At 41.1% G+C, this 288,358-nt stretch overlaps 1 long non-coding RNA gene across 1 annotated transcript; it reads right to left on the bottom strand.

Moving 5' to 3' along the window:
* Positions 1 to 141,800: 141,800 nt before the first annotated feature.
* Positions 141,801 to 267,774, bottom strand: LOC110293678 (uncharacterized). The gene is made up of 3 exons (XR_002377835.2): positions 267,608 to 267,774; positions 143,814 to 144,018; positions 141,801 to 142,180 (listed from the first exon to the last, which is right to left on the bottom strand). It is a non-coding gene; the product is annotated as an uncharacterized LOC110293678 (long non-coding RNA).
* Positions 267,775 to 288,358: the final 20,584 nt, after the last annotated feature.

Here is a 288,358-nt window from a genome sequence, read left to right as displayed (position 1 = left end):
CAGCATAATGGGATGTATTAAATGCCTTTAGTGGAAATCATGATAGATAAGCTGAAAACGGGGAAAACCAAACACCAAAACTAAATGTAACCAAAAGGACACGCTAAAACATAATTCTGCTCCCAGATGGCAGACTTTGTCCATCTCACTCCCACCAGACTCCCCAACACTCAGAGTAGACCTGGCTGTGACTGCTCACTTGACAGGAATAGCGAATACCAGATTTTTAACAGATTCAACCCAAGCTCTGCTCTAGCAAAACATGGCCAATGAGTGCAAAGTATTCACAAGTCATCAACATGGGGATCTGTATAACTGATGTCTTCCAAGGGTATTTCCATCAACCTGTCTTGGTCACACCACATGCGGCAAGTACACCGGGGGATAATTCACATAAAATATTAACTTGGAGCTGAGTGTGGTCACTCGGAATTAATCCACATACTGAAAACACTTTAAAGTGCAATGCTTGCCAAGTTACTCTCTCTCCTCAGCCAAAGGCATATGCTTTTCCACAGAAGCTCCAAAGAACCTTAATCTTGACTATATATATCTTGGTAGTGCAAGACCAGCCCTTTGGAACACCTCAATTGTACTCAAAACCTTCCCAAATGCTTTCAATACCTCACAGTTCTTATTCAGGTTTTTTTTTTTCAACAAGAAAATATAGTCCTTCAACATAGAATGTAGAACTTTTGAAAGAATAGGAAATTTCCAGGCATATGAATGACCTACTGTGAGTTTAAATTATCCTGTACATCCTCCATCATTCGCCAATGAAAGGCTTGAACAAAAGAACAGAACAAACCAAAACAGAGGCCTGCACACACCACTAAGGTGGGCCAAGTTTTCCAAGACTCAGACCTTTTACCCAACATCCAACAAGCGTGTATTGACCACCTGCATTTGGTACTGTGCTAGGAATGAGAGTTAGAAAGCTTCCTGGTCTAGTAGGAGAGATGGGTCCATATCAAAATTGAAAAATAAAGGAAACTGACATTTGCTAAGTATTTTCTGACTAAACAAGACTAACCAGCATATGCATTTTCTATTCTGCTTTCTATAACCACACGGTCTCTTACAATGAAGGAAAGTGAGGTCCAGAATGGGTTTTTAATCACCCCAGTCTCAAGCCTGAGTACAAAGGGTACCCAGATTGCCCTCTTTGAGAGTCAATAATCTTGTCATCTACCATACATTTCCAAGCAGTGATTGGTCAATGCCATTCCAGTAGTCTAAACAACGGACTCCAGGAGCACAGAGGGCCCCGTGGAACTGTAACAGGAGTGGCAGGAGGTCAGAGAAGGCATCACTGAGGATGTGACATTTGAGTTGGACCGTGTTAAACAGCTGGAGTTGGGCCTGCTGGAAACTAAGTTGTTGATTTTTTGACTACACCTCTTGGGCACTTACCAGAGCCACAAATCGAAGGAAGCAATAATTCTTCTCTGGCCATCAAAACTGCTGAAATGGAGTCACCTGCAATTTCTACACCCACTGGCTCGACACAGAGGGTTTCTCAAATAAGGCTGTACTGTAGAGAATGTTAGCTTAGGGACTAGCAGGTGTGTGGAGTAGAGATGCAGAAGGGACATGGTGGGTACCAGAGGATCCCACATGAGATGGAAGCTCTGAGAAAGTATATGGGACAACTTTTGTCTGAGAGTTGTTATAAAACCAAATGCCAAGTGTGACTTTTTTTAAAGTCTCTGTTTACCTGTAGATGTAAATCAGTGGTGTTGCTTGGCAGTCAAATGAGTCTTTGAAAGGTGCTGTTTCCTTTATTTCCAATGGAGTTTGAGAAGAGTCAGAAAAGGTATAGGTGGGGAGAAAGCATTAAACTTCAGTGAAGCCAAAATCTGAGAAATGTGTATGAACCACTGAACAACAGACACTGAGCTGAACACTGAGAGAAAGTGCCCTAGTGTGGATGGTGGCAAGTTTTGAGATAAGGAACTCTGAAGATGAAGGTAAATAGTTGAGTGTCTCCAAAATGTACAGAAAGTCACCAACAAGGGAGGGAAAGGGCATAGCAAAAACCTTACAGTAATGTGTTGCTTCGCTACGGGCGCAGTTAAGGACCACCAAAGTAGCTACAGACTAACTGGAAATCAATGGAGGATAAGGGTTTACGGGCAGACTCCTGGCTGACATTTAGGTACCAGATACCAACTGTCAAGTGCTGATGAACGCTTACTTCGTATTTGCTGCTAGAAGAAAAAAAGTCTCATATCAGTTTTCTGTTTGTGTGATTGGCCTTTGAAATGTAGTTTCATACTATACACCAGGCCAACCTTGGGCTCATCAACATCTTCCTGTCTAGTGTCCTGAGTACTGGAACTACAGGCTAAGCCCCAAGGCCTGACTCTCACTGTGGTTTTATTTCTTCATTACTGAGATTCACTATGTCACAACTAATGTATTGGCCATTTGTATTTTATAAACATAAAGCTTTTACTCAATTTTCCTCCTTAATTATAGGGATTCTTTATGTATTATAATTAGTAAATTTTTGTGACTTTGTTTTGCTACATACACTTTCCAAACTGTGAATTTTTCTCTCTTCTTTTTTTCTTCTTGTTTTTTTTTTTAATTAGGTATTTTCTTCATTTATATTTCCAAAAGTCCCCCCCACCCTCCCCCCCACTCCCACTTCTTGGCCCTGGTGTTCCCCTGTACTGAGGCATATAAAGTTTGCATGACCAACGGGCCTCTCTTTCCACTGATGGCCGACTAGGCCATCTTCTCATACATATGCAGCTAGAGACACAAGCTCCGGGGGGGTGGGGGGTACTGGTTAGTTCATATTGTTGTTCCACCTATAGGGTTGCAGATCCCTTTAGCTCCTTGGGTACTTTCTCTAGCTCCTCGATTGGAGGCCCTGTGATCCATCCAATAGCTAACTGTGAGCATCCACTTCTGTGTTTGCTAGGCCCCAGCATAGTCTCACAAGAGACAGCTATATCAGGGTCCTTTCAGCAAAATCTTGCTAGTGTATGCAATGGTGTCAGCGTTTGGAGGCTGATTATGGGATGGATCCCTGGATATGGCAGTCTCTAGATGGTCCATCCTTTCGTCTCAGCTCCAAACTTTTTCTCTGTAACTCCTTCCATGGGTGTTTTGTTCCCAATTCTAAGAAGGGGCAAAGTGTCCATACTTTGGTCTTCGTTCTTCTTGAGTTTCATGTGTTTTGCAACTTGTATCTTGTATCTTGGGTATTCTAAGTTTCTGGGCTAATATCCACTTATCAGTGAGTACATATCATGTGAGTTCTTTTGTGATTGGGTTACCTCACTCAGGATGATGCCCTCCAGGTCCATCCATTTGCTTAGGAATTGCATAAATTCATTCTTTTTAATAGCTGAGTAGTACTCCATTGTGTAAATGTACCACATTTTCTGTATCCATTCTTCTGTTGAGGGGCATCTGTGTTCTTTCCAGCTTCTGGCTATTACAAATAAGACTGCTATGAACATAGTTAAACATGTGTCCTTCTTACTGGTTGGAACATCTTCTGGATATATGCCCAGAATTTTTCTCTCTTCTTAATGAACAGAAACCTTCCATTTAAACACAGTTAAATTAAGCAATTTTTAATTTACATTTTTGAGTCATAGAATGTCTTTACTTCTATCTGGATCTGAGTGAAAGTTCTCTCCCTGCTGATTAGCCTCCATAGTGCCAGAGAATACACAGTATGCTGCTGCAGGAGAGAGTTATCAATTGTCCAACCCAAATGCATCTCTCACAAACCATATCTAACAAGTTACCTTCACTGATGCAATAGTGGCATGACTGTCAGGTCTCTCCAGCTGCCTTCTCCCTGGTGCAATAGTGCTGATTGTCATAGGTCTCACCAGCTGCCTTCTCCCTGGAGCAATAGTAGTGTGACCATCACAGGTCTCACCAGCTGCCTTCTCACTGGTAAAACAGTGCCATAACTGTCATAGAACTCACCAGCTGCCTTCTGACTGGATTTGAGGCCTGCTGCACAGAAGGAGACTCACACCTGGTCCTAAAAGCTTGGATAAGAACCCTGAAGAGATCATAGTCCCAGGGGAAATCCTACTACTGCTCTTTTGCTAAATGAATATGGTTTTAAATCACCCTTTAAATGAGTATGCTTATACACATAAATTAGTGTCACTCTCAGCCTTCATTGAAGAAGCTTTCTAGTGAAGTGGATGCTGGTTAATACAGAGACACAACTGGATACTGTGCAGAGAATAAGTTATTCTGAACCATTTTGCACTAAATTGGATAACTATATTACTCTTCTTCCCAAGGTCAGAAACAGCATGGGAAGAAAAATGAAAAGACTGTATAAGCCAGAGATAGGTACAAACTGCTGAACTCACTGCAACTGTTATTACCTACACAAACCAACATCGGCCCCTGTCACCATTCCGTCACTCAAGAGGGATGAAATCGTGATGGCCCACCGATTACTGAGGGCCTAGAGATCAAAACAGAAAAAAAGGCCACATCTAAATGGGAGAGAGATTGTTGAGAAGGAGGGCTTCAGCAGAAGACAGAGAGGATGAAAGATGATGGGAGGCTGCTCAAACTATGAGCAATACATTTGCAATGTATAAAAGCGTCATCCATTGTCCTCTTCTCTTCCTCCAGCCGAAATTGAGTTGTGTATATAGTGTGAGGTAGCGATCAAATAATATTCCACCACCTAGAGTCAGTTATTGCAGTAACAGCAATCTGCCCTGCCAATTCTATATAACTTAAGATTCTAAACAGGCCTGAGCTTGTCTTTCCACAAATGTAAGTCTCAATGACTTTGCCAAAGATTCACTGTTGTAGTTAACTGTCAGACATGTCAGAACCCCTGAATACAGTTAGGCCAAGTCCTACTTAGCTCTTGAGAACACCTTCAGCTATCTAGGGCCCTTTGCTCTTCTGTTCCATTGGTATCATTAGATTTCATTTGTCAAGTTTTATGAAGAAATCATGCTGAGATCTTCTTTGTAACTGACTAGATTTGAGAACAAATATGAGGAGAATTGATATAACTGTAATACTGAGGATTTCATCATATGAGAAGACAAAGTATTCAAAGAAAATGTATGTATGTATATATACATATACATATTCATAGGTTCCCCTCATTTCCTCACTAAAGGCAACCCACATTTTTTATTGCATTATTGCTAAACTCTTATTTCTTGTGTGCAATGTAAATACTAACTTGCAAATACATTCATTATCTTCTTATTGCTGGCTACAAAATGCAGCTATGCCTATGCTTCTATCCTAAATTATGTTCTAAACTCTCTTACTAAAGTCACAAGATATTTCCATTTATTTTCTAGGTAGATAATCTCTCCAAAGTATACACTTTTCATTTATTTTCTTCATTTCACTGGGCTGGCTAGGATTCGCAGTAAACTGTGGAATAGGAAAGGTACTCATTCATATGTGGTTATCCATGCCAGTGAGATATGCAGAAGAGTTGGAGACAAGAGGTTCACAAGTTCAAAATCAGCCAGGAAAGCTACTCACATTGTTTTGATTCTAATTTTTAGGAATATTTCAAAATTTCGTAATTCTAAATGAATACTTCCCTAATTCTTTAGTAGATACCATTCATCAAATCAAAACTGTTGTTTGAATTCTTAGTTTCCTAAGAGTTCTTTTTAGTATGAATAGAATTGGGTCTTAATTGCTCATTTTATATTTTATCTGTTAAGATGACCGTTTTCCAATTAATCTGTTCATGTAGTGATTTCTTAGTACTGAGTGAATGCCATAACTAGGAACTGAAACAGAAATAATGTGTATATTTGATACTTAATTTAAATATTATCTATTTTAGAACTTTTGCATGGACAGCAGCAATTGAGACTCTCCAATTTTTGCTCTTTACATATTATGATTGTCAGGCTTGGATAATAAGAGTTAATAGTCTCATGAAGGCAATTTGGAGAATATCATCTCCTTTTCAATTTACAAGAGAAATTTTAAGAGTTATCTCTTACATAATTTTAATCTATTTGGTGAAACTTCCATATGAAATTATTTAAGTTCAACATTGTCTTTATAAGAATTTTTGACCACTGACCGAGTTTACTTCTTGATAAGGAGACTTCACGCTTTTCTTGTCCTATTAGTTTGTTTCAAGTCATTACCTGTCCATAGGGATCTACACATTTCATCCAAGTGTTAGTTTCATTCACAGATTCCTGTAACTCACGCTGGCCTGGTCAAGGTTGGCCCTGACCATAGTTCCTGCCACCTCCCCAATGCTGGGGCTAAGGCCTGAACCACAGCTGAAGATTTCAATTTAGCATCGTAAATTCTGTGTATGCTCTTTTCTTATCTTTTCAGTTTAATTTGTACAAGGTCTTCCAAAGTTTCCCATTAACTTATTTTAAAGTCTGGTGTTTTTGTCTCTTTAATTTCAGTTTTTTTCAAGTCTATATTTTTTCCAAATATGATTTATCATTAAATATGGTTTATCATCACCAAGAGTCTCTTAGCTGCACTCAATTTTCTATAGCCTTTAATACTGTTTTTTATTTAATTTTATTTGTATGTAGTTTGGATAGATGATAGATAGATAGATAGATAGATAGATAGATAGATAGATAGATAGAGATATGTGCATATGTCTTTTGTTTTCACATGTATATGCATACACATGAGTTTATGTGCACATTTAGGCCAGAGGTCAATGTTGATTATGTTCCTTATAGCTCCCTACCTTATTTATTGAGACAGGGTCTTTCTCTGTACCCAGAAGGCAAAGCCTCAGAAAAACTGGCTGCAAATACTGTCTCTCTATCCTCTCATCTCTGACTCCATAGCATTAGCTCTTACACCACACCCAGCTTTTTCTCTGTGTAGCCCTGGCTGTCCTGGAACTCACTTTGTAGACCAGGCTGGCCTTGAACTCAGAAATCCGCCTGCCTCTGCCTCCCAAGTGCTGGGACTAAAGGCATGCGCCACCACGCCCGGCAAGTCCTTAATTTTTAAGTTAAAAAAAAATTAATGCTCATTTCCTACTCTGAATTTCTTAATTGGGCTCTCTAAGTCTCTGGATATTTCACTCATCTTTAGAATATCTATGCTAATTCTCAACCACGACTCTTGTTCTCACTTTTCTGATGTATTTTGATTTTTAGTCACTTTCATAGAAGGAGTTTGAAAGCCTAAAGTTAAAAGTTCTTTCAGAGACTTTTATTTCCCCATTTGGCAACAATATTAACACTTTTTTCCCAACAAGTTTATTTTGCCCTCTACCTGCAGCTGAAGTAAAAATGAATGCCTTTTCTTTGTGAAGCAGAATTTCTCCCTCCTTTGCAGTTCAATGCAACTGGGGCCTTTTGGTTGAGTAAGACTTTGGCTTCATCAGGAGGTCTTTGATCTGACTCCCTACATTATATCCACACTAAGATTTGTTCCCTATTCCTGTGAGACCATTCAAAACTAATCCCTGGATTCCCACAAATTTGCAAATGACCTGTGAGCAGTCAAAGGCTTTTCTTCCAGGCTTTAGGCTTTTGCTTTATGTTTGACTCCTGAGGATTCTCTTACCCTACTGCCAGCTTGGCCAGACACTGAAGTTTTCTGAGGCTGAGGAGGTGGTTTAGTGAATAAGAGAGCTTGCTGTGCAAGCATAAAGACCTGAGCTCAGATCTCCAGCACTAAAATAGACACAGCAACAAATGGTCCTCTAAATGCTTATCTCTATACCCATAAATTAGAGCGGCTCCCAGACCTCCTCAGAGAAGTTTATTGGTTCAGTGGATGGTAGTTAACACAGAAAGTCACAACCATCCAAATGCAGAAAATAAGCATCATTGGAGTGCAGTGCTCAGTCACAAATGGTTCATCTGTATCACGTGTGTGATACACACACACACACACACACACACACTCAAAAGAGGGGACAACATTTGGGGAAGTCTTCTGGGCATGACAGGATCACACACTATGGTTGCCTGGGCAAAACTTGCACAAGATCAAACCAGCTAACGTTCTAACATGGAGAAAGAAGGGTTCACAAACCCCCATCCCTAACTAAGGAGCAATGGGCAGTTGATGGCTTCAAATAGAAGGGGTCAGTTTTCTTAGGGTGTGTATCCTGGTATGTTGACCATACTCCCACAGGTAGTCCCATACCCAGGAATATATGAGCAGTGCAAGTTGGACTCATATATTCCAATTTATAGAAGAAGAAGACGAAGAAGAAGAAGAAGAAGAAGAAGAAGAAGAAGAAGAAGAAGAAGAAGAAGAAGAAGAAGAAGGAGGAGGAGGACATTTGTGTGGGGACTTGGGGGTAGATTGGGAGAAGTTAAGGGGAAGTGTGATCAAAATAAATTATATGAAATTCTCAAAGAATTAATTTTTAAAATATATTTTAATATAAAATCTAGGCATACCCACATAGTTCTCTAACTCCAGTACTAGACTAGGGAGTGGTAGAGACAGGAAGATTGCTGAGATTTAAGTCAGCCTAACCATAAAAGCAAGCCCTGAGCTCAGTGAGAGGCCCTGTCTCAAGGAAATAGGGTCAAAGGTGATAGGCCATGACATACATGCACACACACGAACACAGATATCGGCATGTATGCATATGACACATACGCATTCTACATAGATCTTTGATTACTCCTCATTGTAACTTTACAGGGTCAGATTTGCAATGCTGCTCTGAATCAAAATAAAATCTTATTTATAGGATTGGGGGTTTTTTTTTGCCTAAATTATAGCAGTTCTTTTCAGAATGACTGGCTTATTTTCTATTAAAATTATTTTATAATTATGAAAATTTGATAGGTTTCTTTAAAATTTAAAAATCCTCAGAATGTTTCTGAGAATGTCAAGTTTGTCTGTAAATATGCATGCTAATATTAGACTAACCGATGAGAAATCAGGAACTTCAGAACACAACTATGCATTTCTTAATGTCTATTACCAGTGACAATTATACTCAGGTGAAGTGGTAATTTGCCTATATGTTGTCATTCTTAATTATCTCTTTACAAAAATGTCTCTCCATGTGGATTTTAACAAATAATAGGACACCTAGCATAAAAGTCTTGCGTTACTAACTTTGAATTTTTTAAATTTTCTTTGTTATGATTAACACTATTATAAATGTCTTTATGTTCATAGAACTTCATGAATTTTATATTCTCTTTCAGAACAGTAAAAAGAATGAAAGTGAGGGTTCAAACACTAAATGTTCTAAGAATCCTGTAGCCTGTCAACAAACAGACTCTCAGCTGCAGACACCAACTGTCAGCAAGCAAGCATTTGGAGCCCTTCTCCAGTTCCTCATTTGGAATTTGCCAACTTCATTAGAAACACGTGAGAAGCTTTAGCTCTAACCTACACTTAGGGGTCTTCCTCATTCTATTATCTGTTTCTGCTTAAAACTACTCCCAAAGACTCACCCTATTTCTTTAACACCTAAAACCCTGCTCCCTAGCTCTCCCTTGGAAAAATATCCAAATTCCATAGTCAAATTACAAAATCATATCAAAAGTGTCCTCTCAAAGAGGCATGCTAATTCCTATAAATGTCTAACACTTGGTTTTAAGCAAGTGTTCATTGTATTGCATTTTGTTAAAGGAGAAATTTATTTGCTTCTCTCTTGCTAGTTCCTTATTACCTGAGCAGAAATGGTAATAACATCTCCATTTCCCTCATTAGACTGATAACTGATATTAATTGTAATGAGATATATTATTCCCCCTTGTGTGAAGGAGTGGAGCATATCTCTCATTACTATTAATGACTCATGACAGCAAAACCTCATGTGTTTGCTGTTCCTAGAGCAAATGTGTAAGGCATCACCACAAAAATTTCATAGTTAAGAAAAATTGAAGCCCAAAGAGTTAAGAATTCGCAAAAAATAAATGAGGCAATTAAAGTTGAAATGGATTTGGCCTAAGATGATGACTTTACTAAAATACACATATTTGCAGCCTGTTAGAGATACAGCTCAAAACACAAAAGCAAAGTGGAAAGTGCGTCTCTATTGGTGTCTTGAAACGGTCTTAGGGCAACATAGTCCTAGCATATCCGTAAAGGCATGTGTTTGAAAATAGTATTATTCTTGTTGCTACTAAAAGACTAGTATGATTTTTTAAAAGAAATAAATTCTTTGCCATTTTGGGTGAGTCCTGGGGCACACTGGTTCATCCCTTCATGTTATATGGATGGAGTTTAAAGGGTGCATGCAGGAGGGACCCTTAGTAACCAAGCCTATTAAATCAAGGCAGAGAAACAGGGAACAAGAGTTGAGAAGATGAATCCATGACCCTGAGATGATGTTCCCGGTGGCACTAGTTTAATCAGCAGTAACACCCAAGAACAGCATAGCTTCGCCAGTCCTTTCATTAAATGCCATGGTCACACAGTGTTGTGTCACAGCTTTAACAGTCCTGTCAGCAGCCCTCAGGACCTCAGCACACTGTCCAGAATTCTGCCAGAAAACACACTGGCGTTTTTTAATGAGCTCTGTGCAGACTGCAGCAAACCCAGGCTTTTCTATGGTGAGTTGATGTGCTTCACTCTCACCTGCCTCTCACCAAGACTCAGATGAACCCAAGGGAAGCGGAAAAGACTCAGTGTGGGCTGATTGAACAAATATGTTTGGGGAGATTTCATAGTAAACTTTGAATTTTTGGTGCCCTTGCCCTTTTAAAAAATAAATAAATTACGATAGGAAAATCCAACTTTCATCAACATGAGTTATAGGTGCCTCACATACTGGACACAAATTCTGTGAAGAAAGGAAAGTAGGCATAAGGTCAAGATTTCAGGTCAACAAAGTCGACATATATGTGTGTATCTGCACACAGAATCAGTGCACAGATGGGATACTGGTAGGCAGTTTAAATGAGCTTGTTTTGTTATTTCTCCATAATTCGTATTGTTTATATTGTTATACATTTGCACTATGTCGAGAAAAATATTGTGGTTTTTTTTTTTTAAATTATCACCCCTGGTTTCTAGATAAATCTTTATACACACTAAAAACATGAAAGAAGATGGAGGTCTTGCCAACATTAGAGTTTCATCAGTGAAGTACACACTTGCTCTTTTCCTGGAAACCCGAGGAGGTTGGAGAGGTCTGCTCTTAAGGCCACATTCACATGCTCACTTTTTTAGTCAGAAGCTTCCCTTGTCCATGATATAAATGGGGAAAGTTTATTATTTTTATTTGCCTAATATAATATCCTAAAATGGGAATGTGGACCAAAATATAATTTTTCATTTAAAAATAAATACTATGAGGTTTAAAGGTATAGCTCAATGGTAGAGTACGTGTTTAGCATGCAAGCATGCTAATATATAATAAATAGCTCTTTGTTTTTGGAAGGAGGGTGCTGAGAGAGACTCTTATGCTACAGCATGAAATTCTCAGCAATCCTCATGACTCAGGTACCTGAGAGCTGAGATGAAGACACAAGCCATATGTGCCACCACTTTCCTAAAACATATTGCAGAAATGACAGATTGTAGGTCACAGGTCTTGTGGCTAGGTTGGTGTCCCAGTACCACCAGTGGAAAACTTGACTGGTTACAGAAGATAACCTGTTCAGACTCCATATACCCCATTACTAGAAGTCTTTCCTAGGGTCACTCTCATTGCCACTGCATTAGGTTTCTACGTTGCCTCCCCAAACATTCCCAAATTCTAGTCATCTCTTCCAGTACTCCATCCTTCCCCCATCTAATCCCTTATGTTCTTATCCCCATCTGCTCCGAATCTACTGGCAAAAATATATTCTATTTCCCATTTCCAGGGAGAACTGGGCAAAATTCTTAGAGCCCTCCTTGGGTTCTAGCCTCTCTGGGTCTGTGCACTGTAGCATGATTGTCCTTTACTTTACAGCTAATAACCACATATAAGTGAGTCCATACCATGTTTGTCTTACTGGGTCTGGGTGACCTCACTTTGCAGTTTTGTCTGCAGTTTTCATTTTTTGACAGCTGAGTGATACTCCATTGAGTAAATGTGCCATATTTTCTTTATCTATTCTTTGGTTGAGGAACATCTAATGATTGACTACTATGAATAAAATCATGATGAATATAGTTGACCAAGTGTTTTTTGCGATAGTATGGAAGGTCCTTTAGGTTTATGCCCAAGACTGGTCTAGCTAAGTCTTGAGGTAGATAAATTCTCAGTTTTCTGAGGAACCATCATATTGATTTACATGTTGGCTGTTAAAGTTTGCACTTCCACCAACAAGGAAGGTGTGTTTTCTTTGCTCTACATCCTCACAAGCAAGAGCTGTCACTTGTGCTTTTTGATCTTAGTCCTTCTGACCAATATAAAATAGAATATCAAATTAGTTTTGGTTTGCATTTTCTGTGGCTGATCCAATTTGAGGCCCATATGATGAGAGGGATCCCATGCCTGACACTGCCTAGGATTGTTGATTGGGTTGAATGTTTTGTTTTTGTTTTTGGTTTTGGTTTTGGTTTTGGTTGTTGTTGTTGTTGTTTTGGTAGCTTGGTGTTCTTTTAGGACTCCTAACAGTGAGAGTGAGGGTATCTTTGACTTTGCCTGCTCTTGAGATCCTTTTTTTCCTACTGGGTTGCTTCATCAGCTTTGATAGAGAGGGTTGTGCTTCACTTTGTGCCTCACTTTGCAGTTTTGTCTGCAGTTTTCATTTTTTGACACATGTTCCGTTGATATCCCTGGGAGGCCTGTTCTTTCTGAAGGGAAACAAAGAAATGGATCTAGGGGAGATAGGAGGTGTGTGGAGTGGAGGGAAGGAGAGAAAACTGTTGTCAGGAAGAACCACCACACTCAGTCTGAGGAGCTCTTATTCAGTGGCAAAGAAGAAGGGGCACATTTTGAAACTCTACCTACTGGTGACATTTTTGCCACAGCCATTGAGTTTCCTAAGGTCAAACAATACAAGGTAAAGATGGCATCATCTTTTAAAAAACTTGAGTCTTTGTCATAAAACAGTTATAATAAATTTTATGTATTTAAGCTCCTTTCAAATAAATACATAACATCAAAATGTATTGATATAAATAATCTTTTTCCTACTGGAATAAACAATCATGTGAATCATAAAATTAAAATGTTTTCCTTAATAAGGACACATGCTCCACTATGTTCATAGCAGCCTTATTTTTAATAGCTTATTTTTAAAAGCTGGATGTCCCTCAATAGAGGAACGGATACAAAAAATGTGGTACATTTATACAATGGAGTACTACTCAGCTATTAAAAAGAATGAATTTATGAAATTCACAAGCAAATGGATGGACCTGGAGGGTATCATCCTGAGTGAAGTAACCCAATCACAAAAGAATTCACATGATATGTACTCACTGATAAGTGGATATTAGCCCAGAAACCTAGAATACCCAAGTTACAAGTTGCAAAACACATGAAACTGAAGAAGAACAAAGACCAAAGTGTGGACACTTTGCCCCAGAATTGGGAACAAAACACCCATGGAAGGAGTTACAGAGACAAAGTTTGGAGCTGAGACAAAAGGATGGACCATCTAGAGACTGCCTCACCTGGGAATCCATCCCTTAATCAGCCTCCAAAAGCAGACACCATTGCATACGCCAGCAAGATTTTGCTGAAAGGACCCTGATATAGCTGTCTCTTGTGAGGCTATCCCGGTGCCTGGCAAACACAAAAGTGAATGCTCACAGTCGGCTATTGGATGGGACACGGGGACCCCAATGGAGGAGCTAGAGATAGTACCCAAGGAGCTAAAGAGGTCGGCAACCCTATAGGTGGAACAACATGATGAACTAACCAGTATCCCCGGAGCTTGTGTCTCTAGCTGCATATGTAGCAGAAGATGGTCTATTCGGCCATCATTGGGAAGAGAGGCCCCTTGGTCTTACAATTTTTTTATGCCTCAGTACAGGGGAACACCAGGGCCAAGAAGTGGGAGTGGGGGGGTAGGACAGTGGGGGGGGGGCAATGGGGGACTTTTGGGATAGCATTTGAAATGTAAATGAAGAAAATACCTAATTAAAAAAATTACATTAAAGAAAAGAAGATGATCTTGCAAACCAGTTAATGATTATTATATTGTTTTAGTAATCTACTGCATATTGGTGTACATGTCAACAATGTCCCTCATTTTCATTGTCTTGTCTTCCTATGAACATTCATGTCATTTGCTAAGTCAAACTTTATCTGTATCATTTAGACATGTATTAGAATAAATACTAAAATTACAGAGGAAAAAATGTTTTCCTTAAAAAACTTTTCATAATACTAATTCCCTAATATTTACCCACAAAGTATGACTACTTATTTGTTTGTCTTGACAGCATCTCTAGAATAAGTTAGAAAATACAATCTTCTGTAAAAAAATTACATTTCTAAAAATCAGTTTTCTTTACACATACAAAATCAGTAAGCGCTTCTCTTTACAAAGCAGAATACGTGTTTGTTTTTGTTGCTAACAAGAGGCTTTGATGAGATGCCCATTAGAGGTGTGAAACAACACGCTTCCTGTCATGTTCCAAATATCAAGGTACAAATACATCCAAAGATTTAGAATGAGTGAATTGGAAGGAAAGGATAAACATGGAGTGATATTTTCATTCACAGTGATAACCTGAAGGTACTTCTGCATCTGGACAAATTAGGTTTGAGGCCAGAGTGGAATAAAACAGGTAAGGAAATTAAACTTGTTAAATTTCTTGTAATCGTTGTAATGGGAAGTGACATCTCATAAACTTACCCAAGAAGAAAACCCTGCCCTCCTGGAATAAATTCGTTCTGTGCAGAGAGAAAGGATGAGGGCCAAATAGGGGATGCTGTGTCTCCCCTAGAACCAGAGCACGTTCGCCCATACATGAGCCTGGGAAGGAGACATCCAAGGTTCATGACTTGAGCATGCCATCCCTCCCCAATTCCTCCTCAAGGTCCATTACTGACATCTGAAACTTCACCATTCACAATTCATTCTCCTGCAGTGTTTTGTCCCATTCTATAAAGTACAAATAACAAAATTTAAAAAAAAATGTCAGCATTTCTGTCATATAGAGAAGATTCTTTTAGTTGATAACCAATAACCTTGACTGTTTATCATTTGTTGTAGCAGAAACTTGTGAATCCTCTTTCTAGGGTTGCAGGTATAAGTCAATCAGTAGTTCAGTACTTGCCTAGAATGTGTAAGGTCCTGGGTCAGTTCCCAGCACTGACTGGGGTGGCTAGGAACTTCTTTCTAGTTGTTTTTAAGTATGTAGTAAATAATTAATTATAGTTCTCAAAGTGTGGTATAAAACACACAACACAATCATCCTGTCAGACTGTTTATAGCTTTTAATAAGCTCTCTTCTTTCCCTCTTCTCCCCATTCTAATCCTGTCCTAACTCTGCTAACGATTATTCTACCTAACTTTGGTAAGTATTATTCTACTCTCTAGTTCTATGTGCTGGGCTAACAACTTTTGTGTATAAATGAGATCATATCCTGGAGGAAGAACAGCCTCTTATAAAAATGCTGCAGGAAAGTGGATGCCTGTGTGCAGAAAAATGAAACTAGGCACACATCTTTCACCAAAGGTTAAAAACATGGTCAATATTAATGGAACACTTAAATCTAGACACAAAATTGAGAAACAATAAAGGAAAAACCTGGGGAACACTTCAGGAAATTGGTAGGAGTGAAGATTTGAAGGATAAGACTCCAAAATCCCAGGCAACAAAAGCAAAAAGAGACAAATGGTCTCTCTACATTTGGTCTACAAGATTCCCTGCCCAGAGAAACAATCAACAGGGAAGCAACAGCGTATTGGGGGGCAACAAATATAGTTGGGTTTTTTGTTTTCATTTTTGTTTTTACTATTCTTCTAACAAGAGATTAAAATCTTCATTAGGATTCCTCAGTGGTTAACATTTGTTCTTAGCCAGCTTCACACATGCACACATGCATTACTGGACATTTCCAGCCCTGCCACCTTTGTCCATCCCCTTTCTTCCCTACTTTAATATTTGTCCATCCCCTTTCTTTCCTACCTTAATATTCCCTACTTTCCATTTTGTTTAGGGACCTAATAACTTTAACCAGGGCCATCTGTGTGACTATGGGTTTGGAGCTATCCACTGCAGCAGGGCTCAAGTGTACATCTACACATCACAAGAGACCTTACTCTAAACACTTCATCGCATTCTTTGGTTTAACCCAGGTCAATATTCCTGCATGCATCTGCACAAGTTTCAGTTTTTAAGAAAGTGTCATTTCCTTATTGGCATGTCTGGCTTATGTGGACAGGGCAAGAGAGATCATACCAAATGGAGTTCACAAGTTGGGACCCTTGGTTGTATTTGTGAGTGAGTTAAACCCTCTTCCACACACTGTAGCCATACACTAGGAAGAAGTCTAAGGGCTTTGGGGAAAGCAATTGGAGCAAACTATATTAAGATTTAACATTTATACTAGATTGTCATATACTAGGATTTATGCTAAGTGTTTAAATATATTAACTCATTTAATTCTCAGAAAAATCTATGGAATAGGCACTATTACTAATCTCATTTCCCCAAGTAAGAAAACTGAGGCACAAAGAGACACATAACGTACTCATAAAGTATGTTTACATATGCAAAATGCATATAAATATGCAGACATATTAACATACATAGGGATATTTACTCATATGCATATCACATAACACATTCTCATATAGTGGGTGAGAAGTCTTAATTCTTCAGATCTTAGTGATTATAACAAAGGTGCCATCTGGCGTTGAAACCCTCTAATTACAGAAAAAGCACTAAGTAGAAAGGAAGATTCTCAAACAATAAACATTAAATTGTCATCTACAAGGCTATCAACATGAACATCAGAGGAGGATCTAGCTTTACTCTTGAGTCATCTCTATTCATGCCCTAAAATTCACATCAACTGATGTCCAGTCAGCAAGTAAAATGTGATGATTATAAACCTTGTCCAGGACATGAACACATGGGGACCATCTCTATTTATTCTGTGCTTTGTTAAACATTGGCTTTGAAGTGCATGTCCCACAACAGAGAAGCTCACCCAAGAGACACCTTGGCCAGAAGCCCAACCCCAATGTACTTTTCCATTTCAGAGTAACTGCACTTGTGTCCCATGAGTTACTTTGACAATTGAGATGCAGAAGCATCCAAGAAGATTAGAAATAGTCCAAGCTTGTCAGTCAGTAACAGTGTAACTGAAGAAACTTGGTTCTCAAAAGCCACCTTGTATGATTATTTTATTGGTCCACTTAGAGTCACTAAGAATGTGCTCAGAATTCTGGCCTAATTTATATGCTAAAACCAGGGTCTTTACATCCAGCTTCTTTATGCATCAGGAAACTTCAAAGCTTAAGCTACCTATTTTGGCAGAGACCATAAAGTCATTTCTTACACTAAGCCTAAAGATGCTTTAATATTTCTAGTCTACCTGAGTTTTCTGTTAAGTAAAAGCTCCCCCTTGACTCTTTGGGCTGCATGTAACTCCCTCTCTCAGGGGGTCCTTGGCATTTTTTCACGGGACCAACACCTCCATCTTGCTTAGCCCTTGTCTTAGTCAGGGTTTCTATTCCTGCACAAACATCATGACCAAGAAGCAATTTGGGGAGGAAAGGGTTTATTCGGCTTACACTTCCATGCTGCTGTTCATCACCAAAGGAAGTCAGGACTGGAACTCAAACAGGTCAGGGAGCAGGAGCTGATGCAAAGGCCATGGAGGGATGTTCTTTACTGGCTTGCCTCTCCTGGATTGCTCAGCCTACTCTCTTATAGAACCCAAGACTACCAGCCCAGGGATGGTCCCACCCACAAGGGGCCTTTCCCCCTTGATCACTAATTGAGAAAATGCCTTACAGTTGGATCTCATGGAGGCATTTCCTCAACTGAAGCTCCTTTCTCTGTGATAACTCCAGCTGTGTCAAGTTGACACAAAAATAGCCAGTACAGCCCTGAAATTGCTATTCTTCTGCATTTTCACAGAAACTAAGGTCTGAAGACCTGATTCCAGGTTTTAAAATAAACTATTCTCGATAGAACTCTGTTGCAGCAGAAATGTTACTAATTCTATTTGCGTAGGAGATGAGAGTTTAAGATTTTCAAGGCTCACAAACACTAATGCCTACACTCTTCTTTGCATGAAGCTGAGAGCTCAAAAAAAAATTAATTGAGCAAAGAACCTCTAATCTCATTCAGAAGTCCTCTTTGGTGAGTATTTTATTTCCTTCATTTCAAGGCCTATCTACCAGGCAAAGCTGAGGAAGGAAGAATCTGTCTTCACACCAGGCTTTGTGTCTGTGTACTGATGATAGGAGTTTCTGGAGAAACCTTAGTGATCCAGGTCCTAGCTCCAAAGAAGAACCTCCACTAGGATGAGAATGTCCAGTATACAAGTATATAATGTCTGCCTCCAAAGCACTGGATGCTCACAAATGAAATCTTACAGTTCTTTAGACACAGCAGAAAGCCCAGTCTTTGGACATTGACTAGTATAAGGATAGAGAAGAGTGAAGGAGAGAGGAAGGCGGTGTGGAAAAATCACTTCATCTACTGCAACCTTCTCCCTGGCCACTCTTCCTTTGTAGAGGTCATTAGAAATGGAGCATAAACTACAAGTAGCAGAGCAAGAAAGGACAGGGAGAGACAAAACTGTCAGCTCCAGAGGCACCTTCTAGGACTTTGTTGAGCTCACTTGGCCATAACTAAACTCTTCTACTTAGTGGTAATGTATGTCCCTGTGTTTATGTAGAACATTGGAAATAAGCAATGATTGCACAGCAGTTGTAAAGTCAAAAAAAAATGTGAACTTCAGTGTGACCATCTTCATGATCAATTCAACGTTTGGAACCTTGGGGGAAGAGATTATTCACTCAGCATAGCACCACTTCCTTCTCAGGAACTGCTACAGACTCTAGACACATAACTATAACAGCAAAAGCATTTGCCAGCCAAGGGGAAACTGTACACTTAGAAAGCGTGAGTTCTGAAGTTATTTCAACATTTGAAGTGTCTTGCAATCCAAAAGAAAAGGTAGTACAAGAAATTCAGCTCAAAAATTATCCTCTCTTGTGTATTTTATTTTTTATATTTCCTCTCTGCCATTCTTTGGGATATATTGGTCACTGTTTATAAGAATTCATAGAGAAAAATGCACCAAAAACACTTCTGGTGGTATTCCAGCAGCTTCTTGCCACTTCCACAGATTTGGGCCAATTGACAGAGTCTTGTGGTTTCTTCTGGATAGACCTACCATTACTAATTCAGGAATGGCATTTGCAAGTGGATTGAGCTACCACCGCTGATTCCTCTGTACTAACCTGTTGATATCCTGATGATACAGATTGGATTTGCTCCAAAGAACTATTTCTAAGCAGGCCCACATTCTCCTTTGTTCTATTACCCTTTCCTTTTCACTACCTCTGGTGGGTGATAAGCAATAACAGGCATTAAAGCATTCAAAAACCCTTATTAAGATGTGCAACCTGGTGCTCTGCTCCCAAAGATGGTGGCAGACAGTAAGCCCAGGTCCAACGTGTTTGAGATCGCAGACTGAACCAAAACTTCGGAGTAGGAAACTTTATTTCAAGAGTTGAAGAAGTCTTGAATAACTGGAAACTGATTGGACACTCTGGGAAAACCACCAAAAAGGGTTCTGGTTTCTGTCTGCATCCAGAGCCGATCCTGTGCCACAGCATTCCATACCCAAATACCACCAAGAGAGAACTGGCCTCCTAGGAGTGCAGACCCACGAATGAGCACAGGTAAGACCACCATTTCTGCTCAAATTCCTAGTCTAAGAGATATCCATTCTGAGCTATCAGAACACAGGAACCAAAGAAGAGCCAGGGACAGGATCCATCTGGTTTCTGTCTGCATCCTAGAGCCGACACTGTGACACAGCTCTCCTTACCCAAATTCCTCCCGGAGAGAACTGGTCTCCCAGGAGTATTGACACACAGGCTTGCATGAAGGACAAGCCACAGTCAGAAACAGTAATACCAGCTAACATAACTGATAACCAGATGGTGAAAGACAAGGGCAAGAACGTAAGCAACAGAAACCAAGATTACTTGGCATCATCAGAATCCAGTTCTCCCACTACAGTGAGACCTGGATACCCCAAGAAACCAGAAAAGCAAGACTCTGATTTAAAATCACATCTCTTGATGATGATAGAGGACTTTAAAAAGGACATAAATAACTCCCTTAAAGAAATACAGGAAAGAACCCCGCCCAACCAGAGGCTGGGATCTGTTCCAGTCAGGGCTAGCCCCACTATCTTCCCCCCTGAACCCACTGGAGGCCTCCAGGGACCCAAGAGTACTCTCCATGCTGCAGGACCTCAAGATCACCTAGGGATCACAGGTGAGTGGAACACAACATCAGCTCCAAAGAATCGAGGAGGGTCTTGTGCCAGCAGGAACAAGGATGAAGGAACCCCGCCCCACCAGAGGCTGGGATCTGTTCAGGTTGGGGCTGGCCCCACCATCTTCTGCGTGAACCCGGCCGAGGGCGTCTAGGGACTCAGAGGACTCTCCACACACCAGGACCCCTAGCACACCCAGGACCTCAGAGCACGTGGGTGACAGAAGCAACAGAGCTTCTTGGACAGGGTCCTCTCTGGCTTTCATCCTTAACCAGGAGGTGGAGTTGAAACCCAGACCCCTGGTCACCTTCCTTGCCAGAGGAGAGTCGGCCTACAGAGAGGGCTCTGACCCCAGGACTCAGGAGGTGGATCAGAGCTCCAGACTTCTGGACACCTGCCCTGTAAGAGGAGAGCTTGCCTGCAGAGAGTGCTCTGTCCACTGGAACTCAGGTGAGAGTTGAACTCCCAGAAGTGCTGACAGAGGCTAACAATCACAGGAGGATCAAGCTCCAGCCAGAGATAACTTGAACATTAACACCAGAGATTGCCAGATGGTGAAAGGCAAATGAAAGAATCTTACTAACAGTAACCAAGAACACTGGGCATCATCAGAACCCAGTATGCCCACCACAGCGAGTCCTGGATACCACAGCACACACAAAAAGCAAGATGTGGATTTAAAATCATGTCTCATGATAGTGGTAGAAGATTTTAAGAAGGGCATTAATAACTCACTTAAAGAAATACAGGAGAACACTGCTAAACAGGTAGAAGTCCTTAAAGAAGAAACACAAAAATCCCTTAAAGAATTACAGGAAAACACAACCAAACAGGTAATGGAATTGAACAAAACCATCCAAGATCTAAACATGGAAGTAGAAACAATGAAGAAAACCCAAAGGGAGAAAACTCTGGAGATAGAAACCCTAGGAAAGAAATCAGGAATCATAGATGTGAGCATCAGCAACAGAATACAAGAGATGGAAGGGAGAATCTCAGGTGCAGAATATTCCATAGGGAACATGGACACAACAATCAAAGAAAATGCAAAATACAAAAAGATCCTAATTTAAAATATACAGGAAATCCAGGACACAATGAGAAGACCAAACCTACAGATAATAGGAGTAGATGAGAATGAAGATTTTCAACTTAAAGGGCCAGCAAATATCTTCAACAAAATTATAGAAGAAAACTTCCCAAACCTAAAGAAAGAGATGCCCATGAACATACAAGAAGCCTACAGAACTCCAAATAGACTGGACCAGAAAAGAAATTCCTCCAGACACATAATAATCAGAACAACAAATGCACTAAATAAAGAAGGAATATTAAAAGCAATAAGGGAAAAAAGGTCAAGTAACATATAAAGTCAGGCCTATTAGAATTACGCCAGACTTCTCACCAGAGACTATGAAAGCCAGAAGATCCTGGACAGATGTTATACAGACCCTAAAAGTACACAAATGCCAGCCCTGGCTACTATACCCAGTAAAAATCTCAATCACCATATATGGAGTAACCAAGATATTTCATGACAAAACCAAATTTACACAATATATTTCCACAAATCCAGCCCTAAAAAGGGTAATAGATGGAAAATGACAACACAAGAAAGGAAACTACACCCTAATAAAAGCAGAAAGTAGTAGTCTTTCAACAAACCCAAAAGAAGATAGCCATACAAACATAAAAATAACATCAAAAATAACAGAAAACAACAATCACTATACCTTAATCTCTCTTAACATCAATGGACTCAATTTCCAAAAAAAAAAAAAAAAAACCAGACTAACAGACTGGATATGTAAAAAGGACCCAACATTTTGCAGCATAAAGGAAACACACTTCAGTGTCAAAGACAGAATCTACCTCAGAGTAAAGGGATGGAGAACAATTTTCCAAGCAAATGATCCCAAGAAACAAGCTGGAGTAGCCATTCTAATATCAAATAAAAGCAACTTTCAACCAAAAGTTATCAAAAAAGATAAGGAAGGACACTTCATATTCATCAAAGGAAAAATCTACCAAGATGAACTCTCAATTCTGAACATCTGTGCAAGGGCAACCGCATTCATAAAATAAACTCATCTAAACCTCAAAGTACACATTGCACTTCACACAATAACAGTGGGAAACTTCAACATCGCACTTTCATCAATGGACAGATCATGGAAACACAAACTAAACAGAGACACATTGAAACTAATAGAAGGTATGCACCAAAGGGATTCAACAGATATCTATAAAACATTACATCCTAAATCAAAACAATACACCTTCTTCTCAGCACCAAAATTGACCATATAATCAATCACAAAACAGGCCTCAACATATACAAGAAGATTGAAATAATCCCATGCATCTTGTCAGATAACCATGGACTAAGGCTGGTCTCAGTAGAAACAAAAACAGAAAGCCCATATACACACGAAAGCTGAATAACTCCCTACTCAAAAATAACTTGGTCAAGGAAGAAATAAAGAAATTAAAGACTTTTTAGAATTTAATGAAAATGAAGGTACAACATACCCAAACTTATGGAACACAATGAAAGCAGTGCTAAAAGATCTGAGTGTCTCCAAAAGAAAACCGGAGAGAGCATACACTAGCAGCTTAACAGCACACCTCAAAGTTCTAGAAAAAAAAGGAAGCAAATACACCCAAGAAGAGTGGATGGCAGGAAATAATCAAACTCAGGACTGAAATCAACAAAGTAGAAACCAAAAGAACTATACAAAGAATCCACAAAACCACGAGCTGGTTCTTTGAGAAAATCAACAAGATTAATAAACCCTTAGCCAGACTAACCAGAGGGCACAGTGACAGTATCCAAATGAACAAAATCAGAAATGAAAAAGGAGATATAACAAAAGAAACTGAGAAAATTCAAAAAATCATCAGATTCTACTACAAAAGCCTATATTTAATAAAACTTGAATGTTTGGATGAAATGGACAATATTCTAGACAGATACTAAATACCAAAGTTAAATCAGGATAAGATAAACCATCTAAACAGTCCCACAACCTCTAAAGAAATAAGCAGTCATTAAAAGTCTCCCAACCAAAAAAAGCCCAGGACCAGATTGGTTTACTGCAGAATGCTATCAGACCTTCAAAGAAGACCTAATACTAATACTCTTCAAACTATTCCACAAAATAGTAGCAGAAGGAACACTACCCAATTTATTCTATGAACCCACAGTTACAAACATACCAAAACCTCACAAAGACCCAACAAAAAAAGTAGAACTTCAGATCAATTTCCCTTATGAATATCGATGCAAAAATACTCAATAAAATTCTCACAAAATGAATCCAAGACCACATCGAAACGATCATTCACCATGATCAAGAAGGTTTGATCCCAGAGATCCAGGGTTGGTTCAATATGTGGAAATCCATCAATGTAAGTCACTACATAAACAAACTCAGAGAAAAAAAAAAACATGATCATTTCATTAGATGCTGAAAAAGCATCTGACAAAATTCAACATCCCTTCATGTTAAAAGTCTTGGAAAGAGCAGGAATTCAAGGCCCATAACTAAACATAGTAAAATCAATATACAGCAAACCAGTAGCCAATATCAAACTAAATGGAAAGAAATTGAAGCAATCCCACTAAAATCAGGGACTAGACAAGGCTTTCCTCTCTCTCCCTATCTATTCAATATAGTTCTTGAAGTTCTAGCTAGAGAAATTAGACAACAAAAGGACATCAAATGGTTACGAATTGGAAAGGAAGAAGTAAAAAATATCACTATTTGGAGATGATATAGTATACTTAAGGGATCCCCAAAACTCCACCAGAGAACTCCTACAGCTGATAAATAACCTCAGCAAAGTGGCCAGATATAGAATTAACTCAGATAAATCAGTAGCCTTCCTATACTCAAAGGATAAATGGGCTAAGAAAGAAATTAGGGACACATGACCCTTCTTAATAGCCACAAATAATATAAAATATCTTGGTGTGACTCTAACAAAACAAGTGAAAGATCAGTATAACCAGAACTTCAAGACTCTGAAGAAAGAACTTGAAAATCTCAGAAGATGGAAAGATCTTCCATGATCATCAATTGGCAGGATTAATATAATAAAAATGGCCATCTTGCCAAAAACAATCTACAGATTGAATACAATCCCCATCAAAATTCCAACTCACAGAGCAATTCTCCAATACATTTGGAATAAAAAAAATCAGAATAGCAAAAAAATATTCTCAACAATATAAGAACTTCTGGGGGAATAATCATTCCTGACCTCAAGCTGTACTACAGAACAATAGTGATAAAAACTGCAGGGTATTTGTACAGTTGTAGGCAGGAAAAATCAATAGCATAGAATTGAAGACACAGAAATAAATCCACTCACCTATGGTCACTTGATCATTGAAAAGGAGCTAAAACTGTCCAGTAGAAATAAGACAGCATTTTCAACAAATGGTGCTGGTTCAACTGGAGGTCAACATGTAGAAGAATGCAAATTGATCCATTCTTATCTCATTGTACCTCAAGTCCAAGTGGATCAAGGACCTCCACATAAAACCAGATACACTGAATCTAATAGAAGAGAAAGTGGGAAAAGTCTCAAACACATGGGCACAGAGGTAAAGTTCCTGAACAGAACTCAAATGATTTATGCTCTAACATCAAGAACTGACAAATATGACCTTATAAAATTGCAAAGCTTCTGTAAGGAAAGGACACTGTCATAGGACAAAACAGCAACCAACAGATTGGGATAAGATCTTTACCAATCCTACATCCAATAGAGGGTTAATATCCAATATATACAAAAAACTTACAAAGTTAAACTCCAGAGAACCAAATAACCCTATTAAAAAATGGGGAACAGAGCTAAACAGAATTCTCAACTGAGGAAACTCGAAGGGCTAAGAAACACCTAAAGAAATGTTCAACATCCTTAGTCATCTGGGAAATGCAAATCAAAACAACCCTGAAATTCTACCTCACACCAGTCAGAATGACTAAAATAAAAAACTCAGGTGACAGCAGATGCTGCCAAGGATGTGGCAAAAGAGGAACACCCCTCCATTGCTAGTGGGGTTGAAATCTAGAAATAAGTGTGGTGGTTCCTCAGAAGATTGGACATAGTACTACCTAAGGACCCAGCTATACCACTCCTGGGCATATACCCAGAAGATGCTCCAACATGTAATAAGGACACATGCTCCACTATGCTCATAACAGCCATATTTATAGTAGCTAGAAGCTGGAAAGAGCCCAGATGTCCCTCAATAGAGGAATGAATACAAAAAATGTAGAACATTTACACAATGGAATACTATTCAGCTATTAAAAACAACGACTTCATGAAATTTGCAGGCAAATGGATGGAACTTGAGAATATCATCCTGAGCGAAATGACTCAGACACAAAAGAACAAACACAATACATACTCACTGATAAGAGGATATTAGCCCAAAGTTCAGAATACCCAAATTTCCATTCACAGACCATATGAAACCTAAGAAGAAGGAAGACCAAAAGGCAGATGCTTCAGTGCTTTTTAGAAGGGTGAACACAATACTCACATGAGGAAATGTGGGGACAAAGGGTGGCGCCAAGACTTAGGAAAAGTCCATACAGAGACTACCCCACCTGAGGCTCCATCCCATATACAGCCAACAAACCCGGACATTATTGTCAATGCCAGGAAGTGCTTGCTGATGGAAGCCTGATATGGCTGTCTCCTGAGAGGCCAGAATCTGACATACACAGGTGGAAGCTCACAGCCAACCTTTAGACTGAGCTCAGGGGTCCCCAATAGAGTTGGAGAAGAGACTGAAGAAGCTGAGGGGGTTTTCAGCCCCATGGAGGGAGCAACAGTGTCAGCAGGCCCAGCCACCCAGAGCTCTTGGGGACTGGACCAACAACCAAAGAATACACATGGAGCAAACCATGGCACTGGCCACATATGTGGCAGAGGATAGCCTTGTTGGACATCAGTAGGAGGAGAGGCCCTTTGGCTTGAGGGTGTTCAATGCCCCAGTGTAGGGGAATGACAGAGAGAGGGAAGGGTAGGAATGGGTGGGTAGGGGAGCATCCTCATAGAGGCAGTGTGAGGGGGCATTAGATAGGGGGTCCCCAAAGGGGAGACCTAGAAAGGGAAAAACATTTGAAATGTAAATAAAGATAATATCCAATCAAAAAATAAAATAAAATAGTTATAAAGGATAAAAAAAAAATCTAGCCTACAGGGGTTCAAAAACTTAGATGGGATTATTCAGACACAAAAGTATCTGCATGTAGCCAAAATCCTTGAGTGATATCCAGCAAGACTCCAGCTTTGGAAAGGGCCTGTATACAGCTCAGATAGGCTGTGTACAGGGCCACTGGCCATACAGATATAAAAGGAAAATAGGTATTCTCTGAGGGTCAGAAATCAAATTTTGAAGTCTGCCAGAAGCAGCCACAAAAATTTCAGTCTTACATTTCAAGTCAGTGAAAAGGCAACACCAGAAGTCTCTGTTTTCCAAGGCCTGAACATGTATTTTAAAGCCAGACATGAAGAAAATCCTAAACTTCACTACTATCCCAGTGTCTTCTATAAGATCTTATAGACTTGAAGCTTTGGGAATTTCAGAATAATAATTGTTGTCTTAATGTTTCTACTGAGAGATATCTGAAATGTGCTTTAGGGTCAAAAGAAATGAACAATATTTAGGTTCTTGGACTAGAGATTGCCAATGCTTTCTCCAAACACAGCTCTATGTGTGGAGCTTCTCAGTGTTTGAGTATCTCATAATTTACATTAAAAAATTAAATTTCAAATTAATATAAAGTTTACATCAACACCTTTAAGTGAAGATAGGTTAACAAATCTAGGTATGCTGCCTGTGTGTGCATATGCATAGATTATGTTTCTTACAGAAAGTCTACCTCTTCTAGTCATGACAATTTCTGACTAACTTTGATATAAGTTTCACTTTACCTGGTCTAAGTTGAGGCCCGTGACATGAGAGGGAGCCCATGCCCAGCATTGCTTGAATGTCGAGAAACTGGAAAGTGGATTGCCCAAAGACCAAGGGTATAACCAAATACTACTGGCCAAAAATAAATAAAATAAAATAAAATTCCAGTGAAATGATTCCTAATGATATTCTGCTATACTCATGGATCAGTGCCTAGCCCAATCATCATCAGAAAGGCTTCCTCCAAAAAGCCAATGGAAACATGCAAAGATTCCCAGCCAATCATTAGGCAGAACTCAGAGAACCCCATGAAAGAGGAGCAGGAAGGATTGTGGAAGCCAGAGGGGTTGAAGACAGCAGAACAGCCCACAGAATCAACCAAACAGGCTCACATAACTGGGCTCACAGAAACTGAAGCAGCAATCACAGAGCCTGTAGTGGTCTGAGCTAAGTCCTCTGCATATATGTAGTGGTCGTTTAACTTGGATTTTTGTGGGACTCCTAACATTGTGAGTGGGAGGTGTCTCTGACCCTTTTGCCTGTTCTTGGGAATCTTTTTCTCCTATTGGATTGCCTTGTTTAGCCTTGATATAAGGGTTTATGACTGGATTGATTGTATCTTGTTATGCCATGTTTGGTTGATATCCCTGGGATGCCTATTCTTTTCTTAAGGAAAATGGAGCAGGAATGAATCTGGGGGAGAGGGTGAGTGGAGGGAGAACTGGGAAGAATAGAGGAAGGGAGGCTGCAGTCATGTATTGTATGACATGTATTGTATGAGAGAAGAATAAATAAACAAATAAATAAACATTACTATGTTAGAGATATTAATTAGTTATATTTTCCTTTTTGTACTGTATTATTTATTTTTGCTAGCATAAAGAGTAAAAAGTAAACAAACAAAACTACACTGTTTAATTTCTGGTCATTAATATCCTTCAGCTTATTAGTAGAGTCAGTACATAGAGGAAGTATTCTAGGCAATCTCTGTTGATATTAAAAATATTACAGATCACTACAGATCAAGAATAAAGAGAAGTTGAAAGGAGTGGAGTTGATCGGTGGTCATGTCTTTGTCTGACCATCCTTTTTAACAATCTAATGTCTGGTTTATTTTAATGGTTCCTCGACTTTTTAAAAAATTTTTCTTCACTCCTTCAAATTTTTCTCACTATTTTTATAACAAAAATGCCAAAAATTTCATTCTTTATTTAAAAAAAGAGAGAGAGAGAGAAATGCATTTTTACCAGAACTCTGGAACCTTAAGAACAAGAAGAAAACATCTGCTAGGCTCCGGTGATGACCTCATGGCAGATGGCACTACAACGGTAGGAGGGCATGAGAGTGCAAACAAGCCATGGTAGCAAGGTATTCATGGTCCCCTATACCAACTCATCCTCACAGAAATTAATTTAGTCCCATGGAACCTTTATTAATTCCTTCTAAGGATAGTGCCTCTAGGACCTAATTATCATCCATTAAGCCCAACCTCTTAATACTTACAGCACAATCACATTGAGGAAACATGCTGCCAGTACATTAATATTTGATGGACATGTTTAAGCATATGAAGACCATACCAACATTGCTTCTAGATTCTTCCATGATTCCAGATCCTTATTGCTCATAGTCAAAATCAGCAACAACTCTATTTCCTGTAAAGGAAAAATAGAAGTGGTCAACTTTTTGGATAAGAGCTCAGAGTGCTTGTCTGAGGCTCAAATCGCCTTACTTGTATGTTTATTTGGAGAAAGTGGGCGTTGGCAAGAATGGAAATTGAATTGATAGTGTCCGTAGCAACGTCATTTCATAAGCCACTGACAGTTAATAACACTATATCATGCACTAATTCCATCAGACTAAGATCTTGGGAACCCAAGTATGGTACACTTATGTCATTATAGAAGGAAATATGGATGCTTCACAAAAAGATAGAAAATAATTCATTTTCCTATACCATTCTTAGATGTCTATCATCTGATGAATGGAAAATGAAAATCTGGCATATATACATAATATAATTTTACTCATCTATAAAAAATGAAATTTGAAAACAAAAAAGAAAACTAAGTAAATCTGGAAAGAATTAGGTTAAATGAGGTGACACAGATTCAGAGAGATAAAAATCTCAACTTCTCTCCCATATGTGTATCCTGGCTTTTATTGTATATGCATGCATGGATGTAAAAAGTGGGGATAAGAGTGGGTGTAGGCTTTGAAACTTTATGGTAGACCAAAGAAGAGACTAAAAGATGTCAAGAAATCTGGATAAGGATTCAGACATGTGACATAAGCAGGAGAGGATTAAAAAGGTGGGTGAGATGAGAGCAAAAAATATGAAGTGAAACAAAAAAAAAATGTTTGAAAGCTGCCCTAAGGAAATAATATTTGTATGCTAATATAAAAAGTTTGAAACACCTGTGCTAGTTGACCCTATGATTGTGGGCATGTTTTTATTCTCAGTTTTCTCATCTGAACAGTGAGAGGTAAGGCTAGATAGTCTCCAAGCTCCTCCCAAGCATAGCATTCAACGGTCATGACTCATGGACCATGGCAGCTTAAACTATGTATGGCCCCAGATTTGTGCCAAGTTTACATCGCATCAGAATAAAGAGACAAACAGCCCCTGAGCCAAACCCTATGAGTTAATCACCAAGGCACATTTGGATAAATGAGAAAGTATCAGATTCCTGTTTAAAGGACCAGGTGTTTTACATAGTGTGTGTTGTTCTTCCATAAATGCTGAAGTCTTAGATCATGTCTATAATCACAATTCCTTCTGTAAAACTGTGGCACTATCCACTGAGACAAACTTTGGTGTGTTCTCTTTCTGCTACCTGGAAGATCTTTCCCCCCATTAGGCAAACAACTGAGAAGTAACTTTTAAAACTGCTGCATATCAATCTAGTTTATACAACAACTATTTCCATATGGTCAAGAGCCAGTTTTCTGGTATTTGGAAGACAGGCCAGATCTTGGAGTAGTCTTTTAAATTGAAAACCAAATGTGGGTGAGCTCATTTGCTGGAACTTCATGAAGGAGAACCCATTTCACTGCCTTGGCATAAATTAGCAGGGTGAATTAGTGTGAGAGTCTGTCACCTTTCGCTGAGATGTTTCCCTGCAACAAAGGTAACAAAGAGGCCTGGACTTAAGGAGGAGGAGGAGGAGAAGGAGAAAGAAGGAGGAGGAGGAGAAGAAAGGAGGAGGAGGAGGAGGAGGAGAAGGAGAAGAAGAAGAAGAAGAAGAAGAAGAAGAAGAAGAAGAAGAAGAAGAAGAAGAAGAAGAAGAAGAAGAAGAAGAAGAAGAAGAAGAAGAAGAAGAAGAAGAAGAAGAAGAAGAAGAAGAAGAAGAAGAAGAAGAAGAAGAAGAAACAGTAGGGTGTGTTGGTTTCCTGACAGGAATCTTGGAACAGGAGACTAATAGGTAGTCACAATGAGACTATAGGCTTGCAATGCAATGTGCGGTGAGAGAAGTGAGGTGGGATCCCCAGATCCAGCCAAAGCTACAGTGAAGGAAAGGAGATGAGAGAGAGAAAATTGTCTCCAGAAGTGACGGCATGTCTCATACATGAACATCTATCATATTCTTCTTCTTAGATTGACCCCAACTCAAGACAAGGAAGATCCAGCCAAGGGGCTCTCTGTCTCTCATGAGCACTATGGGGCCTCATACAAAGAAAAAAGCCTCTGGAGAGGAAAGATTGAAGAGTCAGAGGGTTAGGGCATGTGCTGTGAGATTATGTCTCCTAGTAACACCCATATCATCTCACTAACATGACTATCTAAACATGAGCTGAACAAGGGTAACATAAATAGACATGTGAAAGAAAATGGGAGGAAGGCCATGAGGCTGCAACCTCACACAAGGAAATAGGGTAACTGAATGATACTTAGTGAGTACCCAATACCAAATGATCATCCCTGAAAACACACATGAAAGTAACATTATACAAACTGAGCAGGTTATATTTAGGAACACACACATGCATGCATGTGCACGTTTGCTCATGTGGGCGCACACACACTCACTCATGTGCGCATATAATGAAAAAGGAGGACATACATTTGAAAGGAAGCAAAGAAGGTATATGTTAGGTTTGGAGGAAAGAAAGAGAAGGAAATAATGTAATTATAATCTCAAAAAGAAAAGAAAAAAAGAGCCTCTGCTCTTAACATCTATTCTTCATGGACCCTTAAGCATAGGTATCCATGGGCTGCCTCCTCTGAACTCTACACTCCTCAGGAACCCATTCCTTTGAGAAGTTTCATTAACTGCATGTTTAAAGTTGGTCACTACCTGTGTGCCACAAAATCTACTTACCTGTTCTTTGGAATGCTATGCTCCTAAAACACACTGACAAAGTAATACCTCTATTCCACCAGTGCCTCTGCATCTTCTCAGTAAGGGCCATCAATGTCCTCCTGTTTATCTGACTTGGTAACCTGAAAGTCAACATCAAGTCCCTTGCCACACCATTTAGTCAGAACATCACACAGATTTTGTTTCCTTGGACTCTTTTTTTTAAAAAATATTTTATTAGGTATTTTCCTCATTTACATTTATAATGCTATCCCAAAAGTCCCCCATACCCTCCCCCCCACTCTCCTACCCACCTACTCCCACTTTTTGTCCCTGGCGTTCCCCTGTACTGGGGCATATAAAGTTTGCAAGTCCAATGGGCCTCTCGTTCCAGTGATGTCCGACTAGGCCATCTTTTGATACATATGCAGCTAGAGTAAAGAGCTCTGGGGTACTGGTTAGTTCATAATGCTGTTCCACCTATAGGGTTGCAGATCCCTTTAGCTCCTTGGGTACTTTCTCTAGCTCCTCCATTGGGGGCCCTGTGATCCATCCAATAGCTGATCTGTTTTCTTCTTCTTCTTCTTCTTCTTCTTCTTCTTCTTCTTCTTCTTCTTCTTCTTCTTCTTCTTCTTCTTCTCCTTCTCCTTCTCCTTCTCCTTCTCCTTCTCCTTCTCCTTCTCCTTCTCCTTCTCCTTCTCCTTCTCCTTCTCCTTCTTCCTCCTCCTCCTCCCCCCTCTTTCTTCCTCCTTCTTCCCCCTTCTTCCTCCTTCTTCCTTTTTCTTCCCCCTTCTTCCTCCTTCTTCCTCCTTCTTCCTCCTTTTTCCTCCTCCTCTCCTCCTCCTTCTTCTTCTCCTTTTTCACTGTTATTTACTTAATACAGCCCCTCACTCTCTTTCCTGGTGGGACATCTGTAATAGACTCCTTCCCAGTAGCTTCCCAGATACCACCAGTCCTTCTTTCTATTAGTCTATCATGTGACTGCAAAATAAATTTTCAAAAATATTAACATAACCTGGTTATTGTCTGCCTTGGTAAAAAACCTTTAGCGACATCAAAAGCAAATCAGATGGCAACATGAAAGGAAAGCCATTCCACATATATGATAGAAAGTTAGTGTGTGTGATATGTAGAGTGCCATAAATTGATCCGATGATAAATGAGCAATACTTCTTTATTGTTTCTACTTCCATTTTTAGGTCTTGGATGGTTTTGTTTAATTAATTAATCCCTGCATCTCTGGAATGAAGGCTACTGGATTTTTTTAGTTAATCCTGTACCTAGTCACTTCAGCTGTAGGAGTTTCTGGTAGAATTTTGGGGGATGCTTATGTATACTATAATATCATCTGTAATAGCAATAATTTAATATCTTCCTTTCTACTTTGTAGTCCCCTTGATCTCCTTCAGTCACCTTGTTGTTGTAACTAGAACTTCAAGTGCTATATTGAATAGATATGGAGAGAGTGGACACGATTTTTCTGATTTTAGTAGGATTGCTTTGAGTTTCTCTCCATTTAATTTTATGCTGACTACAGGCTTACTGTAAACTTCCTTTATTGTGTTTAGGTATGTCCCTTGTATCTCTAATCTCTCCAGAACACTTATCATGAAGGGAAGGTTGGACTTTGTCAAAGGACTTTTCAGCTTCTAATGAGCTGATCATGTTGTTGTTGTTTTTTCCTTTTAGTTTGTTTATATGGTGGATTATACTGACTGACTTTTTTATGTTGGACTATCCCTGCATCTCTGGAATGAAGGCTACTTGGTCATAGTGGATGTTCTTTTTATGTGTTCTTGAATATGATTTGTGAGTATTTTATTGAGTATTTTTACATCTGTGTTCATAAGGAAAATTGAACCGTCATTTTCTTTGTTGAATCAGTGTGTGCTTTGGGTATCACTGTGACTGTGGCTTCATAAAATGAGTTTGGCAGTTTTCCTTCTGCTTCTATTTTGTGGAATAACTTGAAGAGTACTTACATGACCTCTGGTAGAATTCTGCACTAAAACCATCTGGTCCTGAGTTTCATTGTTGTTGTTGTTGTTGTTGTTGTTGTTGTTGGGAGATTTTTAATGACTTCTTATATTTCCTCAGGGGTTATAGTCTATTTAAATTGTTTGTCTGATCTTGATATTACTTTAGAAAGTCATACATATAGAAAAAATTGTCCATCTCTTTTAGATTTTGGTAGATTTCATAAGTTTGGTGGGGTATGAGTTTTTAAAGTATGACCTAATGATTATTTAGATTTCCTCAGTTTTGGTTGTTATATCCTCCTTTTTATTTCTGATTTTATTTATTGGATCTTGTCTCTCTGTGTCTTTTAGTTAGTTCCAAAAACAGTTTGTCTGTCTTGTTGATTTTTCTCTAAGAACCAACTCTTTGTTTCATTGATTCTTTGTATTATTCTCTTTATTTCTATTTTATTGATTTTATCCCTCAGTTAATTTCCTGCCCTCTACTCCTCTTGAGTGTGCTTGCTTTGTGTTGTTGCTGTTTCAGAGCTTTCGAATACACTCTTAAGTTGCCAGTATGAGATCTCACTAATTTATTTATGAATTTTCCACTTGGTACCTTTTTCATTGTATCTCATAAGTTTGGCTATGTTTTGCATTCATTTTCATTGAATTCTAGAAAGTCTTTAATTTCTTTATTTCTGTCTTGACCCATTTTTTATTTGGTAGAGAATTGTTCAGTTTGCATAAATGTGTAGGCTTTCTGTTGTTGTTTCCATTGTTGATGTAATCCCACTTAAATCCATGGTGGTATGATAGGATGCAGAGGGTTATGTCAATTTTCTTGTGTCTGTTAAGAATTGCTCTGTGACCAAGTCTGTTACCAGTGTCAGAGGGGGTTCTGTGAGGTGCTGAGTAGTTCTATTCTTTTGTTTGGGGGTGAAATGTTCTTCAAATATCTATTAGTTTCATTTGGTTTATAACAGGTTAGCTCTATTATTTCTCTGTTTACTTTTTGTGTGGAGGGCCTGTACATTGGTAAAAGTGGGGTATTGAGGTCTCCCACTATCAAGGTGTGACTTAAACTTTAGTGTTGTTTTTTTTTTTCTTTTTTTCACAAATGTGTGTGAGCTTGCATTTGGGAAATAGATGTTAAGAACTGATATGTCATCTTGGTGGATATTTTTCTTCTATGAGCATAAATTGTCTTTCTCCATATCTTTTGATTAATTTTGGTTTGAAGCCTAATTTCTTAGCTATTAGAATGGCTACTCCAGCTTGATTCTTAGGTCCATTTACCTGAAAAATCTTCCAACCTCTTTCTTTGAGGTAATGTCTGTTTTGATGTTGAGGTCTGTTTCTTGTATGGAGCAAAAAAAAATGGATCTTGCTTTTGCATCAGTTCTGTTCATATCATTTTATTGAGGGATTGAGAGCATTGATACTGAGAGATATCAATAACCAATTACTCTAGTTTCCTGTTATTTTGGTGGTGGTCTTGGTAGTAGTAGCGACGGTAGTGGTGGAGTGTGTTTGCTTGTGTGTGTGTGTGTGTGTGTGTGTGTGTGTGTGTGTGTGTATGTGTATGTGTATCTCTCTCTCTCTCTTTTTGTTTTGTTTTGTTGGTGTGACATCATTTATTTCCCATATTTTCCTGGTGTAGTTAACTGCCTTTAGTTGAAGTTTTTTTAGTATTCTCTGTGGAGCTGTATTTGTAGATAGATATTGTTTGATGTTTGACCTAATCATTGAATATCTTTTTTTCTCCATCTATGGTAATTAAGATTTTTGCTGGATACAGAAGTCTGGGCTAGCATCTGTAGCCTCTTAGAATCTGCAGGACATCAGTCTAGACCCTTCTGGTTTTTAGAGTCTCCATTGATAAGCCAATTTTAATTCTAATAGGTGTATCTCTCAGGTTACTTGGTCTTTTTCTCTTGCAACTTTTAATATTCTTTGCTTATTCTGTATTTTTGTATTTTGATTATCATCTATCTGTCAAGGGGGTTTTCTTCTATGGTCCAATTTATATGATATTCAGTATGCTTCTTGTATGTTCATAGGCATCTCCTTTTTAGATTAGAAAAACTTTTCTTCCGTAATCTTGTTGAAAATATTTCTGGGCCTTTCAAATGGGATTCTTCTTCTTTTATTTCTATTACTCTTAGATTTGGTCTCTTCATAGTGTTCCAAATTTCCAGGATATTTTGTGTCAGGAACTCTTTAGATTTAGCATTTTCTTAGGCCAACATACCTATTTCTCCTACTGCATCTTCAATGCCTGAGATTTTTTTCCCATCTCTTATATTCTGTTGGTGATGTTTGTGTCTGTAGTTCCTGTTTGCTTACCTAGATTTTTCATTCCCAGAAATCCCTCAACGTGTGCTTTCTTTATTACTTCTTTTTCCATTTTCAAGTCTTGAACAATTTTATTCATTTCCTTCAACTGTTTGTTTGGGTTTTTGTTTGGTTAGGTGGGTAGGTAGGTGGGTTTCTTTTACATTGTTTGTTTTCTTTAAGGAATTTATTCACTCCTCCAATTTTTCTTGTTTCTCTTTTCCTCAATTTCATTAAGGGATTTATTCACTTCTTCTTTAAGGACCTCTATTATCTCCATAAAGTTGATTTTAAGGATTTTTTTTCTTGTGCCTAAGCTTGTTGGAATATTCAGAGCTTGCTGTAGTAGGATAGCTGGGCTCTGGTGGTAATATATTATCCTGTCTGTTGTTCTTTGTGATCTTACACTGTTATCTAGGCATCTCGGCTTGAATGAATATATATATATGTATATTCATATATACATATATTCGAGGCAGGGTTTCTCTCTATAGCCATGGCTGTCCTGGAACTCACTCTCTAGACCAGGCTGGCCTTGAATGCAGAAATCTGCCTGCCTCTGCCTCCCAAGTGCTGGGATTAAAGGCATGTGCCACCACTCCACCACTGCCTGGCACAACTGATTATATTTCTACGTGATTACTTCTGAGGTTGTCTTTGTTGAATGGTTTTGTTGTTGCTGATGTTGTTGTTGCTGCCGCTGCTATTCCTTAGATTCTGTTTCCTCTCTAGTTTTCTAGCCTGTGTGGGATCTCTGCCCAAGTTAGGGGCAGGACCTCAGGCAGCTGGTCTCATCTCTTGACAATCATGTGGTTTCTATTTGGTTTAGGGGCTGGGACATGGCAAGAAGGCTGGAAGGAAAGATTGAGTATAGTGTCCTGGTACAAAGACACTGAGAATGGAGGAGGTCTGTAGGCAAGCAGCCTACCTGGACTTTTAATGGTTTGACTGGTGTGGTATTTGGTCAAGCAGGTGTTCTCTGCCTAAGTTCAATGCTAGACATGGTGATTAGAAAAAAAAAAGTGGGGAGTTAGGGTCATAGATGGTATGGGAGGGAGGAGTGGGAGGGGAGACAGCAAGAATGTGAAGGAGCTCTGAGTGCAGGTAACCTATTTACCAATTTGGAATTCTGGTAGATCTCAGGGTCTCTGGTCCAGCAGGGATTCTCAGCTTGAGTTTGCCTATCTGCTTTTCTATCTGGTATGGTCTTCAGTTGAGCAGGGGATGTCTTCTCAAGTTGGCAGCAGGGATAAAGCAACAGGGTGTGGGGTGGACAGATGGTGGAGTATTGTGTCTTTGGAAATCAGGATAGTGGGACAGTTCTACAGACAGGCAGCCTACCTATTCTTCTGGCTAGCATGGCCTGCAGTTGACCAAGGGCTGTTCTCCTGAGTTAGGGGTTGAGACATAGGGGCAGCAGCAGTGGTGTTGTGTGTATTAGAAGGAGAACTAAGAAAAAAGGAACCATCTGACTAGAAGGAGATAGATGACACTAATTGGGATATATATGAGCAAAGTATATGATAATATATGAATAGCTCATAATAAAACATATTATTTTAGACAATGAAGATAAGATGTATAAAAAGAACACAAATATAAATAATAGTGACCTCTATATTAATCACAAAATTATTTTCACTTGGTTCAAATATAGTAAACTATGCAGGCATTTTGAAAAGTATCAAGTTAGCCAGGCATGATGGCATACATCTGTGATTCTGACACTTAGGAAACTGAGGCAGGAGGACTACTAGATTGCAGTGTGGGCTACATAGCCAGACCCTGTCTAAAAATGAAACAAAACAAAACAAAATAAAAAACAAATACAACATTTTTGGTCCATATGTAGCATATGTCTTTAGAGAGGAAGAAAGAAAAAGAAAACTAAAACTAACCATAACCCTTTTCATGTACTTTTTTCATGTACTTTTCATGTACTTTTCATGTACTTTTCATGTACTTTTCATGTACTTTTCATATACATGTACTTTGGGCTAACTTCCCTAATCATCTTTTGGTCTGAGAACTGCTACTCTGAATTAGGAAGCAAAACAACTGCGCAGCTTTCTCCAACCCCATCCCCATGCAATTTTGGTCAAGCTGGGATTGCAAGAAGTGTACTGAGCTGTCCGAGTCTGTCCTCTGCCTAAGGATGGACTAATTACTGAGCTGTTCAAGTCTGTCCTTGGCCTAAAGATGGATTAATTGTAAGATGTTTATCTGGGTAAGGAAATACTCATAGTCTACATCTTTTTACATCAGTGTATATATTCCATCATAATTACTTCCTCTAGTCTGAAAATTGGGTGAAAAATCAGGTGGCATTCAAATCTGGACTATATTAAATACCTTTGGGTTTGATTGAGTCAGCTTTGTAAACAAATGATTTCCCCCAAAACACAGAGTCACGTAAAATCTTTTACCATTAATGCCTTGTTCTCTTCTGACACCATAAATAAACCTCATTTCCCCCGAGGATTAGCAAGAAAAGCCCACTTTGCAAAGCCTCTTTTTCTGCAAAGATATTAGGTCATTGCTTCCCTGCTTGGACTTGCTTCTTTTAAGCTCCTAATGAGAAAAGTAAACAATGTTTCAAGTGGAGCATTTCTTGGAGCTTGGCTTTAACCTCTACTATCTTGGCCTTCCTACAAAGTCTGATATGTGATTTTCAGTGGAGCTGGCTGTGGCAAGCAGCGTCAACCCTGTAATTGCCAGGTAACATCACTGGTGACCTCTTATCCTTCCTCCCGCTGCTCCTGGCCACACTTGTCTGCTCTTTCTAGCTCACTGTCTGTTTCAGTACCTCAGAGTCCCTGACAACAGTCTGGTCATTCTAATGCCTACTTTTCTTTTCTGTTTTCAGGCACGCACAAAACACTAGTTTTTGCTTTGGCATCATTCCATACAGTGAGAACGCCTGGGACACAATGGACCAAATGGCTACAATGGCAAGCTTAGAGTTTCCCAGAAAGTTCTCCTACAAAAATGTAAATAACAAACTATTGACTGTAAAACTTATGTCCAAAGGAAATGAATTCATCAAAGACAGATGCATTTTTTCACTCATCACAGCACTGGTCACAATGACCCAGAGATGGGAATGAGCCAAATGACACTCCATTGATGAGGGATACAGCAAGTGCAGCAAGTGTGGTTGATAGACATAATGGAATACTATACATCCAGAAAAAGAACTAAAGTGTGCTGTTTGTACAAGAAGGATGAAACTGGAAACCTTTAACACTACATGCAATAAATCAGGAAGAGAAAAATAAGAAACCATCCCATAATCTCATTCATATGGAATCCAAAGACAGTAGATTCCATGCAAGTTGAAAGGAATATAATAGATACAAAAAGCTCAAACAAGTTAGTGTGATTAGAGCTTAAACAGTCAGAAGTAAGTTGCAGTTGGGAGTCAGAGTTCTGATGTGTCACACAGACAGTGACCATAGGTAACTTTACATTTCAAAAAACCAGAAGAAATGATTCAAATATTTCTCCATTGAGAAATAATAAATGTTGATGGAGATTGACATATTTAGCCTGGTTTATCTTTTTTCCTTTTATTGAAAATAGATTTTGTTCATATAATATATTCTGATTATAGTTTCCCCTTCTTCAGCTCCTCCCACTTCCTCTCCACATCCCCTCCCATCTGGATCCACTCCCTTTCTGTCCCTCCTTAGAAAATAAACTGGCATCTAAGGAATAATAATAAAATAAGATAAAACAAAACCAAACAAGAATAGGACAAAACAAACAAATAACAAAAGAGTCCAAGGAAAAGCACAGGAAACACATATAAACACAAAACTGAAGACCATAATATGCATGCCAAAGACCTGTAAGGCAACATTTTAAAATGTCCTGACACAACTGAAGTGGCGAGGGACTTGGACGAGACACCTTTGAGTTCATTTGTGTTGGCTGTCTCCTGCTGAGCATGGGCCTGCTCTTAAGAGTGTTCTCACCTCCAGTCCCAACCCCCAGTGAGATTCCCTTGGAGAAAACTAATTTCTCATTTACCAGTAGCTAGCTTCTGGATTAGGGACAGGCTCATGTCTCCACTTCTCTCACCTTTGGAACCCATCTGGTATAGACCCATGCCAGGCCTGGGCATGCCATGATAGTCTCTGTAAATTCATATGGATGACAGTCATGCTGTGTTTAGAGGCTTTGTTCCCTTGGTGTCTTCTGTCTCCTCATCCTCAGAGCTCCTGAGGGAAGAGATTTGTTAGAGGCATCTCATTTGGGTCGGAGTGTTCCAGGTCTCTCGCTCTCTGCACACTGTCTGGCTTTGGTTCCCATCTGCTGCCGGAAGAAGCTTCTCTGATAATAGCAGAGCAAGTCACTGCTCTATAAATATGATCAATGAGAATATCAGTAGGAATCATTTTATTGCTACATTCCTTTAGCAGAACATATTATTTGGTTTTCCCCTAGGTCCCTGGCCTATCTAGTCTCAGGTGCTTGGCCACCCAAGAAGTGTTGGGTATGGGTTTTATCTCATGAAGTGAGCTTTAAATAAAGCTAGATTTTGGTTGGTTACCCCCACAAGATTTGTACCACTATTATATCAGCATATCTTACAGGCAGACTGCCATTGTAAATCAGAATTTGTAGCTGAATTGGTGTTTACATTTTTTCTTTGATAACATGAAGAGTATCTTCCAGTACCATGAAGTACCAGTTCATAGAGATGACGGTTCTAGGTAAGGCCCAGCTCAATTTTTCCAAGTTCGATGAATTTTATACATGTTGCCTTCAGCACTAGGGCCTTACCATCAGTTTGTGGAGAATAATCAACAGCCTTGGCATTAGCATGGGTTGCATGGAGTCCCATAGGGCCCCTCTGGCCAACAACTCAACTAGATATTACCCATTCTCAGTACTGAAAGGTTCATTTGATGACAAGAAATGTCCAGTTGGCCATCTGTGGGCCCTATTATTTGGTAGTTCATTTACATCAACTTTTTATATGTATATATTTAAGGAAATTTCTATTGTATTCTATTTCCATGTTACCCATCAGATGCCCCTTAGTTTTAGCTGTTCCACCCAATATTCCCTCCTTCAGTCCCCCCTAACTTCCCCGGCCCCATTTTATTGTCCCATTGTAGTCCTTGTCCATCTAGAACTATCTATTCTATTTTTCCTTCCTAGAAAGATACATTCCCTCCTCACTTGTTTCATATTCTATACATAACCTTTGTGGTTATATGCAACACGTCTTGCTTACCATCCAATTAACATCTAACATTCACATATAAGTGAATGTGTAGTATATTGGACTTTCTGTATTTGGATTACCTCACTCAGGGTAATTTTTTTTTCAGATCTATCCATTTACCTACAAAAAAAATTGTTTTAATTTTTATTAGGTATTTTCTTCATTTACATTTCAAATACTATCCCATACAAGTCTCCCTCCCACTCCCCTACCCACCCACTCCCACTTCTTGGCCCTGGTGTTCCCTGTTCTGAGGCATATAAAGTTTGAATACCAAGGGGCCTCTCTTCCCTCTCTTCTGCTACATATGCAGCTAGAGACACAAGCTCTGGGGGTACTGGTTAGTTCATATTGTTGTTCCACCTATAGGGTTGCAGTTCCCTTTAGCTCCTTGGGTACTTTCTCTAGCTCCTCCATTGGGGGCCCTGTGTTCCATCCAAAAGCTGACTGTGAGCCTCCACTTATGTGTTTGCTAGGCCCCGGCATAGCCTCACAAGAGACAGCTATATCAGGGTCCTTTCAGCAAAATCTTGCTGGCGTATACAATGGTGTCAGCCTTTGGAGGCTAATTATGGGATGGATCCCCAGGTATGGCAGTCTCTAGATGGTCCATCCTTTCATCTCAGCTCCAAACTTTGTCTCTGTAACTCCTTCCATGGGTGTTTTGTTCCCAATTCTAAGAAGGGGCAAAGTGCCCACACTTTGGTCTTTGTTCTTCTTGAGTTTCATATGTTTGGCAAATTGTACCTTGTATCTTGGGTATTCTAAGATTCTGGGCTAATATCCACTTATCAGTGAGTGCATATCATGTGAGTTCTTTTGAGATTGGGTTACCTCACTCAGGATGATACCCTCCAGGTCCATCCATTTGCCTAGGAATTTCAAAAATTCATTCTTTTTAATAGCTGAGTAGTACTCCATTGTGTAAATGTACCACATTTTCTGTATCCATTCTTCTGTTGAAGGACATCTGGGTTCTTTCCAGCTTCTGGCTATTATAAGGCTGCTATGAACATAGTGGAGCATGTGTTCTTATTACCAGTTGGGACTTCTTCTGGGTCTATGCTCAGGAGAGGTATTGCTGGATCTTCTGGTAGTATTATGTCCAATTTTCTGAGGAACCTCCAGGCTGACTTCTAGAGTGGTTGTACAAGTTGGGAATCTGTTCTTGTTGCTGTCTTCTTTTAGGTTTGTTAAAGGATTACTTTCTTGCTTTTTTATAGGGTGTAATTTCCATCTTTGTGTTGGTGTTTTCCCTTTATTATACTTTGAAGGGCTGGATTCGTCGAAAGATATTGTGTGAATTTGGTTTTGTCATGGAATACCTTGGTTTCTCCATCTATGGTAATTGAAAGTTTTGCTGGGTATAGTAGCCTGGGCTGGTATTTGTGTACTCTTAGGGTCTGTATAACATCTGTCCAGGATCTTCTGGCTTTCATAATCTCTGGTGAGAAGTCTGGAGTACTTCTAGTAGGCATGCCTTTATATGTTATTTGACCTTTTTTCCTTACTGCTTTTAATATTCTGTCTTTATTTAGTGTATTTGTTGTTCTGATTATTATGTGTCAGGAGGAATTTCTTTTCTGGTCCAGTCTATTTGGAGTTCTGTAAGCTTCTTGTATGTTCATGGGCATCTCTTTCTTTAGGTTTGGGAAGTTTTCTTTTATAATTTTGTTGAAGATATTTGCTGGCCCTTTAAGTTGAAAATCTTCATCCTCATCTACTCCTACTATCCGTAGGTTTGGTCTTCTCATTGTGTCCTGTATTTCCTGGATGTTTTGAGTTAGGATCCTTTTGCATTTTGCATTTTCTTTGATTGTTGTGTCCATGTTCTCTATGGAATCTTCTGCACCTGAGATTCTCTCTTCCATCTCTTGTATTCTGTTGCTGATTCTCACATCTATGGTTCCTGATTTGTTTCCTAGGGTTTCTATCTCCAGAGTTGTCTTTCTTTGGGTTTCCTTCATTGTTTCTACTTCCATTTTTAGATCTTGGATGGTTTTGTTCCATTCCGTTGCCTGTTTGGTTGTGTTTTCCTGTAATTCTTTAAGGGAATTTTTCATTCTTCTACCTGTTTAGCAGTGTTTGCCTGTAGTTCTTTAAGGACTTCTACCTGTTTATCAGTGTTCTCCTGTAATTCCTTGAGGGATTTTTGTGTTTCGTCTTTAATGGCTTCTACTTGTTTAGCAGTATTCTCCTGTAATTCCTTGAGGAATTTTTGTGCTTCCTCTTTAAGGGCTTCTACCTGTTTAGCAGTGTTCTCCTGTATTTCTTTAAGTGAGTTATTAATGCCCTTCTTAAAATCTTCTACCACCATCATTAGATATGATTTTAAATCTTCATCTTGCTTTTTGGATGTGTTGGGGTATCCAGGACTCATCTGGTGGGCATACTGGGTTCTGATGATGTCTAGGGTTCTTGGTTTCTGTTGGTAAGATTCTTTTTTTTTAATTTTTAATATTTTTATTACATATTTTCCTCAGGTACATTTCCAATGCTATCCCAAAAGTCCCCCATAGCGCCCCCCACTTCCCTACCCACCCATTCCCATTCTTTTGGCCCTGGCATTCCCCTATATTGGGGCATATAAAGTTTGCAAGTCCAATGGGCCTCTTTTTCCAGTGATGGCCGACTAGGCCATCTTTCGATACATATGCAGCTAGAGACAAGAGCTCCGGGGTTCTGGTTAGTACATCATGTTGTTCCGACAATAGGGTTGCAGATCCCTTTAGCTCCTTGGGTACTTTCTCTAGCTTCTCCATTGGGAGCCCTGTGATACATCCAATAGCTGACTGTGAACATCCACTCCTGTGTTTGCTAGGCCCCTGCATTGTCTCACAAGAGACAGCTATATTTGGGTCCTTTCAGCAAAATCTTGCTAGTGTATGCAGTGGTGTCAGCGTTTAGAAGCTGCTTATGGGATAGATCCCTGGATACGGCAGTCTCTAAATGGTCCATCCTTTCATCACATCTACGAACTTTGTCTCTGTAACTCCTTCCCTGGGTGTTTTGTTCCCAATTCTAAGAAGGTGCACAGTGTCCACACTTTGGTCTTCATTCTTCTTGAGTTTCATGCGTTTAGTAAATTGTATCTTATATCTTGGGTATCCTAAGTTTTGGGCTAATATCCACTTATCAGTGAATACATATTGTGTGAGTTCTTTTGTGATTGTGTTACTTCACTCAAGATGATGCCCTCCAGGTCCATCCATTTGGCTAGGAATTTCATAAATTCATTCTTTTTAATAGCTGAGTAGTACTCCATTGTGTAAATGTACCATAATTTCTGTATCCATTCCTCTGTTGAGGGACATCTGGGTTCTTTCCAGCTTCTGGCTATTATAAATAGGGCTGCTATGAACATAGTGGAGCATGTGTCCTTTTTACCGGTTGGGACATCTTCTGGATATATGCCCAGGAGAGGTATTGCTGGATGCTCTGGTAGTACTATGTCCAATTTTCTGAGGAACCGCCAGACTGCTTTCCAGAGTGGTTGTACAAGCTTGCAATCCCACCAACAATGGAGGAGTGTTCCTCTTTCTCCACATCCTCGCCAGCATCTGCTGTCACCTGAATTTTTGATCTTAGCCATTCTGACTGGTGTGAGGTGGAATCTCAGGGTTGGTAAGATTCTTATGTTCGCCTTTCACCATCTGGGAATCTCTGGTGTTAATGTTCAAGCTGTCCCTGGTTGGAGCTTGATCCTCCTGTGATTATTTTAGCCTCTGTCAGCACTCCTGGGAGTCTAACTCTTTCCTGAGTTCCAGTGGTCAGAGCACTCTCCGCAGGCAAGCTCTCCTCTTTCAGGGCAGATGTCCAGCAGTCTGGAGTTCTGGTCCACCTCCTGAGTTCTGGGGTCAGAACCCTCCCTGTAGGCCTACTCTCATCTGGCAAGGAATGTGCCCAGGGCTCTGTGTCTCTGCTCTGTCTCCTAGCTGAGGATGAAGACCCAATGGGACCCTGACCAAGAAGCTCTGTTGCCTCTATTGCCCACGTGCTCTCAGGTGATCAGGAGGTCCTAGGTGTGCCAGGGATCCTTCAGTGTGGAGAGTCCTCTGGTGCTCTAGATGCCCTAGGCTGGGTTCACGAAGAAGATGGCAGGGTTGGCCCAGACCCGTGATCCTGAGGTGATCCAGAGGTCCTGCGGCATGGAGAGCACCAGAAGGAGCCCCTAGTGGCCTCTGCTGGGCTCGGAAGGAAGATGGGGGGGAGGGGATAGCCCGACCGGAACAGATCCCAGCCTCTGGTCAGGAGGGGTTCCTTTTTCCATGTTCCTGCGGGCACAAGACCCTTCCAGATTCTTTGGAGCTGATGTTGCACTCCAATCACCCGTGATCCCGAGGTTCTGTGGCGTGGAGAGCACTCTGCAGCCCCTCTCAAAGTAGTTTTGATTTGCATTTCCCTTGTGGCTAAGAATATGGAACATTTCTTTAAGTGTTTCACAGCCATTTGAGTTTCCTCAGTTGAGAACTCTCTGATTAGATCTGTCTTCATTTTCAATCGGGTTATTTGTTTTTTTAATGTTAAGTTACTTAAGTTCTTTTCATAGTTTAGATATCAGCCCTCTGTCAGATGTTCAGGCAGTAAAAAACAAACAAAGACATCTTTTCCCACTCTGTAGGCTGTTGTTTTGTCCTGCTGGAGTGTCCTTTGCTCTGCAGAAGCCGCTCAGTTTCACGAAGTCCTATTTACTGTTGATCTTAGTGCCTGTGCTAATAGTGTTCTTCTATTCAGAAGGTTTTTCCTATGCCAATGAGTTCAAGGCTCATTTCTTCTTTCTCTTCTTTCAGACTCAGTGTGTCCGGTCTTATGCTGAGGTCTTCCATCCATTAGGAGTTAAGTTTCTTGCAGAATGATATGTATTTGATTCTTCTACATGAAGCCATCCAGTTTAAGTGTGTGTGTGTGTGTGTGTGTGTGTGTGTGTGTGTGTGTGTGTGTGGGCATGTGTGTATTCACTGAAGCATTCCATTGTATCCCATGAATCTATATAATTTTTATTATTTAATGGTTCCATTAAAACAAATTTAAGTAATATCTATAGCATGGAAAACTTCTAGGAAGAGATACTTTTTATCATCAAGATTGGATGATGAACTACATTGAAAGTACAAGGGTGAAGGAGGAAAGCCCACCAAAAGCTTTGAATTAAGAAGCCTCCTCATATTGTCTGCAGCCTAGAGCCTGTCAGGCCACTAAGAACCTTCACTCCTTGCAGGGAGTCACTGAGACCAAGGCAGAAAAGACAGCTATTGATCAGGGATGTCTGTGGCTGATACACTGACTGTGTTGTTTTTCCAATCAGTATGGGTTTGTTCTCTCCCCTATTAAAGCCTGTATAAATTCTCTCTGTTAGGTGAATGGAAGAAAGAAGGCAGAGGAGAGTATACAGAATAAGCATGCCACAATTGTGCCTTTAAAACTGTATAATGGAGAAGGGACATACAGAGATGCCTCCAGATTAAGGATTCTCACAAATACAGCCATGTCCCTTTCTGGGTCTCTGAACTATAAGAATGTGATGTCTTCATGTGTGTTCCAGGGATAAAACTCAGATTGTTAGTCTTGTAGCAAGCACTTTAACCCACTGATCTGTCCCACTGGTCCCACCATGACAAGGTTAAGAATTGCCATCAATTTCCCAGGACAGCTGTAAAATGTACCACTTACTTAGAGCTTTCATTGATTTCACCAAAATTTGAACTTTTTAGTCTATAAGTCTTGTTTACATTCTGGTAGATTTAGACCTAAGTATTCTTTCTAGCAGTTGAAAAGGGTATTGTATACTATTGATTTCAATGTCATGTAGTAATTGCTACTATGTTTAAAATACAGCTAATTTTTGTATATGTTTACCTTATCTCTGGTGATGCTGTTGGACTTAGTTCTAAGAGGTTGTTTGTTTGTTTGTTTGTTTGTTTGGTGGACTCCTATGGATTCTTCATAAACAATCATGTCACTTTTAAATAAGGATTGTGGTTGTATTGGTTAATATTGTCTGTGTGATGAACTCTACAGTTACCTAGGAGACAACAACTGTGCATGCCTGTAAGGGATCCTTTAAATTAGTTTATCTTGGGGCACATGCAGAGTAGACTATGTGCCTTAGGTTAACTGAGCAGGTAATTCCTGACCACTGTGAGTGGGTAATAAATTGTTTTCTGATTGGTTGTAAGATCCACTCCATGGGAAGAAGCTCATGTCTTGTTTTGTAAATCTGGTCAAGGGTTGGTACCTAGGGAGGTCATGGGCCTGGAGGTAACTAGCCCTGCTGTTTTTCTAAGCTGTAGTCAAACTGCCTTCTGAATAGTCATGTTTATATCTGTAGGTAAGCACTCAACTCCACCTTTGTCAAAAAAGCCTCTTATTGTGGTGGGCAGCAGCTAGTACAGAGACTCATAACTGGTTAAAATGCTGAGACTGTGTAACAGTAGAGTTCTCCCTCTCCCAATTAAGACATATCATCTCTCCAATGGTCAGGCTCTGTTATGAAGAGGGGTTGGCAGGCATGTAAGATGTGGAGGATAGAGAGGTAGCCCACAGAAAGATGTCTTCTGGATATGGCATGACCGCTGCACTTGGGAACCCACTGTCAATAGTGCATGTCACTTTCTCCAGTGGTGTTGCCACTAATACAATAAGCTGTCATGCTTCTGTAAATCACCTTCTGGCTGTGCACACATAAACAACCTCAGTTAAATTCAGTGGGTGATACGCTTGTCCTTGTCCTTCTATTATCAAAAGACTGACACCTTAGAAAAAGTAAGGGCTGCAAGGGTAACTGCCTAAATTCTAAGTAAAAGAATGAAATGTAAGACATCACAACCAGAAACTGAATAACAGAAAATGAAAATAGTTGACTAACAAATGGTATGTACTGGATGGGACAGAAAAACATTGCTTATGGAATTTTTTTCTTTGTTTTTTTTTTTTAATTAAACCATCTTTAAAAATAAAACCACCTTAAATGACAAAAGAGCTCTATTAACATAAGAATATAAGAACAGAAATTAGTGGTCAATTCTTTATTAGCTTATCTTCAGAAATTTGGTTAAATATTCAGATCTTTTCTTAAAGTTCTATAGAATACAACTCCAAAAGTATGTGAGATGGAGCTAGTCAATACCAACATATCTTAAGGAATTCACTCCCAATGTTGATAGCTTTCCCAAGACTTCCCTTAAAGGACTGGCACTTGAGTTTAAATTTGCATAAGGAAAATTAATGTCTTGGATCAGTCTTCAACACTGGGCTCTGCCATCATACCAGGGAGCCCCACACCTCCTGCACAACAATTAATCTTTGTCATTATAGAATGCAATTATAATAAAGTCTTTTTCTACTGGATTTCAACCACCACATCCAAAGTCAAGCAATTTTGCCAGTCCATCCTGACTTTTTTCAGAAAAGTTCTATCCTAAGTGGAGCAGATGGAGTAATTCATGTGATCTCATAGGGCCAGGGCCTTGGTAATGCCTTGTCGACTTCAGTTCGATTAACTCTGGATGAGGGAGGGAGTTCTGCCTTGGATACTTGGCAATGTAACCATAAACAGAAGACTAATCTTTCAATAATACTCGCTTAAGAAAACAAGAGGTGACTAGAACTCTGTTGTGAAGAAATTACCCGTGCATGGCAGTTTCAGGAAGTGCTTTTTTTTTTTCTTCTAGAAATATAGGGAGAGCCCCCAATGCCTCTACCCACTGAAAGGAATTGAGTTAGTGATTTCACTTGTTTCTTCTTTGGACTGAGTGAGGTCGTTGCCATCTGTGGAGTGTGCTAAATACCATAGGGAAAGTACACTGTTTTCTCATGTCATTTATGTAATGACTGTTGTCACTTGCCACCTTTAAACAAAATCAATATGGAGCAGAATCTGGGCGAGATTTTTCCATTGCAGGAGTGAAGTGGGAAGCCAAAGCATTTGTTCAGTTCAGTTGAACACATTTTAGAAAGGTAAATCTTCCCTTAAATTATTCAGGGCTTCAGGGTGCATTCATAATTGTAGTGGTTTAACTTCATTTCAGCCATTGATGTCTGGTCACCAAGTCTCCTGGGGGTGTCAGGGAGCACATGACCAACCATAAGTGGGTAAGGAGTTTTCAAAGGGACATTTCTCTTCAAATAAGTTAAGAATGAGACTGATTAGGCTGCTCAGCCTGATTATAATAGCTGGAACTACAGGACCATGGGCAGAATGGACCAAGGGGTCGAAGCTCAGCTGAAAGAGAAACTCTGATTTCCCTAGTGACCCTCCTTGGGAAGCCTGAGTCTGTATCGGGAAGTATTTGGGGAAAAGATTAGACCAGCATTTCTCAAACTGGTAGGAGAACTTGAGGAAAGGTCTGAAACCTATTCCATGCCCTATAAACACCACTTAAAAAGTAAATCTGAATGGAATTAAAGACAACAAAATCATAGAGAGAAATGTATTAGAAAGGTTTTGTGAAATTTCATTTTAGTTATCATAAGGTCATAAAACAAAAATAAAGTCATAAAATAAAAATGCCTTCAGTGTAGACTGAACTCTGTAGAGTTGAACATGTGCACACATTGCTTTCAGCAACCAAATGGGAGAATGTAATGACTGGATGGAACTGATTGAACTGTGTGTGGTGTTTTGTCTCCATGTGTGTACATGGACCACATTAGTGTGCTGCCTGAAGAGGCCAGAAGAGGACATTAGATTCACTGCAACTGGAGTTACAGACATTTATGAACTATTGCATGTGTGCTGGGAATCGAATCCAGATCCTCTGGAAAATCAACCACAGTGCTCGTAACTATGAAGGCGTCTCTCCAGTCCTAAACTATGTGACTAGTGGGTCTCAAAGAAGAAAGGAAAACATAGGCAGGATGATAAAAGTTCATGCTGTCCCATACCTAAAAGAAACCAGTTTTCTCCACAAATAATTGTCTCCTGGTATTGGAAAACATGAGTTTGGAGGTGCTTCCCTCCTAGAGTTATAGACCTTTCACCAAAGGAAAATGTATGAAATGACTAGCAGCAAGTCACTAAGTAAACTACTCTCTCCTTCCTTCTTGTCCTAAGAAAGCCTAAATGCCTTTTGTTTCATTTTAACCTTTGAGTACTTAACATTGCTGGTGCCCTCTCTTACCACACACACCAAATTAGCTCTTTGGGGAAATAACAGGTACATGAGTGATTCTACTTTCTAAAGCCAGCATAATCCATTGACTGTAGTAAGTGCTCTGAGAATGCTTAAGCAATATATTAGAATGGCATGGCCATCTGGAATGAGAAGAAGGGTTAGAAACGTAAGCAAAGAGTTGAGTTCTAGACAGTCTAGGCTGAAAGATCAAGAGACGTCTCTGGAAATTCAGGGAAGACAAGACACAAACAGGAAAAAAAATGCTTCTGTTTGAAGTTCCTCTCCTCCGTGATCTCAAGAGAGACATCAAGTAGGTATGAGCTTTAGGGAGTCTCCCAGTACAGTGTCTGTCACTTAGGCATAATTTATACTGTTGGGAATGTTATCTCTCTTAAACAACTATTATCTCAATACACTTCTGCCCACAGAATTCAGAAAAGTCTTACCAAGGAAAACTAGAGATAAAAAAATAAGGATCAACGGGGATTTTATACACGGGGAAAGATTGAAAGACCCAAGAGTCAAGGTAGCATCAAAGAAAACTGTGTCATACCCAAAAGAAAAGCATTTCTTGGTTTTGTAGGCCAGCTAGCAAGCCATGCCCCTTTAAGACATTTTTTTAAAAAGCTTCATGGAGGGAGTGGTGTCTAGTCATTAGGAAAAGGACATAGAGCCAGATTTTTGACTTTTTATTCTTGGCTGTGCCACATGATCTCATTGTAGTTCTGGCAAACCTCCCCTCTCAACATCTTGAGCTCTCACTTGACACATCTGTAAAATGTATAGAGGTACTAGAGTAGACAAAGGCTGGATGACATCAAACTACAAGCAGGAACCATGATTCCAGTGGAGAATGGTAAAGGCACCAATAAACCTCATACGCTGATGAAGATCCCAGGGTGCCTCCCATTGATAAGTGTTCGAAAACCACAGAGCGAATCAAAGGCCAAGAAGTACATACTGTCTTGCAAATGGATAGCTCTGTATTAACAGTCCAGAGAGGGCTAGGCACAATATAAAACCAGGCTTTAAAACTGGGAAGTTAGCTCTATAGGCAAAGTGCTTATTGAGTAAGCATGAGAACCTGGATTTGGCTCCCTGGCACATTATTTATATTTATATTTATTTATATTTCCGTGGCCAGATGCCACAGAAAGCATCTATAACCTCAACCCTGAGAGGCAGAGTCAGGCACATCCATCCCAGGGCTTGCCAGTAGGCCAGCCAAGCCAATCTGGCAGAAATGGTGAGATCCAGGTTCAGTGAGACACTTGGTCTCAAAAACTAAGCTGGAGAGCAATAGAGTAAGATTGTGGACATCAACCTCTAGCCACTGGAGAATTTTTAAACTTCAGATCTGGGAAAACCCCTAAACACCATAAATTCTTACTGTTCTTCCAAAATAGAAGTCTTTTCTAGCAAGCCCCATGCAGGTAGTCATTTCCAATGCTACCAATCATTCCATTTCATGGGGCAACCCCTCATTGCTACACTCAAGCAACAGGAAAGGGCTTCCTTGTACCACATCCTACCAACCCCTCCTCTTTATGCAATCCAACTGAATTGTAAAGTACAGAAGGTTAATCTAAAATCTAAGATAGCCACCTGTCTTACTGGGACTGAAGGATTTCCTACAATATAAGGCTTTCCCACTCTGAAACCAGAAGAGTCTCAGCAAACCAGAATGTTGGTCATCTTAAGTAAACATGCAGACCCCTTTATCTGAAGGCACAAAACATATGTACTCTCCCAGAAAATGAATATATTCTGGGGCAGAAAGTCCTTTGGGAAGCCTTGCCTCTCAGACCAAAGAACTGCAGGAAACTGTGGGTCTATCTGAACTCCAACTGGCTCTTCCTCAATTCTCCATGTGGTTATTTTATTTGACTTGCATGGCACATGACTGCTTCTATATTCCGGGAGAAATCCAGAAAAGCATTTCTTAAGTAAATGAAAAAAATTGCATAGGAACACTAAACCTTGTAGAGGACACTGCGTCCCTTCTATAGAAAATATGTGACCCAGACAGGTTACACCAAAAACAACAAGTCCCTCTGGAAAAGTTAGAGAGGAAGAAATGGGTAAAATGTCTGTGGCTAGTGTCTGCATGCTGCTGTCAGCTCAGCAAATACACGTGAGCAATTTCATACTCAGAAATCTTCCCAGAAGAACAATATTTATGATAATGTTCAGGGATGGAATCCTAACCCTTTAGATTTGTTCAGCAGAATATATTCTATAAGATTCAAGAAGCCTTGGTGTCGGGGTTGTCCCGAGACTTACAGAGGGAAGTCAGCAGAGAGAGCCCAGTGTAGGGAGCTTTGGGAGATGGAATGGTGAGAATGGGTGGCTCTAAGGACACAGAGCAACACTGAAAGGAGGAATATCAGCAACGGGGAGTTCATTGACGAGACTGTCAGCTCTTCAAGAGCAGAAACCATAAAACCACCTCTATGAGCCAGTTAGCAGTTTGTTAAACAGTTATAGTCACCGTTCCTAGAATGAAAATACCAGCTTTCCCCTTGAGCAGGAGGAAGGTCTGATCTAATGAAGGAAGAAGGTAAGAAGAGAAGACACATGTGAATACAGATTCCTATAGCAAGATGCCCTGTGGGCTTCCCTAACTTGTAAGCAGCTTTGTATAAATCAAGCACTTTCCCCCAGGTTATTTGGGGAGCAGCTTCTCCTTTAACTCATTTTTCTACAGGACAAGAAAAGGAAAGCCATTCAATCTACATTTTTTCATCCCAAATTTTATTTGTAAATACAAACTGGCTGTGTAGCTGTGACTGGCTTGTGTGGACTCCACTTGGAATAATGATGGAAGTTCAAAAGGTTAATCAAGTTATTAACATTTTAAAAGAAGGGAAATTTTCTTTCCCAGATGGCTTAACAGGTGACTCCTATAAATTACACAGTACATTACAGCGGGCATCCGCTAGCACAGTTATAGTAAAGAGTCTGTCAACATTTCCATTATACAGCCCTCTTTTCAAAGTTTATAACTCAGCCATAAAACTCTGCTCCAAGATGGGTCTTGGCTTTCTAGCTGAATTTTCAACTTAGCGGCAAAGTTTTTTATTTCCCCCTTCTTCTTTCTCCTTTTCTTCTCCTCTTCCTCATCCTTCTTTCCCTAATGAAAAGCACTTTTAAAACTACTGCTCTAGGTCCTGTAGAGGTGGTTCTGGAGTTAAGAGCACTTGCTGTTCTTGCAGAGAACCCAGGTTCAGTTCCCAAAATATGCACGGAGTATAACAAGCACTTGTAACTACAGTTCCAGGGGATCTAATGCCTTCCTCTGGCCTCTGCGGGCATCAGGCACACACATGGTGCATACACAAACAGATAGACAGCAGACAAACATCCATAGAAGGTACAAAGAAACCTTAAAATACTGTTCTAAGGTTCAAAGGGACTTCCTCATGGGAAACCTTTCAGCCCTTTTATACTGAAGCACCATTATTTTTATGCTCAGGTATTTTCTTTCTTTCTTCTTTAAAGAAGAAGCTATGTAAGAGCAGGTATTCTCATCATAGTTTTTCAAATCATAATGAAAATATAGAGTTTCCAAGAAGAGATGTAACCAAAAAAATTATTTCACTTTTTTCATGAATTCTTAAAGTACTTATTTAGTACCAACAAATACAACTAAACAATACAAATAAAAACAATAGCATAATTCCCCTTAGTTCATCGGTTTGTGCACAGGGTCTCAAGAGCATAGCAACAGCACAGTAATTTCCAGAAAGAGTCTCACCACCAGGGTAGAGAAAGAGAGACCAACACCGAAAATACAAAGTGGCCAGAAAGGTACACAAATGACTGAAGGCCTGCAGCCCCAAGCCTGCTTGATCACAGCCTGGGGAGTTTTTATGACCTCTTCAAGGCTGGGATACAGACTAAACAAAGTTCCCTTGACTTTGACCATGACATTCTTGGGGGCCAGGCCAGAGGGTGGGGAAGACAAATGCAAGCAGCCAACTGCTGAAACCAGAGCCTGCCTGCAACCTCACTGTTGCTGACCTCGGAGCCTAATACCCCCACTATTCTCATCTCAGACAGAAAGCTAAGCCACATGGGGAGTTTCAATGCCAATACAGAGGAGGCAGCATTCCAGGAATGAGATCCGAAAAATTCTCACAGGAACAAGCAAAGACAGAGGAGTACTTGGTGGCCCTTGGCCAACCACCACCCCCAACACTATCCCCACACTGACAACCAGGACAAAGGAAGGGTTCATCTGAAAAGATTCAGAGAAGCGGTCTCCCTTAGTAGGTCAGCACTTGCCATGATGCAAATGTAGTGCCTCCTAAAGTTAGGCATCAATGCCCCCTGTAGGTCAGATGTCACATCCCTGTCCTGTCTCCTTTGCCCTCTGGGGGGTGGGGGTGGGGGGTTAACAGGGAGCCGGTTTCTCAAGGAGAAACCCAGTAGTTTCCACCTACATCAAGGCAGAAGACTGAGGCTCTTTGGATTGCTCATCGACAGCATTTTGGCTTGAGGAATATTCCAGTGGACAGTGCTAAGATTTATCCACCAAGCTCAGCTCAGGCACATCTGGACAAGAACCTCACTTACAGCCCATTCCCAGGCTGATTGCCTTCTCACAAGCTTTTCCTAGCTTTGTGTTCACTAGCAAAGGGATTTGGCTTGGAGGGAAACTGTGTCCCTTTCCAAATCATCCTTTCCTCCTCTGAGCCCTATATTTGAATTTGCGATATATGTCACCATCATTTCCATAGCAATAGAAACAGCAGCAGTCATAGAAACGGGGTTTGTGTTTCAATGAGAGAAAAGAACTTGAAAGAACTCTGAAAGAACATCTGGCACTGCCTCTGTATCAGACAGGTACACAGCTAAGCAGACTATGAACTGTTTTCAACCAATATGGTCACACCAACACTGTGCTTCAGTTTGTGCTCTGTAGCTGAAGACTGTCTCGGGCTTTCACAAGCCAGTTGAGAGGTGGTAGGGGTGTGCCTCTTCCACCCCTCTCTCTGTGGCATCTTACCCAATGTCTACAAATAGTAGATAATTACATGAGTGCATTGAATGATAGAAATGTATATTGAACTTGCAATTAGCTTAATGGCCAAGATTTTACCTTGATTTGTCTAAGTAAAATATCTCCTGTTGTAATTTAAATATATTAAACTTTGATTTTTATATGTGAAAAAGTAAAGTTTTCAAGTATACTCATGAAATAATTTTTCATTCTGACACCTAAGACAAGCTATTGATTGCATGCCCAGCTCTTTAAACATTCTTCTCAAAAGCTAACAAGTTCCTCATCTTAATAATTTCCTTTTTTCTATAATATCTGTGATAGACTGTTTCTTTGTTTATATGTTAAACTATGTGTGTCATTTAAAACATGCAGGTTCTGAAGTCCAATACTCCAGTACTGCTATTGATAGCCAGGGGAGATCTGGCTATTTAACTTTTGTCCTGGTGATATGATAAAATCCTCTGATAAAAGCAACTTAAGGGAGAAAGGTTCTGTTCTGGTTCACAATTTAGGGAATATTTTACCATGGTTAGGTAGCAAGGTGACAAAGGCCTGAAGCAGGCGGTCACATCACATCCACAGGTAGGAACAGAGGGTAACGCAGGCATCTGACTGCTCGGTTCCCTTTCCTAGCACATAGTGTATATTCCAGAATCCTAGTCAGGGAATGGCTCCACCCACACTGGTCATGTCTCAACTCACAGGCACACTCATATTCCAGGTGACTTTAGAATCTAGCCAAATTGAAAATTAATACTAACCATTGCACTTACCAAGGCAAGTAACTACTCTAAACCTTCATTTTCCCATCTAATATATATATTATATATGATATAATATTTCATATACGATATGATATATATTTTCCCATCTAATATATATATTATATATGATATAATATTTCATATATGATATGATATATATTTTCCCATCTAATATATATATGATATATATCATAAAAGTTGTGGTAAAGATAAAATATTGTGTTAAAGCCTTTGAAATAATTATATAAGCAACAAGTAGAATTATTTTTTACAATTACTAAAGGGAGGATGTACCTAGTGTTTAATATTGAGGACTGTGAATCAACCTGAACAGATGTAATCACCAACACAAACTAGTAGTTTCCAATCACAGCCTTGTTTGTTAATGAAGAATAAAGATCAAAAAAGTGTTTAAATTGGAAAGTTGTAAAGGCAGAATTTATTTAGGAACTGTTGCAATAGTGGAGCAGGGAAGGACTCTACTGTAAAACTGAGCTCAAATCCAAAGACAGACATCGTAGCAAGTTGATTGCCAAGAAGTCGAAGAACAGATTAGAGTTAGGACTAGGGTACAAATGGAAAATTAAGACATCAAGGACAGAGAAAAGTTGTTTGTTTGGTTTTGGTTTTTGTTTCTTTGTTTGTTTGTTTGTCTATTTGCTAAATTGGCCTAATAGTATTTTCAGGAGGCAAGATAGTATCATCAATATCCAAGATGGCGTATGGATACTTAACATGATAGTCTCAACAAACCTAGTGGGACTCTTGCTAACACTGGAGTATACAAGCCCAGCAAAAATAAAAGTCAAAGTAAAGAGCCATTGAGAAGCAGACTCAGAGGACAGTATATGCAGTGCAACCAAGATACATTTGAAACTCAACCTCCCATCTTTTGTAAATAGAAGATGTGCTATGTCAGTTGTAGTTAAAAGATTGAGAAATTTTCCTGACTTCCTTTCTTTTCCTTTTCTGGTTCTTTATATTTTGTTGTCATTCCTTCCACCTCAGCAACTCCAGAAAGAATGACAGTTGACATAATACCAAATGAAATTTGCCCTGGATAAATCCAATATGTCACTGAAAAATTCCTAGAGTCTTCATAATTTGAATGCAGCTTCCAGGTTCCCCCATTAGACCAGGATCCGAATATATTCTCAATATGTGCTGGGGACTCTTGACTTGGTCTTTCAGCAGAACAATAGATGTGTATCCACATCTCTACTTGGGTCATATCTGTAGGCACTAGCAATTTCAAAACTTTAGACCTGGGAGCCCTGTGATAACTATTTATTTATTTATTTATTTATTTATTTATTTATTTATTTATTTATTTATTTGGTTTTTCTCTATGTATCTCTGGCTGTCCTGGAACTCACTTTGTAGATCAGGCTGGCCTCGAACTCAGAAATCTGCCTGCCTCTGCTTCCCAAGTGCTGGGATTAAAGGCGTGCTGCGCCACCACCACCTCCCGGCTTTTCTTTCCTTTTTTTTTTTTGTTTGTGTGTGTGTGATAACTATTTTTAATTGTCAATCTGACACCTTATAGAATATCATGGAAAGAGTCTTAGTAAAATATTGTTAGACCTATGGGTGAGTCTCAGGGGAGAATGGAGGCTGCATTGCTTACATTTATTGATACAGGATGTCCTAACCTAAAAATGGGTGGCACCATTCCCTAGGTTTAGATTCTAGACTATATAAAAGAAGAGAAAGTGAGTGCAGCCTGGTAGTGTTCATGCTCTGTTCTTTACTGGTGCATTAATGTTCTCTGGTCTTGACTGTGGGTGGATCTGGCTATTTCAGATCGCTGCCTCTTTTGGCTTCTCTGCAATGACAGACTGCAACCTGGACTTGTGAGCCAAATAAACTCTTTTTCCCTAAGTTGTTTTGGTCAAAATATTTAATGACAGCAATGGAAAATGAAACTGAACAACCCCTACATGCCTTTCCCCACTCTTCCTGTGCCTCTCTGCCACTTCCATCAGAACAGCATTCATTTGTCTTCTCTACTTGATGTTACCCAAAAGGCCCAGAGACAATGTCTGGATCTTCCCTTCCTCTTGTGTAAAGAGTTAGTTTATGAGAAATCTGTTTGCTCAGAATTCCTTGTGTGTGTGTGTGTGTGTGTGTGTGTGTGTGTGTGTGTGTGTAATCGTCTTTGAATTACCTGAAATAAGTACTAATCAAATTTAGCTTGTCTAGAATTTTCTTCCACAGCTAAACAAACCAGTCACATTTTCACTCCACATTTTTACCTCCTGTTCCTAATATAGGTAGTTTTTATTGTTTTTTAAAAAACCCAAATATAGTAGCAATTGCTCAACAAGAGTTTTGTTAAATGAATTAATGAATGAATCTATAAGAAAATAAGTTATTTAAAAACAATAGAAATGTAAATAGGTAGCCAAGAGTGGTGGCACACGCCTTTAATCCCAGCACTTGGGAGGCACAGGCAGGCGGATTTCTGAGTTCGAGGCCAGCCTGGTCTACAAAGTGAATTCCAGAACAGCCAGGGCTATACAGAGAAACCCTGTCTTGAAAAACCAAAAAAGAGAGAAAGAGGGGGGGGGGATTGAGGGAGGGAGGGAGGGAGGGAGGGAGGGAGGGAAGGAAGGAAGGAAGGAAGGAAGGAAGGAAGGAAGGAAGGAAGGAGGGGAAGGAGGGGAAGGAGGGGAAGGAGGGGAAGGAGGGGAAGGAGGGGAAGGAGGGGAAGGAGGGGAAGGAGGGGAAGGAGGGGAAGGAGGGGAAGGAGGGGAAGGAGGGGAAGGAGGGGAAGGAGGGGAAGGAGGGGAAGGAGGGGAAGGAGGGGAAGGAGGGGAAGGAGGGGAAGGAGGGGAAGGAGGGGAAGGAGGGGAAGGAGGGGAAGGAGGGGAAGGAGGGGAAGGAGGGGAAGGAGGGGAAGGAGGGGAAGGAAGGGAAGGAAGGGAAGGAAGGGAAGGAAGGGAAGGAAGGGAAGGAAGGGAAGGAAGGGAAGGAAGGGAAGGAAGGGAAGGAAGGGAAGGAAGGGAAGGAAGGGAAGGAAGGGAAGGAAGGGAAGGAAGGGAAGGAAGGGAAGGAAGGGAAGGAAGGGAAGGAAGGGAAGGAAGGGAAGGAAGGGAAGGAAGGGAAGGAAGGGAAGGAAGGGAAGGAAGGGAAGGAAGGGAAGGAAGGGAAGAAAGAAAGAAAGAAAGAAAGAAAGAAAGAAAGAAAGAAAGAAAGAAAGAAAGAAAGAAAGAAAGAAAGGAGGGAAGGAGGAAGGAAAGAAAGAAAGAAAGAAAGAGAGAGAGAGAGAGAGAGAGAGAGAGAGAGAGAAAGAGAGAAAGAGAGAGAGAAAGAAAGAAATGTAAATAGGAAAGCCAACAGTGTGTCAATCTGTGTTGCTTACATATCAGCAAGGCACCCTGTCTACCACGTACTTTTCTAATGATCTGGGTCTGGTTAAGCACTTTGTGAATTAATTCCCAAGAAGTCAAACAATGACTGGATCCTAGAAAACTAAAATGAAATAAACTCAAGCTGTGAACATTTTCAGTATGTGTCATCTTTCAAAACCTTTCAAATTAATATTTGAATCCCCTTGGCATTTCTAATGTTGGGAATAAAGTCTAAAACATCCAGAACAAATACGACATTTGTAAATATAGCCTTGATAAGTAGAACATTGTGTGTGGTAGGTCGGAAAGAAGGCCAAACTTATGATCCCTGAAATTGCAATGTCTGCCTCACACCTGTGAAAAAAGTTGTAATTCAAATGATGGCGTTTTCTAACTGAGACTGTTGTCTGATGTGAACAACAGTTTCTACCCAAATAAAAATATTTTTAAACCTTCTGAATGTGAGTCTAATATGGAAATGGATTTGAAATAAACATTAAACATTTTGTCATCTGTTGCCCTACTGAGTCACTGAAGAATAACCTTCCCATCTTCATATTTTCAGACTAATTGGTCCATGGCTGCCAGACATGAAGAAGAAAGAAAATGTGAGAGTCAATAATTCCACTAAGCTGTAAAAGATACACTACAGACACATCGCTATGGGGAGATGAAGTCGGGGATTAACACTGGAGTCAAACCAGGGTAAACATTCCTAGGTTGTCAGAACATTTTATCCAACAATTAATCATAATCAGCACATTTCAATAACGTTGATTAATCTAATGCTTAAAATTTTACATCTCAAAACTTCTATCAAAAGATACTTACATATCTAACCTTTAGAAAATACTGTTTTCTAATGTGTTTCAGACATGCAAGGAAGAATTTGGAACAAAAGAAAAAGAACAAGATAAATTGGGGTAGGGTGCACAGAGAGGGAAAAGTGTGAAGGATAGAGGAGGAATTGGAAAGGAGACAGGATTTGACCCACACACATTATGTGTGTATCCGAATACTGATACACAGTATCAGTATTTTTTAAGGAGAAGAAAAAATAAAGAGAAAGGGTGGGAGATGAGAACAGCAGGTCAACAGCACCTCAGCAAGGAAGGAGAGGAGAGAAATGAAAGGAAGCAGGGAAGGATGCTCATTCTGCTTCTCGAGGTTCAGCCTAGCCTTCCTTCCGGGAGCAGAACAAGCCAACAGGCATCCCCTATTCCTGTCTCCATGGGACTGAGAGAGGCTAATCCCTCCTGCCTACCTACACCTTGACTACTTCCTGGCTCTTGGTCATTGTCTACTTAATTTAAGGCATACTGTGTCCTGGGGCCCTAATCTCAATTACAGGGTCACCTAGTGACTTTTATAACTTTAATATCATTGTGGGTACCATACATCAGTGCTGGGGTACTGAGGGTGATGTAAATGATAAACAGAGGTAGTCACATAGGAAGAGCTACAGCAAATGCTCTGAAGAGGACTGAGGAAATGCCTTTAGCCAATAGGAATTTTAACAATTTTAATTTAAACCTCAGAGGAATTTAAAAATTCTAAAGTTAATTTTTAAAACTATGGAAAGTCAAAGGACATATTATAATGAAACATTTGAAAACAATAAAGTTGAGAGAGAAATGCCTGTGCACACCTGCAATTCCAGAATTTGATGAGAGACAGATACAAGAGTGGTAGACTCAGCCAAATTTAAGACTCACTCAAAAGTTACAGAAGCCTCAACAATGTGGTATGGGTGAAAATACAGAACATAGATCAGTGGAACAAAACAGATTCCAGACATTCAGCTAAACCTGTGGCAAAAGTATCAAGGTATTTCATTGGAAACGCAACTTAATCAGCAAATAAAGCAAGAATTGAAGAAAAAATTACAAAACACACTTTAGCCCATACTTTTCTCAATACTCAAAAAGTAACTCCAAAAACGAATCATAAGTGTAAAATATAAAACTTTAGAATTCAGTGTGTTACACTGATTATTAAAATTTGCTTTTTGATGGGCTTTCAAATGAATAAGATACATGAAGTGTTTATCACAAATATAATTTGCTCAGACATGAGGCCTCAGTTAATACTGCTGTCATTATTTGGTTTTTATAGCCATTGCCATCCCCAAGGCCTAGAACCATTTCCTAAATATTATTAGACTAGACATCGATAAAGGATTCCTTAGCTAAAGCAGGGAAGCCAATCTTAGATTTTTGCAATAACTTTCCATAAAGTTTGATCAGATGAGTAGAGGTATTTAAAAAAAAATACTACAAGCTTGGTTTGAGCTAGTTTGCAATGACAGAACTGTCCAGTAGAGAATAATATCCCAAATATGGCACCATTACAGGACAATAAATAGAACAAGTGAGAGTTAGAGAAAGAGTTGTAAGTCATCCAGATACTATTAATTCTCTGATTACTCAAAAGGAAGCTGCAAAGAAAAAAACTGAACAAAATCTAACACAGTTTTATTAATGTTTGGAAGTAAGTCATATGTGTGGGCTTTCTGCTCCCCAGCTCTCTGCGACCTCAGACTCTCAGGTCCTGACCCCAGATGCTACTCCATCTGAGCTTGACTGACAGTTCCCTCACTTCCCATCTCCATATTTGTAAGAAGCAGCCCGCTGATTACAATAGGTGACTGTGTGCACATGGATTCCCCCAACATTTTGAGAGTGTGTTTGAGTTGATTTCATGAAAATGGCATATCTCTAATCCCTGAGGTACCTGCAAGAAGAACCTGCATTGGTCTATTATCTTGCTGTCACCATCTCAAAGTTCTTAAACAGTTTAAACAAGGGTTTCTTACTCTCTGGACCCCACAAATTATCTAACTGGCCTTCACTCCATGAATAACAAGACTGAGTGAAGATTCTGAGTTTCTCTTTGCATGGAGTCAGTTCCGTATTGACTAAAATTAACCATCTATCTCAAAACACCTAAGAAATTAGAAATGGTCGTCAGGTAAAGGCGTGGAAGTCTGTAATTCCAGGATTAGGTGGCTGACGAAGGTGGGTTGTGAGTTTGTGCCCACCCTGGGTAGACAGTGAATTTGAGGTCAATCTGTACTGTTTTTTCCAAGAAAACAAACAATACAACTAAGGAACAACTTAACATACACTAGAGTCAGAAAGATGGAAGGATGCATTTCCAGGAACTTCTAAAAAGCAAAAATACTACGGAGACAACTTTTGAAGGTCTGGTAGCCCATCTTTCTTTACTGTGATCAGGTGTCCTTCCATGAAGGAGTATATTTAGATTTGATGGTGAGCTTTCATTTTTACCCTCCTTGCCTATTAGTATTTTATATGCTATCAATTCATTCAGTGACTATAAAAGAGGGCCCATTTTGTGCCAGATATTGTACTTAACCAGAGATGTAAAAATAGAAAGATAAAATGAAACAGATATACAAAGAAAACACAAAAGCTCATTTAAATACTTTCTCCTGGCCTTGCTACTCAGTCTTCATAATTGTGCTGCTTTCTCCTACTACATTGATTATTTAACCCATGAATCTGGAAAATCAACACATTACATACCAATGACATTTGAAATTTTTTAATGCCAGGTTTTATGATGTAATAATTGGAGAAATTTGGACCGTGTGAAAAGGGCTCAGTAATGGTTAGAAGTGCTGGAAAGCTAAACCGTGTCACCTTTCTTGTGTACTAAATACACAACACTGTCATGATGCCCACAGATCTGGCTTCCAGCCCAATGAGGCCCAAAGCCCTGTGTCTGCTATAAAGTGGGCTAAAAGCATTTAGCTTGCATCTCAAACGCTGAGTCTTTCTGCAGGATGGCAAATACTAAACCGTGCGCTCTGGAGTGGAGCTGATTTTAAAAGCTTTAGAGTAATTGAACCTTCTCTGACTTGTGATCCAAATGAAAACCACTCGGTCCCCTTCAAGTCTTTTGTCATCCCAAGCAGCACTACCGGTTCTCTCTCTCTCTCTCTCTCTCTCTCTCTCTCTCTCTCTCTCTCTCTCTCTCTCTCTCTCTCTCATCAGATCTTGGACAGAGGAAGTGACAACTGATTGGAATTATGCTGGACCTAGGAACACCCTGAGGTTCATTTACACTTGAGGTTACAAAATCACCCAGTGCTGTTTTCTGGGGTACGCAAAGGGAAACAGTATAAAGATATCAAATAGCACTTGTATACTTGGACATAAATGAGGAATCGTAGCCCCTCACAGCTTGGTTAAGATGAACTTCCACTAAGGCACATGGAGGTTTTTGTTCCTCCCCTCATGTTCAAACTACTGCTTTCTTCCTTGTTTTTCTTTTTTTTTTTTCTGTATTTATTTTATTTTATTTTATTTTATTATTTTTATTAGGTATTTTCTTCATTTACATTTCCAATGCTATCCCCAAAGTCCCCCATACCCTCCCCCCCACACACACACACTTCTTTTTTCTTTTTTTTTTCTTTTGTTGGATATTTTCTTTATTTACATTTCAAATGTTATCCCCTTTCCTGGTTTCTCCTCTGAAAATCACCCTCCCCCTCTCCCCTCCCCCTTCCCCCTGCTCACCAACCCACCCACTCCTGCTTCCTGGCCCTGGCATTCCCCCACACTGGGGCATTGAGCCTTCACAGGACAAAGGGCCTCTCTCCCATTGATACCCAACTAGACCATCCTCTGCTGCTTATGCAGCCATGAGTCCCACCAAGTGTGCTCTTTGGTTGGTGGTTTAGCCCCAGGGAGCTCTGGGGGTGCTGGTTAGTTCATATTGTTGTTCCTCCTATGGGACTGAAAACCTCTTCAGCTCCCTGGGTACTTTCTCTAGCCCCTTCAATGCAGCTCCTATGCTCAGTCCATGGGATGGCTGTGAACATCCACCTCTGTATTTGTGAGGCACTGGCAGAACCTCTCAGGAGATAGTTATATCAGGCTCCTGTCAGCAAGCACTTGTTAGCATCCACAACAGTGTCTGGGTTTGCTGATTGTAAATGGGATGGATCCCCAGTTGAGGAAGTCTCTAGATCTATTTCCATGAGAGCTAATTGTCTTCCCCTAAATCCCATCCCACTGGACACATAACCAGTAGGAGCTGATGAAAATCTTCCTCCAGGTTTTCTCCCTGGGTTTGAAGGATCTATCTTTCTTCTCTGGTCCCTAGACTGTAGGAATGTAAGGACTTGTTTAGTGGGATCTCCTGGAACCCAGTGACTGGAGAAGGTGGAGCTAGAATGCTGGGAGATGCAACCATACTGCTGAGATGCTCCCAGATGTTTTGCTGAAACTGCCCCTTTAGTGTTTGAGTTTCTGTGTCTCTCTTTTATGTTTGCTTTATTTATCCTGGCTCAAATTGCCTCTCTGACACTTCCAGGAATAACAGTCCTGACCATTTCCCTCCATGCTCTGAAGGATATACATCCACCACCATACACATCAGGCAAATTCAAAAGACATACAAGAGGGTGGGAGAAGTGGACCTTCTTACCCAAGGAAGCCCACAACAAGCCGTTGTTTCCTTGTGTCCAGTCTAATGTGTGGAGATCAGAGCGGGACCTAATGTTCTTGTGCAGACTAGCTATTCAGTTAGTCTGGGGTAGCAATTCAGCACCAGAGGATGAAAGAAAGCAAGACATAGCTAAGGGGTTGCTCAAAGACAGAACTCTGCTTATACACTAGTGATGTGTGTTTCTACCCATGGGAATTGAGTTTTTGTTTATGTCACTGGCTTGCTCTCTTCTCCCTCTGGCCATCAGTTGCTTCTGCAAATCAGTGACAACCATCCGACAGTCAGAACCATATTAAACCAATGTCATTCCATAACTCTATGCAAGATGGGTCCCAGGCAGTAATAATTTCATACATGTGAATTCTACCAGACAAGGTGAATGAGATGAAAATTGAGGCCACAAAAAAGAAGAAAATGAAAATAATTGGAGGAGTCATTCAGCTAAGACCTAAAGTTACTTACCAGGCCTACCAGTGTCAAAGTCTAAGGGTGTCCACAGTAAACACCCAGGAAAGGAGAGTGAAACAATTAAACAAAGAGCAGAATAAGGCCAAACTTCCAGTCCCTCTTAAGTGTGCAGTCAAACATAAGAAAGGCAGAATCATTCATATTCTAGAAGAAAATTTCCCCTAAATAAAGAAAAGCCTGAATCTACTGGTTATAAAACCCTGTGTTGTGGACTTTCCAATTTGTCTGCCTGATATCCTTCACATTGCTTCCTTAATATAGGTTTTCTTTCTATCCTTAAATTACCTGCATATCTTGGTATGCAAGCATCTTGCTACAAAATCATCTCATTTTTGCATCATTCTAGAATGTGAAGAAAGATTTGCAGCTTGGACATTCCAGCACTAAGTTAGTGATATCAATTCCCACTTTGTATCTATTTGTGGTGGCCTGTAAGTTTCAGTTTATCTCATATTTTTTAAATTTGGAGTTCTGAAAGGTAACATTTTGTAGACACACTATGTTAACCAGTTAGTAGATTTTTGCTAGTTTCTTTTTCTGGAGTAAATAGATTTTCCTTTCCAGGGTCCTCCCTCACTTGCACACTGCCTCACTTCTCCAGTTCACAAAGGCATCAAGTCTGCTTCTAATCCAATTCCCTTTTCAGTCTAGCATCTTTCACTGTGTCTGCTTGTAAATTGACTGCCTGAGCCTAAAGTTGTCCTTACTTCTGGAATGCCAGAAGAGGTCTTTTCTAAACTTAATTTACATGTTTGCATTTTATTTCTCTAAATTGCATCTAGCATGTCTATGTTTTCATGACTGGAGAACTCAAGAGTGGATAGAGATTTTGTTAAATCAGTTGACCTACTGCCAAAACCAGAAAACAACCCTCATTTCCTAAAATGTATATATCTCTTTTAATCTGTTTGTTTATATGCACAGAGAAAATTCTAAAAGAGTAACCCAGTTAATGTTAATGATTGGATTTCCAAAGACTCTGGTGAGTTTTCTTGTTTATTTGTTTGTTTAACTTTCTGACATGGATGTCAACTTATTACTTCAGCATTTAACATGTCTCATAGTTTTCCTGAGAAAATAAACAATTCATTGTAGATAAATGTTAGTGACTTCCCACATCTGTTGGAAAAGACCGATTTCCTTAGCATGCTAACCAAGGACATTTAGTAGTTAACTTCTCTCTGTCTGTCAAGATCCATTTCTCAAGGGGTTTTGCACTTTTAATCCACAATTTAACTCACAGGACAACCCAGAATTGCCTTCCATGCCTTCTTCTGCCACATTCCTGTGACTTTTCGGATGTCCCTCCATTTGTTGAAATTGTCCCAGCATGTTCTCACCTTCCCAGAAAGTTCTAGTGTTAGTCACCAGCCAAGGCATTTCTTAAAACCTTAAAATCCTTCATTTCTTCCTTGAGACTTCCCCAGGCCTAACATGCCTCTCTTGTCGCATTAGGTCACAGTTATTCTTCTGTCTGTATCCTTGAGGGAAGGGCAAAGACTGTGTCTACCTTTTTAATGCCTCATTTACCCAATAAATGAGTTCATGAATGAGTAAATGAAATGAATGCTCACCTCTTGCTGAGTTAAAAGCAGATTTCTCAAAGATTTTATACAAGTCTGTGGGTGAGACGCAGGTTGATTTGGGATGCCAGATTTTTGTCTTACTCTCAATAGTAGTAAATAGGGATGTCTGGGCAGCCCTGAATGACTGTCAGAATTTATGAAAAAAAAAAAGCCAAACATGTTCTGTAATGTGTTACATATAAATTACCTTTAGTTGTCAAAACACTTTCCCAAGAAACAGTTCATTCCATCCATTGATGAGATGAGGTAAACAGTCATGTGCACAGGGAGAAAACTGATGCTGAATATGAACGACGTAGCCAAAAGCTTAGGGAAACAACTTTGTCCTATTGTTCAACCTATGGTTGTTTAGCCAAGTTATCTGTGCTCTGCAACTCTGCAGGTATTCTGTCCCCACTGGTGTAGGGGTTACAATGACAAGCACCATTTGTGACTCTGGGACAGCAGGCTCCAGACTCACAGTACCATTTTCTCTCTGGAGTGTCTTAGAGCCATCCTCCTGGCCTCCATGTGCAGCCTCAGTTTCTTCAGATCTCAAATGCAACTATAGCGTTATCTAAATCTCTTACCCCTGGTGATTCATAGACCTGAGTCCATTAGAACTTGCTGAAGGATCCATGCCTGGTTCAAGTTCTTAACTGCTTTCCTAGCCACATGTCCCAACTTTTTCCAAGACCTAGAGTCCTGTCAGTGTGAAACCATGAGCCATAATCATGTTCCACCTTTTTTTTAATCATGATTATTTCTTACTTTAACATATTCTTTCTGTTTAATGCTTAACCGGAACAGTTATAGAACAGAGAATAGCTAGAATTAACCTAAATACATAACAAGAATTTCAGATAGCCCACAAAGGAGAAAGCTACAGTCATCAAATACAATATATGAAGCCAACAGACATGTCTCATTTACTTTCTATCTACCCCACCTCCTTGCATAACAATAACTTTTTGGTTAAGGCTTTATTAGGTTACTTATAATGTTTTAAACAAAAGCAAAAAGATCTACCTAAATTGTCCAAATAAGAACTGGACATTTATATTGAGCAGTTTCCTTATTTCATTTAGCCCCTTGGAATCTATTATAGGGAGTATAAAGTAAGAGTAGGGTTTTTTCCCCTTACAGAATCACTGACTAATTGTCTACAGTTGTCAGGAATCTATACTGTGAGTTAGGTAACACTACTAATCTATTTTGCTTAACATACTTTGCAGTGCTCCCATTAGATTAAGACACAGGTATTTAATCCAAACTCTACTTCTACTACTACTATCATTCATTATTATTATTTTTATGTGTAGGTGCTTGCCCACATGTATATCTGTGTACCACATGTGTACAGTATACAAAGTGACCAAAAAAGGTATTGGATTCCCTGGAACTACCTTCACAGGCAGCTGTGAACCACCATATAGGTCCTTGGAATTGAACCCTAACCTTCTTAAAGAGTATCCAATATGGGTACCTGCAGAGTCACCACTCCAACTCCCAAATGCTACTAAATCTTAAAGAGTGAAACAGGGCAGCATAATCCTGAGTGCATTTGGGGCATGGGGGTCTTAACCCTAGAGGGCTGGAGCTGACAGGTTTCAAGACTTCATGGCTATTTTATAATTTTATCTCACGGAAAATACTGGAGCACCATCTTCCAATAAAGAAAATAAGCATATACCTGATATCAGAACAGAGAGTAGGGACAGAATTCAGTACTGCTCTTGCAAGAGTTCATAGAACTGACAAATAAAAACTTGCCAGGGCCAACTGGCTGAAGTTGACCTATAAATATGGCACAGAGCCGAAGAATGAAAAAGTTGAGTAAAACTACTCAGTTTGTTTTACTTTTCTGGTGAAATGACCACTTGTTTCCAAATAGCCCCCAAGTTCATGTCTTCAATGGTCATTACTCCACTGTGCTAGCATGTTTCAAAGGGCTTTGCTTATTCCCTAATTATCAAAAAATTGCTGGAATTTATAAAGAAATTATAAGTAATATCCCAAGTACCTTCAAACCAAGCTTGGCGCTATACTTAACATTTTCATCAATGGTAGACTCCTTTGGCTCCCTCTGAAAAAGAATTAGACAAATACTGGAACTACCTGAGTCAAAGATGAGACAGGCAATTATTCTCTAGTAATTGCTGTTCCCAATACTAGATTTAAAAGCACTTCAAATTGACATACAATAATAAATAAAACCAGTTTAATTAAGGAAGTATAATCTTCAAATTAGGTAGAGCTGTTTAATTACTTTAGATGTTATACAAAAGTAGCACACTCTATTTTAAATTGTGTCAAGCAAAATGTGTATGAAATACAGAAGTCATGTTAGACACTTAAGATTCTTCCACAGTGAATGTAACTATGCATCCAAGTCAAACCCTGAACTGCAAAATTCTGATTGTGTCACATGATGCTTTCTGAAAGCAGACTCATGTCATGTTTTGCTGAAGCAGACATGTCCTTGAGAGGACATGTAATGTTTGGAGAGAGTATGAGTATGACCCAACAGGCTGTGGTGCTGTGCTTCCAAAGCTAGCTTTGCAGCACTCCAATGGTCTCAAGTCTTCACTGATCTTTACTTCATTGAAAGAACAACAGAGATTCTACTGGTTGCGTTTACTCCTGGTAACTCATATCAATTTGGCAGAGGCCTGGATGTCTCTGCTGGATCATGCTCCCACGGCTGATTCATGTTTGGTGACACTTTTTGAACTGGACTGATAACTAAGATTGGAATCTCCCCCAAAGCACTACTTCTAAACATATCCACATCCCCTTTTCCTATTAACATCTTTTCTTTCCTACCTTTGGGTGGTGGACTAGAAGTGGGGGAGGGGGGAGCTGAAGCATTTGAGAACCCTTATTAAAGTAGATTTTGAAAAATCTAAGCCTACAACCCCTTTCCCATTAAGAATTATCACAGCATGTACTTCACCTTTAAAATGGTAAAATAAAAATAGTTCTTAGGATGATCTTAATCACAGTGAAAGTCAGTGTCAAATTTCAATTCCACTAAAGTGGAAATGGAGTCTAAGTTAATTATAATAAATTTTAGCATCATTATATCCCATTTTCCTTCCTAAAAAAAAAAATCATCTTATCTTGTAGTATAACTTCATGTATTTTTTTCATTTTTTATTGGTTATTTTATTTTATCTACAAATCAAATGTTATTTCTCTTCCCAGTTTCCCTTCCACAAGTCCTCTATACCCTCTCCCTCCCCCTGCCTCTATGAGAATGCTCCCCCACCCACCTACCCACTCCTGCCTCAGTGCCCTAGCACTCCTCCATCCTGGATTGCTGAACCTCCACAGGACCAAGGGGGTCCCCTCCCACTAATGCCAGATAAAGCAATCCCCAGCTACACATCCAGCTCAAGTCATGGGATCGATCAATTCTTAATTGATCTTTAATATATCTCAAGTTGACTTCAAAACCTCAAACCTACATTGGATTTCTGCCCAGCCCCTCACACAACTTCATGTACACACAAACACACACACACAGAGAGAGAGAGAGAGAGAGAGAGAGAGAGAGAGAGAGAGAGAGAGAGAGAGAGAGATTTCCCTTACCCATAATCTACAAGTGCTGATATTATAATCTATACTTTATTTTCATGATGAGATATTTTCCTAGGCCATAATTAGCTTCATCAGTATATAAATAGGAAACATCACATATGCATAAATATACCAGCACAGTACTAATATCTAATATGCACTCTATCTGCGTATCTACGTAAATAGTATACATGCCTAGAGGAAGGCAAAAGGAAATGGTGAGAGACCGGATCTAATACATGGCAGTAGGCAGAGATAAATACAAGTTTCCACATTTGTCAATGCTCTATGAGATCTGACATTCCCAGCACCTAATATAGTGTCCTGAACATGGTAAGTACTTAACTAATAAATATTTGTAGAATGCTAAAAGAGAAAATGAGTATTGAAAAAGTGACGACACTAATAGAAATTGCTCAAAAAAGACAAGGTTTTACATATGAAAACCACCAGAGACTCACTGGTGGTTGCACTTGGTGGTTGACCTTAAGGTCAACATACTGTGTGGTCACAACAGTCATGATCTGAATTTACAGATGTCTTCATCTGAGGAATGGAGGTGCAAGTCCTGATAACTGTGCTCCTAACAGTTTAGACATATTAATAGGAGGAGCATAGATAAAGATATGGGTGAAATGCAGAGTAATGGATAGTCCCACTATGAGACAAAAACTCAAAGAGAACTTAATATCAAGCACTGTGGGCTTTCTGGAGAGGGATAGGGCTGGCTTCTGCTGATTTGAAGACAATGACCTAGTAACAGACAGTAAATGCGCACGGAGGCATTTTGGCTCATCTGAGAAGAAAAAGAACAGGCATTTTCCCTCTCCACTGATAGGTTTCTTCTTCTTCACCACCTTCCAATCCAGTACAGAACCAAACAAGTTTCAAACACACTGGAGAGCAAGGATGTACTCCAGGGCTTCTATCACTGCTACTTTCCCTCATGACTTCCCTCAAAGACTGTGATGTTTTGGCATCCTCTCTTGATTGCTTACTGCTTTGGTAACTGATCTTTGATCTTGATTATCAACTTAAAGTGATGTGGAATCACTTAGAAAATGTACTTTTAAATATTAAGAACATTTACAAAGATGTTGAATTGAGAAGGGAAGACCTACCCTAAATGTAGATAGTTTCACCCCATGGACTGAGGTCTGAGAAAGAATAAGAAGAAAAAAAAAAAAAGGAAAAAGCAGCTGAGCATCTCTCTCTCTCTCTCTCTCTCTCTCTCTCTCTCTCAGCTTAAGACATGATCTTACTAGGTGACTAGGTGACTCATGCTCCCACCCACAGCTTATAGCCACACTTGAGTCGCCATCATGGACCCTCCAACTGTAAGCCAAAACAATCCCTCTCTTCCTCCAGTTGTTTTTCTTAAGCATTTTTTCACAGCATCAAGAAAATTAAAACAGGGTACCTTCAGATTTCAGATTCAGACAGAGAAGTGAACCAGCCATGACAACATAGTATGACTGAGTTAGACACTGAGGACTAGTGATTCATGAATGACAGACATCCAAATAAAACCATGATTCAGAGAGAACTCAGAAAAGTGAAGGTTCTTGTATTTCCCTGACAGTTTCCAAAGAAAGTTTGAAAGGTAAAATTTGAAGATAGATGCTCTAAGAAAAAAGAATAGCTTCTGAAGTCAAGGAAGTGAGCTGTAGGTAGCTAGAGGTGGCCAATGCCCACCTGCAGCATCCTAAGAAAAGGCATATTTTCTCCCTGGAACTTATGGTCCCTAACACATAATGAGTGGTGAATAAACAGTTACTTATCTGGGTAGACTAAATACAGGAAAGAAGGAACCGTCAAATTCTTTGACTTTCATACTCAGATTACCAAGAACAAAGGTAGCTTGGATGGGAAATGTCCCTCATAGACTCAACTGTTTAAATGCTTGGCTCTAGCTTCATGGAGCTATTTAAGGAACCTTTGGAGGTGAGGTTGGCTGGTAGACATAAGACCATGAAAGCAGAGCTTGAGGGTTCTAGGCTATCTTGCTTTCTGCCCGACCCTTCTGCTTTCTGTTTAGTACTATATTAAAACTGTTGCTGTCACAGTCTATTCCTTCTTCACCATGATGAACTGATACCCTCTGAGATACACTCATTGATGTTGTTTCTGTCAAGTATTCTATCACAAAAATGAGTAAAGCCAAATTAAGTAAATAATTTGTACCAAGTAGTAGAGTAGCTGCTACAACAATAACCATGTGATCTGTGGGCCACTGGAACCACATTGTAGAAAGAACATGGAAGGGTTTAGAGAATAGGCTAGAGAAACCCCAGATTGCTATAGGCAGTGCATTGGAGGCACTATGGTGGGAACTTCAATGACAAGAATGCTAATAGAAAAAAAGTGACTATCATGTTTGTGAAATTTCAGAGGAGAGACAGGACTCCATCAGGAACTGGCCAAAGGGCATCATGTTACATAAAGGTAACAAATCTGGTTATACTCTGATCATGTCCTGGAAATCCAAGTGAGATTGAATTCACAATTGGTAAATTCATTCATTTGGCAGAGGAAACATCTGGATGTGACTGATTCCTGTAAAATTCTTTTAACCAGATATTCAGTGAGGCAAAGATTTTTTTAAAAAAGGATTTTTTAAGTAGGTGCAGTTTAGCAAAAAAAGAAGTGTGGACAAGTTGAAGGTAGGCAAGGTATCAATAACTGCTGAATACTAAATAGATATTGCACACACTATACATTTTGCATTCAGAACAGTAGAACAGATATCCTGAAGGCAAGACCACACTCATTCCCTAAAGTTTGCTCATAGAATTGCAAATTGATTTGTAAGGAGAGTGCCTGAAAAGAGAATGTATGTGAAGACAAAACCTCCAGTATAAATGGTTAGAGAAATATGTTGCAGGTTCAGCTTTCCTAGTACCCGGAGGTCATTGAAACCAAGGCCCAAGGGAGCCACGTTACACTTAAAGCAGACAGCAGAGTTTACCCTTGTCCATTAGAATTCATTTTGCAGGAGTACAGAACACAAGAAGTGCAGAACCATAGAGATGTGTACTAACATTTCAGAAAGCTGTTTGAGACAGCCAGTGTGTGGCAGGGTGCATCCTGCAGAAAACTCTGAGAAGCTGATGTACAAATCTGGAAAGGTGAAGTCAAAGTTAAAATGAAGACCCCAAGGTATTGAAGATGACAGATACATAGGATGGTCATCAGCGGGCCTGGCCTGGGAGAGAAGCCATGTAAGCAGCATGTCGTTCTGACACGAGCCTCAGATCCTAGGAATCAGATCCCCAAGGTTTTATGTGTTTTCCCTGCTTGGTTTTAGTCTTGCTTTGTTCCAGTAGATTCTTTCATTCTCTCTTTCCTTCCCTTCAGAACAGGAATGTTTATTCTATGCCATTGTGTATTTGAAGTATGTGGTGTGTTTTGGAATTTTATTGTTGTTTTATAAGGGTTCACAGTTAAGTTATCTTGAGTATCAGAAAAGACTGAACTTTTGAAGGTAGACCAGGATGCACTGAAAGATAGGACAACCACAATAAACCTGTACCAGCAAGAGGTAGAATGCTGTGCTTTTGAAGTGTTCCTTACAGGTTTATGTGTCTGAACACTTCATCTAAAGCTGGTGGCAGTTTGGGGAAGCTTGTAGAACCTTCTAGAAATGCGAAATAGCAGACATAAGGCCAGAGAAGGGCCTGCGGGTTGAAAGAAGACTGAACTTCAGGTTTGAATTCTGTTCCTGCTCAGCACCGTATAACAAGCAGATGCTCACACGGACTAGAAGGTTTTGCTCAATGTGAGCCCCATGACCCTCCACTGTAGATCCATGTGTGATGACTAGCCAGGCCTCCCTCTGGTACTGGGGGGGGGGGGTTGTCTGTGGCCTACACAGCTAACACCTGCTCAGTGCTGGACTCCATGTTTCTCCTCATGTAGAAACAGAAGATATCAGGCATCAGCCTGGAGCAAAAGGATGGCTTAAGGACTGAAATACTTGTCTCAACAAGTGAACCTCTGGCTTAGCAATGGAAATAGCTGAGCCAATTCAAGAGCTTTATATGAAAGCAAATGTAAGATCTAGAGAAGAGGATGGAGTCTACCATAAACTGTTCTGGGAAGTCTAATTATTCACAGGACTGGATATGCTCATTCATTAAACAAGTTAGAAAATCTTAACTAACGCTATCTGTGTCCTTAAAATATACACGTTTAAATGGCAGGAAAAGTAGAACCTAACTTAATATGCCTATATGGTGAGAGTGTTTACCTGTTCTAAGGACCAACAACGAAAAGAATTATTTCCATATGATGCAGAATGGTGGTGGCTGGTGGAGACCCATGAGATTGCTTCAGCAGAGAGCACTGGTTTAGAAACTGGCCAATGGCCTGGTGGAGTGGAGGATTATGCTCCAGCAATCTGGTTACATTCCAGCAATATACAGAATCCATTATGAAATAAAACACTTCTAGAGATCCGCTATACCAGATGGAACCTATAGTTAATTATATGGTATTGTGTGCCTTAAAGTGTTAAGGGGAATGACTTCATGTTATCCCTGTCCTCTTATCCCATGAAAATATAAGGGAAAGGGGTCAAAAGGGGCACAGGAAAGTTTGGAGGTGCCATTTAATGTTTACTGTTAAGTTGAGGTGATGGTATGACAGACTGATATGCATATGCCCTAAACCCATCATGAAGTATATATTGAACATGTATGTTTTTATACCAATGCTCCTTACTTAAACAAACCACAGGTTCCTAGTCAACCATCATACCTCAACAAAACTAAAAGTAGAGATCCACGTGTGGAATACTACTCAATTTAATTCAGTGTCAGCCAATGGTTTCATATCCATCCATCCATTATACATCTTCCCTATAGGTTTCTCTATCTTGCTCTAGATACCTACAGACTACCCTTGTTTTCAGCCTTCTCTAAGTTATACTGAAGTCACTAATTAAAATGATTTCCTCATCTGTCAAGCAACTGACTTCCGTCAAGCCAACCCAGACACCTATAGTATGGAAGTTTCCCACATCTACCCAGCCTATCACATACCAAAACAATTCCGGCTCAGCCATTATGCCTTCATGCCTTGGGAGTTAAGTCATATGGTTACATTTCAGCTGATGATATGTGTCCGTTTGTCTCCTCTAATGACTTGTACAGCCTTGGGGGTCGAGCTCATGTCTAATCTTTGCTGCACACATCTAACACTACTGAATACATCATTACTGTACATTACTCCAATCCAACGGGGACTCAATAAAAACTTGTTGACTGACTGATTTAGCACAGGGTTGATTATTACGTAAGCCACTTTCGTAAATAAATTTCAAATAATGACCAGCTCACACAAATGTTTTACTAGCTCACCCTCCCTGTGGAATTAACATAAAGAATGAAAATCAACAGCCATTTCTACTTGCCCAACATTAAATGTTAACTCACCCCAAGAGAGTAGCTATTTTCAAGCCTAATTTCAAGTCAAAAATGTCTAAAAGGGTTGTCATTCTTGGTGACATGCTGAGAAGAATCAGAAATGAAGGTCTCAAATCTAGTCACTTCCACTAGTAATTAACCTGATCCCTGAAAATCATTATCCCAGCACATTAATTATGATAATGATACTACTTCTGACATCTTATTTTAATGTGCACTTATACAAAGAGATACACCATTTACCCTTAAGAATGTTTCAAAGCCAATTTTTATAGAAATATCAACTTTTAATTCTATACCTAGCTGGAATTAAATTGATTAGAACTCCTAATTTTATTTTTTAGAATTTCTTAATAGTTGGATTAATTCAATTTATAGTAATGTGGCCATGAAAATAATCACAGACCTACATAGATATCTGAAGCAATAAAAAGTAGAAATCAATTTTCAAAATAAATTTGATAAATTTCTCTTCTATGAATTAGCCCCTTAAATAAGCCTAAACAAGGGTAGAAGGAAGCGTGGAATTTTACACACACCCTATTTAGAATTTTAGTGTAAGACAAGATAGAGAGATCATAATTAAAAGGGCAAGACCTAGCAGATGAGCATGGAATCAATTCTTTATAGGCAAACTTTTCTTACCTGACAAATGATTTTGACTAAATATATTTGGAGGGGGGAGGTATAGATTAAAGGTTTATTTCTAACCACCATGCAATTTCTAACCATCTACACTGCTCATTATTTTTCTTTTTTTAATTTAATTTTATTTTTAATTTATGTTTTACACTCTATATTCCATTCCCCACCCCTGTCCTCCCTCTGTCTGCTCAACATTCCACACCTCCTCCCCACCTCACTCTGTCTCCACATGGATTCCCCCAACCCCAACCCCCACCCCACCTGACTCCCATCTAAGCTCCCTGGGGCCCCAAGTCTCTTGAGTGTTAGATGCATCATCTCTGAATGAACACAGACCCAGAAGTCCTCTCCTCTATGTGTGTTGGGGGCCTCATATCAGCTGGTATATGCTATCTGTTTGGTGGTCAAGTGTTTGAGAGATCTCGAGGGTCCAGATTGAGACTGCTGGTCTTCCTACATGATCGCCATTCTCCTCAGCTTCTTTCAGCCTTCCTTAATTCAACAACAGGGGACAGCTGCTTCTGTCCATTGGTTGGTTGCAAATATCTGCATTTGATTCTTTCAGCTGCTTATTGAGTATATTGGAGGACAGTCATGATAGACCCCTTTTTGTGACCACTCCATAGCCTCAGTAATAGTATCAGGCCTTGGGACCTCTCCTTGAGCTGGATCCCACTTTGGGCCTGTCACTGGACCTTCTTTTCCTCAGGCTCCTCTCCATTTCCATCCCTGTAATGCTTTCAGACAGGAACAATTATGGGCCAGAGATGTAACTGTGGGATGACAACCCCACCCCTTACTTGATGTCCTGTCTTCCTGCTGAAGGTGGGTTCCCTCTGTCAGGCATTTCATCTGAAGTCCCTCCTTTGAGTCCTGGGAGTCACCTCCCGGGTCTCTGCTGCATTCTGCACCCTCCCCCAACCTCCTATTTCCTGAGGTTGCCTGTTTACATTCTTTCTGCTGGCCCTCAGGGCTTCAGTCCTTTTCCCTTACCCAATATTAGATCAGGTTTCCCTCCCCCCCCCCCCCACAAATGCAAATCAAAATGACCCTGAGATTCCACCTTATACCAATCAAAATGACTAAAATCAAAACCTCAGGTGACAACACATGTTGGAGAGGATGTGGAGAAAGAAGAATGCTCTTCCATTGCTGGTGGGATTGCAAACTGGTAAAACCACTCAGAAAATCAATCTGGTGGTTCTGCAGAAAATTGGAAATAGATCTACATGAAGACCCAGCTATACTGCTCTTGGGAATATACCCAAGCACATGTTCCACTATATTCATAGCGGCCAATTTGGATTATAAACTTTAATAATTTAAAGGAAAATATTTTAGCCCAGAAAGTTAGAATACCCAAGATACAATTTGCAAAACACAAGAAAATCAAGAAGAGTGAAGACCAACATGTGGATACTTCATTCCTCCTTAGAATAGGGAAAAATACCCATGGAAGGAGTTGCAGAGACAAAGTTTGGAGCTAAGATGAAAGGATGGACCACCCTGAGACTGCCTTACCCAGGGATCCATCCCGTAATCAGCAACCAAACCCAGACACTATTGTATATGCCAGCAAGATTTTGCTGAAGGGACCCTGATATAGCTGTCTCTTGTGAGGCTATGCCAGTGTCTGGCAAATACAGAAGTGGATGCTCACAGTCATCTATAGGATGGAACACAGGGCCCCCAATGGGGGAGCTAGAGAAAGTACCCAAGGAGTTAAAGGGATCTGCAATACTATAGGTGGAACAACAATATGAACTAACCAGTACCCCCCAGAGCTTGTATCTCTAGCTGCATATGTAGCAGAAGATGGCCTAGTCGGCCAACATTGGGAAGAAAGGCCCCTAGGTCTTGCAAACTTTATATGCCCCAGTACAGAGGAATGCCAGGACCAAAAAGTGGAAGTGGGTGGGTAGGGGAGCAGAGCAGGGGGAGGGTATAGGGAACTTTCGGGATAGTATTTGAAATATAAATAAAGAAAATATCTAATAAAAAAAGGAAAATATTTTAAAATGTTCCAAAGCATGAGGACTCTCAGCACTACCCAGCAAATCTATTTGGCTTCTTCTAGAATATTTTTGGAAAAATAGATTAACTCTCCTCTTTGTGGTCTTAAAAGGTAACCTGACTTTACTGTTTGAGATTGTTCGATCGTATAAAACACTTGCAACATTTCAGATCCCAGAAGGTTTCTTCAAGACAGGCATAGCTTGATTTGTTATGACAGTTTCTCTGAGGCTGTCCTAAAGAAGCAATAATTGTCTTTGGAAAGGCTTCTGGGTAAAACGCAAAACAACAGCCAAGAACTAGAAAGCAGCATAACACCCCCAGTGCAACACTGGTGGTCTCAAGGCAACAGAGTACTTTGAAGTATATTTGACTCTAAACTTAGTCTCTATGAATTTTCTCCTCTGGTAGACAAATAGAAGATACAACAAACTATCTTTAAAATTTGAGACTCACTGAGATAACTTCACTTTCAATCTTCTGGGCTTCTTGGGCCCTTCTTACACATATCAATGGGAATAGTGTTTGCATGAAAGAGATCCCTACAGAACAAAGAAGGGCCATGGTCTAATATCTGAACAAAGTTAACAAATGTCATTAAGCAAGATGGTGGGTGATGAGTGATGGTCACGCCCAGTTTACTTCTCACAGTTGACAGATCAAAGTCCCTTCCTATGGGATAAAAATGGAATGCAGTTAGTTTAGCCTTGGAAAATTCTTTCACATAATAGGAAGTCTCTAAGGTCTGATGTTTCATGGGCATGGGAATGGGCAAGACAAATTTGTGGTATAAAACAAGTGAAAATTGCATCGCAAATTATCATTTGATACCTGTTAAGACACAGTATCAAATAATAGAGAGATTCAGTCCTACCAGATCTCCAGATATTATGGCACACTGTACACAAGAATATCACATTGTATAAGAATGCACAAAAAAATAGATCACCAATGTCATAAGCAGCAGGCTTTTGATACTAAGGGACCATTGTGTCCAAACACCTGTACGTACAATTCGTGAATAGGCCTCCAGGAAAGGTAAGCCACTTCCTAGTGAGACTTTGCTCCTATTATATAACGTTTAAATAGAGTTTCTTATAAAGGGGATGGGCAATGCCTTTCCTATTTATAGTTTATGCCATAGATTATCAAATAAAAAGCTCAGGAACAACTTTTTGAGTTGTTGACCAGTGAAGTCTTCTAGACCACAAAAAACAAAATACAGACTATTTCATTGGTCTTGGTTAGCCTTCAGAACTTGACTGTAAGATTCTCTTGTTGAACATACATATAAGTGAGCCATAAAATATAGAGAAATGTAGATGGTATTCTCGTGTAGATGCTTTCAATCCCACTGGCTACCTTTCCTACAACGTACCAAGAGGAAAGAGGTAATCATCAGTCTTACCAGTGTTATTCCTGTGAGCTACATTAAGGTCTAAGATAGAACAACAAGACATGCCTACCAGTGTAACTGCACATATGTTATAGGAGTAGCCAAGCACTTTCTGATTGGCTTTAAGGCCCATCTCATGAGATGAAAACCATACTTGGTACCATTATCAGGACCAAGAACCTATGGCCAGTTAGATCATAGGCATGAACCTATTATTCAGCTAAATAGAAATAGTAGTAATATAATTCCAAATGACTTATTGTCATATCTATGGATAAGTGTATCTCTCAGTCCTTAGTAGCAAAGCTTCCTCTCACTTAGGTGGCAGTTAACACGGAGACCCACAACTGGTCAAAGTGCACTGCACAAACCATGGAGTATTTCATCCAAAATAGAATAGCTATATTATATCCCTCATCTCAAAGTTCAGGGCTCATCATATAAGAGGGAGTAGAAAGATTCTAAGTGTCAAGAGATAGCTGTAAGGAAACAAAGGGCAGACATAGGTATGAACACAAATCTTTATAAGCTCAAACCAGAGAATGATCCCAGCATAAAGCAGGGGATATAGGTAGAGAGTCCCATCATTGATGAAAAAGCTATTGGTATTTGACAGCTTCTGGGAGAGGAAGAACATATTTTCTTTATGGGTGTAATGTCTGCTAGGTAGACCACTACCTAGGACAGGCCCCTACCAAAGGCTGAAATTCACAAGTAAATGGAAAGAACTGGAAATACTAACCCTAGTTTAAATAACCCAAACCCCAAAAGAAAAATGGTGCATGTTTTCTCTCATATGTAGAAGTTAGCTTTAAATCCTTTGATATGAGAAGCGACACAGCTTCTGGGACAGACCCCATTTTGGGCTCCAGACATCCGGGCACTTTCCTCACCTGAGGAGAGGTGTCTGCCCCGGAGGGCTCTGCCTGAGCAGATGAGGGAGCCGGGTCTCAGATTGGGCCCTGGGTCCCTCAGAGACTAGTCTGCGCAGGTGAGCAAGCAGACTACAGAAGCAACACAGCTTCTGGGACAGGCAGAAGCGACACAGGCACAGACCCTGTTTCAGCTCCAGACATCTGGGCACCTTCCCCGTAAGAGGAGAGGGGTCCACCCAGGAGGGCTTTGACCACCAGAGCAGGTGAGAGAGCCATCTTGTGTCCTGCATTCCTCGGAGAACAGCCTGTGCAGGTAAGCATGCAGACTGCAGAGACAACACATCTCTGGAACAGGCCCAATTTTGTGCCTTCATCTTCAGCCAGGAGGCAAGTCTGAACGCTAGATATGTATACACCTTCCCTGCAAGAGGAGAGCTTGCCTGCAGAGAGTTCTCTGACCACTGAGACTCAGGACAGAACTAGACTCCCAAATCTGCTGACAGAGGCTAAAAGAATCACAGGAGGAACAAACTCCAACCAGAGACAACTATAACAACTAACTCCAGAGATTACCAGATGGCAAAAGGCAAACATAAGAATCTTACTAAAAGAAACCAAATCCACTCACCATCATCAGAACCCAACACTCTCAGTCCTGGATACTACAACACATACAAAAAGCAAGACTTGGATTTAAAATCATATCTCATGATGCTGGTAGAGGACAACAAGAAGGGCATTAATAACTCAGTTAAAGAAAACAGGAGAACGCTGCAAAAGAGATAGAAGTCCTTAAAGAATTGCAGGAAAACACAAGCAAACAGGTGATGGAATTGAACAAAACCATCCAAACCTAAAAAGGGAAGTAAAAACAGTAAAGAAAAACCAAAGTGAGACAGTGGTGGAGATAGAAACCCTAGGAAAGAAATCTGGAACCATAGATGGGAGCATCAACAATAGAATACAAGAAATGGAAGAGAGACTCTCAGGTGCAGAAGATTCCATAGACAACATGGGAACAACAATCAAAGAAAATGCAAAATGCAAAAAGATCCTAACTCAAAACATACAGGAAATCCAGGACACAATGAGAAGGCCAATCCTATGGATAATAGGAATAGATGAGAATGAAGATTTTCAACTTGAAGGGTCAGCAAATATCTTCAACAAAATTATAGAAGAAAACTTCCCAAACCTAAAGAAAGAGATGTCCATGAATATACAAGAAGCCTGCAGAACTCCAAATAGACTAAACTGAAAAGAAATTCCTCCCAACACATAATAATCAGAACAACAAATGCACTAAATAAACATAGAATATTAAAAGCAGTAAGGGATAAAGGTCAAGTAACATATAAAGGCAAGCTGGTTAGAATTATACCAGACTTCTCACCAGAGACTATGAAAGCCGGAAGATCCAGGACAGATGTTATGTAGACCCTAAGAGAACACAAATGCCAGCCCAGGCTACTATACCCAGCAAAACTCTCAATTACCATAGATGGAGAAACCAAAGTATTCCATAATAAAACCAAATTCACACAATATAATTCCACAAATCCAGCTCTTTAAAGGATAATAAAGAGAAAACACCAACATAAGGAAGGAAACTACACCCTAGAGAAAGCAAGAAAGTAATCCTTCAACACACCTAAAAGAAGACAGCTGCAAGAACAGAATCCCAACTTTAACAAAAAAAAAAATAAAATAAAATAACAGAAGGCAACAATTACTTTTCTTTAATTTCTCTTAATATCAATGGATTCAATTCCTCATTAAAAAGACATAGAATAATACACTGGCTACACAAACAGGACCCAACATTTTGATGCTCATAGGAAACCCACCTCAGGGAAAAAGACAGACACTGCCTCAGAGTGAAAGGCTGGAAAACAATTTTCCAAGCAAATGGTCTGAAGAAACAAGCTGGAGTAGCCATTCTAATATCGAATAAAATTGACTTCCAACTCAAAGTTATCAAAAAAGACAAGGAGGGACACTTCATACTCATCAAAGGTAAAATCTACCAAAATGAACTCTCAAGTCTGAATATTTATGCTCCAAATACAAAGGCAGCCACATTCATTAAAGAAACTTTAGTAAAGCTCAAAGCACACATTGCACCTTACACTATAATAGTGGGAGATTTCAACACCCCACTCTTACCAATGGACAGATCCTGGAAACAGAAACTAAACAGAGACACATGGACAATAACAGAAGTTATGAAACAAATGGATTTAATAGATATCTATAGAACATTTTTCCTAAAACAAAAGGATATACCTTCTTGTCAGCACCACATGGTACCTCCTCCAAAATTGACCATATAATTAGTCACAAAACAGGCCTCCACAGATACAAAAATATTGAAATTATCCCATGCATCCTATTTGATCACCATGGACTAAGGCTAATCTTCAATAACAACATAAATGATAAAGAGCCAACATTCATGTGGAAGCTTAACAGCACTCTACTCAATGATTCCTTGGTCAAGGATGAAATAAAGAAAAAATTTAAAGACTTTTTAGAGTGTAATGCAAATGAAGCCACAACATACCCAAACTTATGGGTCACAATGAAGGCAGTCCTAAGAGGAAAACTCATAGCCCTGCGTACCTCCAAAAAGAAACTAGAGATTTCATACAATAATGGCCTGACAGCATACCTAGAAGCTCTAGAACTAAAGGAAGCAAATTCACCCAAGAGGAGTAGACAGCAGGAAATAATCAAACTCAGGGCTGAAATCAACCAAGTGGAAACAAAAAGAACTATTCAAAGAATCAATTAACTAGGAGCTGGTTCTTTGAGAAAATCAACGAGATCAATAAACCCTCAGCCAGATTGACTAGAGGGCACAGGGACAGTATCATAATTAACAAAATCTAAAATGAAAAAGGAGGCATAACATCAGAACATGAGGAAATCCAAAACATCATCAGATCCTACTACAAAAGGCTATACTCAACAAAACTGGAAAACCTGGATGAAATGGACAACTTCCTAGACAGATACGAGGTACCAAAGTTAAATCAGGATCACATTAACGATCTAAACAGTCCCATTTCCCCTAAAGAAATGGAAGCAGTCATCAATACTCTCCTAACCAAAAGAAGCCCAGGACCAGATGGGTTTAGTGCAGAGTTCTATCAGACCTTCAAAGAAGCCTAATTCCAACTCTTCTCAAACTATTCCACAAAATAGAAGAAGAAGGAACTCTACCCAATTCATTCAATGAAGCCACAATTACTGTGATAATTAAACCACAGAAAGATCCAACAAAGATAGAGAACTTCAGACCACTTTCCCTTATGAATATTGATGGAAAAATATTCAATAAAATCCTTGCAAACCAAATCCAAGAACACATCAAAATGATCATCCATCATGACCAAGTAGGCTTCATCCCAGGGATGCAGGGATGGTTTAATATACAGAAATCCAACAATGTAATTCACTATATAAACAAACTCAAAGACAAAAAACACAATCATTTCGTTACATTCTGAGAAAGCATTTGACAAAATCTAAAACCCCTTCATGATAAAAGTTTTAGAAAGATCAGGAATTCAAGGCCCATACCTAAACATAATAAAAGCACTCTACAGCAAACCAGTAGCCAACATCAAACTAAATTGAGAGAAACTAGAGGCAATCCCACTAAAATTAGGAACTAGACAAGGCTGCCCACTTTCTCCCTACCTATTCAATATAGTACTTGAAGTTCAAGCCAGAGCAATTCGACAACAAAAGGAGATCAGGGGGATACAAATTAGAAAGGAAGAAGTCAAAATATCACTACTTGCAGATGATATGATAGTATATATAAGTGACCCTAAAAATTCCACCAAAGAACTCCTGAACCTGATAAACAGCTTCAGTGAAGTAGATGGATTTAAAATTAACTCAAACATATCAATGGCCTTTCTCTACACAAAGTATAAATGGGCTGAGAAAGAAATTAGGGAAACAACACCCTTCACAACAGTCACAAATAATATAAAATACCTTGGTGTGACTCTAACTAAGGAAGTGGAAGATCTGTATGATAAGAACTTCAAGTCTCTGAAGAAAGAAATTGAAGATCTCAGAAGATGGAAAGATTTCCCATGCTCATGGATCGGCAGGATTAATATAGTCAAAATGGCTATCTTGCCAAAAGCAATCTACAGATTCAATGCGATCCCCAACAAAATTCCAACTCAATTCTTCAATGAATTGGAAAGGGCAATCTCCAAATTAATCTGGAAAAAAAAAAAACCTAGGATAGCAAAAATATTCTGAACAATAAAAGAATCTCTGGTGGAATCACCATGCCTGACATTAAGCTGTACTACAGAGCAATTGTGATAAAAACTGAATGGTACTGGTACAGTGACAGACAGGTACATCAATGGAATAGAACTGAAGACCAAGAAATGAATCCACACACCTATGGTCACTTGATCTTTGACAAGGGAGCTAAAACAATCCAGGAGGAAAAGGACAGCATTTTCTACAAATGGTGCTGGTTCAACTGAAGGTCAGCATGTAGAAGAATGTGAATTGATCCACTAATATCTCCTTGTACAAAGCGCAAGTCTAAGTGGATCAAAGACCTCCACATAAAACCAGAGACACTGAAATTAATACAGGAGAAAGTGGGGAAAAGCCTTGAAGATATGGGCACAGGGGGAAAATTCCTAAACAGAACAGCAATGGCTTGTGCTGTAAGATCAAGAATTGACAAATGGGACCTCATAAAATTGCAAAGCTTCTATAAGGCAAAAGAAACTATCAATAAGACAAAAAGGCAACCAACAGATTGGGAAAGGATTTTTACCAATCCTAAATCTGATAGGGGGCTAATATCCAATATATACAAAGAGCACAAAAAGCTGGACTCCAGAAATTCAAATAACCCCATTAAAAATGGGATTCAGAGCTAAACAAAGAATTCTCAACTGAGGAATACCGAATGGCTGAGAATCACCTGAAAAAATGTTCAACATCCTTAATCATCAGGGAAATGCAAATCAAAACAACCCTGAGATTCCACCTCACACCAGTGGGAATGGCTAAGATCAAAAATTCAGGTGACAGCAGATGCTGGCAAGGATGTGGAGAAAGAGGAACACTCCTCCATTGTTGGTGGGATTGCAAGCTTGTACAACTACTCTAGAAGTCCTTCTGGAGGTTCCTCAGAAAATTGGACATAATAGTACCAGAAGATCCAGCAATACCTCTCCTGGGCATAGACCCAGATGTTCCAACTGATAATAAGAACACATGCTCCACTATGTTCATAGCAGCCTTATTTATAATAGCCAGAACCTGGAAAGAACCCAGATGTCCCTCAAGAGAGGAATGGCTACAGAAAATGTGATATATTTACACACTGGAGTACTACTTAGCTATTAAAAAGAATTAATTTATGAAATTCTTGGACAAATGGATGTATCTGTGTGGAGAGCCATGAGCAATCGCCATTACAAGATGGCGCTGGCTTCCCCTGTGCCTAACTAGTAAACAAGCCTTGTTCGCAGGTGTGAGAGTGAATTCACGCCAAGTCACTGCCCATCTCGGGGTGTAGTAATGAGGTGATGGGCGAGCAACAAAGCAGATGCTGACATGCCACGCTGAGGGCTATATAAGCAGCACCATTTTCCGGGTTCTGGGTCTTCCCTCCTGAAGAAGCAATAAAGCTTTTGCTGCAGAAGAATCCGGTCGTCCGAGTGTGTTCTTGCTGGTGAGAACAATAGCTCGGGACATATCTGGAAGATATAATCCTTAGTGAGGTAACACAATCACAAAAGAAGTCATTAGATATGCACTCACTGATAAGTGGATATTAGCCCAGAAACTTAGAATACTCAAGATACAATTTGCAAAACACAAGAAAATCAAGAAGAGTGAAGACCAATTGGTGGATACTTCATTCCTCCTTAGAATAGGGAACAACATACCCATGAAAGGAGTTACAGAGACAAAATTTGGAGCTAAGATGAAAGGATGGACCATCCAGGGACTACCCCACCCAGGGATACATCCCATAATCAGCCACCAAACCCAGACACTATTGCATATGCCAGCAAGATTTTGCTGAAAGAACCCTGATATAGCTGTCTCATGTGAGGCTATGCCAGTGCCTGGCAAATACAGAAGTGGATGCTCACAGTCATCTATAAGATGGAACACAGGGCCTCCAATGGAGAAGCTAGTGAAAGCACCCAAGGAGCTAAGGTGTCTGCAACCCTATAGGTAGAACAACAATATGAACTAACCAGTACCCCCAGAGCTCATGTCTCTAGCTGCATATGTAGCAAAAGATGGCCTATTTGGCCATCACTGGGAAGAGAGGTCCCTTTGTATTGCAAACTATATGCCCCAGTACAGGGGAATGCCAGGGCCAAGAAGTGGCAGTGAGTGGGTTGGGGAACAGGGCAGGGGAGAGGGTATAGGGAACTTTCGAGACAGCATTTGAAATGTAATAAAGAAAATATCTAAGAAAAAATAAAAAATAAATCCTTAGATATGTGTGGTATTTGGAATTCCCATAGAGATCAGGATATAAATTATGAATAAATGAAGAAGAGTTTTCAATGTCCTTCATTCTACATGTCATTTTGGAATCTCCACCAAAATCCAACAATTGAAAATCCCTGAAAAGATTTCGATAAGACCAAAACCCAGCCTAGCTAATAAGATATTCATAGCCTATCTTTGTCCTACCAAGAGATAGTATGTGTCTTAAACTGCAAATACTAGTGTTTGTTTCCTCAAGCCTTGCTGCAGTTACATATATTTTATAGCAATGAATATAGAATACCATATTGAATGCTGAAAATTATAGTTACTACTATATTAAACTCAAATATTCTGAATTCCAAAAAGGACCTCTTTGATATTTTCAATAAAGAACTATATGTTTCCCTAGCCATAGGTAAAGGAAAAGAATAATAGAAAGAGACAGGAAGAGAAGGAAGGAAGAAAAGAGAGAACATGGGTCTGGGGGGGGGGGTAAAGGGAAAGCAGGGGCAGGAGGGAAGGGAAGGGAGAGAAGTGTGGGGCAGGGAGAAGACAGGTAGCTCAGATGTCCTCCTGGTGCCAATTCCAACCCTCCATAGCCAATCTTCTTGTCCAAGTCCTTCCCCCTTTGTCTTTATGCAGACAACAGTTGCCTTGCTTTCTGATGGCAGTCCAGCCTCTCCTCACTGTCTGAACCACTAAACTTTTATCTACCTGATCAGATTTCATTAAAAGACTCTGAGCAACCCCTTTTAGAAGCTGGTTCCAGGAACAGGCTCTGCTGGACTTCTTATCACTCTTATCTCAGAATTAAGGACCTAGGGAAGGGAGCAAGGAGAGGGATGATGGAGAAGGAATTTTGAAAATTTGCCAAATAGTGAAACTTTTCACACTCTTCCAGCCTTCCACAAAGGGTTGCTTTAAATCAAAACTCTCTAAAGCTCTTTTGAGATCTATTTTTTTCCTCTGTCCTTAGACCCTCCACTACCCAGAAATTCACATTTTGTTGTGGGGCCTTGGAATTAATTGAAAGCAAATAGTTTCTTAAAATGTTTCAATCCACAAACCTAGATTGTTTTTCAAGCTTTTATTACACTTACTCTGTTTCCAACATGTACTTGTTCTGGACCCATGTGTAAATGATTGTGGACGTATTAAATTAGAAACACGTGTTTTATTGCTAATCTTTATCTCTCCAGCTTTTAGTCGTCCCTAAAACATCTCTGACCTCTATGATACCAGAGCTCTATCACACATGTTTTCTGTCCCTTCGTTCTTAATCAACTGTAGTTATAGAACAGTAATGAATGCTCAGAAAAGGGCAGGCTCAGTACTTACTCAGAAAGTTAGAGATGCAAATATTTGGGTCAGATGCCTCAACACCTTTGTAGTAATTGGATTTGAGGCCAAAAATAAATTACCTAATAGGTTAAAATGAAGTAATGTTGATATAATGATTTGAACAGGAACTTCAATAAGACAAGAGCTCCCCCCTCCCTGGCCCCTGCTCCACTGTGAACATTTAGGAGCATCTTGCAAGGAAAGGAAAAAGCCTACATGCTTCTCCCGATGATGAGGACCGTTAAGGAAGGATGTGGCACCTGTACCCCTATGAAATGATTATAGTCAACAATATTATTGGCTCTTACGTGTATGGAGGTGGTGTACACAGATTTGCAGCACAGCAGAAGCATCCTAGGTCTTCAGGAATCTGCCCTCCTCTTCAGGATTCAGTTCTGAATCTAAAGGCAATCATTTTTGCTATGAGATGTCTTAGTCAAACTTTCTTTTGCTGTGACAAATATTTGAGAAAAAGAGTATAAACAGAGAAATAAATGTATTTTTGGTGTGTTCTTTCCGAGCTTTTGGGTCTGGTGCTATGGGAAAGGTGTGGTGGAGCAGAGCATCACACAGGAGAGTCTAGGAAGCAGTGAGAGTAGATGCTGGCAACCAACTGGCTTCTCTGTTATTCTATTCTTTATCCTCCTATATCCATTCCATTCCTTATACACCTTGCCTATGGAGTAGTGTCACCCACATTTGCTGTGAGTCTTAGTATCTTCACAGGCATTCACAGAGGTGTCCTTTACCAATTTCCTATGAATCTCTAAGTCCAATCAAATGGACACTCAAGATTAGCTATCATGGATATGCTAAGCAAAATAAAGTGGTGTGTGTGTGTGTGTGTATGTGTGTATGCAGGGACAGGAAAGAGGTTGAGTTTCATGGCATGCTCTTCTCCTTTTAGGAGAATTTATGTAACAAACAGAATGTCAAGACTCTGAGAAGTCATACAACCAAAGAAACTTAGCTCAACCCTACAAAGTGCAATTTTCCAAGCTTACCCAACTATGAGCTTTTTTGTATATCTACTAACAGCTTTCAGGAATGGTAATTAGTGTTCTTGTATTTGCTGAAGTTTGGGAGAAGTTGGGGTTCTTCCTACAGTGAGGCTGCTAACCCCTTCAGCACTCTTGAGGAATGTTTGGTATCAACCAATCCTGGCCTGACCCTAGCACAGTCACCAAAACTGACCTAAGACAAATTTCTTCTCAAACTTGACCCAAGACAAATTTCTTCTCAAACTGGAAGCACAGTGGCTACAGCTACTGTGAGCTGCCCTGCAACTTTGTTCTGCCTGTTGCAACACCTTTCCCTTGCTTGTGTTTATCCTCTCACCTTCTATATCTGTAACACGGAAGTGAGGAGTCAGTTGTCTGGTGTATCAGACAAATAAAATGAAAATAAAATGTTGAGAATAAAATGTCATTAATGTAGAATGCTTAGAAGGTTGATGGAGAGTCAGGGGACAGAACAGTCAATCGTGCATTTATATGTTTGAAGTCCTGGGCATCCAGAGAGCTCTTCAACATGCTGAAAGACCAATGTTGCAGATGGAAAAACCATTCGGCTTTAGGGACAGAAAGGCTAGCTCCAAATACTACAAAGCCTGTTTCTCTGTGTGCTAGCACTTGAAAGCCTGTGGATGCTCATCCTTTGGTTCTTGAAGATCCAAGGCAAATCCATCTGTGTTGGAGAAAGAAAGTCTCTGTAAATATGAAAGAAATGCCATATGGGTACAAAAAAGGTTACACCACACCTTCATAATATCTATCATTATCTTATAAATTACATTGTAGCCAGTGAGGATTGAGGACACCAAGGAAAAAAAGCCACATAACATGACCAACGTATGTATGAACTCACAGAAAATGTGGCAGCATGCACAAGGACCAGTAAGGGTTTGGGCCAAATGGAGTAGCAGGGCCAAGAGGGAAGTGGACATAGGTCCCGTCCCTAACCCCAAATCTACCTCCAATTGATAACCAATTCACAAAGGAAAAATTAATTTTCTACAACAAAGTTTTCCTGGGTACACAAATGAGTCCTAAGGCCAGCCCCATGCCCAGAAGGAGATGGCCAACAACAAACAAACTCAACAGCATTTTTGGAGGGTCATTGTTTCATAATGCTTTATCAGAGTTGTTTGGTTACTTTTAAGCCTTATAGATCCTTTGTATGTATATGATGGTTTCAGTTTTGTGGTTTTATGGGACTTTTCTGTGGGCAAATATGGCCTCTGTTTCTATATGTTTCTTGAGATTTTTTCTTTGGCTCTTTTTCTTCTGTTTATTTGCTTTGTCCTTTTATGGTTTGTCTTTATTTTATTCTTTTTCCATTTTTTTTCCTTATTTACATTTCCAATGCTATCCCAAAAGTCCCCCATACCCACCCCCACACTCCCCTACCCACCCACTCCCCCTTTTTGACCCTGGCGTTCCCCTGTACTGGGGCATATTAAGTTTGCAAGTCCAATGGGCCTCTCTTTCCAGTGATGGCCGACTAGGCCATCTTCTCATACATATGCAGCTAGAGACACAAGCTCCGGGGTACTGGTTAGTGCATAATGTTGTTCCACCTATAGGGTTGCAGATCCCTTGAGTTCCTTGGGTACTTTCTCTAGCTCCTCCATTGGGGGCCCTGTGATCCATCCAATAGCTGACTGTGAGCATCCACTTCTCTGTTTGCTAGGCCCGGGCATAGTCTCACAAGAGACAGCTATATCTAGGTCCTTTCAACAAAATCTTGCTAGTGTATGCAATGGTGTCAGCGTTTGGAAGCTGATCATGGGATGGATCCCTGGATATGGCAATCACTAGATGGTCCATCCTTTCATCACAGTTCCAAATTTTGTCTCTGTAACTCCTTCCATGGGTGTTTTGTTCCCAATTCTAAGAAGGGGCAAAGTGTCCACACTTTTGTCTTCGTTATTCTTGAGTTTCATGCGTTTAGCAAATTGTATCTTATATCTTGGGTATCCTAAGTTTCTGGGCTAATATCCACTTATCAGTGAGTACATATTGTGTGAGTTCCTTTGTGATTGGGTTACCTCACTCAGAATGATGCCCTCCAGGTCCATCCATTTGCCTAGGAATTTCATAAATTCATTCTTTTTAATAGCTGAGTAGTACTCCATTGTGTAAATGTACCACATTTTCTGTATCCATTCCTCTGTTGAGGGGCATCTGGGTTCTTTCCAGCTTCTGGCTATTATAAATAAGGCTGCTATGAACATACTGGAGGATGTGTCCTTCTTACCGGTTGGGACATCTTCTGGATATATGCCCAGGAGAGGTGTTGCTGGATCCTCTGGTACTATTATGTCCAATTTTCTGAGGAACCGCCAGACTGATTTCCAGAGTGGTTGTACAAGCTTGCAATCCCACCAACAATGGAGGAGTGTTCCTCTTTCTCCACATCCTCGCCAATATCTGCTGTCACCTGAATTTTTGATCTTAGCCATTCTCACTGGTGTGAGGTGGAATCTCAGGGTTGTTTTGAGTTGCATTTCCCTGATGATTAAGGATGTTGAACATTTTTTCAGGTGCTTCTCTGCCATTCAGTATTCCTCAGGTGAGAATTCTTTGTTCAGTTCTGATCCCCATTTTTTAATGGGGTTATTTGATTTTATGGAGTCCACCTTCTTGAGTTCTTTATATATACTGGATCTTAGTCCCCTATCCGATTTGGGATAGGTAAAGATCCTTTCCCAATCTGTTGGTGGTCTTTTTGTCTTATTGATGGTGTCTTTTGCCTTGCAGAAGCTTTGCAATTTTATGAGTTCCCATTTATCGATTCTCGATCCTGAATAGCACAAGCCATTGCTGTTCTATTCAGGAATTTTTCCCCTGTACCCATATCTTCGAGGCTTTTCCCTATTTTCTCCTCTATAAGTTTCAGTGTCTCTGGTTTTATGTGGAGTTCCTTAATCCACTTAGATTTGATCTTAGTACAAGGAGATAGAAATGGATCAATTCACAATCTTCTACATGATAACAGCCAGTTGTGCCAGCACCATTTGTTGAAAATGCTATCTTTTTTCCACTGGATGGTTTTAGCTCCCTTGTCAAAGATCAAGTGACCATAGGTGTGTGGGTTCATCTCTGGGTCTTCAATTCTGTTCCATTGGTCTACTTGTCTGTCACTATACCAGTACCATGCAGTTTTTATCACAATTGCTCTGTAGTACAGCTTTAGGTCGGGCATGGTGATTCCACCAGAGGTTCTTTTATCCTTGAGAAGAGTTTTTGCTATCCTAGGTTTTTTGTTATTCCAGATGAATCTGCCGATTGCCCTTTCTAATTCGTTGAAGAATTGAGTTGGAATTTGATGGGGATTGCATTGAATCTGTAGGTTGCTTTCAGCAGGATAGCCATTTTTACTATATTGATCCTGCCAATCCATGAGCATGGGTGATCTTTCCATCTTCTGAGATCTTCTTTAATTTCTTTCTTCAGAGACATGAAGTTCTTATCATACAGATCTTTCACTTCCTTAGTTAGAGTCACGCCAAGGTATTTTATATTATTTGTGACTATTGAGAAGGGTGTTGTTTCCCTAATTTCTTTCTCAGCCTGTTTATCCTTTGTGTACAGAAATGCCATTGTCATGTCAAAAGATAACATTGCAAAGAACTTCTTCCCAAGTTCTAGCTCTTAAAATTCTTTACACCCCTTCTTCCATGGTAGTGCCTGAGCTCACTGTGGGTTTGAGAGATATAAATGCCCCATTTAGAACTGACCATGCAACTGTCATTTATTTTCAGCACTCTGGCCAGTTACAAGATTCTACATTGATTGCTGCCCACTGCAAAATGCTTCTCTGGCCAAGATTGAGAACTAATCTCAGCACTAATCTATGAGTATAACATAAATGTTTATGAGGTAGGTTGACAGCTACCTCATTTAGCTAAACGACAGTAGTAAGTTCCCTCTCTAAGGCCTCCTCACTTGACTCTCAATCAAGTTTACAATACCAGATGACTTTTTTTTTCAATTAAGCAAGAACAATTTCAAAGGGAAAGCTTTTGATTTTCTCAATAACAGCCATGCCACTATTACACCAATAGATACAGCTTGCTTGCAGCATATGGGACCTACAGATAAGTTCATAAATTACTTTTCTTCCTTAGTGCTAGCATCTTCTGGTACCATGAAAGTTGGTTAAGAAAGCTCATGTGAGTAAAGTTCACTTGAGCTCAAGTTGTATACAGTCATAAGGGCAAAGTCACATGTGTTTAGACTCACATAGTTACAAATGCAAGGTCACATTAGTTCAAGCCATGTACAGTTATGAGAACAACCTGTGCTTGAAAACATCATCTAAATACTAATAGTAGATGATGGATAATTTGAAGCAAGCCCATTTCTATTTACCAGACCTGGGAAGGGCATGAAAGGGCATGCCAAAAACACATTTATTTTATGGAGAGACAGAGGTGACAAGACTCTTGTCTTGTTTACTTGGAGTTTTCTCATAAGATCTCAGAAAATTCACACAGATTCATTCATGGACTGTGTTCAGATATCTCCATCCTTTTTTTTTTTAATGCAGTATGTACAGAGAGGTTTTGATTTGAAATGTTGATAAATCTAATTGTCATTTGATGCACAAGTATCCTATAAATAAACAAAATATAAACACAAATAATATTAAACCAGTGAAAGCATTATATATTTTACTCTGCCACCAGGAAAGAGGTTCCATTTCTTCATCTTTTTTTATAGCAATGAATAAAACAATTCAGTGTTTTTATTTTTAAATGTTCTCCCCTCTTCCTAGTTAACCTCCTATCCCTTTCTCCATCCCCCTGCTTCTATGAGGGTGCTCCTCCACTCACCCACCCCCTCCACCTCAGCACCCTACCATTCCCCTACACTGGGCCATCAAGCCTCCACAGGACCAAGGGGATCCCCTCTTTGGTTGGTGGTTTAGTCCCTAGGAGCTCTGGAGGGTCTGGTTGCTTGATATTGTTCTTCCTGTTGGGTTGCTAACCCCTTCAGTTCCTTCAGTCCTTACCGTAACTCTTCCATTCGGGCCCTCACACTTTGTCTGATGTGGGGACCCCACATGCAGTTTTAGTGGCTGCATGCATCCACATCTGTATTGGTCAGGCTCGGGGAACAGCTATACCAGACTTCTGTGCTTCTTGGCATCAACAACAGCATCTGGGTTTGGTGTCTGAAGATGGGATAGATCCCTAGGTGGGGCAATCTCTGAATGGCCTTTCCTTTCAGTCTCTGCTCCATTCTTTGTCCCTGCATTTCCTTTTGACAGGAGCAGCTCTGGATTAATATTTTGGAGATAAGTGGGTGGCCCCATCCCTCAACCGGAGGCCATGCCTATCTACTGGATATGGTCTCTACAGATTCTCTCTCCACTTTGTTGGATACTTCAGATAATGTCATTCCTGCTGGATCATGGGAAATTCTGATAAATCTCAAATGGCTGTGAAGCACCTAAAGAAATGTTCAACATCCCTAGTCATCAGAGAAATGCAAATCAAAACCACCCTGAGATTCCACCTCACACCAGTCAGAATGGCTAAGATCAAAAACTCAGGTGACAACTGGCAAGGATGTGCAGAAAGAGGAACACTCCTCCACTGCTGGTGGGATTGCAAGCTGGTACAACCACACCAGAAATCAGTCTTGAAATTCCTCAGAAAATTGGACATAGTCCTACCTCAGGACCCAGCTATACCACTCCTGGGCATATACACATCCTTCTAATGCTTCAGCTATAACATCAGCCGTGCCCTCATAGGAAAAGGCTGGTGAATCTATTTTCAGTTTTCTACATACCAACTGCCAGTTAGACCAGCACCATTTCTTGAAGATACTTTCTTTTTTCCACTGTATATTTTTGGCTACTTTGTCAAAGATCAAGTGTCCCTAAGTGTGTGGGCTTATTTCTGGGTCTTAAATTCTATTCCATTGATCTACCTGCCTGTCTCTGTACCAATACCATGCACTTTTTATCACTATTGATCAGTCAGGGATGGTGATTCCCCCAGAAGTTCTTTTCTTGTTGAGAATTGTTTTAGCTATCCTGGGTTTTTTGTTTTTCCATATGAAATTGAGAATTGCTCTTTCCATGTCTGAAGGATTGTGTTAGAATTTTGATGCAGATTGCATTGAATCTATAGATTGCTTTTGGTAAGATGGCCATTTTTACTATGTTGATTCTACCAATCCATGAGAATGGAAGATCTCTCCATTTTCTGAGGTCTTCTTTGATTTCATTCCTGAGAGACTTGAAATTCTTGCCATACAGATCTTTCACTTCTTTGATTAGAGTTACACCAAGATATTATATTGTGACTATTGTGAAGGGTGTTGTTTCTCATCCTATTTATCATTTGTATAAAGGAAGACTACTGATTTATTTGAGTTAATTTTATATCCAGCCACTTTGCTGAAGTTGTTTATCAGCTGTAGAAGTTCTCTGGTAGAATTTTTTGGAGTTGCTTAGGTATACTATTGTATCATCTGCAAATAGTGATAGCTTTATTTCTTCTTTGCCAATTTGTACCCCCTTGATCTCCTTTTGTTGTCTTATAGCTAAAACGTTGAGTACTATATTGAATAGATACAGGAAGAGTGGGCATCCTAGTCTTGTCCCTGATTTTAGTGAGATTATTTATAGTATCTCTCTATTTAATTTGATATTGGCTGTTGGTTTGCTGTATAGTGTTTTTATTGTGCTTAGGTATAGGCCTTGAATTCCTGAATTCTCCAATACTTTTAATATAACCGGGTATTGTATTTTGTCAAATGCTTTTTCAGCATCTAATGAGAAGATCGTGTGATTTTTCTTTGAGTTGGTTTGTATAGTGGATTATGCTAATGGATTTTCATATATTGAACCAACCTTGCATCCCTGGGCTGAAGTCTACTTAATCATGGTGAATTATGGTTTTGATGTGTTCTTTGAACGGGTTTGGGATAATTTTTTTTTAATTTTTTATTAGGTATTTTCCTCATTTACATTTCCAATGCTATCCCAAAAGTCCCCCATACCCTCCCCCCTACACTCCCCTACCCACCCACTCCCACCTTTTGACCCTGGCGTTCCCCTGTACTGGGGCATATAAAGTTTGCAAGTCCAATGGGCCTCTCTTTCCAGTGATGGCCGACTAGGGCATCTTCTGATACATATGCAGCTAGAGTCAAGAGCTCCGGGGTACTGGTTAGTTCATAATGTTGTTCCACCTATAGGGTTGCAGATCCCTTTAGCTCCTTGGGTACTTTCTCTAGCTCCTTGCATTGGGGGCCCTGTGATCCATCCAATAGCTGACTGTGAGCATCCACTTATGTGTTTACTAGGCCCCGGCATAGTCTCACAAGAGACAGCTATATCTGGGTCCTTTCAACAAAATCTTGCTAGTGTATGCAATGGTGTCAGCGTTTGGAAGCTGATTATGGGATGGATCCCCGGATATGGCAGTCTCTAGATGGTCCATCCTTTCATCGCAGCTCCAAACTTTGTCTCTGTAACTCCTTCCATGGGTGTTTTGTTAGTTTGGGATAATTTTATTGAGTATTTGTGCATCGATATTCATAAAAGAAATTGGTCTGAAGTTCTCTTTTATTGTTGGGTCCTTGTGCAATTTAGGTATCAGAGTAATTGTGGCTTCATAGAATGAATTAGGCAGTGTTCCTTCTGTTTCTCAGGACTCAAAGTGTCCTGAAATGTCCAACAGTGGGGAGAGAGAACTTTTAGAGTCCACCTTCAGTAGAAAGACAGGGCATCAAATGGAGGGATGAGATTGCCATCCCACAGTCAAAAACTCTGACCCAGATTTGTTCCTGTCTTAAAGAACTGTAGAAACAATAATGGAGAAGACACTGAGGGAAAGAAGGTTCAGTGATTGGCCCAAATTGGGATCCAGCACAAGGGGAGGTTCCAAGGCCTGACACTATTACTGATGGTATGGCATGCTTACAGACAGGAGCCTAACATGGCTACATTCTGAGAGACCCAACAAGCAGCTGAAGGGTCAGATGCAGATACTTACACCCAACCAATGGACAGAAGCCAGGATCCCTGTGATTGAATTAGGGAAAGACTGGAAGTAACTGATGAGGAGAGCAACCCCATGGAAAGACAAACAGTCTCAACTAACCTGGACTCCCAAGGTCTCTCAAACTCTGACCCACCAACCAGGCAGCATACACTATTTGATATGAGGCCCCCAACATATACAGCAGAGGACTGCCTGGTCTGGCCTCAGTAAGAGAATATATATACCTAACCTTTGAGAGACTTGAGACCCCAGGGAATGGGGAGGTCTGGTGGGGTGGGGGTGGGGGAACATTTTTTTGGAGATGGGGGAGGAGGAAGAGGAGGAAGAATAGTCAGAGGGCAGACAAGGAGGGTGATAACAACTGAACTGTAAATAAAAATGAATAAGAATAAGAAAGAATAAGAATATGAATAGGAAAAAGAAAGAAAGAAAGAGAGAGAAGGGAGGGAGGGAGGAAGGGAGGAAGGAAGGAAGGAAGGAAGGAAGGAAGGAAGGAGTGCCTGATGAGCAATGTGAAAAATGTATCAAGAACTTCTTGCTGTAAATGTTTAACAAGACTTAAATTCCCTTGCAAACCTTGTAAATGGTTTTCAATCCTGTGTGTTATTATGAGCATGCCATAGAACCAACTGATTATAATTACACCCTTGACTATTACCCAAGTAAGAGTTAGAAACAAATCTTCCATGAGCATCCCAAATAATTAATATATGATCATTATGTTGAATGATTTTTCTGTTTTTACTTTGCCATCTGGACCAAAGAATGGGAATATATTGATAATCTTCACAAGAAATAGTAGCATAAACAGAAACTAAACTATGTTAATACTACTGATTACATCATTATACCGATCAGGAAAGTCTAAAAAAATAGCTTAAAAGAAATCTGCATGATTAGTAGTCCTGAAGTCAGGTAAAACATAAATCTATATTAGCCTTTTAATGGGAATATGAATAAGTGATAGGACTAAAGAAGTGATTCAACTCCAAACAAAAACTATATGGAATCCCTTCCTCACATGGATAAATGAGTTTGTTATGGTCCCAAAGTCCACTCATAAGCAGAGTCATTAGTAAAGGTTTTTGGGGGGTTTTTTGTTTGGTTGGTTGGTTGGTTTGGTTTGGTTTGGGGGGGCACAGTGGAACTTTATTGATGGTATTCAAGAGAGTAAGGAAAGCTCTCTAGGCCCCTCTTGTTATTATGCGGGTCTAGGATGAAAATTGTGAAGGAGATGCCCAGTGTTAGGGGCTGAGAGGGCCTCTCTCTTGCTCTCAGTGTCCTTGCTGGGGTGCATAGTCCAGGTTTTCTTACTCCTTGGAGGCCATGTAGGCCATGAGGTCCACCACCCTGTTTCTGTAGCCATATTCATTGTCATACCAGGAAATGAGCTTTACAAAGTTGTCTTTGAGGGCAATGCCAGCATCAAAAGTGGAAGGGTGAAAGTTTCTGTTGAAGTCACAGGAAACAACCTGGTTCTCAGCATAGTCCAGGATGCCCTTCAGTGGGCCCTCAGGTGCCTGCTTCACCACCTTCTTGATGTCATCATACTTGGCAGGTTTCTCCAGATAGCATGCCAGATCAAAAACACATACATTGGGGGTAGGAACACAGAAGTCCATGCCAGTGAGCTTCCCATTCAGCTCTGGGATGATCTTGCCCATAGCCTTAGCAGCACCAGTGGATGCAGGGATGATGTTCTGGGCAGCCCTACAGCCATCACATCACAGCTTTCCAGAGGGGCCATTCACAGTCTTCTGAGTGGCAGTGAAGGTATGAACCATGGTCATGAACTCTTCCATGATGCCAAAGTTGTCTTGGATGACCTTGGCCAGGGGGACTAAGCAGTGGGTGGTATAGGATGCATTGCTGACAAACGTGGAGGCATCGGCAGAAGGGGCAGAGATGATTACCCTTTGGCCCCACCCTTCATGTGGGCCCTGGCCTTCTCCATGGTGAAGACACTGGTAGACTCTACAACATACTCAGCACCAGCATCACCTCATTTGATATTAGTAGGATCTTGCTCCTGAAAGATGGTGATGGGCTTCCCATTGATGACAAGCTTCCCATTCTCAGCCTTGACTATGCTGTGCCATTGAATTTGCCATGGGTAGAGTCAGACTGGAACATGTAGAGCATGTAGTTGAAGTCAATGAAATGGTCATTGACAGCAACAATCTCCACTTTGTCAAGTGCAGAGCAGAAGGCAGCCCTGGTAACCAGGTACCCAATATGGCTAAATCTGTTCACACCAACCTTCACCATCTTGTCTATGCCATGAGGCTGGCACTACATAAGAAGATGTGGCTGTCTCTAGGACAGGGAGGAGCAGAGAACCACTAGTAAAGATTTTAATCTAATATTGGATATTTAGCTAGCAAGTATTTTCTCCAAGTCTATATGCTGCCTCCAAGTCTATAAGCTTCCTCTTCAACCAACAGTTTCTTTTTTGGACAGAAAGCATTTTAATTTCTTGAAATCCCTTTTCTCAGTTGTTTTCAATTGTTTGTCTTTTTTGGTGGGGGGATTGGTTTGTTTGTTTTGGTTTTTGTTTTGTTTTGTTTTGTCTTCTTTTGTTTTGGTTTTTGGTTTTTGGTTTTTTTTTTTTTTTTTTTTTTCTGATGCAAAAGCAAGAGGTTTATTTTCCAGAGCCTCGGGGTTAACCTTCAATTGGTCCCTCAAGGATAGTAACTAGAATGTGACCCCAAATGGCTATTACAAGTAGTTTTTATACTTTTTAGGAGCACAGGTTACATCAGCAAGGTTACAGTTCAAATTTATTGACTAAGCATATTGACCTCTAAATCTATTGGCTAGCAAGCATGGTCAGATCATCACAGGCATTTGAACTCTATCTGGGACTTTCCAGAAGATCAGGTGACATTAATCAGTACATTCTGCAGTTTTTTTTCTGAGCATTTTTTTTTACTCAAGATTGTTCCTGTGGGTGGAGAATGGAACTTGGCCTAGCCTTGACCCCAGGCAGGAGGGGGAATCTGTAAGGAAGGTGGGGGACTGGTGAAGCCCTTAGGGTCCTTCATTCTCCCCTTTTTCTTGAACAAGCTTCAATCCTGGAGCTATACTCAGGGCTCTTGGGTAGCTAACTCATATTCTTCAGGTCTTGTACTCAGGGCCTCATATTGTTGGCACATGACCATCTGTTGTACTGCTCCTATTCTCTCTTTTATGAAGCCTATAAGTTTGTTCAATATGCTGGGTCCAAAGGTCAACAATAGCAGGAGAACAATTAGGGGTCCTAACAAAGTGGCTATGATGGTAGCTAGCCAAGGGGAGGAGTTAAACCAAGACTCAAACCAGCCCTGACTTTGTTCTCTTTCTTTCTTTCTCTTGGCTAGCCCTTCTCTCACCTTGGCCATTGAATCCTTAACGATCCCGGGAATGGTCTCCAGTATGTGCTTCCTGATGTTTTATACCCCCATGTAGCACAGAAAAAGTGGTTGACTACACACACACACACACACACACACACACACACACACACACACACTGATGGCCTGGCGCCAGCTTCTCCCATCTCGGGGGCACAAATATATGGGGGGTTTCTCGCAGGACATTCCTCAACTTCTGGTGTCTGCCCCTTAAGCCCCACCCCCCAAGGCTAATTCTGGGACACGTTTTAGATTTGCAAGTCCCTCGTCCCCTGCATTTGGGTAATCCTGTGTCTCTAGGATGGGGATATTCCAGGAGTCAAGGCCCACCACTAACTTACAGAGATCAAAGACAAGGTCTGGACACCAGGTATAAGGCAGGTGTTCTACTGTAGTGGACAAGGATACATCCCCAGTGACTCAGAGTACTTGCCAAGTCACTTTGGTAGGGTTGCGGGGGTGCTGAAGCTCAGCGCAGGAAGGAAGATAAACCATAGCCATCTCATGATTTCTCTGCCCTTGCAGAAAGATGGATTATCTTGAGATTTCAGGGGTTGTTCAGGTGTCTGGCTGCTATCCAGTTGGCATTGGATGCAGGTGCTGGTCTGATGGGAGTTATGTGAACCCAGGTAGTTACTCCATCCACTTTAACAGAGGTCAGGGTGGTCAACAACACCAGGAACAGCCCTTTCCACTTTGCTTCCAAGTTTTCAGCATGGTGTCTAACATATACCCAATCTCCAAATTGATACTCATGTGGAATCTCTGGGATACCCGAAAAACAAAGGCTGACCCATTATCTGAGCTGATGGTTTTAGGCATACCAAATCTAGGAAGTATCTCCTCTCATATCTTCTTCATGACCACCTGTGTGGTTTCTCTCTTAGTGAGGTAGGCTTCTACCCATCCATAAGAAGTATCTACTGTTGGCTCTTTGCTGGAAGGTAGCTTTGAGGAGAGAAGCCCAGACCCTCAGGCTCTCTCCAGGGCTGAGCGGTATGGTGAGTGTCAACAACCCGGGAAGCGCCACACCAAGCTGGGAGTCTTGTCAAAGCAAGAACTCACTTTAATGTGACAGCAATTTGCTTATACAGACAGATCAAGGAGGTAGGGATAGAGGTACATGATGAGATGACATGTGGATGGGGTGGTATGAGATGACAAGGGGTATGGGGTGACTTCACAGGGCCTATGAAAATTTTTGGTGTCAACAGTAACTAAGCAGAGGCAATTTCATATAGGCTGTGTTGAGTCATTCTCAAGCTGAGGCGAATGACTGTTCACAAAAATTAAGGCAGGATTCTTGGTTTGGGCCTTGAAGTTGTCTTCTGGAGTTAGTTGTTATAGTTGTCTCTGGTTAGAGCTTGTTCCTCTCATGATTCTGTTAGCCTCTATCAGCAGACCTGGGAGACTAGCTCTTTCCTGACTTTCAGAAGACAACATTTCAGAAGTTGTCTTCAAGGCCCAAACCAAGGCCAAGTAGATCCCAACAATCTGCAAAGGCTAGGAGATACTTATATCCATATTTTCCTGGTCTGACTTCAGTAAAATCAACTTCCCAAAAGACTCCAGGACAATTATCCCAAAGCCTTTTTCTTGATGGTGTCTTAGTGGAATAGGCATTTACCTTCAGACAAGCTTCACAATTTCTAGCTATCATGTCTGTTAGTTTTCCTAGATTAAAAATAACTACACCCAATCCAGGCACCTTCCCTCCCAGAGGAGAGGTGTCTGCCCCGCCTGGGAGGGTTTGCTGGAGCACCCGGGAGAGCCATCTTGGTTTCCGGATCCCACTGGGACTAGTCTGCGCAGGTGAGTGTGTGGACTACAGAGCTAACAGCTTCTGGGACAGGCAGAAGCCACACAGATTCCGAGGCAGACCCCATTTTGGGATCCAGACATCCGGGCACCTTCCCTGACAGAGGAGAGGTGTCTGCCCCACCTGGGAGGGCTTTGTAGGAGCACCTGGGGGAGCCATCTTGGTTCCCAGATCCCTCTGAGACTAGTCTGCACAGGTGAGAGTGTGGACTACAGAAGCTAACAGCTTCTGGGACAGGCCCTGTTTTGGGCCTTCATCTCCTGCCAGGAGGCAGGTCTGAACGCCAGATACCTGTGCACCTTCCCTGAAAGAGAGAAGCTTGCCTGCAGAGAGTGCTCTAATCACTGAAAGTCAGGAGAGAGCTAGTCTCCCAGGTCTGCTCATAGAGGCTAACAGAATCATGAGAGGAACAAGCTCTAACCAGAGACAACTATAACAACTAACTCCAGAGATTACCAGATGGCAAACGGCAAACATGTGGACACTTTGCCCCTTCTTAGAATTGAGAACAAAACACCCATGGAAGGAGTTACAGAGACAAAGTTTGGAGCTGAGATGAAAGGATGGACCATCTAGAGACTGCCATATCAGAGGATCCATCCCACAATCAGCCTCCAAATGCTGACACCATTGCATACACTAGCAAGATTTTGCTGAAAGGACCCTGATATAGCTGTCTCTTGTGAGACTATGCCAGGGCCTAGCAAACACATAAGTGGATGCTCACAGTCAGCTATTGGATGGATCACAGGGCCCCCAATGCAAGGAGCTAGAGAAAGTACCCAAGGAGCTAAAGGGATCTGCAACCCTATAGGTGGAACAACAATATGAACTAACCAGTACCCCCAGAGCTCGTGTCTCTAGCTGCATATGTATCAGAAGATGGCCTAGTCGGCCATCAATGGAAAGAGAGGCCCATTGGTCTTGCAAACTTTATATGCCTCAGTACAGGGGAACACTAGGGCCAAGAAGTGGGAGTAGTTGGGTGTAACCTCCCCCCCTCAGCCTGAAATCTGGCTGATCAGGTTTGACTATTATCACCAGGAGATCATCAGGGATGGAGTCTGCCACCCTATTGTTCTGCCACTCCCACTGCTACTACCTGCTGCCTAGCTGTTCCGGAGCCAACACGTGGTCACCTGCAACTGGACTCCAAGGATGATTTGGTGGGAATGGGCCCCTCCCCCTTCTTCATAACCCCGTGTCTCTGAATAGTAAAATTGAACCTTGATCAGACTAATGTCTTGGTTCCATCCTTTCTCACGCCGCCTAGTTCCCTCTTTTCTTCCAGATTCCAAGATGCCTTTCAGGCTCAAACCCAGACATGTGAGCCGATGGTCGGACTCAACAGGTGGGTAGGAGAGTTGGGGGGGGGGGGGCAATGGGGACTTTTGCGATAGCATTGGAAATGTAAATGAAGAAAATACCTAATAAAAAAATAAAAATAAAAATAAAATAACTACACCCTACCCCTTGATCACCTGTTCTAGTTTTCTACTACCAAGGTGGATATATCTGTACATTTGTGAAAGCAGTTCAAGGGTCTGGTGTTCTGGTAGAATTGTTTTCCCTCCAATGTCTTCCAGTGTCCACTTTTGTCCAAATAGTTAGTGGGACAACCTTTAATCAGTTTAAGCTCATGATCAGTATGCCTAGGTGGTGGCCAGCCATTTCCCAACTTCCAATCTGGACTCTCTTCTCTTGGGTGGTGGTTTGTCAAGAGGTTTGTCAAGAGGTGGTTTGTCTTTATTTCTTTCATTGCTACTTCCTTTGCCACCCTGTGTGCCAGGCAGTTCCTACTAGCTAATGAGTCCTCACCCTTCTGGTGCCCAGGGCAATGGATTATACTCACTTTTGCCAATTTAAAAGGGGTTTATAGTAGGGCAACTATCTCTGGTTTGTTCTGGATGATCTTGCCTTCTGAGGTTAGGAGTTCCCCTTTGTTGATAAATGGCCCCATGCACAGTTGCAAAGGTGTACATGCTGTACCACCATAGCTCCAGCCTTCCAATGGCCATCAATCAAAAAGCTGCTCCCATCTCTCAGATCTTACAATGTGAGGCATAATACCTTCTTGTGCATCCTGCGGCATATGATACTTGCGCACTATGGTACTGTTGCACCGAAATGGAATCAGCCTGGGCCTTAAGCTCCACATACAAAGGAGCCTGCAGACTTGCATACCATAGCCCAGCCATTTCAACCCAAGCAAGAGGAAAAACTTTTCCAGCCACCATGAAATATCCTTTGTCTTTTGGGTTTTGGTCCCAAACAATTTGTATTCTTCCTCCAGTCTAATAGTAAGGACCTGGACAGGTTCTCCAGCAGGCCCCTTCTCTCGGGAAGGAAGTGGATCTGAGCCCCCATCATAGAGAGCAAATCTCTCCTGAGCAAGGGATGGGGCAGTCAGGGATGACCATGAATGAATGGGATACCCAGCTCATGCCCAGGTCTACAACTCTTTGGATGGTCCGTGAATATTGTTTAGTCCCAATGGCCCCTTGGACCCACAATTTTTTTACTGGAGACTGGCCCATGAGCTTGAAGGAGGACTGAGTGTTGGACCCCAGTATCCACCAAGAATTGGGTGGGTTACCCATCCACTTTCAAGGTTACCCTGGGCTCAGGGAGGGGGTCTGAACCCCATCTTCCCCAGTCACTGTCTTCCCCCAGAACTAATACCCTCACTGCTTGGGAGCACTTTTCCTAAGATCTGGGATTTCCCACCCCCGACTTCCATTTCTTGGAGCACTCTTGGACCAGTGGCCTCTCACCTTGCAATATGTGCACTGGTTCTTTTCAAGGGGTTTTCTGACTCTCTTTGGTTGGAGTCTCTCTTCTCTGCTTTCCCTAACTACTATAGTTAAGATTCTCTATAAATTCCTTTCCCATCACTTTTCTTTTTCATCTCCCTTGATACTATTACTTTCTCTTTCTCTGCTCCTTCTCCTCCTCTGTCTCTCTGTTATGGTGGACTTTCTCAGCAACCTGCACTAAGTCCTTCAATGACTTATCCTGTAGTCCCTCTAGCCTCTGAAGCTTTTTCCTGATGTCTCTACTAGCCTGATCTATAAAAGCCATAGTCACAGTAGCTTTGTGCTCCTTGCTGCTGGGGTCATAGGGTGTATACTGATGGAATGTCTCCGTGAGTCACTCTAGAAAGGCAGCAGGCAACTCATCTGATCCCTGCCGAACCTCACGTACCTTGGTCAAGTTTGTGGGCCATGTCTTCCGTGAGACCTGCCAACAGAGTCTGGCAGTAGACTTTAAGGTGCTCCTTACCTTTGGCTGAATTAAAGTACCAGTTAGGTCTAGTCAGGGGAAACCCGCAGTCAATGACAACCTGGTGCCCCCGTGTCTGAGGGGATTCTTTCTGGATTCCTGCATTATTCTCTCTCACTCTTTGGTTGTGAAGAGCACTCTCATGAGTTGTTGGATATCATCACAGGTAGGCTGATGAGTAAATAAAACAGTCTCAAAGAGATTAATCAGCCCCTCAGAGTTATCTAAAAGGGGGGATGTTGAGCCTTCCACTTGTACAAGTTGGCCAAACAAAAGAGCCAATACTGCATGGCCTGATTTTCATCCTCATCTATGGGCCCATAGGCTCAGAGGTGGAGGGCCACTGTTGCATCTGGTGAAGTAGCCCTTTTGTTCCGGGTCCCCATGGCTAGACCCAGTTCCAAGGGTCCCTCCCCATATTCCCCCCTTGCTGGGGCTGGAGGAAAGGGGGGAGTAAAGGGATGCTGGATGAGGGCTCAAGGGAGACCTTGAGGAAGGAACATGGGAACCAGAGCCATGGTAAGGGGGTAAGGAGGTGGAGAATTCATCAGTAGCAGATCTGCTGTGGAAGAGTTCTGGAGGATTGTTTTTAAGACTGGTTGTTCTCTACGGGGTTTTTCTTATTCATGACCAGGACCTGTAATATAGTATTGGAGACAGAAAATGCTTTTATCCAAGATGGGTGGTCCTCCACTAGATCCTTCCAGGTATATAGGCACTCTTGGTCTGAGTGCCCGTGGGATCATAGCCTAAAGACTCTTTCCTCTACTGCTTTGATCACCTGCAAGTCAAAGGTCCCTACAGGTGACCACCTTTCTCTGAATTGGGCCATTCGGAGGAGCAGAGGGTAACTAACCTGCCCCTCTTTGCTACTACTGACAAGTTTTCTCCTCTTTCCCGAACTTCCCTCCAGTGATTAACTAGGATGTTTAACAGGGTAGATTCAGTCTTTCCCATATCCAAAAATAACATCAGTCCAAGTCCAAGAACACAGAGAGAGCTGAGCGCCATCTTCCGCATGAACCCAGCAGAGGGTCCCAAGAGGACTCTCCATGCTGCAGGGCCCCTAGCATGCCCAGTACCTAAGGATCACAGGTGATTGGAAAGCAACATCAGTTCCAAAGAATCCCGGAGGGTGTTGTACCAACAGGAACAGGGACAAAGGAACCCCACCCAACCAGAGGCTGGGATTCATTCTGGTCAGGGCCAGCTGAAAGCCATCTTCCATGTGAACCCAGCAGAGAGTCTCAAGGTCCCCAGAGGACTCTCCATGCCTCAGGCCCCCTAGCACACCCAGGACATTGGGATCCCTTGAAAGAATGTGGGTGGGGGAAGCAACAGAGCTTCTTGGACAGGGTCCCTCCGGGCCTTCATTCTGAGCCAGGAGGCAGAACTGAGACCCAGACCCCATGGCACCTTCCTTGCCAGAGGAGAGTCAGCCTCCAGAAAGGGCTGTGACCCCAGGACTCGGGAAGTGGATCAGAGCTCCAGACTTCTGGACACCTTCCCTGCAAGAGGAGACCTTGCCTACAGAGAGTGCTCTGACCACTGGGACTCAGGTGAGAGTTGGACTCCCAGGAGTGCTGACAGAGGATAACAGAATCACAGGAGGAACAAGCTCCAGCCAGAGACAGCTCGATCATCTAACACCAGAGATTACCAGATAACAAAAGGCAAGCATAAGAATATTACTAACTCCCCTTCCAGTCTGCACCAGCACCGGGTTGCCTTGGGCGCGCAGAGTCAGCAGACACCCCCAAGGTCCCTAGAGGACTCTCCACGAAATCCTAGGACCTCTGGTGAGTGGAACACAGCTTTCATTCCAACCCAATTACGTGGAACCTGAGACAGCATTAGGGAGGCAGGAAACCTGGCCTGACCAGGGTCACGGGTCTCTTCCAGTTGGTGCCAGCACCAGGTCACCTGGGCATGGAGTTGGCAGACACCCCTAAGGTCCCTAGAGGACAGCTTCTGAGTCAGACCCCGTTTCGGGCTCCAGATATCCGGGCACCTTCCCTGCCAGAGGAGAGGAATCCATCCCGCTCGGGAGGGCTTTGCCAGACCACCTGGGGAAGCCATCTTGGTTCCCGGATCCCTCTGAGACTAGTCTGCACAGGTGAGAGTATGGACTACAAAAGCTAACAGTTTCTGTGACAGGATGAAGCAACACAGCTTCTGAGACAGGTCCTGTTTTGGGCCTTCATCTTCTGCCAGGAGGCAGGTCCGAACGCCAGATATCTGTGCACCTTCCCTGCAAGAGGAGAGTTTACCTGCAGAGAGTGCTCTGACCACTGAAAATCAGAAGAGAGAGCTAGTCTCCCAGGTCTGCTGATAGAGGCTATGAAAGAACCTAGTGGGGAAACCCCCACTCAATTCCCAATTCGGCATGCACCCAAGAATCATGAACAGACAAACATCTTGATGTAAAAACCTGAGGTAGTTTAATGATGGAGTTCTGGGTCGAAATGTATCTCACGCAGGAGGCAGTGGATTCGACCCCGAGGCTTGGAAGCTATGGGTTTTTATAGAAAGGGGTGGGGTAGGGGGAGGAATTGGCGAGGTTTCACATGATTGGTCCATTTAATCATTAGCAGTCTGTCAGAAGGACGGGAGAGAGGGAGGTGCCAGGCCAGTCCAGCATGTCATTCTCTTTATTTTTATAGCTAAGCAGCCTCAGAAATGTCTCAATGATGGGCCTGCCTGGGCATGTTCTGGCCTGTTCTGCTATGTTCTCAGTCCAAGGATTCAAAGCTCACAAACAACTCTTTGGGCTACTTGACATACGTTATGTGAATCACAGATCTCAAGTTTTATTTTCTTTCGGCTAACAGAATCACTAGAGGAACAATCTCTAACCAGAGACAACTATAACAACTAACTCCATAGAGTACCAGATGGCAAAAGGCAAACGTAAGAATCTTACTAACAGAAACCAAGACCACACACCATCATCAGAACACAGCACTCCCACCTCGCCCAGTCCTGGGCACCCCAACAAACAAGAAAACCTAGACCCAGATTTAAAAGCAATCTCATGATGATGGCAGAGGACATCAAGAAGGACTTTAATAACTCACTAAAAGAAATACAGGAGAACACTGCTAAAGAGTTACAAGTCTTTAAAGAAAAACAGGAAAACACAACCAAACAGGTAAAAGTCCTTGAAGACAAACAGGAAAACACATCATAACAGGTGATGGAAATGAACAAAACAATACTAGACCTAAAACGGGAAGTGTACACAATAAAGAAAACCCAAAGAGAGGCAACGCTGGAGATAGAAACCCTAGGAAAGAAATCTGGAACCATAGATGCAAACATCAGCAACAGAATAAAAGAGATGGAAGAGAGAATCTCAGGTGCAGAAGATTCCATAAAGAACATCAACACAACAATCAAACAAAATGCAAAATGCAAAAAGATCCTAACTCAAAACATCCAGGAAATCTAGGACACAATGAGAAGACCAAACCAACAGATAATATGAGTAGATGAGAATGAAGATTTTCAACTTAAAGGGCCAGCAAATATCTTCAACAAAATTATAGAAGGAAACTTCCCAAACCTAAAGAAAGAGATGCAAATGAACATACAAGAAGCCTACAGAACTCCAAATAGACTAGACCAGAAAAGAAATTCCTCCTGACACATAATAATCAGAACAACAAATGCACTAAAAAAAGATACAATATTACAGGATTACACCACACTTTTCAGCAGAGACTATGAGAGCCAGAAGATCCTTGACAGATGTTATACAGACACTAAGAGAACACAAATGCCAGTCTAGGCTACTATATCCAGCCAAACTTTCAATTACCATAGATGGAGAAACCAAAGTATTCCACAACAAATCCAAACTCACACATTATCTTTCCATGAATCTAGCCCTTCAAACAATAATAACAGAAAAAAAACAATATAAGGACAGAAAACACGTCCTAGAAAAAGCAAGAAAGTAATCCTTCAACAAACCTAAAAGAAGACAGCCACAAGAACAGAATGCCAACTCTAACAACAAAAATAATAGGAAGCAAAAATCACTTTTCCTTAAAATCTCTTAATATCAATGGACTCAATTCCCCAATAAAAAGACATAGACTAACAGACGGGATACACAAACAGGACCCAACATTTTGCTGCTTACAGGAAACCCATCTCAGGGAAAAAGACAGATACCACCTCAGAATAAAAGGCTGGAAAACAATTTTCCAAGCAAATGGTCTAAAGAAACAAACTGGAATAGCCATTCTAATATCTAATAAAATCAACTTCCATCCCAAAGTTATCTAAAAGACAAGGAGGGGCACTTCATACTCATCAAAAGTAAAATCTTCCAAGAGAAACTCTCAATTCTGAATATCTATGCTCCAAATGCAAGGGCAGCCACATTGATCAAAGAGACTTTAGTAAAGCTCAAAGCACACATTACACCTCACACAATAATAGTGGGAGACTTTAACACACCACTTTCATCAATGGACAGATCATGGAAACAGAAACTAAACAGGGACACTGTGAAACTAACAGAAGTTATGAAACAAATAGATTTAACAGATATCTACAGAACATTTTATCCTAAAACAAAAGGATATACCTTCTACTCAGCACCTCATGGTACCTTCTCCAAAAACTGACCATATAATTGGTCACAAAACAGGCCTCAACAGATACAAAAATATTGAAATTGTACCATGCATCCTATCAGATCACCATGGACTAAGGCTGATCTTCAATAACAAAATAAATAAAAGAAAGCCAACTTTCAGGTGGAAACTGAACAACACTCTTCTCAATGATACCTTGGTCAAGGAAGGAATATGGAAAGAAATTAAAGACTTTTTAGACTTTAAAGAAAATGAAGCAACAACATACCCAACCTTGTGGGAAACAATGAAAGCATTTCTAAAAGGGAAAACTCATAGCCCTGAGTGCCTCCAAAAAGAAATAAGAGAGAGCACATGCTAGCAGCTTAACAACACACCTAAAAGCTCTAGAACAAAGGGAAGCAAATTCACCCCTGAGGAGTACACAGCAGGAAATAATCAAACTCAGGGGCGAAATCAACCAAGTGGAAACAAGAAGAACTATTCAAAGAATCAACCAAATGAGGAGCTTGTTCTTTGAGAAAATCAACAATATAGATAAACCCTTAGCCAGACCCACAAGAGGGAACAGGGACAGCATCCTAATTAACAAAATAAAAATGAAAAGGGAGACATAACAACAGATACTGAAGAAATCCAAAACACCATCAGCTCTTTCTACAAAAGGCTGTCCTAAAGAAAACTGGAAAACCTGGATGAAATGGACAAATTTCTAGACAGATATCAGGTAACAAAGTTAAATCGGAATCAGGTTAATGATCTAAAAAGTCATATATCCCCTAAAGAAATAGAAGCAGTCATTAATATTCTCCCAACCAAAAAAAGCACAGGACCAGATGGGTTTACTGCAGAGTTCTATCAGACCTTCAAAGGAGATCTAATTCCAGTTCTTCACAAACTATTCCACAAAATAGAAGCAGAAGATACTCTATCCAATTCATTCTATGAAGCCACAATTACACTGATACCTAAACCACAGAAAGACCCAACAAAGATAGAACTTCAGACCAATTTCCCCTATGAATATCAATGCAAAAATACTCAATAAAATTTTCACTAACCGAATCAAAGAACACATCAAAACAATCATCCATCCTGACAAAGTAGGTTTCATTCCAGGGATGCAGGGATGGTTTAATATACAGAAATCCATCAACATAATCCATTATATAAACAAACACAAAGAAAAAACCACACGATCATCTCCTTAGGTGCAGAGAAAACATTTGACAAAATCCAACACCCAATCATGATAAAAGTCTTGAAAAGGTCAGGAATTCAAGGCCCATACCTAAACATGATAAAAGCAATCTACAGCAAACCAGTAGCCAACATCAAAGTAAATGATGAGAAGCTGGAATCAATCCTAGTAAAATCAGAGACTAGACAAGGCTTCCCACTTTCTCCCTACCTATTCAACATTGTACTTGAAGTCCTAGCCAGAGCAATTAGACAACAAAAGGAAATCAAAGAGGTACAAATTGGAAAGGAAGAAGTCAAAATATCGCTCTTTGCAGATGATATGATAGTATATATAAGCGACCCTAAAAATTCCACCTGAGAACTCCTAAACCTGATAAACACCTTCAGTGAAGTAGCTGGATATAAAATTAACCCAAACACGTCAATGGCCTTTCTCTACATGAAGGATAAACAGGCTGAGAGAGAAATTAGGGAAACAACACCCTTCTCAATAGTCAAAAGTAATATAAAATACCTTGGCGTGACTCTAACTAAGGAAGTGAAAGATCTGTATGGTAAGAACTTCATGTCTCTGAAGAAAGAAATTAAAGACGATCTCAGAAGATGGAAAGATCTCCCATGCTCATGGATTGGCAGGATCAACATTGTAAAAATGGCTATCTTGCCAAAAGCAATCTACAGATTCAATGCAATCCCCATCAAAATTCCAAATCAATTCTTCAACGAATTAGAAAGAGCAATCGGCAAATTCATCTGGAATAACAAAAAACCTAGGATAGCAAAAACTCTTCTCAAGGATAAAAGAACTTCTGGTGGAATCACCATGCCTGACATTAAGCTGACAAGAGCAATTGTGATAAATCCTGCTTGATACTAGTATAGGGACAGACAAGTAGACCAATGGAATAGAATTGAAGACCTAGAAATGAACCCACACACCTAGCATCACTTGATCTTTGACAAGGGAGCTAAAACCATCTAGTGGAAAAAAGACAGCATTTCCAACAAATGGTGCTGGCACAACTGACTTTTATCATGCAGAAGAATGAGAATTGATCCATTCTTATCTCTTTGTACTAAGGTCAAATCTAAGTGGATTAAAAAACTCCACATAAAACCAGAGACACTGAAACTTATAGAGGAGAAAGTAGGAAAAAGTCTCGAAGATATGGGTACAGGGGGAAAATTCCTGAATAGAACAGCAATGGCTTGTGCTGTAAGATCGAGAATCGATAAATGGGGCCTCATAAAATTGTAAAGCTTCTGCAAGGCAAAAGACACCATCAATAAGACAAAAAGACCACCAACAGATTGGGAAAGGATCTTTACCTATCCCAAATTGGATAGGGGACTAATATCAAATATATATAAAGAACTCAAGAAGGTGGACTCCATAAAATCAAATAACCCCATTAAAAAATGGGATTCAGAGCTAAACAAAGAATCCTCACCTGAGGAATACTGAATGACTGAGAAGCACCTGAAAAAATGTTCAGTATCTTAAACATCAGGGAAATACACATCAAAGCAGCCATGAGATTTCACGTCACATCAGTCACAATGACTAAGATCATAAACTCGGGTGACAGCAGATGTTGGTGAGGATGTGGAGAAAGAGGAACAATCCTCCAATGTTGGTGGGATTGCAAGCTGGTACAACCACTCTGGAAATCAGTCTGGCAGTTCCTCAGAAAATTGTACATATTACTACAAGATGATCCAGCAATACCTCTCCTGGTCATATATCCAGAAGATGTTACAACTAGTAAAAAGGACACATGCTCCACTATGTTCATAGCAGCTTTATTTATAATAGCCAGAAGCTGGAAAGATCACAGATACCCCACAACAGAGGAATGGATACAGAAAATGTGGTACATTTACACAATGGAGTACTACTCAGCTATTAAAAAGAATGCATTTATGAAATTCTTAAGCAAATGGATGGACCTGGAGGGCATCATCCTGAGTGAGGTAACCCAATCACAAAAGAACTCACATGATATGTACTCACTGATAAGTGGATATTAGCCCAGAAACTTAGAATACCCAAGATACAAAATACAATCTGCAAAACACATGAAACTCAAGAAGAATGAAGACCTAAATGTGGACACTTTGCCCCTTCTTAGAATTGGGAACAATCACCCATGGAAGGAGTTACAAAGTTTGGAGCTGAGATGAAAGGATGGACCATCTAGAGACTGCCATATCTGGGGATCCATCCCACAATCAGCCTCCAAACGCTGACACCATTGCATAAACTAGCAAGATTTTGCTGAAAGGAGCCAGATACAGCTGTCTCTTGTGAGGCTATGCTGGGGCCTAGCAAACATAGAATTGGAGGTTCACAGTCAGCTATTGGATGGATCACAGGGCCCCCAATAAAGGAGCTAGAGAAAGTACCCAAGGAGCTAAAGGGATCTGCAACCCTATAGGTGGAACAACAATATGAACTAACCAGTACCGCCTGAGAGCTCGTGTCTCTAGCTGCATATGTATCAGAAGATGGCCTAGTCAGCCATCATTGGAAAGAGAGGTCCATTGGTCTTGCAAACTTTATATGGCTCAGTGCAGGGGAATGCCAGGGCCAAGAAGTGGGAGTGTGGGGGAGGATATGGGGGTCTTTTGGGATAGCATTAGAAATGTAAATGAAGAAAATACCTAATTTAAAAAAATAGAATATTACTAACAGAAAGCAAGACCACTGAGCATCATCAGAACACAGTGTGCCCACCACCACCAGTCCTGGATACCCCAACACACCCAAAAAGCAAGACTCAGATTTAAAATCATATCTCATATGGAGGTAGAGGATTTTAAGACGGGCATTAATAACTCACTTAAAGAAATACAGGAGAATACTGCAAAACAGGTGGAAGTCCTTAAAGAGGAAACACAAAAATCCCTTAAAGAATGACAGGAAAAAACAACCAAATACATAATGGAATTGTACAAAACCATCCAAGATTTAAAAATGGAAGTAGAAACAATATAGAAAACCCAAAGGGAGACAACTCTGGAGATAGAAATCATAGGAAGGAAATCAGGAACCATAGACGTGATCATCAGCAACAGAATACAAGAGATGGAAAGAGAAACTCAGGTGCAGAAGATTCCATAGAGAACATCGGCACAACAATCAAAGAAAATCCAAAAAGATCTTAATTCAAAACATCCAGGAAACCCAGAAACACAATGAGAAGACCAAACCTACAGATAATAGGAGTAGATGTGAATGAAGATTTTCAACTTAAAGGGCTAGCAAATATCTTCAACAGCATTATAGAAGAAAACTTCCCAAACCTAAAGAAAGAGAGATGCCAATGAACATACTAAAAGCCTACAGAACTCCAAATAGACTGGACCAGAAACGAAATTCCTCCCGACACATAATAATCAGAACAACAAATGCACTAAAAAAAAAGATAGAATATTAAAAGCAGTAAGGGAAAAACTTCAAGTAACATATAAAGACAAGCCTATCAGAATTACACCAGATTTCTCACCAGAAACTATGAAAGCCAGAAGAGCTGAACACATATTATACAGACCATAAGAGAATACAAATGCCAGCCCAGGCTACTATGCCCAACAAAACTCTCAGTTACCATAGATGGAGAAACCAAGGTATTCCATGACAAAACCAAATTCACAGAATCTTTCTACCAATCCAGCCCTTCGAAGGATAATAAAGGGAAAACACCAACACAAGGAGGGAAAGCAAGAAAGTAATCCTTCAACAAACCTAAAAGACAGCCACAAGAACAGATTCCCAACTTTAACAACAAAAATGACAGGAAACACCAATTACTTTTCTTTGATTTCTCTTAACATCAATGGACTCAATTCCCCAATAAAAACACATAAACTAATAGACTGGGTACGTAAATAGGACCCAACATTTTGCTGCATACAAGAAACCCACCTCAGGGACAAAGACAGACACTACCTCAGAGTAAAAGGCTGGAAAACATTTTTCCAAGCAAATGGTCCAAAGAAACAAGCTGGGGTAGCCATTTTAATATTGAATAAAATTGACTTCCAACCCAAAGTTATCAAAAAAAGACAAGGAGGGGCACTTCATACTCATCAAAGATAAAATCTGCCAAGATGAACTCTCAATTTTAAATATCTATACTCCAAGTGCAAAGGCAACCACATTCAAAAGGACACTTTAGTAAAGCTCAAAGCACACATTGCACCTCACACAATAATAGTGGAAGACGTCAACACCCCACTCTCATCATTGGACAGATCCTGGAAACAGAAACTAAACAGAGACAAATTTAAACTAACAGAAGTTATGAAAGAAATGGATTTAATGGATATCTACAGAACATTTTATCCTAAAACAAAAGGATATACCTTCTTACCAGCACCTCATGGTACCTTCTCCAAAATTGACCATATAATTGGTCACAAAACAAGCCTCCACTGTTACAAAAATATTGAAATTATCCCATGCATCCTATCAGATCACCATGGACTAAGGCTGATCTTCAATAACAACATAAATAATAAAAAGCCAACATTCACATGGAAGCTGAATAACACTCTACTCGATGATACCATGGTCAAGGAAGAAATAAAGAAAGAGACTAAAGACTTTTTAGAGTGTAATGAAAATGAAGCCACAACATACCCAAACTTATGAGACACAATGAAAGCAGTCCTAGGAGGAAAACTTATAGCTCTGTGGGCTGCCAAAAAGAAACTAGAAAAAGCATACACAGGCAGCCTGACAGCACACCTAGAAGCTCTAGAGGAAAAGGAAGCAAATTCACCCAAGAGGAGTAGACAGCAGGAAATAATCAAACTCAGGGCTGAAATCAACCAAGTGGAAATAAAAAGAACTAATCAAAGAATCAACCAAACCAGGAGCTGGTTCTTTGAGAAAATCAACAAGATAGATAAACCCTTTGCCAGACAAACTAGAGGACACAGAGACAGTATCCTAATTAACAAAATCAGAAATTAAAAAGAAGACATAACAAATTTCTAATAAAGAATTGAAAATAAAAAATAACACAGAAAAAGACAATCAACACACAGACAGTTCACCTCTACCACAAGTGCAGAAACTAGGTTATAGTAAGACTAGGTCAGCTCCTGCTGGTTCTGTGTCTTGCCGTTTCCAAAAGGAGTGGAGGCCTCCTGACTCCCACTGGGGATCCTGAAGCATCCTCCAGACCAGCCATGGTCACAGCATTAAGGCAACTCTGCCCACCACAATTGGCCACACCAGAACAGAGGCTTACCAGCTGACACCGAGCTCGGAAGCCAAAAGTGAAAGCAAAGACAGAGAAACAAACACGAGTATGCGCCTGTTGCCGTTCTCTGTCTTTTCCCTCTGATCACCCTAGTCGGTGGTCGGTGGACGGTGGACAGTGGTCGGTGGTCGGTGGTCGGTGGTCGCTCAGGCACAGGGGGTGTGTCTCCTTGAGTCCCAGAATGAGCCCCCAAATGTAAGACCCCAACCCTCAGTCAGTGGTACTTACTTCAAGAAACCCCTGAGTCAGACACCAAGATGCAGGTTAATGCAAAACAATAAAGTTATTTTCCAGCACTTCAGGGTCAACCTTCAATTAGTCCCTCAAGGTGAGTGACTAGAAGGCAACCTCAATTGTTTGTCTTAAAGCAGACATCAGTCCTAAAACTTAAACAGAGCAAACTACCAACCAATATAATTCAATTTTATCGAACAAACAACTCAAAGATGAAGAGTATATATTACTCTAATAACCCATTTGGAGGAAATAGCTGAAGAGCAATTAACACATTAATAAATTAACAAGAACAGAGATCAACATGAGAAAACATAAGAATAAAAATCACTGTCAATAATTATTGATATGTGTGCATGTGTGAGTACACATAAATCTTTATGAAGATGTATAGGTTATTTGTATGGTATATAATTTGTGATAAGTAAGGACTGTTGGTTAAAATATAAGATATAAATTAAGAAAAAAATCACAAACTAATGATAAAATTCAGCAGATAGACATAGAAAATGTATAGAAGGAGAAGGCAAAAATTACTGTCAAGAGGGTAAAAAAGAAGAAATTTACAATATTCCACAAGGGGAAAACTTAAATGAGTAGCCATAGAGGTCATACAATCACAAGGAACCATGTACTGAGAGAGCCTGTTGCCTTCCAGATAATGGCAAGAAGTGGTTTCTCTGAATACTAATGAGAGCTTAAATAATTTAAAAGAGATTAAAAACACAACTGGAAAGAAAGTGAATAAGAATTTTTTTAAGGGGGTTGCTAGGGCGCAGCGTCAGCTGACACTCGCCAGCTACCCACAACACCCGCCACAGGATCTTAAGACTTCTGGTGAGTGGAACACAGCTTCTGCTCCAATCCAATTGCACGCGGGATCTGAGACTGCATTACTTAGGGAAGCAGAAAACCGACCTGAGTAGGGCCACAAGCCACTTCGGGTCTGACCAGCTACCCACGACACCCGCCACAGGATTTTGAGACTTCTGGTGAGTGGAACACAGCTACTGCTCCAGTCCAATCACGCGGGTCCTGAGACTGCTTTGGTTGGGGAGGCAGAAATCCGGCCTGAGTAGGGCCACAAGCCTCTTCCAGTCTGAACAGCACCTGGGTAGCTAGAGCACAGGGTCTGCTGACACCTGCCAGCTACCCAGGATCCCCACCACAGGATTTTGAGACTTCTGGTGAGTGGAACAGAGAGTCTGCTCCAATCTTTAAACAGTGATAACAATAACAACTAATCCCAGAGATTACCAGATGGCGAAAGGTAAACGTAAGAATCTTACTAACAGAAACCAAGACCACTCACCATCATCAGAACCCAGCACTCCAACTTCGCCCAGTCCAGGGCACCCCAACACACCGGAAAAGCTAGACCCGGTTCTAAAAGCATATCTCACGATGATGGTAGAGGACATCAAGAAGGACTTTAATAACACACTTAAATAAATACAAAAAAACACTGGTAAACAGGTAGAAGACATTAAAGAGGAAGCACAAAAATCCCTTAAAGAATTGCAGGAGAACACTGCTAAACAGGTAGAAGACATTAAAGAGGAAGTACAAAAATCCCTTAAAGAATTGCAGGAGAACACTGCTAAACAGGTAGAAGACATTAAAGAGGAAGCACAAAAATCCCTTAAAGAAATGCAGGAGAACACTGCTAAACAGGTAGAAGACATTAAAGAGGAAGCACAAAAATCCATTAAAGAATTGCAGGAAAACCAGACCAAACAGGTGATGGAATTGAATAAAACCATCCAAGACCTAAAAAGGGAAGTAGAAACAATGAAAAAAAACCCAAATCGAGGCAACACTGGAGAGAGAAACACTAGGAAAAAAATCTGGAACCAAAGATACGAGCATCAGCAACAAAATACAAGAGATGGAAGAGAGAATCTCAGGTGCAGAAGACTCCATAGAGAACATCGGCACAACAATCAAAGAAAATACAAAATCCAAAAAGATCCTAACTCAAAATATCCAGGAAATCCAGGACAAAATGAGAAGACCAAACCTACAGATAATACGAGTAGATGAGAATGAAGATTTTCAACTCAAAGGACCAGCAAATATATTCAACAAAATTATAAAAGAAAACTTCCCAAACCTAAAGAAAGAGATGCCCATGAACATACAAGAAGCTTACAGAACTCCAAATAGACTGGACCAGAAAAGAAATTCCTTCCAACACATAGTAATCAGAACAACAAATGCACTAAATAAAGATAGAATACTAAAAGCAGTAAGGGAAAAAGGTCAAGTAACATATAAAGGCAAGCCTATCAGAATTACACCGGATTTTTCACCAGAGACTATGAAAGCCAGAAGGGCCTGGACAGATGTTATACAGAAACTAAGAGAACACAATTTCCAGCCCAGGCTACTATACCCAGCCAAACTCTCAATTACCATAGATGGAGAAACCAAAGTATTCCACGATAAAACCAAATTCACACATTATCTTTCCACGAATCCAGCAATTCAAAGGATAATAACAGAAAAAAACCAATGCAAGGACGGAAACCACGTCCTAGAAAAAGCAAGAAGGTAATCCCTCAACAAACCTAAAAGAAGACAGCCACAAAAACAGAACACCAACTCTAACAACAAAAATAAAAGGAAGCAACAATTACTTCTCCCTAATATCTCTTAATATCAATGGACTCAACTCCCCAATAAAAAGACATAGACTAACAGGCTGGCTACAGAAACAGGACCCAACATTTTGCTGCTTACAGGAAACTCATCTCAGAAAAAAAGATAGACACTACCTCAGAATGAAAGGCTGGAAAACAATTTTCCAAGCAAATGGTAGGAAGAAACAAGCTGGAGTAGCCATTATAATATCTGATAAGATTGACTTCCAACCCAAAGTCATCAAAAAAGACAAGGAAGGGCACTTCATTCTCATCAAAGGTAAAATCCTCCAATAGGAACTATCAATTCTGAATATCTATGCGTCAAATACAAGGGCAGCCTCATTCATTAAAGATACTTTAGTAAAGCTCAAAACACACATTGCACCTCACACAATAATAGTGGGAGACTTCAACACACCACTTTCACCAATGGACAGATCATGGAAACAGAAACTAAACAGGGACACAGTTAAACTAACAGAGGTTATGAAACAAATGGATCTGACAGATATCTACAGAACATTTTATCCTAAAACGAAAGGATATACCTTCTTCTCAGCACCTCACGGTACCTTCTCCAAAATTGACGACATAATTGGTCACAAAACAAGCCTCAACATATACAAAAATATTGAAATTGTCCCATGCACCCTATCAGATCACCATGGACTAAGACTGATCTTCAATAACAAAATAAATAATAGAAAGCCAACACACACGTGGAAACTAAACAACACTCTTCTCAATGATACCTTGGTGAAGGAAGGAATAAAGAAAGAAATTAAGGACTTTCTGGAGTTTAATGAAAATGAAGCCACAACATATCCAAACTTATGGGACACACTGAAAGCATTTCTAAGAGGAAAACTCATAGCTCTGAGTGCCTCCAAAAAGAAACTAGAGAGAGCAGACATTAGCAGCTTGACAACACACCTAAAAGCTCTAGAACGAAAGGAAGCAAATTCACCCAAGAGGAGTAGACGGCAAGAAATAAACTCAGGGGTGAAATCAACCAAGTGGAAACAAGAAGAACAATTCAAAGAATCAACCAATCGAGGAGCTGGTTCTTTGAGAAAATCAACAAGATAGATAAACCCTTAGCCAGAATCACTAGAGGGCATAGGGAAAGTATTCTAATTAACAAAATCAGAAATGAAAAGGGAGACATAACAACAGACCCTGAAGAAATCCAAAACACCATCAGATCATTCTACAAAAGGCTATACTCAACAAAACTGGAGAACTTGGATGAAATGGACAAGTTTCTAGACAGATACCAGGTACCAAAGTTAAATCAAGATCAGGTTAATGATCTAAACAGTCCCATATCCCCTAAAGAAATAGAAGCAGTCATTAATAGTCTCCCAACCAAGAAAAGCCCAGGACCAGATGGGTTTAGTGCAGAGTTCTATCAAACCTTCAAAGAAGAACTAATCCCAGTTCTTCACAAACTATTCCACAAAATACAATCAGAAGGTACTCTACCCAACTCATTCTATGAAGCCACAATTACTCTGATACCTAAACCACATAAAGACCCAACAAAAATAGAGAACTTCAGACCAATTTCCCTTATGAATATTGATGCAAAATTCCTCAATAAAGTTCTCGCTAACCGAATTCAAGAACACATCAAAACAATCATCCATCCTGACCAAGTAGGATTCATCCCAGGGATGCAAGGATGGTTCAATATACGAAAATCCATCAATGTAATCCATTATATAAACAAACTCAAGAAAAGCACCAGGGTAGCAAGGGCGCAGGGTGGGCTGACACCCGCCAGCTACCCACAACCCCCGCCACAGGATTTTGAGACTGCTGGTGAGTGGAACACAGCTTCTGCTCCAGTCCAATCACGCGGGACCTGAGACTGCTTTGGTTGGGGAGGGAGAAATCCGGCCTACATAGGGCCACAAGCCTCTTCCGGTCAGAAAAGCACCAGTGTAGTGAGGGCGCAGGGTCGGCTGACACTCGCCAGCTACCCACAACACCCGTCACAGGATCTTAAAACTTCTGGAGAGTGGAACACAGCTTCTGCTCCAATCCAATTGCGCGCAGGACCTGAGACTGCATTAGTTAGGGAAGCAGAAAACCGGCCTGAGTAGGACCACAGGCCTCTTCCGGCTGGACCAGCCCTGGGATACTGCCAGCTACCCACGACCCCCGCCACAGGATTTTGAGACTGCTGGTGAGTGGAACACAGCTTCTGCTCCAATCTTTAAACAGTGACAATGACAACAACTAACCCCAGATATTACCAGATGGCGAAAGGTAAACGTAATAATCTTACTAACAGAAACCAAGACCACTCACCATCATCAGAACCCAGCACTCCCACTTCGCCCAGTCCAGGGCACCCCAACACACCGGAAAAGCTAGACACGGATCTAAAAGCATATCTCCTGATGATGGTAGAGGACTTCAAGAAGGACTTTAATAACACACTTAAAGAAATACAAAGGAACACTGGTAAACAGGTAGAAGACAATAAAGAGGAAGCACAAAAATCCCTTAAAGAATTGCAGGAGAACACTGCTAAAGAGTTACAAATTCTTAAAGAAAAACAGGATAGCCTAATCAAACAGGTAGAAGTCCTTAATGAAAAACAGGAAAACACATCCAAACAGATGATGGAAATGAACAAAACCATACTAGACCTAAATAGGGAAGTAGACACAATAAAGAAAACCCAAAATGAGGCAACACTGGAAATAGAAAACCTAGGAAAGAAATCTGGAACCATAGATACCAGCATCAGCAACAGAATACAAGAGATGGAAGAGAGAATCTCAGGTGCAGAAGATTCCATAGAGAACATCGGCACAACAATCAAGGAAAATGTAAAATGCAAAAAGATCCTAACTCAAAACATCCAAGAAATACAGGACACAATGAGAAGACCAAACCTACGGATAATAGGAGTGGATGAGAATGAAGATTTTCAAATCAAAGGACCAGGAAACATCTTCAACAAAATTATAGAAGAAAACTTCCCAAATCTAAAGAAAGTGATGCCCATGAACATACAAGAAGCCTACAGAACTCCAAATAGACTGGACCAGAAAAGAAATACCTCCCGACACATAATAATCAGAACAACAAATGCTCTAAATAAAGATAGAATACTAAAAGCAGTAAGAGAAAAAGGCCAAGTAACATATAAAGGCAAGCCTATCAGAATTACACCGGATTTTTCACCAGAGACTATGAAAGCCAGAAGATCCTGGACGGATGTTATACAGACACTAAAAGAACACAAATTCCAGCCCAGGCTACTATACCCAGCCAAACTCTCAATTAACATAGATGGAGAAACCAAATTATTCCACGACAAAACCAAATTTACACATTATCTCTCGATGAATCCAGTCCTTCAAAGGATAATAACAGAAAAAAACCAATACAAGGAGAGGAACCACACCCTAGAAACAACAAGAAGGTAATCCCTCAACAAACCTAAAAGAAGACAGCCACAAGAACAGAATACCAACTTTAACAATAAAAATAACAGGAAACAACAATTACTTTTCCTTAATATCTCTTAATATCAATGGACTCAACTCCCCAATAAAAAGACATAGACTAACAAACTGGCTACAGAAACAGGACCCAACATTTTGCTGCTTACAGGAAACTCATCTCAGAGAAAAAGATAGACACTACCTCAGAATGAAAGGCTGGAAAACAATTTTCCAAGCAAATGGTATGAAGAAACAAGCTGGAGTAGCCATTCTAATATCTGATAAGATTGACTTCCAACCCAAAGTCATTAAAAAAGACAGGGAGGGACACTTCATACTCATCAAAGGTAAAAATCCTCCAAGAGGAACTATCAATCCTGAATATCTCTGCTCCAAATACAAAGGCAGCCACATTCATTAAAGAAACTTTAGTAAATCTCAAAGCACACATTGCACCTCATACAATAATAGTGGGAGACGTCAACACACCACTTTCACCAATGGACAGATCATGGAAACAGAAACTAAACAGGGACACAGAGAAACTAAGAGAAATTATGAATCAAATGGATCTGGCAGATATCTACAGAACATTCTATCCTAAAACAAAAGGATACACCTTCTTCTCAGCACCTCATGGTACCTTCTCCAAAATTGACCACATAATTGGTCACAAAACAGGCCTCAACAGATACAAAAATATTGAAATTGTCCCATGCATCCTATCAGATCACCATGGCCTAAGGCTGATCTTCAATAAGAAAATAAATAATAGAAAGCCAACCTTCACGTGGAAACTGAACAACACTCTTCTCAATGATACCTTGGTCAAGGAAGGAATAAAGAAAGAAATTAAGGACTTTTTAGAGTTCAATGAAAATGAAGCCACAACATACCCAAACTTATGGGACGCAATGAAAGCATTTCTAAGAGGAAAACTCATAGCTCTGAGTGCCTCCAAAAGGAAACTAGAGAGAGCACACATTAGCAGCTTGACAACATACCTAAAAGCACTAGAACAAAAGGAAGCAAATTCACCCAAGAGGAGTAGACGGCAGGAAATAATCAAACTCAGGGGCGAAATCAACCACGTGGAAACAAGAAAAACTATTCAAAGAATCAACCAATCAAGGAGCTGGTTCTTTGAGAAAATCAAGAAGATAGATAAACCCTTAGCCAGACTCACTAGAGGACACAGGGAAAGCATCCTAATTAACAAAATCAGAAATGAAAAAGGAGACATAACAACAGATCCTGAAGACATCCAAAACACCATCAGATCCTTCTACCAAAGGCTATACTCAACAAAACTGGAGAACCTGGATGAAATGGAGAAGTTCCTAGACAGATACCAGGTACCAAAGTTGAATCAAGATCAGGTTAATGATCTAAACAGCCCTATATCCCCCAAAGAAATAGAAGCAGTCATTAATAGTCTCCCAACTAAAAAAAGCCCAGGACCAGGTGGGTTTAGTGCAGAGTTCTATCAGACCTTCAAAGAAGATCTAATCCCAGTTCTTCACAAACTATTCCACAAAATAGAAACAGAAGGTACTCTACCCAACTCATTCTATGAAGCCACAATTACTCTGATACCTAAACCACAAAAAGACCCAACAAAGATAGAAAACTTCAGACCAATATCTCTTATGAATATTGATGCAAAAATCCTCAATAAAGTTCTTGCTAACCGAATCCAAGAACACATCAAAACAATCATCCGGGGAGCGCAGGGTTGCCTGACACCCGCCAGCTACCCACGACCCCCGCCGCAGGATTTTGGGACTGCTGGTGAGTGGAACACAGCTTCTGCTCCAATCCAATTGCGCGGGACCTGAGACTGCATTAGTTAGGGAAGCAGAAACCGGCATGAGTAGGGCCACAGGCCTCATCCGGCCAGATCAGCGCTGGGGTAGCGGGAGCGCAGGGTTGCCTGACACCTTCCAGCTACCCACGACCCCCGCCGCAGGATTTTGGGACTGCTGGTGAGTGGAACACAGCTTCTGCTCCAATCCAATTGCGCGGGACCTGAGACTGCATTAGTTAGGGAAGCAGAAACCGGCCTGAGTAGGGCCACAGGCCTCATCCGGCCAGATCAGCGCTGGGGTAGCGGGAGCGCAGGGTTGCCTTACACCCGCCAGCTACCCACGACCCCCGCCGCAGGATTTTGGGACTGCTGGTGAGTGGAACACAGCTTCTGCTCCAGTTCAATCACGCGGGACCTGAGACTGCTCTGGTTGGGGAGAGAGAAATCCGGCCTACTTAGGGCCACAACCCTCTTCCGGTCAGAAAAGCACCGGGGCAGCTGGGGCGCAGGGTCTGCTGACACTCGCCAGCTACCCACAACACCCGCCACAGGATCTTAAGACTTCTGGTGAGTGGAGCACAGCTTCTGCTCCAATCCAATTGCGCGCAGGACCTGAGACTGCATTAGTTAGGGAAGCAGAAACCGGCCTGAGTAGGACCACAGGCCTCATCCGGCTGGATCAGCACCGGGGTAGCGGGAGCGCAGGGTTGCCTGACACCCGCCAGCTACCCACGACCCCCGCCGCAGGATTTTGGGACTGCTGGTGAGTGGAACACAGCTTCAGCTCCAATCCAATTGCGCGGGACCTGAGACTGCATTAGTTAGGGAAGCAGAAAAATGGCCTGTGTAGGACCACAGGCCTCTTCCGGCTGGACCAGCACCGGGGTACCGTCAGCTACCCACGACCTCCGCCGCAGGATTTAGAGACTGCTGGTGAGTGGAACACAGTTTCTGCTCCAATCTTTAAACAGTGACAACGATAACAACTAACCCCAGAGATTACCAGATGGCAAAAGGTAAACATAATAATCTTACTAACAGAAACCAAGACCACTCACCATCATCAGAACCCAGCACCCCCACTTCGCCCAGTCCAGGGCACCCCAACACACCGGAAAAGCTAGACACGGATTTAAAAGCATATCTCCTGATGATGATAGAGAACTTCAAGAAAAACTTTAATAACACACTTAAAGAAATGCAGGAGAACACTGCTAAACAGGCAGAAGACAATAAAGAGAAAGCACAAAAATCCCTTAAAGAATTGCAGGAGAACACTGCTAAAGAGTTACAAATCCTTAAAGAAAAACACGATAACATAATCAAACAGGTAGAAGTCCTTACAGAAAAACAGGAAAACACATCCAAACAGATGCTGGAAATGAACAAAACCATACTAGACCTAAAAAGGGAAGTAGACACAATAAAGAAAACCCAAAATGAGGCAACACTGGAGATAGAAACCCTAGGAAAGAAATCTGGAACCATAGATACGAGCATCAGCAACAGAATACAAGAGATGGAAGAGAGAATCTCAGGTGCAGAAGATTCCATAGAGAACATCGGCACAACAATCAAGGAAAATGTAAAATGCAAAAAGATCCTAACTCAAAACATCCAAGAAATACAGGACGCAATGAGAAGACCAAACCTACGGATAATAGGAGTGGATGAGAATGAAGATTTTCAACTCAAAGGACCAGCAAACATCTTCAACAAAATTATAGAAGAAAACTTCCCAAATCTAAAGAAAGAGATGCCCATGAACATACAAGAAGCCTACAGAACTCCAAATAGACTGGACCAGAAAAGAAATACCTCCCGACACATAATAATCAGAGCAACAAATGCTCTAAATAAAGATAGAATACTAAAAGCAGTAAGAGAAAAAGGCCAAGTAACATATAAAGGCAAGCCTATCGGAATTACACCAGATTTTTCACCAGAGACTATGAAAGCCAGAAGATCCTGGACGGATGTTATACAGACACTAAAAGAACACAAATTCCAGCCCAGGCTACTATACCCAGCCAAACTCTCAATTAACATAGATGGAGAAACCAAAGTATTCCACGACAAAACCAAATTCACACATTATCTCTCCACGAATCCAGCCCTTCAAAGGATAATAAAAGAAAAAAACCAATACAAGGACAGGAACCACGCCCTAGAAACAACAAGAAGGTAATCCCTCAACAAACCTAAAAGAAGACAGCCACAAGAACAAAATGCCAACTTTAACAACAAAAATAACAGGAAACAACAATTACTTTTCCTTAATATCTCTTAATATCAATGGACTCAACTCCCCGATAAAAAGACATAGACTAACAAACTGGCTACACAAACAAGACCCAACATTTTGCTGCTTACAGGAAACTCATCTCAGAGAAAAGGATAGACACTACCTCAGAATGAAAGGCTGGAAAACAATTTTCCAAGCAAATGGCATGAAGAAACAAGCTGGAGTAGCCATTCTAATATCTGATAAGATTGACTTCCAACCCAAAGTCATTAAAAAAGACAGGGAGGGACACTTCATACTCATCAAAGGTAAAATCCTCCAAGAGGAACTCTCAATCCTGAATATCTATGCTCCAAATACAAAGGCAGCCACATTCATTAAAGAAACTTTAGTAAAGCTCAAAGCACACATTGCACCTCATACAATAATAGTGGGAGACTTCAACACACCACTTTCACCAATGGACACATCATGGAAACAGAAACTAAACAGGGACACAGTGAAACTAAGAGAAATTATGAATTAAATGGATCTGGCAGATATCTACAGAACATTCTATCCTAAAACAAAAGGATATACCTTCTTCTCAGCACCTCATGGTACCTTCTCCAAAATTGACCACATAATTGGTCACAAAACAGGCCTCAACAGATATAAAAATATTGAAATTGTCCCATGCATCCTATCAGATGACCATGGCCTAAGGCTGATCTTCAATAACAAAATAAATAATAGAAAGCCAACCTTCACGTGGAAACTGAACAACACTCTTCTCAATGATACCTTGGTCAAGGAAGGAATAAAGAAAGAAATTAAGGACTTTTTAGAGTTCAATGAAAATGAAGCCACAACATACCCAAACTTATGGGACGCAATGAAAGCATTTCTAAGAGGAAAACTCATAGCTCTGAGTGCCTCCAAAAGGAAACTAGAGAGAGCACACATTAGCAGCTTGACAACATACCTAAAAGCACTAGAACAAAAGGAAGCAAATTCACCCAAGAGGAGTAGACGGCAGGAAATAATCAAACTCAGGGGCGAAATCAACCAAGTGGAAACAAGAAGAACTATTCAAAGGATCAACCAATCAAGGAGCTGGTTCTTTGAGAAAATCAACAAGATAGATAAACCCTTAGCCAGACTCACTAGAGGGCACAGGGAAAGCATCCTAATTAACAAAATCAGAAATGAAAAAGGAGACATAACAACAGATCCTGAACACATCCAAAACACCATCAGATCCTTCTACCAAAGGCTATACTCAACAAAACTGGAGAACCTGGATGAAATGGAGAAGTTCCTAGACAGATACCAGGTACCAAAGTTGAATCAAGATCAGGTTAATGATCTAAACAGCCCTATATCCCCCAAAGAAATAGAAGCAGTCATTAATAGTCTCCCAACTAAAAAAAGCCCAGGACCAGGTGGGTTTAGTGCAGAGTTCTATCAGACCTTCAAAGAAGATCTAATCCCAGTTCTTCACAAACTATTCCACAAAATAGAAACAGAAGGTACTCTACCCAACTCATTCTATGAAGCCACAATTACTCTGATACCTAAACCACAAAAAGACCCAACAAAGATAGAAAACTTCAGACCAATATCCCTTATGAATATTGATGCAAAAATCCTCAATAAAGTTCTTGCTAACCGAATCCAAGAACACATCAAAACAATCATCCATCCTGACCAAGTAGGTTTCATCCCAGGGATGCAGGGATAGTTCAATATACGGAAATCCATCAACGTAATCCAGTATATAAACAAACTCAAAGACAAAAACCACATGGTCATCTCCTTAGATGCGGAAAAAGCATTTGACAAGATCCAACACCCATTCATGATAAAAGTCTTGGAAAGATCAGGAATTCAAGGCCCATACCTAAACATGATAAAAGCAATCTACAGCAAACCAGTAGCCAACATCAAAGTAAATGGTGAGAAGCTTGAAGCAATCCCTCTAAAATCAGGGACTAGACAAGGCTGTCCACTTTCTCCATACCTATTCAACATTGTACTTGAAGTCCTAGCCAGAGCAATTCGACAACAAAAGGAGATCAAAGGGATACAAATTGGAAAAGATGAAGTCAAAATATCACTTTTTGCAGATGATATGATAGTATATATAAGTGACCCTAAAAATTCCACCAGAGAACGCCTAAGCCTGATAAACAGCTTCGGTGAAGTAGCTGGATATAAAATTAACTCAAACAAATCAATGGCCTTTCTCTACACAAAGAATAAACAGGCTGAGAAAGAAATTAGGGAAACAACACCCTTCTCAATAGTCACAAATAATATAAAATATCTTGGCGTGACTCTAACTAAGGAAGTGAAAGATCTGTATAATAAAAACTTCAAGTCTCTGAAGAAAGAAATTATAGAAGATCTCAGAAGATGGAAAGATCTCCCATGCTCATGGATTGGCAGGATCAACATTGTAAAAATGGCTATCTTGCCAAAAGCAATCTACAGATTCAATGCAATCCCCATCAAAATTCCAAATCAATTCTTCAACGAATTAGAAAGTGCAATCTGCAAATTCATCTGGAATAACAAGAAACCTAGGATAGCAAAAACTCTTCTCAAGGATAAAAGAACCTCTGGTGGAATCACCATGCCGGACCTAAAGCTCTACTACAGAGCAATTGTGATAAAAACTGTATGGTACTGGTATAGTGACAGACAAATAGACCAATGGAATAGAATTGAAGACCCAGAAATGAACCCACACACCTATGGTCACTTGATCTTCGACAAGGGAGCTAAAAACATCCAGTGGAAGAAAGACAGCATTTTCAACAAATGGTGCTGGCACAACTGGTTGTTAACATGTAGAAGAATGCGAATCGACCCATTCCTATCTCCTTGTACTAAGGTCAAGTCTAAGTGGATCAAGGAACTTCACATAAAACCAGAGACACTGAAACTTATAGAGGAGAAACTGGAGAAAAGCCTTGAAGATATGGGCACAGGGGGAAAATTCCTGAATAGAACAGTAATGGCTTGTGCTGTAAGATCGAGAATAGACAAGTGGGACCTCATGAAACTACAAAACTTCTGCAAGGCTAAAGACACCATCAATAAGACAAAAAAACCACCAACAGATTGGGAAAGGATCTTCACCTATCCTAAATCAGATAAGGGACTAATATCCAATATATATAAAGAACTCAAGAAGGTGGACTCCAGAAAGTCAAATAACCCCATTAAAAAATGGGGCTCAGAACTGAACAAAGAATTCTCACCTGAGGAATACCGAATGGCAGAGAAGCACCTGAAAAAATGTTCAACATCCTTAATCATCAGGGAAATGCAACTCAAAACAACCCTGAGATTCCACCTCACACCAGTCAGAATGGCTAAGATCAAAAATTCAGGTGACAGCAGATGCTGGCGAGGATGTGGAGAAAGAGGAAAACTCCTCCATTGTTGGTGGGATTGCAAGCTTGTACAACCACTCTGGAAATCAGTCTGGCGGTTCCTCAGAAAATTGGACATAGTACTACCAGAGGATCCAGCAATACCTCTCCTGGGCATATATCCAGAAGATGTCCCAACCGGTAAAAAGGACACATGCTCCACTATGTTCATAGCAGCCCTATTTATAATAGCCAGAAGCTGGAAAGAACCCAGATGTCCCTCAACAGAGGAATGGATACAGAAATTATGGTACATTTACACAATGGAGTACTACTCAGCTATTAAAAAGAATGAATTTATGAAATTCCTAGCCAAATGGATGGACCTGGAGGGCATCATCTTGAGTGAAGTAACACAATCACAAAAGAACTCACACAATATATATTCATTGATAAGTGGATATTAGCCCAAAACTTAGGATACCCAAGATATAAGATAAAATTTGATAAACGCATGAAACTCAAGAAGAATGAAGACCAAAGTGTGGACACTGTGCACCTTCTTAGAATTGGGAACAAAACACCCAGGGAAGGAGTTACAGAGACAAAGTTCGTAGCTGTGATGAAAGGATGGACCATTTAGAGACTGCTGTATCCAGGGATCCGTCCCATAATCAGCTTCTAAACGCTGACACCATTGCATACACTAGCAAGATTTTGCTGAAAGGACCCAAATATAGCTGTCTCTTGTGAGACGATGCCGGGGCCTAGCAAACACAGGAGTGGATGTTCACAGTCAGCTATTGGATGTATCACAGGGCTCCCAATGGAGAAGCTAGAGAAAGTACCCAAGGAGCTAAAGGGATCTGCAACCCTATTGTTGGAACAACATGATGTACTAACCAGAACCCTGGAGCTCTTGTCTCTAGCTGCATATGTATCGAAAGATGGCCTAGTCGGCCATCACTGGAAAGAGAGGCCCATTGGACTTGCAAACTTTATATACCCCAATATAGGGGAATGCCAGGGCCAAAAGAATGGGAATGGGTGGGTAGGGAAGTGGGGGGCGCTATGGGGGACTTTTGGGATAGTATTGGAAATGTAATTGAGGAAAATATGTAATAAAAATATAAAAAAAAAAAAAAAACAATCATCCATCCTGACCAAGTAGGTTTCATCCCAGGGATGCAGGGATGGTTCAATATACGGAAATCCATCAACGTAATCCAGTATATAAACAAACTCAAAGACAAAAAACACATGATCATCTCATTAGATGCGGAAAAAGCATTTGACAAGATCCAACACCCATTCATGATAAAAGTCTTGGAAAGATCAGGAATTCAAGGCCCATACCTAAACATGATAAAAGCAATCTACAGCAAACCAGTAGTCAACATCAAAGTAAATGGTGAGAAGCTTGAAGCAATCCCTCTAAAATCAGGGACTAGACAAGGTTGTCCACTTTCTCCATACCTATTCAACATTGTACTTGAAGTCCTAGCCAGAGCAATTCGACAACAAAAGGAGATCAAAGGGATACAAATTGGAAAAGATGAAGTCAAAATATCACTCTTTGCAGATGATATGATAGTATATATAAGTGACCCTAAAAATTCCACCAGAGAACGCCTAAGCCTGATAAACAGCTTCGGTGAAGTAGCTGGATATAAAATTAACTCAAACAAATCAATGGCCTTTCTCTACACAAAGAATAAACAGGCTGAGAAAGAAATTAGGGAAACAACACCCTTCTCAATAGTCACAAATAATATAAAATATCTTGGCGTGACTCTAACTAAGGAAGTGAAAGATCTGTATAATAAAAACTTCAAGTCTCTGAAGAAAGAAATTATAGAAGATCTCAGAAGATGGAAAGATCTCCCATGCTCATGGATTGGCAGGATCAACATTGTAAAAATGGCTATCTTGCCAAAAGCAATCTACAGATTCAATGCAATCCCCATCAAAATTCCAAATCAATTCTTCAACGAATTAGAAAGTGCAATCTGCAAATTCATCTGGAATAACAAGAAACCTAGGATAGCAAAAACTCTTCTCAAGGATAAAAGAACCTCTGGTGGAATCACCATGCCGGACCTAAAGCTCTACTACAGAGCAATTGTGATAAAAACTGCATGGTACTGGTATAGTGACAGACAAATAGACCAATGGAATAGAATTGAAGACCCAGAAATGAACCCACACACCTATGGTCACTTGATCTTCGACAAGGGAGCTAAAAACATCCAGTGGAAGAAAGACAGCATTTTCAACAAATGGTGCTGGCACAACTGGTTGTTAACATGTAGAAGAATGCGAATCGACCCATTCCTATCTCCTTGTACTAAGGTCAAGTCTAAGTGGATCAAGGAACTTCACATAAAACCAGAGACACTGAAACTTATAGAGGAGAAACTGGAGAAAAGCCTTGAAGATATGGGCACAGGGGGAAAATTCCTGAATAGAACAGTAATGGCTTGTGCTGTAAGATCGAGAATTGACAAGTGGGACCTCATGAAACTACAAAGCTTCTGCAAGGCTAAAGACACCATCAATAAGACAAAAAAACCACCAACAGATTGGGAAAGGATCTTCACCTATCCTAAATCAGATAAGGGACTAATATCCAATATATATAAAGAACTCAAGAAGGTGGACTCCAGAAAGTCAAATAACCCCATTAAAAAATGGGGCTCAGAACTGAACAAAGAATTCTCACCTGAGGAATACCGAATGGCAGAGAAGCACCTGAAAAAATGTTCAACATCCTTAATCATCAGGGAAATGCAACTCAAAACAACCCTGAGATTCCACCTCACACCAGTCAGAATGGCTAAGATCAAAAATTCAGGTGACAGCAGATGCTGGCGAGGATGTGGAGAAAGAGGAACACTCCTCCATTGTTGGTGGGATTGCAAGCTTGTACAACCACTCTGGAAATCAGTCTGGCGGTTCCTCAGAAAATTGGACATAGTACTACCGGAGGATCCAGCAATACCTCTCCTGGGCATATATCCAGAAGATGTCCCAACCTGTAAAAAGGAAACATGCTCCACTATTTTCATAGCAGCCCTATTTATAATAGCCAGAAGCTGGAAAGAACCCATATGCCCCTCAACAGAGGAATGGATACAGAAATTATGGTACATGTACACAATGGAGTACTGCACAGCTATTAAAAAGAATGAATTTATGAAATTCCTAGCCAAATGGATGGACCTGGAGGGCATCATCTTGAGTGAAGTAACACAATCACAAAAGAACTCCCACAATATGTATTCACTGATAAGTGGATATTAGCCCAAAACTTAGGATACCCAAGATATAAGATACAATTTGCTAAACGCATGAAACTCAAGAAGAATGAAGACCAAAGTGTGGACACTGTGCACCTTCTTAGAATTGGGAACAAAACACCCAGGGAAGGAGTTACAGAGACAAAGTTCGTAGCTGTGATGAAAGGATGGACCATTTAGAGACTGCCGTATCCAGGGATCCATCCCATAAGCAGCTCTAAATGCTGACACCATTGCATACACTAGCAAGATTTTGCTGAAAGGACCCAAATATAACTGTCTCTTATGAGACGATGCCGGGGCCTAGCAAACACAGGAGTGGATGTTCACAGTCAGCTATTGGATGTATCACCGGGCTCCCAATGGAGAAGCTAGAGAAAGTACCCAAGGAGCTAAAGGGATCTGCAACCCTATTGTTGGAACAACATGATGTACTAACCAGAACCCCGGAGCTCTTGTCTCTAGCTGCATATGTATCGAAAGATGACCTAGTCGGCCATCAATGGAAAGAGAGGCCCATTGGACTTGCAAACTTTATATGCCCCAATATAGTGGAATGCCAGGGCCAAAAGAATAGGAATGGGTGGGTAGGGAAGTGGGGGGCGCTATGGGGGACTTTTGGGATAGCATTGGAAATGTAATTGTGGAAAATATGTAATAAAAATATTAAAAATTAAAAAATAAAAATAAAAAAAAACAAACTCAAAGACAAAAACCACATGATCATCTCGTTAGATACTGAAAAAGCATTTGACAAAATCCAACACCCATTCATGATAAAAGTCTTGGAAAGATCAGGAATTCAAGGCCCATACCTAACCATGATAAAAGCAATCTACAGCAAACCAGTAGCCAACATCAAAGTAAATGGTGAGAAGCTGGAAGCAATCCCACTAAAATCAGGGACTAGACAAGGCTGCCCACTCTCTCCCTACCTATTCAACATTGTACTTGAAGTCCTAGCCAGAGCAATTAGACAACAAAAGGAGATCAAAGGGATACAAATCAGAAAAGAAGAAGTCAAAATATCGCTTTTTGCAGATGATATGATAGTATACATAAGTGACACTAAAAATTCCACCAGAGAACTCCTAAGCCTGATAAATAGCTTCGGTGAAGTAGCTGGGTATAAAATTAACTCAAGCAAGTCAATGGCCTTTCTGTACACAAAGGATAAACAAGCAGAGAAGGAAATTATGGAAACAACACCCTTCTCAATAGTCACAAACAATATAAAATACCTTGGCGTGACTCTAACTAAGGAAGTGAAAGTTCTGTATGACAAGAACTTCAAGTCCCTGAAGAAAGAAATTAAAGAAGATCTCAGAAGATGGAAAGATCTCCCATGCTCATGGATTGGCAGGATCAACATTGTAAAAATGGCTATCTTGCCAAAAGCAATCTACAGATTCATTGCAATCCCCATCAAAATTCCAACTCAATTCTTCAACGAATTGGAAAGGGCAATCTGCAAATTCATCTGGAACAACAAAAAACCTAGGATAGCAAAAACTCTTCTCAAGGATAAAAGAACTTCTGGAGGAATCACCATGCCTGACCTAAAGCTGTACTACAGAGCAATTGTGATAAAAACTGCATGGTACTGGTATAACGACAGACAAGTAGACCAATGGAACAAAATTGAAGACCCAGAAATGAACCCACATACCTATGGTCACTTGATCTTTGACAAGGGAGCAAAAACCATCCAGTGGAAAAAAGACAGCATTTTCAACAAATGGTGCTGGCACAACTGGCGGTTATCATGTAGAAGAATGCGAATTGATCCATTCCTATCTCCTTGTACCAAGGTCAAATCTAAGTGGATTAAGGTACTCCACATAAAACTAGAGACACTGAAACTTATAAAGGAGAAAGTAGGGAAAGCCTCGAAGATATGGGTACAGGGGAAAAATTCCTGAATAAAACAGCAAAGACTTGCGCTGTAAGATCGAGAATCGATAAATGGGACCTCATAAAGTTGCAAAGCTTCTGCAAGGCAAAAGACACCATCAATAAGACAAAAAGACCACCAACAGATTGGGAAAGGATCTTTACCTATCCTAAATCAGATAGGGGACTAATATCCAATATATATAAGGAACTCAAGAAGGTGGACTCCAGAAAATCAAATAATCCCGTTAAAAAATGGGGCTCAGAACTGAACAAAGAATTCTCACCTGAGGAATACCGAATGGCAGAGAAGCACCTGAAAAAATGTTCAACATCCTTAATCATCAGGGAAATGCAACTCAAAACAACCCTGAGATTCCACCTCACACCAGTCAGAATGGCTAAGATCAAAAATTCAGGTGACAGCAGATGCTGGCGAGGATGTGGAGAAAGAGGAACACTCCTTCATTGTTGGTGGGATTGCAAGCTGGTACAACCACTCTGGAAATCAGTTTGGCGGTTCCTCAGAAAATTGGACATAATACTACCAGAGGATCCAGCAATACCTCTCCTGGACATATATCCAGAAGATGTTCCAACTGGTAAGAAGGACACATGCTCCACTATGTTCATAGCAGCCTTATTTATAATAGCCAGAAGCTAGAAAGAACCCAGATGCCCCTCAACAGAGGAATGGATACAGAAAATGTGGTACATTTACACAATGGAGTACTACTCAGCTATTAAAAGGAATGAATTTATGAAATTCCTAGGCAAATGGATGGATCTGGAGGGCATCATTCTGAGTGAGGTAACACAATCACAAAGGAACTCACACAATATGTACTCACTGATAAGTGGATATTAGCCCAAAAACTTAGGATACCCAAGATATAAGATACAATTTGTTAAATGCATGAAACTCAAGAAGAACGAAGACCAAAGTGTGGACACTGTTCCCCTTCTTGGAATTGGGAACAAAACACCCATGGAAAGAGTTACAGAGATAAAGTTTGGAGCTGTGAAGAAAGGATGGACCATCTAAAGACTGCCATATCCAGGGATCCATCCCATAATCAGCTTCCAAACGCTGACACCATTGCATACTCTAGCAAGATTTTGCTGAAAGGACCCAGATATAACTGTCTCTTGTGAGACAATGCCGGGGCCTCGCCAACACAGAAGTGGATGCTCACAGTCAGCTATTGGATGGATCACAGGGCCCCCAATGGAGGAGCTAGAGAAAGTACCCAAGGAGCTAAAGGGAACTGCAACCCCATAGGTGGATCATTATTATGAACTAACCAGTACCCCAGAGCTCTTGTCTCTAGCTGCATTTGTATCAAAAGATGGCCTAGTAGGCCATCACTGGAAAGAGAGGCCCATTGGACTTGCCAACTTTATATGCCCCAGTACAGGGGAATGCCAGGGCCAAGGGGTGGGGGTGGGTGGGTGGGGGACTGGGGGGGGGAGTGTATTGGGGACTTTTTGGATAGCATTAGAAATGTAATTGAGGAAATTACCTAATTAAAAATAAATAAATAACTAAAAAAAAAAAAGAATTTTTTTAAAAGTTTAAATCAATGATCTAACTCTATTCCAGAACAAACACTAGCAAAAATGTGGGAGACATATTTTAAAACAAACAAAATTATGAAATACAAAGAAATAAAAAATTTAAAGACCTAAGTGAATAAAACTAAAAACATTATACAAAACAAAAATCACAACTCTATTGAACGAAAAAACTATGAGAGTTTCCCCAAAATTAAAAGGCAAATTATGAGTAACAGAATTCTCTCATATATTGTCAGTGAGAAGAAGGGGTTTTCTAGTATATTTAGAAAGCAATATTATAACATTCATTAAAATATTAATCATTGATATTTTATTATTATTTTATTTGACTAGGTAACTCCAGTCCTGAGACATAAAGGAATCATATATATATAGATATAGATATAGATATATATAAATATATATCTATATATATACATACATACATATATGGCTGGAGAGATGGCTTAGAGGTTAAGAGCACTGACTGTTCTTCTACAGGTCCTGAGTTCAATTCCCAGCAACCACATGGTGGCTCAGAACCATCTGAAATGAAACTGATGCCCTCTCCTGGTGTGTTTGAAGACACTACATTATACTCGTGTATATGAAAAAATAATAATAAATAACTTTAAATATATATGTAAAGGATAATTATTGTGGTATTCTTTTTACACATTATTAAAGATAGCCACAACAATGAAATGTGGTATGATGCAATCTTTGTATCTCACTGTATGGTCACATGGCTCTTACCACTTGCCACCCCTAGTCCCTCTCCCTAATCTTTTTTTTTAATTAGGTATTTATTTCATTTACATTTCCAATGCTATCCCAAAAGTCCCCCACAAGCTCCCCCACCCACCCACTCCCACTTCTTGGCCCTGGTGTTCCCCTGTACTGAGGCATATAAAGTTTGCACAACCAATGGGCTTCTCTTTCCACTGATGGCCGACGAGGCTATCTTCTGATACATATGCAGCTAGAGACATGGAGACTATATATGAGATTGGATTTTGACCTCAGCCTATTGGCTTCATTCTACTGTAATTGCTTTTTCAAAGACCCTATTTCCAGACATCTTCTAAGATACTTTGGGATAGATTTGCAGCTTATAACTGGGAGAAGAGAATACAATTTAATTCATAACAATGAGTTTCCTGGAAAAGATCTGGAGAACAAGAAATAAAAGACCAATAGAAAACTAAGAGAAAGGGGGGAGAGAGAGAAGAGAGAAGAGAATACAAGAGGCATAAGGAGAAGAGAGGGAAAAGGAGAAGGGGAAGAAAACGTAGAGTAGAGCAGAGTAGAGTAGAGTAGGGTGAGGTGGGGTGTGTTGGGTGGGGTGGAGTGAAGTGGGGAAGGAAGGGGAGGGAAGGGAAGAGGAGAGGAAAGGGCAAGGAGAGGAAAGAGGAGGAAATGAGAGAAGTGGAGCAGAGAGGGAGAAAGAAGGGGAAGGGAGCAGGAGAGGAGTGGAGAGGAGAAAAGAGAGGTGAGGGGAGGAAAAGGGAAGGAATAGAAAGGGAAAAGTGAAAGGGGGAGGGAAGGGAAAGCACACTTTTTTAAACAGACATGCAATATAAACATACATATGTAAATCAATCAATCAATCTTTATTTGTGTGTAAATAAAGGAGCTGCACATATAAAAAAAGTCTTAAAAATACACAATTTATAGTTTCTCATTATCCTAGGAATAAGTTCAAATTCTAAAACAACTTAAGAGTCCTTCGGTAACAGCTGGCCTCAGTCCCAGGCTCTTCTGCTTTCTGCATTTCTTGTCTAGCTCTCTCTGATCAAGAAATCCTAGACTACTTTTGCCACCTCAGAAGCTCCAGGCTTCACTGACTCTTGTCCCTTCTCCCAGGACATTGTCTCTGGCTGGCCTATTCAGGCTTCAAGTCTCATCAGAGATTTTACTTCCCTGGAGGGCCTTTTCATCACTTATGTATTATATCTGGACCCTCCCTCTACCCTTTCTAGTGTCCCCATATCCCACACCTTGGTTTTCCTTCAGAAAAAAAAAAAAACAAGACTCCAGAGACAGCAGCCGAACACAACAAAACAAGACACAGTAAGACAAGGCAAAAGCCCTCATATCAAAGCCAGAAAAGGGGATATAGTAGATGGAAAAGCATCCCAAGAGCAGGCCAAAGATTCAGAGACACCCCCACTGTTAGGTACCCCACAAGATCACTAAGCTACATAGTCATAACATATAAGCAGAGGTCCTGACTCAGGTCCATACAGGTCCCACTATGGTTGCTTCAGTCTCTGTAGGCCCCTATGAGCCCTGCTTGGTTGGTTCTGTGGACCATGTTCTCCTGGTGTCCTCCATCCCCTCTGACTCCAACTTTCTCACTTCCCTCCCTTCTACAGTGTTCTATGCTTTCCAAGGGTCCCGATAGAGACTTCTAGTTTGGACTCTCTCTTCGTAATGTCTGGCTGTGGGTCTCTGCATCGGAACCCATCTGCTGCTGGAGGAAGCATCTCTGATGGCAAGTGGACATGGCACTGATCTATGAGTATAGCAGAATATCATTAGGAATCATTTCAGTTTATTTGCCAGTTGTGTTTGGTTCTGCCCTGGGTCTCTGGGCTATCTAGTTTCTGGTTACTGGCTATCCAGGCAGTGTAGGACATGGGCTCGCTCTCATAGCATGGGCCTCAAGTTAGATCAGACATTGATTATGCACTCCCACAAGTATTATACAACCATTGCCCCAGAACATGTTGCAAGCAGGACAGATTGTAGATCAAAGGCTTAGTGGCTGGGTCGGTGTCTAAGTTTTTCTTTTCCTACCCTACAGAGTACCTTCCCATGCCAAGGAGACTAGAATGTAGGGTTGAGGGCTCCAGGCACAAGCTAAAACTCTGTGTTCGATGGGCTGTGTGGATGTTGACCTCAATAACTGGCACCCCCTGGCTGCTGTCAGTTTTCTGAGAGCTACCCTCTGTCCTAGCATTAGTCTAAGTTATTTAGGGATCTCCATGAGACCCCCTTGGCCAACAACTCAGCCAAATGACACCCAGTGTACTGGCTGGTTTTGTGTGTCAACTTGACACAGGCTGGAGTAATCAAAGAGAACGGAGCTTCAGTTGGGGAAGTGCCTCCATGAGATCCAGCTGTCAGGCATTTTCTCAATTTGTGATCAAGCGAGGAGGGCCCATCTTGGGTGGTACCATCTCTGGGATGGTAGTCTTGGGTTCCATAAGAAAGCACGCTGAGCAAGCCAGGGGAAGAAAGCCAGTAAGTAACATCCCTCCATGGCCTCTACATCAGCTCCTGCTTCCTGACCTGCTTGAGTTCCAGTCCTGACGTCCTTTGGTGATGAACAGCAATGTGGAAGAGTAAGCTGAATAAATCCTTTCCTCCCCAACTTGCTTCTTGGTCATGATGCTTGTGCAGGAATAGAAACCTTGGCTAAGACACCCAGTTCCACAACTGGAAAGCTTGCCTGGCTGCAAAAGATGGCCATTTGAGACCCCAAATCTTCCATTACTAGGAGTCCTCCTTAGCATCATTAAATAGATTTCACCCTGGCAATAAGAGATAGCCAGTTGACACCCCATATCGACCAGTTCTAGGGATCATCATTAGTATCACCTTCATACATTCCAAGCAGTTTTCAGTGCATTAGATTTCCACACTACCACAACCCCAAATAGCCCCCAATTCTAACTATCTCTCCTCACACTCTCTCCATTCCTCCCTGACAACACATACATGCCAGATCCCTGCAACTCTCATTCACACCCACCCACGATCTACCCATAAAAATCTATTCTATTTCCCCTCCCCAGAGAGATCTATGTGTCTCTCTTGAGCCCCTTCTCTTTACCTAACCTCTCTGGGTCTATGGACTGTAACTTTATTATTCTTTATGTAAATACATACCATATTTGTCTTTCTAGGTCTGAGTTACACAACTCAGGGTAATTTTTTCTAGTTCTATCCATTTGCCTGCAAATTTCATTATGTCATATTTTTAACAGCTGAGTAATACATACACCACTCTGTAAATGAACCACATTTTATTATCTGTTCTTCAGTTGAGGGACATCTAGGTTGTTTCCAGCTTCTGGCTATTATAAATAAGGCTGCTGTGAACATAGTTGAGCAAGTGTCCTTTTGGTAAGATGGACATCCAACTTGCTTAAAATGCAGACCTGATATTTATTTCCAAGCTTCAAAGTTCCAAACTTATTTTTGATGGGAGGAGGAGGAGGAAATTCTTCAAGATTCTTCTGAATCTGTACCACAAGTCCATTCAATTCTTTACTCCACTCTCCTGTCTCTGTGAAATAGCTCCACTGAGGTCCATAATTATCATTGTTGTGTATTAGTGCATTCCATACAAACCAGATAGAAAGAAACTGCAGATTTTGAATACTGAGAGACAAAGTCAAGGATACCAGGTAGATATCTGTAACAATATAGAAAACAACTTTCTGAAAACGTTTTACTAACAAAATTCAAATGACAATGAAATACAGCTCTTTTTTCTTTTTCTTTTTTCTTTTTTGTATTTATTCACTTTACATCCTACTCAGTGGCCCCTCTTCCAGGTGATCCCCTAGCACAATTCTTCCCCCACCCCTCCTCCTGTTCTCCACTGAGGGGGTGCCACCCCAGTATCTCCCCACCTTGGCACATCAGGTCTCTGCGAGTCTAGGCACATCCTTTCCCACTGAGGACAGGCAAGGCAGCCCAACTAGTAAAACATATCTCACAGACAGGCAACAGCTTTGGGATAGCCCCACTCCAGCTGTTTGTTTCCACCTTCATGAAGACTGAGCTGTACATCTGCTACATATGGGCAGGAGGCCTAGGTCCAGCCCATGTATGCTCTTTGGTTGGTGGTTCAATCTGAGAGAGCCCCCAAGGGTCCAGGTTAGTTGACTCTGTACATCTCTTCCTAATCCAAACAGTACCAAGAAAATAATTCCAGGAAGAGAGAGGTTGCATTCAGAGTAATTGGAGTCAATGCTAGTTCCTTCTGGCATTACAACAGACAAATGACTTGACCTTGCTCAAAGTTTCCTCTTGCACTATACCATCCATGCTCATGAAGACATCATGGCTTTGGAGAGATAAAACATGCTACCTACCATCATGACATCACATGTGAGCCCATACCCACAGACTGCCAATGATGAACAAAATATTCACATGAATCAGCTTCTAGCATTCCTACCCCACCTCTACTTTTTCCTGTATGTTTTCTTTGTTTTATTAATCAAGTGCTTCTCTAACTTTGATTGGATGAAGTAAAAACAACTAGGCTAGAAAGATGACTCAGCGGATAAAAGCACTTGCCACTGAGATGACAGCCCAATTTCAATCCCCAGAGCCTACATAGTGGAGGAAGAGAATTGTTTTCTGCAAGTTATTCTCTGACCTCCACATGAGTACTGGTGTGTGTGTGTGTGTGTGTGTGTGTGTGTGTGTGTGTTCGAACTCACACACATGCAACACACATTAAATAAATAAATGAAAAATTAAAAGCACCTACATATGTTGGGGCTATTTTAAGTCCATATTTATAAATGGGAACAAATACTTTCTAAAAGTCAAAACATGAAGCCAGATAGAAAAGAAAACCGAGTCATGTCAAAAGGAAAACCCACAAAAATAATTTAGGCCTTGACCATTCAAGGGAACTGGGATGTGTCTAGCTCCCCAAATTTGGCATGATTTTCTTACATTGCCTTCCCAACTCCCTAGACTCCAGTATAGCAGTCAGAAGAGGATGGGAACATGAGTTCACCAAATCAAGAAACCTTCCTGTGACTCAGTTTTTAAGTCAGTAACATGAGAGAATTTTCACAGAGAAAAGAAACAACACCATAATGCCCAACTAAAGAGACTAATTACAAATCAGGAAAAAAATGTAATTTTTTTAAAATGAAAGTCTAAATGTGGAAAAGAAAAACACAAGAGTACTGTTTCTTTAGACAAACAAAGGCACAATTTACAGAAGGAAAAGACAAATGACTCAACTTTTTTGTAATAAGGGAAATGCAAATTAAAGCTACAGTGAAATATCATTTTCTCACCTATCTTGTTGGCAAAAGTCCAAAGCTCTGACATCATGCTCAGCAGGCCAGACGGCGGGGAATAAACATGCTCACATTTTGACAATGAGAATGCAAGATGCTTCAACCCCTGTGAAGGGGAATTTGGCAGTTTCAAGCAAAACGTCATACGTATTTACCCTTTGACCCAGCCATCACACTTCTAGGAATCTCTTCCACAGAAACACTGGCAAAGAAACAAAAAGGCATATGGGCCAGGCTGTTCATTTCAGCACTATCTGAAAGAGTGAAATGCTGGAAATAACCCAGAAGCCTATCAACAGAGACCTGGTGGAATTAATTATAGTGTGTCCACCCAAAGGGGCACTATGCAGCTGGAAAAAGAAATGTGGGACCCTTCTTTATTCTACACAGATCCCCAAACTTCTTAATGCCCTTAGCATCCAATTAATTTACTGGTGGTGTCCTGAGGCCAAATGAAATATCTAACTGTTCTACTGATTAAAGGAAATTTTATCTGTTGATATATGGATTTCTTAGGTTGTAGAGTAGATTGAAGAGGATGGAATAGGAATCTTATCTTTTTTAAATATTACAATTGAAAATATTTATGTACTTTTTTAAAAAACCAAAATAAAGGAATTTTTTTTAAAGTCAGAAGCAAGTAAAAGAACGTAATGTTCCTGACTCAGCTTTAACCATAGAAAGGAACTGTGATGGGTTACTTTACAGTAGAATTCTTGACTATATATTCCCAATAGGATATGCCCCAACTATTAAAAGTATTACCAATATCAACAACTGTGTTAGGTAATAATGATGTAAGAATTGCTGTTGGTTTTATTATTTGAGTACTGTCACCATGAGATAAAGCCATTGAGCAAGAATGTGGTTATACTTAAGAATCATAATTTCCAGCATGGAAATATATACAGATGTAAAAATAGCAAAGTGAAATGAGAATCCAGAATTTGAATTAGGAGTACCAACATGACTCATAATGCATTTCACCCTGATAAAAACAAACAAAAACAAAAAAACCCCAGAACCTTCCTGACAGCTTTGTCTGCTAGCAAGACTAAGAAACTCCAGAAATAGATCTTTGTTACATATAGTTTTTTCTAAAAGTGTTTACAAATACTTGTAAAAATGGTAACTTCAAGTCTAGGGTAGGAATTAGAAAAAAAAAATGAGCCTGGGATATCTCACCAAGTAAAAGACCAATGGTCACAACCAGATACCCTAGGCTGAGTGAGTTGGAGAGCTGTGAGATCCTTCAGTCTTCTCTAAGGAGGCAAGAGTGTAGAGGAAGGGGTGTGGGCACATCAGCAGACAGCATGCTTTTGTTGATTCATTCCTAGTCTTCAGCAGTGCAGGTGTGCTTGCTCTTCTGCATACTCCTACCAGCCAATATACTAGTTCTAAGAATACACGAACATACACTTTCCTTTTAGTATTTTTTCCTTTGAAGATTTTACTTTGGATATTTTTAACATCATCTAATCTTCTAACTCTATATGTGTGTGTGTGTGTGTCACTAAATATATATATATATATATATACATATACATATATATACATATATGAAGGACTGTTAGGATCACATCAAATGGACTAAAAAATGTGAGAAAGTTTGTACTAGCCTAAGTTATGGCAATTTGAACAATAATAAAAAGAGTGAATTAAAATATCTTAGGTATGTTTAAATTCATGAAACCTTAATGATACTTTTAAAAAGTAAGTGCAGTTATTAAAGTCCTTCTTGATGTCCTCTACCATCAATACCTCTCCTGGGCATATATCCAGAAGATGTCCCAATCGGTAAGAAGGACACATGCTCCACTATGTTCATAGCAGCCTTATTTATAATAGCCAGAAGCTGGAAAGAACCCAGATGCCCCTCAACAGAGGAATGGATACAGAAAATATGGTACATTTACACAATGGAGTACTACTCAGCTATTAAAAAGAATGAATTTATGAAATTCCTAGGCAAATGGATGGACCTGGAGGGCATCATCTTGAGTGAGGTAACATAATCACAAAGGAACTCACACAATATGTATTCACTGATAAGTGGATATTAGCCCAAAACTTAGGATACCCAAGATATAAGATACAATTTGCTAAACGCATGAAACTCAAGAAGAACGAAGACCAAAGTGTGGACACTGTGCCCCTTCTTACAAGTGGGAACAAAACACCCAGGGAAGGAGTTACAGAGACAAAGTTTGGAGCTGTGATGAAAGGATGGACCATCTAGAGACTGCCATATCCAGGGATCCATCACATAATCAGCTTCCAAACGCTGACACCATTGCATAAACTAGCAAGATTTTGCTGAAAGGACCCAGATATAGCTCTCTCTTGTGAAACTATGCCGGGGCCAAACAAACACAGAAGTGGATGCTCACTGTCAGCTATTGGATGGATCACAGGGCTCCCAATGGAGAAGCTAGAGAAAGTACCCAAGGAGCTAAAGGGATCTGCAACCCTATAGTTGGAACAACATGATGAACTAACCAGTACCCCGGAGCTCTTGTCTCTAGCTGCATATGTATCGAAAGATGGCCTAGTCGGCCATCACTGGAAAGAGAGGCCCATTGGACTTGCAAACTTTATTTGCCCCAATACAGGGGAATGCCAGGGCCAAAAGAATGGGAATGGGTGGGTAGGGAAGTGGGGGAGGGGTATGGGGGACTTTTGGGATAGCATTGGAAATGTAATTGAGGAAAATACGTAATAAAAAAAAAAGTAAGTGCAGGAGAGTGATAGGAAATAGACTTACTGTCCTGCAGTCCTGTATAAAGAGGAAGAACTAGCCTATGCAATATGAGGAGTGTCTCTTCCTAGAATTATTGGAGCTGATAAATTAGAAAAGAAAAACATCAGATTAAAATGACGTTCCAACCCCTAATGTAGAGCATCAGAAACTTTGTCTTGTTTGAAAATGAGATTTCATTCCTCATGTGCAGGAGAAAGCCTGGGGTGTTCACTTCTAAGATGCTCAATCGACACTTCTTGCAGCAATGCCTTAACGACTATGTACATTTACACAGTGATCTCAGAGGGCCATCCTCACAGACAATGCCTTCCTAATTGTCACTGCTTCTAAAGTGACCACAGAAGAATCATCAACGGAACAGAAATCACAGCCAAATCTAATCAAATCAACAGGTTGCACCAGATACAATACCAGAGGATCATGCTAAACAGACCCAGTGACATACAACCCAACCTGGTGGGGTAGGGGTGGAGGGGATACTCAAATTTCAATGGAACAGAAAAATCCAATACGTTTCTATTTGGAGAAGAAGAAAGGCTGAGGAAGAAGTTCAGTGAGTGAATCACTTACCACCCAAGCATGAGGAGCTAAGTCCAAATCCCAATACCCACAAAAAGGCCAGGCATGGCTGCCCATCCCTGCAATTCCTGTGATACTGTGGATGGAGGCTGGAGGACTTATGGGGCTTGTACACTTTCAAGTTAACCAAAAAAACATGAGCCCCAGCTTCAAGAGGGAGCTAGTCTCAACGGAATAAGGTAGAGTAATAGACCAAGAAACCCAGTATCTCCTCTGACCTTCCTCTGACTTACATGCACATGCATGCACTTGTGTATGCATGAACACATACAAAAAGAAGGGGAAGGTAATTATATTAAAAGAAACTTGAAACCAATTACATACTCTATAAAACCTCATTTGTATTCTGCTTCAAAGAAATAAGCAGTTCATAACAAAATTTATAAGACACTTTAGAAAATTATTACACAAATTGAATGTCTTAATGACACTCAGAAATATAATTGTGTTTAGGAGTGATCCTTTCACTGTGCCTTTTAAAATGAGCATCTTTTATTAAGTACAGACTGGTGTGTTTGCTTCAAAATCTCCTGACATGCAGTGGAAGAGCAGTGGCCAGAGGTAGAGATAAAACAAATTAGCTGCAGTTACAATTGTATAATCTAGATAATGAGCTTTGCTCCAGATTTCCATAACAGACATCTCTTAAATGCACTAGAATTATAGGAGAAAACAAACTCCAAATCTTGCTCTTGATACAACTTAGCTATCTGCCTTGGGCAAGATATTAAGTGATTATTCATCATATGTAAAAATGTCCAAAGGTTTTAAAACAGTCTACACATGCCTAATATATATATATCTTAAAATGTATATCTACCAAAAAATTACTTGTGGTGAAAATAAAGAACAGCAAACTCAAGAGAAAAGTAATTTCCAAATGAGGACTCAACTGTATTTCACCTTACAACAGCATTCATCAGCCAGAATAGAACTAGGAATTCAGACATCAAGGTCTGAACAGACAAAGTAATTGAGAAGAGAAATATCTAATAGATTTGGGAAATAGTAAGAAACTACTCCAAATTGGATGTCTTCATACATTTTGTGCTATAATAATACAATACTCTAATTTGAGTCATCTATAATGAACAAGAATTTATTTGTCACAGTTCTGAAAAGTGAGAAATCTAAGATCAAAGTACCATTTGGTAGGGTCTTATTGCTGTATAACCCCACGGGAAAAGAACAATAATGAAAGAGAGAGAGACAGAGACAGACAGACAGAGAGACAGAGAGACAGAAACAGAGACAGAGAGACAGAGAGGGGGGAGAGAGAGAGCAAGGAAGGGGAAATTGGGAGATGAACTTGTCCTTTTATAAAGCACCCAGTCCCAAAGTAACAAATCTGTCCCTACAACAATAGTATTAGTCTCTTCATAAGAATAGAGCTTTTTGAAACAGTGGCAGTGTCTTCTGGACAGGACCATTCTGTTCATGAACTCATTTCAGCTCTGACTGCTATTGGGTCAAGGGTTTTTAAAATCCTAGAGTTAAATGAAAATGAAAACAAAACACAACACATCTGTAGAATACAATGAAGGGAATCCTAAAAGAAGAGTTTATATCTCTAAGTGCCAACATTGAAAAACAAGAAAGGTCTCAGTATAGACCTAAATAATATACCTGAAAGACTCAGAAAAGCAAATCAAGTAACATACAAAAGAAAACATAAGAAGAGATCAGCAAAATCAGAGCTGAAATTAATAAAATAGAAAAATTTTAAATGATTTCAGTGAATGAATGTGATGAAGAATTGGTTCTTTAAAAAGATTAACAAGAGAGGATCAGAGGATCAGAAGTGAGGAGGACACAACATCTGTTCCAACACCGGAAATAACTGGAACCAGCGAGACCCGGGCTCCCAGGAACTCCACCTGACGAGTGGATGGGTTCCTTCCTGTCTGGGCCAGTGCCCTGAGCAGAACTTGGGCGTAAACTCCACAGCCATTTCCATAACACCCAGAGGAAGATCCACTCCCAGACGTTCTAATACACCCAGGACCACAGGATCACAGGTTCCCCAAAGCTTAGTCACACCAGGATCTCAGGGTACCAGAGGCAGCTTGACTCCAAGGAGCTCGGACACACCCAGGATCTCAGGATCACAGGATCACAGAATCCTAGGATCACAGAGACAGCTGAACTCTGAGTAGTTCTGACAGAACCAGGATCACAAGAAGGACAGGCTCCAGTCAGATATGCTGAGGACAGGTAGAACAAGAGATGGTGGGAGGCAAGCTTAAGAATATAAGCAACAGAAACCAAGGTTACTTGGCATCGTCAGAACCCAATTCTCCCACCATAGCAAGTCCTGAGTACACCACCACACCAGAAAAGCCTGATTTGGATCTAAAATCACTTTTCATGATAGTGGTAGAGGACTTTAAGAAGGACCTAAATAACTTCCTTAAAGACATACAGGAGAACACAGGTAAACAGCTAGAAGCCCTTAAAGTGGAAACACAAAAATCCCTTAAAGAATTACAGGAAAACACAATCAAACAGGCAAAAGAAATGAACAAAACCATCCAAGATCTAAAACCAGAAATAGAAACAATAAAGAAATCACAAAGGGAGACAACCCTGGAGTTAGAAAACCTATGAAAGAGATAAGAAGTCATAGATGCAAGCATCACCAACAGAATACAAGAGATAGAAGAGAGAATCTCAGGTTCAGAAGATACCATAGATAATATTGACACAACAGTCAAAGAAAATGCAAAAAGCAAAAATCTCCTAACCCAAAATATCTGGGAAATCCAGGACACAATGAGAAGACCAAACCTAAGGATAATAGGTATAGAAGAGAGTAAAGATTCTCAACTTAAAGGGCCAGTAAATATCTTCAACAAAATTATAGAAGAAAACTTCCTTAACCTAAAGAGATGCCCATGAACATACAAGAAGCCTATAGAACTCCAAATAGATTGGGCCAGAAAAGAAATTTCTCCTGTCACATACTAACCAAAACACCAAATGCATTAAACAAAGAAAGAATATTGAAATCAGTTAGGGGAAAAGGTCAAGTAATATATAAAAGTAGACCTATCAGAATTACACCAGACATCTCACCAGAGACTATGAAAGCTAGAAGATCCTAGGCAGATGTCATATAGACCCTAAAAAAACACAAATGCCAGTCCAGGCTACTATACCCAACAAAACACACAATTACCATAGACAGAGAAACCAAAATATTCCATGACAAAACCAAATTTGCACAGTATCTTTCCATAAATCTAGCCCTACAAAGGATAATAGATGGAAAACACCAACACAAGGAGAAAAACTACACCCTAGATAAAGCAAGAAATGAATCTGTCAACAAACCCTAAAGAAGATAGCCACACAAACATAATTCCACCCCTAACAACCAAAATAACAGGAAGTAACAATCACTTTTCATTAGTATCTCTTAACATCAATGGGCTCAATTCCCCCAAAAAAGACATTAGACTAACAGACTGGATACATAAACAGGACCCAACATTTGCAAGCAAATGGTCCCAAAAAACAAGCTGGAGTAGCCATTCTAATATTGAATAAAATCAACTTTCAACCAAAAGTTATCAAAAAAGATAAGGAAGGACACTTCATATTGGTCAAAGGAAAAATCTACCAAGATGAACTCTCAATTATGAACATCTTTGCTACAAATGCAAGGACACCCACATTCATAAAAGAAATTTTACTAAAGCTCAAAGCACACATCACATCCCACACAATAATAGTGGGAGACTTCAACACCCCACTCTCAGCAATGGACAGATCCTGAAAACGGAAACTAAACAGAGACACAGTGAAACTAACAGAAGTTATGAACCAAATGGATCTAACAGATATTGATAGAACATTTTATCCTAAAGCAAAGTAATATACCTTCTCAGCACCTCATGGTACCTTCTCCAAAATTGACCATATAATTGGTCACAAAACAGGCCTTAACAGATACAAGAATATTGGACTAATCCCATGAGCCCTATCAGGTCATCATGGACTAAGGCTGATCTTAAATACCAACAAAAACAACAGAAAGCATACATACACATGGAAGCTGAACAACACTCTACTCAATGATAACTTGGGAAAGGAAGAAATAAAGAAAGAAATTAAAGGCTTTTTAGAATTTAATGAAAATGAAGACACATCATACCAAAACTTATGGGACACAATGAAAGCAGTAGTAAGAGGAAAACTCATAGTTCTAAGTGTCTCCAATAAGAACTTGGAGAGAACTTACACTAGGAGCTTGACAGCACAGCTGAAAGCTCTAAAACAAAAGGAAGCAAATACATCCAAGAAGAGTAGATGGCAGGAAATAATCAAACTTGGGGCTGAAATCAACCAAATAGAAACAAAAAGAATTATACAAAGAATCAACAAAACCAGGATCTCTTTGAGAAAATCCTGGTTTCTCTTTGAGAAAATCAACAAGACGGATAAGCCCTTAGACAGACTAACCAAAGGACACAGAGACAGTATCCAAATTAATAAAATCAGAAATGAAAATGGAGACATAACAAAGAAATATTTCTTTTTTTCTTTTTAATTTAATTTTTAATTTATTTTTTACACTTGATATTCCATTTCCCGCCCTCCCCATCTACCCTTTGACTGATCCACATTTCAAACCTCCTCCCCACCCCACCCTGTCTCCACGTAGAGTCCCCCATTCCACCTGACCTCTAAACTCCCTGAGACCTCCAGTCTCTTGAGGGTTAGGTGCATCATCTCTGAATGAACACAGACCAGGAAGTCCTCTACTGTATGTGTGTTGGGGGCCTCATATCAGCTGGTATATGCTGTTTGTTTGGTGGTCCAGTGTTTGAAAGATCTCAGGGGTCCAGATTAATTGAGACTGCTGGTCCTCCAACATGATCACCCTTCTCAACTTCTTTCAGCCTTCCCTAATTCAACAACAGGGATCAGCTGCTTCTGTCCATTGGTTGGGTGCAAATATCTGCATCTGATTCTTTCAGCTGCTTGTTGGGTCTTTTAGAGGGCAGTCATGATAAATCCCTTTTTGTGAGTACTCCATAGCCTCAGTAATAGTATCAGGCCTTGGAACCACCCCTTGACCTGGATCCCACTTTGTGTCTGTCGCTGGACCTTCTTTTCCTCAGGCGCCTCTCCATTTCCATCCCTGAAATTCTTTCAGACAGGAACAATTATGTGTCAGAGATGTGACTGTGGGATGGCAATCCATTCCTCATAAAATTCTTTTGGTAAATATTGACACTTGAAAATATTAAAGTCATGTTCTACAAACATCATGGAAATATTATGATAATTTTTCTTGCTGTGCTTGAAATTGACATTTTCTTAATGTTTAACTTAAAGAGGTTTTGCTATTTTGAAAATTTTAAAATACACTTACTGATAAAATAATTTCTCTCCTAGAAACAATGTACATAGATATATAGTGCATTTTAAATACTCTCTCGCTATGACAGGTGGTATCATATAAGGACTTTTGAATATATTTCTTCATAATTCATTTTTAATATTTCATGCAATTTTACTATGCTTAATCCCCAAAGAATATTTTGTATGTTTTGAAACAATTTAGTATTCAACATTAGATATAGGATCCTCAGTTATGTATAGTATTAAATATTCATTAATGATATTTTTAGGGTTGAAAAGATATGAATATAAAAGTTGAACAAATTTTTATGTATTATTTGATTCTCAAAATACTCAATATTATTAGTATGTTTGATGTATAAAATGCATTTAAATGAGTGGGTGGGTAGAGGAGTAGGGGGGAGGGTATGGGGGACTTTGGGGATAGCATTGGAAATGTAAATAAGGAAAATACCTAATTAAAATATTTAAAAAAACAATGACTTCATGAAATTCACTGGCAAATGGATGGAACTTTAAAATATCATCCTGAGTGAGGTAACTCAGTCACAAAAGAACACACCCAGTATGCACTCACTGATAAGAGGATATTAGCCCAAAAGTTCAGAATACCAAAGATTCAATTCACAGACCATGAAGCCTAAGAAGAAGGAAGACCAAAATGTGGATGCTTCAGTGCTTCTTAGAAGAGTGAACAAAATACTCACAAGAGGAAACATGGAGACAAAGTGTGGAGCAGAGACTGAAGGAAAGGCCATTCAGAGACTGCCCCACCTGGGGATCCATCCCATATACAGCCACCAGACCCAAAACTATTGTGGATGCTGGAAAGTGCTTGCTGCTGGAAGCCTGATATGGCTATCTCCTGAGAGGCTCTGCCAGAGCCTGAAAATACAGAGGCGGATCCTCGCAGCCAACTATTGGACTGAGCTCAGGGGTCCCCAATGGGGGAGTTAGAGAAGGGACTAAAGTAGCTGAGGGGGTTTGCAGCCCCATGGAGAGAGCAACAGTGTCAACAGGCCAGACCCCAGAGCTCCTGGGAACTGGACCACCAACCAAAGAATACACATGGAGAGACCCATGGCGCTGGCTGCATATGTGGCAGAGGATGGCCTTGTTGCACATCATTGGGAAGAGCAGCCCTTAGGCCTAAGGGTGTTTGATGCCCCAGTGTAGGGGAATGCCAGGGCAGGAAGATGGGGATGGCTGAGTGGGGGAACACCCTCATAGAGGCAGGAGGAGGGGGGATGAGATGGGGGATTTCCAAAGGGGAGATCTGGAATGGGGAAAACATTTGAAATGTAAATAAAGAAAATATCCAATTAAAAAAAAGGGGGAGTTGCCTTGGTCATGGTGTCTGTTCACAGCAATAAAACCCTAACTAAGAAAAAAAATGCATTTAAATGATACAAAATTTTAAAAGAAAGAAACAAAAAAAGATGAACAAGATAGATAAATCATTATTCAGGCTAATCAAAAGAAAGGGGAAAGAAGACTCAAATTGATAAAATATGTGATCAAAGGGGAAAGTTATAAAAAAAAAATTGAGAAAATTCAGATACTCATCAAAACATAACTTTAAAGCTTAAATTCCACCAAATTGGAAAATCTAAAAGAAATAGACAGATTCCTAGATATATATGACCTGCCAACGTTAAATCAAGATTAAAAAGATAATTTAAACATACCCACAACTAGTGAAATAGAAGGAGTAATTTAAAATCTTACAATTAACATGAATCCAGAAGCACAGAATTACAAGACCTTCAAAGAAGAACTAACCACAGTATTTCTCAAATTAGTCCATAAAATAGAAGAAGAAAAAAAAAAAAAAACACTGCCAATTTTTTAAGAAGCCTGTATTATCCTGATACCAAAACAGAAAAAGCCCCAACAACAAAGAGAATTACAGGCCAGTCTCCCTGATGAACATAGATGCAACTATTCTCAATAAAATACTTTCAAACCACATTCAAGAACACATCAAAAAGATCATCCATCATGATCAAATAGACTTCATCCCAGAAACGCAGAAGTAGATCAACACATGTAAATCAATAAATGTGATCCACCACATAATAAACGCAAGAATAGAAGCCACAGTATCATCTCATGAGTTGCAAACAGGCTCTTGGCAAAAAAAAAAAAAAAAAAAAAAAAAAAAAAATCTTTTCACGATAAAGATCTGGAGAATTTAGGAATATAGAAGACATTTACAAATATACAATAAGCCCCAGCCAAAATCATCTTTAAAGATAAAAATTTAAAGCATTTCCATTAAAATCAGGAGCAAGACAAGAATGCACATTCTTTCCACTTCTTTCAAGTCTTATCCTGAAGTCTTAGCTAGAACAATAAGACAGGAAGAGGAGATAAGAGAGATATAAGTAGTAAAGGAAGAAGTAAAAATATCCTTTTTTAAAGATGATATGATTCCATATATAAAAGACCCTAAGAACTCCACCAGAAAACTCCACAAGCTGATACAACACTAACTACATAAACACACTCAGCAAAGTAAGAAGATACAAGATTTGTGAGGGGGGTGGGGGGTCACAGGGGGTCACGAGGAGGTGGGAAGAGAGAAATTGGGAAAAAATTACACATATGAAATCTTGGTTTTTTTGTTTTGTTTTTGGTTGGTTGGTTGGTTGGTTGGTTAGTTGGTTTTTTGAGACAGGGTTTCTCTGTGTAGCCTTGACTGTCCAGGAACTCACTCTGTAGACCAGGCTGGCCTCGAACTCAGAAATCCACCTGCCTCTGACTCCCAAGTGCTGGGATTAAAGGCGTGCACCACCACTGCCAGGCTCATTCATGCAATTTTAGAATTAATCTAACCAAGGAATTGAAAGGCTTATACAACGAAAACTTAAATACACTGAAGAGAGAAGTTAAATAGTTCTCAGAAAAGGAAAAGACTTGGATTGGTGTGATTAATGTTGTGAATATTGTCATCCTATCTGTGTTAGTTGGGTTTTTTTTATTGCTATGGTAAAATACCATTATCAAAAACAAGTTATAGAAGAAACACTTTATTGTGAGTTGCTACAAATTATCAAAGCCCACCTTCAATCACATACTTCCTCCAAAGGAATCCTCCTAAAATTCCACAGGCTGCCCAGATAGTGCTACCCACCAAAGACCAACTGTTCAAAATGTGGGTCAACTGAGGTCATCCCTCTTTTGCCGCAGACCCTCTGGGTCCCTGTGTCTGCGTGGAATGGGTCTCTCAACGCGGGTGGGCAAAGCGTGGATGAATGACAAACAGACACACACAGGAGAGATCGTGTGGAATCTGAGTGTAATTTTCGAATCGAGCATCAGACTTTTTATGCAGAGGACAATAAGGAAGTTGGGTGACATATTCGAAAGGTACAATTGAGGTAACCGGAATCTTACATAAAACAGAGGAATGCAAACACAAAAGGTCTAACAGGAACCCCCTGGGATAGAATTCATTGATAGCAGCTGGGATCAACAAGGGCTCCACCTAAGATTCACTAATCTTAGAAGCCAGGGTCAAGGGATTCCAGCCCTTGCCATAGTTCCTATTTTAGTCTCTTGTATAGTCCACCTTCCCCTTAGGCCATTGTAAATACGTGTGTATGGGTGTAACTCTGCTACAGTTCTAAGTATCTATTCTGGTTTCTCCTTTGGTCAGAAACTTCCTTCTTCCTTAGTGATGGTAAATTCCTGTGTAAGGGAGTGACTTAGCTTTTACAATCTTACTGAATTCCAAGCCCATGATCTTGCTCAAGGACATTTCTAGGACTGTTGGAACACTGGTGGAAGGCTTTAGCCATGTCAGAATTCAATTTTTAAAAGCACTTATAATAGGAAAATACTGAAAGAGAGCACGTGGATCCATACACTAGACTAACGCGGGAATGGAGAATTAAGAGAACGCCAGACTCCAGGAGGAGAGCTTCCTTGAAATTCTTTTTGCCTCATGAGCAGCTTTTAGGCATCCCTGCCTGATAAACTGACTCAACCAGAGCACCGTGGCACTCTTTGAATAGATCAACCTACCAAAAGCAAGCTACAGATCCAATATAATCCCTACAAAAATAGCAACCAAAAAATTCACAATTTGTATGGAAACACAAAAGACTAGGAATAGCCAAAAAGAAAAAAAAAAAAACTTGAACAGTAAAAACACTGCTGGAATTCTCACCCTCCCTGATTTGAAGTTCCACTACTTTTACATTTTACTACCCTAGTAATAGACACAGCATGATAATAAAACAAACAAATTTAATCAATGGAATAAAATTCAGAACCAAATGTAAGCCCATGTTCCCATGGCCACCTGACTTTTGACAAATAGGACAAAAATACACATTGGATGAAGGACTGAATCCTCAATAAATGATGCTGGTCAAATTTAGATAGCTGTGTGTAAAATAATGAAATTAGGTCCTTATTGTATTCTAAGTAGATCAAGGAGCTCAACATAAGAACTGACACCCCAAATTTGTTAGAGGAACAAGTGGAAATACATTTGAAATTAATTATAGGAATAGGGAAAAACTTTCTGAACATGACTATGATAGTGCAGGGATTAAGGCAAACAACTGACAGTTGGGACCTCATGAAACTAAATAGCTCTGTACAGCCAAGGACACCATCATTTGAGTAAAGAGGCAGCCTAGAGAATTGGAAGGTATGTTTGTTATCTATACATCTGACAAAGAGTGTGTCTAGAATATTCAAAAAACTATAAGAAAAATCTAGCCATCAAGAAAACAAACAACCCTATTATTTTAAAACTGAAGCATGGAATTAAACAGAGAGTTCGTAAAAGAAAAGATACAAATGGGGAAGGAAAAAAAATAATATTCAGCATCCTTACCAATCACAGAAATGCAAATTAAGACTACTTTGAGATCTCATCTTACCCAATCAGAATGTCTAAGACCACCGGGCAGTGGTGGCGCTCGCCTTTAATCCCAGCCTTTAAACTTGGGAGGCAGAGGCAGGCGGATTTCTGAGTTCAAGACCAGCCTGGTCTACAAAGTGAGCTGCAGGAGAGCCAAGGCTAAACAGAGAAATCCTGTTTCAAAAAAAAAAAAAAAACACACACACACACACACACAAACAAACAGAATGTCTAAGACCATAAAACAAAACAAAACAAAACAAAATTTAAAAACAAACAAACAAAGCAAAGCAAAAAGCAATGCTAACAAATGCAGATGTGAGTGTGGGAAAGGGGGAACACTTACTCACTGTTGGTGGGAGTGTAGATTGGTCCAATGTCAGTGTGAAGGGTTGACCAAGCATAACCCAGATCAAGCAGGCCAGTAACCAGTGTTCCTCCATCGTTTCTGCTTAGGTCCCTGACTCTAGGCTCCTACCTTGAGTTCCTGCCCTGATGTCTCTCAGCAATGCACTGGGATTGTAAATTGAAATAAACTCTTTCCCTCCCAAGTTGCCTTTGGTCAGTAGTGTTTATCAGAGCAACAGAAAGCAAACTGTAAGATATATAGTCTCGCTAGTCCACTCCTGGGCATATCCCCAAAGGACTCTATATCCTGCAAAGATACTTATTCACCTGTGTTCATTGCTGCTCTGTTCACAATAGAACAGCTAGAAATTGGAAACAACCCAGATATGCATCAGTCTATTAGTGGATAATGAAAGTGTGGTTCATGCACACAATGGAGTATTAGTTGGCTGTAAAGAAAAATGAAATTGTAAACTTTCCGGGTAAGTGAATGGAGTTGGAAATAGTCATTCTGAGAAAAGTAATCCAGTCCCAGAAAAATAAACCAAAAGTAACATTGTATCTCACGGTGATACCAACCTAGAAATTTCATCCTTCCTGGCTAGCTGGGAGGCTCTATACATGCTTCTAGGGGAGAAAGTCATTAACAATCCCAACCAGCTTTGAACCTACAAAAGCAACTGGCCTGGCAAGATGTATCCAGTTATGTAACAGTGTCATGAATGTTTTGGTTGGATTTTAAGGTCACTCCACAAGATGGAACTCGTGACTTATTAGGCAATAGACCTAATGGGAGAACCTAGTACCATTATTGTGCTAAATGGACATAGCAATAAACTGTTCCTGGGTTGTTTTCTTTATATGTGTAGATTAGTGCACCTCTCAACTTTCATCATAAACACTTCTTTTTGCAGGACATAGTAATTAATACAGAGACCCACAACACTCAGTATGGACAGAATAAGACTGTGGAGCTCTTGCCTCTAGATGGGACATCTATAATACACCCCTTCTCCCAAAGCTGAGGGATCATCTTGAAGAGAAGATATAAAAATTTTAAGAGGTAGATGGAGTGGACAACTATAGTGAAAAAGTCTTTTTCAGGCAGGACAGGGTCATTGCACACATGAACCCACAGAGACTGTGCATGCCCAAATCTTCACAGAATCCAGGCAGTCAGTATCTGAGCATAGATGGGAAGGGGTGGCTCCTACGTCCCTACCCTGTCTTAGTTGTTGGTGTTTCATGGCTGCTAGAGAGGGAGCGTTTTCTTCAGGAGTTTCATCCCTGAGAAGTTAGCCATGCACTGGTAAATTGTCCTGTATCTGTGTATCCATGCACGTACAGGCAACAGTGAACATACTCAGTGGTTTTCAGAGCACATAAAATTGAGAGTGGGATGTGGGGAGGTTAGGGCAGAAATTGGAGGGGAGAGAATAGGAATGGGTTTGATCAAAGCACATTATATGCATGTCTAAAACTCTCAAACAGGAAATGAATAGGGAATCCTTTTAACATAGACAAGAAAATATTTGAAATATGGATCATAAGCAAAACCAAGGTCCCAAAATTAGGAAGCATAGTTGAGACTGGCTTTCTGGATTAAGCAGATTGAGTTGCAAAGTCCAAAGGACAATGAGGTTCAAAGCTCTCTTATTTGTCAAAGGGAAAGACTTTTAAGAGGCTCTTCTGTGGTCTTAGCAAGGAAGCTACAAAACAGAGGCTTTCCAAACAGGCCTTCTCTGTGGAATAATGCTCGGAACACCCAAGGGATAGGAACTGGTATGTGAGCAGCTATTGTGTAGCTAGTTCCTCCATGTTGAAGTATTCCTTCCTAGATGGAAAGAGAAGGTCCACAGATGCCAGAAGCTCATGAGATTGGATGACATAAAAGAATGACATAAAACGCTCAAGATACACAATGCTTTTGTTCCGTAAGTTACATAAGCAGTTACAATCGCTTGTGAAAAAGAGACAGCTCCATGAAGCTGCCTAGAATTGTATAAAAGATGCTAGGGCTACAGATTCCACGAATGTCACCCATGCTGTGGCAGGCTTCTGACTTTGAGTCAACCATGCTCCTGTAAGTAGCTCCAAGAAACTCACTGGTCCTAAACTACATTGAGGGGAAGTACTTTGGTCTGCGGTCTCCATATCTGAGGTAAAAAGATGTTTGTTCATGTATCCCCAGGAAATGTAACCACAGCACCCCTCACACACACACACACACACACACACACACACACACACACACACACACACACACACACATCCAGGCTTGGAACTCAGAGATCCAGGTAACTATAACCTCTGAGCTCTGCCACTTCCCCTGCTGAGAAACCATAAAGAAGACTGCTAGGTTTCCTGAACTCCTCCCTAAGGAGAGCTCTTTCTAAGGACAGCACATTTAGCACATAGTAGGAATATCTTAGAGTAAACATGTAATTTTACATACCAAAGGCACGCCTTTTCATGCCATGCATCTTTTGTTTAACAGTAGGTATAGAAATGACATTTGACTTGGTCTTATAATATTTAATGCATTTCTGTTAGGCTAGAAAGACACTTTAGCTTCAGCCAAAACATTTCCTGGAAGACTGACGCAGCAAACTTCAGTGACAGTCTCTCACTAGAGAAGTCAGCACAAGAGAGGACGCAGGAGATACAGGCACAAGAGGATGCGTGCTAGTGTTAGAAGGCACATCCAAACCTAAAGCCATGCCATTCCTCGATCCCTGTACTTTAGCGGAGTGGGCAGAGATCACCAAAACATCCCATTCAACCATTAGATTCCTTTCAGGAAAGTCACGGCTGGAGTTGGGGGAACACCCGGCTTCGGTGCTGTGCTATTAAGATGCCGCAGGCCAGCCAGGCCCTCTGGGACAGAAGTGGGTTTACAAACACCTGAGAGCAGGCGTGTGAGCTGGGGTTTAAGCAGCTCCGACATATCATCAAGGGCTTCAGCCAAGCTAATGAGAAACAGAGCAGCAGACCAAAGCACTTAGTTTGAAAATACCTATTTTTCAAAGATTTTTGCATTTTAAATTAAACCAGATGAATAATTGAGTCCAGAAAGAGGGGGAAAGTCTTATCCCTTAACTTAGGCAGAAAACATCGTGATTTTTTTTTTTTCCAAAAGAAAACCCAGCAGAAAGGAAGTGGAATCCTGGGATGCCCCAAACCCAGGTAAGCAGAAGGCTATGCCCAGACAAAAGGGTGAAGATCCCTATAAAGCTGCCAGGCCACTGTTTCTCAGTCTGTGAGAAAGCCAGTTCTACTTCCTGCCGTCCATCCACCTGCGCTGCCTGAGAGCTGCAAGTAGCACTGAACGCATCGGCGGTTCATTTCTTCCCAGAGCCATGCCCAGCATGGTTTGAAGGCCATTCCACAGGGCGAATCTGTTTTGTGGGTGGCAGAGAACTCTGTGTTCTTTCTTTTTATTGTTTGCCTTAATTAATTTATGTGCACTTCCAGTAGTTGTGTATTGCTCTAAACAGCTGACTCTAGGAAAGCCAGGCAAGGTTTAATTGACGATTGGCCTGCAACTACAATTTCCCTCAGACCTAATCACTGTCCCCAGAACTATTTGGCTCTGTAATAAATACTCTCAAATCTTTGGACTCAAGTAAGAAGCCTTCAATAAAATTTGCTTTTTCAAAACACAAAGGCATTTTTATGTGGCTATTACCTCTGGGCTTAATCAGTCCTTGGTGGAGAGAGGAGGACGGGCTTACACAACTTAAGAAAGGGTTATGAGAACACATACAAGAATTACAAGACAGGAGAGGTTGCTTCTGGATGTTATATAAGCAATAAATGGTGGCTGGGGAAAGATGATCTTCAGTAGAGATGCCTACCAAGCGGTCAAGAAGCCCCAGTATTGTAGCTTTTGTGGTCACCCCAATAAACTAATTGGCTCACCAGGCTAGACTGAGGTGGGAAAGTTTCTGTGGTCAGTTTTCAGTACACTGACTGGATGAATAAAACTTCCACTCACATCTACCCAGGAGAAGTAACACCACTGTGGTCAAACCCACAGAACTGTCACATAAAGCAGACGTGGAGTGGTAAGGAAGAGCATATATGAGGCAGAAACGTAGTCAGGTCAGGCAGCACGGTGAGGTCTAGTCTTTCTCGATCCAGGCACATGTGTACCCATCTAACAGCACTGAAGGGAAGCTAATGCGTTCAGAGCTTTTCCAGGCTTTTCCTCTGTGCCACAGTTCCTGAGTTATACAGGTACACCGGAGTTTTATGAGAAGAAAAAACTGCATAGACCCTCCATCTCAAGACTCACATCTGCAAGGAAATGAACTCAAAATGGCCCATCCTCAGAATTTAGCATTTTTTACAAATATTTGGAGTTACCTAATTTACATTCAGCCACTTTAGATGATGAAAAAACACTGCATTGCTCTAAACTCAGGGTTTTTCTCTTCCTAGTGGTATAACCTTGAAGGAGCCATTTAACATGACTTTCTGATTCCTCAACTGAAGAATAAAACTGATCCTGCTATCCTTCTGAAAGGTGAGAGTGCCTTCATGTAGGCATCCAGCAAACAGTTACAAGTCCACAGAACATGGCTGCTGAGCACCTGGCCTCTGGCTCCTCCCCCACGTTTCAACTCCCGCCCTCTCCCTATCAAGCACCAGATATGTGCAAATAGTAAAGTCCACAGAGTCATGAGGTGGTGTGTGCACACTGATAACAGTGCCTGCTACATAGCAAGTAATGTGTGCATTCATTATTAAAACTACTATGAGCAAAAAAAAAAAATTAGATCACTTCAACATTCTATGTAGTTTCATTCTCATGTGCTTGAAGGAGAAGAAGAATGCAGAATTTCCACAAAGAAGAAGAAAAATTACAATCTGTAATTTTGACTGAATGAGCCAAGCTAAATATTTAATAATATGGAAACACAAATATGTATAATGGCTCCATGAGTGGGAGTTACCCAATCATTTTTAAATACATCATAAACATTGATTTGCTTTTTTTACACCATAGCATTTACTGGACACACAGATTTCTAGGCATTGTACTTGGGTTGACAATATAAAACTGAGTGATGTAGGTTCCTGGCCCTGAGAAGATGGTTTCCTATGGGACAGATAGCATGAAAACAACTAACACAGGTACTCCATGGAGGTGAAGAGTAAGGAGTGAGGAAACAGAACATCAGAAGACTTCATTGTATGTAGTCATGCACCCAGATAACTGTCTTCTTGTTGTAAGATCGAAACAAGGTTCTCATTATCAGTGAGACACCAACATTAGTGTTAACTAATTACTCATTGTTGTGCTTTGAATGAGAATGCCACAATAGGCTTATATATTTGAGTGTTTTATTCCCAGTTCGTAGACTGTTTAGGAAGGATTAGGAATAGCCTTGTTGGAGGAGGCATCTTGCTAGGGAGTGGGCTTTGAGATTTGAAAGCCCAAGACAAGCACAGTCTTCTCTGCCTCTTGCTCATGGATCAGATGTAAGCTCTCAGCTGCTGCTTGATCACCATGCCTGCCTGCCTGCCTCCTGCCTGCCTGCCTCCTGCCTGCCTGCCTCCTGCCTCCTGCCTGCCTGCCTGCCTGCCTGCCTGCCTCCTGCCTGCCTGCCTGCCTGCCTCCTGCCTGCCTGCCTCCTGCCTCCTGCCTCCTGCCTGCCTGCCTGCCTGCCTGCCTGCCTGCCTGCCTGCCTGCCTGCCTGCCTGCCTGCCTGCCTCCTGCCTGCCTGCCTGCCTCCTGCCTCCTGCCTGCCTGCCTGCCTGCCTGCCTCCTGCCTGCCTCCTGCCTGCCTGCCTGCCTGCCTGCCTGCCTGCCTGCCTGCCTGTCTCCTGCCATGCTCCTTGAAAGCCATGGACTGACACTCTGAAACTGTAAGCATGCTCCCAATTAAATGATTTCTTTTGTAAGTTTCCTTGGTCATGGTGTCTCTTCATACCAACAGAACAGTAAATAAGGCATCCACATATCACATAACCAAACAAATTCTCCAGAAATTTTTGAGAGATTCCTCAATTAGTTTAATTGCTGCACTACATAAATGATTGTTCTCTAAATAATCTCTACTAGGTCCTGACTGGCCAGGAATCCAGTAGTCTCACTCTGTGATGGGAAAGATGTGGATTTGGGCAGCAAGGAAAGAGAAAACACAGAATCCAAATGCAGGAAATAGATGTTTTATCATGGCTAGTGGGAGGAACAATGATAATACGAGCCAAACTATAGAGATTCTCAGAAAATTATACCACTGATGGTAATCAGATGTCTATGAAACTAAATGTGCTTCAAATGAGAAATACTTTTTAAACCAATTGTGAATTGCATTTAATTTCTATTTTTCTTCTTTGTTAATTGCATGCATAAACACAACATGTTTAGATCATATCTACACCCAGCCTCCCCCCTTTCAACTCTTCTTGGACACCCCTCCATACACACACACACACACACACACACACACACACACACATATCCCCATCCCAACTTCAAGTCTAGTTAGTGCTTCCCATACATGTAAGGGTATAGGGACCCATCCACTGGAGCAACAGCAATCTACCACAGATTACACAGGTGCAAAAAAAAACTGACTCTCCCATCCTAAGAATCCATCAATTGCCAGTAGGTGCTCAGGTATCTGTGGGGCATCATGAAACCCTTACCTCTCTATGGTGATTGAATAGGAATGGTTCCTATAGACTCATGTGTTTGAATGCTTGGTGTCACTATTAGGAGGTGAGGCCTTGTTGGAGTAGATGTAATCTTGTTGTAAGAAGTGTATCATTGTGGGAGTGGGCTTTGAGGTCTCCTACACTCAAGCTACACCCAGCTTCTCCTTCTGCTGCCTTCAGATCAAGATGTAGTACTCTCAGCTCCTTCTCCAGAACCATGTCTGTCTGTATAGTGCCATGCTTCCTGCCATGATGACAATGAACTAAACATCTGAAACTGTAAGCCAACCCCAATTAAAAGTTTTCCTTCATAAGAATTGGCATGGTCATGCTGTCTCTTGAGGACAATAAAAACTTAACTAAGATACTTTCCATGCTGGCTAGATCTTGAATGGATCTTATAGTGGCAACAACAGCTGCTGTGAATTTATGGGCACAGTGATCCTGCCATGTTCAGAAGACAGTTTGTAACAATCTTCCTCAACTCATTTTAAACCAACCCTAGAATTACACAGATAGTTGCCAAGCAACATGTATCAAAAGATAAGCATCAGAGTTACTTGCAGGGACACAGTCTAGAAAGTGACGACCTAGGGGAAGAATGTTGCTAGGGGTCAGAGGAAATAAGATGCACCCAGCAGATTCTATTGGTGAGAAATGGGCTAGGAAAAAGACCAAAGCCCAGAGAGTCTCTATCTATAGGGAGTGTAGCTTCCTGTACAAGAAAGTTTAGGAAACTTGTTTTGGCAGTTCACTTGCCTATGATCCATTTTTCTTTTTAACATAGTCTCAAGCCTCAAATACAAAGTCAAAAATAACTGTCAGAGCATTTTCATTTGAGAGAGAAACTAGGAATTGACAGGCCAGTAAGGGTCAGATGAACAAAACCGAGATTTGGAGACATCTGCATGGTCTAAGTCATGAATGCCACTTTCTGTGGTGCGCTGGATCTCCTCATGACCCCTTATCACCTAAAACTTTCTGCCCCGGGAACCATAAAGTGAGCCTTTCCACTTGTAGACTAGAAGCTGTAGCAACATCATGTGCCTCTGTATCTCTCAGGTAATATGGCATAAAACTGTAGCACTGTGAACAGAAAAGAAATATCTAGTATGGAGCCCTAGAATTGAGTAAAACTGTAGAAAGGTGGTTAATAGGATATTAACAGCCTGCTTTTAAGATCTCACCTTTTCTTAATAGCTCAGTGAATATTTACAGTCACATTAGTTTCAAGTTTCTACATCAGCAAATCAAGAGTAATAATAATAATGCCAAATGAATATGCATTGAGCATCAAATGAGAATAATCACCCAGAATAGCAGCATACTATGGTTGGGCTTAATATTATTACCCACCACTTAGTGAAACCCCGCATCCTAATTTGTTTCTCTAGAAATGAGGGCATAGAATCTCATCTCACAGTTTGGATATGAGGATAAAATTAGATAGTGGAAGTGAAAAAAAAATATGTCAAATTGCAAATTCAATCCAAATGTTTGTGTATGCTGTTATCATTGCATATGGTGGGCACTGAAATCAATGATTGTTAAAATATGGAAATAAAACAACCATGGAGATGTTGGGCCAGACCTCCTTAAGACTTACCATCTTGAGATCTTACACAGGAAAGTTATTTGTAAAACTGAATGCCAGACAAATGTTCTTTGTTAGCTATGCATGGGCCCTGGAGATCAGCACTGCCATGTGGTAAGATCAAGTGAATGGTGGACTCTGCCAAACATGGCTCTGAAGCCATCCCTTACATGTGCCTGAGAAATTATTCCCCCAAAGTCTTCTGCACTGTGTTGTGTCCTGGCCCCACTCTTGGCCATTTCCCTAAAGACCCTTGCTCTACTTCAAATAGCCTCTATGCTGCCTAGTCCCAGGTTGGCATGGAAAGAGAGATCCTGGCACATTCCATGTTCTGGCTTTCTGGCTTTACCCCAACAGGGTGCTTCTGTCTGACTGCCCCAGATCTCCAGGAGGGTCAGGAAGGAATGTGCTTACTAGCCAATGCTGGGGCAGAACAAAGCCAGCATGTCCATCATCTAATGGAGTTTAGCCCTCCCATCATCACCAAGAGACAGACGCAGAGCAGACCCCCAGGAAGAGCCAGCACCTTCCTAAGAACTGGGAGGGTTGCCAGAAAAGCACTTGTGATGTGGGTTCGCCTGCAAAAGCTGGGTGACCAGCACCCAGATCTTAGAAAACTAAGCCAACATTTGGCTAATGAAAGAAAAAATGTATCTTTGGAAGAGCTTGACTCTACCTGGCTTTGAAATGGCTTCAAGTCAAATTGTAAAGATTTGTAATGAGCCAAGACAAGAACAGTAATAAACTGAAAAATCATTCCTTCTCTAGATCTCAAATGGACAGAAAAATGCCTGTGTGTATGTGCATATTCATGCGCACATGTATAAGCATGCATGGAAAACATAGGTTGACATCACATGTTTTCCTTGGTCATTCTCCAGCTTGTACTTTGAGACAGAGTCTCTCATTGGACCTTGAGCTCACCAAGTTGGTCAGCAAGCCCAAGGGATTTCCCATCTCTGCCTTCCAGTACTGAAATTACAGGTCCACTCTTGTGCCTAGTTTCTCACGTGGGGGCTGGGGAGCTGACCTCAGGACCTCATTCTTGTATAGTAAACCCTTTACCAATTGAGACATGTTTCCAAATCCTAGGAAAGAGTGGGATTGTGAGCAAGACACCTGACCTCTGTGAGGTTTCCCGCTAGTATAATAGAAAAGAAGTACTAGCTGGGTGTGTGTTTTTGCTAAGATGTTATACATGGGCAGCTTGACTGGTTAGCCTAGAAGCCTCACACAGTTCAGAGTAGACTTTGGTTCCCATTCCCTTAGCTGTGAGGCTGCTTCAAGTAGCTACTACCAACATTCCACATAGCCTAAAGCTGTGTGCCCATCACTATTCATGGCATACCCTAGAGCCAATCCTTCCAAGCCCCCTTCTACTTATGCTTCAGCCTGTTTTATAAAGTGATGCTTTTAGAAATTGGCAAATCTGTGGTGATTTGCCACTCTCTGTCTACAGCACTGTGGTCTCTGTTGCTCAAAATATTGATTTGAGTACTTCCTAACATGGATGCCTTGAGTCTTTTATTTTTCATATACAGGATTACAGCTCTTAGCTTAAATGCATAGCCACTCAGTCATTCAACAGATCCTTACTGGGTGCCCTCTAAATGTCAGGCACCATGCCAGGAACAGGAGACAGTGATAAAAGCCAGAGGGGTTGCTTATTCATACAGTGCAAGCATAACTTGTTCATGTAATTCAGCACATATATTCTCTACAAAGCAATTCTCCCTTGTAGGGAAGAGAGATTTGGTTCTTGTATGATGAAAGCTTTTAATCTTTTTATGTATATAAGTCATGGAAATGCATACAATATATAAACGTATGTACACACAAACATGGGTATAGAATTGAATTGGTGTTCTATCATCACCATCATCATTATTAGCTACTACTAATTTAGTAGTCAAACATTTGATATGAGTCTCACTGGACTGGAACCAGGGTGTCCTGTAGGGGCTGATTTTCTTCTGCAGACCCTTGGGGAAACTATATTTTTGCCTTTTCCAACTCTTTAAGACTGCCCACATTCTTTACCTCATGGCCCCTTCCTCCATCATCAAAGTCACCAAAGCACAGGCAAGTCCTTGTCATACTAACCCAACACAGACTCTCATCCCTCACTCCTTTACTTGTGAGACCTGATTACTTTGGATCCATCCCACCCAAGTAGTCCAGGACCATCTCATCTCTTGTCAGTGCTTTAGTGTACCTTAATTCTACAAACAGCCTTCACCGCTTGTCATGTACTATTATAACAAGGGTATTGATGGTCATGTAGGAGATTGCCAAACTTGTTCTGTGAGCTGGAAAAAGAATTAAATGTCCAAGAAACATAGAAGAGCAAGGTGCAGAGAGTAAAAGAGCTGTTTTCAGAATGAAAGGGGACCTAAGTGGGATCTCCCTAAAGGGATTCTAGGTTGGATGTTTTATTCTGTATATAAATGTCCCTGTATTCTTCGTTTTCCCATATGGGTCCTGTTTGGATTCCTGTACCTGCGCCTTCTCACCATTTGTCCTCTCCAAGTCTTCTGGAAACAAGAAGCCACCTTCTCAAGGAGCCTGCTTTCACCTTCCCTGTCTACTATGTCCAAATTCTTCCTCACTATGATATATCCAAGAGTTCCATGGGGAAGTGTTTCAGGGTGTTTGAGATGACCATTTTTCTACTAATTACAACAATGTATGTATGGTAGTAAAATTTCACGGGGTGAGTAGCAAAATATCACACACACACATCACATCACACATACACATATCACACACATACACATGACTCTTGGAAGGAAAGAAGTAAGGAAGCATGGATCTGAAGAGAGGTGTGTTGGCCTTTAGTGACTAAGTGAAACACCTGACAGGGATACTTCAGAAGACAGCGAGGCTTGTTTGCATCACAACTTTGAAGCTTCCTAGTCCAGATCTAGTTAGCTCTTTGAGTTTGGTTTGTGAAGAGGCTTTCATGGCAAATGACAAGGTCAAAAGTCATTGAGGTCAAATGGTGCCATCTTGAAGCAGAAGCAATGGGAGGAATGGAGGAGGATGGGGGTTGACTAGAATTCCAAAATCCCTTTTGAGGGTGCTCACTCAGTGACCTAACCACTTACCACCAGGAAGGGCTTCTGAAAGGTCCACACTACCACCTCTGCTGCCACTGCTGCTGCTGCCTTTGCCACAGTCACTACCTCCACCACCACCACTACCACCACCAACACTACTACTAACACTACTATTACCACCACCCCAGTAGCCTAGGGACCAAGCCTTCAGTGGACAAAATCTATATTCAAATCATAGCAGAGGGTAAAATGACATCAAAATAAATGGCATATAGACACTGATGCCAGCCTGCCTCACTCATATCTCAGCCATGTTTATTGGTCATGTGGTTGTGGGAAAATTACCCTGACCCCCAGAAGGGCTAAGAAGAAAATGTATTTCCTCTAGTTTTGTGAGAACAGAAATGGTTAATATATTAACACAACTCAGAAATCACCCACAGGCAGTAAGCTACAGGTTTCCATTGTCATTAGTGAGGACAAGATTATTCCAATGATCAAATGTGTGAGGTTAAGTGACGATAAATAATAAGGTGGGAGAAGAATGTTCTCGCAGTGTTGTGAGCACACGAAACAAAGGACTCACTGAACTGAGGTGACAGAGTTCTCTAAGGATCTCAGCTCCAAACTGATACTCCTAGGCTGGGCTGGAAGAGGGAAGGTCAGGAGGGTGCCCTTAGAAGCGACATGGTGCAAACCATGTAATAGCTGCCCCTCAGAGTACAACAAGATAAGGTGGGTGCCAGAGTGGGCTGGAGGACTATATGAATCAGATCACAAGGTCTGTGGCTATGCTAGGAGCAAAAATTGAAGCTACCTACCAAGATGAATCCAGGATATGGTGTGAAACTGGCAGGGTATATGCAGAAAAGCAAGAGAAGATGCAGAGACTACTGAACAGGAAGTGGAAGAGGTGACAGAGGATGGAGATGAGAGAGACGCAAGATATGTTTGAAAGGCAAATCCAAAGCACTGAAAGCGTGCCTAAGAAAGGATGGGGTCATAGACATATGGCACTTTTTCCAGTGCCCCCTCCATCAATGGCTAAAGCCATCTCTCACCATACTGGAGCATCCCCTGCCCAGCGAGAAGGTTGAGAAACATCTGATTGGTCCTGACCAGATGTGTGGTAACTTCTGCATCTCTCTTAGCACCATTCTGTACCCAGGAATAAAATAAACTTTAAATTGAATGCAGCTTTCACAAAAAGTGATGCTGGCAGCGACTCCCCTTCTCGGGCCTCTGTTTACTGTAGAGTGTTTTAAGCATGACGTTTTAATTTCGATTTTTTTTAAATATGTATTTTGTAAGAAATAAACAGAGATGACTTAACTGGAAATTAAACTGGGGTCTCCTGGCTCTTGGCCCACGTTTTCTACCCAGGGACCAACTGTCTGGTGAAACACAAATCCATCTACGCAGAACGCAGCATGACCAAATGTGTGTTGTGTTTATGCTCGTCTTAAAACTGTGTGTACTTCTTAGCCAGAGGGCTCAGGGGCCAGAGCATTGATCTGCTAGTCCTTCTGCTCTAAAGACAGCAAATTTGATTCCTGGTGTAATAAAACTGAATTGGAGCTGTACGTGTGTTTCCAAAGGTTCTCTGTACTTGTCTACACAATCTCCAGTGTCCCCATGCTTCCCTTTGGCCTGGCAGGGCCAGAGTTTACAAACCTGTAGGTCTGGGATCCTTAGAACATGTGTAATTGTAGTGGTTGGGCAAAGAATGTGAATAGTGACAGCTAGCAGAAATTAAACTTTAAAGAGAAATAAATAAGGGTTAAGATAGAAGGGGGAGGGAGGATGGGTGTCCCTGTTAGTGATATTTATTTTAAAAAATAAGATCAAAGAGTTGGGTTTTTTCTCCATCTCAGTTCAACTCAGTTCAGTGCTGAGAAAATAGATCAATTTACCAAGCATATTCGAAAAGCCTAATATTGTCACACAGTCGGAGGCCAAAGACACTGGAGATGCTATACTTACCCTGGGGTAGTTTACCAATGAGGGCAGACACCAGTTCCTAACAGTTGCACAGCAAAATGTCAATAACTGACAGGGTATAAATATACCCAATGGATAAAGGCAGCAAATCTCTCAAGGACTAAGAAAGATTTCCATAAATTAAAAAGAAAAAAACTGATCTTGAGCAATAACTCAGTAGGTGGACCAAAGTGGGATGAAAGGCTGCAAATAAGCCACATTTGTCAGATGGCCAAAAATTCATCTCTGGGCTGGGGGTACAGCTGTCATGCTTTGAGCTTCTCAGCCTGCAAACTACGTTGAGGATTCTACCAGCTTTTGAAGCTTGGTTAGGTTATCACTGCTGACAATTCTGGGATCTTCTTCCCTCCTAAGGTTGAGGAGAGTGTATATGATTTAGGATTGGGCAGCCAGACATTGCATCAACAATCAGGAGCTAAAAATGCAAAGGGTAGAGATCATACCAGTGCTAGAATTTTAAGCAGCCATCAAAAGTCTAGTTTCAGAGATAGTGGTAGCAGAGAAGCCAGAAGCATCCTGGGCCCGTAGGTGAAGGTGGTGCAGGGCAAGCTGCAGTGGGCACTCACAGCAGTGTGATCACAATCCACCAGATTTGAGAAATGATTTGTGTTTAGCATCCAGCCCCTGACCCAATTCTCCTGCTTCTGTGGCAGCTCTGTAACCAACCAACATCATTTTCTAAGTTTATTTTTTGCTCCAATCAACAGGGTTTCAAATGCTTGTGACATCTGATGTAGGAATAACCTACATAAGAAAAACTTCAGAGGTGAAGAGCACAGTTTGGTCACATAGGTGAGCAAATGGGACAGGGAAATAAAAAGGATAGAGATGATCTAACACAGACATATATGTAGTCACAGTGTAGTTAGGGCATGATGCTTGGAACACTTCCTAAAGACAGTGAATACTGGGGACAGTACTGAGCTCAGAGGTGATGCCGGACATATTCATATTCTAAGCTGATGGAACCCCAGTGGGAAGCAGACAGACAGACCAGAGGGGTTTTTTTTAAGGTGGTAAAGGTAACTGTGGGGAAAGCCTGCTACTTAAAGTTGCAGTCTACCAGGTCCTGATAGTTCCTTTGAGCTTGGTGCACAGTGGAGGTCTCCCTTTGTCAGCAGGGCTTCCCCATCTCTGACCTTATCTAGGGATCCACATTCTCTGCCTCAGGAAGGTCAAGTAGACCTTGGCAAACCTCCAAGTTCAAGTTCTTCTTTCCTGATAAGAACCTGGGACTCCTGGAATGCCTCTCCATACAAATAAGGCATTCACAGTACTTTACACTCCAGCCACTGATCCACACTCACTCTGAAAACTCCTTCCCACTCTCCAAGGTTCATATATAGCCCTTGGTCACCCAGAATAAAGTGTATGTGCTCCAGCTGTTTCACTGAGGATTGCCTAAGAGAACTGTTTCATTGAATGTCAACTAAGAGAGCTGTAACACTAAAACACTAAAGTCCTCTGAGAAGGCCCTCACCTTCACACACACACATACATACATACACACACACACACACACACACACACACAATCCCCATCAGACTGGGATCCTGCAGACCCCAACTCCACTTCATCCTACCAGCCTGTTTGGCACAGAACCACAGCAGGCACCCAACAAAAGTGCAGACATGAGACTGCACATAACCATGGGCAGTAGTTGTTGGCTGAAAGAATTAATGGCCACACCGAGAAATGGGAGACAAAGCAATTGCACTTGGAGGAAGCTGAAATTGAGTCTGGTACCTCAGACCACTCGGCCATCCTGACATGTTACTGGCAAACAGTTGTATTGGTCCATTTTGTGCTGCTATAATAAAGTGCTTGAGGCTGAAAACTTACAAAGAGAAGAAGTTTATCTCGATCACAGTTGGTGACAGCAGTGGTTCTACTCTGATGCCAGGCCCCTTAGTTGTGTCACATTCAGATGATGTTATGGTGGGAGTTAGCACAAGTGGAAGCGATCTGATGAAGACACAGGAGTCCAGGGAAGAGGTCGCCAGTCTTGTACTTTCATAAAAATACATGCTGAGGAGCAGGTTTGTAACAAATGACATCCCCAAACCATCCCCAAGACTCTCAAACCACACCCAAACCATAGCAACAAGAGGTACTTGTACTCATGTTCAAAGGAAGGGTGTCTCTTCTCAGTTCAATTTCTTTTCTTTATAACTAAGTAAATTCCAAGGCAGGCAACTATTGGTGGTTCTGCTCATGCAGGCAGAACAGGCTAAGAGCAATAGAAATGGTCACCAGGAAAGGAAAAGACTTTCCTCTAAGGACACAGCAAAGAGGTAAGCCTCTTCCAGAGAGAAGGACATATTGTGACAGGGTAACACAAAAGCAGATGGCCCAGTCATGAAAAGACAGCTCACAGTAAAGATGAGTTTGCTTGCTGAAGTTTGTATTCTTGTGACTGAAAGCTAGACAGCAAGGGAATAGTCAGAGAGAGTGAAGCATTGCTGTGTACAACAGATGCACTGCCCATGTGCACTAGTGTCTGAAAATATGAAGTCCTATGAAATACAATCTCTGCTATAAAGTCATTTTTTACCATTTACCTAGATGTTTTCCTATCATAAAGACAAGAATTAACAAGAAGACTTGATTTCTTGAGCCCACATCATAAAATATTTCTTTCATCAGATAAATGTCTCTTGAGCAACACTATTCCTCCAGCAAACCAAATATCTGAAAGACTAGGGCACTAAAGCACACAACACGGGACCAGCTGTTTTAGTATGTATGCAGCTATGGGTGAACAAAAGATGGCCATCACTAGAAACATGGAAAAATTATATTTTTGCTGAATCTAGGCGTGCAGGGGTAAACACATGCAGTGTGGTCCATGGAGGATTTGCCTTTGTGCTGCATGAACCTTCTCGGCTTTAAGAAAAACAATTTGAGTTACAGTGATTATAGTTTGGTTTGAAATTTTCAACAGCCCATGAGACTTTGTTAACAAATAGTTTCCTTGACAACTCTGGGAAGAAAATACTGCTGACATTATTTCTCACTTCAGGTGGGCTCTGCTACCTTTGGCCAGCGTCACTCAAGTGACATCACTAAGCTCACATACTTTGGTGTCTCCTACTCGAAAACTTGAGTGCCTTCCCAGGTAGGGCTGCAGAATCCTGAACAAAGGCTGGAGCCCCAGTGCCCGTTTCTCCAAATTAGTATTTCTGCCTGAAGGTCCTAAGTCAACTGCTGGGCTACCATAAAGACTGAAGGGCATCCATTGCAACCCCCCATATATAAGGGGTTCAATAAGTTCCACATATAAGTTCCCCAGATGTCCACGACTGGCACAATTATTTGACCCAGAGAATAGTGTAGCTGTTCAGTAAACTCCACTCTTATGCACTTTCCCTGTTTTTCACACGGAGACATGTTGCTAAGCTTCTGATAACCAGTAGACACAGTCAGCCGCAAACACTAAACCTGATCTGAGTTAATCAGTAGGACACATGAGAAATATCCATTTGATGTTGACATGGCAGGAATAAGGCTTTGCTTCCGTTTCTCTCATTTCTGACTGACTTCTTAGCATTACTGCAGGTGAACCAGCCTGCTTGTGGATAGCTGAGAACAGCTCTCAGCAGTCAGTTCTCTTCCTTCCACAGAGGGTTCCATGGACTGAACTCCAGCTTGCAAGTCAAGAACTTTTTACCAATGGGTCACCTCTCTGGCCCATGTTGTTTACTCCTTTGTTTAGTGAGCATGCCCTTAGGTGTTTTCTCATTTGGCATTTAGGAATGTCCTCTGAATTTAAAGAACAGTTTCTTTCATAAAAAAAGAAAAAAAAAGATATTTTAAAGTAATTGTTACTTCATCCCGAACAGTGCTAAATTCTAACAACTAAAGGCTTTTACTACCCTCTACCCCAACAAAAACAACCTTACTTTTTAAAATCTGCTCTCCTAAAGGTTTGATCCTTCCAGTTTTGTTCAAGTGGTAGAAACTTCAGAGAGAACAACCTTCCCTGGCCAATGCGATGTTTGAGTTTGTTGGTTTGTTTATCTCCTGTCTCCAGTAGATTCCCCCAAGCCCAGGACTCTGTAAACTGGCCTAGACAGCCAAATATGAGCACTTGAGACAGCTGGGCTCCACAGGAAGCAAGCGGTTATGGCTGCAGATATGCAAGGTGAACTCCTTAGCTGTTGTGCTAGCCCTCATAGCCAGTGATGTTCAGCAAGAAAGACTCCTGTTCAAGAAAAAAAAAAAAAAAAAAGAAAGAAAGACTCCACTTGTGGGAAGCCACATGTGCCATTGCAGGGTGGCGCTGGCTACCGCTGGCCACCACGCATACATAGGCAGTAAAGTTTTTTTTGCCAAGATGAGGTTTTGAGAATTAACCAATCAGATGAGAGACAAGTTAACCAATCAGATGAGAGAGAAGTTAACCAATCAGATGTAGACATGCAAATGAGGTGGTAAGCATAACCCATGCATAACCAATCCGGGTGTGAGACACGCCTCTCCTAGGCCTATATAAGCAGCACCAGTTCTGGGCTTGGGGTCTCTTCGCCTCTGCAATCAAGCTCTTCCAATAAACGTGTGCGAGCAAGATCCACCCACCTCACCTCTGCCATGATATATCATTCAGATCAGGAGCTACCTCAAAATGGACTTTGGGGACTGGGAAGATGGCTTAGTTAATGAAAGCTTCATATAAGCACAATGGCCTGTGTTCAGATCCTGAGCACACACAGTACTCAGTATGGATAGATGGAGATGTGGGGGCCTGGTGACCAGCCAGCAACCCAATAGCAGCAAGCTCAGATTCAGAGGTAAATGCTGCTGCTGCTGCTGCTGCTAATAGTAATAAGGTAGAGAGCAATTGAAGACACCTGACATCCACCTTCAACCTCCACAGGCACACACTCAGATGTGCACACAGCTGTGCACAAACATGAACACATCTGCACAAAAGTTAAGTTATAGAGACTTAGAGAATATTCACGTTCCCTATCAGTTTCTTGCCCTTTCTCATTACTAACATGGCTCTCCTGGCACATTGCCCTTCCCTGCTTCCTTGTTCACTCCGATGTGGATGGTGAACCCTTTTCCCAGCCCCCTGCAGCCCCACAAGTTCAATTCCACAAGAAATAAATCTTGCTAATACCACTGCCGTTGATTTTTATCTCAGACCAGAAAAAGAACTCAATTTCAGAAACCTGTTTTCTAAACTCCAGCAACTGAGACAGGAAGGGGTGGGGGGAGAGGACGGCAGTGTGTTTGCACACCCGCTGGCACTGTCTCTTCCTCACCACCGACCTTTCCATGGAAATTCTGGCTGCATTGGCCTTGGCGAGGCTTGGGACTATTTTTGGATGCCTAAAAAAACCTCAAGGGAGTGACTTTTTACTTTTATTCATGTACAGGGTCCCTACCTTTATTTATTAAAGAAACAAAAACATGTCTCCTGCCTAACTTCAAGCAGCTTTCATGTCAAGTAAAACAAAACTTGTTGGCTGGTCCAATCGGCCATGGGCCAGGGAGGAAAGGGAGCCCCTTCCACTGCAGGTCTGAAGCTTATGTGACCTGGGTATTAATCACCCCTCATGAAAGAGAAGGAGCCATGGACTTAGGAGGCTCTTGTCCCAAAGGAACAACTTTGGGAGCGTTTTTGAGACTGGGAGAAAAAAACAATCTAAGAAAAATTCCAGCAAATTTCAAATGTGACTTTTGAAACATTTCAGGTAAGAAGAAAGAGAAGAAAATTCTGCATTATTGCTTTCCACCCCAAAACTGTGACTTTGACATCACCTCAAACCAGTGGAGAGGATCACAGGGCAAGAATCACCCCCCAGCTCTGGCTTCACCCCCCAGAGGGTAAGTGTTCATTTTAACAAGTTGTGAAGGGCAGGCAGCCAACAGCTCAGCCTCCACGAGACAAATTGATTCAAGGTTTTCTCCTTGGGACCACAGCCAGGATGCTTGCAACCACAGCAGCTAGCAGGGTGCTATTGTTCTGTCAGTTGAGAATCAAACTCCCTAGGCCTGGTGACCCACTAGGTGGCTACAAATGGGGACAAGAAACCAAAATGGAAGCTAGATTCCAGGGCTAAACAAATCCCAGAGATAATCCAGAAAGAACTCTCCTGAGGACACCCAAAAGCCAAATGTCAAGGTTGGTTCATTTTCCAATGCTAACTAAATATAACTAAATATCATAGACTAGATAATATTTTTATTTATTTTTAATTAGATATTTTCTTTATATACATTTCAAATGCTATATCGAAAGTTCCCTATACCCTCCCCCTGCCCTGCTCCCCTACCCACCCACTCCCCCTTCTTGGCCCTGGCATTCCCCTGTACTGGGGCATATAAAGTTTGCAATACCAAGGGGTCTCTCTTCCCAGTGATGGCCGACTAGGCCATCTTCTGCTACATATGCAGGTAGAGATACAAGCTCTGGGGGTACTGGTTAGTTCATATTGTTGTTCCACCTATAGGGTTGCAGACCCTTTCAGCTCCTTGGGTGCTTTCTCTAGCTTCTCCATTGGGGGCCCTGTGTTCCATCTTATAGATGACTGTGAGCATCTACTTCTGTATTTGCCAGGCACTACTCATAAGACAGCTATAACAGGGTCCCTTCATCAAAATCTTTCTGGCATATGCAATAGTGTCTGGGTGGCTGATTGTGCGATGGATCCCCGGGTGGGGTAGTCTCTGAATAGTCCATCCTTTTGCCTTAGCTCTAAACTTTGTCTCTGTAAATCCTTTCATGGGTGTTTTGTTCCCTATTCTAAGGAGGAATGAAGTATCCACCCATTTGTATTCCCTCTTCTTGATTTTCTTGTGTTTTGCAAATTGTATCTTGGCTGTTCTATGTTTCTGGGCTAATATCCACTTATCAGTGAGTGTATATCTAATGACTTCTTTTATGATTGGGTTACCTTACTAAGGAGGATATCCTCCAGATCCATCCATGTGTCTAAGAATTTCATAAATCCATTGTTTTTAATAGCTGGGTAGTACTCCATTGTGTAAATGTACCACATTTTCTGTATACATTCTTCTATTGAGGGACATCTGGGTTCGTTCCAGCTTCTGGCTATTATAAATAAGGCTGCTATGAACATACTGGAGCATGTGTTCTTATTACCAGTTGGAACTTCTTCTGGGTCTATACCCAGGAGAGGTATCACTGGATCTTCTGGTAGTATTATGTCCAGTTTTCTGAGGAACATCCAGAATGACTTCCAGAGTGGTTGTACAAGCTTGCAATCCCACCAGCAGTGAAAGAGTGTTCCTCTTTCACCACATTCTTGCCAGCATCTGCTGTCACCTGAATTTTTGATCTTAGCCATTCTGACTGGTGTGGGGTAGAATATCAAGGTTGTTTTGATTTGCATTTCCCTGATGATTAAGGACATTGAACATTTTTTCAGGTGCTTCTCAGCCATTCAGTATTCCTCAGTTGAGAATTCTTTGTTTAGCTCTGAACCCCATTTTTAATGGGGTTATTTGAATTTCTGGAGTCCAGCTTCTTGAGCTCTTTGTATATATTGGATATTAGTCCCCTATCAGATTTAGGATTGGTAAAAATCCTTTCCCAATCTGTTGGTGGCCTTTTTGTCTTATTGACAGTGTCTTTTGCCTTACAAAAGCTTTGCAATTTTATGAGGTCCCATTTGTCCATTCTTGATCTTACAGTGCAAGCCATTGCTGTTCTGTTTAGGAATTTTTCCCCTGTGCCCATATTTTCAAGGCTTTCCCCTACTTTCTCCTCTATTAATTTCAGTGTCTATGGTCTTATGTGGAGGATAGACTAGATAATTTACTTAAATAGCACAAGTTTATTTAACTTACAGTTCTTGAGACTGATAAGTTCAAAGGCATAGTGCTAGCTCCTGGCAAGGGCCTTCTTGACATAGAACGCACCATGTGGCAAGACAGAGCAAGCCTTTTAGTTGGAGTTTCTCCTCCTTCTCTTATTAAGCCATTAATTCCATCCCAGAGGGAGGTGTTCAACCTCATACAGTTTAGATCCCCTTCCTCCTATTGTAGTTTGAATGAAATTGTTCTTCCTTGGCTCAGGTACTTGAACACTTACTCCCCAGTTAGTGAAGCTGTTTGTGAAAGTCACAGAAACTTTAGAATGGGGAGCATTGGTGGAGAAAGAACATCACTGGGGGCAGGATTTATAATTTTATAGCTCAGTATTTCCTGTAATCTCTGTTTCCTGTGTACAGTTGTGTGATCTCTCAGGTTCCTGTTCCTGCTGCTATGCCCCCCCCCCCGCTACTGTTGGACTCTCCTTCTGGAACCATAGCCAATGTAAACTCTTTCTTCTATACATGACACATTTCAGAGCAACAGAAAATCAATACACTTCCCAAAGACCCTATCTCAAATAAGGCTTGAGGTGTTAAATGACCAACATGGAAACTCCAGGAACTATTATCTAAGCAACATCACCCAATAGCCCCCTTCACCAACCCCATTGCAGTTCTACCTAGGATTTTTACTGTATCCCAGCATGTTGGAGAATGACTACAAATACCTCAGTCACATGGGGCAGATCACTTTTGCTTCCCTGAAGCTTGCTTGGTTTTATTCTCTTAAATACCTGTGGCAGACTACACTAGCTGCTTACCATGAATCCATTCTTCATGGTCACACAATTTGTATTCCTTATCCCTAGGCATAGCCATGAGTCTGCCATTCCTAGCTAAGAGAAAACAAGCAGAAGTGATGGATGCCATTTCGAGGCCAAGAAGTGATTGTCTATCCCTTTTCTATTCCCATCAGTTGCCTGTGAGTCATAAAGGAGACCTAGATGTCTACATACAAAAGATGGTAAAACCAAAAATCACATTCCAGGAGCATCCTGTTAAAGACCAGATGCCTTTCATGGATTATTTCAGGAATAATAAAAAGGCATTGGCTAACTTAAACTCCTCATGTTTTAGGAGAACTATTACCATATACTATCCTGACTAAATAAAGCTAATAAGAAAATTTTCTCTGCCTAATTCAAAAGATGGTATTTCATGTGCAACACTTAGAAATGTATCACATTATTTACTTTAGAACAGAAATACCATATGGGGCTAGGTGACCTTTGGTGAAGTGAAATATGCACAAATGTTATATGTTCTCACTTATATGTAGAAGCAAAAAGTCTAATTTTACTGATGTGAAAGGTAGAATAGATGTCTATAAAGGATAAGAAGAGTGAAGAGAAGGAAGGGATAGTGGGAGGTAAAACGATAGCTACTGGCTACTGTCTTAGTTGCTTTTCCTGTTGGTGTGATTAAAATATTCTGACAAGAGTAACTTAAGAGAGAAAGGATTTGTTTTGAGTCATATTTATAGTCCATAGTGAAAGGAAAATCACAGCACCAAGAGCTCCAGATCATGTTGCATCTGTAGTCAAAAAACAAAAAGCAATGAAACCTTATGTTCAGTTCACTTTATCCTTTTCACACAGTCCAGTATTTCAGCCTAAGGAATGGTGACACCCACAGTGGGTGAGTCTTACCCTTTCAGCTAACCTATTCAAGATCATTCTCCACAAGCTTGCCCAGAGGCCCATCTCCCAGAGGATTCTAGATCTCATCAAGTTAACATTTCAAATGAACCATCACAGGTATAAAATCAGTTACATTGGATAAATAAACACTAATCCTCTGTGGCATTCAACACCACCTATAGTTAGTAACTCATTACATATTATAGAAAGTACTGGTTATGAAATGGAGCTCAAAATGTCCCCCACATAAAAGAATGTTAAGTGGCTAAGAGTGGCAAATGCCAATTGCCCTAATGTGATTATTTCATAGCATAACACATAATAAACATGTGCAATTATTGTGTCAAGTAAAAATTGATCTTTCTGATATGTGCAGAAGAATCATACATAAATTAATAGTACTTAATCTAAGAATCATGATCTTTGTATGTTTTGTAATAAATACTTCATTTAAAGAATATAACCACATTTCAAAACATACACTTTTATCATCCCAGTTCACCAAATGACAAAAACACCAAGATGTATAATTCATTCAAAATTACACCACTAGGAAGAGGTCTAACACCAGAACCAACATTCTGAACCAGGAAGCTAAAAACAAAGGCAACCTCAGGTAGATGAATAATTGGGACTTGTAATTAATTTACTGAAGCATTTAGAAGCATGGCACTCTACTTAAGCAATCTAATTTGAAAGCCTCCTTAGCCCACTGCTAGTCTTCGTTCTGGCACAGGTTTTGCAGTTGATTTTACATGTATGCTTGCAGCTTTATCTCTAGTGACTGGAGTTCCGATGACTATCGAGCCTCATGGACCAGACTCAGCCACCACCTCAGTCCCTGCCATCAGCTTAGAGGTGGATTTGACATTCAGTAAGTGCTTTCTTAAATCTCACTCCACTACATTCTCTTATTCCTCCCAGAACCTTTTTTTTTTCATCTTAAATACACTTAATGTAAGCTAAGATACAAAGAAATGCTGTTTAATGAGTGAAGGGGGGCAAAGGCACCTCCCAGGTATTATTAACTCATTTAAGAAATCATAAGGTAGTCTTACTTCATACTTCCCCATAGGACAGAATCCTGAAGTACAGTTACTGAAGCCTAATAACAAGACCACCAAAGATTTTTAAAAAGCCATTATAAAAATGTAAGAGCTATTAAGTGTTGTGAGTTTTTATAGTGGGTTGGCTCAGTGTTATTTAGCACATGTTTCAATCCTTTCAATGCATGAGGAAAATTCACAGTGTCCAACATCTCTCAAAACCACATTTCCACCTGTGTAAAATAAGCATATAGAATAAGCTCACAAATTTGGATCCTGATCATCTAGAATTCATGATTTTTCAGTTACCTGTGTGTGTGTCTGACCAGACAAAAGGTTAGTAGGGTAGAGGAACCCATCACCCCATCACATAGCACTAAATAAGAGCTGCCAGGGTGGGAGGGGGAGGGGGCTTTTTGTGCATACATGTCTTAATGCTTATATATGAATTGTATTTACAAACTTACTGATTGTGTGCTAAGATTGGGTTTACCCTTTGCTATTTGTGAGGGCTTGGGAAAACATGTGAAACCTTAAGTGAAATTTCACGGAGGTGGTGGGTGTTCAGTTTACTTGCTGTGTAAGGCAAACAGGCATTTTCTTGTCCTTTTTCAAAAATATGTTCCCCAAAGCTGTTGACACACGTATCTCTTCCCTGAAGGATGTAAAGAATGTAACCCTTGGAGTGTGTCTAGAATGAAGCTACGAAAGTATCATTCTCTATAAAGGGCAAAATACTTAATAGGAAATAATCAAAGTCATAAGCAGAAAGAATTATGGTTGGTACGGACTGGGGATAAAGAGAGCTGGCAATTGCCAAAGGGTACACAGTTACACAAGATTAATGAGCCCCTCTCTACCTGCCCTACAGCAATGTTCTTACATTAACGACACTGTTGTGCAATCACCCATCACTTAACCACATGGATACCATCTGAGAAACGCATTGTGAACGTCACAGAGTGCAGTTTTCAAACCCAGGCGGAATATCCTCTTGCATTCCTAGGTTATATATGATCATATAGGCAGTATGCACTGAGAAACTGTTATGTGGGCTCTGACTATAATTAAAATTTGACAGTAGGATAAGCCTTGTATTGAGTGTTATTACCACAAAAATAATGATGATGAAGGTAGTAACAGGGGTAGGAGGGTCCTTTTAAAACTTATTGGTATGCTCTGTGACTTTGGTAGTGATAATGGCCTCATTTCACACATACTTATCCCCAGACTTGTCAAGCAAAGACATTAAATACTGGCAAAGCCAGTTCCTCTCCCCAATTCCCTTAGCACTCACAGAATTCCCCTTGTAGATACAGAGGGCTCATTAATCCTGCCTCCCTTCCTAGAGAGGCAAGATAAGTGTTTTTTTTTTTTTCAATGCTCAAGAATTTTTGTGACCATCATTGATTGGTTTTTCTTGTTGTTTGGCTTTGCTTTGGGGTTGTTTGAGTTTTTCATACAGAATCATACTACATAGCCTCCTATCTATCCTGGAGAACTCTGTGTAGATGAGACTGGCCTGGAACTCACAGAACTTCCTGCCTGCACCTCTGGAATGCTGGAATTAAATGTGTGTCCTGCCTCTTGATGCTCAATTTTTAACCTGCTCTGCAAATTTTAAAAGATCCATAATAGAAAGAAGAGACTTGTGGGGAAATCCAAGCTTTTTGTATTGTATTAGCAGCCTTTTTAAGAAAACGAGATCTTTAAAAAGAAAAAAATCAAAAGCCAAACATTGAAGCAAGCAAGTTGCTTGTTATGACTCTGACATACAGACCTGTGAGCCACATGACACTTTGTCTAGGAAGGATAGGGGAAATGAGGCAGAAAATTTAGGAACAATTATTTATCGCAATGCCAACTGAACAGAAAAAATGCTCAGTGTAATAAACCGTTCTAATTTCTTCTAAATCATAGACAAGATAGAAAGGGGTGAAGCCAAGAGATATATCCAGGTCCAACATATTTTCAAAAAAGTGAAAAATTAAGATTGGGGCTATAGGTGATCTGAATCCTAGTGTGAAGAGTAAAGGCTACAAGAAGTAAAGACATAAGAACTAATAATACTTCGCATGTGGAACACTACCCATAGTGGTAACTGGTAAATCCATAAGTAGAGTGACCTTGATGTGAAGGAGCTAGAGAAGAAAAGGTTAGTGACCTAATGGGGAGTATTATGTCTTCATAAGAAGTCATATGCCAACTTCTGGTTATTATAAACAAGGTTACTATGAACATAGTGGAGCATGTGTTCTTATTACCAGTTGGAACTTCTTCTGGGTATATGCCCAGGAGAGGTATTGCTGGATCTTCCGGTAGTATTATGTCCAATTTTCTGAGGAACATCCAGAATGACTTCCAGAGTGGTTGTACAAGCTTGCAATCCCACCGGCAGTGGAGGAGTGTTCCTCTTTCACCACATCCTCACCAGCATCTGCTGTCACCTGAGTTTTTGATCTTAGCCATTCTGACTGGTGTGAGGTGGAATCTCAAGGTTGTTTTGATTTGCATTTCCCTGATGATTAAGGATATTGAACATTTTTCAGGTGCTTCTCAGCCATTCGATATTCCTCAGTTGAGAATTCTTTGTTTAGCTCTGAACCCCATTTTTAATGGAGTTATTTGAATTTCTGGAGTCCAGCTTCTTGAACTCTTTGTATATATTGGATATTAGTCCCTTATCAGATTTAGGATTGGTAAAGATCCTTTCCCAATCTGTTGGTGGCCTTTTTGTCTTATTGACAGTGTCTTTTGCCTTACAGAAGCTTTGCAATTTTATGAGGTCCCATTTGTCAACTCTTGATCTTACAGCACAAGCCATTGCTGTTCTGTTTAGGAATTTTTCCCCTGTGCCCATATCTTCGAGGCTTTCCCCCACTTTCTCCTCTATTAATTTCATTGTCTCTGGTCTTATGTGGAGGTCTTTGGTCCACTTAGACTTGAGCTTTATACAAGTACATAAGAATGGATCAATTCTCATTCTTCTACATGATAACTGCCAGTTGTGCCAGTACCATTGGTTGAAAATGCTGTCCTTTTTCCACTAAATGGTTTTAGCTCCCTTGTCAAAGATCAAGTGACCATAGGTGTGTGGATTCATTTCTGGGTCTTCAATTCTATTCCATTGATGTACCTGTCTGTCATTGTACCAGCACCATGCAGTTTTTATTACAATTGCTCTGTAGTACAACTTAATGTCAGGCATGGTGATTCCACCAGAGGTTCTTTTATTATTCAGAATAGTTTTTGCTATCCTAGGTTTTTTATTTTTCCAGATGAATTTGTAAATTGCCCTTTCTATCTCAGTGAAGAATTGAGTTGGAATTTTGATGGGGATTGCATTGAATCTGTAGATTTATTTCGGCAGGATAGCCCAGATGTCCCTCAACAGAAGAATAGATACAGAAAATGTGGTACATTTACACAATGGAGTACTACTCAGCTATTAAAAACAATGGATTTATGAAATTCTTGGACACATGGATGTATCTGGAGGATATCATCCTTAGTGAGGTAATCCAATCACAAAAGAAGTCATTAGATATACACTCACTGATAAGTGGGTATTAGCCCAGAAACATAGAACACCCAAGATACAATTTGCAAAACACAAGAAAATCAAGAAGAGGGAATACAAATGGATGGATACTTCATTCCTCCTTAGAATAGGGAACAAAATACCCATGAAAGGAGTTACAGAGACAAAGTTTGGAGCTAAGGCAAAAGGATGGACTATTCAGAGACTACCCCACCCGGGGATCCATCCCATAATCAGCCACCAAACCCAGACACTATTGCATATGCCAGAAAGATTTTGCTGAAGGGATCCTGTTATAGCTGTCTCATATGAGGCTATGCCAGTGCCTGGCAAATACAGAAGTGGATGCTCACAGTCATCTATAAGATGGAACACAGGGCCCCCAATGGAGAAGCTAGAGAAAGCACCCAAGGAGCTGAAGGGATCTGCAACCATATAGGTAGAACAACAATATGAACTAACCAGTACCCCCAGAGCTTGTATCTCTACCTGCATATGTAGCAGAAGATGGCCTAGTCAGCCATCCCTGGGAAGAGAGGCCCTTTGGTATTGCAAACTTTATATGCCCCAGTACAGGGGAATGTCAGGGCCAAGAAGCAGGAGTGGGTAGGTAGGGGAGGGGGGGGTGTATAGGGAACTTTCAGGATAGCATTTGAAATGTGTATAAAGAAAATATCTAATAAAAAAAAAGTACATGTTAATAAAAAAAGTCATAAGCCAGCACTTCTCGACCTCTTGGCTCAGATCAAGTATAGAAGTCATACAGAAGACAGAGATTCTTCACAGACTATGAGACTGGATTAGGGAGTGTTCAAGATAGGCCTGTAACACCTGGCCAGGCTAGAAAACAAGGAAATACACAAGCAGTGAGGACTCATGAAAAGAACACAGCAGCAGTCAGGGTGGATTCCCACAGCCCAAATTAGGGAAACTTTTCAGCATCAAGTAATTTTAAATATCACGTCTCATCCCATCAAATCAGAAACTATCAGTTCATACATACATAAATCCATAAAGAGTGAATGTTCCCCCCAAGTAATAGGATATTTTTGTAGTTTTGAAGTTATTTCCCCCACACAACATATTTACTAGAAAGAATGAAGAAAAACTTACAATGGAAAAGGTTGGCAAAGAAAACACTATCAATCACAGAATGATTTAAAATCATGTGTCAATAGATGTGATTAAAGAACACATTTGTGTTATAACCACCTCAGTGATAGCCCAGTAGATTTTACATATATATATATATATATATATATATATATATATATATATAAAACATGCATCCTCTTGATACATGACTTCTTATGTCATAAAATACTATGACACTCATCAGGTTCTTTTCTTCTCTAGCTCCTTCACACAGAATGGTTCTACTTTTGTAGACCTACCATAAAAGAGTGTGTGTGTGTGTGTGTGTGTGTGTGTGTGTAGTATGTATGTATGTATGTATGTATAAAAATTAAAGACCACATAGTTGATGGAATGTCTATCAGTTTAGTTTTGCCTAGTGTTCCTTAATTATTCATATATACATATGTGTGTGTATATATAATATATATTATATATGTGTGTATGTGTATATGTTTACATATACATATATATGGAACACTAGGCAGAACTAAACTAATAGATATTCTATCAACCATGTAGTCTTTAATTTCTAGAAAACTCAAGGTCATGAAATCCAAGGCCATAAATAGTGATCCACTACAGACCAAGAGAGAGCAATACAAAAAGCAAATGCAGTGTGTGATTCTGGCCATGGTAGTCTTGCTGTAATTGGAACAACTACTGAGCTTGGAACAGAATCTGGTGACAAAAGAACTTCTGTGTCTCTGAAGGAGCTAGTTGCCTTATGATGACAGAAGAAAAAGTGATGGGAAAGATACACCAAGCACTGAGAAGTTGAGCACTAGTGCTTTGAGGCTCTGACTCCTAGAACCTGGATCCATAAGCCTCTAGATCTCTGGATATGTATCTGTAATATCCATCATAAGACTTTGGCACTCAAGAGCTCACCACTGCCAAAACTAAGAGACCTACTCTCACCTATTTATGATATCCTGAGTAGAACAAACGGCCCCAACCAGCTTATTGGTAGCAAAATAAGGCAGGTGATAAATTAGAACAAATATAGAACTCACCCAGTGTGGTGGCAAATCATAGCTGTCAATTGACTACATCTGGACTACATAAAACCCAAGCTGCTGGGCATGCCTTTGGGGGATTTTCTCAGTCCAATAATTTGAAGCAGGAGCACCCGCTCTAACTCTGGGCCATATCTTCTGCTAGCAGTCCACAAAAGAACACAGAAAAAGGAAATTGTTCTTTGCCTACTTGCTCTCATACTTGCTATCACGTTCATGTATCATGTTCATGTGCTGCTGAGGCCTTCCTTCGTGGTATTAGAGTCAAACTCTTCAGGATTCCCATGGTGACTGAAGAGCAGTAACTCTTCAGGAACCTCCAGGATTCCAGCACCAGAGACATCCAGCCTCAAGGACTAAATAACTGCTGGATTCTTGGTGATCCTACTGTGACACAGCCATTAGTAGACTACTCAGGCCACAGTTTATATGCCATTCTAATAAGTCCAATAAACACACACACATACAGAGAGAGGGAGAGAGACAGAGAGACTATCAGTCTGTTCTGTTAGAGAACCCCAACTAATAAACCCCAGTACAGATTATTGGTCCAGAACTAAGTCTAGAGACTGAGGAGTATGCGCTGGTTCAGGGTATTTGATTAAGACATGAGTAGCAGTAAGGTTTGTTCAGTAAAAGGAGGCACAAGTGCAAGTGGCAGGAGATGGTAAAATTTGGAGCATGTTAGAGAATAAAAAATATGAGCAGTGAGCTGGAGTGTAACAAATGAAGTGAAGGGGTAGATGAGCTAAGGGTGGGCAGGGGCCAGCCCATACTTGCTGGTCTTGAATGCCTTCCCATAAGTGCTGGTCTTGAATGCCTTCCCATACTTGCTGGTCTTGAATGCCTTCCCATACTTGCTGGTCTTGATGCCTTCCCACAGAGTTTGCTTTTATTTTGACTTCAGTAGAAAGATACTGAGTTGATTTTTATTTCAACTTCCTGATGGGCAGTAAGGTCTTGCTGCCATCTACAAGCAAATAGACCAGGAGATGCAAGGCCACATTCCTATAGCTGATGTTTATTCACCCTGGACATCATATTCTTCGCATTCTTGGTGATATTAAACAGATTGTTATGATACAGACCAGCAGAAGGTCTCCTGGACAAGAAAGGTCCCCAACCCATATCTGGGGATAGACTATGGCACAATGAAAGAACACATATTTTATCCTGTGTTGTTTTCTCAGAGTCTCAGAAGTACCTAGTACTGCACAGCAATAGTTCAATAGTCACCTATCCCAGAACACATTTCCTTCTATTACCCTAAATGCACCAGAGTTTGAACATCTTTAAAAACTTAGGTATGGGAGCTGATATTGCTTCCAATCATTGTGACAAGGCTGACTTTTACAAGGCCTGCTTATTTGGTCTGTCATTAATGCTTTCACTTCACAGAAATGAAGTCCTCCATCATCATCATCATGAGAAGTGACTTTAGATCCGTGTCTTGCTTTTCTGGTATGATGGTATATCCAGGAATTGCTATGGTGGGAGAGTTTGGTTCTGATGATGCCAAGTAGCCTTGGTTTCTGTAGCTTCTGTTCTTATGCTTGCCTCCTGCCATCTGATTATCTCAAGTGCTTGCTGCCCTCAATATATCTGATTGGAGCCTGTCCTTTCTATAATCCCAGTTGATTCAGGACTCCTCAGAGTCCAGATTTCTCTGTGATCCTTTGATTGTGGGCTCACAATTCTTTGATTGATAGATTTAGAAATAGAAAAGATTTACCATTCATCTTGTGCTTGTGCCCTGCCAGAGAGACATGATTCCCCACAGTATCCAAGCTGTGGCTTTGCCTTGAACATGGCAGTGAGTCTCAAGACTCTGCCATGGCCCACAGCTCCACATTCTGAGAGATCTTATATTCAGAAAGCTGTCCCCACTTCCTAGACAGATACCAGGTACCAAAGTTAAATCAGGATCAGATTAATAATCCAAACAGTCCTATTTCCCCTAAAGAAATAGAAGCAGTCATCAATAGACTCACAACAACAACAAAAAAAAGGCCAGGACCAGATGGGTTTAGTGCAGAGTTCTATCAGACCTTCAAAGAAGAACTAATTCCAACTCTTCTCAAACTATTCCACAAAATAGAAACAGAAGGTACTCTACCCAATTCATTCTATGAAGCCACAATTACTCTGGTACCTAAACCACACAAAGATCCAACAAAGAAAGAGAAATTCAGACCACTTTCCCATATGAATAAGTGCAAAATACTCAACAAAATCCTCACAAAACGAATCCAAGAACACATCAAAACGATCATCCATCTTGACCAAGTAGGCTTCACTCCAGGGATGCAGGGATGGTTTAATATACTGAAATCCATCAATGTAAACAAACTCAAAGACAAAAAACACACATGATCCTCTCATTAGATGCTGAGAAAACATTTGACAAAATACAACACCCCTTCATGATAAAAGTTTTGGAAAGATCAGGAATTCAAGGCCCATACCTAAACATAATAAAAGCAATCTACCAATAGCCAACATCAAACTAAATGGAGACAAACTTGAAGCAATCCCACTAAAATCAGGGACTAGACAAGGATGCCCACTTTCTCCCTACCTATTCAATATAGTACTTGAAGTTCTAGCCAGAGCAATTCGACAACAAAAGGACATAAAGGGGATACAAATTGTAAAGGAAGAAGTCAAAATATCACTATTTGCTAATGATATGATAGTATATATAAGTGACCCTAAAAATTCCACCAGAGAACTCCTAAACCTGATAAACAGCTTCATTGAAGTAGTAGCTGGATATAAAATTAACTCAAATAAATCAATGGCCTTTCTCTACACAAATGATAAACGGACTGAGAAAGAAATTAGGGAAACAACACTCTTCACAATAGTCACAAATAATATTAAATACCTTGGTGTGACTCTAACTAAGGAAGTGAAAGATCTATATGATAAGAACTTCAAGTCTCTGAAGAAAGAAATTGAAAAAGATCTCAGAAGATGGAAAGATCTCCCATGCTCATGGATTGGCAGGATTAATATAGTAAAAATGGCTATCCTGCCGAAAGCAATCTACAGATTCAATGCAATCCCCATCAAAATTCCAACTCAATTCTTCAACGAATTGGAAAGGGCAATCTCCAAATTCATCTGGAAAAATAAAAAACATAAGATAACAAACACTATTCTGAACAATAAAAGAACCTCTGGTGGAATCACCATGCCTGACATTAAGTTGTACTACAGAGCAATTGTAATAAAAACTGCATGGTACTGGTACAATGACAGACAGGTACATCAATGGAATAGAATTGAAGACCCAGAAATGAATCCACACACCTATGGTCACTTAATCTTTGACAAGGGAGCTAAAACCATTCAGTGGAAAAAGGACAGCATTTTCAACCAATGGTGCTGGTACAACTGGCGGTTATCATGTAGAAGAATGAGAATTGATCCATTCTTATGTCCTTGTACAAAGCTCAAGTCTAAGTGGACCAAAGACCTCCACATGAGACCAGAGACACAATGAAATAAATAGAGGAGAAAGTGGGGGAAAGCCTCGAAGATATGGGCACAGGGGGAAAATTCCTAAACAGAACAGCAATGGCTTGTGCTGTAAGATCAAGAATTGACAAATGGGACCTCATAAAATTGCAAAGGACACTGTCAATAAGACAAAAAGGCCACCAACAGATTGGGAAAGGATCTTTACCAATCCTAAATCTGATAGGGGACTAATATCCAATATATACAAAGAGCTCAAGAAGCTGGACTCCAGAAATTCAAATAACCCCATTAAAAATGGGGTTCAGAGCTAAACAAAGAATTCTCAACTGAGGAATACTGAATGGCTGAGAAGCACCTGAAAAATGTTCAACATCCTTAATCATCAGGGAAATGCAAATCAAAACAACCTTGAGATTCCACCTCACACCCGTCAGAATGGCTAAGATCAAAAACTCAGGTGACAGCAGATGCTGGTGAGGATGTGGTGAAAGAGGAACACTCCTCCACTGCTGGTGGGATTGCAAGCTTGCACAACGACTCTGGAAGTCATTCTGGATGTTCCTCAGAAAATTGGACATAATACTACCGGAAGGTCCATCAATACCTCTCCTGGGCATATACCCAGAAGAAGTTCCAACTGGTAATAAGAACACATGCTCCAATATGTTCATAGCAGCCTTATTTATAATAGCCAGAAGCTGGAACGAACCCAGATGTCCCTCAACAGAAGAATGGATACAGAAAATGTGGTACATTTACACAATGGAGTACTACTCAGCTATTAAAAACAATGGATTTATGAAATTCTTGGACACATGGATGTATTTAGAGGATATCATCCTTAGTGAGGTAACCCAATCATAAAATAAGTCATTAGATATGCATTCACTGATAAGTGGATATTAGCCCAGAAACATAGAACACCCAAGATACAATTTGGAAAACACAAGAAAATCAAGAAGAGGGAAGACAAATGGGTGGATACTTAGCTCCTCCTTAGAATAGGGAACAAAATACCCATGAAAGGAGTTACAGAGACAAAGTTTAGAGCTAAGGCAAAAGGATGGACTATTCAGAGACTACCCCACCTGGGGATCCATCCCATAATCAGCCACCAAACTCAGACACTATTGCATATGCCAGAAAAGTTTTGTTTAAGGGACCCTGTTATAGCTGTCTCATATGAGGCTATGCCAGTGCCTGGCAAATACAGAAGTGGATGCTCACAGTCATCTATAAGATGGAACACAGGGCCCCCAATGGAGAAGCTAGAGAAAGTACCCAAGGAGCTGAAGGGGTCTGCAACCCTATAGGTGGATCAACAATATGAACTAACCAGTACCCCCAGAGCTCGTATCTCTACCTGCATATGTAGCAGAAAATGGCCTAGTCGGCCATCACTGGGAAGAGAGGCCCCTTGGTATTGCAAACTTTATATGCCCCAGTACAGGGGAATACCAGGACCAAGAACCAGGAGTGGGTAGGTAGGGGAGCAGGGCCGGGGGAGGGTATAGGGAACTTTCAGGATAGCATTTGAAATGTGTATAAAGAAATATCTAATTAAAAAAAGAAAAAAGAAAGAAAGAAAGCTGTCCTCAGTTCTGAGTTTGGCCACTCTTCATCCTTTCAGATTCTCCTATCTTTGTCTCTTTTTCAGTTTTGACTTTCTCACTATGCCCACAGAATGGTAATATTGCCTTTGATGTCTCCAATCCTTAAAGGGAATGTCTCTCAAATGACCAGTGAAGAATACCCACACAGTTATGTAGAGCATTTACTCAACACCACTGGGAGGAACACACAGAGATGAATGAGTGACCCATAGGGATTTATAGAATTTATAGAAGTTCTCCTCTGTACTCAGGCTGCATATTTTGTGAAGCAAGTATAGAGAACTTCCATCAAATTATCATAGTGGTCCCTAAATGTTTTAGAACCACTGCCTGGGAGTGAGCATGGAGGAGCAGTAGAATGTGTGGTTGAAGCAGACCTAGCACATGCCCAAGAATCCGCTGCCAATTGACTGGTACGTTGTGAACAACTCTCTTGGCTTGTCTGGGCTTGTCCCCATATCTATAGTAGGAAATCAGAGAGGATATGACAAAGGGAAGTTAAACCTGATCCTCTGTGAGGTCCAGTTCAGTTCAATTCATAGAACCCTGTTTCGTTGTGAATGTCAGCTAGTCTCACATTCTATTTCACTCCCTGAAATTCTAGCTGGCTCCACATGCTGACATTCATGACCTAACCGTACTGTGTGCAAGCATCCATGGAAGAACACAGTGTGGGGTCCAAGTGCACATCATCTTCTAGTCTTCGTGTCGTGATGCTTTGGAATGGGACAATCCGTTCTTCTTTATTCTATAAATAAGGAGCAGCTTACTATGGGCACAGAGTTAAATTTGGTGGCAATATTATTAAAACCTTCAGTTCCCAGGCTCAAGAGGCCAAGTAGCCTACTAGCTTAAGCAAGCCCATCTCTGTGGCACTGACCCAGAGCAGCTTACTGGTCTGGGTAACGTGAGAAGAGGAGGGGTAGGGACTGGGGCCAAAGTGAGAAGATGCAGGAGTGATCAACTGTACTGTTCCTTTCTATCCACCCACTATCTCACACGGGGTATTATTCCACCATCTAAACTGTCCATAGAAGTGTTGGCACACTCTTACAAGGAAGAATAAAAACCTCAGCCCAAGTTGCACAACACCCAAGTTCAGTCAGGAAAGATGCTAATGTTTTATGCTTTTCACTCTGAATTTTCTTCCCCTGTAGAGAAAGCTGATGGCTACATGAGATTAGCACATAGCAAGTGCTCTCCCAAGGAGCAGGATTCCAACCAAGCCCTAGTCAGTGCCTTCATTAATAACAACCATTCTGGTGAGAAGTTTCCCACAAGAGAAGAGCAGACAATATCTGCCTCTTTCCCCCAGGTGATTGATACTTCTTGCCTGTGTTCTTTTCGAGTTTAGTTTTCAAGTTTTATTCTAATTTTTTTTTAAATAATTTCTTTCATATGGCCTGTCAATTATGAAGCATTCTTTCCTGATGCTACCAAAATGCACAAGACACTTACACTTAAATTCTTCACTATTTGTACTTGTAATAATACTTGCTCAAACCAAAGCTATGCAAACAAAATAAGACTAGATTCATGGCAGTGACCAAAGTAGTCATTGCACAGAGGGTAACAGTTGTCCCTCCATAGTCCAAGGATGACACGTGACAAATAAAATAGTAAATTGAAGACTAGGGGTGTAGCTCACTGGTGCATGTGCTTAGCATACACACAGCCCTGGCTTCTATTCTTTTTTTTTAATTAGGCATTTTCTTCATTTACATTTCCAAAAGTCCCCCATGCCCTCCTTCCCCCCCCCACTCTCCTCGCCCCCCCCCCCCACTCCCACTTCTTGGCCCTGGCATTCCCCTGTACTGAGGCATATAAAGTTTTCAAGACCAATGGGCCTCTCTTTCCACTGGTGACCGACTAGGTCATCTTCTGATACATATGCAGCTAGAGACACGAGCTCCAGGTTAGTTCATATTGTTGTTCCACCTATAGGGTTGCAGATCCCTTTAGCTCCTTGGGTACTTTCTCTAGCTCCTCCATTGGGGGCCCTGTGTTCCATCCAATAGCTGACTGTGAGCATCCACTTCTGTGTTTACTAGGCCCAAGAATAGCCTCACAAGAGAGAACTATATCAGGGTCCTTTTAGCAAAATCTTGCTAGTGTATGCAATGGTGTCAGCGTACACCAGTCAGAATGACTAAGATCAAAAATTCAGGTGACAGCAGATTCTGGTGAGGATGTGGGGAAAGAGGAACACTCCTCCATTGTTGGTGGGATTGCAAGCTTATACAACCACTCTGGAAATCAGTCTGGCGGTTCCTCAGAAAATTGGACATAGTACTACCGGAGGATCCAGCAATACCTCTCCTGGGCATATATCCAGAAGATGTCCCAACCAGTAAGAAGGACACATGTTCCACTATGTTCATAACAGCCTTATTCATAATAGCCAGAAGCTGGAAAGAACCCAGATGCCCCTCAACAGAGGAATGGATACAGAAAATATGGTACATTTACACAATGGAGTACTACTCAGCTATTAAAAAGAATGAATTTATGAAATTCCTAGCCAAATGGATGGACCTGGAGGGTATCATCCTGATTGAGGTAACCCAATCACAAAGGAACTCACACAATATGTACTCACTGATAAGTGGATATTAGCCCAGAAACTTAGGATACCCAAGTGTGATAGTTTGTATATCACTGGACCAGGGAGTGGCACCATCTGAAGGTGTGGCCTTGTTGGAATAGGTGTGGCCTGGTTGGTATGGGTGTGTCACTGTGGGTGTGGGTATAAGATCCTCACCCTAGTTGCCTGGAAGTCAGTCTTCCACTAGCAGCATTTGGATGAAGACATAGAACTCTCAGCTCCTTCTGCACCATGCCTGCCTGGATACTGCCATGCTCCCACCTTGATGATAATGGACTGAACCTCTGAACCTGTAAGCCAGCCCCAATTAAATGTTGCTTTTTATAAGACTTGCCTTGGTCCTGGTGTCTGTTCACAGCAGTAAAACCCTAACTAAGACACCAAGATATAAGATACAATTTGCTAAACACATGAAACTCAAGAAGAATGAAGACAAAAGTGTGGACACTTTGCCCCTTCTTAGAATTGGGAACAAAACACCCATGGAAGGAGTTACAGAGACAAAGTTTGGAGCTGAGATGAAAGGATGGACCATCTAGAGACTGCCATACCTGGGGATCCATCCTGGCTTCTATTCTTAGCAGCAAAAGAAACATGGTCAGGCCTGATTTTCCTGTCTTTATTCCCTACACAACTATTTCCCTGAGATTTATGTTACATTAGGTTTTATAAGTAATCTAGACAATAGGTCCCACAAAGGTCAACATTGTAGGGCAAGGGCATCACATTGTAGAAAGCAATTCTAAACTTGGAATTGAGACCCTGGTCCAAGGCCTGCCTCTGCTACTGTCAGCTCAATGTCATAATGCTCCTGAGTCCTATCAACTGATGTGTGTGACTATTCCTCAATTACTTATTATGTACTTAGCCACTAATCAAGATGCTGGAGATGTGAGCATAAACTCCACACACCTGCTTCTCTCATATGGGAAATGCATGAAAATTATAAAATGCTGTATTATTTGATAAATAAATGGTGCTGTAAGAGCACAAAGATGGGGTATCTGATCTGGGGGAGAGCAGGATTTGGGAGAGGTGTATGTTAGAATGTCATAGTGCAGACATTCTCCCTGCTTCTGAGTGTCATTTCAAACACACATTCCAGAGCCAAGTAGATCACTGAGAGATGGGTTCATGGACCCACTGGGCCCACCTGGGAGACACCTCGGTGTTTCCACTGCTTATCTGACCATCTCCTGTGACCACAGTGGTGCTTTGGGTCTCTGGAAAGTAGGGATAGTTCAGAGACATCATAAGGTGCCCAAAAGAACTGGTTAACTTCCCTTACTTGATTTAGTCGCCCTGGTAAAATACCATAGATCTTTCAGGAAAGGAAGGAACCCCTGCTGTTCTGTACAATTGTTCTATGGCTACCTGGCCTGGCTGTACTGCAAAACTGTCCTGAGAATCAAAGAACAGAGCCCTTAGTTCTGTTCCTTAGCCTGATGCTGGGCAGCTGAACAAATGATTCTATGATTCTTTTTTTTTTTTTTTTCAATTTTTCTGCTTATGTTTATTTATTTATCTCCAGCCATTGGGGAATAGTTTATATATCAGAAGGGAGCACTCTGGTGGAGTGGAGCATGGGACAAAGAGCATGAATTCTCTCACATTAGACTTACTGTATTTGAGGAAATCACTTCCTCTGTCTACACAGCTGTGGGTGACAAGGGAGATGACTGGTGTTATCTGCCTGGGCCAACCAGCCTTGCTTCCTCTGATGCCTTAAGGGGGTGAAGTTGTCCACAGGGACCTGGAAGCATCAAGCATACAGAAGCATACCTTTGGTTTCCTTAAGACATCAAACACAAAGAAGAAAGGAAGAATTAGGGAGTAGAATGGGGAGAAAGGAGTTCAAAATTCAGAGATATGTAAATATTCCACTCTAGTCAGCTATAATTGTAAAAATGATCCAAATTAATTACTATTCTTTTTTTTTAATTTTTAATATTTTTATTACATATTTTCCTCAATTACATTTCCAATGCTATCCCAAAAGTCCCCCATAGCGCCCCCCACTTCCCTACCCACCCATTCCCATTTTTTTGGCCCTGGCATTCCCCTATATTGGGGCATATAAAGTTTGCAAGTCCAATGGGCCTCTCTTTCCATTGATGGCCGACTAGGCCATCTTTCGATACATATGCAGCTAGAGACAAGAGCTCCTGGGTTCTGGTTAGTACATCATGTTGTTCCAACAACAGGGTTGCAGATCCCTTTAGCTCCTTGGGTACTTTCTCTAGCTTCTCCATTGGGAGCCCTGTGATACATCCAATAGGTGACTGTGAACATCCACTCCTGTGTTTGCTAGGCCCCGGCATCGTCTCACAAAAAAGACAGGGAGGGACACTTCATACTCATCAAAGGTAAAATCCTCCAAGAGGAACTATCAATCCTGAATATCTATGCTCCAAATACAAAGGCAGCCACATTCATTAAAGAAACTTTAGTAAATCTCAAAGCACACATTGCACCTCATACAATAATAGTGGGAGACTTCAACACACCACTTTCACCAATGGACAGATCATGGAAACAGAAACTAAACAGGGACACAGAGAAACTAAGAGAAATTATGAATCAAATGGATCTGGCAGATATCTACAGAACATTCTATCCTAAAACAAAAGGATATACCTTCTTCTCAGCACCTCATGGTACCTTCTCCAAAATTGACCACATAATTGGTCACAAAACAGGCCTCAACATATACAAAAATATTGAAATTGTCCCATGCATCCTATCAGATCACCATGGACTAAGGCTGATCTTCAATAACAAAATAAATAATAGAAAGCCAACCTTCACATGGAAACTGAACAACACTCTTCTCAATGATAACTTGGTCAAGGAAGGAATAAAGAAAGAAATTAAGGACTTTTTAGAGTTCAATGAAAATGAAGCCACAACATACCCAAACTTATGGGACGCAATGAAAGCATTTCTAAGAGGAAAACTCATAGCTCTGAGTGCCTCCAAAAGGAAACTAGAGAGAGCACACATTAGCAGCTTGACAACACACCTAAAAGCACAAGAATAAAAGGAAGCAAATTCACCCAAGAGGAGTAGACGACAGGAAATAATCAAACTCAGGGGCGAAATCAACCAAGTGGAAACAAGAAAAACTATTCAAAGAATCAACCAATCAAGGAGCTGGTTCTTTGAGAAAATCAACAAGATAGATAAACCCTTAGCCAGACTCACTAGAGGGCACAGGGAAAGCATCCTAATTAACAAAATCAGAAATGAAAAAGGAGACATAACAACAGATCCTGAAGACATCCAAAACACCATCAGATCCTTCTACCAAAGGCTATACTCAACAAAACTGGAGAACCTGGATGAAATGGAGAAGTTCCTAGACAGATACCAGGTACCAAAGTTGAATCAAGATCAGGTTAATGATCTAAACAGCCCTATATCCCCCAAAGAAATAGAAGCAGTCATTAATAGTCTCCCAACTAAAAAAAGCCCAGGACCAGATGGGTTTAGTGCAGAGTTCTATCAGACCTTCAAAGAAGATCTAATCCCAGTTCTTCACAAACTATTCCACAAAATAGAAACAGAAGGTACTCTACCCAACTCATTCTATGAAGCCACAATTACTCTGATACCTAAACCACAAAAAGACCCAACAAAGATAGAAAACTTCAGACCAATATCCCTTATGAATATTGATGCAAAAATCCTCAATAAAGTTCTTGCTAACCGAATCCAAGAACACATCAAAACAATCATGCATCCTGACCAAGTAGGTTTCATCCCAGGGATGCAGGGATGGTTCAATATACGGAAATCCATCAACGTAATCCAGTATATAAACAAACTCAAAGACAAAAACCACATGGTCATCTCCTTAGATGCGGAAAAAGCATTTGACAAGATCCAACACCCATTCATGATAAAAGTCTTGGAAAGATCAGGAATTCAAGGCCCATACCTAAACATGATAAAAGCAATCTACAGCAAACCAGTAGCCAACATCAAAGTAAATGGTGAGAAGCTTGAAGCAATCCCTCTAAAATCAGGGACTAGACAAGGCTGTCCACTTTCTCCATACCTATTCAACATTGTACTTGAAGTCCTAGCCAGAGCAATTCGACAACAAAAGGAGATCAAAGGGATACAAATTGGAAAAGATGAAGTCAAAATATCACTTTTTGCAGATGATATGATAGTATATATAAGTGACCCTAAAAATTCCACCAGAGAACTCCTAAGCCTGATAAACAGCTTCGGTGAAGTAGCTGGATATAAAATTAACTCAAACAAATCAATGGCCTTTCTCTACACAAAGAATAAACAGGCTGAGAAAGAAATTAGGGAAACAACACCCTTCTCAATAGTCACAAATAATATAAAATATCTTGGCGTGACTCTAACTAAGGAAGTGAAAGATCTGTATAATAAAAACTTCAAGTCTCTGAAGAAAGAAATTCTAGAAGATCTCAGAAGATGGAAAGATCTCCCATGCTCATGGATTGGCAGGATCAACATTGTAAAAATGGCTATCTTGCCAAAAGCAATCTACAGATTCAATGCAATCCCCATCAAAATTCCAAATCAATTCTTCAACGAATTAGAAAGTGCAATCTGCAAATTCATCTGGAATAACAAAAAACCTAGGATAGCAAAAACTCTTCTCAAGGATAAAAGAACCTCTGGTGGAATCACCATGCCGGACCTAAAGCTCTACTACAGAGCAATTGTGATAAAAACTGCATGGTACTGGTATAGTGACAGACAAATAGACCAATGGAATAGAATTGAAGACCCAGAAATGAACCCACACACCTATGGTCACTTGATCTTCGACAAGGGAGCTAAAAACATCCAGTGGAAGAAAGACAGCATTTTCAACAAATGGTGCTGGCACAACTGGTTGTTAACATGTAGAAGAATGCGAATCGATCCATTCCTATCTCCTTGTACTAAGGTCAAGTCTAAGTGGATCAAGGAACTTCACATAAAACCAGAGACACTGAAACTTATAGAGGAGAAAGTGGGGAAAAGCCTTGAAGATATGGGCACAGGGGAAAAATTCCTGAATAGAACAGTAATGGCTTGTGCTGTAAGATCGAGAATTGACAAGTGGGACCTCATGAAACTACAAAGCTTCTGCAAGGCTAAAGACACCATCAATAAGACAAAAAAACCACCAACAGATTGGGAAAGGATCTTCACCTACCCTAAATCAGATAAGGGACTAATATCCAATATATATAAAGAACTCAAGAAGGTGGACTCCAGAAAGTCAAACAACCCCATTAAAAAATGGGGCTCAGAACTGAATAAAGAATTCTCACCTGAGGAATACCGAATGGCAGAGAAGCACCTGAAAAAATGTTCAACATCCTTAATCATCAGGGAAATGCAAATCAAAACAACCCTGAGATTCCACCTCACACCAGTCAGAATGGCTAAGATCAAAAATTCAGGTGACAGCAGATGCTGGCGAGGATGTGGAGAAAGAGGAACACTCCTCCATTGTTGGTGGGATTGCAAGCTTGTACAACCACTCTGGAAATCAGTCTGGCGGTTCCTCAGAAAATTGGACATAGTACTACCGGAGGATCCAGCAATACCTCTCCTGGGCATATATCCAGAAGATGTCCCAACCGGTAAAAAGGACACATGCTCCACTATGTTCATAGCAGCCCTATTTATAATAGCTAGAAGCTGGAAAGAACGCAGATGTCCCTCAACAGAGGAATGGATACAGAAATTATGGTACATTTACACAATGGAGTACTACTCAGCTATTAAAAAGAATGAATTTATGAAATTCCTAGCCAAATGGATGGACCTGGAGGGCATCATCTTGAGTGAAGTAACACAATCACAAAAGAACTCACACAATATGTATTCACTGATAAGTGGATATTAGCCCAAAACTTAGGATACCCAAGATATAAGATACAATTTGCTAAACGCATGAAACTCAAGAAGAATGAAGACCAAAGTGTGGACACTGTGCACCTTCTTAGAATTGGGAACAAAACACCCAGGGAAGGAGTTACAGAGACAAAGTTCGTAGCTGTGATGAAAGGATGGACCATTTAGAGACTGCCGTATCCAGGGATCCGTCCCATAATCAGCTTCTAAACGCTGACACCATTGCATACACTAGCAAGATTTTGCTGAAAGGACCCAAATATAGCTGTCTCTTGTGAGACGATGCCGGGGCCTAGCAAACACAGGAGTGGATGTTCACAGTCAGCTATTGGATGTATCACAGGGCTCCCAATGGAGAAGCTAGAGAAAGTACCCAAGGAGCTAAAGGGATCTGCAACCCTATTGTTGGAACAACATGATGTACTAACCAGAACCCCGGAGCTCTTGTCTCTAGCTGCATATGTATCGAAAGATGGCCTAGTCGGCCATCACTGGAAAGAGAGGCCCATTGGACTTGCAAACTTTATATGCCCCAATATAGGGGAATGCCAGGGCCAAAAGAATGGGAATGGGTGGGTAGGGAAGTGGGGGGCACTATGGGGGACTTTTGGGATAGCATTGGAAATGTAATTGAGGAAAATATGTAATAAAAATATTAAAAATAAAAAAAAAGAGATCAATGGATGCTTTTGTGTTGGAAGATTGGAAGACGAGGACCTGCAATGATCAAGAATCACCTGGCAGTGTCCTTTTCCCATCATGAGCTATTTTCATTTTGAACTGTTGGGATGGCATGTGGCAGGTGGGGCTTCAGCCCACAGTGGATCTCTAGCTATTTTGTCCTGTAGTCAGACTGGCTCTCCCTAATGGCAGTGGCACAAACTCTTCCTCCAGCTTTAATGCAGATGTCTATAGGTTTCACCTTGACTTCTTCATACTGGATTCCTTTCCCTTCACTGCCACCACCACACCAACCCCAAGCCCAAGGCTATCAATTACCAGAGTTCATGAATACAAGAGGGGTTTTGCTACTTGATGATGACTTGGGAGCCTTGCCAGCTTTCCAAGCTCCTTGGCTAATGAGCAGACTGCATGGCTGGTTCTGGCCAGCGAGCTCAGAGTGGAAGCTACGTGGGTCACTTCTGGACTGCAGTATGAAAGAGCCAGCGTGGACCACTCCAACTCCGCTTTCCACCAGCACTGCTGCATATAACGCTGAGCAGCCTCTATCTGTGAATCAAGACCTAGAAGGAAGGCACTCTCGGTAACTGCCAGACTTGGCTTAAATTAAAGTTAAACTTTCTACAAGGATCCACCAAGATTTGGGAGCAGGTTTAACACTTCCACAGAACCTTGCCTGGGAATTGTGACTAAGTAGCCCGAAGCACCTGTCCCTCAAGAAGAGTACCATAAGATTATCTGGGTCACAGGTGACTAATTATAGCAACCATTAAACTAGAAATAAGGGGAAAGTAGCAAGGAGAAGTCCTAAATCAAATAAGTTTGGAAAATGCTGGTTATAACAAAATTTTACCCTCTCGTGCAGACACACCGATCATCCCAGCAATGGGCACTAGGAAGGACACTGGTTTGTAGAACCCAGAGAACATGGGGATGAAGATTCTATACCTCAGAGTGGAACTTTGGCTTCCTAGCCAAACCCCAAATGTTCACATCAAGCCAACAGCAGGGCACATTAGAAAACGGACAACCTGGGAAGCCACAGGCCAAAATTTTTTTCATAATCTAGTACCTCAAGAAAGCTAGATGACCCACATTTCTTTTTTTTTTTTTTTTTTTTTTTTTTAGTTTTGGTTTTGGTTTTTATTGAGACGGGGTTTCTCTGTGTCCTGGATGTCCTGGAACTCACTTTATAGACCAGGCTGGCCTCGAACTCAGAAATCCACCTGCCTCTGCCTCCCAAGTGCTGGAATTAAAGGTGTGTGCCACCATGCCCCACTGACCCACATTTCTTAATTTATCTGCTCATCCTCCTGAGGTCTCACCATTTTAGTGCCTTCTGTCCTATCCACCAGCTATTCAGAGTCCACTTTTTCCGGGGTCTCCAGATGCTGAAGCCAAGTCTCCAGCACCCATCTTCCAAACACCTTCTTCTCTTGGCTTGTGAGTCCCAAATAAATATGATTCTCACAGCATCTGGACAAGGCAACATCATGGGACAGGAGCCTAAGTCTTACAGCTTCTTGGAAATGAAGGCTTGGCTTTCCTGGGTCTGAGAGCATGGCTGTCTTATCCAACCAATGCTGACTCTTTCCTAACACAATGAAGAAAGCCTTGGAGAAAAAAAAAACTTCGCAGGCATTATTCAGTCATCCTGGGGATATGGATGCCTGTCTCCTTTGCGTCCCTGAACAAGAGGTTCAGGCATAAGTCACCATGGAGCCACCTTTCACATCTTGTGAATCATGAGCATCTCCCTCCTATCCTCCTGTCACTCTGAACTTGCTGCCACATTCACTTGTAATGACACATCGCTTCACTCTCACCATAACTTTGGGGGCAGAAAAAGCAGCAGAGACACCTGGGTTTTCTGCCACTGGAATTAGAAAGGAGTCCTTGAAAGAAAAGATGTCAAGGTCCAGCGGGACATATTTTTCCATCAAAACACTGTAAGTTGAGTAGAGGTTTCATATGATGCTCACGTCTTGGTATGTGTTTGTTGTTTTTAGAGCAGTTGGCTGCGTATCTGAAGCAACACATGCATATATGATGCAGGTGTTACCATGGCAAAGAGCATGCATTTTTTTGGTTGAATAGAAGGGTAAATAAGAGTATAAATATTGCATTTTCTGTAACCATGGAGATGCAGTAACTTGAGCCCTCATCATCTTGGAAACTTTTTATTTTATTATTTGGGCTTGCTCCCTGCTGTGAATATTCCTATCAGAAAATCTCCAGACCGTTGCAGCTGTAATTACACTTACCCAACCAGCACTCACGAGTTGTCCTTTTCAGATGGGCGATCACTAATCCCAGATGGAGAAAGTTCATTCTTGTTTTTTTCTTAATTCCCAGATGTAAAACTCTGTATCTTTAAAGTTAATAACACTAATATTGGCGCAGGGGGTATGGTTGCATGGCTGCAGACACCAAGTCCCAAGCCTGGTAACCTTATGGCTCCATGGCTGCAGGCTTCCAACCCTGAAGACCTCAATTTGATCCCCAGGACCCACCCACATGGTAGAAGACAAGAACTGACCCCTGAAAGTTGTCCAGCTTTTAAATACTTGACCCTCACACGCACACACATATGCACACACATAATGTTTTAAAATGTAAAATAAATAATTATGTTTTAACTTTTAAAATAATATTAAAATTATATCTAAGTATCGTGATTCTTTTATTGATCTAGCTATAAAGAAAATATATTAAGCTGGGTAGTGGTGGTGCACTCAGGAGGCAAAGGCAGGCAGATCTCTATGAGTTCAAGGCCAGGCTAGTTACAGAGTGAGTACCAGGACAGCCATGACTACACAGTGAAACCATTTTTGTCTTGAAAAATGTAGTGTGGTGTGTGTGTGTGTGTGTGTGTGTGTTTCAAAGTGTTGAAAAGGGTTTAAGTTATTTTATTGTTATTGTTATTTTGTTTTATTTTGGCAAGGGATGGGTCAAAAACTACTTGAATTATTACTGAGCAAAATGTTATAATTCCTAACCCTGATATGCCAGCAATATGAAAATGGTATCTTGATCTTTACATTGACCTAACAGTCTTATTATAATCATTGATTTAGACCTTTGTGATATTTACACTAAAATCTATGTTCCAGGCTCTGCTAAATTTATCTCTGTGATAAGCAAAAATATGGACTTGGAGATTTCAACTCCATAGTCTGAGAACTGTTGGTATGTTCCTTCCCAGATGACCAATCCACTGCACTACCACCTCTACACTCAGCACTGCGTGCCAGGCCTGTACAAGGGAAAATGAACAAAGCACAGAAACACCCCAAAGGCTCTCTAACCGATAAAACATAATGCTTTGTTTTTAATTTTTGTGTTTGCTGAAGGTGAATTGAATTTCCTCTTATGTTGCTCCAAACATTAAGATTTGAGATGTTAAAATGGCTTAACTACATTATAAAGCACAAGACTAAATTACCACTAGCACCAAAAATGCCCAGCATGGGTTCAAGTAATTTTCCACATTATCAGCTATCCTTTACTCCAGTTATATTCCCAATTCATTGTAAATATTTCCAAGATATTTTGCTGCCATGGTGTCAGAAGTTGTGATTTAATATGTGTCTATTAAAGGAGCTCATTAGACCAAGAAGAAACAATCCAATTATGTCTTCTCTCCCTGACTTCAACCAGTTTCTTCTAGCAGATGCCAAGAGGAAGAGAGAGGTCAGAGATTTCAGGCCCCAGAAAGACCACTAGGATTCCTCCATCGTTTTGTTGTCAATTTCCAGACATATAACTGTACAAATGATGGTAGTGTGTGAGTGCACACAGGGAGGCTGGAGATGTCCATGCACCACTCATATGTTCAAAACAGATTTTTTTCCCCCTTTGCTTTAACAACTTAATGTTTTTCCTTGAAGATTCTGGATGTTAGTAATAAAACAAACAAAACATTTAAAGCAGACACCTTAGTACTCTGCAGGCTTACATCCACACCAGAACTCTTCCCTTTCAAGAGCTCTTTCTCGCCAATTTAACTTTTTCTTAAAATCATGCTTATTTTATGTGTGGCAATATAATTTACATATAAAATAACAGTATAACAGAATGCTTTGAGAATTATATCTATTCAGCAGGTGGGGAACAGATATAACTAAGCAGAAGCAACAGAGAAAGCTCGGGCCACTAAATCTCTCCCTCTGGAACATTGTTAATCGCTTTTCCTAAGTAAGCCAGTAAGTCGTCACATCCAGTGGATGGCCATGTCTGATTCCTACTACAATAATGATCAGTGGACTTAAAAGAGAAAGCCTGGCTTTCACAATCACATGAGTGTAGGGAGATGAGCCTGTGACTCCTTCAGCTACGGGCTGAGAAGCTTTGAAATTGATGAGTGCTCTTACTTCTGAAGAAGGAAGATGGGGAGGAAAAGAAGAAAAGCCTGGTTTGGTTTGGCTTAAACTCAAACAAGACTGTGTTGGAGCTCCTGCCTAACTGATGACCATTTGTTTGTGGACTTTCCTGCAGACAAAATCACTAACTCAAATGCATCTAAGTATGCCTGAAAGAGTCTCTGTTTTATTGACAGCCCCTTGAGCCTGGGGCCCTGAAGGAGGTAGATAGTAGAGAGTTCTTATCAGGCCCTGGCAATGAAAGGCCCTGATAAAGACCTAGGTCATTGTAAGGGGACAGGTTCTTCAGGGGGCTCTCCGAGGAGGCCAGGCCCAAAAGCAGAGCACAATATTCCCTGGAGAACTTGACAGAGCAAACAGTTGCCTTGGCCAGAAATGAGCATCAGAAAAGAAGACAGGAAGGCCTAATGAAAACAGCAAAGATGTCATCAGAATCTTGGAAAGGAGAAAGCTGAAGGATCAGGGAACAGACTAAGTGAAAGTGGGCACACTGACCAGAAAGAGAAATGGGGGCTCATGACAAGGGCCCTGACCAATCTACAAGAGGACATATTTAACTTAGAGTAAGGCAGGGAATAGTGGACCAATAACCTAGAAAGTAACAAAACCTTACAACTAAATTCTAAATATACAGTCACCCAAAGCACTGGAGGTAGTGTCTACATAAGGTCTCCACAGAGGAAAGTAAGACAGCGGTCATGAAGAGCAGAGTGAGACTCGGGAGTTAAACACATTCAGTTCAAGGTCAGACTCCAGACCTCAGAGATGTGGCCAGCAGACCACCCACCTGCTCAGGGCCAAATAGAAGAGGCTATGGGGAACCTCTACATCACACAAAATTGGGCCTCTGGAGAAATGGGAGTTCATATTGGGCCTATTCCTCCAGGCGCCACTCTTGAGTTGGCACTTAGAGTAGTGAAAGTAGCCATGAGTCCGTGTGTCAGCCTCTCCTGTAGGCTCTCCCCCTAGCCTGTCCCATCAAGATATCCAAGAATTACCTCTGAGGGCACATTCCTGCAGTGCGGGCTTCCATCTGTGATTTCCAGCTCAGGAAACCTTTCATGCCTATGACAGAGCTAGAAGTCTGTGAGCTGAATCTAGGGCTTTGCTTGACTAATGCTGTTTTTCAAAAACCTGATTTAGATACATTTTAAAATAAAAAATTATGCACATAAGAACACATGAGTGTGTGTGTGTGTGTCATACACACACACACACACACACACACAGGGATTTGTGGCTTCTCTTAAAAATTCAGAAAGTCTGGCAACTCTGAGCTCATGTCCCCACCTGGCAATAATCAGCTGTCACTGAGCAGTGGCTGTCCTGTCCATCTGCTCTCTGCTGCTGCCACCACTGCATTTTCCTTGGCCTTTCACCCACTCTGGGTCCTGCCTGGCCCTGCAGTTGTTAGAATTTGTTAACCCCTGACCTACATGATGAACTCTTCACTAGCACTCCAATGAGCTTAACCATGAACTACAGCACAATATCTGCCTTTGCTTTTCAAAACTTCTCTATCTTGAAAGCCCTTTAAAAGGCCTTCTTTGGGGAGCTGGAAAGATGGCTAAATTCATAAAGTACCTGCTGTGCAAGTGTAAACACCAGAATTTGAATTCTCAGATCACCAGACCCCACATTTAAAATTTAAAATGCTAGGTGAGATACTGAATATCTCTAAACCATACCCTGGTGAGATGTGAGTAGGGGGTCCCTGGCGCGTGCTGGCCAACCAGGCTAGTTAAACAATGGGTTTCATGCTCAGTGAGAACTGATCTCAAAAAACCAAAGTGGGAGGGTGATAGAGGAAAGACAGCTAACATCCAATGCCCAGTATGTACATCTGCACACACCTCACTAGCAAGTACACACACCACACAAAATAGCACAGTGCAACACATGCACCCACAGCCACCCACCCACACTCAGAGAGAGACACAGGAGAGTGGGAGAGGTGATGGGGAGGGGATTTAATCAAATCAGATGTGCTTTTCAAATGTCAACATTAAACTGATAATTCATATGCTGGTTAAAATTAAAAGATAAATATCTTCTTGCATTGAGCCAACGTGATCTCTGTGTTCTAGAGAAAAAGACTGAGATGCGCACAGTGCCTGGCCTCAGGAAACTGATATTGCAGTGGTATTTAAGCTGCTGTGTAGTGCTATGGAGAGTGACAGCAGCAGGAAGGCTGGGGGAGAGATGGGAGAAATAGACATTTGCGCAAAGGCATAACCCAGATATAGGCTGTGTGGAAGGAGCCATATCTAATAAATGGAGCAGAGAGTAGGAATTGGTCACTCCAGGGAAGGGCTACAAACCATCAGTAAGGCCTAGGGGTGAGACACAATAAAGAGTTGAGACTGATTAATACATGTGTCCAAGGATACCAAGAGCCAGCCAGAGCTGAAGAAGTGGGCAAGGGCTTGCTCTGGAGCTTACCCCAGGGAAGGAAAAGCTCTGGAGAAACAAGGCTGTTGTGTGGCTTAGAAAGTCAGACAAGCCTTTAATCCCAGCACTTGAGAGGTGAAGCCAGTCTGGCGTACATAGTGAGTTCCAGTCCAGCGAGGGCTACATAGTGAGGTCAAGAGAGACAGAGACAGAAACACACAAACTGGTCTTCTGGGAACTGAGTGGAAAGAGCTTGAGAAAAATAGAAGATTTCAACACGACATTATATCCGGGAAAGATTACACATTGGACTGTTTCATTTCTATATCCATGTGTCTGGCATTGACTTATTTATTTAATATACAGAAACTTAAAATATATCACCAACTAGGCATTATTATGGGGAAACAATGGCCCCCAACAAGGACATATGGTAGCTCCAGGTTATTTATCTCCAAGTTTTAAGCCAGCAGGTTTGTGAGAGTTTGTTATGGTAGCCCTGAGACCAATATATTTAGTCTAATATTCTGTTGTCTTCCTTCTAAATAATGAATTGTTAAAATGAAATGGGGCATAGAAAGAATTTAGTATGGCCCTTGGAACATGAGTGTTCGGGAGGGTTAGCTTTCAGCATTATATCGTTGTTACTAATAAAACTAATGTAAAATGAAGAAAATACCTAATAAAAAAATAAAATAATAAAATAAAATAAAACTAATGTATTAGCAGCTGCACTGTGCATAAGAGATAAATATAATATGGAATTGAGGAGGTGCCTGTGCCTGTCTCAAAAGATAAAGAACAACTGAGAAGACAACGATTGTTGACCTCTGGCCTACACAATCACACACACACACACATGCATACACACTCATGCAAACACATACATGAACCACATACATACATATACACATACAGACAAACAAAAGGAAGCCTGTCTTGTATTAATTTTATATTTACTCTCAACTTTTGGTGTTTGGTCTGATGATCACAAGCATGTCTCACCTGCGTGTATCTTTGGATGAGAGTTTTCAAGAACAACTGGCAAACTATTTCCCCTTCCAGTCTGGGCTGTAAATTCCCTGTAAAGTCAATACTATCCCTGCTCCCCTTTCATCCTGAGTCATTGAATAAAACACAGATTCACCTTCCAAATACCTTATCCAGTAAATATCTCTATATTTTGGATCTGTGGGTATTCTTCCACAAGATAAGTTCACAATGACTTTCACAATGTGCCTGGCATTGACAGGTTTGCTTTTAAATCTGTGAAGTCTTTCCCAACATTTCCTTCCTCTGCCTTCAACATCCCTTAGCCTCTCCTACTTTCTGGCTTTCTGGAAAGTATAGTCAATGGTAGGTGGATATCTAAACCTAAATGACCTGGAAATAATATAATGGTTTTTCGTGGTTAGAATATTAAATAACAAAGGGTTCTATATGAGTGTTAGGTGTTTCTTTTCACCCATCATGCGCTTTCTCTCTTCGATGTACATCCATTCAGAGTAAAACCTATATGTTCAACATCCTTCACGGCTATGTGTGAACCTGAGCTTTCTTAGCTGCTTCTCATGTTGAGTGATAAGATACTCTAGCAAAAGCAAAATGAGGAAGTGTTTATTTTGGCTCATCTTCAAGAGAACAGCCTACCATGGCAGCAAGCAAAGGCTATAGGGGCTTTAAGCAGCTGGTTACATTATGGCTGCAGTCAGGAAGCAAAGAACTACAGATGCTTGTACTCACTTATTGGCTTTTTCCATTTTGTGCAATTCAGCAATCCATCATTCCAGGAATCCAGCAATCCACAATCCAGCAATCCAGCAATCATCCAGCAATCCAGCAATCCAGCAATCATCCAGCAATCATCCAGCAATCCAGCAATCCAGCAATCCAGCAATCCAGCAATCCAGCAATCCAGCAATCCAGCAATCCAGCAATCCAGCAATCCAGCAATCCAGCAATCCAGCAATCCAGCAATCCAGCAATCCAGCAATCCAGCAATCCAGCAATCCAGCCTTGGAAATGGTGCCATTCACCTTAGGCTAGGTGTTCCCAACTCAGTTAATCTAGATAATTGTTCACAGAGACTTACCTACAAAGTGATTTTAGATCCTGTCAAACTGATAATCAATATTAACTATCACATGTGTCTATACTCTGGATGAAGAGCAATTTAAGTATAGAATTTCCAAGCCTGGCCCACCTGCCTACCACTTCATCATTGTCTTAGAATGTGATGATGGGCAACTTTGAAACACGTGAGCCAGGACTACACCCTACTGATAAAACAGCAAAATGTAAGAAATCTTGGGCCTCAAATGACTGCACAAGAGAGACAGCAAGCCACTCTGGTTTCTAGAGAACTGGAAATACGCATCTGCTGCTTAAGTCACTGTTACCTTAGGACTGCCACTGGATCAAACTCAGCTCCTTTAACAGAACAAGAGTCCAGTACACAACAAGCATGTAGTAGAGGATGATGTGGTCCAGACTGCAGCTAGGCATCTACAGAGACCAAACTTGCTTTCTTGAAAGCTGAACAAAACAAATCTCCCTCTTAAGAGTCACAAAAAGTGGCTGCCTTCTGGATGGAACCCAGAATTTGCCTTTGAAGCTGCTTGTTCCTTTGTTCTCAAAGCATTTACTTGGTTGAGCCTTTTAATTATGCAATAAGGAAGTTATCTTGGAATTGACTGGGGAACTTTTGAGAAAAACTAATTTCCTGCAATTAGGCCAATGGAACTCCAGCAAATTAATTGAAATATTAAAAGAAAATGCATTCGTATTTGCAAGACACAGACTAATAAGACTGGGAACTTATTGGTTCCACAAATTACTTCTAATCTTTCATCACAGCTGGTCCTCAAAAGAGAAGATAAGGGTATTTCTGATAGAAATGTTGGATGAGCTGGCGCCCTGGAATCCCATCCCATGGCCCTCTTGTAACAAACCTAAAACCCTTCCATAAGATTCTTGCCTTCTCAAAGTCAGTTCTCAGTAATCATTTCTCTGTCTCCTCATTGCAGGAAACCAAAAGATACCCTGCAAGCATCTTCCCCTCCTTGTGAAGAGACTTAGAAAATAGCCTTTGCCAACTTGATTGTGTTACCACTTGTCTTTTTCCATTCTTTTCAAACCCAACAGTTGCCGGGCAGTGGTGGCACATGCCTCTAATCCCAGCACTTGGGAGGCAGAGGCAGGTGGATTTCTGAATTTGAGGCCAGCCTGGTCTACAGAGTGAGATCCAGGACAGCTAGGGCTATACAGAGAAACCATTTCTCAAAAAAACAAAACAAAAAATAGTCAACTTGTTCTCTTCCCCCTTCATCATAAATTCTGTCCTGGTTGACAGAAACCCTGTCACCTTTTACTATCAATAATGGTAACTGAAGCTCACATCTATAGCCTTGCTCTCTGTGGATCCTATTTTTTACTGCCCCAGTGCAGTCATTAAACACGACCAGGGCTGCCACTAAAGCAGCCCACAGTGGGATTCACTGTTAGAGCAAGTCTTCAGCTGCTCAGCTTCACAGGAAAGGGCAGCCCATGGCTGGGTGTGATTTCTTCCTGGTTTTCAATCTTGATGGCCAGAGAAGTATTGGAATAAAAGAAGAGTTTCCATAGTTACTCAAAAAGCCCAGTTTGCAGCATAGGTTCGGAAGATCTGCTTTAACCTTTCTGGTTTTTTCTACTTCCTCCTCCTCTTCATCCTCCTTTCTTATCATGGCTGTCCCCACCACTATGGTCCCCCAACAATATTTTAAATGTAAAATTAATCTCAGTTTATGAACCCCAAGTCTTGGGGTTTTTATTTTCTACCTGGCATGAGCCCCGTATGGTCCAAAGGCTGTAGTTTGGAAATTGGGGTTAGCTTGGAGAGATGAGGCAAGTTGTAACCACCAGCAAAAAGCCATGACAGTGTTCAACCCTCTGTCCTAAAGCCCTCCATGTTGCCACTCCTCCACTTTAGAAACAGGAAAGCCTCACTCTCCTCAGGCACAAAGCTTCCTTTCTGTGGTTTGGTTTCCTTCCACTGATTTCTCTGCTGATGGTTCTGACTATAAAAATGCATGGAGAACGGAGGGAAAGAGGCTGTACAGGGACCTCTGATCAGGATGACGTGTTATAAAGAACCTGAATGGCAGAAGTTGGGGGACTGAAAATCACATAAGCCCCATCATTACAGCCTATTTACACTTCTGCCCTTGCCCCTGAAGGACATTCCTCCCAACGTCTTCTTCCCTTGAACTTCTTAAAGCACAGAATTACTGCCACCTGCTCCTCCTGATGGGTACAGTCCCTGGCAAATGATGGGAAGCCCGGGTTCCAAAGTGTCCCTGGGCATCATTCCAGGCTCCAGCCTCTCTCCAGGGTACCTTCCACCCTGGCTTATTTGTACTTGGAAAATGTGGCCGCATCCATCCACCACCCCTGCAAAAGCAAACATCTATAAAAGCAGAAGCTGGGCCTGTGGAGGACAGTAGAGGTGAGATTCAACTCACACAGACTTCAACGGAAGAATCACAATCTGCAGGAAGCAGACCAGAAATAAAAGTGGATTCCCACCTCCCACTCACCCAAGTCAAACTTGAAAGGGCTGAAGTGGCCACAGCTGGGCTGGCACAGCTCTGCACTGGCAGTGCCCTTGGCCCTGGCACCCACAGGGTTTGCTCTGAGTCTTGCCTCAGGGTTTGGTTGGCCAGGAGGAGGCCCTTAACCACCATAAAACAACACACTCAAGTATGTTTTTAGTTACCATAATATGTGCTTTGAACCTGACTCTTATGCTGGGAAGAAAAAGAGAGATACAATTAGAGTATGGAATGGAACCTTGGAGCACTCTAAGCTAAGCAAATTTTCTGTGCTTCAGTTTCCACATCTGAGGCAGGGAATGAAGGCCAGTAATTTCTCTCGTCCTGCAAGGGTTGGAGCAGGATGAAGAGTGATAACAGAAAGCAATGTTGTGCACACGTGCACATGTAACCCCTCCTCCCTTCAGTTTCATCACAAGATCTCTAACTTCTCTCCCTATCATATCCAAGCTTGGCCGTGCCATTGACTTTAGTTGATGGAACATTGGCACACATGACAGAAAGCCTGGAAGTGAGCTTGTGTTCCCTCTCTCTCTGTACATGGAAGTAACCCAGCGATTATCTTGCCAACCTGCTGGAAGCACCATGAAGAAGCCGATGTTCCTCTGCCATGATGCTAGCTTTGAACACTGAGACATGCAGGAGTCCCCTCTTTCATGAAGATCCCTTGTCCCTGTGGAGAGGAGTATGATTCAGATTTTCATATGTGACTGAGCATCCACAAACACATTTTCTGCTCTTTGGCCAGTTGTGAGTTTTTGCGTTAACCACTGTCCACTGCACGGAGAGACCTCTGAGCTGAGGTCTGAGAGCATCACTTATGTATGGACATAGAAAGGTAGTTAAGAGGCTCAGGTTTCTCGCAGGTATGGCAGGTAGCATGTCAATTGCTTAGCTTAGATGGCTGTTTGATACTGTGGCTATGAGTTCATCCCTGGTGCCGATCCTGCTCTTTTTTTTTTTTTTTTCTGTCTTCTTCCTAACCACTTGCTCTATCTTATTTACCATGCAAGTAAAACAACAGTAGACATTTTACTAATTTAATGTATTGTAAACTATTTATATTTTGTTCTTAATTGATTTATCAGGTAAATAGAACAATATACAATTATTTTCTTTGAAACCCCCAAATTAGGAAGATTTTTTTCATAACTTGCCTCCATTGATTATTTTTCCTGTGATTGTTCTTGATATTCAAAATAATTTCCTACTTCATGAAACCTTGGCTATGGTGCTTTTAAAGATCCATTTCTTCTTTCTTGTCTCCTTGAATTTAGTAAAGGAAGGAAAGAATAAAGTTTTGAATTTCCCTACTCACAGCCTTCAGAGGACAGGTCTGCCTCTGTGCCAGGATCACAGCTGACAGGAAACTTGGATGATAGGCAGTTTTGATCTCATCTGCCTCTTGTGCAGAATTCTCAGCAGACTCTGGAGTTTGGGCTTCTCCTCCTGGATGGACCCTCATGTAGAGAGTGGGTCTTTCCATTGTGGTCTCTTTCCTAGGACAAATGTCCCTGCATAGCTTGCCTCATTCTCAGGATACACTGCCTATTTCTGGCCACACTTCTACCTAGAAAAAGTCAAAGAATGACATAGTGGATCCCCCCATCCATGATGATTCTGCAGTTTTATATCTTTTCATCTTCCCAAATTCCATGACTCTTGAGTCCTCTGGTTCTGTGCTCCCACTTTTCTGGTGGTGACAGTCAATAGTGAAGTAGCTCTGGCCTTTCAAAACAGGTCAAGTAACAAATGAAGACAAAGAGGCCATGAATTTGAAAGAGAACAAGGATGATACATGCGAAGGTTTGGAAGCAGTAGAGGAAGGGAGAAATCTCATGGTTCTAATCTCAGAAAAACAAAACTTAACGAGGATATATAGTTAGGAAGGAGATGGGGTAGATCAAGAAGGAGTTGGGGAAATATAACAAAATCTCTTGTATGCATATATAAGTTTCTCAAATATTTTTAAGTAATATACTTTTTAAAAAACAATATCAAAAAGGAAAAAACAGTATAAGGAAAACATACAGGGTCTGGGAGTAATGGCTCAGTGATTAGGAGCACTGACTGCTCTTCTGCAGGAATAGAGTTCAATTCCCAGCAGCCACACTGCAGCTAACAGCTCTCTGTAGGTCCAGTTCTAGGGGATCCAACATTCTCTTCCAGAAAAACACTAATAAGCATAGTAAAATAAAATTTCCCACTGTCCTTTTTACATTTTTTAAAGAAATGCTTAGAAATAAATTTAGAAACACCCAAGCACACTCACGTGATTTTATAAGGCATTATCAACAAAGACACTTCAATTAGTGTTTGTATTTTCCAATCTATGAGCATAATGAGACTGTCCCTCCCTATTGGCCTCAGGGAGAAACCCTGTGCAGGTGTTCTGTTCCAAATTTCTAGGTAGTAATGGTAGTTACACAGAGGGGTTAATACAAGAAGCACTAAATAACCTAGAAATCAAATAGAGAGGAGGGGCAAACACAATTCAGAAACACAAAGAATAACAGAAGTATAAATTCCAAGGAAACAATCTTTTCTTTTACTAGAATTCTCTGCCAGTTCATTTTAAAGCACACTTTTTTCCTTCCTTCCTTCCTTCCTTGTTTATAGAAACAAGACAATTACATTGTTTGTTTTCAGATGATTTGGGTTGCTTAATTGTAATTTTTGCTCTTTAATAATATTTTCTGAAGGACTGCTATGTGCAAAAATCCAGAAAGATTGAAATATAATGCCTTCTTACAAGGAACTGATAACTGATGTGTAAGAGACACACCTAAAAACAGGCAAAATTTGTAGTGTGGGTTTTCAGCAATAGCCATTCTCAGAGGAATGAGATAACATCATCTAACTGTGGCTTTGTGTACTTCGCTGGTGATTAGTGTCATTAACATTTTCCTACTTCTTAACTATACATCTTTTTTTTAATTATCTTTTTTTTTTTTTTTATTTTTTACAGTCCAGTAGTTATGCCCCTCTCTGTCTGACCTCGGACAGTTCTTGTAGGAAGAGTTTCCTTAATTGTTTCCCTAATCGTTGATTGGCTAAATAAAGATGGCAGAAGCCAACTGTTAGGCAAAAAAGAAGGCAGGATTTCCAGACAGGACAGGAAGAGAAGGAGGGAGAGGATTGGAGTCAGAGGAGATGCGGAAGCAGATGGCACCGATAGTTTATGGCCTCCGCAGGCAACTGAAGAGACAGAGCATGATAGAGCAGGATATTCTTTGCCCAGCCTTTGAGTTATCGGGTCAGTTTTAAAATATAAACGTCTCCAGTGTTTTCCTCTCACGGGCCTTAAGGGAGCTGGATGAGGACGGGGTGATCATTGGCGTCGGCAGAGCCAGCTGCAAAGTGGCAGATCGGTGGAGTGCAAGTGGTGACTCCGGGTGTCCTCAGGAGGGACGGGCGTGATGGAAGTGGAGCCAATGGCAGTGTGATCTCGGAGCTAAGTCATGAGGGGCCATAGCCCAGGCAATTAGACCAGGCAAAGAGAAGTGTGCATTTAAAATTACAAGTAGCATGTTCTTCATCCCATTCTTCCTCCCTCATCCGCAAGAGGATGTCCTCACCACCCCACACCCTACCCTGCCTCATCCCACCCTACCCCACCCCATCCTACCCTGCCAGGCCTCCCCACTCCCTGGGGCCTCAGGTATCTCGAGGGTTAGGTACATCTTCTCTCACAGAGGCCAGACCAGGCAGACCTCTGCTGAATGTGTGTCAGGGCCACATACCAGCTCATGTATGCTGCCTAGTTAGTGGCTGAGTGAGAGATCTCAGGGGTCCAAGTTAGTTGAAACTGCTGGTCTTCATATGGGGTCACCCTCCTCCTCAGCTTCTTCCAGCTCTTTCCTAATTCAACCACAGGGGTCCCCAACTTCGGTACATTGGTTGGGTGTTAAATATCTGCATCTGTCTCAATCAGCTGCTTGTTGGGCCTCTCAAAGCGCAGCTGTGCTAGGCTCCTATCTGTAAGCACACCATAGTATCAGTTGCCACATACCCTCTTGGTCCCTTGTCTGCGTAGGACGGGTCTCTGGTTACAGATGGTCAAGGACAGACAGACGCAACACAGGAGATTGTGTAGAATCTGAATGTATTGTCACAAAGTGAACACCAATCTTATATAATACAGAAAATAAAGGGGGTAGGATGTCACAGCAGGCAAAGCACATTGAAGTTGCCTGACACAAAACAAAGGAATGACTTCAAAAGGACTTACAGGAACCAGGTAAATGTTTATAGTAAAGATAAAGCAGTCCTGCCTAGGGTCAGCTTAATGACAGCTAAGGATTTCACACCCTAGTCACAATTTGTGCTACTCCTTTGAGCCTTGTGAAAGCTATCACCTGGGGGTTCTGCTCTAGCAGACCTTCTCAGGAATAATGCAATACCACAACCCCCTTATTTCCTAGGCCCTGATAAATTCTTGTATGAGTGTAACTTGGCTGTTCTTTTAAGTATCTGTGGAGAATCTCCATTTGTCAGAAGAATTCACCAACTTGCTTCTAATATGCAATGTAGCCTGCTATACCTGGCTGTAGTGAAGATTCCTGTCTCAGTGGGATTCCTTAACTCTTTCATGGTAAACCCACCTATTCACTAAACTATTGTGAATTCCCTTGTCTGGGTGAGACTTACTGACTAGCCCTGAGCTATTCTAGCTCTGCTCTTTGTAATGCCTAATTAGTTTCACTGTGTCTTCCAAGCTTCAAGCATTTTCTAGGATATTGGAACACTGGTGGAGGCTTAGCTATGTCAGAATTCAATCTTAAAAGGCACTTATAATAAAATAATACTAAAAGAGAGCACGTGGATCCATACACCAGACTAACCCGGGGATAGGGTATGAGTATACGGGTTATGAGAACGCCTGGTTCCAGTAGGTTAAGTTTCTGTGAAACTCTTTGCGTAGCAATCAGTAATAGTGTGGGGCATTGGAGCCTCCCCTGGAGAATTTGGGCCTGTCACTGGACCTCCTTTCCCTCAGACTCGTCTCCATTTTTGTCCCTGCATTTCTTTCAGAAAGGAAGAACTCTGGGTCACAGTTTTTGACTGTGGGATGGCAGCCCCATCCCTCGACTTGATGCCTTGTCTTTCTACTGGAAGTGAACTCTACAGGATATTGAGAACATTTGGAATTTTTATTCAAAATTTTAGTTATTTATATAGTCTAAATATTAATTCCTTCATAGAAAAAATAGTTTACAAATATTTTCTCTCATTCTGAATGTTTTCTATTAACTCTAATCATCATTCTCTTTGCTTTTCAGAAACTCTTTAATTAGATATAATCCCATTTGTCTGTTTTTACCATTATTGCCTCTGATTTTAAGGCTCCATCCAAAATAAAATCTGCCCTTAATCCAATCTCTTGAGTGTTTCACCTGTTTTTTTGTACTCATGTCATAGTTTTGAAAGTATAACGTAAAAACAAAATTCTAGGCCTTTAGGCACAGGCTCGAGAATGTGACCTCTGTAACTTAATGTTCCAAGGCATGCTAATCATAAAACAGACAGTGACATTCCTCCACCCACCCGCTTCCTGGGTTCAAAGAGTGTTCATTCAAAGAAAGTCACCCTGACCATTGCCGGAGCCCGCTATGCAAATGTGCTATTGTTAGAGGCTCTTAGAAACTGTCTTAAGAGATAACCAGAACAATTACCAGGTATTCCTTGTGACTCTTATGACTTTGCACTTCCTTGGGACTCTTAACTGGTATCTTTGGTATTTTCCAACAACACCCTCCCCACTTCCTTGAGTTGTGGTTTCTTCCTTTAAATACCCCCTTACCCAGCTACTCGGGGAGCCACGGTCCTCTACCCCTGGGTGGTATATGACCGCGGGCCTGAGAGCACTCTTGAATAAAAGTCCTCTTGCAGTTTGCAGCAAGACCATTTCTTGTGTGATTTGGGATGTCGCCTCTCCTGAGTCAGAACGTGGGGGAGTCCTCACGTTGTGGGTCTTTCAGTTTCAGTTTTTATATTTAGGCAGTTGCTCCATTTGAGTTTATTTTTATACATATTGAGAAGTGCATATTTATTTTATTTTCTGCATATGTAATATTCTGTTTGTCCAGAATATTTGTTAAAGAGACTGTCCTGTATGGTATCAGCACCTCTATCAAAAAGTGTTTGATTGTTCATTTCAGTATGACATGTATTAAAGTTGAAACAATCAAGATCCCTGGACCCTATGATCCCTGGAAATGGATGCCATGCAAACCTTTAAATTGTTACATTATTTCAGTTTCTTCAGTTCAAAGAATCACTGCAGAATAATTTGAAAACTTGTATTTTAATAAACTGAAAAACCTAGAAAGAAGGTAAATAAATGTCTGGACATTTAGATCAACCAACGCTGAATTAAGAAATCATTACTCTAAACAAATCAATAGTAAGCAATGAGATCAAACTATTAATAAAAAGAACTTTTCACTTCTGAGTTCTATCAGCTCAGAACAAATTATAACTATTGATATTTAAAAACTAATATCAATAGTTTGTTTCTTAAAATTTTCCATAAAGCAGAAAGTGAAGAACTATTCATTCTACAAAATTAATATTATCCTCATACTAAAACCAGATAATGCAACAACAAAAGCTATAGGCCAATCTCCTAGATAAACATAGATATAAAAAATCCTCAAGAGAAAACTTACAAAGTTCAAAGCAAAGTAGAAAAATCATGCACCATGACCAAGTTGGTTTTAGTTCAAGGCTGCAAGGATGGTTCAATATATGTGAATCAATGCCCACACTACAGCATAAAATAAATACATACAACCATCTTAACACAGAAAAGAAAGACTCTGACAAAATTCAAAACTCCTATGATAAAATCCCTAAAGAATCTAGAATAGAAAGAACAGACTACAACATGATAAAGGCTATATGAAACAAGCAAAGTCCAACGTTATATTCAATTAGGAAAACCTGAAAGAATTTCTTCCGAAATTAGATGTGAAACCAAAAATCACACACAAAACCACTACTTTAGTTAATGCAGAGCTTGATATACTTGATAGCCAAAGCAATAGAGAAAAGAAAGAACAAATAGGAAAAGAAAAAATCAAATTATTCGTATTTCCAAATATAACCCACTACTAACAAATGCTTAAACACTCTACCAAAGTCCTTGAGCTGTGACCGGATACAAATGCAGAAAGAAAAAAGAAATCAAACAAAAACAACCCCCCCCAAAAAAAAAACCCTCACAGCAATAATGAACATGATATTAAACATATACAATAAAAAATTTTAAATAATGAACATACTGAGGAAAAAACAGAAAAACAAAAATAGAATAGACTAGATCAGAAGATGGCAGATTATACCATCCAATTTCTAAACCAGAGATGGTTCAAGAGGAACAGAGGGAAAGAAGAGAAGGACAGAGGAAGGAAAGGCTGGAGGGAAGGGAGGAGGACATAGAGGGGAGAGAGATGGACAGAAAGAAGTCACAGATGCTATGACAGAAGAGAGGGTGGAGGGGTTGGAAAGAGAGATTTGAAAGTACAATCCATACTGGACACATCACTGAGAAGTTCTGCAGTCCAACAGATAGGAATAACCATTTAGGTGTAGGAGTGGGGGATCTTTTCTTCTCAGCATGGGCTGGAGCAGTAGCCAGGATCCAGTTTTTGCTGAATCTGTGGCCATGGTTCTAAAGCTACTTCCCTATATGATCCACCCTGGAAATCTAAAGAACGTGCCAAGGGACTATACCCTGAGACCATGTCTTCGAAACACTCCAAGTTAGAGGAAAAGGCTTTGAGTCAGAACCACACAGTGCTCTGCATGGTGGAAGTCTGTTCTGATCCATAGAATGAGACTTGCTAGCTCTGAGTAGATGGGAAAGCAATAGCAAGGTCTCAGAAGTGCTAAAGTCTAAGTACACCAGTGGAAAGCACTGACAGATCCACCAGTTGGCACCTGGGAGCAGAAAACAACTCACAAACCACGCCTTCCAGCTGTAGAGCAAACAACACAAAGATCAGCACAGGGAGCAAATGCCCACAAAGGCTCCAGTCTCATCAGAAGACAGCACTTAAACAGCCAAAGAAGAAAAGCAGGGGCATTGTGGCAGACTGTGCCCCTGAGACCAGATAAGGTACGGACTGCTTTGATTACATCCACTATTCTGTGCATCATTTTCGTACCTATTGTAAATGGGATTGCGCTCTTGGATTTTCTGTTACCAAATCTGCTGTTAACATTTTCCTCCAGAGAGGATCCCTCCTACAGTGACCAATTCCTCCAGAGAGACTCCATCCCAAAAGTTTCATGACCTTTGCAAACAAGTCCACCAGCTAGGGAGTAAGTATAAAACCCATGACAGACACTTAACATTTAAACCACAACTGCCACAATGCTCACAAGGTAAGGGCTTTGCTGTATCTATGGATGGTTATAAATACCCATGCAAGACATGGAAAACCTGCCATCCACCAGGAAATTGTTACAAAATATTGTGGACTTCATCTCATAAAACATAATTTTTTAAAAAATTATTTAAGTTGATGAAGATCTTCATTCACTCTGAAATAACAAAAAAAGTCTTTTTTTTCTTTTTCTTCCTTTTCTTTTTCTTTTTCTCTTTTTCTCTTTCATGAATCTCAGTGACTGACTTGTCACAAAAGCTGGGGTTAATGCTTTCTTTCTCTAGAGACTTTCAGGAGGAAAGTTAAAGAGGCAATAAAACTGACTTGGAAAGAAAGAAGATGAGGTGTCATACAACCCTGAGGCAGGTGGCAGACTGACTGCACATGCTCCCGCTCTACCCTGGGAACCTAAGGGTTTTTCTCTCTCTCTCTTGATTCTCTGCAAGTGGAGAGTGGGGGTGAAAGTTTGAAACCATATTCCTGGAAAAGTAAAACCTAAATTTTCCTTTTCTTTTTTTTTTTCATATCTATCCTAAGGACAGCAAAAGCCAGATGGCCATTTTTCTATTCATTCAACAAATATTTTTGCCCAGCATCCTGGAGAGAGAGTGATGTAAAAGAATCTAGTGAAAAGTCTATCCAGGTCTGAGACTCTCAGCCAGAATTACTGAGCCCTTCGTCTATTCTATGTGTTAAAAGTATTCATTCAAAATTGTAATAGTTTTGAACAAAAAAAAAATCACACATTATACCTGTGACTATGCATTAGGGTGAATCTCAGCAGTGATAACTCCTCCCTCCCTATGAAGCAGCAGGAAGCTTGGGTGGGTTCAAAGAACCATTTTCCAGCACAGCACATGCACAAGCCCAGCAAGTTATTGCTTGCTGACAGCTAGAAGCTTAACAAGCCATGATCCAATGACCTTGGTCCTTCTCCACAGAGACTTCTCCATGGGATACTTAGACTCCTTCAAAACATAATGGCTATAGTCTCTAGCTAGGAAAAGGGGGTTGGGAAGATCTGAGAAACAGTTGAGAGAGTTCTATGATCTAGCCTCAAGAGACACAGAACTTTACTTTTTCTGCATCCTATTAGTCAATCAACAAAGACTAGCCTGACTCAAGGGATAGAGAACTAGTCCCTTCTTGTCACAGGAGATAATAACAAAGAATTGGTACCCTCTTTAATCTGTCATCTGAAGAGTCTAATAAACTCAAAAGTCCATGGCTCCCCTTCCCCTTCATTCTGGGAAGTTCTTTTATATGTTTTGTGTCTAAAGAAAGAAGTTTAAAGATTCACTGAGAAATGAACTATTCAGAAGTCACTATGGAATTTTCCTGGAAGTCTTCTGGGTTTTATACACATACACGCAAACATACACACAAACACACACAAGCTATAAAATCTGTGTGGGCAGACATATGTGCATGCATACAATGTGCATGTGCCACTCTTTTTGGCTTTTTTACAACTGAGGATCAAGCTCAGGGCCCTCAGGATGACAAGGACAATGCTTTCCAACTATCACCCCAGCCCCTCCATGGGTTTTTAGAAGCTCTCTCCATCCTTTCCTCTTTGTTTGGGAAGCATAGTAGAAACTATTAGCTATGGGTGGGTAGGGATTAGGGGGGAGGGTATGGGGGACTTTTGGGATAGCATTGGAAATGTAAATGAGGAAAATACCTAATAAAAATATTAAAAAAAAAAACTATTAGCTAACTATCCAAACTTAACCCCTTCCTCCACTGACAAAGTCCAAGTTTCATTCTAAATAACCTTCTCCACAAGCCACATACTTCAGAAAAAAGAGGGTTTGTTCCAAGACTCAAGGAGTGAATTACAGTTGACCTAACTCCTCTTACCAGTGAATGGACAGACATACCACCTATTCCTAGGCAACAGATGTACAAGGAAACATCTTGGAATGTTTCAAATAAGCATTGTCCTAACAGGAAAAAGTTTCTCTTGTGTCACTGAACAGGATAATCAGAGTCACCAGGACAGTACCACACCCATGAGCAAGCAGAGCCTGCCCCTGACAGACCTTCCATGTCTTTTCCATGTCCTTTAAACACATCCTCACCAGCTTCTGTTTTAGACATAAAAGTCAAAGACATTTGGCCTAGCTAGCTTTTGGCATTTGAGATAATCATATTACTGCCACCACGGAGTAGGAAGGAGTTATTAAATGGTATTTAGAATCATTGGATTCTGCCTTATTCAAATTAAAGGTAGTCATGACAGCTCCTAAGGCACAATACATACAGACCTGCAGTTAACTGGTGTAGCCTCTATTTGTGGATTTCTCTCTTTGGTAAAGCATATTTCTAACACCCAACTCCAGGCCATGCCCATTTGAAAGATATGCATGTAGGAGCTAGATGAAAATGTGAGTTGCTTATCAAACAGCTTCCCAGTTGAGGCACAGACAAGAGCACACTCTTCCCTGTCTCTGTTCTTATACTGTAAACAAGAATCTTTTTTACAGCATGTTTGCAGCTCATGATTTGAATTTTTGGTGTTCTTTGTTATTGGCTTTGCATTTAAAATGGTCCCCAAGGACAGGCCATTGACTAAAACTGGGAGGATCTGAGGCTCGACTCCCTCAAACATGTATAACACAAACATCTTTAATCTCAGAGCTGTGTGTGCTTCCTATGAGCTCTTAGTGGCTGGTAATCGTGGCCAAAAGACCAACATGATTCGCCTCTAGATCTCATCATCGTCATTAGCAAGTCACAGCATGTTACAATGAAAAGCTCCCCCTTCGCAGTAAAGATATTACAAGAAAGCTTTTCCAAAAGCAAAGTGTTCTCATAAAGTGTCTATTTTCAGCCCAGACCTGGCTGCTCTCCCCAGTTTCCGCATCCCAAGAGCACACCTTTGGTAACATGTCACTCTGACCTGGAGTCTCTTCTTCATCCTATCAGACATGAGAGCTGTTCTTTCCAAACACAGTATTTGAGTTCAGATTCAGTGTCCTCTCTCTATGCTCACAGTCAGCACACGTTCCATGTAGAGCCTGGCCAACAGCCCAACCCTGGTGTGTTGTCTTTTTTTCCTAAGTGGTGACATCTTGTATTGGCCACCATTGAAGTCAAGGGCACCGAATCCTACAGAGATCTAGCCAATACAGGCTACTTCCACCACTGCCAGAACTTGGCCGGGACCCTGAAAAGAATGCCTCCATCCACTGAAGGTCACAACCAAGGAAGTATGTCTCTGTCCTCTGCAAGAAGGGAATTCAGACTTCCCTAAGGCTGGACCTTATAAATTGTCTCACATGTGACCAGGAGGCAGCCCCATGCTCCTGTCTAAAATGATCTTCTCTAAAAGGCTAAACTCCTCAAATAATGTTTCCCTGAATCCAAATGTCTCTCATTTCCTTCTATGTTTCAGGTTGGCCTCAATCTCTGCTATACCATCTAAACCTTAGAAGAGTTTTTCGAAGAACTTCCAGATCCAGTGGGCACTTTTCAACCTCAGCACTGGGGGACACGCCCTTTTCTCTGCTTCTGAGCTTCCCTTTCCTCTCCTTCTCTGCCCTACTCAGTCTTGTGTACCATGGCTTGTTCTTCTTCTCCTAGCCATTCTTGGGGTCTCCAATACCTGGCCCTGAACGCTCCTCAGTCCTTCACTTTATACACACACTCAAATCATCCTTAGCCTCACAAGTGGCGGCTTCACTGAGCTTGTGTTAATAAGCCCCAAGTTTATTTGAACAGCTCAGACCTCTTTTGAGTTTTGTAAACATGTTTGTGTAACACTGTATGCCGGACACCAATCTCATTCTTTACATTTTCTAAGCTCATTTGCATCTCCTAGAAACTTTAAATGGTATCCTCCCCCACCCCCTTTACAGATAAGGAAACTAGGTGGCCAGGTACACATGCTTGTGATCCTAGCACTCAAAGCAGGAGTTGAAAACCAGCCTGGGATACATACTGATAATGAGATCCTGACTCAAGAAAGAGGAAAAATGAAGAAAAGTAATTGAAGGGACATACACACACACACACACACACACACAGAGAGAGAGAGAGAGAGAGTTCACCCAGCAGCTGGCCACATAGGCCTCAGAAGTCATGCAAAACCCCCTGCATTTCAGTTTACTTGCTTATCTAATTCTTACTTAATGCCCAGTAAACACAAACCTGTCTCCTCAAGTCCAGTCTTCCTTGCTTGCTCAGAGAATGTCACCATCTTTCCACGATTATTCTTTTGCTTCCAAACTCACAGGTTCAACCTACCACCAAGTCCAGTCCAGCTCACCACAAAGCTCCTCACAGATATGACCTTCTCCCCTTGCCTGTGCAACCGAGACCAACAACCCAGGTCATCTCTCAGCTGGGTTCTTGCACCGTCTTCCTCATGGGCCCTTACAGGAACACAGCCATTTCTTCCCCATTTCTACCACTGCAGTGACACTGAAGCTCAGATCTGGTCATGTTACATCATTTACAGTTTCCCAGTCCCTAGAGAAACAGGTATCCAATCTTCCTCGGGCTTGCAGAGCCCATTCTCCCTCCAGACTCTGTCCTGACCCTCATTTTATTTCCTCATATGTGAAACACTCTCCCTTCCACTTGCCTTCTCCCCAACCAAACCTTACCACTGAGTTAAATTTTTCTCATAGCCCAGAGCATCCTCTGGAGTTCACTTTGCCTGCTCTGTCAGGGAGCCATTGATTTCCTCATAAGCAACTTAAGCATCAACCTTGCTCATTAAACTATCAGATTCATGATAGCAGAAGCCTTTTTTGTTTTGTATGCTGCCATGTTCCTAGAACCTGCTGTCATGCTCTAGAGTATATTTTTCAATGAATAGGTGGTGGCCTTAGCCACAGCGTGAGCAGTTTTAAACACCAGATGGAGACGCCAACACTCACTCAGCAACAATTCAGGACATTAGGAAGGGTGATTTGACAGTGATGAATTGCGTTAGGCAGGTGAGCAGTTTATCCAGTCACATGTGAGTCAGGGTCCACATTGTCAGGCTGATGTCAAGAATTCAAAGTGGATAAAATCAAAGGAAAAGGGAAGGGAAAAACTCTACCAGTCGAGGGCACCCAAGTTGTTGACCAATTAGAACATGATGAGTTTCACCCTGCTAGTTTGTAAAGCGGGCTCTGTATTAGCTGCCCATGATTTAGTCACCTGGAAACGAATGCATGGTCGAAGACTGGAAGGAGGAAAGCAATGCAGGGAAGGCTCTTAAACTTGCACACTGAGAAAAGGCAGACCGGCCAGGTGATGACATTTTCAGGAAGTAAATACAATTGTTAGAAGGTATGCACAGAGGAGCTGTTCTAGGACCTCTCCAATTTGAGATATCAAAAAGAATAATCATTTCTATATATATAAATTTTACCAAATAATGAGTTCTGTTATATTTTCATACACATATACAATGTACTGTGATCATAGTCACCCTCTATTGCTCTCTCTCTCATACTCCCTTCTCCCCCAGAATCCCCTGGCCTCTCACAGATGCTTTCTTGCCCTCCTTTTTTCCTAGATTCAATATATGAGGTAAAAGATATGATATTTGTCACTTTAAATCTGGCATATTTTGCTTAACATGATCCCTGGCTCCATCTGTTTCCCTGCAAATCTGGTGATTTCATTTGGGGCGGTGGGCTGTACATAGACAGCCTGGTCCTGGTCAAGCAAAGGTCTGGAACCCCAGTGACCTGATGGGTGATGACTTCCACCTGCATGGGCTGGCAGGTGTTCAGCCACGCCTCCTGGGTCCCTTGTCTCTTGTCATATAGCTACAGCCTCCCACAGCCCCCTCTCTCCGCCCCCCGCCCCCGCAGAGAGGTATGTGGCCATCAGTCTTGTAGGAGCAGCACCAAGCCCTCCCACATGCAAATAAGATTTCCCCTACGCTCTCAGACCAAACCAATGAGAAGTACCTGTTGTCAGTCCCTTACCCATCCCAAACTGTTTATAAGAATCCTATCCGAAAAGATTAAACGTGTTCGAGAACACTTACTCCATAGTCTGAGCCTCCTGTCCAAAGAGCTATAACACTTGGGAAGAGGTCTGCTCTCCCGATATGCAACCTGAAGCTCTGTTGCACTCCTCACTGGCTAGTCAGCCTTTAGTCGGCCCAGCCCTACCGGACTCAGTGCAGGGCTGAGTAACCTGAAGGCACGGCAGAGAGGAGGTGGTGCCAACTGCAGCAGCAGAAGCAGTGGAAGCAACCTCCCTGCCCTGCCCGCACTCGCTTCCCTTCACCAGAACTCTTGCACCAGGCCGGGCCAGAGATCTCCGTGGAAAAACTCTGGTACACAGGCCCACATCTTCATTCATCTTTCCTGCTGAATAATTCTCAGCTGTGTACATCTACTTCATTTGCTTTGTCTACTCACTCAGTGATGGGCATCTGGTCTGATTGCACAGCTTAGTTATTGAGAACAGTGTCATAATGAGCATGGCTATGCAGACATCTCTATTGTACACGGCTTTGATTCCCTCGACACCCAGGGTTGACTGAATGGGATCATCTGATGATCTAAGATCAGTTTTCTGGGAAACCTCCATGCTCACTTCCATGGTGGCTGACCTAATTCATGTTCCCACCAATATATAAACATTTCTTTTTCTCAACATCCTTGCCAATTCTCTTTTTTTTATTTCCTAGATGGTGTTAATATGTACCTCTATTAACCAACTATACGGCATGAATTTATCCAAGTCTCTATATGACAAATGACTTTCTTGGTGGATCTCTGGGTATTTCTTTTCTGTTTCCTTCTCTCTTTCTTTTGAGCTCTTTATATGGCCTAGATATTAATCTCTATGAGATTAAAAGCAAGCAGCATCTCTTCCACTCTGTAAGCTGGCTCTCTTGTTTCCTTTGCTATGCATAAGCTTTATTTTGATGCAATTCCATTTGGTTCATTTTATGATATCCTGAGCTATTGGAGGTCTTTCAGCACCAAAACTGGTGCAGGCTGAAGTTTCTTATGGGGTGGGGTTTACCTGTAACCTAGAAATATCCTCTCAGATTCTTTAAATCACCTCTAGATCAGTTATCATGCCTAGAACAATGTAAATGCTATGAAAATCAGTTACTATATCTTTTAGAGAACAATGGAAAGGAACAGCGTACACGTGGCCAGTATAGATGCACTTTCCTCTGAATATATTCCATCAGTGGTTGGTTGAGTGTAAGAGTGTGAAATCACAAACACGGAGGGCCGACTGCAAACAGATTAATTATGACAAGGGCAGGTAAGTAAACAAGTACATTCCAAAGACCCACTCCTCAGCTAGTGTCAAAAAGAAGTCCAGCTGCTACTACTTACAAGCAGGTCAACACCATGGAAGTAAAAGTCTTCTAAAGTATACTGCAAAAGAAAGATCATAGGAAGGGAAAGGGGGCCAAGTGAGGGGGATGGGGAGAAAATGTGATCAAAGGATGTCGCACACGATGGAAATGTCACAAGAACCCCAGTACTTTGTACAATTATTAGACACTAATAAAATGTCTTTAAAAGCCACTCTGCTTTAGTCACACCACTGTCCTCATCACCAACCCCCATGCCTTAAGTGTGACGCTGATGTTTTATAAACTCCACATCTATTTCATTTTAATTTTACTTACTTTCCCCCTCTGGTTGAAAATAGATTCTCTTCTCATACAATATATCCTGATTACAGTTTCCTCTCCCTCTACTTCTCCCAGTTTCTCCTTGTCCCCCCTCGCATTTAGATCTACTTCCTTTCTGGCTTTCATTAGAAAGGAACAGGGTTCTAAGAGATAGCAAAAAAAAAAAAAAAAAAAAAAAGTAACAAAATAAAATAAAAGATAAAACCAAAAAAGTGACATCAAAGTTAGACAAGGTGGAAAAAAAAAAAAACAGTAAGAAAGGAACCCAAGAAGAGGAACAAGAGGCAGAAACCCACTCATTCACACACTCAAAAAATCTCATAAAAACACTACACTGGAAGCAATAGTATATCCATATCTATTTCTAAACATCCATCCTATCTCATGAAACAAAACTCTACAAAAACAGGAGAGTCCCACGTACTCTCTGATAATAAAGATATACGTTATCAAATAGTCTGCCTGTAGTTACCAATGAACAATAATAATTGAAGTCATTAATCTGAGTTCTGCGGATTACAAGTCACTTTGACTTCTATCATCAAGGCATTCCTCATTATGCATATAGTAAAGGAATGGAGAGTCTGAGGTGACATGACACTTAAATGTTGAAGGTTCCTCCCCCATTCTCAACCCCTGTTAAGTACTCATGGAAAAACTCCAACTTTCAGAGATGATGCTACTGTCATCAAAATGTAGGGTCATATATAAAATGTCAGCCTACATTTCTCAATCTTAACTTTAGGTTCTGAACTTTTAGTTGATAGTAGCTGAATAAAATGTCACTCACCTCTTATGACAGTTTTCCCTCTTCTAAGTGAGATTCAAGCTTCCTTGCTTGGGCCTTCCTTCTTGTTTAGCTTCTTTGGGTCTGTGGAGTGTAGCTTGGTATCTGTATTTTATCGCTAATATCTACTATAAGTGAGTACATACCATGCATGTGTTACTTCACTCAGGATGATATTCTCAAGTTCCATATATTTGGCTGCAAAATTCATGATATCCATGTTTTTAATAGCTAAATAGTATTCCATTGTGTAGATATACATTTTCTTTATCTATTCTTCAGTTCAGGGACATGTAGGTTGTACCCCCAGTTCCTGGTTATTACAAATAAAACTGCTATGAACATAGTTAAGCAAGTGTCTTTGTGGGATGATAGAGCATCTGTTGGGCATATGCTCAAGAGTGGTATAACTGAATTTTTTTTTTTTTTTTTTTTTTTGGTTTTTCGAGACAGGGTTTCTCTGTATAGCCCTGTCTGTCCTGAACCTCACTTTGTAGACCAGGCTGGCCTCGAACTCAGAAATCTGCCTGCTTCTGCCTCCTGAGTGCTGGGATTAAAGGCATGCGCCACCATGCCCGGCCCGGTATAACTGAATCTTGAGGTAGAACTATTCTCAGTTTTCTGAGAAACCGCAAGTTGATTTCCACAGTGGTTGTACAAGTTTGCAATCCCACTAGCAATGAAGACGTGTTGCCCTTGTTCCACATCAGGTGTGAGGAAGCACAGGAGAGATGGAGAGCCAACATGTGCTCTCTCTTTAGTTTTTGATAATAGCCATTCTGATGGACCCTCAGAGTTGTGTTGATTTGCATTTCCCTGATGACTAAAGACTTTGAACATTTCTTTAAGTGATTCTTAGCCATTTGAGACTCCTTTGTTGAGAATTCTATGTTTAGCTCTGTACTCCCTTTTAATTGGGTTATTTGGGTTGTTGGTATCTAACATCTTGAGTTCTTTGTAAAATTTGGATATTAGCCCTCTGTTGGATGTAAAGTTGACGAATATCCTTTCCCAATTTGTAATCTGCTGATTTGTCCTATTGATAGTGTCCTTTGCCTTATATAAGCTTTGCAATTTCATGAAGTCCTATTTATCAATTGTTGATCTTTAGAGCCTGTGCCATTGGCATTCTGTTCAGGAAACTGACTCCTGTACTAATCCATTCAAGGGTATTTTCCACTCTTCTTCAAGATTTAGTGTATCTGGTTTTATGTTGGGATCCTTGATCCACTTGGAATTGAGTTTTGTGGGTCATATGGATCTATTTTCATTCTTCTACATGAAGACATCTAGTTAGACCAGCACCATTAATTGAACATGCTTTCATTTTCTCACAGTATGGTTTTGGCTTCTTTATCAAAAATCAAGTGCATAGGGCAGATGGGGAGAGAAAACAGAGAAGGACAGGGGATAGGGAGGAGAATGGGGGTTCAGGATTAGGTGTAGGGAAGGACAGGAGAGATGGCTAGATGGCCATGAAAATGAATGGAAATCTGTAACTGATGGTGGTAAGGAGGTGGTGGCCATCTACAGGATAAGACAGAGACCTGGGAAAAGGGAAGTACCCAAGAATCAATGCGGGTGACCTTAACTGTAGTGTAGACTGACCACTACATTGGGGATATGGAACCTGAAAAGGCAACCTCCAATAGCCAGGAAAGAACCTTAGTGGAGTGATAGAGACACCAACCTACCCATAAAACCTTCAACCCAAAATTTATCCTGTCTACAAAAAATGCAGGCACAGGAGATGGAGTAGAGAATGAGGAAATGGCCAACCAATAACTGGCCCAACCCCAACCCATGGGCAAGCACCAATCCCTGACACTATTAATGATACTCTATTATGCTTACAGAGAGGAGCATGTTGTCCTCAGAGAGACTCCATGTAGCAGCTAACTCAGACAGATACAGACACCCACAGTCAAACACTGGATGGAGCTTGGGGACTCTTATGGAAGAATAGGAGGAAGGATTGTAAGCCCTAAAGGGGATAGAAACTCCACATGAAGACCAACAAAGTTAACTAACCTGGACCCTTGAGGCTCTCAGAGTCTGAACCACCAACCAAAGAACATTCATGGGCTGGACCTCCTTGCTCATATGTGAGGCTTGGTCTTCATGTGGGTCCCCCAACAACTGGAACAGAGACTATCCTAAAAGCTGTTACCTATATGTGGGATATGTTCTTCTACTGGGATGGTTTGTCTGGCCTCAGTGGGAGAGAAAACACCAGGCCTGGAAGAGACTTGAAGTGCCAGGGTGGGGGAATACCCAGGGAGTCCCCACGCACTCAGAGGAGGAGGCATTGGGGAAAGATTGTGGGAGGGGTGACCAGGAGGGGGCCAGTGAGATGGATGTGAAGTGAGTAAGTAAAAAAAAAAAATTAAATTTAAAAAAAATGGTACTCAGGACCAATATCCACAAAAGTACTCTGGGTGTATCATATAGTTTCTCAGCCAATAAAAGCTTGTCTGAATCAAAACGATTTAGAATTTTTGTTTAAAATGTAATACTCCATGCAAATATGTACACAAACTCATAGCCCCTCACCCTTTCCTTCCCAGGGAGCCTGTAAATGAGTTTGATAAGGCAACTCAGAACTGGGCCCCATTAACCAACTATGGAGCATTTATTTACCCCAGCCTCCATGTGGTGACCAGCTTTCCATGTTTGTGTTAGCATCTCTCTTATCTTAAAAATCATGATTTATCTGGCCCAACTTTTAATAAGGTCAGTGGTTATATCAACAGGAGAAGGAGTCTGGTCTTTAAGCGAACAGGAGAAACTCTAAGCAAAATGTAATTAACGACAAAGCAATAATCCACTCAAATCAAGAGGAAATGACTTGAATAAAAACAAATGACTTGAATTTTTAGAAAATAAACCATTTTCGAATTACACAAATGCAACTTCCCACTCTTGTTTACTTTGGCCATATTATTTTTGTATTTGCAGATAAGCCAGCAAGGGTCTGAGAGCTGATTTCATCATACAAGGGAGCACTGAAGAACAAGACACAGTACCCACCATGACAGGAATCACCCCTTCCCACTAAGTTAAACCTGCACATTGACTAGAAATCATCAGGCCATGTGCTTCTCACCGTCATCCAGCACTGACTCTGTCCTTGCAATAAGCCCGTGAGATTACTACCTACACCACTTTACACATAAAATGAGAACCCAAAAGTTTGGACTGTCAGAAAGATTAGGTCAAGAGCCAGTATGGGTAAGAGATGTCACATGAACTAGGGCTATCTGACTGCATGCTTATTCTACACACACACACACACACACACACACACACACTGCAATTTGTTAAACAGAGATCAAAATGTCTGACATTCCTGCTGCTTTCCAGGGAAGAGGCTCTCAGTGTAAGCCTCGCAGCCACTCTTCTCTTGCTAAGCAGCAGACTCATCTCTGTCTCTCAATGAAGAAGATGAACTCTACCCACTAACCTCTAAAGAAGCCCAAAGAAGGCGTTCAGATGCTCTTCTGTCAATCCTATGGGTCTTAGATCTCCTGGATCAAACATTTTCATACTTATAAAAGTTTTGAAAGTGTCGTTTCTTCTTCCTGACTCATTTGCCATGACTGACCTAGTCATGGCTACAGCTAAGGGTAGCTATGGGTCTTGGATCTGGCTAACCTCCCTATGCTTCCTCATCCTTTCTCATATGTGAATGGTCTGGTAGGTAGCATCAAAATCATCCCATAAAAAATCTGTGTCCTGACTTGTTTGCCACAGCCGGCAGCTTCTTCCCACAGGACTAGAACACATACTCTCTATGGTTTATTTCCCCCATTAATTTAATCCATTAACAGATATTGTATACAAACAATTCTGAGTGGTGAGCATAATGTTAGGGCACAAGGAATAATCATTTTGCATGATATATAATGATTAGAAAACACATGCTCTGAGGTGTACTACAGTAGATGGTAGGAAACCGATTGGGCTTACAGAAGGAACATCTAACACAGATTCAAAAGACAGTTTCCTGAAGGAAGCAAAACTATGAAGAAAGACTTGACTGTCTTTCTGTGTTTCCTTTTAGTTTCCTAGAGACCTTCTGCAATGCTTGGGACACAGGCGCATGGACCAATCTATAATGGAGCCTGAGTTTTAGCTCCTGCATCCACCCTTTAGCTGGTCCTTTATGGTTTTCTCTTTAGCAGTTCTCAGTAAAGTTTCCCTTTAGCTAATTTGCTCCAATAATACCTAAAGTACAGCCAGTCATAGCCAAAGCCAAACACAGCCAGGAGCAGCAACTGGAACACTAACTAGAGGAAGGAGACGGGATACTATAGAAGACGGTAAACAGACAATGCCCATCTCTGATCATCACTGACAACCAGGCCTGACTCTGGCACTACTCTGTTAAGTCCCAGGGCTTCCAAAAGTATGTCTTCCACTTTATCTCTACCATATCATTTTAATATTAAAAGTAATAGCAGCACATGCCTTCATGACTTTCCTACACTCTCTTGACTACTTCTCCCAACTCAAGAAACACTGGTGGGTTAACCTCAACCAGCTCCGGATGACAGGTAGAGAAAGCAAAGCAGAAGAGAGAAAGGGGGATGTGACCAATCAAATGAGGAAGATTTAATTGCCAGTGTGGTGTTACACTGGGCAAGGATAACATCAGAGGCTCGAGGTGGGGAAGATATGCAGGCATCAACAACTGAGTTCAGAGACGTGTGCTTTGCTGTCTGAGGAAACAAAGCTACCTCTATTCATCTGGTCTTATGATATGCCCAGAGTACATCTAGACCTCCATGTTGATGTCCTGGGGAAGCAGAGTGGAGATATGAGGGTCACTTTCCCCAGCAAGAGAAGCCTGCTGAACTGAACCTTTTCGACTGTGACCATGCATTAAGGCAAGGCACAAAATTTACTTGCCACTTCACAGCTCTGGTCCCGGGTAGCTTGTAGATATGAGGTAAGCTATCATTAAGTGATCCATAATTTAGAAGAGAAGTTTCCTGTCCTCAGAATAGCACATAACCCCTGAAAAGACAATTTCCTAAAATAAACACCTACTTTATAGAGTAAATCTCTAAAGATAGCCTGCGTGCTCAGAATAAGCCAATGGACATGATAAAGTCCACGTCCAAGGTATCCCTCAAATGTGGGCACATGAGGTGAAGGACCTGAATGAGCTCCAAGCTCGCAATTGCTTTGTTTCAACCTTGGCAGCCCTGCCACTTGGCTCCCACATTCAAAGGGATGATGTATTTCCCCATATTTATTATTTGCACTGGACTACTGAGGGAAAAAGCAGGGCAGCAGGCGATGTGTCTCAGTGCTCCTGCCAGGAATAACAGAGAGGCCTTGCACCAGCGCCTCATTAGCTTATGGAAAACAGTTCCCCAAGGAAACTGCAGGGTGTAAATAAATTTAAAACATTTCAGCCTTTTGAGGCCTGCAAATGCCAAATTTGTAGAACAGTGGTGGCTCAAGAACGCTGTAACATTCTGTTGCACGTCTCATAAATTTAGAATCAGGTCTATAGTTCATTTATTAGCAAAATAATGTGATATCATGGACAGACTTTCTTAATGTAATATACATCCCTTTGCTATTCATAAAACCAGAAACTGTCTGGTGGTGTAGTTCAGAGTAAAAGAACAGAATCGTTCTAGAGACAGTAATACTTATGTCTTTCTAGATCAAGGCACTGTTTAGACACCTCTGAAGATACTTCACCACCCCTAGAACACCAGCTAAACCTGGAAGAGTCCATATATGCTGTTCTTGCTCAGATATGATGCTAGAGAATTTCCCATAAGAACAGTGGGACCAATTAAAACACAAGCCTCTGATGGACCACTTCTCTAATAACTGTTAGTATGTCACACAAAGGAGTAGAATTGTAGGGTTGAGAATCACAAGCAAGTATAGTTGAATCCCCTAACTTTATAGATAAGAACACTTAGACCTGAGAAGCAAAGTCACTTGCTAGAAAGTCACCACCCCAGGCTAGTGACTGAGCTGAAAGGGGAGCCTGATACTCTGTACCCGCGGCTCATAAGACGGATAGGGTTGGAGCTGTACAGCCCTCAGCCCCTAGCTGACACACCATGAATACCAGCACAACAGCTAGGATGCCTTTGCTGTCATCTTGAATTCTGCTACCCAAGGTGCTGAATAAACAGCTTATGTTTGTCTTTTCCCAACAGTGATAACTTCCCAAAGAAGCTCAAACAGAGTTAGTTATTTCAGGTCTGTTATCAGTGCCTTCTTAACTCAGAGTCAATATCATGTTTGTTAATGGATCCTCCCCAACACTGACTCCTAGGCCAAAGAAATAAATATTCTTATCTCTTCTAATAATACCAAATATAGTTTCCAGTAAGTCATAGTTTATTCACTGGGCAGCACAAGAATGTAAACTACATGTGGGTAGCAACTGCATCTGTTCTGGAATCGCTATAAGCCCAAATCATTGAGCATGGAAGACACTTAGTAAGTATTGGGTAAGCATTGTGAGATGATGAGACACAAAGGCAAGGAAGGCATGCTCTCCCTCCTTGAGAGCCCACTATTTGATGAAGCTAGCCTTTCTTGAACTAGCTTCACATTTTGGTCCACAACCATCCGTGTAAGATGTTGAGACTACATAATGTACCTTTTCTCAATGTGTCCCATATCCTTGTAATCCAAGATCACTCGGGTAAGAGTTCGTATAAGACACTCTTTAAATAACAGTTCTAGCAATCATCAGACAGCAAATATGTCAGAAAAAGCCTTTTCTTAGGAGGTAAATGGGCACTGGAACCATGTAATGTATGAAGAAAAATATGCAGCTTTGACTAAGTAATTAAAAGGCTACTTGTTTTAAATGGCTATTCATCTCTTAAGAAGGACTAATAAAATTAATTAAGCTCAATTTGATTCTCATCAGATACAATGTGTCTGTCTAAAGCATTACATTCTACTAAACTACTCAGGGTATGTAGCACATGAGCTAGCAGAGCAAGAATCTCAGCACAAGTTCTTAAATCAGAATACAGAGGTGAATGACAGTAACTAATGCTAGCCCTAACAAGGGAGTAGATGAGAGGGCCTGGGGACTTACCAGCAACTCCTGCAGCACTTCTCAAGCATTAAACACCATCAAAGTTCCCCTAAGGGCTTATTAGCCAGAGGTGATCATACCCCTGTAGTGGACACTCCTGGAGTGGACCCTGGGAGTTTATATTCCCAACAGGTTTCAAGATGATGTTGGACTGGCCTGAACAGGAACTCCAGGGATCAGGCATCATGGTGCACATGTGTCCCAAGAGGGCTGGAGGCCAAGGAACCAGTGCTAATAGCTTGTCATAGGTCCTATTTTTGCATTTTTAAAAAATGTTCTTGATCCCACCACCACTTTGGTATAACTCTCAAGCAGGGGTAAATGAAAGGACCAAGAAGCCATTTGCATTGGTGAAACAGAAAGTAGGAAACAGCCTGATACAGAAGCCCAAAAAGGCAAGTTGAAATGTTCCCGTGGTGGAGATAAATCAGAACCAAGTCAGGATGTGGCTAGAAAACTTGACAGGGAAAGCAGATAAGAAGAAACCACACAGAATTGGCCCTCAGACCCTATGTGAGCCGTCTTAACAGAGCTCTTTCTAGTATTTCAAGCCCTGAGCTCCGCGTGCCTCAGAACCATCACCGCATTCTGTTTCACGGAAACAAATACGATGACTATAAACAATATGAATCTTCAGCTCATACTAGTATCATGAGGCCTTCACAGCCATTCCGACTTCTTCAGCCACCACTTCAAAAATAAAGCCCAAGGGAGAAGGAGTCAGAGCCCCACGCGTGGTGACATGTAACTGTAAAGAGGGAAGTATACATGGTAGTGGAATTGTGAAGCTGTGGCTCAAGCTCGGCTTTGGGGATGAAGAGAGCTACTCTCAGATTGGCGCATCACCATGTAGGATCCATGGTCTTGACAAACCATTGAATCGGACCCCAGTTTCCTTATCTGTATAAAGGGGCTTATTGGTAACTACATCGCAAAGTTCTTGATGGGCTAAACACTTTATTTAAAACTGCACACTCCTGGTGGAGTTTTTATGTAGTAGATATATACTCGAAACCCAAGATGGCAGTGGTGCTGATGTTGGGGGAACACTGAAATCCTTTCAAGAAGTTAGAAGAACAGCTAATACCTTTAGATAAATTTCAAGTCTCCAAGGTCCCACGTCTGCTCCACCCTAGGGCACGGCTGCTTGGGGAGGCAGGACTCAGGAGTTTTGACCGCTCTTAGCCCTCGCTGTCACCGGGCTTTCCCCTAAAGAGCCACCATCTAATCTCTCATAGAAAGCCTCTCTGCGTTCCCAGACATGACCAAGCCAAGCCCAAACCCACCACCACCACCAAGCCAAAGACTCTTTCCCTGGGACCAGCCAGAGCTCCCCTCTTTTCCACCTCGGCCCTGGGTTAGATCCACCCCTGACCCCCACTGCGTTCTCAGCTTTTCGAGGCTTCCAGCAGCGCCTGGGAGCCCAAGAGCCTGAGAACCTGAAGGCCCGGGCCTTCGTGCAGGCCCGGGGACCTCTGAGCCAGCTCCAGCTATCCCGTGCCTCAGACTTCTCTTCCCAACTTAGGAGCGGAGTTCCGCGGCTTCCCCATAGCCTGATACCCACCTGGTGACAGTGTGAGGTAAGTGTGGTCAAAACTCCAGCATCTTGCCTCCCTAAATGGCCATGCCCTGTGGCAGACCCAATGTAACCTATAGTCACCCTATAGGTTTAGACAGAAGCTGCACTCAATACCAAGAAAACTGACCACTGTTAGTTACCAAAGCAGAATGAGAAATATTAAGAAATATTAGAGATTGGAAACATGCAATTTGGAGGGCAAATTTCAACAATAAAGTAAAATATACATTCTACAAATTCCAAACTTTTATGACTAAGTCCGTAAGCATACAATACTCAGAAACCACGGTAAGTAACTGTCTTTAATTTTTTAGGTTTATTTAGTGTATTTTATGAACATAATTTTTTACAGACTTGACTAAATTTACACTACAAGTGATCCTGGTGTCAGCTGGGGCCAGAAATGGCCATCAGACCCTAGAACTGAGGCTGTGAGATGCTACTTGGGTGCTGGGAACCAAGCCTGGGTCTTCTGCAAGAACAGCAGGTGCTCTTAACCACTGAGCCCCAGTGAAGAACTCTTCAGTAGAAGGTTATCTCATAATACCAACAAACAATGGTGAAGTTAAGATGTCATCTTGAAGAGATAGTAGAATTTAGTTGCAACAAAAAGAAAGTAAGTTGTAGGAGTAAAGAGAACAGTAGGGAAGGTTGATAGAAAATGGAAGAGGTCAGACTGGCAGCAGATCTTTGAAGATGACTTTGCTCTGATCCTAGCAACTGGCCCTGGACCAAAACCTCCTTGAACACACATACAGTTCTTCACTTTCATATCCCCACAATGAGCACAATGCCTAGAACTGCAGCAACCCAATTTGTGAAATTCTTACTGGGAAGCCAGGACTAAGAGGACAACCTTCTCAAAAGCCCTGTCAGTCCCTCTCCTGTGCTTTACCTGTCATTCAAAAACACTTCCCTTCATTCTTCATGACCCACAGTCCGAAGCCCAGAGTCATTCTTAACCTGATATTCCAGCCCTGTTCTAGGTTTCTTTGAAGTATTGTTTTCTGAATCAGCTCTCTGTTTCTGCCAAACAAATTTATACACACCCACCTTCCAAGGTGCCTTCTACCCCCTCGCCTCTGTCTACCCTCTCATTACCTCCAATATAAATGTTTCTCCCTTTTCATACCTTGGAGATCTTTTCCCTAGAAATCTCCCCAGACTGTCTCCCACTTGCAGGTTCTGAGTTCTTGTTTCTCTCCTGCATACTCAACATCCATAAAACATCATCTTGTCTTGGTGTTTGTTACTTTAACTATCCATGACCTGCCTCTCCACATGAACTACAAGTGCTGTATCCTCTCCTTATTCCCTGGTGGAGACCTCACAGAGTTAGCACTTGGGAGCCGTTCTGTGCTGCTGTCAATGATGGAAAACAAATGCTTCGGCAATTCTAGGGCATCTGTGATGCTCATCCCATTCATACTCAGGGTATCATGTCTTCCCACAAGCTTCCCTCAGTTCTTTCAGAAGCCCTGACTAGCCAGGACAAATGAAACATGACCATCAACGCCTGCCTGGAAAAAAGTCTCCCTGCTGTCCCAGACTATAGGACACTATAGCACTATAGCAGCCATGTCCCTGGATCATATGGTTGCCTGTTCACTATTCTTCCTTCTTTAAAAAAGTACAGCTTCCTTAGACCTCTGTTCCTAAATGTCTCTGCCCTTCACATCAGGTTACTATTAAGATAAATGAGATAGCAGATCTGAAAGTGATTTGATAGTCTAAAGCTCTATGCCAAAGAAAAATGTGTTGTTAAGAAGTCTATTCAGCCCTGTGAGTTCTCTGGGAGTTCACTTGGCTTGGTCCCTTGACTTTCTAACCAATTAGAATGATTGTCTCCCTCTCTTAGAGCCTAGTTTTATTTTGTTTCTTAATCAGGAAAAGACTATAAAGCACGGGAGAGAAACTGGCTCTGAAAGGAACCCTCAGGCAAGAGGGAAATAGTAAGAGTTCATTGTGGAGCTTTTCTTCTTTGGTCAGTCTGACTTCTGATATGCAAAAGGCATCTCTTTGCTTTCTGATGCTTCAGAAGCTAGCCCTGGATACCAACAGGAATGACTTAAACATGCTAGACAGCCCAGAACAGAAGGCTAGGTAGACTTAAGAGCCTCAGTCCCTGCAGGCATCTCTAGTTCCATGTTTAGGTGTATGCATTTCACAACACCCAGGAGAGAGGTCAGAAAAATGCAGCATGCCAGAATCCCAGGGGTTCCGTATTCTTCTAAGAAGTTAGAGTTGAGAATGCATCCAAAGAAATAAACACCCAGGGATCTGAGGAGATGGTTCAGAAGGTAAAAGCACTCCTTGCTCTTGCAGAAGACCTGAGCTCTGTCCTCAGCACCCATATCCTCACAACTCTACATCTCCAGATCCAGGTTGTCCAGTGCCTCTGGCTTCCACAGACACCAGCACTCACAGGCACAGACCTGCTATTATTTATTGATTGATTCGTTATTTAAAACAATAAAATAAATAGTTTTTAAAAGAAGTAACATTCTTTTACCTCTACAGGATGTCCAAATTACACTAGTGGTGGGTAGACCTTGACATGCTTGACTAGGTTATCTTCAAAGAACTATTGAGCACTTGCTGTATGCACAGTAGGATCATAAGGCTAATTAAGCCTTAGAATACTCATACAAGATCTGGACACATTGCTGGTTGATATACAGACTCTGGTATAGCCAGGATCTTTTACTATTCTCTCACCAAATTCACATTCAAGTCTCATATCATTAGAGTAAATATATCATGATGGAATTGGTGTCAGTCCTCATCAAAAGATTCTCTTTTTCTCTCTTCCCTGACCCCACTCCACACACAAAGGCACCATGTGAGCAAACAGCAAAATGGCAGCATACACACATTATTCCAGCAGAGACATCTCAGGATGAAATCCACCTTACTGGTACTTAGATCTTGAATTTCTTGTCTCAAGAACTGTAAGAAATTAAAGTCTATCATTTGAGTCACTTCATATTTGGTATTTGAAATTGAGGTCTGAGCTGATAGTACCATATCCCACACACACACACTTCTTTCAAGGCTGAAAGTTAGGTACTCTCATCTCTGAGTAATACATATGAAAACTGAGATTTACAGTGGTCACTTAGTCCGTGATTGACTAAGGCAACAGTCCAGAGTCAGGTTTTAGCCTTCATCCAGTGGCTTTGCGGGAAAAGACTGCCAGTTAAGTGTCTCACAGTAGAGTCATCAATACAGCAATAATCAATGATGACATGTGTACTGGCTGGTTTTGTATGTCAACTTGACACAAGTTATAGTCATCAGAAAGGAAGGAGTCTCAGTTGAGAAAATTGCCTCCATGAGATCCAGCTGTAAGGCATTTTCTCAATTAGTGAGGGTGGATGGGCCCACACCATTGTAGGTGGTGCCATCCCTGAAATGGTGGACCTAGGTTCTATAAGAAAGCAAGCTATGATGAGCAAGTCAGTAAACAGCACCCCTCCATGGTCTCTGCATCAGTTCCTGCCTTCAGGTTCCTGCTCTATTTGAATTCCTGTCTTGACTTCCTTTGATGATGAACAGCAAGTCATGGTCATGGTGTCTCTTCACAGCAATAAAACCCCAACTAAAACAACATGTATAAAGCATGCTCAAATTTAAACTCCTACCATCCTTGTAACAACACTTTGAGGTATGCACCACTATTGTCCCATTTTGTGACACTTATTAAAAAAGAGTATTTCCTAGTCCCCTTCATTTTGACTCCTGTCAGTGTCTGTTTATCCCCATGTCTCCCCCTGTATCCACCATCTCCAAATACTTAAGGAAAATCCTGTGTCATCGTATTGGGTCATGGTGTCTTTCCAAATGGTCTTACATTCTTTGTAGAACAAGTAGGGTGCGCCCTGACTTTTCTTTTAATCCACAAACCAGTAATATGTCAAAGCCCCATTGGGCTCACAGGAATGGGGTCTGGAAAAGATCCAGACAAGATGCTTTCTGCTGGTAGTTTCTTACTCTCTGTCAGTTCACACAAAGCCTGAGGTCTGGTGCTAAGGGAAGCAAATCATATCCAGGCACACTCCGAGGAACAGATCCAACCCCACTTCTCTGGCAGAACTACAGCTCCCACCCTAACTCCTCCCAGGCCAGCTGCCAGCATCACGCTTCTCAGGTTACACTGGACTGTAGAGGGGCCACCTCCATCCCAATCACAGCAGATGTGGGCAAACACTGCCATCAACCAGGATGCTAACAGAAGATACTGGGTTGTGTTCCACAAGGATCAAAAATACAGTCTTTGCCTTCAAGCCAGGCTCTTTATGAAAGCCCTACAATTGTCCAGATCTCCCCCCTAGCCTCCTAGGCTTCCTAGGGCTGGCTTCGTCCCTCTGCAAGGCTTTAGGGTACAGCCTGACATCACAGCATGCCCAGAGTGTGAAGTCACATGTGGCCATATGCCAAGAAAGTTTCTTTATTCCTCATTGAACCTCCCCTCCCCCAACCTCCCTCCAAGCATCCTGAAAAAGGGTTATGGACCCTCTGAGAGTTTCAAGACTGTCTGTTCAGGCTCCTAACTGATTCCATTCAGGACCCAAAACAGCATCAACTCCATATTCAAGTGCTGTAGTGATCAGGATAGGGAATTTGTATTTTTCAGAAAAGAAGACCTTTACATTTCAGTACTTAAAATTACTCCAGCTCTACCTCTGGTGGTTTTTCTTATGTTGACAAAACCAAAACAGTGATACAGTTATTGCTTTTAGACCAGTCCTTCCTAAGCTTTGTGAGCCTCCTGTCTTAAGCACCATTAGATACTTTAAGGTAGGCCTTGTGTTCAGAGCAGTCAGAGCTCTAGGTTTGACAGGATGTGAAATAGCCTCTCCTTCTGCCATGAGAGCCCACTCATCCTTTTGTTAGAAATAGCTATTTCAGGTCACTCTTTCAGGTAAGGAAAATCAGGAACCTGGTTATATTTTCCAACTGGCAACATCTAGACAAAAGTTTACATACTTGTTCCAAGATGCAAAACTTGCTGTTCTTCATTTTTTCTATACCTATACAGAAGTGGCTCAAATGTCCCCACTCCCATACACAGAAAAGGGTGACAGTAAATGTTCCAGTTGAGTTTCCTTGCTCAGTTCTTCCTATTTAAAGTGATTTCACTTGGGGTAAATATTTTGCTAAGATTCAAACTCATGTTTCCCAAAAGAGAAAAGACTGTCAGTGGGTAAAAGGTGACTCTTCTACATCCTTATAAAAGCAAGGACACCCTGAAACTCCCTATCTGCTAATCACTGTGATGGCTCCCAATATCTGGACTTTAGCTTCTACTGCAAATTCTTCTAAACTGTCCACATTTGGACATATAATCTATATCAGTCCATCACCTTGGCTAAGATTGGGATCCAAGAGGACCCATTATCTGAGTCAGCTCCACCATGGCTCTGGTTATCCTATAGATCCTCCAAGTATCAGCTCTACACTTCCTCTGACTGATGCAACAGCTACCACAAAGCTCTGGAGGCTCACTTTGTCTCCTCACCATGGTCGCCTCAAGGGGAAGATTTGACTATTGACTTTCTATATTTTCTTAATGCCCACCGAAGGCCTAACTCCCAACCACTTCCCAGCCCTTCCAGTGTGTGGCAGTTATTACATGTGTGCCTGAGGTAGCTTTACAACAAGTCTTCCCATTTTTGCCTTTCAAAATGGTCTTTTGAGAATGAGCTTGAAAAATCACAGCACCCCCTTACTTAAAATCTTTCTTTGGGTCCCACTCAGGACTTTAATGGGTTCTGTGACATTCCCACAACACCCTCTCCTAGCTTCCTTCCTACCTGCCTTAGTGTTTGATCACTCCACTCATCCCACAGGCCTTCTTGCTGCTTAGGGCTATGAAGTGAAAAGAGGAAGAAAAGAGTGGCAATTAGGACTAAGGAATAAAAAGTCAGCAAGGGAAGGACAACAGACATCTCATGGTGGACTGGGACAGATGTGAGAAAGGCATACCATTACTTTGGTCCCTCTTCCAAATAACTCTCTCCCAAAGATCACTTAACCAAAGGTTTCTCTTTCATGCCTTGTTTACCACTCATCTCTCCACGCAACCTCTCCTGTTCACTTAATTCGGACCATGTCCTCTGACCCTCATGAGTTCCCTCACTCTCTTCTGCATCTCTATTCTTTCATAGTTTTTGTTGCTTACCATACCTTTCTTGTCACTTACCACATCTGCCTGAATTCTGTCCACTCCTCACCCTACCTCAGTCACCTAGAACAACATCTGCACAGATCACTACCATACCTCTAGCATTTAGAGCAAGCTACTGTATGCAGTAAGAACTCAACACGTGGTTTTTAATAGGCAAATAAACTCCCAGATTCCTTTTCCATCCATATTGGAAGAGTCTCTGCTTCTGCTAGTACATCACGGTTTCATATCCTCCATAGCTGACCTATAGATGAGTCTCAGTTCTCCTGAAATTCCTAGTTGAATTTAGAAACTCAAGATTCCCTCTGTTTCTGTCTTCTACTTCAACCTATTTGACATGTATATTTATATTTTTTCCGGCCTGCCATTCTTCCTTCTTCACCCCTTCCCAGTTGAGAAGAGCCTCATCTACCTCCTGTTCCATTACCTCTCTACTCACACTCTGGGTTCAAATACACTGTGCTTTACTTTTAATGTAATGGGAGTTGATGAATGGCTTGGTGGTTGGTCTGTGGAACAAGAGCGGTAGCTCCAGGCATTCTCAGCAAGGACGGGTTTGGGTGGCTTAGCAAGCCAGCCATGGGAACCAGGATAAGATGGCCATTTTCGGCATTGGGCAAGGAAGAACCAGCAGCAACTGAATCTTGAGCCTAGCCAAAGCTAGCATGGGTTTTTTAAATTACATGCAACCTAAAATTATAAACAGAATTCATTTAAAAATAGATAGACAGAATTCAAGTCTTTTCCCTCTACCTATCAAGCAAGCTATTTTCCAGATACCCAGAGTAGCAAGTTTAATGTATAAGAAGAAATTTCCTTCCTCCATGAAAGCAAGCCCAAAACTTTAGTCCTTAATATTATGAATTCTTCTTCCATGAATAAATATGTTTCTAAGACCTGCCTATAGTGTGATCCTAGATCATCTTATGAATCTATACATACTCTGTGAGTATGCAGGCACCAAAATCACACTGAAGCTCCCATCACAGACTTGCCTGACTTTTCAGAATTTTGACTTCATGTCCCTCCATCTTACAGACCTTACAGACTAAGTAGTACTGACCTTTCAAACTCTGTGTATTTAGGGCCTAAATTGTTCAGAATGTCTTTCTCATGAAACAGGAACTGGGTGGCTATGCCTGATGTCCCAAAACAAGGTAGTTGAGAAAGACACCAGTGCACTTTATCCCTTCCCATGAATCTCTCAAAAGAAATCACTTTCTACGCAGTCCCACCTCACCCCTGCTTTTCCTATCTGTGCTCCAAGCTAACTTTACACTTCCCGCAACACAAGTTCAACCATTTTCAGAGACAGGCAGCTTTGTATAAATACATGGCAGGTGCATTCAAAATAAAGGACCAATAAAACCAGGAACAAACCAGAATGCTTTCAAGTATGAAAGATCTAGCAGGATGCTGTGCAAAAGAGAGGAAAGGCTGTGAATAGGAAATAGAACAGAGAAAAGTCAAGGAGATGCACTGTAGTAAACTACCCTGTGTAAATATTTCACTTAGTCCTTCTCTTTCTGATAGGTATTATTCTTTCCCTTTAGAAAATGGGAAAGCAACTACTTCAAAAAAAAAAACTTAAGAGAACTTTCATGAAGTCAATGAATTTAACAAAAACTTATGTGCTCTGGACAAATACACAATGCAATAACTAAAGCACAGGCCCCAATCTTAATAGACATAAACTGCTAAGGCCTAGGTTAGGAGATGATGCAATCAGTCTCTGTCTGGTGAGAGGTGGTTTTCTCTACATCTAATTTACCCACATCCTTGTATTTCCTGGAACCTGGAAAACATGTCAGCATAGTGTTTGTCCAGTGATTCATCTGAAGAACAGTAGCCAAAGCAGATTGACCATTTTCCCTTGTACCAGCTGCCTTAGGGTTTCATTGCTGTGAAGAGACACCATGACCAGGACAACTCCTATAAAGGAAAGCATATAATTGGGACTGATTTACAGTTTCAGAGGTTCAATCCATTATCATCATGGTGGGATACATGGCAGCTTTCAGGCAGACATGGTGCTGGAGGAACTGACAGTTCTACATCTTGATCTGCAGGTAGCAGAAGGAGACTGCCTTCCACAGACAGCTGGGAAACTGAACTCCACATTGAGCAAAGCCTGAGCATAGGAGGCCTCAAAGCCCACCTATACAGTGACACACTTCCCCCAACAAGAGCACACATACTTCAACAAGGCCACACCTCCTAATAGTGTCTCTCATCATAGGTCAAGCATTCAAGCACATGAGTCTATGGGGGTCAAACCTATTCAAACCACCATACCATCCAAATGAGAGTACAATGTCGACTCAGAGTATAACCAGCACCTCTACCTCCTCTCCATGGTGCACAGAACCAGAAGAACTGCCTAGAAGAGCTGACACATCTTACCTTCCCTCCCACCAAATGCTTTTACACTCAGTTCTGCCTAGAGTTTTTTAAAACCCATAGCTTCTCCAAATAGTAGTGAAGAGTGCAATCTGAGTTCATTTGGTCCATTCTTTGTGCAAATGTCTATCCAGTTCAAGAACACTCAAGAGACAGTATTCACTTCCATGAATACCTCCTCCATCATCATGCAGATATTGAAAAGATAGAAAAAAGATAGAGAAAATACTGTCGTCAAGATTTATGCTTCCCAGCTGACATGGGAAAGCCACAAAAGTTGTGGGACTCACTAAAGTTCAGGGTTAATTGATATGTCAGAAGAACATAAGCCAGAGATTTCTGAAGATGATCATTAAATACACCATTCAATCTTCTAGGGATGGAAGGTGTTTTTCAGAACGTATTATTGAACTCCTTTGTACCTGTCCTTATTGGGAGGTGGCTGTCTTTAAAAGATCCATGTAGACAGCAATGTTGTATTTAGTAAGGGGAAAGTAGCCCTTTTTTATTAAAAAAAAATATTCTCTCTCCTCTCCTCTCTCTCTCTCTCTCTCTCTCTCTCTCTCTCTCTCTCTCTCTCTCTCTCTCTCTCTCTCTCTCACACACACACACACACACACACACACACACACACACACACACACCTTTCTCCTCAACTTCCTAAATGCTGGGATAAAAAATATTCACCACCATATCTGGCTTTGTAAGAAGTGACAGTATCTTCAAAGTTCTACTCAGTGCACAACAATAGTTCCACAATGGCTATCCCCAACTTTTATCTTATGCAATTCCCAATATAGAGCGTGAAAAAGGCAGATACTTGGATTCTGAGTGTGCCCTTCAGTTAAGAAAGTAATGAGATCACTACTAGTCGTCTGGGTGAAGAGAAATATGAGGGAAAAATAAAACAACACCAGAGATGCCTCCAAACTTCTGATTAATAATAAATTGTCCCCTGTCACCACCCCGAGATCACCACTTGTTGATCTTCCTGTCACTGAAGCCAAAGGCATTCTATGAAACAGTCTTCTTACTTGCTTTGAAGCTCCTAAAACAAATCCTATTCTTCCAAGTATTGGCAATTATTGTAGATGTTTACTGAAAATCTAGTGAGACTATGTAGAAGGATAACTCATAAGTTATCCAGTAAAATTTAATAAAAACCCAAATTAAGGTTTCTCTCCAAAGCTCTAGTTTGGTCTTGTTTTCCTCCTGATAGTTTTCCCTGAAATTCCCCAAATTTTGCTGTCTTCAGTCTTCACTTATTTCTGCAAATTCACAACCTATATGCTCTTCTTTGTCTCCAGCTATCATCTCTATTGTTGATTCGCCCATTTTGAATGCTACTACCCACTGCTCTACTGGCACGTCTTAATAGAGTCTGTCCTCCTCAGAAGACAGCATCTATGGATAGTGTTCGAGTTTCATTTCTGTTGTTATCATAAAAACGTAGCTTAGAAAAGAAAGGGTTTGTCTGTCTTACAATTACAGGTTATGGTCTATCATACAGGGGAGTCAAGGCAGCAGGACTTGAGAGGCTTGTTACAGTCACAGTCAAAAGCAGAGAGAAATGATGTATCACACCTGCCTGTTTACTTGCTCACACTTACACAGTTTAGAACCACCACCATTCTTGCCTAGGGAATGATACTGCCCACAGTGAGCTAGATTTTCCTACATCAATTAACCTAAGTAAGGCGTTCCCCATAAACAAGTCCACCAACCTACCCAATGTAAACAATCCCTCATTAAGTCTTTCTTCTCGAAGGATACTTCATTCCTCCTTAGAATAGGGAACAAAATACCCATGGAAGGAGTTACAGAGACAAAGTTTGGAGGAGAGACCAAAGGATGGACCATCCAGAGACTGCCCAAACCCCCATAATCAGTCACCAAACACAGACATTATTGCATATGCCAGCAAGATTTTGCTGAAAGGACCTTGATATATTTGTCTCTTGTGAGACTATGCCAGTGTCTGGCAAATATAGAAGTGGATGCTCACAGTCTTCTATTGGATGGAACGCAGGTCCCCCAATGGAGGAGCTAGAGAAAGTACCCAAGGAGCTGAAGGGGTCTGCAACCCTATAGGTGGAACAACAATATGAACTAACCAGTACCCCCAGAGCTCATGTCTCTAGCTGCATATGTAGCAGAAGATGGCCTAGTTGGCCATCATTGGGAAGAGAGGCCCCTTGGTCTTGCAAACTTTATATGCCCCAGTACAGGAGAACGCCAGGCCCAAAAAGTGGGAGTGAGTGGGTAGGGGAACAGTATAGGGGACTTTCAGGATAGCATTTGAAATGTAAATGAAGAAAACATCTAATAAAAAATGTAAAAACTGGAAAAAAAAAAGACTTTCTTCTCAGGTAATTTCTAGGTCATGTCAAGTTGGCAAATCTAATTGTCACAGATGGAGTTGTGATTTAAGCAAGAATGGCCCCCCATGAGCCTATATACTTGAATACATGGGTCTATATATGCTTAGTCATCAGAGAATGGCACTATTTGAGAAAGAATAGGAGGTGTGGCTTAATGGAGGAAGTGTGTCACTGGTGGTGGGCTTTGAGGTTTCAAAAGCCCACAGGAGCCCCAGGTTACTCTCTCTGCCTAAGAATCAGGATGTAGCTCTCAGCTACTGCTTCAGTGCCATGAGTGCTGCCATGCTCCCACCATGCCCCTGCCATGATGATAGTAGGCTAACCCTCTGAAACTATAAGCAAGCCTACTTTAACTCGTCCTAAGAGTTGATTTGGTTATGGTGTCTCTTATAGAACAGTGACTAAGATAGGGGGTAAACAGCATCAATTCTCAAAAATAATGTATTTCTTACCACACTATGTTCTCTTCTACTGCCAGAGTTTGATTCACTAACTAGAAGGAAGGAAATGGTGATATTAACAAAGGTAAGGTTTCCTTCTCATTATTTAGCTTTCTACTGCTATCCTTCTACTTAAAAATAATAATTTCCTCCTCTACCTGTAGCATTTCTTCTTATAAGACAGGATGTTTCTTAAAGCAGCTCGCATTCCCTATCTCCCTTTCTTGTCCCTCATTTTGGTCTTGAACTACAGGGTTATAGCTGAAATCTTGTGATGCTGAAGGCCACGTGGGTGTCCATGGTCCAGGCTGCCTCCCAGAGCTTTGTGTGGTCTGTGGTCCTACTGCATCTGGGGACTATCTGTGTTTGTAGTCTGTGCTGTTGCCAGAAACTTTGTGGAGACCCATGATATGTGTTCCTGCTAACCCCTGACCATGAAAAGCAAGGAGCTGCTTTTGCTGTGATATCTATGACTACAGATGCACAGCTGAGAGGAAGAGGCATGGAAGGCTTCTGTGACAACTCCTACATCTACTCCTACATCCCTACTACACCCAAAGAAAATAACAGCCTAGACAGGCAGTCATCAAAAAGAACTCTTCAAATGTGTGATGGGGATGCTGAAGTGTAGTCTCCACAATTGATGGCTTCTAGCAGGAGTCTGGGAAGGGAAGAGCTCAGGTCTACTTAAGGTCCAACGAAGTAGACTTGGTTGGTTCATTGGTTTGTTGGTTTGCCTGGTTTATTCTTATTTTTAGTTTTATGTCTTTTGTAGGGAGTCAGAAAGGTGGGGGCTGGACATGGAAGGTCTAGGAAGTGAGTGTTATTGGGGTGCATGATGTGAAAGTCCCAGAAAATCAATTTTTAAAATGTTATACTGGGGGGAAAAAGCTGTGGAAAGTGCAGCTAGTGAGTCATTTGCCATTGTAAGAAGGGGTATGTTACTTTAGAAGACCTCAGCCTCTAGAAATTTCCATTCAGTGCACCTCTGGTGGAGTCTAGATCCTCTAACTTCTTTGTGTCCTTATTTGAAAAACAAATGGCCCTCTCTGTTCAAGTCAATCAGTTGATGTCAGAGCAGTGACTTTTAACAGGTTTTTTCCAATACTGGGTTTCTACCTCACTTTTGCAAGCTCCTTATAGCAGTCTATTCTTGGATACCTGAAATGATAATATTGCCTGTTCACTGCTCTTCAAAGACCATATCATTTGCATCCATAGGCCAGCTGAGGAAGCAGCAGTCTGCATTTTTGCTCAAGCTGAGAGGCATCCCACTCCACAGGATAGTGAGGTGTGAATGTGAGGCTGACCTCTGAAAGGATTTAGTCAAGTATTTGGATACAAATTTAAGCTAAGAACCTAAATTTTTCATAGAGCTTTGTCCATTCTTGTTGCTATCAAATAGTAGTTACTATCTATTGATAAGCTACAATAACCCATGAGAGTGATATTGAGTCCCACTGGTGGAGAAAAAAATGTTCTCATGCTTGTTCTTCTTCACAGGGAAAAAACATACCCTTACAATTCTCTTGTCTCACAAAGATCCTTGGTTTACATACTACTTGGTGGTTCTCTATGACAATTCTACTTTAAAATATCCACCACAGGCTCATGTGTATGAGGGATTGTGGATGTTGTAGGTAGGAGCCATGACTGGTAGAGGTGAGCCACTGGAGATAGCCTTTGAAGGTTATACTCACCCTTGCTTCCAGCCAGAGATCTGTTAAATTTCTACTATGGTGATGTGACCTTCCACTGTAAGGCCCTGCCACTGCACACTAAGCTGCTCCAGGCATCATGCCTTTCCCACGACTATGAGGTGCACCTGCTAAACTATGAGCCAAGAGAGATCTTTCCTCCTGTAAGTTGTTTCTGTTTGGTGTTTGGTCAGAGCAATGAGAGAAGCAATGCACATACGAACCAGAGACAGCTCCTGTGGTCAATAGAACTGTTTCCCTGGATGAGACATGGCCATCTAGTTTGCAGTCACAACAGTAAAATAAGCAAAACAATGTAGTGACATCAGATCCAGGGCTCTTAATTTTCCCTTTTAGGTGGCAGAGGGAGAAGATCCATCAGATACTCACCTAAGACTTCAGGCCACACCCTTTCCTGGTCATGCCCCAAGCTGCATGTGCCCTTGGATGATGCTAGAGTATATACATGGTAGAAAGTTGACTGAGGCTCAGTGACTTTATTTTTGTAAGTCATTGCGCATGCTGGGGTGAGACTTCTCGGTGGTGCAGACACCTATGTGTTTCAGTGGTGAGTTTCCTATGCTCTTTAGGTACCCGTCTGTGCTCCTATATATTAAAAAAAGTCCTCCTATAAAAAAAAAATCTTGTGGTACCAAGGAAACCATCTACATGTATTGCTTATAGATTTTGCTACCTCATTGGAACTCTAGAAACAGACCACACTACCAGCCCCCACCCAGAGAATATTGGATCCATGAATGAAAAACACAGACACACACAGTTGTTCAATTCTTGCTTTATTGGCTCAACTGCTGGGTGCCTCCAATCTACCTTGGCTAGCATGCCCTTGCCAGATCTCCCAGATCAGCACTCTAAATTCTGCACTCAATTTCAGTTGCTCAGCCTCCTTCAGTCCCAACTCAACATCCCAACATCCCACCTATAGAAGTGGTCTACAGCGGACCTAAAGCTTTACTACAGAGCAATTGTGATAAAAACTGCATGGTACTGGTATAGTGACAGACAAATAGACCAATGGAATAGAATTGAAGACCCAGAAATGAACCCACACACCTATGGTCACTTGATCTTCGACAAGGGAGCTAAAAACATCCAGTGGAAGAAAGACAGCATTTTCAACAAATGGTGCTGGCACAACTGGTTGTTAACATGTAGAAGAATGCGAATCGATCCATTCCTATCTCCTTGTACTAAGGTCAAGTCTAAGTGGATCAAGGAACTTCACATAAAACCAGAGACACTGAAACTTATAGAGGAGAAAGTGGGGAAAAGCCTTGAAGATATGGGCACAGGGGAAAAATTCTTGAATAGAACAGTAATGGCTTGTGCTGTAAGATCGAGAATTGACAAGTGGGACCTCATGAAACTGCAAAGCTTCTGCAAGGCAAAAGACACCATCAATAAGACAAAAAAACCACCAACAGATTGGGAAAGGATCTTCACCTATCCTAAATCAGATAAGGGACTAATATCCAATATATATAAAGAACTCAAGAAGGTGGACTCCAGAAAGTCAAATAACCCCATTAAAAAATGGGGCTCAGAACTGAACAAAGAATTCTCACCTGAGGAATACCGAATGGCAGAGAAGCACCTGAAAAAATGTTCAACATCCTTAATCATCAGGGAAATGCAAATCAAAACAACCCTGAGATTCCACCTCACACCAGTCAGAATGGCTAAGATCAAAAATTCAGGTGACAGCAGATGCTGGCGAGGATGTGGAGAAAGAGGAACACTCCTCCATTGTTGGTGGGATTGCAAGCTTGTACAACCACTCTGGAAATCAGTCTGGCGGTTCCTCAGAAAATTGGACATAGTACTACCGGAGGATCCAGCAATACCTCTCCTGGGCATATATCCAGAAGATGTCCCAACCGGTAAAAAGGACACATGCTCCACTATGTTCATAGCAGCCCTATTTATAATAGCTAGAAACTGGAAAGAACCCAGATGTCCCTCAACAGAGGAATGGATACAGAAATTATGGTACATTTACACAATGGAGTACTACTCAGCTATTAAAAAGAATGAATTTATGAAATTCCTAGCCAAATGGATGGACCTGGAGGGCATCATCTTGAGTGAGGTAACACAATCACAACAGAACTCACACAATATGTATTCACTGATAAGTGGATATTAGCCCAAAACTTAGGATACCCAAGATATAAGATACAATTTGCTAAACGCATGAAACTCAAGAAGAATGAAGACCAAAGTGTGGACACTGTGCCCCTTCTTAGAATTGGGAACAAAACACCCAGGGAAGGAGTTACAGAGACAAAGTTCCTAGCTGTGATGAAAGGATGGACCATTTAGAGACTACCGTATCCAGGGATCCATCCCATAATCAGCTTCTAAACGCTGACACCATTGCATACACTAGCAAGATTTTGCTGAAAGGACCCAAATATAGCTGTCTCTTGTGAGACGATGCTGGGGCCTAGCAAACACAGGAGTGGATGATCACAGTCAGCTATTGGATGTATCACAGGGCTCCCAATGGAGAAGCTAGAGAAAGTACCCAAGGAGCTAAAGGGATCTGCAACCCTATTGTTGGAACAACATGATGTACTAACCAGTACCCCGGAGCTCTTGTCTCTAGCTGCATATGTATGGAAAGATGGCCTAGTCAGCCATCACTGGAAAGAGAGGCCCATTGGACTTGCAAACTTTATATGCCCCAATATAGGGGAATGCCAGGGCCAAAAGAATGGGAATGGGTGGGTAGGGAAGTGGGGGGCGCTATGGGGGACTTTTGGGATAGCATTGGAAATGTAATTGAGGAAAATATGTAATAAAAATATTAAAAATTAAAAAAAAGAAGTGGTCTACGGCCACTCCACCCAAGATCTCACATGGCTGGTCACCTTTTGTCCCTCTAAAGTATGGTGAACTCGCTCCATCTCCCCATGTCTGCCAGCTTGACTGCAGGGACCTAGAGTTCCCTCCCATTCCCTGACCAGCAATTGGTCCATGGCATCTTTACTGATAGATCAAGAACCAATTAGGGAACAGGACCTTAGGACCAAAACCATGCCTACATACATAAAATCAAATTCCAACTATGACAGTATGGTACTACTTCATTTAGATATAAATCCTTATTGCAAGCTATAACCCCATCTTAGAATGTCTTTAGACCATAAGAAAAAAGGATTTTGTTTTCAATCTCTCATCATTACCAAGAAATGAACCTGTTGTGTGGGTAGAAGAGCCACTGAATTTCTACAAGAAATGCTGCCTAGTTGTGACAATAGGACTCAGGTATAAAAGGACCACTTCCAGCCAGGACTCCCATGAATGGAAACCATTGCTTAGAAGGTAGCTGATCTAGAATACAAGAGGTAAAAACACAGAAAGGTAGATGGCCCAGTGAATAAAGTTCTTGCTGTGCAAGCATAAAGACCAAATATTCAGAACATATGTAAAGCCAAATGTGATAGTGTGAATGTACAATCCTGAGACAAATGAGTCCTGGGCACTGGCTTATGTAGCTATGAACAAAAGACCTGTCTCAAACAAGGCAGAGGGTGAAAACTGACTCTGACCATTGTCTCGTGTTCTCCACACACAAATCATAATACACACCCACACTCAAACATGATCACTCACATACACAAACATGCACGCACACACTCAGACATACTTAAAAAAAAAAAAAAAAGAGAGAGAGTTACACAACATTATGAACTAACCAGTACCCCGGAGCTCTTGACTCTAGCTGCATATGTATCAAAAGATGGCCTAGTCGGCCATCACTGGAAAGAGAGGCCCATTGGACACGCAAACTTTATATGCCCTAGTACAGGGGACACCAGGGCCAAAAATGGGAATGGGTGGGTAGGGAAGTGGGGGGGAGGGTATGGGGGACTTTTGGGATAGCATTGGAAATGTAATTGAGGAAAATACGTAATAAAAAAAATATTAAAAAAAAAAGAGAGAATTACAAACAATGATGGTGCTGTACTAGCACACAGACGGGATTCCCATGTTTCCTGAGATACCTGCTGCTCCTAGGCTTCTCAGGAGAGGCAAGTTAGCACACAAGGCAGTGACTGACAGTACTTTCCTGTCTAATTACATATGCAAATCTCCTGCTGCCCTTTGTAGAGCAAAAAATAAATAAATAAACCATGGGTTCAAAACACTTGTGCCATTTTTCTTTTTACTCATTTCTTAATTCTTGGAACTCAGTCTCCACTCCCAAGGTCAAGAATCTTTGTACATACTGAGGTTAGAAGTTGAAAACAAGATAGTTCTGTACTGAGCAGCAGCAATCAGCTGCTGATGGGCAGAGGATGTCAGGCTGTTGGCCTCCATCCCTGGGTTTACAAAGCCTGCTTCAGAATGGGAGTCTGGAATTTGGAATATTCCTTTCTCTTGAGATTGCAAATGCCATGAAATTGAATCATGTGTGGAGGGGGAGGAAGGGGAGAAGGGGAAGGAGGATGGAGAGAAGGGAGAGGTGGGGAGGGGGAGGGGGGAGGAGAATTGAGGATCTGCCTCCCAGAGCCATGGGCCTTGACTAGTTGCAGCACCATGGCTGAGCTTGGAACAAAATGCCTTTTCTATCCCCTGAGGTCTCAGCTTGATCAGGTGAAATATTGCTGACCTCATCTTAGCCCAGCCATCACTTTCAGCTCCATTTTTGTCAGGCATCATGGCCCAAAGGAAAGCTAGAAAGATAAACCAGGCATTTGTTCATTCAATTTTTTTTTCATTGCACTGTGCTGCTTCCTAGCCCATTTGTAGCAAGAGCAGTTTTGTCAGAAAACCTAGTAGAACCAGCTGCTTCAGAGTTGAGGTGTTTTGAACAGCAACCCAGAATTTTTCTTGTCTAAAGGAAATGCAGGTTAAAAAAAATGGATCAGAGACTGAAGGAAAGGCCATCCAGACACTGCCTCACCTAGGGAGCCATCGTCTCTACAGACACCAAACCCTGACACTATTGCTGATGCCAAGAAGTGCTTGCTAACAGGAGCCTGGTATACCTGCCCCCTGAGAGGCTCTGCCAGCACCTAACCAATACAGATGTGGATGCTCTAAGCCAATCATCAGACTGAGCCCGGGGACCCCAATGGAAAATCTAGGCCTGAAGGAACTGAAGGGGATTGCAACCCCATAGGAAGAACAACAATATCAACTAACCAGACTCCCCCAACACCCCCTCCCCAGAGCTCCAAGGGAATAAACCACCAACCAAAGAGTAAACATGGAGAGATCCCTGGCTCCAACTACATATGTAGCAGAAGATTACTTTAACTGGCATATCCATAGGAGGAGAGGCCCTTGGTCTGTGGAGCCTCCATGTCCCATCGAAGGGGGATGGTAGAGGAGTGAGGCGGAAGTGGATAGGTGGAGGAGCACCCTCATAGAGGCAAAGGGGAAGGGGATGGTATCGGGGATTGCAGTGGGGAAACCAGGAAAGGGGACACATTTCAAATGTAAATAAAATAACCAATAAGAAAAAAGAAAACGCCAGTCACTTGTCTGCTTGTCTGAGGATGGTTCACACCACCCAGATTCACCACATGCCAGCTGTCTTGGAGGAGGTCTGTTGCTCAGCTGATTTGTTTATGTATATATAATGATACGTTCAGAAAGCCCTAGAAAGCCCACCTGCGTCTGTCTCAGTGTATACTGCAGAGCTGTTTGTCCATCCCAGAAAGAAACACAGGGACTTGTTTCCTGCTACCTAACAAGGTGCTTGGAGTATGTCATGATTCATTCCAAACACAGAGCAGAATTGTCTTACTCTGCTAAGTCTCTGTCCCTCTTGTCCAAAAGCTAAGCTTGCCAAGGCTGGCCCACAACCCTTTTTTGAACCAGAATTAATTTCTGGAAGGTGTCAGAAATTATTAAGGCCTACATAAAGCTAGACTGATCTTTCAACTTTCTCCTATTTTAATAAAACAGTTCATGTGTCACCTTCTCCAAAATGCAACAAACCCCCACCACCACCACCACCACCACCACCAAGGGTGCTGACCACATTTCAATCATCTGACTCCTTACCTCTTAGCACATAAGAGTCACACTCCAAACAGTTGAACAAAGCCACTTATCAGAGGTTGTTCTTCCAGGTCAGAGAAGATTAGGCCTCCTCTTGGTAGGTCAAGGAGATCACTAAGAACAACTTCTTGCTCCTATGCCAACCAGTCCAGAATAATTTTTAAGTTAACCATGGTTATAAATAACCTTTTTTTTTAAAAAAAGACATCTAAAACCTAACAATTTGAACATATCTTTGTATTCTTGCCTGGCACCCACTGCTTCAATTAATTATCCTACTTATGGCCATGGCTGGGTCCTTAGTCCTTTTATAGCTCTTGCTATAGGACCCTTCATTCTTTTAAGCTCAATAGACTATATAGCCCCCTGCCCTCAGATGTGCCTATGATTTGACTCCTGCTGATAGAACCAGTGAGGGTACCTTAGCACACTTGATGCCATGATAGAAGTACCCTTCAGGCCATAGAACCCTGCACATAGGCAACACTACCTGCTGAAACCAAAACAAAGACATAAGCCATCAAAGCCCATAGTTTTGAGAAACTCTCTAGATGCGCTAGCCTTGCTCATTGTTTTTTATAGTTTTATTTCTGGCTCACTGTTCTTGCTAACTGAAATGTGTCAACCCAGAAGGGTTTTGTACTTAAAAGCTCAACCTAAGAAAGGCTTGGACTAACACTGGAATTCAGAACACTGGGTGTGGTCACCAGCTGGCTAGTGAAGACTTTCTACTGGCTTAAACCCATGCCTGAGTAGTCTTCTACTAGATACCCTACAGCACAGAGGGATCTTCAAGACCTACAACGTGCAGAACAACCTGTCCTCTCTGCATTTCCCAGGCAAACAGCCTCCCCAAGGACAAAAGGCCCTCCTGCCAAAGTCTGATAAAGGACTATTCTGTTCCCTATTTTTGTTTGCCTTCAGTACTTGATCTCAAAATAGAAGAGATCTGGCAATACAATGTCCCCATGGTCCTGCTCCTCTTTACCACAGCAGAAATAACAGAGCAGGCTGTCTGATACAGATCTTTCTTCCCTCTCAGCCCTGCAATCTCCCCCATTCCTTTACCCTGGCAGTCAACCTAGTGTTGAGTTGACTCTGTTCCCAGGGAGAACCTGGTAGCAAGGCCTAAATTCATTTTGAAATCTGGCTTAAAAAAAACTACTGCCACTCACCCAAATGTCCAGGTTGCTGTTTTATTATATGTCTGAGTGAAAGAAACTTATCTCAGCATTTCTTTCTACGCTCCATAAAGCAGTTTCTCACCTAGGCACTAGGGAGAAATGGTTCTGCACAGGTTAACCCCCAAGCATTGGTCTCATCTTTAAATTCTATGGTCTTGTCCTTTCTGAGCACGCTGGCAAGCCATTCATCTACATGCCCTTTACAAAGCCTCACACACAAGAAAGACCTGATAAATGTTGGCAGAAATCACTATCCACCCCTGCCTAAGCCAGCTGCTGCCCATTTGCCATGAACTAAAACAGGAGTAGAGCCCTAGCTGGCTGTATTTGTGTTACAACATATAGTCACAGCTGATTGGCTAAGAATGAATATAACCCTCTGAAACTGAACCAATCACATTGTCTGTCCAAGCGACTTGGAACCAACATTTAAGGGTTGATGGATTCATATGTGTGGTTTGAAAGAGCAGAGAGTCATATTCCATCATGTAAACAGAGAAGGATGGGCTGCAGAGAAAACACATGTCTAGAGCACTTGGACAGACAGAAGCAGACCCTGTGAGAACCTCTGCATACCTCTGGCCTCTCTACTTCAGAGCATCCTAGAGAACATCCAACTGCCTGCATATGCCTGGGAACCTTCTCTAGAGTTTCCTACAGCAGCTCTGACTGATGATATGGCATGGACATACCCAGCCTTCTTCTCTTCCTGGGAAGGAGAAGCCTAGGGTGTGTTCCTGAATACTGTTCTCTGATGAAGGAGAGACATATGGCATGTGGAGTCTGGACTGGAAAACTGAGAAAGAGGAATACAAGGGGATCTTTTGATCTTTGGAATCAATGTGTGTATGTTTTACACACATGACACCAAGTCCTGAGGGCTGGATCCCGTGGGATGACTTCGTGAATTCAGGTACTTTCTCTAATCTGATCACATTATTGAACATCAGACTAGTGGATAAGAGACTTCCCCTATGGCTACATGGAGCCCCTCAGCAGTAAGGCATCATAGCCTGGTGGTGAGATCATGCTTAGAAAAACTGAAAATGTGGGCAGCTTTGGTTCATCATTAATTATATATTAGAAGATAGTCAACAGAAGAGCTGGTGTGTGTAGCTGAGGACAAACCTCAGTAGTTACCAGCTGGGAAGGATGGGTGTCTTCTGTTGGACTGATGTCACCCATACTAAAAAAGAGGAGGTGTATCCAAGGTGCTTCATCCCTCTTGGGCCCTGCGGGACCACAGCACAACAATCTTGAGCCTAAAGATCTTGGAGGGGGTGCATGAGGAGAACCGCAAGATAATATAACTTGTAATGGCAAAAATGACAGGCCCTCAGCACTGAGCCCAGGATATTCTAACCCTTTGTATTTCTGTGACAGGGTGGAAATCTTATCCCCATAATCTGGACACAGGAATAAAGGGTACAGTGAACAAGCAGCTACCACAGTGTGTTTAATGGCTTAACTGGAGTTTGTTCCACCTGCTTGTATTACCAGTTTGAACATGTAAGCACTGAGCTAGGCACCAATAATCAAGGAGAGTAAGTCTGGAATAAAACTCTAGATTTGCAGAGGTAAAGACATAATTTTATAGTGAATATATTCGTTATATCTGTCTTACTTAGGGTTTTACTGCTGTGAACAGACACCATGACTACTCTTATAAAAACAACGTTTAGTTGGGGCTAGCTTAGAGATTTGGAGGTTCAGGCCAGTATTATTAAAGTGGGAGCACGACAGTATCCAGGCAGGCACGGTGCAGGCAGAGCTGAGAGTTTACCTCTTCATCGGAAGTCTGCTTTGAAGAGAATTCCTTCCAGACAGGTAGGATGAAAGTATTAAAGCCCACCCCACGGTGACACACCTGTTCCAACAAGGCTACACCTCCTAATAGTGCCACTCACTGGGCTAAGCATATACAAACCACCACAATATCATATCAGTATCAGGGCATATTCATTATATATGGTGATGCATATCATGTCATAAAGGAACTACACTATATGAGCAATAATATCCATTGTCTTAAGTGAGAAAAAGCCATTATTATCATAACACAGTGGACACTAGGAAGGAAGATTAAAGGAGGGCTGAAACCCCAGTCAAAGGCCCTCTGCCCTTGAGGGCTGGAGTGACTCTCTCAGAAACTAATGGACTTTATTTATGACTCTGCCTCTGCAGACAGAAGCAGGTAGCCCAGGTGATGACCAGTGAGAGGAAGTGAAGAAGCAGCCAAAAAGGCACACAGTCACAGTCTACAAGAGTAGCTTGCTTACAAAGCTGCATCATACCAAAGAGGCCTTAGTTGTACATGTATGATACGCATTTGGGGTGACAGCTCTGTAACTATCCCTGCTACCTGGCATTCTGATCCTCCTTCTTCATCCATCCACTCTGCAACAAATTCTACACTTGTTGCTTAGTTCACACAGCACTCAAAGAAATGGAAGTGCTCTCAAAAAAAAAAAAAAAAACTGCAGTATGGTAGAAGGGCTAGTTAGACACAAGCATAAGAAGTCATGATGGCCTCACTGAGGTCAAAATAGGGTTAATACAGAGTTTTCATTTCACACACACACACAGACATACACACACATATACATACACACATACACACATATATAATACACACATTCAAACACACACACATACACACACACACACACACACACACACACACACACACTGAGCCAACCCTGTTCAGGTGACCAGAGCTCCCGTGTTCGCCCTGTTCTTTTCCCCGTGTTGTTCTTCATGATTCCTCCCACTCTGCACACTCCATCAGCTCATCACCGCATATCCCACCATCTTCCTGTTTGCACATTCTCTCTCCCTTACTCCACCACTACATATAGGACAGTCTCCTGTTATGTTTATCATACTGTGAAAGTTCCCACACATCTTCCTTCCCCACTAAGCATATGGAAATAGCTCACTCATGTGTTTACAGCACTCCTCAAGCTATTCACTCAACAAAATATTAAAATTTTTGAATAAATAAATGAACTGGAAAATACATGTGATGCAATGACAAACGGAAATCTAGCTTTTAGGGAAAACACTCAGGACGGTGAAAGCGTAAAGTTTGTCATTCTGAGCAGATTAGACAAACATGACTATGCCATTTGGTAAGATTTTGCTGACCCTTGAGAACTGGTGGCACTGAACATTGCAAAGTTCAGTCTCAGGGCTTGCTGTGGAAGGCAGGTGGAAGAGCAAAACTTGGGTGACAGAAACGTGAAGGCCAAGAGATCAGCCCTGTCAACGACACAGCACAGAAGAGCTGGCATTTACCATGTGCTATGCTTGGAATGTTTATCTTAGCCCAGGCTCACATTGAAATTTAATCACCATTTTAAATGTTGAGAAGTGGGACCTGTAAGAAGTGATTGGGCTATGAGGGCTTTACCTTCACAGAGAGACTATTAGTCAACACAGTATGGAATTCCCTATTAAAGGGCACATCCTGTCTTTCCCCCTTTCCTTACCTCTCTCCTTCCTTACACCTTTCCATCATGTGTTACTTTCTCTCATATGTCAGGCAGCGAGAAGGCCCTTGCCAGATGCTGGTACCATGATCACTGACCTCAGCATCCACAGAACTGTGGGATAATAAACTTCACAGCCCATGACAGGTAAGCTGTCAGACCTAGGCCTCATGTTAAAGAGCCAAGAATTCAAAATATTTTTGAAGAACACAAACCAAACATCTTTTACCAAAGTAGGATTATTATAAATCAAAATGTCAAGCTAGCAAGCAAACAGAACAAAATCCAGGTTAACCAGCATACTCTGTGGTACAGATGGAGGACTGAGTGTCCCACGCTTTGTCCATGTCTACCTAAGTACTGACCAAGGGGACTGCAGGATAGAACTCGGTAAGAGAGCCGAAGCCTCATCTGTTTCTCAGGCAGACAAGGCCACCTCAGCAGTTCCTGTCTCAGGACCTGAGGAAATCAACAGACCTGTACATAGAGCCCAGTTCAGTCATGTCCACCTTTATGCTGTGTAGTACAGGAAAAAAAAAAAATGTGTAACCAAAACTGGGCTTAGAGAAGAGGTAAAGTCGCTTGCATAACTCTGAGATGACATTCTTCATAACTGTTAGATTCTAGTTAATGAAATGTTTAATTACTTGAGGACACTTTTAATGAAATATTGAGCAAAAGAGACAGGTCCCAAAATAGACAGCGCAGTGACTGAAACTCATTCTGATGTTAGTTGTTTCTCTGCCATTTAACTCTTAACTCTGTGCGTAAACTCAGGCAAGGGGTTAAACTCTCTGACTTGACTTCTTCATCAGCAAAACTGGATTTAAAATAGTTCTCAAAAAGCCGGGCATGGTGGCGCATGCCTTTAATCCCAGCACTCAGGAGGCAGAGGCAGGCAGATTTCTGAGTTCGAGGCCAGCCTGGTCTACACAGAGTTCCAGGACAGCCAGGGCTATACAGAGAAACCCTGTCTCGAAACGCCCCCCCCCCCCCCAAAAAATAGTTCTCACTTCGATAGAAGAATGTCAGGGTGTGACATTAATGAAAAGGGGAGGAGACTTTTGGACGGGGATAGTGAAAGGACAAGATGTAGCTACTAGTGTCTCCCGGTTTCAATGGCTAATCCATCAGGATTCACCACTGGAGAATGTAGATTTAATATGGTTTACAAAATTAGGATTCTAGTTGTGCCCAGCGATTGAGTTACCAGTATTTCTTTAAAAAAAGAAAGAAAAAGAAAAAGAAAAGGGGAGGAAATGCAGGATAGCAACTGTTACTACTAACCACCTTAACTTGTGATGAAAGAAATATGTGTGGGTACTGTTACTACTAACCACCTTAACTTGTGATGAAAGAAATATGTGTGGGTACTGTTACTACTAACCACCTTAACTTGTGATGAAAGAAATATGTGTGGGTACTGTTACTACTAACCACCTTAACTTGTGATGAAAGAAATATGTGTGGGTACTGTTACTACTAACCACCTTAACTTGTGATGAAAGAAATATGTGTGGGTACTGTTACTACTAACCACCTTAACTTGTGATGAAAGAAATATGTGTGGGTACTGTTACTACTAACCACCTTAACTTGTGATGAAAGAAATATGTGTGGGTACTGTTACTACTAACCACCTTAACTTGTGATGAAAGAAATATGTGTGGGTACTGTTACTACTAACCACCTTAACTTGTGATGAAAGAAATATGTGTGGGTACTGTTACTACTAACCACCTTAACTTGTGATGAAAGAAATATGTGTGGGTACTGTTACTACTAACCACCTTAACTTGTGATGAAAGAAATATGTGTGGGTACTGTTACTACTAACCACCTTAACTTGTGATGAAAGAAATATGTGTGGGTACTGTTACTACTAACCACCTTAACTTGTGATGAAAGAAATATGTGTGGGTACATGTATGTTTACTATACATATATTTTAACACTTGTTTATAAGATTGGGCATATCTTCTTGTGCATAGAGGGCAGGGAAACCAGGTAGAGAGGAAACTTGAACCTATGGCATAGATTCTATGCTCTGAACTACTTGCGAGAATGTCACGCAGAGGCTTGTTGATAGAGATTAAAGTATCAGCCTTGTTATTAATAAAGCTATGTTTACATAACATGTATGTGTCTGTGTACATATGCCATAGGCTTTCTATGAATTGAGCTTGTACCAAAACTCCAGGCTCCCTACCACACTGAAGGCAGATGAAGATGCTACTTCAAAGAGTTCACAGGAAGCAAGCTACCGTGGCCACTCTGCCCACCACTTCTCAGGCGTTCTCCAACCTGAAGGAGGTGTGAAAGTGAAAGAGAGCAGCAGTATCCCCCAGCTTATCGCCCTTCTTTCAATAATGTGAAACCTTAGGGAAAGTCCCACATCCATACCAAGCACAGGGACCAAAGTGCATCATGGAAAGTCCACCCTCTCCAAGGTGGGGAGTCAGGAGAGTCACAAAAGGTATTGCACTGACCTTTTAACAAATCTCAGCACTTAAGGTTCTCTTCTCCACATCTCAAAGAGTGGAAGATGGGTGGGAAAGTAAAAAGAGAGGTCCTAGAGCCAAGCTAGCCTTTCAAGCCCTTAGACTTTTGGATCAATCACATCACACCAATCTGCAATATTTACGGCACCCAGGTGCATTTCACCTGATCAAAATATAAATGCCCTTTCACATGCACAGGTACACTTGACCTGCCATTTAGCCTTTCAGTCACAAGGGGGGAAATACATTTATTTGCTCAGATATATAATGTGTAAGGCCCTGAAGCACTCCACAGAGCAACATCTGGAATTCATCACCAAGGTTATGTTGTACAAAGAGCAACCACAGAGAGACAGGCTAAGCTTCAAAGCTTACACAAGGCAGGGCAGGTTACAAGCACGTTGCCAGTTTTATTTTGTTCCTAGACAACTAGCTAGCATTTACTAACACTACCAAGATTAGCAAATCTATTTTTTAAAAACATATTTTAAAAGCTTGGAAGAGTTGTACATGTCTCTCTTCCTGGAACTGTGGCTGGGTCAGAGGACAGAGAGTTTCAGACCAGCCTGGACTACTAAATGACTTTGAAAACAACCTAAACTATGTAGTAAGGAAGTTGATATAGACAGACAGACAGAAAGACAGACAGATGATAGATTTAGAAACAAAGAAGCAAAAATCTGGGAAAACTTAAAATTCTTGAGAAAAGTCCAAGTAACTCCTAATATATGGCTTTTAAAAAAATATTTAAAGGGCATATGGTTACTCCATACCTTAATCTGAATCTTAACACTGTATTATAACTATATAATAAAATCAGCATTACATAACAATTACACCATCTCCTCAAAACAACTCAACTTCCCTGTCCTTACTGAGGCTCACTGCACACAGGAATGCTGCAATCCTGGTGACCTATGCATACTGAATCTTTCAGACATTTCTCCATCCTATGCTACTGTACCTGGAGAGAGATGTGTAGGCCAGGTGAGCAACAAAGTTGTTTGTGCAGCCAGGAACCTACCTGCCCACTACTCCTAATGGAAAAAGTTATCTCCACTGGGAGGAGCCCAGGGCATCAATAGGACATAGGAGGGCTGAAGAGGCCAAAAATAGGACCATGAAGGCTATGAATCCTGGAAATTGGCTGATTTATAATCTTGGCCCTGATCTTACTTTAGTATAATACATTTCATTAATTCTTTTAGAATTTCATATTATGTATATAATGCAATTTTATCATATACACCTCCCCATTCTTTCTCCTAACTCCTACCAAATCCACCTGTTCCCAGTTTTATGTTCTTCAAAAGAAAAAGTAAAAACTACTGAGTGTAATCTGTGCTGCCCCTATAGACATGGTTGTGGAGTCATCTACTAGAGCATGGTTGGCCTGCCAGGGAGCACACATTTAAAAGACAACTGGCCCTAGCAGCCATCCATTGTCAACAGCTGCTCATCTAGGGATGGGAGCTCATGAGCCCTTCCCCTCTCCAGAATGGCTTGATCCTGTGAGGGTCCTGGGCAGACATCTACAGCTGCTTTGAGTTCATGAGTGACCTTGTCCTGTCATGTTCAGAAGACGCTGCTTTACCATAGTCTTTCTAAATTCTGGCTTTTACAATCTTTCTGCCCCTTATTCCTCAGTGATCCCAAGTCGATCTGGGGAAGGGGATGATATCTGTGTCTCATTGGTGATAGAGCACTCCACGGACACTTAGCCTCTGCACTTGGACCACTTGTGACTTTCTGTATTAACTGCTGTCCACTAATGACATGCTTCTCTAATGAAGACTGGGAGATGTGCTAATCTATGAGTAGAGAGATATGTATTTAGAAAGCAGTTTGATACTGAGGCTATTTGTCAAAACAATTATAGTCGGTTCACCTCTGGGAACTGTAAGCTCCCCTTCCATGGGTTCTTCATTAGATTTACAGTGTGGGGCATGTGTTTTCTTCTGTGGAGGTTTATTATAGTGGGTAATCAGAAAACAACTGATTACCCACTATAATTACAATTATAGTTATACATTTCGTATTATGTTATATAATAATCATGTATTATACATCATATATTATATGTTGTATTATATATTTTACATTGTATATTATATATTATTACAGTACACATGGGCACACCTGTCATATCAGTCATTGTTGTAGCTCATGGGTTCATAGCTGGGTAAGAATATTGATAACTCATCTTCCTTAGCAGGCTACATAGCATCCTTCCTGTGGTGTAAAAGCCAGTGAGCAAGGAGGCTGCTTCCTTGTCAGTGCCAGCCTGATTTCTCCATATCCTATAACCAAAGGGCTTGGAGTCTTCAACAACAGGGTCTTAAAGCATGAGTTTACCGTGGCATTCTGTTTCCAACCATGATTATTTAAAGCAAGGCTGCCTTGTCTCCAAATCCTAGTCTCATTTTTTTCAAATAGTACCAATAATAATAAACATTTAACCGATTTCTGGAGGACATAAATATTTAATTATCTAAATTACTGACAATGGGACCAGAGACTTAATAGACATCAATAAATATTCCCTTCTTATCATGCCTTTGATAGTATATTCCAGGCCATTATTGTCCAAAATCTCATCATCGCATTTTAGTAACAACCCTCAGAGGACAGATAATATGGGTGCAAATGAGTTTGCTGTCTTCAGCCTAAGAAATCCAAAGGCTTTGAATACCAGCTACATTCTCTCAGAAATAGTCTAGACTGAATGCTTGCCCAACTTTCCTTTTAGACATAGAACCTGCCCTTCAAATAGAAACTGTCTATGGAAATTCTATATAAAATATATGTAACTGAGCTGACATAGTGACTGTGGTAAAGGGGAAAAGGCCAAACACTATCTGCTTACCTATTCCCATCCATGAAGCATAGACACAAGAACTTCCAAGTCACCAAGTTACCTGGTTGGATATCTAGTTGTCCACTCTGTTGCTCTTATTTAGTATTTAAAGAACTGGAGCCTAGAAAAGCCAAGTCACTCCTTTAGCCATATTCAGACAAGAGTAGCAGACTCCAGCCGAAGACCCCAGACACTTTGCAAGTGATGATGTTGATCAGCCCCCAGTGACGTCACAAAGGAGAGTAGAAAAGAAACTGCCTGCAATGTTCTATCACTGTGCCAGCTAGTGCCATCTTCTCATCATTTTCTAATCCCCCCCCCTCATTTGAATGGCACATATTTCCCATCCGCCACTAATCTAGTATCCCACTCTAAACATTTCCCACAGCTCCATCCTTCACACCCATTGTGTCTCTTCTCTCTCAAAACTTAGATACCTCCCTCTTGCTCCTTCACTGTTCAGGGTAGACCAAGTGTTGTCCAACAACTCACAATATGTATTTGGAACATTTATCAATTGCCTAAGTAATTTTTTAACCAGTCTCCTAGAAATTCTTTTTAAAAAATAAATCTAATAGAAATGTTGACTCTTTAGGAAGTTCTAGATCAGTTCTTTCAGATTATACCAGACCCTGGCCACACTAGGAACACTCCACAAGTTGTGTCAGTCATTTTGCCCATTTCATTGATTCCAACCATCTCAGCATGGATGCTAGGGTGCTCACAAAGCCCTAGTAGTTGAAGTATTAGTGACAGTTGACAGCCTCCTTTGGAGGTAGGGTCTCTCATAAATTACCGAGGGACAGCCTTAAACCCATATGCATGTAGGGAATATTAATTGGACATAGTAGCTTTGTGTATACATATATGCATATATGTGCATATATATTACATATGCATGCAACATATATATATGTATATACATATATACATATATATATATACATACATATATATATATATACACACACACACACATATACCATATGGAAAAGGACAGGGAGAAGAGCGATAAGGGAAGCAACACAGGAGAAGTTGGATGACAGAGGGAGAAGTGGATTCGTGGATTTCATTTAAAAATAAAAATGAAACTGTGTATAAAAGAAAAAAATAGTCCCCTCCTAAGCTCAAAGAGGCATATATTCCAGAGTGAGTCCCATTGGAAAAAAAGATCCAAAAACAAAAAATACAGCCACCCACCTCACCTCACTGAAGACATCTAACTGAACCCTGATTACACCCTGGGTTACGCTGGAAATACTTTTTCTGCTTACATCATGTCTCCTGATATGGTGATTCATACCATCCTCAGGCTCACAGACTTGGTCTGTGATAAACAGCTGCTCCCTCTGAACATGCCACAACTCTCTGAATGCCCATGCTGAGAATGTGAACCACAGTTCACCTCCACCACACACTAATTCTTGCCAATAACGGTAAAAGAAAGATAAGTCAGGCCTCATAGCTGCCCATAGGGATTGTCAAGGGAGGACACAATTATCAGTGTGGGAAATCAATCTAAAAGACATTTTAAATTTGCTAACATATCTAAGAGGGAGCAGTTGGATATCAATGGTCACTACCCACTGAATGGCACTCTAAACTACCCAACCTTGAACATAGTTGTCACCTATTCCTTAGATACTTGTTGAATTACTGTTTTCACATCAATAATAAATACTGTAAAAGTTAAAATTAAACAAATACTGTAAGTTCTGGAACTTGTCTTATCTAAATTTATATGATCTGGAAATATTTAGCAAGGGAATCTGTAATGCAAAACAGATATAGAAAGGGTCCCAAGGAAGGCCCTGGGGAAATGCTAAACTATTAATTACATGTTAAACAGAAAGTCTCAAGCATCAATTGCCTATGGATGTGAAGACCAAAGACAGATGTATCTCAGGGAAATGAACAGAAAAGCCAAAGCTCCTTGGTTCCTTTAATACAGGCCCTAATTTAAAGGGTATCGTGGTGTGTGTTTTTTTAGATTAAGGGGAGAAGAATTTTCTCAGATTGAAGAGTGCTGGAGGCTGGAAAGATATCTCTTGCGTAGAACGAGAACGTGGTTCCAGCTCCCACAACAAACAGCTCACAACCACCTGTAACTCTAGTTGCAAGGGATCTGATGGTCCCTTCTGGCTTCTGTTGGCACCTGCACTCACATGCACAGACCTACACACACACACACACACACACACACACACACCACACACACACACTCAATTTCAAGTAAAATAAAACTTAAAAGAAGAAAAGAAGAAGAGGAAGAAGAGAGAGGGAATGTAGCTCAGTGGCAGAGCAATCACTAGCACACAGAGCGCTGAAGTTGGTCCTAGCCATGCAAAAAATAAAAGATTTTTAAGTTTACTGTGATCAAGAACCCAAACTAAACTTAAATGAAGATTATTTAACAAAGTTTCCAAATTGAAAATATATCTATAAGACTCACTTCCTGCTAACCTGCCCAGAGGCTCTCTGCCCACACGAGAGCCACACTATTGCTCAACGTATCTCTATCTTGAATATAAAGGTGAAAATGATTGTATCTTGTATCTTGGGTATGAAACTCAAGAAGAACGAAGACCAAAATGTGGACAGTTTGCCCCTTCTTAGAATTGGGAACAAAACACCCATGGAAGGAGTTATAGAGACAAAGTTTGGAGCTGAGACGAAAGAATGGACCATCTAGAGACTGCCATACCCGGGGATCCATCCCATAATCAGCCTCCAAATGCTGACACCATTGCATACACTAGCAAGATTTTGCTGAAAGGACCCTGATATAGCTGTCTCTTGTGAGGCTATGCCGGGGCCTAGCAAACACAGAAGTGGATGCTCACAGTCAGCTATTGGATGGAACACAGGGCCCCCAATGGAGGAGCTAGAGAAAGTACCCAAGGAGCTAAAGGGGTCTGCAACCCTATAGGTGGAACAACAATATGAACTAACCAGTACTCCCCGGAGCTCGTGTTTCTAACTGCATATGAATCAGAAGATGGCCTAGTCGGCCATCATTGGAAAGAGAGGCCCATTGGTCTTGCAAACTTTATATGCCTCAGTACAGGGTAACGCCAGGGCCAAGAAGTAGTAGTGGGAGGGGAGGGGAGCTGGGGGGAGGGTAGGGGGGGACTTTTGGGGTAGCATTGGAAATGTAAATGAAGAAAATACCTAATTAAAAAAATCCCAGCACTCGGGAGGCAGAGGCAGACGGATTTCTGAGTTCGAGGCCAGCCTGGTCTACAGAGTGAGTTCCAGGACAGCCAAGGCTACACAGAGAAACCCTGTCTCAAAAAACCAAAAAAAAAAAAAAAAAAAAAGGTGAAAATGAAAATAAGACACCATGCACATTCAAAAATAGATAGCACATAGTGATGTGTGGGCGCCAGATCACACTGGGGAATTACTGCCCCAGAGACTGTTACTATGTTGTAGGTGGTCTCTGAGATGCTCAAATGAGATGCTATGTGATAGCTAAACAATGCTGATTTTCTCAAGAGTGAAGAATGCTGTGGCCTGCACACAGAGGACACAGTTTGACCCAATTTCCAAGTGGATCATCAAAAGCTCTCAGCCTCCCACATAAAATCTACCACCTTGCCTGCACCACCCCAGCTCAGCTCTGCATCTTTCCAAAAGCCATAACCACTTTCAGTGACACATCCCTGCACACCACAGAGGTCCTGAAACAACTAGCGCACTACTCTGGGCCTGTAAAGCCTGTTTTTAAGTTTGTTTGTGTTTTATTTATGTGCTAAATTCCCTTACCTCCTCTCTCTGGAGCTATTAAGTGCTCCTTTCTGAAGCGAGTACAATCTTGTTTTGCCTTTGGCTTTTGCCATCCAACTCTGGGTCACTGCCCACCAGGTTCAGGAAGAGCCAGCTGGCTCTTGGGTACCTGCTTGGCAGAAGTCACTGACCCTTTTATTCCATGCTACCTGGCTACTTCCTGCCACAAGGAGGGTTTCCCAGAGCGGATGGGAGGCATTTCACACAGGATGAGCAATTATTTGTGTTGTATTTTGCCACCAAGTTTTTATTGCTCTCCCAGGAAGACCTGATAGAGTTCCTCTAAACAGGCAGGAAGGATGTGAACCTGGGAGAATTTGTAGCCAGTTACTTCACAAGGCTATGATTGTGCCATTGAAAATTTCAGGTGCGTGTGTGTGTGTGTGTGTGTGTGTATGTGTGTGTGTGTGTGTGTGTGTGTGTGTGTGTGTGTGTGTGTGTGTGTGCGTGTATGTGTGTGTGTATGTGTGTGTGTATGTGTGTGTGTGTATGTGTGTGTGTGTATGTGTGTGTGTATGTGTGTGTGTGTGTGTGTTTAGAGTTGTACCCATAGCCCTTGTGAAGGGCACTCAACCACTGAGTTCCATCCCCAGTCTTTACAGTCTTTTTAAATAGCAATTTCTCCAAAAGTTATGTGGGCTTAATATTGATATTTTTATCTAGTCCATGGTTAAATATGAGTAATACAACAAGAATCCATTATTGTAGTGTAAAAAATATTGTTGAAAATAGTCTTCAGACAGATACTTCAGACAGTTGTTATGCAGAGGCTGTGGGAACACAGGTAAAAGACTTACTTTCATATCAGGATTGCTTTTTTAAAAAAATCAATCCTATCTTGGATTCTAATTAAAATAATACAATCACATAAAATGCATAAATTTTTATTAGGTAATGATACATAGATAAATAGATAGATAGATAGATAGATAGATAGATAGATAGATAGATAGATAGATAGACAGACAGAGTTTCAACCTCAGAAGAGAAAATGGCTGTTACAGAAGCCCAACTTATAACATACATCTCAGCAAACTTGAAAACCTTCCCACAGCCTACAGATGTAATTTCCATCTACAGGTTTCCCCAAACATCTCAGAGAATAAGAAACAATGCAGTCAGTTCTTAATGTAAAAGTTGGGTCATTTTGTTTATATAAAGTCTTCCAATTCATGACAACAAGATGATGGTAAAGTACATATAAGCATACCTTTGCACAATATATAAATGAATTATAATAGAAATACTAAGCTAAATTATTCAAATATATAAGTAAATGAAGCACATAAGCAAAAACTAAATTTAAATGTTTTTTATTTTAAGCATAAACATAGAAGTTAAAAGACTTGTATAAAGTAATGAGGAAAATCTAAGTAAAAGAGTCAAGGGCATGTAAATACATATACTTAGAAAGTGACAGGATAATGATGTCAATAGAGAATATAAGTAAAGCATTAACTTTAAAGGTACAAATATGAAACAACACATAAATATTAGAAACAATGTATCCTGGAGCTGGAGAGATGGTGATGGCTGAGTAGTTAAGAGCACAGCCACCCTTGCAGAAAACCCAAGGTTTGCTTCCCAGCACTACAGGGTGGTTCCAGTTCCATAGATTTTGATGTCCTCTTCTGGCACCAGGTAAGAACACGATACACAGCAATACATACAGGCAAACACTCACAAAATGAGGAAAGCATTTTAAAAATTAATTCTTCTGTGTTTAGATCTAGTGTTTAGATTTAGCATTGGCATGTTTTGTGATAAGTGCTTCATTTCCTTAGTAAAGTCAGGAGGTCTGAGGCTGCTGCAGACCTACCAATGAGCCCATCTCCTGGCCTGCACACTGTGCTGTAAAGACACAGCCAAGTTCAAATGGAGTAACTAGGGAAAGTTAGTCCGGTTTTCCTTGTAAACGGCACCTTCTAATCTCATGACCATTTATTTATTTTGGTTGGTTGGTTGGTTGGTTGGTTGGTTGGCTGACTGGTTGGTTGGCTGGCTGACTGGCTGGTTGGTTAGTGATTAGTTGGTTGATTGGTTGGTTGGTTAGTATGGCTTTAGTACTAAGAAGAATCTTGACGTGAAATGATGTGGTTGTTTATGATGTGGAAAATCATTGAAAATATATAAAAGCAAGTGCCCTTTAACAATCCCGAAGATTATAACATTTCTAATTTGTACACAGTAATTCAGGGTATTTAGGAATTTTATAAAAGCAGACAGTACTTCTGGAATCCCCAGTTGTTTTCTATACATTTCTGAAGAATAACCATGGGAAATCCATTTCTCCGTAGAATAATCCCAACCGACATTCATGACCTCAGAGTTTCAAACCAAAGTTGGACCTTTTGAGGTTTAACTGTGTTTGTGCTCAGTGATACATGGTTTCCTGCTTATAAGAAGAAAAGTCCTTAAAAAGCTTATTTTAAAAACTCCAAGAGTTTCTTGGACAATGAACCTCTCTCACAAAATAGCATTTTGATGAGTTATGGATAAATAAATCTGAAGCATGTGATTAAATTTCCATTAAAATGCACTTGGATTTAAAATTATGAGGAAATATATCTGGGGAGCGGGTACTTGGATATGCTTTGCTCACCCCAAAGTACTTGAGAAGTACTTCCATGCCTTCAAATGGTCACCAAGGTTGCCATCCATATGTAAACACACCTGTCCAAGTTTCTGACACTACACTGTTCATCTTACCAAGCCACTCATCACCCTAGAGCCACAGAAACACGTGCCAAAAGGACCTTCCACTGCCCAGTGGCTATGCTCCCCTTAGCCTGCACCCTGAGCCCTAGGAGGCCCATTCCCTCCTCAGGGAATGGGTCCAGAACAAGATGTGCTAATGCCAGAGCTGCCCTGAAAGAACTGGCTAGTCAGAAGGTAGAGAAGGGCATGCCAAGGGCACATTTCAGCCCTCTTCACCTAGGAAGTCTCTAGGAAGACTCCTTCTCCACCATAAGTGGGAAAAGTAAGATTTCTATGCACTTCACAATGTGACAATTTTTGTCATTTGTCTCCCTTTATTCCAACCAAAACTCCCCTTTTGGTTTGCTTCCACTGGTCATAAATTAAGGGAGAACTGTAAAACCATGGCTCTTGTTTTTAAATGAAGCATGGGATACAAGCAGGGAGAACAGGAGATGTCAACCTGATATGTGCTTATTTCCCTACAATGTCCCCAATGACAACCACCCTTCTTGTCCTGCATGGTTCAAAGACCTCCTTAAAGGAGTTTCCAAAAGTTACCATTAGTGTCCCCACATTTTCTGTAACATCTTATAAGTGTGGAGTGAGAACAGGACTGTTGTCCCTAACCTACATACCCATCTTACTTTACAGGAGAGGAGAATGAAGCCCAGAGAAACTGCAGTGGTTCATGGTCATCCTATAGTTTGTACTATTCCCTTAAGCCTGTATCCAGAACTGTCATCACCATAGCAAGCTTGCAGCTCACCTCTAGCAAGACTCATCTCCAGCAGAGACAAGAACAGCACCAGGAAAGCTGGTGCAATACAGTTACACAGATGGAGATAACTTTTTAACCTGGAAAGATAAAGGGAAAATCGTCCGACACAACAGAAAGTCTCTTTCACAATTAAATACAATACCATAAATAGAGATGGCTTTTCAACAATGGATGCACGGCACTCAGACCATGAACCATGCCACTGAAGAATGAGAGTGGCCACAGAAAAATCACATCTGACTTTTTAAGATAGTAACATGTGAATATCTGTCTTCCTGCACAGCTTGAAAGGAAACATGCTTGCATTAGAGGCAACAAGAGAGAAGTTACCCACATCTTGCTCTGAAAAAAATATCTCTCTGCAGTGCCCTCTGGAGTTCAGAATGGAGAACAGAGCCCAAGGTGCTGATACCATAAAGCCTAAAAGGGCTAAGACCTTTCAAAGTCTCTGTGGCTCTTGGTTTGCAAGTTAGAGCCCTTAACAAACAGGAATTTACCCTTTCAACTAACTATTTACAAAGTTGGTTGAATTTAGGTAAAAATAAGCCATTTCATTTTCAAAGTCTCTAGAAATATCTACCTTTCTCCCTGCCCCACTGCCTGGAATGCTAGTCATGTGTGTGCCGCTACTATTTATGACTATATAATACACAATTCTAATTATTCGTGACTTCAAAAATCTTAATCATTTTTCTTCTGCCATGATTATGACTAAGCTGAGAAAGGCTTTGTGTCCACATGATTCCAGCTGGAGCTGTGATTATCTAGGGGTCCAAGTGAGCAGAGATGTCAATGTCATATGGCTGGCAGTTGAGGTCATCTTTCAACCAGAGAACCTACCTTGGCATGTCACGACCACTACATTCCGTGTGGAGGCATCGTGAGAACAAGTATTCCAAGGAAGAAGGCAGGGAAAGCTGGCCTAGAGCAAGCATACCCTCTCCTGCATTCTGTTCATCTGTACAACCGACTCAACTCAGACTCAAGGGTGTAGAGAAATAAACCTACCATAGGGAGAGGAACAACAAAGTGCATGTGGTATCTCGACTCCACACAGAACAGCCTTCTTTTCTCCTATATTTCCTCACATTTATGGAAGTGCAGACTCACACTAGTGATGATGCATTGGCTCTCAATAACACCATCACTGTAGAGGTGTGGCTCCTTCCATGGGGGGGGGGGGATCTATAGGAAGAGTAGTTTGTCATCTATCAAATGTGTAGTACCAGTTTGTCATGCCTTTCCATGTCCATGTGCTTTGTCAAGAGATTTGACAATACCCTCCACTCTAATTTTGAGCTCATCCACTTGCATTGCCTTGGACAGTGAGACATTAGTAAGCCATAGTGTGCTAAGACTTGAAAGAGATCACAGGAAAGCTGCCCTTCCCTCCCACACCTCTGCCAGCCCAACACCTGGCCCTGCCCACCTGTTCGAAGACTAGCGTTCCTGCCACAAGCATTCTCCCTACCTCAGATCATGACCATTCAGCTGACCAAAGAGGTTTAGAAAAAGCCCAGCCGGGCTGGAGAGATGGCTCAGAGGCTAAGGGCACTGACTGCTCTTCCAGAGGTCCTGAGTTCAATTCCCAGCAACCACATGGTGGCTCACAACCATCTGCAATGGGATCTGATGCCCTCTTCTGGTGTGTCTGAAGACACACTACAGTGTACTCATACAAAATAAAGTTATTAAAAAGGAGGATAGAAGATAACCTAGTCGGCCATCAGTGGAAAGAGAGGCCCATTGGTCTTGCAAACTTTATATGCCTCAGTACAGGAGAACGCCAGGGCCAAGAAGTGGGAGTGGGGGAAGGGGAGTGGGGGGGAGGGCTTGGGGGACTTTTGGGGTAGCATTGGAAATGTAAATGAAGAAAATACCTAATTAAAAATATACTATAAAAAATTTAAAAGGAGGATAAAAAGAAAAGAAAACCTAGTAGTAAAAAGAAAAGAAGAAGAGAAAAGAAGAGAAGAGAAGAGAAGAGAAGAGAAGAGAAGAGAAGAGAAGAGAAGAGAAGAGAAGAGAAGAGAAGAGGAAGGAAAAGAAAAAAGAAAAGACCTAGCCAAGATTGTCCTCTAAACTATACACTAAATTCACAAAATGAGTGGACAATTACTAAATATGACACACATGTTATATAATTGTTATTTCTGACCATAATTATAGCAATAGGTAACAGAGAAAGAATAACAGGGCTGGGGATATTATGAATTGTTGAGATGTTGTCAAAAAAAAATAATCAAATGACACATTTTTATTGTTTGCCCTAGGTCAGTCCAACTGTTGCTATGTGGGGCTTTTAAACATCCTATTAATTGGACTATAGGTACATCAGTGGATCACAGAAGTGACTCATTTGCAGCAGGGGATCATTTGGTACCAAGAGAATGGGATTATGACAACTTGTAATGACAACAGGAAAACTCAAAAAAGAACCCCATTTCGTTCTGCTGGAATCAGTCACATCTATGGGCACTTGGGGCTGGATGTAGCCAAGCACAGCCCAGAGCAAAATGACAAATGGGACAACTGAGTGCTTATTCACAAGGGGAATTCTGGCCTTTGGCTATGGTTCATTAACAAGATTGAGGTTTCTCCTTGAAGGGCTGGGCAGCAGCTTTGAGAGTCCTTCCAGGGATTCATCTTGAGTTTAACAGACAGATGTAAAGGTTCCTTTTGTCTGCATTTGGGTGTTTTGCAAGGTTTTAGCCATTGAGTTTGTTTATTTTCTTTGCAATAAATTACAAGCACAATGTGTGTGCATATAATATATGTGTATAAGTCTATTACTATATAAACATCTGTGTGTCTAAATACACATCCATCTCAATCCATGTGAGTATACTTGAGTAAGTCCTACAGGAGCTATAATAAATAATGTGAAATGCATGCAGCCCTTAAAAAGGTAATAGTCCATGACTCACATTGCCTATGACAGCCACACAGAAATCATAGCCCCCTTGCAGGTGCAGTTTTACAGATATTGCTATCTTTTCTTTCCAGCAACAACCTCTGTTATCGTGATGACTGTAAATTGTCTTATTACACAACACACTGGCTCTGAGCTTATGCAATCAGTTTTAACAAAAGGTTTTTAGCCGTGGATGGCTTTTTTGCGTTACAGATATGCCCCCCAAAATGTGTAATATTATGATATATAGGCAAAATTACAGCAAGCTATATATTTTGGAACAATAAAACAAATTGAATTCTCATGGTAACATTAAATTACTACCTTTTAGCCCTTGCTCTTTCATTTAAAATCCATAATTAAGTAAAATATGTGTACAGTCACATCAGTGAACAAATGGCTATGCAATTAATAACAGAAGAGATTCACACTCGGTTTCTCAGGCGTAACAGATGTGTTCTATTTGACACATGGCTCACAAGGTCACATAAATACATGTGAACACATGTGAATGTAAAGGAGCTAAAGATGTAAATTTCTCACAGAATACATACTTGATGCTAACATATTTTTTCAAATGCCTGAAAATAACACTTACTATGGAACACCAAAGGTGTCAGTGGACTCTATGACCACTAGAGTTACACACTTTGATTAAAGCCCCTCTTTTGTAATATCTAGATAACACCCAAAACATTTTAGCTTCAAAACATCTCTAAAGGTGGACCTTCCTGCAAACAAACAAACTGAGTTAGAGACATAGACTCCCTGAACTTTGGCTACTCTGTGGGGAGTTCAAGCAGACAGGAGAGTTGTGGGGAAGGGGAAGATGAGCCACTTCTGGAGACTTATAGAGCTTTAAGTTGTCCTTGATGGAAAGCCAAGCTCCCTAGGGTCATAATTGCACATATAGAGCCTATATAGAAGAGAAGAGAAAAAACTGATCAAAATATATTGAAGATTTTCTCACCACAGGAAAATTATCTATTTCTGGGTGGGTCTTTGTACTCACAAATTCAAAGATCTTTAAGACAAAACACTATCCCAGGAGGTTGGGGAGATAACTTAGTATTTACTAAGTTATAGTACTTACTTAACAGTAGTTCAAATCCCTGCTGCCCGCATATAAAGACAGGTATGGCTACATGTGCAACTGTAATCCTAGCACTGTGGAGAGTGGAAGCAAGAGGATTGCTGAGCTTGCTGGCCCCACCCACTGTGGGAGACTGGAGTCTCCCTGCTCCCTGCTCTCCCGTTTACCTGAAGATGCTACATGTGTGCTCAGTGCCATCCTGTTACTGGTAAAGTATTTCCAACTCTTACACAGAATTTGTAGTTGGGTTTGGACAAACCTAAAAGATATTTTGCCCTGAGCTTTTTCCCATAATTTTAAACCTAAATGTATTTTATGAGAAATTTAATCCATATGTTTCTGATTAATTCATAAGAGCTATTTGATGTCAAAGGGCCTTTTAAGTTTTTATAAGCCTTTTAAGGACTTTCACTTAGAGATGTTTTGCCAGCTGAAAATAAGTTTAGATGCCCTATAGTTCAAATCCAGTCCCAACTGCAGCACTAACAGGATCTGCCTGGAGTATCCTCCTCGCTACCCTGCACAGATCGTCTACAGCTGCCCCAGATGTAATGAACTCATCGCATATTCCTTCATCAAGGCTCCCAGGGAGAAATTTCTTATCACAGAAATGGAATCGTTGTTAAGTTTCATTGCCAAACACTTAACTCACAGTTTAGCCTATGTCCACAGTCAGCTACCAGAGACCCTTGCAGGCTGAGCTGTGTGGTTAATCCACTAACACATTCAGCTCTCAAAGAAAGGTTAAAGGTTTGGTCCTCAGCAGTTCTGGTCATGTTTGCACTGACTGGCTGGCTTTGTAGCTTCCTAGCTATATGGTCCTACACAAACCATTTTCTTTGATCCCCTTAACTATAAAATAAAAAATACGATTTGTAGCCATCTTAAAATTAAAGATACAATATCTGTCAATGGTATGAAATACAGTATAGAGTAGTTCTTAAATTTCAACCTGTGGATGGGAAGAGAGAGTATCAGACAGACACCATTGACATCAAATAGCTCTTAGAAATTAATCAGAAACTCCTCCATTGTTGGTGGGATTGCAAGCTTGTACAACCACTCTGGAAATCAGTCTGGCGGTTCCTCAGAAAATTGGACATAGTACTACCGGAGGATCCAGCAATACCTCTCCTGGGCATATATCCAGAAGATGTCCCAACCGGTAAAAAGGACACATGCTCCACTATGTTCATAGCAGCCCTATTTATAATAGCCAGAAGCTGGAAAGAACCCAGATGTCCCTCAACAGAGGAATGGATACAGAAATTATGGTACATTTACACAATGGAGTACTACTCAGCTATTAAAAAGAATGAATTTATGAAATTCCTAGCCAAATGGATGGACCTGGAGGGCATCATCTTGAGTGAAATAACACAATCACAAAAGAACTCACACAATATGTATTCACTGATAAGTGGATATTAGCCCAAAACTTAGGATACCCAAGATATAAGATACAATTTGATAAACGCATGAAACTCAAGAAGAATGAAGACCAAAGTGTGGACACTGTGCACCTTCTTAGAATTGGGAACAAAACACCCAGGGAAGGAGTTACAGAGACAAAGTTCGTAGCTGTGATGAAAGGATGGACCATTTAGAGACTGCTGTATCCAGGGATCCGTCCCATAATCAGCTTCTAAACGCTGACACCATTGCATACACTAGCAAGATTTTGCTGAAAGGACCCAAATATAGCTGTCTCTTGTGAGACGATGCCGGGGCCTAGCAAACACAGGAGTGGATGTTCACAGTCAGCTATTGGATGTATCACAGGGCTCCCAATGGAGAAGCTAGAGAAAGTACCCAAGGAGCTAAAGGGATCTGCAACCCTATTGTTGGAACAACATGATGTACTAACCAGAACCCTGGAGCTCTTGTCTCTAGCTGCATATGTATCGAAAGATGGCCTAGTCGGCCATCAATGGAAAGAGAGGCCCATTGGACTTGCAAACTTTATATGCCCCAATATAGGGGAATGCCAGGGCCAAAAGAATGGGAATGGGTGGGTAGGGAAGTGGGGGGCGCTATGGGGGACTTTTGGGATAGTATTGGAAATGTAATTGAGGAAAATATGTAATAAAAATATATAAAAAAAAAAAGATATTATCCACATCTAAAAAAAAAAAAGTATCAGAGAAATAAAATAGGACAGCCTCAGTCCAATAGTGGATGGAGCTTGGGGATGCTTATGGAAGAATAGGAGGCAGGACTGTGGGTCCCGAAGCGGACAGGAACTCCACAGGAAGATCAACAGAGTCAGATTAACCTGGATCCCTTGGGACTCTAAGAGTCTGAGCCACCCACCAAAGAACATACACAGGCTGGACCTAGGCCTCCCTGCACATATGTAGCAGATGTGCAGCTTAGTCTTCATGTGAGTCCCAAACAACTGGATTGGGGGCTATCCCAAAAGCTGGTGCCTGTATATGGGACATGTTCTTCTAGCTGGGCTGCCTTGTCTTGCCTCAATAGGAGAGGAAGTGCCTAGCCTCACAGAGTCATGGAGTGCCAGGGTTGGGGTAGGGGGTAGGAGTGGGAGTGGGGGGAGTCACCTGCTCAGATGAGAAGTGGGAGGAAGGGGGAAGGATTATAGGAGGGGGTAACTGGGAGAAGGGACAGTGAGAAGAATGTAAAGTGAATAAATAAAAAATTAAATAAAAAAAAAGAAATTAATCAGAAACATACAGATAAACTTCCTATAAAATACATTTAGTCTTAAAATTATGGGAAAAAGAAAGGAGAGAGTAGAAAAAAAAAAAAAAACCTTTCCCAAAAATCTTCTGTGGAACATTGAAATCTAGGCTTCTGAACTCACCTCCAAAAGTCTGCCTCTGCCTATCTGAAGGAGGTCCTAGACTATGCATTTTTAATAAGATTCTTGGGTGAGGCACAATGCCTGAGGACCTCCTTGGAAAAATGATAATTTATGGTAATAAATGTAATGACATGATGGTGGTAACAATTTGAAAATGTTGCCAAGTCTAATGAAGATTGAGACGCACCAGGAAGAAGCAAGCACAACAGCTGCTGGACATGTGATCATGTCACTTCTCAGAAGAGTAGATTAAGCACACACATAGGAGTAAATCATGTACATAGTCTAGTTAATGGTCCTAACAGGTCCAATCCCTCGTACATTGTTGAGGATGTAAATTGTTACCCCATTATGAAAAACAATATGAAGATTCCTAAAGAAATTAGAAATATAACTACAGTGTGACCCAACCATTCATCTCTCAGTGTCACACCTAAGAAAACAAAAACATCACCTCTTAAAGATAAGCATGATCCCAGCCATCACTGTAAAGTCTTCACAGCAGTCATATCACAGAAACATGTGTGCACATGTGTTGGACTCTATTACTCAGCCTTAAGAAAGGATAAGATACAACAGAGACAAGCTGGGGACATTAACAATCAAAATAAGCCAGACACAAAAAGAACATGTAAATGGAATCCACGAATCTACAAACACAATCAGCCCTATGTGTGGCACTGCTAGGACTCTTCCCGAATCACCTTGCTTCCTAGTTGCTGTCCACAGGCTCGCTTCCAGTGTTCCATTGGACACTTTGGACAACTGCTCCTTTCTGAATGGGTTCCAGCCCCCCACATCCCTCAAAGAGCAATGGTCAGCAGGGATCCAGGGAGAATCAGGAATATTCAAACAAACAGACACATTAGCTCTTCCCTGATGTAAACTGCTAAGATGCTGCACAAAACCCAGACAAGTACACACTAAAGCTCACAGAAGAGACCATGGATATCTTTAAAGGGAGGATGATGCTCATGAAAATAAGTATTAGCATGCAAATTTGATTGATCAATCATAAAGGAATAGCATAAACTCAAAAAGGCCATGACCAAAATCCATAAAAATCATGAATCATATGAAAGAAAAAATGAATGAGTCCTGCTGAGTCTCGTGGTGGTTGAGTTTAAAGCTGAACTTGAACTAGAAGAAATGTACACCACATAGTGAAATACAAGATTCCTGGGTACATTTTAAACCTGAGGAACTAATACTTAGGGAAAATACAAGGAAGTACTATTTCAAAAAATAAATATTAAATTCATAGAATTCATTGCAAGAAAGTGGTAAAAGGGGAAATATAAATTATGTCCCAAAGGATTTGAAAAATAAATTATGAATGACCAAGCCAGAAATAGCTGTGAGGAAAATCTAAGCTGTAACTAAGTTTTATATTTCAAGCCTGCCTGCCTTCTATGGAGAGGGATTCCACAGAGAATGGCTGTCAATCAGAGTACATAAGGTTGTCTAAGCAGCAGACAGCATCTAGGAGATCTATGACATTCAAAGAGATAAAGTAAATAAATACATTAGTCATGGAGATTAGATATCTCACATAATGTATACAGGGGGAAATCTAGCATGACTGGAATTGAAGGTAGCATATGAATTGATCACTTTTGATATAAATATGTGTATTTAGAAATAAATCCAATACAACTATGTGCATATGTGTTTATGAAAACATGTTTCTAGCTCTGTCTCATCAAAGAACCTGGAAACAACAACAGAATTTCTAATGTTCTCATATTAATTGAGAGAGAGAGAGAGAGAGAGAGAGAGAGAGAGAGAGAGAGAGAGAGAGAGAGAGAAGCAAGAACTACTAAGAGAAGTAGATGACCCCAAGACTAAATAGGAGAAAAACAAGACTCGGGAACACCTAGTTTTATAAGGCAAGTAAAGAGTTATCAAGCAAAGCCACCTAAGTCTGGAATACTTTGGACATCAGAACAAATAATGATTGACGAGTCAGGGAATAAGACAGGGACTGAGGAGGGTTCATCCATATAAAAAAAGTGAAAAAATACAGAGAGAAAAAAATCCTTTCTGCAGCAGGATAGCAACTAAATATTGAAAAAAGCTGTGGAACTATAAAATCACCATTCGGTCACGACAACAGCAAGAACTGATTGAAGGGACAAACATCAGTGCTTCAGACAAGCAGTCAATAAAGTACCTCGAGGGACGGGGTTTACCGAGTGTCTAACTGTAAAAAACAAGAAAATACGTCTATGAAGTTTGGCAGGTACAACCTTCTCCAGATCATCTATATTAATAACCAGTGAAGAGGCAAACGCACCCCATGCACAATGCTGTGACTCAATATGAAGAACACAGGTTCATTTCTGTGACATCAAACCCAAAAAATAATGTGAATCTAGCTATTAAAATGAAATAAATAAAAAACTACTGGCCAAAGTCAGATTGAGTAATATCCTACCAAATGACTTTAATCTTTAAAAATGTCAAGATTACAAGAATCATAGAAAGACAGAGAAACTGTTCCAGATTGACTAGAAAGAGGATGGCTCAAAGGACCACACCATTTTATCCTGGACTGTTCTCCTAAAAGAATATTAGGAGGACAGCTGGCAAAACATGAATAAAGTCTCTGAGCAGTCTCTGAGCCCTTCCCATAACTTTCCTATAAGCTTGGAATGGCATTGAAGTCAAAATGTGGTATTAAAAACTTCTTAAATGCTTTTTAAGTACCTATAAATTTAAGAAAAGCATTTTTTTAGTCAAAGGAATCAATAGCAAATGAAGGTTGGAGAAGGCGGGGAGTTGATAGGAGGAGAAAGCATAGAAGCTCCCAGGGAATTGCTTGGACCCCTTTGGAAAGGAATGCTGGGTAGGAGGGACCATGTGCCCAGCTCAGAAGCCATTGACTATGACTTAAAGTAGATCATCTTCACTGAAATCAAAGACCCCCAAAACTATGGTTGTCATTATTTCCATCTAAAAACATCACTGAAACCAGTCACCAATTCCGTCCTGCCTGTGAACACACCTCTAAACCTGTCCTCAAGTGCTAGCATAGTCAGTGATGATGGATGTCATTTTAAGAAAGGAAAGAGCATCTCTTTCCAGTGATGGCCGACTAGGCCATCTTTTGATACATATGCAGCTAGAGTCAAGAGCTCCGGGGTACTAGTTAGTTCATAATGTTGTTGCACCGACAGGGTTGAAGATCTCTTTAGCTCCTTGGATACTTTCTCTAGCTCCTCCTTTGGTGGCCCTGTGGTCCATCCAATAGCTGACTGTGAGCATTCACTTATGTGTTTGCTAGGCCCCGGCCTAGTCTCACAAGAGACAGCTATACCAGGGTCCTTTCAGCAAACTGTTGCTAGTGTATACAATGGTATCATCGTTTGGAGGCTAATTATGGGATGGATCCCTGGATATGGCAGTCTCTAGATGGTCCATTCTTTTGTCTCAGCTCCAAACTTTGTCTCTGTAACTCCTTCCATGGGTGATTGTTTCCAATTCTAAGAAGGGGCAAAGTGTCCACACTTTGGTTTTCGTTCTTCTTCAGTTTCATGTGTTTTACAAATTGTCTCTTATATCTCGGGTATACTAAGCTTCTGGGCTAATATCCACTTATCAGTGAGTACCTATCATTTGAGTTCTTTTGTGATTGTGTTACCTCACTCAGGATGATGCCCTCCAGGTCCAACCATTTGCCTAGGAATTTCATAAATTCATTCTTTTTAATAGCTGAGTAGTACTCCATTGTGTAAACTTTATATGCCCCAGTACAGGAGAACGCCAGGGCCAAAAAGTGGGAATGGATGGTGTGATGGTTTGTATATCCTTGGACCAGGGAGTGGCACCATCTGAAGGTGTGGCCTTGTTGGAATAGGTGTGACCTGGTTGGAATGGGTGTGTCACTGTGGGTGTGGGTATAAGATCCTCACCCTAGTTGCCTGGAAGTCAGTCTTCCACTAGCAGCCTTTGGATGAAGACATAGAACTCTCAGCTCCTCCTGCGCCATGCCTGCCTGGATACTGCCATGCTCCCACCTTGATGATAATGGATTGAACCTCTGAACCTGTAAACCAGCCCCAATTAAATGTTGTTGTTTTTTAAAGACTTGCCTTGGTCATAGTGTCTGTTCACAGCAGTAAAACCCTAACTAATACAGAAGTTGGTACCAGGAGTGGGGTGTTGCTGTGATAGGCCTGACCATGCTTTTATTTGAAAGAATGTGGATTTTGGGACTTTGGATTTGGAAAGCAGTGGAATGCTTTAAATGGGGCTTAATGGGTCATCCTAGTAGGAATATGGAAGACTTTGTTGCTGGGAGTAATTTGAACTGTGTTGACCTGGCCCAAGAGATTTCAAAGGAGAAGAATTTCAGAATGTGGCATAAAGACTGGTTTTGTGGTATTTTGGTGAAGAATGTGGCTACTTTTTGCCCTTGTCTGAAAAGTTTGCCTGAGGCTAAGGTGAAGAGACTTGGATTAATTGTATTGACAAAAGAAGTTTCAAAAAAGCCCAGCAGAGACTTTGTTCTCTGGTTAAGTCTTATGAAGAAAAGTTTGAACAAGCATAGCAAGCTTAGAAAGGAAAAATATAAAATATATGGTTTGAGTATTAAAGGAGTACCAGGAAGTGAAATGGAGCAAAATCTTGTGTTCTAGGAGATAAAGATTAAGGGAGTGGGACCTTGGGGCAAGATCCTACCCAGCTAAATTAGATCCAGGCATGGTGGTACATACCTTTAATCCCATGAGACAAGCATGCTGATCTCTACATTCAAGGTCAATCTACAGAGCAAGAACCAGGATAGCCAAGCTTAGGCAGTGAAGGATTTAGAAAACATAAAGCTAGTGATAATGTAATAATACAAGGGGATCATGTTCTAGTTCCTGTAAGCAGCAGAACTCGGCAGCTTCAGCCATGTGCCTCTGGCTCTAGAGTTAAGAATGGAAGGAACTACTGGGAAAATTGATGCTGGTTAGCTGGAGCTAAGGAATTAGCGGTGATTAAGAAGAGACCAGCATCGTTGAGGTGAAATCTTCTGGAAATTGTTTTCTGGGAGCACAAAGAAGCTGTGTTCCAGAGATACCCAAGGTTGTACCTCATGCTGCGGCTGGACTTGGTAATGTGTAAGAATCACTCAGGTGGTACTGCTTGTGAAGGAATGAAGGGATCATGGAGAGAAGCTGAGGCTTAGCATTGTGAGAGGCCAGGGAAGCCCATTGGAGAAGGTGAAGCCTCAGCTGTAGTTGATGGCCCAGGATTGAAGGGGTCATGCAAAGGATTTGAGGCTTGTCACCCTGAAGAGAGCCTATGAGAGGCTATTGGTGAAGCCTAGTTGGAGTGGAACACCCAGTGTATTGGAGATGTCAGTACCATGGGATGATCACCAAGAACAGCAGCCGTAATGGAGTGGATCAACCTGAGCATAGAGTGCTACAGAGGACAGAGATGGAGAAGTGATGCCAGTCCTTAGGAGGAGTCCAAAAGATCAAGTGGAATCCCAGACACTGAAAGAAGAAGCTGTAACATTGAAATTGCCTTGGAGACTCAAAGATGTCAAAGATGCCAGAGCCATGGGATACATGCTGAGGAAAGCTGCTAACAGGGAGTGCAACCAGCCCAGGAGGAAGCAGTTTGTTGCAGTCAAAAAAGATGAAAAAGGAGTGGAGATCTGAAGACCACTTTGACATCAGCCATGGAGATGCAGAGTTTGGAGTTTGCCCAGCTGGTTTCCTGCCTTGCTTTGGGGATTACAGTTAATTAAGTTGAATGAATCTCAGAAGAGACCTTGAACTTTGGACTTTTAACATTCTTGCAACTGCTATAGACTATGAGGACTTTGAAAGTTGCACTAAATGCATTTTGCATTATGCTATGTTTAAGTATGGCCCCCATAGACTCATGTTTTTTAACAAGTCTATGGGGACCAGGGAGTGGAATGTGATGGTTTGTATATCCTTGGACCAGGGAGTGGCACCATCTGAAGGTGTGGCCTTGTTGGAATAGGTGTGACCTGGTTGGAATGGGTGTGTCACTGTGGGTGTGGGTATAAGATCCTCACCCTAGTTGCCTGGAAGTCAGTCTTCCACTAGCAGCCTTTGGATGAAGACATAGAACTCTCAGCTCCTCCTGCGCCATGCCTGCCTGGATACTGCCATGCTCCCACCTTGATGATAATGGACTGAACCTCTGAACCTGTAAACCAGCCCCAATTAAATGTTGTTGTTTTTTAAAGACTTGCCTTGGTCATAGTGTCTGTTCACAGCAGTAAAACCCTAACTAATACAGATGGGTAGGGGAGTGGGGGGGGGGAGGGTATGGGGGACTTTTGGGATAGCATTGGAAATGTAATTGAGGAAAATACGTAATAAAAAAATATTTAAAAAAAAAAACAATTTTCTCTTGAAAATGTGCTTGTTAAGCAGTTGTCAGCCCCCCAGTTGATGGCAAGCCCATCCTTCCTGTTATCTAGGACAACTATGGTGTAGTGGTGTGCAGCTCACACTCTCTGCTGTTAACATCTATGATCAACATGACTGGACATTCTTTTAGGGTTGCCACAGATACTCCAGAACATAACCATCTCTGACTGCTTCTACTGATGACTGGTCCTTGGATGTCTCTATGTGTCGACTCCTACCCATTTCCACTGTTGGTCTACTCTCAGTGAAACAACTTCA

Source organism: Mus caroli, unplaced genomic scaffold (assembly GCF_978045245.1).
Source record: "Mus caroli unplaced genomic scaffold, Mus_caroli_1 scaffold_6, whole genome shotgun sequence".
NCBI lineage: Eukaryota > Metazoa > Chordata > Mammalia > Rodentia > Muridae > Mus > Mus caroli.
Note: the sequence above shows the minus strand (reverse complement) of the source record. Positions and strands in the feature narration are given on the sequence as shown.